Here is a 288,358-nt window from a genome sequence, read left to right on the forward strand (position 1 = left end):
CACTGGAAGGACTGATGCTGAAGCTGAAGCTTCAATACTTTGGCCACCTGATGCGAAGAGCCAACTTACTGGAAAAGACCCTGATGCTGGGAAAGATTGAAGGCAGGAAGTGAAGGGAACAACAGAGGATGAGATGGTTGGATGGCATCACCGACTCGATGGGCAGGAGTTTTATCAAATTGTGGGAGACAGTGGAGGACAGAAGAGTCTGGGGTACTGCAGTTCATGGGGTCGCAAAGAATTAGACACGACTTAGCGACTCAACAACAACAATATTGAAAACAACTCTCCCACTCTTTAGTAAATTGGACAAATTTGACCATTACAAAGGTCTTTTGAGACAATGAGTCACAATGATGCTAACTGTCATGAATTATTTTTGAGTAGTTTTGAGTAAGAGGAGTACTTTGAAACTGATTGGGATCATCTAACAGACAATGTTATTTTTTTTGGAAACCATTTTTATGAGGGAAAAAAATGCATGCACAGTGAAATGAAAATTCCTATTGTTCAGTGATATTTCAAACTTCCCCTGAAAACATGAGGCATGTTAATATAGTGCAAAATTTAAACGGTAACAACATTAAAACAATTTACTGTTTCCAATTTAACATACAGAGGTCTGAGGAATGACAATTACCAACCTTTATAATACGTAACAGGAAGTGAGCCGAGATAGAGCACAATACATTTTTAAAAGTGAAAGTGAAAGTGTTAGTCCCTCAGTTGTGTCCAACTCTTGGCGACCCCATGGACTGTAGCCCACCAGGCTTCTCTGTTCATGGGATTCTCCAGGCGAGAACACTGGAGTGGGTAGCCATGCACTTCTCCAGGGGGGTCTTTCCAACCCAGGGATTGAACCTGGGTCTCCTACATTGTAGGCAGATTCTTTACCATCTGAGCCACATTTTTAAAAAACACCCACAATATGGAAGTGGTGAGCAAAGAAAAGTTCAATCTAACTGCATTAAGATAAATGATTACCAAAATAATGCTTTAAAAAAATCGCCTTTTTTAAAGCAAAAAATGTATCTCTTGTGTCATCTGGCATTAAGAAAAGTCTGAACTACAATTTCCTAGTTAAATAAAAGAAGAACCTAGAAAAACAATGAAATACTTTATAAGTATTGGAGACTGCATGTAAATCCAGCTTTAAAATGAGCAGTAGGGGTAAAACACCAGTTATGAATGTTTGTTCTCTTCTAGACCATGATTTTATTTAATTTACTTTGGTAATTCCAGATGAAGACTCTCACACAGTTTCTGGATTGCTCTCTTAAAGTCAAACATATTCTAAGTGTGTAAAACTCGTCTAGTGATACTGTCAGAAATAATATATTTAAGAAAAGCTACAACACAGAGCAAGAAAATACGACTACAGGACAAAGAATTTAGACTTCACTGCAAATAAAGCCATATTTGATATTATAGACACATGTTCCTATTTTCACATCAGTCACTTATTAACACCAAACATTACATTTTAACTTTTCCCCATTACACAGTACAATAAGCCTGTCAAGATTTCCAGGAAATAACCATCCGTACCTACTGTGCTTCCAGCAACCAAAGCTAAGCTGGTTGGTACCAGAAATCAACATTTTCAGAATGGCATCACTAGACCACACGGACTCACAGCAACTATTACCAGGAGCATTTACTCATTTACAAAGTCCTAAATCAGTCTTGAACTGAGGCTCTGAGATTCTAGCCATAATATGGGACCATATCAAAGCAGCACAGGATCCTCCACCACTGCTGTTCGTTCTGTGCTAAAATCTCATTGTTTCTGGAGACAGTGAAGGAAATGCCTTCAGGTGATGATGGGCCCCTGCTTCTGCCGCCTGGTTGCGTGTTGGGGGGTCACTATCCTGGCTCACATGGCCCTTGCTGCCTTCGGCCAAATCTCTCCTCAAATACCTGTCTGAGAAGGACACCTACTTTCATTTCCTTCTGTCAGGTTGAATATTTAGGGAGCTGCATGAATAAAACTGTTTAAACACACCACTGTTTGTCAGCTAAGAGAATGATGGACATAGTTTAAAATCTGAATTCATTAACTAGAGAAATTCACTGAGGGCCAGTTAAGAAGGTTTTCTGGTAACTGTCAAATGAAAATGATTGGGAAAAAAAGAAAATGACTGGACAACTGTTTCTTCTGTTCTGCTTTTATGACAATAATCATCACACTAGTAGGATACACATTCAAAATACATGACGGGATGTATCCTAATTAATTAAGCACCAGAGTGACTTTATATATACACGTGTGCGTGTATGTATATAGCCTGCCAGGCTCCTCTGTCCAGGCATTCTCTAGGTAAGATTACTGGAGAGGGTGGCCATTTCCTTCTCCAGGGGATCTTCCCAACCCAGGGATCGAACCTGGGTCTCCTGCATTGCAGGCAGATTCTTTACAGTCTGAGCCACCAGGGAAGCCCTATATATATAGTTACTGGTAAAAGTAAATAAATGCTCTAATTTGAACAATGAAAATAAAATATGAGAGCTAGATCTAGTAACATGCTGAGGTTAAATTTCAGTTCTTTTTGCTAACTACCTAATCTAGCACTCAATTAGAATCAACTCTCAGATTTTAAGGGCAGATAAATCAGTAATTAGCCTTTTTCCCACAAAGGAGAGTGGTACTTTCAAAAGCTTTAATAATCCTAATGATTTAATTTACTGAAGGGCAGGAAAAAAAAATGTGGCAAAGATATGTGCAAAAATTACTTCCTCCTAGAATTTAAAATCTCCTCAAACATTTCACATAAAGCAGGTTACACTTCCCTGCTGACAGACAATATCTGAGAATCAGTAAAAAATTCTTTGAAACTTTCAACATACATGAATAAAAGCAAAGATCCTAGGCAAGATTATAATAACCTAGGTTATTATAGTTCAATGCATACATAATATGGATGTCAAATTGAATTTTAAAGATACAGTAAACTTTCTTTCTTGATAATTACTTTTCATACATTTAAACTATGTAGCTTTTAAGATGAAAACTTTTTAAAGAAACCATAGGCTTCCAACCTAAAGATTCTAGCACAAAGTTTCAACAAATAAAATTTTTAAAAAGTGATGAAATTTATGAAATACTGTACTAAAGGGTTAAAACAGTGATGTTACATCAATAAAATACTTCAGTAAGGTACCTAATGTTCTAAAGAGCAGAGTCATCTCCCAAAGTTTACTCTGCTTTTCTCACCCCCTAGTCCTCATGGATTGTGCTATTACTTACTCTTTCAGGATGTGTTTTGGAGGCCCTTACAGTTCCCTTTTAATACTTTATATCACAACTTATTCTTAGCACAGGTTCTCCAATTGAGAGAGAGATTTCACTGCACACTTGACGGCCATAAGGCATAGCCCTTATTTTGAAACTTCTGGAGGAATTCCAATAATGAAATTTCAAGATATGACTATTTATAAAGGGCTTCCCTATCTAGAAACGGCTTTACTCTTTAGAGACCATACCCGTTTCCTTGGTCATAAGTGAGACATCATGAACTGCAACTTTTGAGCAGTCAGGTGTGACTGCAGCATGCACGAGGCTAGGTGAACAGTGTGACGTGGCTGTCAGCAGGTGCCAAAGCAACCCCATGATCCTGAGGTTGCTGGCTCAGACTCCTTCACAATAAGCAGTGAGAATCACCAGGCAAACCAGTGCTTACAAAGGAGATGAATTCAGAGAGTATGGGCCTTGCACCTTTCTGATAAACTTCTCCCTGATCCAAGGTTATTCTGCCATGATCTTTTGATCAATGATTGTGCTTTTATGCACATAAAGTCTTCACGGGAGAGACCAGGCTGATTGGAAAATAACAAGCAAACCATTTACTCCAACTGAGCTACTTTACAATTGCAGAAACGTATTACAGAGCAGTCACAAAATCAAGCCATGAATGCAAGGAATGGAAAAAACATGCCCGGGAGCTGGTCCCTACAATTTACAAGATGCTTCATCCTCCCAACTGCATTCTTTGTCCTAATGAGTGAAAACAGTAAGATTATTCAATCTGAAAAATCACAGATGTCACAGTGGTACAGAATAATTGCCTTTTTTTTTTCTTTACAGTGTAGGAAAAGCTTCTTTTCTGTAGCCCACACTACATAATAGCACTTCAACCAGGTTCCTTTTAGAATGAAAAGTGAACAAGTTTCCCAATGTCGGCCTTATAAAATCTAAAGAGATGATTAAATTCAAACCAGGCTGAGCTCTCAATCTGAGTGATTTCAGCCACTGAATGAAGGGGAAAAAAAAAATCCCAACAGGGAATTTACATGTACAAGCACCAGGCTACAGAATTCATCACCTTTTTCTTAAAAACGTAGCTAAACCTTAATGGAATCATAATACTTTCATAAGGTTAATCGTCAGTCATCCCTAGTCATATCTTGTTCCTCTTTCCATTTTTACCATTTCAAATATTTCACTATTGCCCACCACAAACCATTGAAAATGATCAGTTCTGTTTATTCCACTTGTTTCTCCAGTGAGTCAGCTGATTTTTGACCAAGAGCTCCAAGTACCATTTGAAAAGCGATGTCTTTAAAAACCTTCCATGTTTTAAACACTTGGTTAGAAAAAAGATAACTACTGGTACAAGCTTATGTGCTTCATGGTGTCTTTTCAAAATGAGAATATAAATCATTGTACATCAAATCAAAATAGTTAATATATATTTTATCTGGCACTTCCTAGAAATTAGGCATTAAACATAAAATACCTTATAAATTTATATAACAAAAATAAATGTTTATATTTTAATCTCAAATAGATTACCTTAGGGGAGCAGTTCATGTATGAACTCCTGCACCGTCAGTGTGGCAGCGGAGATCATCAGAAATACACATTCAAGTCCACAGCCCTTGGGAAGAGATGGATGCAGTGGCTGCCACCCAAACACGTGGTCTGTGTCCTAACATTGAGATTAAGGCTCTCTGTTTTGGAAGAATGAGCTGGACTAAAACAAGTATAGAAGTACCATGATATTCTTTGAAAATACTGAAAAGACTCTGAAGAGTTTCAAACACTGGGAGGGGGGGAAACCATATTGACTATAAAAATAAAATAAAGCATCTAACAATGACTTCACATACTTTGGAAGAGGCTGCTGACATGGAGTGCCCAAATCAGAAGGAATGAAGAGCCAGGAAACTCAAGGGGTGTCCCCAGCGCTCTCCACTGGTTGGGGGCTTGGGTTCCCAGGTGCAGCTCTTTGAACGGGCTGGGGAGCAGACCGGAAATAGCAACCACAATTTCTTAGCAACGGAAAACACCCACTTGAAGGCAAAGGCCCAGCCTGGTAGGAGAAAATCCTTGGAACGAACCATTATAAATCGGAAGATTTCAGAGAGAAATGCCATTCATTTTACTATCAGTAGCAGACAGCGAAAAGGAGAGAGGGAGAGAAACCAGGCTCCTGTGAATGGCAGTGTTTCAGGCAGGTGAGCTGTGGTTTTTGACAAGTGTCATTCTTCCTTACTGCGTGGCTTTCTTCACGAAGAGGGTGAGATCACTGACAGCCGGGATCCTTCCAGAGGGAGCGGGTGCATGAAGCAGGTGTGCTTGGGTATGCCAGTGCCCTGGCAGCAGGGTGCCTCCCGCATTTCTCCCCAAACTGAGAAGCAGTTCTGGCACCTCCAATCGTCGTCCCTTTCCTAAAGCAGCATATGAAGTGTGGCTGACGTCGCTTCTTATCTTCTGCAGCCGCACTGGCTGTGCCGGCTGGTCCTGTGAGCTGGGTCCTTTCCAGGCTGCTAGAGCCTGGTGACGTCTCGGCATTGCTGCAAGTCCCCGATGCTCTCGTAGTCATTCTCTTTTGGGCGAAGGCCATGGTGACTGTTGGTCTCTGGGGCAGACTTCTCTTCCTCTCTGTTTAGAGTCTGTATTGCTTCATAATCTGGCTCAGGCTCCTCACTGGGCTTGCCTGCTGCTGGAAGTGTGCTGACACTATTCGGCATCTTCTCAAAGTCTTTAACAGTGGCATAGAGATCGTTGTAGGAAGAGGGGGACCTCGGAGCGGCTCCCGGCATGGAGGTGTAGGAGGTCTCCGGTACTCTAAGTGACTGTCCTGATTTGTTCCCTGGCTGTCCTTTTTTATGCACTGATGAATACATGGCCGAGATCTAGAAAACAAGGGGGGAAGTGAATAAATAAGCTCCAAGCTTGATTCCTCCCTCCCCCCTTTTAGTGACAAGCTAGATTCTTGGGACTATGGGGGTGTGGGTCCCTTTAAGAATTTTTTTCAGATTCCCAAACTTTACAGAGACATAATTGACACACAACACATGTAAGTTTAAGGTGTGCAGCATGATGGTTTGATATACATATTGTGAAATGATTACCACAATAAAGTTAGTTAACAACTTCTTTACTGTAATTACCATATATTTGGTGTGCGGTGATAACATTTAAGCTCTAAGTTTCAAGTATATAACACAGTATTGTTAGTTCTAGCCACCATGCTGTACTATATTCCCAGAACTTATTATAGATGGAAGTTTGACCCTTTGACCAACATCTCCCCATTTCCCCCAGTCCCCAGCCTGAGGCAACCACCATTCTACTCTATTTCTGTTTGGCTTTTCTAGATTTCACATCTATATGAGAATACACAGTATCCGTCTTTCTCTATCTGACTCATTTCACTTGGCACAATGCCCTCAAGATCCATCTATGCTGTTGCAAATGGCAAGATTTTCTTTTTTATGGATGAATAATATTCCATTATGTGTACATGCGTGTGTGTGTGTGTGTGTAATTACATTTTCTTTATCCATTCATCTGTTGTTGGACAGTTAAGTTGTTTTCATGACTTGGCTACTGTGAATAATGCTGCAATAAACAGGGGAGTACAGATATCTCTTGTAGACAGTGTTTTCATTTCTTTTGAATATATACCCAGAAGCCGATTCTTCACAACCTATGCTAATCCTGGAGTACGTAGCAGAACAATTATATGTGTTGTCTATAACTTTGTAAGTAGCCTAATTCTATGAAATCCAGGTTCTCTCTAATTCTGCCGAGGGTTTGAGGCAAGCAGGTAGAGTGGGCAGCTCAAGACCCCCAGGACCTGACTACAACATCGGGTTTTATTTGATTTCTTTATCACAATGATATTTCACCTGAGGAAAGTTTTGACTGCTTTACAAAAAAGGGTAGAAAACATATCATCCTGGTGATACTCAAAAGGGTGGGCTTCAAGTCAGCAGTAGCAGGATCTGGACATTTTTTGGAAAGGCAAACTCTGGGGCACCACCCCAGAACCACTGAGTCACAAATTCTGGGGGTGGGCTGACTCTCATGCCCACTAAGTGCGAGAACCACTGCACCAGACTGTGTAATCCACTCCTCCTGCATCACAAAGGTCTCAACAATAGCTTCTGGATGCTGGTTGGCAGTATACATATATCTGTCAGAGGATCACTTTCCACTATTTTTTTTTTTCTGATTTTATCTATTAATTTTATCGAAGGACAATTGCTTTACAGAATTTCGTTGTTTTCTGCCAAATATCAACATGAATCAGCCATAGTTATACCTCTTCCTCTTGAACCTCCCTCCCATCTTCCTTACCATCCAACCCCTCTACTATTTTTTAAATTAATACTTCATTGCATACTATTGGTTAAATAGACATTCAGAGATGGGGCTAAGTTTTCTTCAGTGGGAAAATTCATTCTTATATGAAATCAACTCAGAAATGATATTGGGAGACAATCAACTTAGGGGATGGGCTGCCCAGGTGGCTCAATAGTGAAGAATTTGCCTGCCAGGGCAGGAGATGCAGGAGTCATGGGTTCAAACCCTGGGTCAGGAAGATTCCCTGGAGAAGGGAATGGCTACCCATTCCAGCATTCTTGCCTGGGAAATCCCATGGACAGAGGAGTCTGGTGGACTACAGTCCATTGGGTCGTGGAGAGTCAGACAAGATCGCACCTCTCATGCACCAAAGACAAAAACTTATGGGACACTCTTTCCTTTGGGAAGAACAGGCTGTTTTCCAAGCAAACCCACTCAGTCTCACCAATACATCTCATCTAGCCACAAATACAGAAGGCAGGAGAAGGGGATGACAGAGGATGATATGGTTGGATGGCATCACTGACTCGATGGACATGAGTTTGAGCAAACTCCAGGAGACGAAGGACAGGGAAGCCTGGCATGCTGCAGTCCATAGGGTTGCAAAGAGTCAGACATGACTGAGCAACTGAACATCAACAACAAAGCCACAAATATCAGGAGAGGTTTCATTTTCTTTGATACAAAAATGGACTGATTAGGAGATGTGGGAGGGAGGGTATTGTTTTATTGTTAGAAATCATGGTTGGAAATAAGTAAAAATATCCTTCATTACCTGCAGTTATCTTTGCACAGCAATTGATGTATTAAAACACCCAGGAAATAAGGGAACATACTTCCTGACAGATGCTTGGCTTTGCAAGTGCAGAGGGAGATGTCCTACTCTCACATATCCACATGCTGGGCAGAAAGCTTCCAGCTGGCCTCCAAAGCTTCTTAAGACACGCCTGCCGCACGCTAACTGTCATTTGCATGAGAACTTTCCCTACAGGCTGGTGGCTGGCATTTGCCAGGCTTAGACAATCCAAAGGGTTTGAGTCAGAGAAATAATCTTTGTAAAACTCCTGCCCTGTTGATTTAACCATTTTCATGCATATTAAATTAACATTCTCACCTGAGAGGTTTTAACTAAAAAATTCCTTTCAAAATGAGGAATTAGAGTAGCTTTCCATTTCAGAAGAATAAAAAACAAGGCCTCTGCTTTGTGTAGCAAGTTGCCAACACATGAAACTTTTTATTTAAAAGGTGGTCCGAGCCAAAAATGTGGACGGATTATAAAGGGGTGAGTCAGGCATGATAGGGGCTTCCCCGGTGGCTCAGAAGGTAAAGAATCTGCCTGCAGTGCAGGAGACTGGGGTTCAATCCCTGGGTTGGGAAGATCCCCTGGAGGAGGAGGAAATGGCAACCCACTCCATTATTCTTGCCTGGAGAATCCCATGAGGAGGCTGGCAGGCTACAGTCTGTGGGTCGCAAAGAGCTGGACACGACTGAGCCATTAAGCACACATGCATGGATAGTAATGAAGGGAGCCGGTGTCTGGATATTTATTCCTCAGCTTCAGTGGTAACATCAGGAAGACAAACACAGCTTTATCTGTGAGAGTGACAGCGAGAGCTGGGCCCTCAGCACCATTTCTGTTTCTCTTCCTCCTTTCTTGCCCATGCTTCTGTCATAATGGCTTCCACTCCTGGTAAGTACTTGGGCCTTCTTGGCTTTTACAGTCTTTTCTTTTTTAAATTACAAGCTCTTTCATTAACTTGCAACTTAATATTATCCCTGGGCATGAACCAAATGTGCAGGAGGGTGTCACTGTAAATTTGAAATCTTATTAACATTTCTCAAGTCTTCTAATATTCTTTTTGAATATATTTCTCCTATGACTATTATTTTTATTTTGTATAAATAAAAGGTTTCTCTTCAAGCCCTCTTACTATTTAGCTTTGTAATTTTTCTCTTTAACATCTTTCATCATTATTATTCAGTCTGTAAATTGTTATTATGTTCTCATAAATTACCCTCTTTCCCTCATTTCTCTTCTTTTTATATTCAACCCTTCCCCCATCATTCTGTTAAATTAGGATAATAGTACTTAAAATTCAGGTCTCAGTTTCAGTCTGGACTAACATTATATCACATGAATATAAAAATAAATGATCTCCATATTTATTTTTCCTAAATCATCTTCCTAGAATGAATACATGGGAGTCACAGTTCTTTATTCTATGTTCAACATTCATCAGTATAACAGTGTCCTATTCAAAAACCACAAACAAATGTAAGATAAGAGGAAAAGTAATTAAAAGTTTCACATAGTCTCAATTTATTTTAAAGAATTAGTTTCCAGATCTCTTATATATTTTTTTTCAGCCTGGCTTGTAGAATCTTAATTCCTTAACCAGGGACTGAACCCATGGCCTCAGCAGTGAAAGCACCAAGTCCTAAAAACTGGACTTCCAGGGAATTAAAATATTTTCTTAGCCCAATGGGATGGCTCCAGGAGAGAGAAAAATGCTGGAGGAGGCACAGGAGCCACTTCGGGCCCTGGTAGGAGGGCCCTGCATTAGTCTCGTGGGGGAGGGCCCAGTGGAGATGGACAGGCATGGGGGGACATGAAAGTTAGCTTCTGAGGTGGAATTGAAGGGCCTGATTACTGGCTGAATCTGAAGACAGTGAGGAAAATGCGGTGTTCAGGAGGGCCCCAGAGTTTTGGCTTCTGCAACCAGGTGGACAGATGGCAGTTCCACTCCTCGGAGAGGGAACATGGTGGGGGCTGGGCAACGTCACACGTGTGTGTTGCTTTTGTGTGTGTGTACGCGTGCCAAGCCACCTCAGTCGTGTCTGACTCTTTGTGAGCCCATGGACTGTAGCCCACCAGGCTCCTCTGTCCATGGGATTCTCCAGGCAAGAATAGTAGAGTGGGTTGTCGTGCCCTCCTCCAGGGATCTTCATGACCCAGGGATTGAACTTGTGTCTCTTATGCCTCCTGCACTGGCAGGTGGGTTCTTTACCACTAGCGCCACCTGCAAAGCCCACATTGCTTTTGTACACATACACAATTGACTAAGCTAGGCATGCCAGAAAGAGGCTTTATGTAGCTAGACAAATTAAGGTGTTCGGCTCTGAATCTAGCTTGACAAAATCCCATAAATACTGGCTTTTACAATTTTAATGCTTCACTGAAAGTTTAACCCATGACTCTTTAGCCCCAGTGCTTAGGAGGATACATCACTGTTTCTCATTGGTGGCCATGTCTAACCCTACTTCCAGTCTGGAAGGGTTTTTGAAGTTTCCTGCTCTGTCTCCCAGAAGCCTAAGCCTTTCTTCCTCTGTCTCCCAGCCTGGAGCAAATTCTCTACACCTACCTGTTCCAATTCCCTGCATATTCCAACCCACTATTAACTTCCTTCTAATGGGAACCTCCTCCCTGATTAAAGCTCACACACTTAACATTTCTCTCTTCTCATTCCTCTTTCCTCCCCTCCCCTTTCTATTTTTGTCTTCTCCTTCTTCCCTATTGAGCTTCTTTGTTCAACTTATCCTCTTCCTTGTCTTCCCATCTCCCAGTTACTTTCTCTGAACCATGATAAAGCCAACATAGCCAACTCTCATCTCCAACCATAGGCTTAAGAGCCTACTTCAGCTTTCTCAGATGAAGGGTAACATGACAGAGCATCTACTTAAGGAAGGAAGTGCTATTCTCTATTACAAGAGCTTCTGGATTATTTAAAAGTAACAAAACTCACCTCTTCTTCTGTGAGAGTTGGGTCTTCTTCCCGGGACTTGTATGACAATGAACTAAGTCTCTGTTAGAATAAAATAAATCAAGAGAAGAGAGTTTAAAGTCAATAATTTAACCTTTTTTTGGGCATATGCTTTGATGCAACTATAAACAAAAATGTTTTCAAACGATTTTTAGACAAGAAACTATTTTCTACAAAGAAATTATATAAAGGACCTCAGGAATAAACACATAAGTATGATTTTACATACCCAGCAGTATTACATTAGATAAGTTTCTTCTAATTTTTTTATTTGAATCTGTAGGTACAGAAAAACCAAATGATTATGAAGCCTACTGTTTCAACTCCTAATTATCACTGAAGGATTGATCATTAATGAAAGATTGAAAAATTGACTGAAAAAATACCATGGTGTTTGTCAAATCCCTAAACTTTTTATTTCTAGTTTGCATGAGTCATCAGGAAGATTCTTAAGTCATCTGGAAACTTTTCACAACTAGTGGAGAAATCAACTCACATTTTCTGGCCTCATTTCTTGGTGATTCTTGGTGATTCTGGCTCTGGGTTCACTGAATCTCTAACACATCTCCTGCCTGAATTCTTGGTGATTTCAACTGACCTGTATCCTTCCAAACCTGCACCTACTCCTTGACCTCCCTGCACTGACCGTGCATCCTTGCCCCACCTCCCTGCTCAGTCTGCACCTCAGACCCCTCTTACCCTAAACCACAGCAGCCCCACTATCCCATCTCCCTGCAGGCCCCTTCCGACCAGCACTCACTATTCATGCCTACTCCTCCCATAACCCAGTTTCAACAAGCCTGCAAAACTGTGGGGCCCCCAACCACTTTTTCCATGTCTCACTTCTCCTCAGTGTCCTTCCTTCTTACCCTATCAAACTCAAGCTCCATGGTTGGCCACCACTGTCGTACTTTAAGTACTCCACTCCCTTCCTGGTCACTGGAGAACTCACCCCTCAAGTGAGTCCTTAAAGCTGCTCTGAATCTTCCTACACCTGCTACTACCCCCTGGCCCCTGCTTTCCTAGATGCCTTCTTCACATCTTCTCCTCTCTCCCCGAACCCCCAACACCTCATCCCTAGCTGAGGACCTTGAGAAAACTGAAGGAATCAAAAGAAATGTCTATAAACTTCTACCTCTCCCATCACACCTCCAGTCTCTGCATTCACACGTCTTCCTTCCTGCCCGTTGCCACAAGTGAACGTTCCATGCTCCACCTTAAGGCAATCCCTTCCTCCTGTGCAGGAGACCCTGACCCCTTGCACCCACTCGTGGATATAAGCACCAGCAACACTCCATTCTGTCTACATCAACTTTCCCCTCTATGGAGTCATCCCCATCCACATAAAAACAGGCTATTTATCTATTCTAAAACCCAAACCAAACCAACACACCCTTCTAGTTCTGTTACTAATTCCATTATAGCAAAACCTCTTAAAAGAGTTGTCTAAAAAAAAACAACACTCAATTTTTCTCTTCCTATTATCTCTCCAAACCCATTTCAGTTCAGTTTCTGCCTCCTAGATTCCAAAGAAACTGCTCTTGAGGAGGACACTGATGTCCACCGTGTCACTGATCTCTCCTGACCTCTCTCCTGACCCACCTGCTGTGTGCTGCAAGGTCACCCCTTCTTCCCCGAACACTCACTCCTTGGCTTCTAGGACACTGGATTTTCCTGTTTTTCTCTCCTGTTTTCCTCTCTTCTGCTGGCTCCTTTCTTTCCTGGACCTGTGTCCTTAGAACTCTTCAAGTCCCCACTCACACACACTCATGCAGTGATCTCACCCGATGTCAGCTTGAAAAAACTAATTTCTGCTGCTGACTTCCAAATGTACAAGCCCAGCCCAGGCCTATCCTTATAAGCCTGCTCCTCCATCCAGCTGTTCTCTGATGTTGCTTCTTGGATGACCAATATCTATCTCAAACCAATATGTCCAGCCCCGAACTCCCAAATTTGCTTGGCCCACAGTCCTTCTACTTCAGTTTATGGCAGTCCCACGCTTCCAGGGGCTCAGGCCACACCCTGGATTCATCACTGTTACCTCATCCTTTCATCCACATCTGGCCCATCAACAAATCTCCTGGTTCTAGTTTAGTGTCTCCTGTTACTTCTGCTGCTCCTACCCTGTTCCAACAAGTGTTTCTTGTCTTGCTTATTAGAATGGCTACCCAACTGGTCTCCTTGCTTCCATTCTTCACGGCTGAATGTCAACTCCATCAGAGGGATCCTTCTTAAACCCAGATGAAGTCATCCTGCTCAAGGCTTTCAAGCGACCCCATTTTATTCAGATTATAAGCCAAGGCCATACAGGGCTGGGCCCCCAGTTAATCTCTCTTTCAACTCCTCTTAGCCTTGCTCTCTCCTCTCCAGCCACACCTATACCCTCTTCGTCCCTGGAGAGGCTGGGCGTGCTCTGGCCTCAGGGCCTTCATACTGGCCATTCCCTCTACTTCATTGGCTCTTCCCCTAAAACATGAACCAAGTCACTCTCTCAACTCCTTTTAATTTTTTGTTCCAATGCCCCTTTGAACAAAGCCAGGTATGCCCTGACCACTCTCCTCACAACTGTGCTCCTACCCAATTTTCTCAGTCCCTCAGATTCTGTTCTGATTTTTTTCCTTTATATTTTAAAGCCTTCTAAGATATACTTTTGTTGTTCAGTCACTAAGTCGTGTCTGACTCTTTTTGAACCCGTGGACTGCAGTACGCTAGGCTTCCCTGTCCTTCATTATCTCCTGGAGTTTGCTCAAACTCATGTCCATTGAGTCAGTGACGTTATCTATATAATACATATGTATATATGGGGCTTCCCTGGCCGCTCGGATGGTCGAGTCTGCCTACAATGCTGCAGACCTGGTTTCGATCCTTGGGTTGGGAAGAGCCCCTGAAGAAGGCAATGGCAACCCACTCCAGTTCTTGCCTGGAAAATTCCATGGACAGAGGAGCCTGGTGGTCTACAATCTATGGGGTCACAAAGAGTCAGACACGACTTAGTGACTTCATTTTACATATAAGTATTATATAAAAAATATATTTTACTTACATACATATTTATGTCTTTATCTTCTAACTAAAATGTAAGCGCCACAGGGGCAGAGATTTTTGTTCATTTATCTGCTTGTTCACTAGTGCATTCCCAGCACCTAGATCTTGCAGCTTACAGTGGAAAAGCTCATTAAAATCCTTTTGCAAATGAAAGCATGAATATTAAGCATTTCAAGTTCTCCCAATCACTTAAAATGAGAATGGTTTATATGGAAACGATGGATCATTCATCCCTATATTCCTACAGAAAGGTAATCTGGTTCCCAGATGGGTATTTCCAGTTTCTAATGTGACATCTGGAGAATGGCTTACTTGGCAGTGGTTAGACAATCAACTCTCTTATCTATCAACTGCTTGTAAGTAAAAAAAGGTTTAACTGTTTTAAACAGCATAAACTTCACATTAGTTTTATTATCTTTGGTTATACAAAGGGCAAAAAATTGGGCTGCGTTTTTGCCTTTAACAAATATGTTCATAAACACTTCATTGGTGTTGTCAACGGCTTACTTCGTGGGTAACATGAAAAGCTGAAATGCATTCAGAGAACTCTGTGCAGAATGACCCCTTGGAATAAGGGCTTCCCAAGTGACGCTAGTGGTAAAGAACCCACCTGCCAATCAATGCAGGAGACAGAACAGACGCAGGCTCCATCCCTGGGTCGGGAAGATCCCCTAGAGGAGGGCATGGCAACCCACTCCAGTATCTTTGCCTGGAGAATCCCACAGACAGAGGAGCCTAGCAGGCTACAGTCTATGGGGTCGCAGAGTCAGACACAACTGAAGTGACTTAGCATGCACATATAACCTTAGCCAGGGCTCCCCTTTGGATCATGAACTCCACAAGTTTTCTAAGGCTGCTATTGACTGACTAGCCCCTACTTAGCTTTCCTACCGAAACCTGAGAAGAGAACCCTACTGTTGTCTCTGCAGAGAATGGAAAATCCCAAGGTAATGCTGACAGCTGGAGATGAGAATTCCAAGCTATTGTGGCTCGGATGTCAGTTCACAGGACACACACAGAGAAGGCTCAGGGATTCTTACTGCATTTTAGAGCTCTGTTGAACATCTAAACTTAAGAGTCACAGGTTATTGTTTAGAAATTGTTGTTAAATAAAATCTCTTACTTGACTCCTATAAAAGTCTATACATAACCAGATATGCCCAGCAGCACCTGTGGGCTTGTTCCTGGGCTCTGATTTCTGGGACCTTGGGTGGAGGGGCGGGAATCACCCCACTGCTTGGGATGGCGAAAAGTAGAAGAGGCTAAATGGGCAGCAAAGTCTCATCTTTTTCGTTTTTGGCCTTCAAAATGTAGAAAATAATACTTGGCCTCAACTAGACATGATGCAAAAACTGGAAAATATCCAAGATGCCAAGGCAGAAATATTTTGTAAGCATGAGTTTTCAGTATTTTATTACTTGGAGGGGTAAAAAAATTCAAACACAGCTTACATGAAAACAGCTTTTACCATTCAATGCACGTGAAGATGTCAGCATGTATTTCTTAGAATACCATGCAAACAAACGCCCCAGGTTTAGCTAGATTCCCAACTGGAACCAAAGCTCTGAAACAAAATCGCAGGAACCCACCTTGTTGGTTTCACTGGTCCCCTCAGCGGCTCCCTCTTCTCGTGCTTGACTCTCTTCCTTCTGAAGGTTTTCATTTTCGTCCAGGAGTTTCACGGGGACAGGAGGCGGGGCCTCGTCTTCTGGATCACATGAATTTCCAAGAAGAATCTCCGCGTTGACACTCTGTCGACACTTTTTGTTTCTGTCCACCGAGGCATACTCGGCAAAGTCTGTTCTGCTGTTGGCCTGCAGCCCCGGAAGCTCTTTCACACCGGAAGTAGACTTCGACCTACTGCTGTGGCCTCGACTTGGCTGGGCAGCTGCCGTCACCTCCTTAATTTCGTTCACGGTTTCATACAAGCAGTCCTCCACCATGTTTTCTTGCGAGGAACTGTCCTTGAGCACTTCATAGGGTCCTTCCATCCGCAGAGCCTGGTCCCCGTCTGCACTTCTCCCATTGTGCATCGTGTCCACCGAGCTCTCTGGGGGAATTCTGGGCAACTCTCGACTTTGATGACATTTTGGCTTCCCTGTGCTGTCCTGGGAGTCCAGTAGATCTGAAGCCGAGGTCTGGACTTCCTCATAATGTTGCATGCAGGTCACCGTGCTGTCTTCTGAAAGAACTAAAGCAGCAGGAGTATTAAAAGTGGAGAAAGACGCTTCCTTATAGAATTATTACAGTGACTCGGATAATGTCAAGTGAAGTGAAATCAATGTGCTGGCTTTTTATTTGACTTGAGGTTGCAAATTGTACATGATGTGACTGTTAGTGGAAATCTGGGCTTCCCTGGTGGCTCAGACAGTATAGAATCTGCCTGCCAATGCAGGAGATGCAGGTTCAATCCCTGGGTTGGGAAGGTCCCCTGGAGAAGGGAATGGCCACCCACAACAGTATTCTTGCCTGGAGAATTCCATGGACAGAGGAGCTTGGCAGGCTATGGTCCATGGGGTCGCAAGGAGTCAGACATGACTGAGCAACTAACATACATTCTTATTTCAATCACAGTGTAAACTAAAGCCATCCATTTCATCTTTCCAATACAGTATGTAATAAAATGTCTTGGCTATAAATTTGGGTCACAATTATACAACATTTGTGGTTACTCCTGATGGGCTTCTCATAGGCAGTGTTCAAGGGACCAGAGGATGAACGTGATGCTGCAAGGGGCCAGACTGTGGTGGGGGGGCTGGGCACCTGAAGAGGGGCATGCATGGTGACTACTCCCCCTGTTTGGAGGGACTGTTTGGGAGCCATCCTCCTTCACGGGTCACTTTGACAGACATGATGGAAACCATGGGGCAAAACTGTGGCCAAAACAGTGTCCCAAAGGGTCCACCTACCCTGTGCCTTTTTAAAGCTTTTCCCTCCAGCTCACTGCCCCTCCCCCACCCCAACATTTCTACTTCAAATTAGAAAATGCAAACAAGAAATTCTTAGATTGCCACAGAAATGTAACCCTGTGGAGGCATTCAGTCATCCCTTAATCAAATGACTTTTTTTATATTAGTCCATTTATTTTAATTGAAGGATAATTACTTTAAATATTGTGATTATTTTTGCATCAAATGATTTTTGAGGGCCTACTAGGTGCCAGGGATGGTTGAATGCTGGATACATCCTTCATCAGTGATGTCCAATGAGTCTGTGCTGCAGGTACCTACACTGTACCTCACAATAGTGAGCCGGCTGTTAAATGACTGTGTCTTGCATGTTCTTCATGTACTATATATTCTTCATATATATGTGTGTGTTTAAGTGCCAATGTATACCTAAACATATATTTATACTGGTATATTCATATGTATTTACTTTATATTTTTGTTATATATAGCCTATATATGCAAAACTTATGCAAAAAAACTTAAGTTTTTTAATCTACTTGTTTTTACTGACTAAACTGGGGTTCTCTAAGACCCTGAGTCCAGAATAGTATCTATGGTATGGCTGATCTCACTAGGTTTTTACATGAAAAATGAAATGAGTGAAAGAAAGAATAAAATGCTTACCTCCTGTTCTGGAAAAAAAAAAGACTACTTCTCTTTGGGGGAGGGGGCTTGAAATAAGTGTCCCTAAGGAGTATCTGGGCTTCCCCAGGGGCTCAGATGGTAAAGAATCTGCCTGCGGTGCAGGAGATCTGGGTTTGATCTGTGGGTTGGGAAGGTCCTCTAGAGAAGGGAATTGCTACCCACTCTGGTATTCTTGCCTGGAGAATTCCATGGACAGAAGAGCCTGGCGGACTACAGTCCATGGTGTCGCAAAGAACTGGACACAACATCTGGGGAAATTGATAATGGATCTCTTGATCTGTGAAGTTATCACCACCACCCACTGTGTTCTGAATACTTAATCGTCCTGGAGGAGGTGAACTTTCGCCCTCTGGATTTAGATGTTTGTGTCCTGGTAGACAGAACCGGCACTGGCGTCTGAAGACAGTGTCAATCCTGACTGCCCCACAGCTTCCTCGTCTATAAATGGAGGTAAAAGAGGATTTGCTATTGCAGGTGAAAGCAGTCTGTAAACTGCACCATGGAAATGTAGTTGTGACCTCTGTCAGCATTCACATCAGGCAGTGAGCGTGTAGATGGGGTGCCTAGGACTCAAATCAAAGGTTCAGATTACAGATCCTTAGTGCATAGACCATAAGATCTTAGGCAAATTAAGAACTTCTCTGTGCCAGGCAGAATAATGCACCCTTAGGTGTCCACGTCCTAATCCCTAGATTCCATGAATGTGTTTCGTCACATGGCAAAGGAGGAATTTAGGACAAGGATAAACTGCCTACCTGTTGACCTTGAGATGGGGAGGACCCTGGGCATCCAGGTGGGCCCAGTGTAATTAGGAGGGTCCTTATAAGTGAAAGGGGCTTCCTGGTGCCTTAGACAGTAAAGAATCTGCCTGCAATATGGAAGACATGGGTTTGATCCCTGGGTGGGGAAGATCCCCTGGAGAAGGAAATGGTAACCCACTCTAGTATTTTTGCCTGGAAAATTCCATGGACAGAGGAGCCTGGTGGGCTACAGTCCATGGGGTCTCAAAGAGTCAGACATGACTGAGCAGCTAACACCTGTAAGTGAAATGGGCAGGAGAGCCTGAGAGAGGCTTGACGATGGAGAGAAAGGCCTGGACCAACGCAGGCAGCTTCTAGAAGCTGAAGCAGGCGAGGAACCAGATTCTCCCCTAGAACCTGGGGAGGAAATCCTGCCCTGCTGCTACTGGGCTGGACAATACTTACAGATTTTAGCCCAGGGAGACCCGGTTCAAACTCTGATACCCAGAGCTGTAAAGGGCTGGACAATACCTTACAGATTTTAGCCCAGGGAGACCTGGTTCAGACTCTGATACCCAGAGCTGTAAATTAATCTGTGCTGTTCTCAGACACTAACTTTGTGGTAATTTGCTGCAGCAGCAATGTTTCAGTTGCCTCATCTGTAAACTGAGGACAGTAATAATCTCCATCTTACAGAGCAGTAGTAATACTAGTAATAGTAATCTTATAGGTAACAGCAATCTTACAGTTGTTAGTGTACACGAGTTCATAAACTTACAGATCTTAGAGCGAGGGCACCCAGCAGTCAACTCATAGATACTAACTTTTCATCCAAATGATATTTTTTTTTTTTGCTAAAACTGGCAGTAATACAAAAGGAGAGCAAGAACACATTTCCTAGTTTTTTTGAGCTACATTTTCTTTTTTCATGTGTGAACGGTTTATTGAAAGGTGAAAGAAATACACTGGATAATGTAGCCAATAAAGTCTGCATTAATAAGACAGCTTCAAATATGTGACTGGAGCCAAATCCTGCAGAAAAAGTCTGGAAAAACAGAGCAATAAACAGGCCTTCGAGTTATCTCAGCCAAGGGACAAGGGACCCCTCCTTGTACCACTCACTGGTGAAGGGCTGCCTTGGGGAAGATATTAATTCCCAGGTACTTCCATCCAGGTCACGCAGGCAAGTGAGCTGGTGTTATTAAAAAATGATGATGGTAATAGCGGTGGTGTTCTGAGCTACATTTTCTGACCTTTCTGAGCTACATTTCTAGTTCTTTCGCAGGTAATGAGGCCTGCCCGGAAAGCTGGAATTGTGGCAGCACTTACCGTCTCCGTTGGTGAGTGCTCCGTTCTGCTCGCTGCTAGGGGGCGCATCTGTGGCCAGGCTGGTGACAGAGCGGCTGAACATCTCCTTGTCAGAAGGCTGCAAGAACAAAGGTGCCAAGAGAGTCAGACTGCGGGGCAGAGGGGAATAGCCATGCCTTTTTGTTGTTGTTTTATTTATATTTATTCATTTGCATAGCCTGTGGGACCTTAGTTCCCCAGAGTCCTAACCAGTGGACCACCAGGGAATTCCGTCCATGGCTTTGTCTAAAAATTAAAACAGCAACAACAAAACCCAAATCTGCTACTTAGATGCAAATTAAGTGAAATGAAATGAAGTTGAGTCCCTCAGTTGGACTAGCTGCATGTCAAGGGCTCAACAGCCACATGTGGGCAGTCGCCATTCTGTCAGTGCAGCCAAGCCATCTTGATAGAAGGTTCTGTTGGACAGAGCTGTCCTCAGAATCTCCTGAGGCTGCCACCCACAGAGTTTCCCTTCCCAGATCACAGGTGGGCTACAGCAGGTCGTGGGGAGCCAGTCTCCTAGCTCAAGGCAAGGCGGGACGGGGAAGCCCCAGGGCTGATCCGAATCAGCGCCAGCAGATAGCGGCCTCGTCTTTCTCCCAGAGATGCCGGAAATGTCACCCTTTTCAAAGGTGTGTCATGCTGAGGCAAACGAGGGAAAACATCACCTTTGTCATCTGAAGGGAAGAGTCTTAAATCTGATCAAAGATAAATGTCACTGACATCTGAGATGTTCATAATCAGCCAAGTCTCCACTTGAAGGTTCACAAAAAATGTTGTATGCTAAAGCTTAGGTCTGCAAACCTTCCTTATTCTCACAAATTCAGGACCCTTGAGGGGAAGAATGGCATTGATCGTTTTTTACTGGGCTTATTGGTGGAAGTGGACAATACAGGGCATAATACACAAGGCTGAGCTACAGTTGGAAGTACGTTGCTAGATCACGTATTTCTTGAAATATGCCGCCTGTCTCATGTAGCAGCTGAATCACTGCTGATACGGTCTGCTCCCCAATCCCGCTCATGAAGTACATGCAGGACCCAGGTGGCCACACCCAACCGGCTCCAGGAGTCCACACAGGAAGTTCTGATGTAAATAGCACCACTTGGCTACCTGGCTTCTCAAATTCTCTGACTCCTGACTGGCAACGAAGTAATAACAACACAGGGGGCTTCCCAGGTGGCTCAGTGGTAAAGAATACACCTGCCAAGCAGGAGACACAGGTTAGATCACCAATCCGGGAAGATCCCCTGGAGGAGGAAATGGCAACCCACTCCAGTACTCTTGCCTGGACAATCCCATGGACAGAGGAGCCTGGTGGGCTATAGTCCAAGGGGTCGCAAAGAGTTGGACACGACTTGGTGACTAAACCACAAAAATAATAATAGAGTATGGAGCTCACGCTCATCATGCTCCAGAAACTTACAGGGAATCAACTGTTTCAATCCCATGACAGGGGACCCCCTTTCCCCTGGGTCGCCCCTGGACCTGCGTGTGTGTGAAGCTACAGCAGAGGCGCCATCTTCTCCCCCACCAACCTTCTGGGTGCAGTCTAACAGAGGTGCTGCGGACAGGTGAGAAGTGGGGACACAGACAACCAGAGACTGCCGTGGGGGTGACAAAGTGAGGGTAAGAGGGAGGGCGGTGCTGAGAAGCCGGGAAGAGGTGGGTGTGTGAGCCTCCTGCACACAGAGACAAAAGGGAGGACCCCCGGGGCTCCTAGGAGAGGAGACTTGACCACTTCGTTGCCCGGGCTGGAAGAGTGCCCACATTCACAGGGCAGGGCGCCCGGGACTGGAGACGCCTGCTGGGGGGCTCAGAACCTGACTGCTGGCTGCTTTTTTTACTCCAGACCTCACCTCCAGATCCCTCACCTCCAGACCCCTCACTCATCCATCGTTCCTCTTTGCCCCTTCTTCCTCAGACAGATTTACAGTTGTTCTTGAGAAATTACATCTAGGAGAGAAAGCAACTTCATAGTTTTATCCTGCGTATATGAAGGCAGGGGCTTCCCTGGTGACTCAGCAGAAAAGAATCCGCCTGACAAGCAGAAGATATGGGTTCAATCCCTGGGTTGGGAAGATCCCCTGGAGGAGGGCATGGCAACCCACTCCGGTATCCTTGCCTGGAGAATCCCATGGACAGAGGTACCTGGTGGGCTACAGTCCATGGGGTCACAAAGAGTCAGACATGACTTAGTGACTCAAGAACAACGTAGCAACTCAACAACAACAATGGGAGGGTGGCCCACCCCCAGCTGTTAGTATTGTTCAGCCAGTTAAGGGCACAGGCCTGAGCGGAACAAGGTGGGACCAGGATGCTCAAGCTGCTCCTCACCTGGGTGGATCCCAGAGGCCCTCAGAGCTTGTCAGGACCCTGTAGGACACAGACCAAGAAAACTGGGCCAGGCCATCTAGGATGCTGGGGGTCTCAGGCTCCTGCGACCTTACTGATAGCTGTTATGGGTTGAATTTTCATCCTCCCTAAATTCCTGTAGTGAAGTCCTAACCCTCAATACCTCAGAACGGACCTCCTATGGACTCAGGGTCGTTGCGGATGAAACAGGTTAAGATGAGGGATGAGGTCATATCAGAGGCCTTCTAAAAGGGGAACATGGACAGACATAAATACACACAGAGGGAAGATGGTATGAAGAGTCACAGGGACAGATATGTCAGTGAGGGCAGAGTCTTCAAGCATCGCCAAGGGCACCGCTGGAAGCGAGGAGAGCAGCCTGGAACACGCGCGCCCTCATAGCCTGCTGCTACCGTGATCTTGAATTTCTAGCCTCCAGAACTGAGATGATAAATTTATTATTTAAGCCACTCAGCTTGCAGTCCTTTGTTATGACAGGTGTGGCCAACTAATAAACCAGCTGGAGCTGGGCAGAGGCGAAACAGAAACGTGCCTGCGGTAAGCTGGGACTATCCGAGCAGCTTCCGAGCGCTGGCTGCAAAGAGCCAGACACAACTGAAGTGACTGAGCATGCACACAAGCTAGCCATGGGGAGGATAAACCTGCAGCACAAGGGCTCAGCCCAGGCAGCCAGTTAACTCTGGCTGAGTTGCTGCCCTCAGCTTGTAAGCTTGCAGGGACCTGCTTAGAGAAGTGGCTGATGCCTCAAAGGGCACATGCGTGTGCACACACATACACATGCACGCACACTCACCACGTTCATCAGGTTCTCATGGTCCCCACTGTGCGGTCTTGGCTTCTTTTCTCTGAAACAGAAAAGGAAACGTGGCTGTAATATCCAACGTGCCACCTAAAATCAAACATGCACTCCCCTTTCCTATCCAAACTGTATCAACACTTAAATCTCTCTTTTAATAAAGAACCGAGTTTATTTTACTGAGAAACCAGAAGCCAGACAACTTACCCCTCCTCTGCAGGCAGCAGGGTCTGAGGGGGTCAAGTCCTAGCAAGGGGCTGGCCAGCTCTCTTGCCCCCACTTCCTCCAGGAGTAGAAAATACAAGTTAACCAGAGGACTGGGGGCAGTTTCCTGAGTAGAAACTGTTTATATCTAGAATACTGGGATGATTTCTTTTTTAATTTTTATTTTTTAAGGAAGTCCAGACAATTCTCATGTCTTCATTTTTCTTAATTCAGTCTTTGCAAAGTCACACACTGCCAGGGGATTGAGAAAATAAAGAAAATACAACTTTTGGCTTGTTGGGAAGGGTACATGCTCTCAGGATGAGTCATGTGTACTTCCAGACTATGGAAAAGTCCATCCAGTAAAAATAGAATTTATTTTTACTCAGGACAGGCTAAAGAAAGCCGTAAGTACTAGAAGCTACCTTTCCCATAGACATATAAGGCAACAGTGACACCTAGTGGGAGCATAAATAATTACAGCGACAGGCCCTCCCAGGCCCAGAAGAGTTGACACTCCTCTCTTCTTCGGTCTTATTTCTTCAGCCAGCTGGTCTCCAGCTCAGGAGACCTGGGTCCGAACCGGCACTACTTGAGTTCAGGGACTCCAGATTTTCTCTTTTTGACAGAGACTTCAGTGCAGGAAGCCATATCCGGACTTTTAAATGACACTTGGCAACTCTCTTCCAAGGTTATTGAGAAGAGTTTAGAAGAGGGTTGGCTGCCAGCTGGTCTGCACTGGCTGCTCCAGCAGCAGCCAGCTCACCAGAGAGCGGCATATGTTGTAACAATGTCCGAACACCTGGAAAATCACTCTGGCTTCGGAAGGACTCTGCTTCTCTCCAAGCAAAGATCTCCTTTTTTTTTTTGGTGGGAGGGTTACACATTTTATATGAAGGAGTCGAGAGAGAGAGAGAAGTGTAATTCTAAAATAAGACAAGACGGTTATTTCATACACAGAATGGTTGGTTCTCTTTTAGAAAAATCTGGTTCTTAAGAAACTGCAGTTCTAGATTACAAGTCTTTAATAAAATGACCCCTCCACAGCTACAGAGCAGCAAAAATTCTCAGTAACTCTCAAATGGTAGCAAAATAGAGTGTGTTTAATACACATCGTACTTCGATTTCCAAATGTCCACAGATGGAGAAAGACAATATAAATTTAGACATGGGTGTCCTCATGAGAACAGAAAAAAGTTCCTTCTGGGAAGTTTCATATATAAGGGCTTTCATATATAAGGTCTCTTCCACTTGCTCCCCAGGAAAACCAAATATGGCCTTTCACTGAGCTAATAAAAAGTGTCCTGGGCCCCTTTGCAGGAGAGAAGGCAGTTAATCACAGGAGTGTCTGTGAACGTCTATGCAGTGGGATGCCATACATCACAGGCTTTTTAATACAGAAAGTCTTCTAGGTCCCAGGAACGTGTTATTTTAAGGCTTCGGTAGACACCCGTCACTCTCACCTGTTGCAACTGGAACACAGAAAGATGAGGAAGGTGATGAGGAAGAAGGTGGCCACAGATGCCAGGCTCCCCAACAGCATGATCTGTGTTTGTCCCTCGATCAGCAAGCTTCCCTCGGATCCCATGGTGGGGGCAGGGAGTGGCACGGGCTGCTGGAGTCAGTCAGTCCTTCCAAGGTGGCAACATGGGGGCAGAGGGTGGCGTCTTCCTGCAGACAGAACAGCTTGTGTTTTGACAACTTCTCAGGAGAGGTGCTAGAATCCGGTAGCAAGTTCCTGTGGGGGAGGGGCTAGATGAGAGTGGGGGCTGGGGGCAAGTCTGAGCAGATCAGGGAGGTGTGTACAGAACACACTGGACTCGACCTGAAACCAGTACCCCTCCGTGGTCCGGGCTTCTGTTTTCTTACCCAAAATGCAAAGCAGGAGTGTGTGGTGCCTAGCTCTATGTTTTGAGGCCACAGATGTTATTTTTGTAGGTTTGGGGGATGGATTCTTAATGTTTTCAAGTAAGACTCCAAGTCTTTTTAATTATTATTTTTCACCTTTAAATATTTAAATAAATGCAAAATGTTTCACCTGGAGGAAAATCTGCTGAAAAAGAAACAACAAATAAATACACATGTATTTGGATTCCTTTTTTCCACAGAACACCATAAACCATTTATTACAGCTTTCACAAAAACGTAGTTTGCTACGTTTTTCTTCCCCACTTGAATCCTCAACTCCCCAAGCCTGCTTCTCTCCGAGAAGGTTTAAGGTCAATACAATTAATGACATAGTCTTTATATTCACCTTCAGAAACAGTTACCTGTTCTGAGCCTATGACTTTATTTTCAGGGCTGGCTTTCATGAAAGGTTGTAAGCATTCAGTAAGTCTACTTTCAAGACACTGGAGGAAATTCTGTGCTGAGAACACATCACCAGCAGCAAAGAAGCCTAGTTATAAACAACTACAAACCGAGTGTAAGAGCTGTCCCTAGGACATTGTACTACCTGGCACTGAGTACCTGGCACATGGGGGCTTCCTAGGCGGCACTAGTGGTAAAGAATCCGTCTGCCAAGGCAGGAGATGTAGGAGATGCAGGTTTGATTCCTGGGTCAGGAAGATTCCCTGGAGAAGGACATGGCAACTCACTCCAGTATTCTTGCCTGGAGAATCCCATGGACAGAGAAGCCTGGTGGGCTACAGTCCATAGGGTCGCAAAGAGTGGGACACGACTGAAGTGACTTAGCACACATGCAGTCAAGTGCTTTCCTCATTTAATCGCTGACACAAGCCTGTGAAGAAAGCATGACTAACTCCCATTTTTCAGACAAGGAAGCTGAAGTTCAGGCACTAAGTTCCCCCCGCGGTGTTGCCAGGCTCAGTGGCAGTGGAGGACCTGAGTCCAGCCAGCACTTGTGGCCTCTGCCCCTAGAGGGCGCTCCTTCTCACTGGGGGCTATTGCTCCCAGGTCCAGTGAGTTACAAGGCTTCTAAATGAAAACAGCCAACGAGCTTTGTGAAATATTTTAAGATTTAGATTTGGAAAAATAGAGCACTATTTCAAATTAATGATTTGCTTTCTCATCAGAGCTTGTTAAAGAACATTTGCTTTGATCAATTCTAGAACATTTCTCACTTAACACAGCCTTAGCTTCATTCTCAAGTTACGTGAATAAAGTCACGAAATAAATATTTGTGTCATGACAATTCATTAGAACTCAAAACACTTTTTAATAAAAAGGCTGGTTGATATTTGCATTTCCATTTGCTCCTTGACAGAGCTGGGACTATGTAGCCATCCACTGAGCAGCTACATCAAGCCTGCACATGGGCAGCTTAGGGAGTGCACTGTGGTTCAACAGGAGAAAACTTGCTCCAGGTGAAACATTTTGCATTTATTTAAATATTCAAAGCTGAAAAATAATAATTAAAAAAAAGCTGGGGAAAAAGAAATTTTATCTGTAAGTATGCAGAGAGAATTCTAGGAGATGAAGCTGACTGCTTTCTATACGGCCTTAAACCAACACGAACACATCCTAAAGGTCCATAAATACATAAATGTACAACTTCCTGGGTAATAAAGAACTGCATTCTTCCTGCGTTGGTTATATATTATGCCTGTGAACACTGCACACATACTGTCATGGACGGTCACGTTGCCTTTGCCTGTTTGCCCCTGGACAGCTATAACTGAAGAGCACTTCTCTTATGATTCGTTGCAACAATGAATAATTCACTTTAAACTTAGGCTACAAATTGGCATCAGAGTAAGTTATTAAAATACATTCAAGCAAGCACATAAATCAATAAATGTTTATATCCAGGTCCATGCGTGGCGCACTTTAAGAGGCACAAACGAAGAAGATCTGTTGTGCAGGCATTTGTGTGTTCCTTCTTTCATTTGCTCACTCATTCGTACAATGATTGATCAGTGTCTATTGATAAAGCGCTAGGTCCTTAGAAAATAGTTTCTTTGGTGAATTATTCAAAAGCCACATATCCATCCAGCAAGCCCCTCTCTCATCTCTGTGCACGTTTTTCTTTCTCTCTCTCAACAGGGGGAGGCGATAGAATATAATATGGTGCTTTGCCTCACAGAGCAATATGGGGAGGAGGATGAAAGCAGATTATTACCAGCGACTGAATAAAGGATGTAACTCACAGAAAATGTGTCAAAACTCCGGGCTCACTACCCTTCCACTAGAATCTGCAGAAAAGCTTCTGAAAGTGAAAGCAATACTTTTTCCAAAAGTTCTCCTGGTGCACAGAAAAAATGCCACAGTGAAAAGAAAGATCTGGTGTGTTTCTGAGTCAGATATAATACACTGTAATCCCCCAGGGCAAGGGCTCCGATTGTGTGGGTGGCTTTCGCCCCTCGGAAACTTCTGCATGCAACTGAAGGAGCCGCACAGGTCACAGCCCGGGTTGGGAGTGTGGCGGGAGCCCCTTCCTTTGCAGGGGCCAGCAGTGTGTGTGGGAGGTGTCTACACACATATGACTTCTAGGCGGGATTATTCTTCTTTTAGAGAAAATCCACACCACTGTTAACTCTTGTCTCCTAGCCTCTTTCTGTTTCCATAATTCTGCCCATTTCTTCTGGCTTATCTACAGTTGAGACATGACCGCCTCCCCGCCGTGGGCGTTCATGGCCTGCGCTCTCCGGTGTGCAGATAGACTACCTCTACCCCTCCCAGTGTGTAGATAGCCCATTCCTCCCCCACATGTGTAGATGCACATGTTTGGCTTCCATGTTCCTCCTTCCCAGTGGGGATGAGAGTGGAAGCCCTGTGCTAATGGTCCGGGGCTTTCCAAGAAGTGGAATGGACTTTCCTGCACAAGGCTGGGCCCTCACACACTGGTTTCCCTGAACTTAAATGCAGTGCTCAGGGGTCCTTCATGTAGCTCATCTTGAGTAGCGGAGCCATCTGCACCCTTACCAAAGGTTGAAGATTTCTCTCAAGAGTAGCGACAGAGGGAGAGAAAACAAGGCACAGTCTCTGGAAAGTAAGGAGTCACCCTGAAAAGGAATGGTCCCGCAAGGAGTGAGGCTTTCCTATACCTTACACTCTTTGCCAGGGTCCACATGGAAAAGACAGTCCAAGGCTGATGCTGTTACTGGTCTTGGGGACCAGCTTCTATGTGTGTGGATATGTTTAGTCACCCAGTCGTGCCTGACTCTTTGCAATCTCATAGGCTGTAGCCCACCAGGCTCCTCTGTCCATGGAATTCTCCAGGCAAGGATACTGGAGTGGGTTGCCATTCCCTTCATCCAGGGGACCTTCCTGACCCAGGGGTTGGACCCACGTGTTCTGCATTGAAGGTGGATTCTTTACCATTTGATCCACCAGGGAAGCCCATGGGGACCAGTTTATTCTCTCCTAATTCCTTCATCAAGTAAGATGTCTCCTGAGCATCCTGAATCAAGCCATATCAGCAGAAGCACATGAACAGTTTGGGGTGCTCTCTCATGATTTTTTCAAGGAGATAGTTAAGCCTATTTCTCTAATTCTCTTCCTACCTATCACAATAAAATTACATTCAATTATAGAATGCTGTTTCTTCAAACAGCATCCCATTGTCAGACCTCATGTGTAAATATTTTATGAGTAATTCAACATAGGGCAAAGCAGGACCATTCACTGACCTCAGTGAACATTTATTAAGACACCTGAATGTCCCACTAAGATGTGCTGCAAAAGATCATATTAGTGAAACAGCAGGTTTAGCCTAATAGTTGTACATCAACTCTTTCTCTTTTAGAATAGGCTTTACTGTTTGCTGCACTGATGCACCATTCATGACCAGCAATAATTATAGTATTGCTCTTTAAGAGCTTCCCAGGTGGCTTAGTGGGAGATGCCAATGCAGGAGATGCAGGTTTGATCCCTGCATCGGGAAGATTCCCTGGAGAAGGAAATGGCAACCCACTCCAGTATTCTTGCCTGGAGAATCCCATGGACAGAGGAGCCTGGAGGGCTCCAGTCCACGGGGTCGTAAAGAATTGAACACGACTTAGAGACAGAGCACACACATGCATACGTGCATACCCACCCAGCCACCCACCCACACATTGCTGTGTAAGAGGCACTGGGATCCTCCTACCCCTCGATTTCAGACTACTGTGGGAACCTGTCACTTGGCCGGTGCTTGAGTTCACAGGACTTCTGTTGGGGATGTTTTTTTAGAAGTTGTGCTGGATAACTATTTTGGACTGAAAACTCCAAAATTTCTCATACTTTTATATCCATTCATTTTTTGGTTTAATCAACAAGCGATTCGATCTTGAGAAAAACCCAAAGCCTTTTATTTTAAAAGCACATGCCACTTTCAACCACAAGGGGGCAGTGTAATTCTATTCTCGGCCCTAATCAGCAGGCTTCTCCTGGAGAGACCTGCTATTCTTGTTGTTGGTGCCTCTGTTGAGCATTTTAATTGTCTTCATTAGCCTAGACCATCAGCCACTCCGATCAAGTCCAATAAGGAAAACAAAAACTGGGTGAAGTGAATGAAAGTGTTCTCCAGTGTTCTTGCCTGGAGAATCCCAGGGACGGGGGAGCCTGGTGGGCTGCCATCTATGGTGTTGCACAGAGTCGGACACAACTGAAGTGACTTAGCAGCAGCAGCAGCAGCAGCAGTTAGATTAGCTATGGCTCCTTTGAAGCCGGCTGAGGTCAGTAATGATGGTCATTATCATTTTACAGCTGTCCTAGTTAACTCATAATTACACACGATGGAAACCACCTCCACGCACGACCCCTCACTGATGCTGAAATAAGGAGATGGAGGACCCATCCCCATGGATACGCCTCCTTCCTGGTTGTCACCAAGTGTGGGAACCATGCAATAAAATGACACTTTACAAGCAACAGATCAATCAGACACATTTAACAAGGGCTGAGGACCGAGATTCTCTGCCGGGTTTCTGTCCCATGAAGCAGGTGCAGGCGCACCGGCTGCAGGGGCAAGAACCCCTCCACGGAATTCTCCTGTTCCCTGAAGACTCTGAAGCTGAAGTATCTGAATTGAGGTCACTTTCCCTTCAGACCAAAGGGGCCCTGCTGTCGGGAAGCTGTGTTCACTGAACACAGGAGAGTCAAGCAGGACTGCTGTGGACAAGGAGTCACCTCAGGCAACGTCTGCTGTCCATGGGGGCCCTGCTAAGACCCAAGGGTCTCTGCCAAACCAGTTGCTGTAAAGATCATCCCGCTTCTCTGCCATCTTTCCCTGAGTCAGGGGGAAACACACCCAAAGAGCGCAAGACAGCAAAGGTCTCCAGGGTGAGATTTTCTTGATGGTTTTCCTGAATCATTTCACCATCACTCTGGAGCAGTATCTTGACATTTCTTCCTTCAGCAACTTGGAGCACAAGAGAAACACTTGACGTCAGCAAACTGGCCCTGCCATCAAGGTTCGCTGCTGCTGCTGCTGCTGCTGCAGGAAGACCCGAGCGTTCATCTCCAGGGCAGGTTATCAATCTTGCAGGCCATCTGTCAGCCTAATCTGATTTCATCCTGTACACACCAAACCTATTGATCCCCACAGGAAATGGGAAATCTGACCCTCTGAGGGGTGTGTGTGTGTGTGTCTCATTTCCAAAATACACTAAACTTACATTACAGAATATAGTTTACTGCTTATCAAAGTCCCGCCACCATTTTGGTTTTGCCTTGAGAAAAGCCAAAAGGCAAGTGACTTTGGTGGTTAAGGAATGCCTTCTAAGGTTATTGTTCTTCGTATCCTGACTTGGAAACCAATTACCAAGGTTCATTTTTTATTTTCAAACATAAATCTCCTGAGAGAACCGGAGAGGAAGAAGGGGGAGAGGGAGAGAGAATGATTTTGACAGACTGGGTGAGGAGCGCAGGTAAGGGGTCTTCAATTTGCATAAGCAAGTCTTAATGGTCTTTTTACAAAGTGTACAGTTGGACCTTTCAGCTCTATTTCTTCCTGTCTTGCATATTTGCTCTGCTGATCTGAATTAAAAGTTCCCTGAGGGCAGACATATATCCATCTCACATCCCACCATATTCTCAATGTCTCCATGAGCTGGGATATAGGACCCAGTCCAGAAATTTTTATGTTTCTGTGAAAGGAAGATTCCCCACCTGACTCTCAAAAGGCAAGTTTAATGAATACTTTATCAGGTCAGGAAGAAAAGGAGAATTAAAAGAGATGAGCACACCAAGCAAACAATTAAATAAGCCAAGGGTTTAACTGGCAAACCCTCAGTTCTGGAATGAACACAGACACCTGCCTTCTTTGTACTCTCACTGAAGCACCTGGATGGTTCTTGACAAAGGCCTTCAGAGATGGTAAGAATTAGAAGAAGAAATTCTTTTTCTCAGTCTTCTCAAAAGAAGCCAAGGGATAAGAGGAGTTCAGAAGCCGGCCAGCCTGCCTGCCTACCTGATGGGGAATCTCCATGTTGCGGCCTCCATCCTACCCACGAGCAACTGGCTTCTCCCCACATGCCCCCTCAGGGCCAGGAAGGGGCCAGGCTTGAAATAAAAAACACAGCCACCTCCACCGTGTTCGTAACCCTCAGGTGTCCACCTGGCTGGGACAAGCACAGACAGGTGAGGATATGGAAGCCCTGCCATCTTCCCGGCAAGCTCAGCTTCACGCTATAGTGACTGGTTTTCAGTATCGGAGAGAAGAACACTCATTCTCCGCTGGTTTGCCCACTGCTCACTCCCAGCCTCCTCATCGTGGGCCTTCCTTCCAAGCGACCTAGAGCACTTTGCAGCCCTGGCACCATCCGCTTTGTTGGAGCCCGGTGGGGATGTGGTGCTTACACACAGGGCCGGTTTACAGAGATGAGGACTTTTATTTACTTCTATTTTTAAAATTTATTTTGTTAAAGTACAGTTGATTTACAGTGTTAATTTCTACTATACAATGAACCGATACAGATAGACACACACACACACACATTCTTATTCATATTCTTTTCCATTATGGTCTATCCCAGGATATCGAATATAGTTCCTTGTACTACACACTAGGACCTCGTGGTTTATCCATTCTCTATATTATAATTTGTATCTACTAATCCCAAACTCCTAATCCACCCTTCCCCACCCCCTCCTCCCCCCTGGCAGCCACAAGCCTGTTTTCTATATGAGGTCAGGACTTTTAGATCTCACTCTGTTAAGCACCACGTTGCACTTTTTATTTGGTTTCGGAAGCTCGGGTGATTCAGCCACTTTTTTTCATAACAGTAAAAGACTTAGCCAAGAAAAGCCCCGCAACCTCTTTGTTGAGAGGTTCAGAAATTCACCACATGACATAAATGCCTCTCAGATCCTCCACTCATGGATCATGATATTTAAAAGATCAGATTCATTGTAACACTTGGACTGAGGTTGGACAGCTAATTACACATGCTCTAGTATCTGTCACGTCCCAATTAGCTTTTACCAAGCCCTCACCTAACCCGGCTACTGCATGCAGACTGTACAACAAAGGATGCTTACCCTGGGAAAAGGAACTCTTCAGGATGGAAGAAGTAGAATTTCAGAGATTAGACTGAATTTAAGCCACGTCCCAGAGGAATCCTAGTTCATAGTGCTGGCTTCCTTGTGAGTTAGATCAACCACACCCTCTGATGTACCCGGATGTGAGCGCGCTGACTTAACATCATGCCCAGGCACTAGCAAGACAGCAGCTCGACTTACTCCTCAGTGGTTAACACATCAGGGCCATCTTTTACTCTCATACTTCCCAAATAAAAAAAAATTTTTATTTATTTTTGGCTGTGCTGGGTCTTTGTTGATGTGCAGGCTTTTCTCTAGCTGTGGAGAGTGGGGGCTACTCTCTAATTGTGGAGTGCTCGCTTCTCATTGTGGTGGTGGCTTCTCTAATTGTGGAGCATGGTCTTAGGGCATTCAGGCTTCAGGAGGTGAGACACACGGGCTCAGCAGTTGTGGCTCCCGGGATCTTCCTGGACCAGGGATCGCACCTGTGTCTCCTGCACTGGCAGGCAGATTCTGTACCACTGAGCCACCAGAGAAGCCCTCATCTTTCCTACATTTTACAAGCATTAAGGATTCTTTAGGTTATAAAACTGGTCAACAAAATACGTTTCATTGACTTCTAGAAAGCAAAAATCTGCAAAAAACATCCCTGTAGGTTACTTGTCAGTGTTCCCGGAAACTACTTAGGGCTGGGGAGACAGAGCGACGGCTTGATCAGAATGAGTCAGAACTCGTTATTTAAAAATGTATGTTCTCGGGGCTCATCATCAAGGCTTTCTGCTGGAAGGGTGTGGGCAGTGTGTGTAGATACTCAGGGAGTATGGCTCCCCAAGCCCCTTGGAGAAGAAGCAACAAGGTCATGGTCTTTGCAGAGCAGAGCTTCTCAAATGGGGGTCCTGGAGCAGAAGCCTCATCATCACCTGGGAACTTGTTAAAAATGCAGAATTCTGGACCTTCCCCGAGGCTTATGAGTCAGGAAGTCTGGGGTGAGGCTGGGCGAGCTCTGTTTTCGCAAGCCCTCCAGGTGATGTGATGCATGCTGAAACTGGAGAAGACAGTTCTAGGACAGGACCTACTGCAGACAGAACACCTGGGGATCTTGTTAAGCTGCAGATTCTGAATCCTGTAGGCTATTATTATTATTATTTTTAGTTTTAATATTTTTTAATTGGGGCTTCCTAGGTGGTGCTTGGAGAAGGAAATGGCAACCCACTCCAGTATTCTTGCCTGGGAAATCTCATGGACCGGGAAGCCTGGAGTGCTGCAGTCCATGGAGTCGCAGAGTTGGACACGACTGAGCGACTGAACAACAGCAACAGGTGGCACTAGTGGTAGAGATCCTGAGTTTTGGGTTGGGAAGATCCCTTGGAGGAGGGCACGGCAACCCACTCCAGTATTCTTGCCTGGAGAATCCCATGAAGAGGAGCCTGGTGGGCTATAGTCCGAAGGGTCGCAAAGAATTGGACATGACTAAAGCGGCTTAGCTGGCACCCCACTCCAGTACTGCTGCCTGGAAAATCCCGTGGACGGAGGAGCCTGGTAGGCTGCAGTCCATGGGGTCGCTGAGGGTCGGACACGACTGAGCGACTTTACTTTCACTTTTCACTTTCACGCATTGGAGAAGGAGATGGCAACCCACTCCAGTGTTCTTGCCTGGAGAATCTCAGGGACGGGGGAGACTGGTGGGCTGCTGTCTATGGGGTCACACAGAGTTGGACACGACTGAAGTGACTTAGCAGCAGCAGCAAAGTGGCTTAGCACACACACAGCACACACAATTGAAGTACAGTTGATTTACAATGTTGTGTTAATTTCTGCTACACACCAAGTGACTCAGTATTATAGATATATATACATTTTTCATATTCTTTTCCATTATGGCTCATCTTAGGATACTGAATATGGTTTTCTGTGCTATTCAGCAGGACCTTGTTTATCCATTCTACGCATAGAAGCTTGCACCTGCTAACCCTGACCTCCCACCCCATCCCCAACCCTTTCCCCCTTGGTAATCACCAGTCTGCTCTCTTATATTCCTGTGAATCCTGCATTTCTACCTGGCTCACAGGCAAGGTCTAGGCTGCTGGTCTGAGGGCCATGGATGAGTAATTCTAGTGTAGATTTCCTCTTCCTTAACTAGGGCTGAAGGGTCATCCAACCAGATTCCTGTGCTGAAACCTGACCTTCATCTTACTCAGAGTTATGTGAGATGAGGTCAGAGCTCCAGTGTCTCTGGAGCCTTCTTGATTCTCACAGAAGCACCCACACACAAGGCCGCTCTCTCCAGAGTCTAATGAGATGGCAGCGAGTGGACGAGTCACTGGTGCATGGAGTCACAGACCCAGCTCCCACTCCATTCCTTCCCAGAGCATCGCTGTGTGGCCCGAAATGAGCCCAAACCTCCTGTGCCTCCATTTCTCTTTCTGAAAAGTGAGGTCACTTATAAGGTTTCTTTCCATCTCTGAGATCCTTTTATAAAAGAAGTTGGTGATTCCTAAGTTCTGAGACACAAATCCTCAGTGGGATCAATAGTTTCAACTCCCCAGGAAGCACAGTCTTAGTGATTCATGGAAAACATGACGAGGTCACACGTGTCTGGAGGGGACATCACAGGTGGACTTTTTTCTGGCTGCCCTGAGTCTTGGTTGTGGCACGTCCTTTCTCCGGTTTCAGGGTGCAGCAGCTTCTCTTGTTGTGGGGGCACGGGCTCTAGAAGGGCTCTGAAGTTGTGGTGCACAGGCTTACTGGCCCCATGGCATGTGGGATCCTAGTCCCCTGATCAGGGATTGAACTTGTGTCCCCTGCATTGGATGGTGGATTCTTTTTTTTTGGAAAAAACAAAACAAAACAAAACTTTACTGAGTCACAGCCAGCTGTAAATGTGTCACTGTGAGAGCACGTGGATGGTGGATTCTTAACCGCTGGCCCACCAGGGAAGTCCCCCTCATGTGAGGTCTTTAAGGTCAGTGTCCAGTGTCAGAAGTAAATTCCAACAACCCCTGAAACATCAACAGCACTTCTGACAATACTGGGCTTCCCAGGTGGCACAGCAGGTAAAGAATCCGCCTGCCAATGCAGGAGAAGCAAGAGAGGTGGGTTCGATCCCTGGGTCAGGAAGATCCTCTGGAGGAGGAAACGGCAACCCACTCCAGTATTCTTGCCTGGAGAACCCCACAGACAGAGGAGCCTGGCAGGGTATAGTCCATGGGGTCACAAAGAGTCGGACGTGACTGAGCACGCATGCATGCTGGGAACACCAGCACGGCACACTGGCTGTAGGGCTGACGGGGAAGTCTCTTCATTTTTTCATTAATGTCCAGTTGATATATTTACACATTTACGATTCATATTTATAAAAGACTTTCAACAAAATGCGAGGATCAAATCAAAATATGGAAAGAGAGGATGCTGCTGCTGGAAGCTGCAGAGGCTTTTTAAGGCATTTGCCCCGAATTAGGAAAATCTTACAGAGAAAAGTTTGAAAGTGATCCATCTAATTTCCAATCTCAGTATTTGATAAGCCTGAGGTGCTTCCAAAGGTGACAGAACATCCTGGAGACTTTCTCTGTCTCTATTATTAAAGATGCTCAGCTCTTCGAGTTGGTTTCATTGGTCTCTTGACCGCCAACAGTTCTTACTCTTTGATTCTAAGGCACAAGCTGTATTTTACTCTTTGACACTCTGTAATTCATTGAATGAATAATTGGTAAATATCTACTCTGACAAGCACTGCTTCATCTTCAAATCACACCTTGAATATGAGATGACACTGGTCTGATGCAATTCAGTGGTACAATTCAACTGGCAAGAGGTGAAAAATCTCTAGAATTAAGTCCCTAATACATAGGGCTTCCCTAGTGGCTCAGATGGTAAAGAATCTGCCTGCAATGCAGGATACCCGGGTTGGATCCCTGGTTGGGAAGATTCCCTGGAGAAGGAAATGGCTACCTACTCCAGTATTCTTGCCTGGAGAATCCCATGGACAGAGAAGCCTGGCGGGCTGTGGTCTCTGGGGTCGCAAAGAGTCGAACACGACTGAGCAACTAACACTTTCATTTTCCCTAATACAGAGATATATTTTGATCAAAGATGAAAAACAATTTACCACTGAATTCCAAGCATGGGAAGTTAGGAAAAAACAGAGCCAGAAGGCCTTTCACTCCCACCATGTTGCATGAGAAGCCACATCTAGTGGTAATAATTGCAGCGTGATTCTGTTTGGCTTGACAGCAGAGGCGCCACCGCATCAATGCAGCTGCAGCGCCCTTGGACTGATGGTGTTTCAAGCTGAGAACTGCCCTCATTGTGTCTGGTGGATTCCAAAGACAGCCTTTGCATGCTCACAGGGTGGACAGGACCGCCTCTGGGCGCCCACGCACACACTCATCCCAGTCAGGGTCAGCCAGCCACTGAGGATGAGTCAGATTCAAGGACCCGGGAGGGCACTTGTAAAGAGTACCCCCCATTCTGTCGACCCCTCACCCGGAATGGAGGAAAATGGCTTTCACTTTACAGTTAAAGCAAAGCTTAAAAAAAAAAAAGATGTTCAGGAAAGAAGTGGCGCATGCATTTAAAATCCCATTAAGGCATACGTGATGGAGCGGAGCAAGTCACCTGGGGAGGAGAAAGGAGGGAGGAAGAAGATGAGAAGGTTGAGGGCAGAGAGCAGATGCATTGTGTGTGGAGGGGGGCAAGGGGAACAGACTCAGCACTTATCTGGAGATTCTTTTCTGCTTTACCACTTTGTCTACAGCTGACCTTACTCCATGGGTTACTTTGGGAGTTTAAGAATGATGTGTGTATGTACACAATACTTCAGTACATCTATTTTCTTCTCCTCCTTTGCACAGTTTTGGGAAGATAACACTCTGTTGATGGAGGTAGGAGAGGTGAGTGTGCGAGAACAGAAACCCCTGTGGAGATTCTGTTCTTACTAAGTGACTAAGCCTGGAAACTGCCACATTCTTTGGACGAGGTTCCTGTTCATTAAAAAGGCGAAAATATCATAACAGCCAAACACACTTCGAACCAGATACAAAAGGCAATATGGAGTATTTAAGAAAATGTGGTAAGAAGATTTAAGATCTCACACACAACACACACACCCACACACAACAGACTATTACTCAGCCGCAAACAAGAACGAAATAATGCCATTTGTAGCAACATGGATGGAGCTAGATATTATCAGGCTAAGTGAAGTAGCTCAGAGAAAGACAAATACATGCTATGGCTTACATGTGGAATCTAAAATATAATACAAATGAACCTATATACAGAGTAGAATCAGACTCACAGACAGAGAAAACAAACTTATAGTTACCAACACGGAAAGCAGGGGTTGAGGGGGAATAAACTAGGAGTTTGGGATTAACAAAGACATACTGCTAAGTGTAAAACAGATTAGCAACAAAGATTTACTGCATAGTACAGAGAAGTAGAAAATAATCTGAAAAAAAAACCCATATATAACTGAATCACTTTGCTGTACATCTGAAACTAACACAATATTGTATATTGACTATATTTCAATTGAAAATCCTGTTTCAAAATAAAAGGCAATACGGGGTAAATGGCAGGATCCTGAGTAGAGACATGACAAGTATATCTCACTTGTGAGCACGAGAATATTTTCTCAACTTTGATGGCGGAGCGTTCTGCCTAGGGCCCTACTGAACAACTAGCCTTGACTGGTATCAGAGGGTGTGGCCTTCAGGCCGCCTCCATCTATCAGCCCCATGGGTCTCACGTGGCTTCCTTCTCAGGCCATGTGAGAGCATCAACCATTGTACAGATCCCCCCCAGGACTCCTCAGTCCCGCTCACAACCCCTGGGACACGTGTTACACTGCTGATGCCCAGGCCTGACCCTCAGATATTCTGGCAGATATCCAAGGCCCAAGAATCTGTTTTTTTAACGTGTGTCCTAAGTGATCCTGAAGTAAGCAGTTCACTGAAAACCCTGGGCTCAGGATTTGTTACAAGCCCTAAGGGAATCCCAGTGAGGTGGGAGTTACTTTTCAAGTCTTTAGACGTTCAGAATTATTCAAAACTAACATGACATTGGAAAAGACCCTGATGCTGGGAGGGACTGGGGGCAGGAGGAGAAGGGGACAACAGAAGATGAGACGGCTGGATGGCATCACCGACTTGATGGACATGAGTTTGAGTGAACTCTGGAAGTTGGTGATGGACAGGGAGGCCTGATGTGCTGCGATTGATGGGGTCGCAAAGAATCAGACATGACTGAGCAACTGAACTGAACTGAACTGAATATAGCATTTGGCCAGGGGAATCATTGTAGATGGAATTAGGAAAGAGTGAGAGGAACATCTGTATGAATGTGGCTTCTACAAGCTGTATCATTTTCATTGGCTCATCCTAGGAAAGGAAAAATCTATTCCTATGTTGGAGTCCCAGCGGGCAGGGGTACTGGAATCCTGAAATCTACCGGGAGCCTTCTGCAGGGCATTTTCTTCCTTACAATGCCACGTAGCTAATGTGATTATAAGACCTAATGAACTGAGACGAATGCAATTTTGAAAATCTTCATAGCTAATGAAAATCACATCTTCTCCCTTAAGATTCCCCCCTCTTCTTTTCCTGTTTGTAAATCATGAATGAAATGAAGTCATGGGTTAAGGCTGTGTTTAGGAAAAGTCTTTTATAATTTGTAGACTTGGACATTTTAAATGTCACAGTGGTCTCCAAGTGGAAGGGTCACATTTGGAATTTACATTAGATGCCAATAAAATGTAAACTTTTTGGAGAGACCTAGAATATGGATTTATAACACTGATATTTAAGAGAGTTGTTTTTCCTGCCAGTTCTAAGAATTTTGTACGTCACAGTGTCAATGTCGTCACTCTGCCCCAATTTTCTTTTTTTTTTTTCCTTGAAATTAGAGAGCAATAAAATGAGAGCTAATATCAGGGTATGGCTTTGACCTCACCCCACTGCTCTGTCCTATGTTTTGACCCCTTTAGGGGAAGAAACATTTCAAAGGCATAAAATTGAGAAGTAGAGGAGTGGCCTATGGTGAAACGGGAGATTGGGAGAGGTGCACCTTAGAGACGTACTGTGGTAAATTCAGGAAAAGGTGCCAGCCACCTCTACCCAACTGACCAAGTTACTCAATTTTAACTTTTATTTGTTAATAAAGAAACACAGATATTTATGGAGTATGCGTGCATGATAAGTCTCTTCAGTTGTGTCCAACTCTTTGCGACCCTATGGACTGCAGTCCACCAGGCTCCTCTGTCCACAGGGATTCTCCAGGTAATACTGGAATGGGTTGCCATGCCCTCCTCCAGGGCATCTTCCCGACCCAGGAATCAAACCCACATCTCTTATGTCTTCTACATTAGCAGGCAGGCTCTTTACCACTAGCGCCACCTGGGAAGCCCAGGTAAAACTATTCAGAACTTAAAAAATGGAATATGGGAACTCAAAGAAATGTCACACCTGGAGTTAAAAATTTGCATTCACTCTTCTTCACCACTGAGACTGTGAGTAGCTCTGATTGTACTAACAGCACAGACCTTAGCATGTGAGGGAGGTCTCCCCAGGCGTGGACTGTGCACTGCGTAGCCATAAGAGCAGCTCTGCAGATGCGGACTGTGGAAATAGAACAGTGGATGTTGATCCTGACAAGGTCACTATTTCTCATGCTTCTACTATAGGAAAACTTCAAGAAAAATATACTTAGAAAATGGAACAATAAGGTGTGTTTTCTGGAAAAGAGGAAAACTCTTTTAGAAAAACTGAAGTAGTCACACCTATTTATTGCTATTGGGAAAATAAGTTAGCAGTTATCATTTTAGTTCATTAGATTAAAAAAAATCTAAGCCATGTGGCTTCATTCCAGTTCTTTTGGTAAACAATTATTTCTAATGGTCATGTGATTTCTCAACACTAATTATAAAACAGTACATTATTATACTTTAAATTTAAGAGAGTCTTTTTTACATTATTTTTCTTAAGCCTTTCCCCAAACTCTCTGAAATCCTAATTCATCCAGTTTTTTAATACATTGTCATATTACATTAGGAACAAGCAAATTTCAGTGACAACTGGTCCACTGGCAGCCACTGACACATTGTGCTTCATCTTACTGAGAACATGACTGAGAATAATCATATGTATGATATATATGATAATCATATATAGAATATATTAATATTTATTAATGTGTATGTATATATGTGTGCATACCTAATTATGGTCTTGATTTGCATTGCTTTCATGATTAGTGATGTCAAGCACTCTCATATACCTGTGGGCATCTGTATGTCTTTGTGGGAGAAATTTCTGTTCCGGTCTTTTGTCCATTTTTTAATTGAGCTCTTTGACTATTGAGTTATAGGAGTTCCTGATATATTCTGGAATATAACATAGTGTAATATGGAACAATATAATATGGAATATAATGTATTCTGGAGCTCCTTTCCAGATATAAAGTTGGTAAATATTTCCTCCCTTTCCACAGGTTGCCTTTCCACTCTGTGGCTTGTTTTCTTTGTCATGCAGAAGATTTTTTGGGTTTGATGTAATTTCACTTCTCTGTTTTTACTTTTGTTGCTGTGCTTTTGGTGTCATATTCAAGAAATCATTTCCTAGACCAGTGACATGATTTCTTCTGATAGATTTACAGTGTCAGGTCTTACACACTAATGATTTCAATCCATTTTGAGTGGATGTGTGGGTATGGTGTAGGATAAGGGTGCAAAGGATATCCATTTTTCCCCAGCACTACTTGTTGAAGAGACTATCCTTTTCCTACTGTGCAGTATTGGCAGACGTGTTGAAAATCAATTAACTGTATATGTGCAGGTTACTTTGGGGGATTTCTACTGTGTTTCATTGGTATATATGCCTGTTTTATGCCAGTACCATGAAGTTTTAATTATGTTTGCTTTGTAATGTATTTTGAAATAGGAACCTGAAGCTCATCACAGGATGAATTCATAAAGAAAATTTGGTATATGTATACAGTGGAATATTATTCAGCCTTAAAAACAGAAGGAAGTAAAAAAGCAGAAAGAAATCAGATTCTTTACGCATATAGATCATTATAAAATAGTAAGAATCTGGAAAAGAATGAATATATGTACATGTATAACTGAATCATTCTGCTGTACACCTGAAACCAACACAACATTGTTTATCAACTATACTCCAATTAAAAAACAACCCAGAAAAAAAGAACAATTTTAGATGCTCTGCGACATTCACTTCCACAAGTCTTTGATTCTGTAGCCAGGATGCTCTGCGACATTCACTTCCACAAGCCTTTGATTCTGTAGCCAGGATCCAAGATCCCAAGGTGTATGATTCAGCACAGTCCCCAACTAGCACTGCTCTCCCAGTACTAGTACAAACTCTCCCAGATTGTCATAGTAGCTACCACTGTAAGATTAGGCAGGGTAGGGATAGGCTAAAAAATCAAATTCCAACCTTTCACATTATTAACCAAGTTGTAATCGGATGTCTTTTCCCCTAATTTATCACTGGATATGGCTTTTAGATGAACTGAAGGCTACCCTCTTGCCAATGCAAACTGGAAGACAAATATCGTCTATCTTGTGGCTGACATTGTCCACTGTCATGAGCTAGTGGGTAGATTGGAAAGCAGCTGAACCCACTGACTAATTAATGTCATAAAAGGTGTCTATTATCAAATATTAACAGAGGGAACTGTCCTAAGAGGGAACTGTCCTGATTTATCTGTATTTTTCTGTAAAACTATGAATTATATTGTTCTATTGTGTAGTGTGTAAAGCTTTGTGTGATAAACTCAGAGATCTCAGTGCTTAGAAGGTTTTTTTTTTTTTTTTTTAAATCCTGGTAAGTTAGCTTTCTTTTTCTTATAAAAACTAATATACATATAAAAATTATATTTCCTTTTCTCTGGCTGGAAGCTAAATGCTGTAATTATCCTTCAATTATAGCAATTACCTTAGTCTAGCTCTTTCTTTCCTCTCTCTACCACCAACCCCAATTACAAGTTTTTTATTTCACACATTTTGAAGTCTTATAGAAGTGTTTTTATTATAATAACCTCAATATTTCTTAGAAGCAGATCTTAATTTCTAAATATTGTATATATGAAGCTTTAAATTTAATTGCCATGTACTATTCCTTTAACGATTTAAAAAACTTTCAATGTCCAGATGCATTTTTAAAAAGCAAAGGATGAAAGAAGGAAGGAAGAAAGGAAAGAAGGAAGATCTTCTCACTAAATTAATCTTTGGGATCATAAGTTCTGATCTCTACTCTAAGAGAATAACGAAAGGAGTATTCAGATGATACATGAGATGCAGACTAAGATGATTAAAATCAAACTAACTTTATCCTAAAGGCTACAGAGAATGATTAAATTCTTATAAATTAGACTAGAATATTCAACCCTGGCTATACATTAGAATCACTTGGGATACCTTTTACAACATCCTAATGCCCAGGTCTAAGCCCAGAAATTGATTTAATTAAGTAGAGATTTGGTCTGGATATTTATAGTTGTAAATGTGTCCCCAGAACATCTGAACATAGTTTTGGCTGAGAATCACTCACCTAGACTATTCATTCATACTTCTAAGCTCTTAACTGACAAATCCGACTTCATTTTATTTCTTACATTATTGGAACATAGCATAGTCAGGATATGACAATATAAAACAGATATAGCTCATCTTTCCTCTTCCCATGCAAGTCCACACTGGGAACCACGCAAAGCAACTTTTTGCAGCACTTGTATAACCTCAATACCCAGACCCAACCATAGCATATATAGTCTATTCCGGAAGGCAGAATCTGACCTTGCAACATAAAGACACAGACTCAGAAGTGCGCTGAGCTATGTTGATTGTCTGCTAGATTATGTCTACATGTTTATCTGTGTATCTCTCAAATATGGACCTAAAAGTTGTATGACTGAATATAATTCATTGGATAAATTAAAATAGCATTATTTCAAAGTATTTTCAAATGTAAAGATTTCAACAAGAAATTCTTGTCTGTTACTGGTTCTCACATGCTGTTTGTAGGCTGCATGTCAAAGCTGGTCTAAATGCTCATTAAAACTATCTGTCCATTTACAAAATGATCCATAATTCTCAGAGGTAAAGAAGGTACTAGAAGCCAATACATTATTATGACAATACCTTTCTTTATGTTTTCAGCTACTTGAATTTTTCTTTTGATCTTTATTACTTAAACAGACACAACATACTGTTCAGGTCATTTTAACAAGCAATTTACTGAAAGATGACCATGGGTAAGGCAGGCCCAAGCCGCCCCGCCGCCCCCAGCTTCAGCTGGTTCCTTAGTCTCCTAGGCCGTGACCTTTCAAAACCCAGGGCTATTTCTTTCTAGCTCTTGGACATATTGAGTAAAGTCAAAGTTGCTCAGTCGTGTCTGACTCTTGGTTGATTCTATGGATTGTATGTAGCCTGCCAGGCTCCTCTGTCCTTGGAATTCTCCAGTCCAGAATACTGGAGTGAGTAGCCATTCCCTTCTCCAGGGAATCTTCCCAACCCAGGGATCAAACCCTCCCACATTGCAGGCAGATTCTTTACTGTCTGAGCCACCAGGGAAGCCCCATCCTTTTATACTAGCTGTTTATCTACTGGAACGATCATATTTTGGGCCATCACACCACTGATTTCCTCCTTCTTTTCTTCATCCTGTTCAGGTATCATGTTCTCGTCACCCCCTCTTCCTTTCCTGATGTGTGTGTGTGTGCTGAGTCACTTCAGTCATGTCCAACTCTTTGCAACACTATGGATTATAGCCTGCCAAGCTCCTCTGTCCATGGGATTCTCCAGGCAAGAATATTAGAGTGGGCTGCCATGCCCTCCTCCAGGGGGATATACTCAGGGATAGAGCCCACGTCTCCTACGTCTCCTGCATTGGCACGCAGGTTCTTGACCACTAGCACCACCTGGGAAGCCTTTCTTAAGCATCTTAATCTGAAAGCATCTTATGTACTGGTCTTAGTGTTCATGGTTGGGGGATGCACTCTAGAACACAGAGCCTCCCTGAGCACAGGATCTATGTCTTGACAAGCAGTAACTGCAGCACCGACAACAGTCACATGCACTCAGGAAGTATCAATGGTGTGAATGAATGCATGCCTTTGCAGTCTTACCAGGAATAGTTCCCGAAACAGTCCTGTACTTTTCAAGACTGAAACTACTGAACAGATAATAAATGAGTGGGTACAGCTGCCATTTTAACCTATAGCTCCCCTCACAATATGCACGTGTTAGGATTTTAATTGGACCCACAGTGGCAGCCACGTCTGCACAGAAGGCGATTTGTACCCTGTGGCTTTGTTGGCTCTCAGTTTCTGCCAGAGAGAGCTTCTCTTTTTGCAATCTTGGCTGTTCCTTTCACTTCCCAGCAGAAAGCGGCTAGACGTTACTGCCTGAAACTGCACTTCTAATGGTCTGTAGAGGTTTCTTTAGACCACTTTACTGCGGGTAACTGTGTTTACGTAGCATAGGGTCCTCAGTCTACCATGCAAAAGTTTTGGGGTCTCTTGTTATTGTTCATCCCCACACATGTCTGGCCTGGGATGGAAGTTACATTGCAAATAGCATCCACTTAATGTTGATGGGTTTGTTACATACAGCCTAGGATCTTTTGTCAGTAATCTTATCCTTCCATTACCACCACATGATATGAACAGTACTGGCCAGGAACTCAGCTGTCATGTCTCCAGGACAAATCCTCTTGACATATGGAATCGACAGTTGGATGCTGCCTCTATTTTGAGGCGCTTCTGTTTGGTCTGGGTTAGCACTTTAAGCCATATTGATACCACACTGCCAGCCTTCCAAATAGGCACCTAGGTTTGCATGTCAGCTCCATTCAGCATCTTCAGCATTTCTGTTTTACATTCAGTGTAGAAAATTCTATTTGCTATCACTAACAAAGTCAGTTACATTTGTATCTTGTGAAACATGCATAGTTTGGTGCCCTTGCTCAGAAAATGCACCCGACAGATAAATATTCGTTCCTTCTGTTGCTTCCCTGGCTATTTTAACAACTTATTTTATTCAAAGATATACTAAAGAAGAATCTGCATCAGTTAAAAACTCAATGTACCTAAAGTATTCAAATGTATACCCGGCGTCTGGTTATTTCTCTTTGTCAGCTAACTGGAGTTATGTTAAATTCAAACAATAAATTGTAATCATTATAAGTATCAGAATAAGCTGTTTCAATGCAAGACGTCCGATGACAGTATAAAGTTCTAAGAGATCTTGCTTTAACCAAATCTAATGTATATAAAAATTTGTATTCGTAAGAGTGGTATTATGAAATAATATGAATATTTTCCACAGATACGATTTTAAATGATGATTGATTCAAATTCCTTTAAGATATAACGTGATTTCAAACAGCCTTTCACAGAAACGTACAGGAACGTATGTAATGCCATAGAGGAGGCCAGGAACAGACACAAAGCCAACCCAGAAACTGATGACTGCTTCTCAGCAGTGATAAAAGGCTGTTCAAACTGCAGGGCTGGGGCTGATGGGAAACCAGTGAGGGAGTCGGGATGACCACCCCTGAACCCCCGATGAATCTTTAAGCCGTGCAAAGAGGCACAGTCGGGCACCGGGTTGTGTGATGTAAGAGGAGGTGGGAACTGTGAAGCCATCCTGCCAAAAATTGATTAAGCCTCCTGACTTGCCACCAGGCTTTTATTTTCACTTATTTATGTTTTTTTAAAAAATTTTCTATTTGTCTGTGCTGGCTCTTAGCTGCGGCACACAGGATCTTTAGTTGCAGCATACGGGATCTAGTTCTCTGACCAAGGATTGAACCCTGGCCCCCTTGCATTGGGAGCTTGGAGTCTTCACCACTGGACCACCAGGGAAGTCCCTATTTATTTTTTAATTCTATCACTTAAACGTGCTCAGGCGCTCAGTCACGTCCGACTCTTTGTGACCCTATGAACTGTAGCCATCCAGGCTCCTCTGTCCATGGGATTTTCCAGACAAGAATACTGGAGTGGGTTGCCATTTGCTTCTCTATTATCATTTAAGAAACCAAAGAATAATCAATGGTTGTGTCTACTCCTGTCATTTAACTCACATTCACAGGATTGTGAGGTTTGTGCGTAAGTTTCTATATGTGACTATCTTTATAAAAAAAAAATCAATAAATTTTATATGTGCAACTTAAGTAACCACCCATAATGACTGTCATCAATGTGTCCATTAGAATGCCATCGTATTGAGTGGAAGGAAATGAGAATGACAGTTTGGTGGTAACTACACATTTGAGAAGACACTCCTGGAGCCTCCCTCCTCTCCCTGGTTATGAAACACAGTAAGTCCTCTACACACTAATGAGTTCCCTTTCAAGAACGAGTTCATAAGTTCAATTTGTTTGTAAGTTCAACAAAACCTAGGTACCCAACTAACAACACAATTGGCTATATAGTGTTATACTTAGGTTTACAAAACTTTTCACATAAATAATAAATTAAAAAAACCCACAAAAAATCAAGCAAACATTTAAAGTCTTACAGTACAATACCTTGGAAATTACAGTAGTACAGTACCGCAGCTGGCATACAGGGGCTGGCATTGAGTGAACAGGCAAGAAGAGTTACTGGCTGGAGGAGGGAGTGGAGGTGAAGATGGGAGAGCTGAAGGACTGTCAACAACAGGCGATGGAGGGCAGGCTGCAATGTCACTCACACCTGACACTGACGGAACACACGTCCTCATCTTTGAAAGATGCAACTTGAAGGTTTGTATGTAGGAGACTCACTGTACTGTGATCCTCATTCTTTGGAGTTCAGTCTTAGGCTTTATTCCTTACTTTGCCTCATATTTTCTTCTTGACGTTTTAGCCATACCCATGAGTTCAATTCCCTTTGTGTTTCCTTGATGCCCTGTTTGTTGTTCTGTTGTTTAGTTGCTGAGTCATGTCTGACTCTTTCGTGCCTCCAGCTGAAACCTCTATTCTGAGCTCCGGAGTCCAGACCCAGCTGCCATGGGCCCACCGCACCAGCATGTTTTCAGGCCCCCGGCTTCTGCGCACGTGCCTGCTGGACCCCCCTTTCCACCCCCATCCCTCTGTGAACGGTGCCACCTTAAGCTCCCTGTGCAAGCTCACCTGCCAGGGTCCTCCCTTTACCACCCTCTCAGTTTTCCCCCACGTCCAATCCAACACAGCGAGCCCTCTTGGTTTCATCTCCGAGATGACTTTCAAATCCATCTCTTCAGCTGGTCTCTGCACCCCCAGGGTCGGTCCCCTCCTCAAGTTGCAGCATCTCTTGTCTTGGCCACCGGACTCACCCTGCTGCCTTCCAGTTCCTTCTTCAAACCCCAGCCAGGGGGATCTTTCCAAAAACAAAATCTGATCACACTGAGTCCTCTGCTTAAAACCCTTTAATAGTTTTCCACTGATCAAAGTGTACAGGAAATGAAATCACATCAAGTAGCTGCCACTTTCTGTAAGTTCTGGATGTGGCCTCCCTCCTTCTTCTCACTCTACTGTCTGTCTCCATCTCACTCACTTAGTCTTTATCCGGAACCTCTTCAGCCCCACCGGAGCCCTTCTCCTAGTTCAGTTCTAACCCCCATCAGATGCCAGGAAGGCCCTCCCATGCACAGGCCACTGCTCATTGCGATGCACATTTCTCCTTCACAATGCCTCCTTTTCCTATGCCCACGTATTTGTGCCACAGGTTTGATTAATACTTGCCACACCTTCCAGATTGTATGGGAACCCTGTTATGAAACCGCACCTGAGCTACTAGTCAGTAGATACCGTACTTTGTCATCAAGTAGTACTTGGCAATCTCTCCTCCAGTCATGCTTGAGTAATCTCACTGAATCCGGAGATTCTAGTCTGTATTGACTTTTGTTTGTTTTTGTTTCCATAGTTAGTTGTGATGTACGAGGTCAGATTTAAAAGAGGCCCCACGTGCACAGAGCCTGGCAGGTAATGTAAACACTGAGGCAGGCCAGGTTAACCATGTGGAAATATTTTTCTCCTTCTCAAGGAAGCATGGTGTTTCTCATTTTTCTTTAAAGATGTGATCCGCTCATTCTAACTTTCATTTCTTCTTTACCTTAAGAAAACCACAGGACAAAACTAATGGGAAATGGTTATCAACACTCAATTTGATGGTTGGGGAATAACAAAGCAGGGTGGGGCTGGGGCAAATTATTATTATACACCCTCCAAGTTGAGTGTGGGTTGCCATTCTTTCAAGAGACAAAAGGAACAAAGTTCTATAGTTTTAAAAAACAGAACGTATATATACGTGTGCATGCGTGCTAAGTTGCTTCAGTCTTGTCCAACTCTTTGTAACCCCTTGGACTATAGCCCGATAGGCTCCTATGTCCCTGTATCCATGGGATTCTCCAGGCAAAGATACTGGAGTGGGTTGCCACTTCCTCCTCCCGGGGATCTTCCCGACCCAGGGCTCGAACCTGTGTCTCGTGTCTCCTGCATTGGCAGGCAGGTTCTTTACCACCTGGGAAGCCCATATAGATATGTGAAATAGAACTAGTATTCATGTTTTATTAATCATCTTCTAAAATCTGAAGGATTAAATAGATTGTTTACTAAATTTGTGGATGGCTTTCAATTAAATAGGGGTTCCCACAACTCTTAAGGCATATACTTAATATAAAATGTTTAACATATTATAAATCCTTTACAGTAATAATATGAAAAACCTGAGACTGTCCACAGATTTTTGAGATTAAGTCCAACATATCTGCATTACATTTTAATTTGTAAAAAATAAAGTTGCAGGAATTTAAGATACTTGCAGGGTTTGCACGGGTAAATTTTTCTTATCCTGGATTTAGAAACCTTTCTACAACTTCTAGTTTTTCAAACAAATGTCAAAAATAGGGAATTCCCCTTAAAGATATTATATATAAATAAAGTTATCAAATTTAGAATAGCAAGCCCCAGATGGTCTACCAGCATCAACGAAACCACTTTCCTTGCCAACATGAAATTCAGAAAGCAGAAATCATTCTCAGGCATACAGAGACAGACATCAAGTCCACAAATACTTGTGGCCATATGCTCAGTTCCAGGTTAGGTACTTTATTACACAGCCCATAAAACATAACTTTAAAATCAAACACTGAGTGTTCAGAATGAATACTGTTTAGTTATTACGGAACGAGAGACCCCTGCTCTTGTGTTTTAGAGGGAGAGACGGTGGTGAGTACACACATGATGGATGGAATTCAAAAGCACAATCAAGGCTATCAGCAAACCTGTCTGGATTGGGTAGATTTGGACTTTTTACCTTCTATTGCCTTTTTCTTTCTGATAATCTGTTTAACCTATGGACTTCCCTGGTAGCTCAGGTGGGAAAGAATCCACCTGCAATGCAGGAGACCTGGGTTCGATCCCTGGGTTGGAAAGATCCCCTGGAGAAGGGAATGGCAACCCACTCTGGTATTCTTGTCTGGAGAATTCCATGGACAGAGGAGCCTGGCAGGCTATGGTCCATGGGGTCGCAAAGAGTCGAACATGACTGAGTGACTAATACTTTCACTTCACTTTCTTTTAACCTGCATTTCTGGGATTCAATATTTGGGACTATGAATGTGACAGAACCACCATGGAAACATACGTATCTTTGTAGGATCATGGTTGATGGAGTAGGAACTGAGGCTTATAGAGTTTGCCATCATCCCCATCTCTATCCTTGACTCCCCTTCATTCAGAGAGAAAGTGAGAGAGATGAGGATGAGAGCCATGGGTCTCAATCACTCCACCATTAGGACTTTCTAAAATCATAAAAGAAACTGCAATAGAGTGGAAACTCAGTGCTTGAAAGCTAAGTGTAAGCAGATAGATGGCTTTTTGAAGGTCCTGGGGATCCTGGAGAGTGGGGGGCTGGGGTGATGCAAGCTGGGCTCAGGCTGCAGGGCCCAGTGATCATGTGACATATCTTTGTTGTTGCTGTTGTTGTTGAGTTGCTAAGTCGTGTCTGACTCTTTTGCTACTTCATGGACTATAGCCTGCCAGGCTCCTCTGTCCATGGGATTCTCCAGGCAAGAATACTGAAGTAGGCTGCCATTTTCTTCTCCAGGGGATCTTCCTGACCCAGGGATCAAACCTGCGTCTCCTGCATTAGCAGGCAGATTCTTTACCTTAAAGAGCTTCAAGTTCCACAGTTTTAAAAAGCAGACACCATCCTCAATGAACATTTGCCCTATTTCTATACTGTACATTCCTGAATAACCTTTGAAGCTCTATTTATTTCAAAGGAGATAGTTTTTTTTTTTTTGACCCAGTTAATATCACTGATTATGGATATTCTAGCTGCTACATAAATGAATCTCTACTGAGTCCAATTTGTGGGATCCAAGAGCAATTTGTGGATCAATCAGGAATTATATGGGGCTTGGCTGGTTTTGTGAAAATAGTTATAACACAACAGTGAAAGAAATCAATAAAGATTTATTAAGGTTTTGCTTCCTTTGCATAGGTTTAAAAATAAGTTCTGACCCATTAAAAAGGCTTTTAATATTTTTGGAGTTGAAATATCACACTTAACTGTCTCTGATTCTTTTCCTGAGTTGACCCTTCACAGCAATTAAATATCTTTTTCCTGAATAGCTGTGACTTTGTCTGGCTTCGGCTGCCAGGCTTTGTTCGCTTCTTTAGGTGACAACACCTGAATTCTGTGCCAAGGTGCACATGCCCTCGTAGACAATGTGCTTTCCCCTACTTATATTATCTTTCTGCAACAGAGAAAAAAATATATAACATTTAAGCTTTGCAAATACCATTTGGAGGCTCATTTGATACTCTTTACAAGTAGGCAATTAAAGAACTTGCCTGAAAAATCTGATTTTTAATATATGTAAGGAAAAATTAACAGTTTCTACTTATTCAACATCCACTGCTTGCCAGATTCTTTTTAACTTGGAGCCTCACCAAGACAGCTGAAGAACGGATGCTTTCAAATTGTGGTGCTGAGAAGATCCTTGGACTACAAGGAGATCAAACCAGTCAATCCCAAAGGAAATTCAATCCTGAATATCCATTGGAAGGACTGATGCTGAAGCTGAATCTCCAAAACTCTGGCCACCTGATGTGAAGAGCTGACTCACTGGAAAAGACCCTGATGCTGGGAAAAACTGAAGGCAGGAGAAGGGGGCAGCAGAGGATGAGATAGCATCACTGACTCAGTGGACATGAATCTGAGCAAACTCTGGGAGATAGTGAAGGACAGGGGAGCCTGGAGTGCTACAGTCCATGGGTTCACAAGAGTTGGACAACAATTATTTACCTAGAAAGACTGTTACATTTCACTTATTCTTCATAGGATTGTTGTGAGCTACAGGTAGGTGTAGAAGATTGTATCAGTGGCCACAAGTCTACCCCTCCCAGTATCTTCATTCCTTGCACTGTGACTTTGTAGCTCCTTCCAGTGATGAAAAATGTTTATTTCTAAACCCTTAATTTCTGGCAAGCCTTTGGGTTAGGTTTGGGCTGGCCTTTGTCTCTGCAGTGCAAGCAACAGAGTATCAGTTCTGAACCAAGACTATAGCTTTGCATGTCTCGGCTCTCACTCCTGGAACTTTGCTGATGCTCCCTGTGAATAAGTCCAGACCAGGCTGTTGAATGAGACACACGTAGCCTCACTGTCCCCCAGTAGTCAGTCAATTGCCAGAAGCTGAGATTGGAAGCTGACTATAGACACATATGTGAACCCAACTGAAACCAAAAGAACTGAGTCATGACAAACATAAACCCAGACAGTTCAGGAGCTAAGTAAATGGTTGTTGTTTTAAGCTGTTAAACTGGGAGTGCTTTGTTATGCAGCAAAGCGAACTGATAAAACAGGCATTATTCTCATCATTGTACTAAAGAGAGGTACAGAAAGGTTAGTAACTTGTGCAAGGTCACTTAACCAGTAAAGTGGGAAAGCTATCAAGTATTACATCTGTCTCATGGGCCTACACTCTTAGTTCCATTGTGCTAACTCTTTTGATACAAATGAAAACGCCTACCTTAAGTGCCTCCTACAGGCTCTGTGTTGGGCTAGATAATATTTCCTACATTTAGGAAACTTAAAATCTCCATTTTGTTTTTCACTAAGCAAACTGCAATGTGATACTTTTGTCCATTCTAGTGCTTTCATCTCAAATATATTTTAAATTTATTTTTCACCTTTTAAACCAGATCAAATGCAACCACCTCTCAGAAACCTTCCTTGTGTCCAAGACAGAATTAGAGTTTCCCACCTGTGGTTGATTGCAAAAATAACCACCATTACTCACTCCTTCCTTTATCCTCACCCTTTGTGATATGACTTTTCATATCATATAAAGGAGATAAAATCTACTTCCCTATCCCTTGAATCTAGACTGGACTTACGACTAACTTTGGGCAATAAATGTGGCAGCCATGCATGATATGGTTTCAGTTTTGAGATGAAGCCTAAGAGGCCTTGCTTACTTGCATTCATTTTATAGGTGACCCTAATGCATCATGTGAACAAAAGTAGGCTAGCCCTGCTGAAGGGTGAGAAACCATACTGACCAGCAGTCCATCAGCTAGGTTGTCCCACTGAGGCCACTAGACATGTGAGGACCCAGCAAAGATCAGCAAAGCCAAACCACAGTTAACACTGCTGTATGTGGTGGCCAGCTGAGACCAGAGGAACTGCTCAGCTGAATCCAGCCTAAATTGCCAGTTGCAGAATCAAAAGCTAAATAATCGGGTCATATTAAGCCACTAAATTTGTTATGAAGAAAAAAGATGATAGATACAGATCCCTTTGTACTTATCTAGCATTTTTAACCTTATTTTTAGAATAGCACACGTATTTGATAAAACTTCAATCAATTAACGAATAAATGATTAAATATTCAATTACACTGAGATAAGATTTTTCAAACAAAACAGAAGTCTATTTTTAACTCCTAGCTCCCCTGGTTGTGAGACAGAGCCATATTCACAGGGCCTGATACTTACCAGGGGCGCTCAATAAATGTTAGCTCTCGTTGATCCTGTATGTGAACTGAAATGCCAAACAAAACAAAAGCCAAAGCAAGCACTGTAGCACTGAGGCACGCAGGAGATTTTTCTCCTGAACCCTTTCAAAATCAGGACAAACTCTCCTGGTGTTTGTGAGGTGGAGATCTAGGGCAAGGGACATTCTTGCCCCCCCCCCTGAATATTGGCAAGCTTCTTGCTCTTCGAAAGTAGACACTTTTAAAATGATCAGAGCTACTCAAGTCACCCAGTTTCAAAGAGTAGGAGAATTATGCGATAGAAAGACCATCACAAGAGGCATTCCCACTGTCTTAAGGCTAATGGTTCTTCACTTTGGTTGCACAGTAGAAACACCTGGGAAATTTTTAAAAATGCCTCTAGACAATAGGTTTAATTAGTTTGGGGTATATTCTGCACACAGGGACTTTTAAAAAAAGTCCTGGATTGACTTTATTGAATTAGTCAAAGTTGAGAACCACTATTCAATCCCTCCCCAGAGTGCTTCTACTGGTCAAGTGATGATTATTGGATTTTTTAAAAAATAATTTATTTATTTTAATTGGAGGATAATTACAACATTGTGATGATTTTTGCCATACATCAACATGAATCGGCCACAGGTATACATGTATCCCCCATCTGAATTTTTGTTTCTTTATTTATGGCTGCACTGGGTCTTTGTTGCACACAGGCTTTTTCTAGTTGCAGTGAGTGGGGGCTATTCTTCAGTTGCAGTGCTCGGGCTTCTCAGTGCAGTGGCTTCTCCTGTTGTGCAGCATGATCTCTAGAGCACGAGGGCTCAGCAGCTGTGGTGCGTGGGTTCAGCTGCCCCGTGGCATGTGGAATCTTTCTGGAGCAGGGATTGAACCAGTGTTCCCTGCATTGGCAGGCAGATTCTTAACCACAAGACCACTAGGGAAGTCTCTGGATTTAACTTTCAAGGAAGACCTAAGTAAACTTTCTTTTCTATATGCCTCTAATCAAAACACAGCACTGAGACCCATAGCTAGAACATAATAATTTCTTATAATGGACAATGACTGACTCAAAAGGAATTAAGGAACAATTATTGGATGAGTAACTTCCTGATGATGAACTCAACAAGCATAATATGAACACTTGGCATGGTCTTAAACGTCTCCAAGGCCTTAAGTATAATTGGGTATTCAAAATTTTATTGCCCTAAATTAAAGCACCACATAACACTATAAATTATATTAAATAAAAAATTCAAACTAAATTACTTTGAAGCATGCATGCATGCTCAGTAGCTCAGTCATGTCCGACTCTTTTCAACCCCAGGGACTGCAGCCCGCCAGCCTCCTCTGTCCATGGGATTCTCCAGGCAAGAATACTGGAGTGGTTTGCCATCTCCTCCTCCAGGAGATCTTCCTGAGCCAAGGGATTAAACCCCCATCTCCTGTGTCTCCTGCATTGGCAGGCAGATTCTTTACCACTAGTACCACCTGGGAAGCAAGCACATTAACCTAAAATCTTTGTTTGAAAATGTACCTTATATGAATAACAATTTATCACAAATTAAGGTATAATTTAATGTTTAATATGATTTTGAGTTCAGATTCAATGTGGTATTTCAAAAAACTGTGGTCTTTTCTTCTTAATGTGTAAGTGGCTCTCACATGGCAACAGCATTATTTTTAAGGACTTTTTTGAGGGTGGGGTGCGGGGCACAAAAGTGCTAGAAAATGATAGATAAATAATAACTTATGCTATAAACTATACAATGTGTGCAAACTGCTTCAGTACCAAAATTTTATCCTCAATAAATTCCATAGTTGTAATTACAAATAAACCTCCAGCACATATTCAGAGAGTCAGAATTTTTCTAAGCCATGGTTTTCAGGAGGGAAAAATCTGGTTTGACTCTGATTTCACAGAAATGGAAAATGAGGTCCAGAGAGTTTAACAAGTCAAGCAAAGCCCCCAGTACCCAATGGCTGGAACTCAAGCCCAGGAAGTCTGAGCTACCAACCTCTCATGTCTCTGGAGACAGGCACAGGGAAGATAACAGCCCCATGGTCACTGCGGCTGGCTGGGACTGACCTCTGTTAACAGGTGGCTGTGTTGCTAGAGGACCTTGGCAAAAGGAGAATTAGTTATCACTTTCTATCCCATTTCTTCTTATGACAAAAAGGCTGGGGCCAACTCTAGCCATTTACTACATTAGGTATAAATATAGTTACTGTACTCTTTCTATTCTATTATTAAATTCTTACATTAACATGGTACATGTGTTATAATTAATAAACCAATGTTGGTACACTATTATTAACTAAAGTCCATATTTAATTCTCAGAAAGATCCCCTGGAGAAGGAAATGGCAACCCACTTCAATATTCTTGCCTGAGAAATCCCATGGGCAGAGGAGTCTGGCAGGCTACAGTCCATGGGGTCACAAAAGAGTCAGACATGACTTAGCTAAACAACAACAATACTTAGTTCAGATTTCCTTAGTTTTTTACCTAATGTCCCTTTTTCGGGTTTGTTTCAGGATCCAATGGATTATCGAAAAAGCAAGACAGCTCCAGAAAAACATCTATTTCTGCTTTATTGACTATGCCAAAGCCTTTGACTATGTGGATCACCACAAACTCTTGAAAATTCCTGGAAAAAAAAAAAAACTTGAAAATTCTTCGAGATGGGAATACCAGACACCTGACCTGCCTCTTGAGACATCTGTATGGTCAGGAAGCAACTGTTAGAACTAGACATGGAACAACACTGGTTCCAAATAGGAAAGGAGTATGTCAAGGCTGTATGTTGTCATCCTGCTTATTTAACTTATATGCAGAGTACATCATGAGAAACACTGGGCTGGATGAAGCACAAGCTGGAATCAAGATTGCCAGGAGAAATATCAATAAGCTCAGATATGCAGATGACACCACCCTTATGGCAGAAAGTGAAGAGGAACTAAAAAGCCTCTTGATTAAAGTGAAAGAGGAGGGTGAAAATGTGGCTTAAAGCTCAACATTCAGAAAACGAAGATCATGGCATCTGGTCCCATCACTTCATGGCAAATAGATGGAGAAACAGTGGAAACAGTGACAGACTTTATTTTTGGGGGCTCCAAAATCACTGCAGATGGTGACTGCAGCGATGAAATTAAAAGACACTTACTCCTTGGAAGGCGAGTTATGACCAACCTAGAGAGCATATTAAAAAGCAGAGACATTACTTTGCCAACAAAGATCTATCTAGTCAAGGCTATGGTTTTTCCAGTAGTCATGTATGGATGTGAGAGTTGGACTATAAAGAAAGCTGAGCACTGAAGAATTGATGCTTTTGAACGGTGGTGTTGGAGAAGACTCTTGAGAGTGTCTTGGACTGCAAGGAGATCCAACCAGTCCATCCTAAAGGAAATCAGTCCTGAATATTCATTGGAAGGACTGATGCTGAAGCTGAAACTCCAATACTTTGGCCACCTGATGCGAAGAACTGACTCACTAGAAAAGACCCTGATGCTGGGAAAAATTGAAGACAGGAGGAGAAGGGGACAACAGAGGATGAGATGGTTGGATGGCATCACTGAATCAATGGACATGAGTTGAGTAAACTCTGGGAGTTGGTGATGGACAGGGAGGCCTGGCGTGCTGCAGTCCATGGGGTCACAAAGAGCTGGACATGACTGAGTGACTGAACTGAACAGGATCCGATCCAGGATCACACATTACATTTAGTTTCTTCTATTTTTCATTAGTTTAACTGTGTGTTGGGACGTGTGTGGGGGATAGAATATCTCTCCTATTTAGCCAATTAAGGGCAATATCCTACAAATTACTGTTCTCAAATGCCTTAATCTAAAAGAAAAGGGCATATGTTAAAGAAGTAATCTAGAGTTTTAACTATGAGAAAAATACTGCAGTTAAGAGGGAGTTTAGGTTAAAAAATTTTTGACACTTGGAGGGACCGAGAAACATGATCTCTGACTTCAACATGGATTAACAGTCTAAAAAGTAAGGAATGGGGCAGGGGAGTGTGAGAGTTCAGAGTAATAAAAGACAGTTCATATAGAATTATAGTAATGCAGAAGAAAGGAATATTGTGAAATATACTATACTTTAGGGAACTCTGCATTTGTAAAATCCATAGAAACGCAGTTATAATCTTCTTGCCAATATTTGTATAAAAAGTTTTCCAAACAAGACTGATTCATCTTACTCTGAAATGAATTGTTAGATCACAACAGAGCATGTTAAAGAGTTTGCATCCCTTATAGAAATGCCAAACATTCACTCTGCCTGACGCTGTACTATAAATAGGGAAATCCAAATGCTAAAAATGTTCTTCGAGTTGCCAAACATAGATCTTTAGCATCCACTTCCTACTACAAATGACTCATCTTTTCAAAGTTTGAAAATGAAAGCTAGTTACAATTCACAGAGAAATGGTGTAGCATACATTGATAAAAAGACAAAGATATTTCATTTATGTGTATTTCTTTTTCCTTAGATCATATCTATTGAAATCTTTCTTCAGAATTTTAAGAGGTTTTATTAAAGAGTAGTTACTCCCATGAGAACTGGATTTTTAAATTAAAAACTAGAATAGCCAAGTAACATGAATATTATTAGAAAATAATAATGCTGACTTAAATCACATTGAAATTCATTAGCTTCATTTGGATATAATAGATGTAAAATGTATTAACTGTAATAAAATAAGTTAATAATGAAGTCATAATATGAAAACTAATAAGTTCACCAAAGAGATGGTACAAATGAAGCCCCAGTGTCCAAGAATACAAGGAAATTAAACTCTAAGAAATTTTACTTGATTAAGAAAAATAGGACTCTTGGGAAGAAAGCTTCCTTAGTTGTAAAGAAAATAATAAAACAGGGAAGTGCCACTGATTTATGATGGGTATTTCAAGATAGTGTATGTCTCTCTGTATATCTTACAATAAGAAAAGAGAACATAAATAGTATAGGGATTTGTGTAGCACACTTGAGGTTAGGTTGAAGAGGTAACTGCTGATTTTTACTGAGAGCTGGGACAAGAAGCTACAGGAGATGCTCATTTGATGTGGGTGGAGTAAGGCAGGCCAAGAGTGGATTCACACTTTCTTCTAACCAACTGACTGTATCACTGGACTTTAATCTTCCTTCTGCATCTCACTAGGCCTCATATTATCCAATTACCAGTCATTTACTGGAGGATGGCTAGATTCCTTTTAAACTGAATACAAATAATTATTGCAACCTCTTTTCCTGGCTTTATTAAAGGCTTTTTCACCTGTTTTGACTTGTCTAGTGACACTTTAGCAAAGTTCTCCAGGAGATATCTTAATTATTTAAACATTTTATGGTACACAAGAAAGAAGTGACTTAAATAAAATTACTCAATTTTAGGTAAGTTATTATTTAAGACTATATATGTCATATTCATTTAAATACAAACTTTAAAAATCCTATTTTGATTTTTCCTATTTAATAAGGGATGTGCTATTTAATTAACTTCACGTTCAGTGTCTAATAAAATACATGACTTGAAGACAAATATTTGAAAAAGCATACTGGTATATAACTGATTTGGAATGAAATATATGAGTTTAAAACTATATTCTTATATCAAACTTGAAAATAATTGTTTTCATTAATTATATCTGGGTATCTTACATGTTGAACAAAAACAATCAAGCTACGATAATTTTTGTGTTTACTTATAAAACAATGAGATAAGACAAAATGTCTTAGGTGGCAGTTTGTAAGCATCTCTCTGCAATTAATACATATTTTGACTTGTCTGTGTAGTCAGTTTATCCAGAGGAGTGTGATGATATATAAAAGGATATGAATAATGTTTGTTTCTAATAAACAGAAAGCCAAATTGCATGCGATTCTCATTACTTTTTCTTTTTTTAACATTGAACTTTGTATCGGACAGATATCCTAATAGGCTAACATAAAACTTACCCAAATACATTAAGATATTTAAGATTTACAAGAAGTGTAATTCAACAGATGGGCTTCCCAGGTGGCTCAGTGGGTAAAGAATCCACCTGCAATGCAGGAAATGCAGGTTCTATCCCTGGGTTGGGAAGATCCCCTGGAGAAGGAAACGGCAACCCACTCCAGTATTCTTGCCTGGGAAACCCCATGGACAGAGGAGCCTGGTGGGCTACAGTCCATGGGGTCACAAGAGAGTCAGATACGACTTAGCGACTAAAACACCACCACCACCAGAATTCAACAAACACCCATGTAACCATTACCCAGTTGAAAATAAAACGTGGCCAACACTGTGAGAAGCATGTAAGAGTTTTGACCAGATGACTACAGCTTATAACGTCACAACAATGCCTCTATGCTTCTCATCTCACTAATCAGCCACCCATGAGATGTATAAAAGCCACCATTTGTCAAGGTACAGGATCCACCCAGTGAAGAAGTGCAGAGGAAGGACAGCAACCACGTCTGGTCTTTCTCCCAGTGCTGCTGGGTGATGCTGTGCAGGACAGCTCATCCGACAACCTCGGGACATGGGGCCTGGAAGCCTGGGTTTACTGTGAAGCATTAATCACACCCACTTTGAATTCTGCAAGAACAGAGCTTACAAATTCTTCCCCCAACATAAACACCAAGAGACAAGGGGTGGACAGTTCCCAAACCAGCAACGTCACACGCGCTGTGTGTAGTTCTGCTGGCTGGCACGTGTGTTCAGAGACCCCAAAGGGACGTGACAGTCCCTGTCACAGTCCCTGACAGTCCTTGCCACAGCAAGCTCTGCTGTGACACAGAAGCCACCTGGGGTGGCGCGCACAGAGCCCTAAGGCTTAGACTCCTGCAGGTGGCCCTCCCACCAGTGCTGCCGGCCCTCACTGTCTGTGGGACCTTGAAGTTACTCACCCTCTCTGAGCTTCAGTTTCCTCTTCAGTAACACAGGAATCATCCTAATAGTAGTAGTAGAGGAGTCGGGCAGAATAAATGATTTAATATTTGCAAAGAGCTATAAAGACCCACACCTGCCTCATGGCACATACAATATAGTGCTTGTTAAGTAGAATCTTTAAGTGTTTACTTCAACTTCCTTCTATTGGTATATGTCTCCTTTCGTAACAGACAAAGATGACACACAACATTGGTGAGAACAAGATTCCTGTGTGCCTCGCTGTGAGACGCCAGGCCTGACTCCCTACAAGGATACAGACGAGGCTAGGCCGGGCGGTGCTCTTCTGGAGGTGCAGACACTGACTTCCTGGTGGGCTGGGGTCAGCTGTGATGGAAGCCTGGCTGTCACTCACACACGCTTATGATCAGGCCTCATGTACCGTTACCAGGGATTCCAGCAGAAGAGGAACAAGGAGGCAGAACAAGAGGCAGGGCTGCCAGAATCACAGGTGAGGCAGCAACTGCCCTACAAACTGCATCTTCTGCATCTCTCAGGGCTTGCCCAGCCCTCCCAGTTAGCAGCGCCTCCCAGGAGCCCCTGTGGGAGTAGTAGGAAATAGCCCTATCTCTGCCTTACTTCCTTCAGAGTCCTTAACTCAGTTGTTAAAAATAATAAAACAGAACTTCCCAGGGGATCCACTGGATAGGAATCCACCTGCCAACGCAGGACACACGGGTTTGATCCCTGGTCTGGGAAGATCCCACATGACCTGGGACAGCCGAGCCCGTGTTCACAGCTCGCTACTGACCTGTGCTCTACAATAAGAGAAGTCACCTCAATGAGAAGCCTGCACAGGATAACAAAGAGTAGTCCCCACTTGCTGCAACTAGAGAAAGCGTGAGAGCAGCCACGAAGACCAGGGCAACCAAAAAATAAATAAACAGATAATGATAAAATAAAAACTACTTTTAAAACAGACAAAATAAAAGTACCCTTGACGAATGGAGGGAAATAGTTTAGTAACACCTTGATTAATTTTTCTTGATGTCTCTGGCATTTCCTTGAAAACAGCATCATATAAATATATTTAACATATTTTAAAATGGTTAATAAATTCAACTTTATAAAGATTGTCAAATATGTTTTAAGGGGATACATATTTCTTTAGAAGAAAACCAAAGCAGATAATGTACATGAATGATGTCCCAAGTGGTAGAGTAAAAGAGCTCCATGAGGTGTGTAAGACTAATCCTTATATAAACTGCATAAAAAGCCGAGATGGGTATGTCATTTAATAGTCATTAGATGACAGTCATCTAATAGCTGATTGCATACTGATGTCATCATAACGATAATTTTAGAAATAGCATAGTTTATATCATGAAGGAAATGGCAACCCATTCCGGTATTTCTTGCTTGGAAAATCCCATGGACAGAGGAGCCTGGTGGGCTACAGTCCATGGGGTCTCAAAGAGTCAGACACAACTGAGCATGCATACACACACACACACAGTTCTTATCTAAAAAGATGCAGGGAGTTCTTCTTACAGATACCAGCCGAGACTGGGGAATATGACAAATCTCTCTCTGATATAAGAACACGCGGCCATGAATATGGCTGGGGGTGGCCGCACGCATCTGCTCTCAGGCCCACCCTGGACCAGCTCTCATGTTGTGTTTGTGAACATACAGCCTGCAGCCTGGCAACACCTTTCTCTGTTCTGGTAAGAAACACACACGCACATACATACACACCCTGAGACCCCACACACCTGGGGCTGTGATCAGGGTGGCAGGGGAGCGGGGTGAACGCAGAGCCTTTAAGAAGCACAAACCCCAAGCCTTGGTCTGGGTTTACATTTCCGCCAGCTCGGTTTCCAGTGCAGCGTTTGCACACTGCTTTGAACCTTGGCTTTTACAGTTGTTGTTGCCTTTAAAGTTCTGGAGCATTCTGAGCATGGCGTCTTCTAGCACTGTCTCTGGCAGGGCACGTCTTACCTCAAGGCACATCTTTGAGTTTGTCTTTTTTTCTCGTATCTCAGGCAGCCCCTATTTGTTTCTGTGAGTCATCCCATGACACGCACGGGTTATTTTCCACTGATTTCGACATCTGAATGCTAATATGCAGGGAGCAATCTCAAAGCAGGTCTAGTGTGTTTAGAAGGTAATTCTCACCTTTCATGATTTTAATTTCTGTTACTACAGTATCTAGAAAGGCAGGCTGCTATCTTAATGACTTCTTCCATGTGAGACATGCGAAATGCAATGTGAAGAAGTCACTTCGAGGAAAACTATCTCCCCACATTATGACTTGCATCTACAGTCATGGAGGCTATTAGAATTTATATAGATATATTTTAAAAAGCTCTAAGCTGATATACTGCTCAGGATTTTGAGATTTCCCACTGCTCTGTGCTGTTGCATTCTGTATGCACAGCACAGATTCCTGGCAACCCTATTACAGTGAATAAACAATGTCTTCTCTGTCAGATCAGAGAATGAATAGTATCACACAATTCTCCTCTAATGTACAGCCTCCACTTCCTCGATCCAGCCCCTTCAGAAGAAAACAGGCAGAATAAGGACTGGGGAGGAAGGCATTCTTCTCACCCTGTCAATCTGGAACGGCATTCTAGCCGGCTCGGGATGAAGTAATGTCAACTCTCTATCAACTGCTAAACAGAGAAAGTTGACAAGTTTATTTTCTTTTAAATTGGATCATAGATTTTTGCATTTCTAAGTGTGCATGCCCATGAACATCTTTCTCGAAGGAAGGAGGCAGTTCATCAGCTATAATCTCAGGGCTTGGCCAAAACAGCTTTTAGCTACAGACTCAGCAGCAACAGGGGAACTTCAGAGAAATGACACAGCAATTTGTGTTAAAATATTGGCAGCTAATTCATGAATGCTGGAGCTCACTAGGAAATTCAGCTACCTCTGTGAACATTTTTATTCCCACTAAGCTCATGATTCACAAAGAAAATGCCTAGAGTTACTTCCCTGAAATATACTGTATGATGCTGAGAGATTTCTCTTTAGTGTGACTGTCTCATATTCACTCTCTCTATTTCTCTCTCTCACATACACACACACATACACACAAACACCCCTTCCCCTCCCCCAAAAGAGGCATTAAGAATATAATCTTCCCAACAAGAAAATTCATTCACAAGGCATTTATCAGCAGCCAACGATTTACTTAGTAGGTATCTTTATAAACGGATTTCTTTAAAATCTTCCATATTCCTAAGTCTTAGTTGGCTAAAAATACCATGATTCAGGTTTCCCCCACCTCGTGATGTGAAACAGCATAAATCTTATTTTAACCCCTAAAAGGAATTACCCAACTCTTCCCTCTTAAAAGAAGAAATGCTATTTTTACAATCAGACCACACTGCCTTCTGCTTTCATGAATATCTGAGAGACACTGAAAAGCAGAAAAAAAAATACAGCTTCCCCTTTCTCCCACACATTCTGAGTCCAGCTCAATGGGCTCCCAGACTCTGCTGGCATTCTCCTGGTAACACATTCAGAAGAGACCGCAGGAGATCCCAGTAGCACGGCTTGCTTTCCTCTGGCCCCCTCTCCTTCTCTCTCGCCTATCACTCGAGGTTTGTAGACGAAACAATTAAGCCTTTGTGCACTCCCACTGCAAACTGCAAATTCTAATGATGCGCCCCCATCACGGGTACAATGGTAATATTTACCTTGGAGAAATGTCCGTCCAAATAAGTATTCAAAATGCTGCCAAAATGTATTGCCTTTGAAATGTTGTGGTGTTGAATGTTCTCTCTTCTGTCTTGGCCTATAACCAAAGAGAAAGAAAGTTAGCAAAAAAAAAAAAAAAAAGATGGATAAAGCCTGTGACAGATGCTGGTCTAGTTCACTGTAAAAATCCAAACCTAGAGCTTTATATTCCTTCTTGAACAAAGCAAACTACAAAGAAGAGACAAAACTACACACAGTAGTGAATGAATAAAAAAAAAAGGCCTCCAAATAGCAGCCAAGTCAATGTGTAATCAAATACACACCAATTTCCTCGCTCTTTCCTGATGTGTCCCCATTTTACAACAAAGCCATCTATGTGTTATTGGAGTGATATTAAAATTCAAATAACTGTTGTCTGAACTTGAGATAAAACAGATGATTTATTTGAAGAGAGTATTTATGCTTCGAGGTAAGGTAAGCTGTGATTAATTGTGAAAATGTCTTACTAAAAGCAGAATCTTTGGTGCAGCATGAACAAGGCAGGCTGAATGACATGCAGATCTAGTCCCGAGTGTTCTTTCATCTGATCCACTGTGAAAATGGGGAAGATGTGCAGGAATGGAGGAGACCGCAGGGATGACTTCAGTTCATCTCACATCCATGGCTCTGCTCTATGGCCAGTGCCCTGCCTTTCCTCCACCCCACTTTCCTCTCCAATTCTCTTCCCACCGTCTAATAAACATCTCCTGCACTGAACCTCTATTTTTACATAAGACACCATGATAAAAGTATTAAGAGAGGGAGGATGGGAGAAGGATGAAATGAATGAATAAATGAATCTCCAAGGAGAATATCCTAGAAGTTGACTAAGATTCAGAACGGCTTGATTATTTAACAGACTAAGGTACAATTCCTGATTTAAAATCTAAAAAATTGAATACAACATGAGCCTTCTAGATTTGCTTCCGGTGATGTTCTTTTATTAGAACCACACATAATCGCTTAGACGGAGACTTTCTGTTTTCCATAGCAGAATCAGCAGATTATTTATACTATCTTTAGGTACATCTATTGTTTCCCTGATAGTTACCAAGTAAGAATCGGCTGACTTTTCCTTGCCGCTGCATTTAGCTACATTATTTTTTTCCTTAAAAAAAAAAAGAAAAAAGAAAGTCTAAAAAAGATTAGAATAAGTCACACAGTCAAGGGCTGTTGTTCTCCAACTCAACTCCAGGTCTTTCCACTGTCAATCAAGCAAACAGAGAGGGCAGGGCTTCACTAGGTGAAGCGCTTGACAGAAAAGAGCCATCTTTCAATCTTTCATTAGATTTCAAATCAAACCCTCCTCCTGAGCTCCTGCCATACAGATATATTTAGATACAGATTCCAACTGCAAACCTCTCCACTCTCCCATGTTGTCACTGTCAATCCCAGAGAACTCTCTTGAGTTCATTAGTGATATGAGCAAAATTTACTATCTAAAGCAAACTGCCACATTAAAAAAATAAAATGAAAAGAACAAACATGCTTCTTAAAAAGCCAAATCTTACTAATATGTACGGGAGTTAACTGGCTTGCGTATGCTATCTGTATTACTAGACAGGAGTTGCTGCTGCTAGCGCCGCTAAGTCGCGTCAGTCGTGTCCGACTCTGTGTGACCCCATAGATGGCAGCCCACCAGGCTCCCTCGTCCCTGGATTCTCCAGGCAAGAATACTGGAGTGGGTTGCCATTTCCTTCTCCAATGCATGAAAGTGAAACGTGAAAGTGAAGTCGCTCAGTCGTGTCCGACTCTTCGTGACCCCATGGACTGCAGCCTACCAGGCTCCTCCGTCCATGGGATTTTCCAGGCAAGAGTACTGGAGTGGGGTGCCATTGCCTTCTCCGAGACAGGAGTAAGGAGTCTGATTTTAAAACTGAACACATTATTTGGCCGCTAATTTAATCACATAAAAGTGGTACATAATTTTGCATTTTCAGAACATGCATTTCACCAGTTAGAAACATTCCAGGAAACAAGGTAAACAAGACAGTGTGGTACTGGCACAGGATAGACATCTAGACCAACAGAACAGAATTCAGCATCCAGGAATAAACCCGCATATCTATGGCCAATTCATTTTTGTCAAAGATGCCAAGACTATTCAATACGGAAAGAATAGTCTTTCCAATGAAAGATTTTGGGGCAACTGGATAGCTCCATGCCAAAGAATGAAGTTGGATCCTCAACTCAGACTGCATAGAAAAGTTAACTCAAAATGGATCAAATGCCTAAATTTAACAGCTAAAACTACAAAACTCTTAGAAGAAGACATAAGGGTAAGTCTTTATGAGCTCAGATTTGGCACTGGTATTTTAGATGTAATACCAAAAGCACAAGTAATTAAAGAAAAATAGATAATTTAAGCTTCCTCTAAATCAAAAACATTTTTTATGTTTTAAAGGATACGATCAAGAAAGTGAAAAGACGACCCAAAGAATGAAAAAATACATGTGCAAATCATATCTGATAAAGCAGCGGTCCCCAACCTCTTTTTGGCATCATGGACAGGTTTTATGAAAGACAGTATTTCCACAGATGTGGGAGGGGGATGGTTCAACCAGTAATGTGAGTGATGGTGAGAAACAGATGACACTTAACTGTTCCCGTCGCTCACTTCCTGCTGTGTGGCCTGCTTCCTAACCTGCGAAGGTCTGGTCTGTGGCCCAGAGGTTGGGGACCTTTTATCTAGAATATACAAAGAAGTCTTATAATTCAATGATGAAAAGACAAACAACCCAACCAAAAAAAGGCAAAGGATCTGAGTAGACATTTCTCCAAATGGGGCTTCCCTGGTGGCTCAGTAGTAAAGAATCCGCCTGTCAATACAAGAAACGCAGGTCCAATCCCAGGGTCGGGAAGATCCCCTGCAGGAGGAAATGGCACCCTGCTCCAATATTCTTGCCTGAAAAATCCCTTGGTCAGAGGAGCCTGAGGGGCTACAGTCCATGGGACTGCAAAGAGTCAGACACAACTGAAGCGACTGAACACAGCACAGGGCAAACCCAAGTGTAATTTTTGCTGGACTCACTGGAGTTGTTGCACTAAAGCAGGATCACCCAGCTCCACTGAAAACTATCACAGTCTGACTGAGACAACCTGAATATACTTCTGTGTGGACCAAGGTTTCCTTCAGGTCCCATCTCAGACCGTGACTATCTCTGAGTGTGGATAGCAGCTAATTACCGCAAACGATGACTGATCTAGTCAAACAGAAATCCTATCTTTTCCACGCTGACTTCTTTTTTCTGCTAAATGGAATTTCAGGGTTTCTGAAACCAGGTATCTACTCAACTATGACTGCCCCCCACCCCGCCCCACCACCGCACACACTAAATCAGCAGAAGCCAAGCTCAGCACTTCTTCTCCACCAGCTTCTCTGACAGATAGCTCTCATGGGGACTCTAACCAGGGTCTTAACATGGATGAGGTCATTCATAAGAGGCTCCAACAAATGGACTCTGGGAATTCATGTTGGGTTTTTTTTTCCTTTTGTTTTTTTAATTGGAGGATAATTGCTTTACAATATTGTGTTGGCCTCTACCATACATCAACATGAATCAGCCACAGGTATACATATGTCCCCTCCCTCCTGAACCCCTCTCATCCCTCACCCCATCGCACCCCTCTAGGTGTCACAGAGCAGTGGGTTGAGCTCCCTGTGTCACAGGGCAAATTCCCACTTGCTATCTATTTTACATATGGCAAAATGTATACATTTCCACACTCTTTTCTCAGCTCGACCCACCCTCTCTTTTCCCCACTGTGTCCACAAGTCTGTACTCTAGGTCTGCATCTCCATTGCTGCCCTGAAAATAGGTTCATCAGCACCATCTTTCTAGATTAGATATGCATGCGTTAAAACACAATATTTGTCTTTCTCTCTCTGACTTAGTTCACTCTGTATAATAGGCTCCAGGTTCACCCACCTCATTAGGACTGACTTGAATTTTTGTGACTAACCTGAAGGCTCATTCTAGCTAAAGCCTCTTAGAGGAGCTAAAATAGAATTTGGATTCTGGGCCACTGCGACCCCCAAGAGATTGGTTAAACACTTGAGAGATGGCCTGGCCCAGCTGCCATTGCTGAAAGGAGGTTTAGGGAGAGGAACACTTCTTGAAAACTATGCCCTACAGCCCCTCCTAGGGCAGCAGTGATGATACCGTTAGCAAACCTTGCGATCTGGGTAGATAAATACTGGGATCTGGTAGTACAGATCTGAGCAACTCAACTCCAAATTCAAGCTTGACAGGCCAGACCTCTAGTCAATATGAGACTAGATTCAAGGAGCTCCTTTATAAGGAGACGTTTACTCAAGGAGTTTAATGAATAATTCTCAAATTTAAAAGAAATTTAAAGGTGACCTATAAATCCAACCTCAATTGATACTTGAACCCTTTCTCCAATGTCTGTAACTTCTAGCTCGTGAGTGCAATGTCAAAATATACTCGGCTAAAAACAGAAGTTAAATGCTCTAAGCAATGAATCACGGTGCCTAAGATACAATAATCACTCAATATTTATTCACTGTTTGAGTGGGTTTTTAAAAATCAGAGCAGACTCCAGGATATTACAGTAATGAAGCTGCTCTCACTTGCAGTCCCTGAAGACAGAAAAAGGAGTAGGACTGTAGGTCTCTCACGATGGACGTATTACCATGGCAAAATAGCTCATGTGCAAATGCCAGCTAAGTAAACACTAGCCTATCCATGTTCTAGTGGAAATAAGGGCGTCCCTGGTATCTCAATGGTAAAGAATCTGCCTGCCAATTAAGGAGATGTGGATTTGATCCCTGGGTCAGTAAGATCCCCTGGTGAAGGAAATGGCAATGCACTCTAGTATTCTTACCTAGGAAATCCCATAGACAAAGGAGTCTGGCGGGCTACAGTCCGTGGGGTCCCAAAGAGTTGGACATGACTTAGTGATTAAACAACAGCAGCAAAATGGAAATAAACCAATAAACAAAACCTCAACATGCTATTCCAGCTTATCATAGATTCCCTCCCATAATGAAAGGTGTCTAGGGGCTTCCCTGGTGGCTCAGTAGTGAATCATCCATCTGCTAATGCAGGAGACATGGGTTTGATCCCTAGTCTGGGAAGATCCCACATGCCCTGGAGCGATTAAGCCCTTGCACCTCAACCATTGAGCCCACACAGTCTAGAGCCCGTGCTCCTTAACAAAAGAAGCCCTCACACTGCAATGAAGAGTAGCCCCCACTTGCTGCAACTAGAGAAAATCCCACACAGCAATGAAGACACAGCATAGCCAAAAAATAAATAAATCAAAAGAAAGGCTTTGAGAAGGAATCCCTTTCTGTATCTGGGAAGCACTGTTAGGTTTGAGCTAGGGGTAAGGAAGGCTTGTGGCTGTAGACTAGTTTGAGTCCTGGTTCTAATTTCTAGGGTTATGCAGGACAAGTCCAGTACTGTTCTACAGGGCAACATCTAAAATACTTAAAGACACATATTTAAAGAAATCCCTGTTCTCCTGCCTTTGAGTGTCCCCTTCTCTATTTCAAAGAGTGTAGTTTTGAGTATCATCTAGCGTGACTCACTCCCCTGGTTCGCTCCCTGGAAAAGGGAATGGCTACCCACTCCAGGATGCTTGCCTAGAGAATTCCATGGAGAGAGGAGCCTGGTGGGTTACAGTCCATAGGGTCACAAAGGGTCGGACATGACTGAGTGACTAACACTTTCATTTTTCGCATGACTCACTCCCTTGGTGGCTCAGACAGTAAAGAATCTGCCGACAATACAGGGAACCTGGATTCGATCCCTGGGTAGGGAAGATCCCCTGGAGGAGGGCATGGCAACCCACTCTAGTACTCTTGCCCAGAGAATCCCATGGACACAGGAACCTGGCTGGTTACAGTCCATGGGATCGCAAAAAGTCTGACCTGACTGAGTGACGAACCCTTTCACCCATTAGCATGACCCAAAGAGAACAAAGGCTGCAAAGAGAAAGGAGCTGAGCCCTGGCCAGGCCTGCTCACGAGAGCAGAGTAGGCAGAGAGCCCAATCCAGCTGCAAAACGCAACTCAGGAAACAAACACAACATCTGATGGACAAGGTAACCTCGATCTGATTTAGGAAATCATCCTCATCTGGGTTTCAGGGACGGTGGGAGGGGAATTCTCAGGACCCAGCTATCACAGGGAGGGCAGAGCTCTCAGTAAGGAGCAACAAGCCGGGGAATCAGGAAGGTGCCTGCTACCGTCCTTGAGGTCCAGTCGTGGCTACAGAATCTTGCCACTGGGCAAGGAGGCAGGGTAAGAGGCACAATTCTTGGCAAGATCATGATAGATCATGGTATCCAAAGTAGATTATGAGTTCCAGACACTGAGACAGATGGGAAGAGAAAGAGTTAAACTTAGAAGATCCAGCAGTGAGTCTCCTGGGAAACTGGAGTCATGCCTGGGATACCGGATCTTACATCTGGATGGTAAGGAAGGCTACTTGGAATGTAGAGGTAGTCATCCCAGTGGTCAGCATTGAGGCAGTACCATTCTCAGCAGGGGAGATCAAAATTCAACCAACATTCAGTCAGCACTGAGCAAGACGACTGTGGGCAAGACTTAGAACATGATGGGTGGAAGCCTTACACACTGTGGGTAGGCTTAAACATCTTAAGTATTTCCTGCTATAGGGAGAACAATTTAAAAGCATCAATTCTTTGGCACTCAGCCTCTTTTATGGTCCAACTTTCACATCTGTACAAGACTACTAGAAAAACCATAGCTTTGACAGATTAGGTTTTCTAAATAAAAGTGTAGTATCTGGACTGACACATGTAAGAGTCCTGTGCTCCTCTTCACGGGTGCAGTGCTAATTCATCTGGAGAATTGCCTTCAAATAAGAGAATGTCAAAAACTGAAAGACTCAGCCCCCAGCATGTCTCCTTCCTACCTTCTCTGTGTCCTCCCAACTTGGTCCTCTTCATGTATCTCCCCCGCCCCAGGGGACTAAAGATCTCTCTTTACTGCCTTTTTGCAAGTTAATTGGTGGCAGTGGTAGTGAGGTGCTATTGACATCCCTGTGCTATATCTGCCTTAGATTTGGGTCACTGTGTTCAATGTCAAGATGTTTTCCAATTCTGTTTCCTTCATTTGTTATTATATTAGGCATCTCACCCAGTTTTGGGCCGTGCATATTTCTAGTGTTTTACCCAAATGAGTCCTCATGTTTCCTAGAACAGGATTAGGTTCAAATTGCTGTTGTTGTTTAGCTGCTAAGTTGTATCTGATTCTTCGCAACCCCATGGACTCTAGCCTGCCAGGCTCCTTTGCCCATGGGGTTTCCCAGGCAAGAATACTGGAGTGGGTTGCCATTCCCTTCTCCAGGGGATCTTCCTGACCCAGGGATCCAACCTGTGTCTCCTGCTTTGCAGGCAGGCTCTTTACCGCTGAGCCATCGGGGAAGCCCTAGGTTCAAATAACAGAAACTGTGAATATTGGAAAAACATAACTTATGATGCTTCCTTCCCCTGCATTCTTATTTTCCTTGGGCTGCACTTCTCTTGTTAAGCTCCCTCACGTTTTCTGGCCATTTTTCTTGCTGGTTCTCCCAGCTGTCTCATCTTTTCCACCCCGCCCCCCTCACCTCAGACTGCTTTAGCTCACACTTCCAGCCTTCCTGGTATTTACCATGTTAGCACTTCTAGTCGTCACACCATCTGATGTCTCTTGCTTCATTTTCACACAATCTAACAGCTGAAATCCCTAGTGTATGCAAAGCAACAGTCCATTAAGAAAAGAGTGTTTTCTGGGATTTTGTTTTCCTTACTGAGAACAAAAAAAATGGAAAAGGCAAGAAAGAGTGGTTCACAGAGATGTCAAAGAGAGACCACTCTGCAGGTAAGATGAAGGGAAAAAAAAAAAAAGGATTTTTTTTTAGGCATCAAAAAGATTATGACACTGGGAAAATAATTCCTTCTGAAAATCCCCTTCACTGGTGTGGGTGGTTTAATGAAAATAATCCCCTTTCCAAGAAGACTATATTCAAGGGAACGGAAGATGAAAATCCTTCAACACAGATCCTTATACTATCTACAATATAAGGAACCCAGGGAAGCATAGATACAGTAATAATACATATACTGAGTCATTAATAAATGACATTTTATTAGACATTAATAAATGGCATTATTATTAACAAAAACTTCTTTTTTGTCAGTATTGTCACTTGGAAAGAGGCTTAAAATGACACCTTTTACTATAAGCCTTATCTGTAAGCCTGCATCCCAAGTGAGCAAGGCTTGGGCGTGAATTTCTTGCAGTTTCAATATTAACAGAGAAAAAATAAAAATGACCAAAGCACTCAACAGTGAAAAAAATCCTTTCTTGGTGGCAAAAATCAGAATACTTTGTTATGCAAATTTAATGTATTTAAGGAAAGCTGCATGCCTTTCAAATATCTGAACAAAAAGCAAGGTAGCATAAATGCTAACATTAAAAAGCTTAGTTTCGGAACTTAAATCTTGCTTCAGCAAACAGAAAATAAACTGACTCCTCTAAAGGTTAGTTTATGAATGGGAAGTTAAAAAAATATTTAAAGACATCCTAGCCCATGTAAATAAACAGGGAATAATAACCCAGGCAACCAAAAAGGTCATTCATTCATTCATTTCCTTCTTTACCTTTCAATGGTATTTCTTTGCTAAAAAAAGAAAAAAGTAAATATTACTCCATTCCCTCCCACTCTGTGTATCTGGGAAGCTGTCTTTTGGACTGAGTCTTAGGCTGCTATATATTTAGCCTATAGCTTTGGCTAGGTTCTGCCTAATGATGGATACTTAACTGGGTAGCCAGCAGGCCCACTGCTGTTGTTTATCCCAGAGCCCAAGATCAGCCTCTGAACATGTCCTGATGAGGAATAACCACTGTTTTATCTCATCCTGGGACCACTCAAGGGGTGGCGAAGGTGGAGGGTTGCTGATCACCGATCTTTTCTGGAAGAAGTTGTGCAAATGGGTGTATACGTATTTGGTGGTGGGCAGGAGTGAGGTGGGCGGGGGGCAGGAATGTAAGAAGACTTTTTCTTGCGTAGGAAGCTGAGGAAAGAGACCTGAGGTTTGCCTGTGTGTACATTCAAGGTTCAAAAATTCACAGAAAAATACCTACTGCTAGGAGTCCTGGCCTCAGGGTAATTCAAGACAGAAAGGGCCCTTCTCTTTCTTCTTAAGGTTCTGAAGAGCTGGCTGTGAGGTCTGTGTTGACCTGAAGCAACAGCTCTGTGGGGTCAGAGCACAGGTCACACTTGAGCTCTGGCTATTTACCCCATTATTGAAAAATTGTTGTCTGTAAAGTCTCTGAGTTTCAAAGGGGTGTGCAGGGGTGTGACTTGGTCCTTATAAAGGGGAAATTTGAGAGATGCACAGAGGAAAAACACCCTGGGAAGCCTGGAGGTAGGTTGCCACCATCCAAGGATATACCAAGAGCTGGAGAGAGGTCTGCAACAGGTCCTGTTCTAGTACCTTCAGGAGGGAAATGGCCCTGCTGACACCCTGATCTAGGATACATTTCTAGATCTAGAATGCATTTCTGATGTTTAAGCTACCCAGGCTTCCCAGGTGGCTCAGTGGTAAAGAATCCACCTGACAATGCAGGAGATGCAGGAGAATCAGGTTCCATCTGGTTAGGAAGATCCCCTGGAGAAGGGAATGGCAACCAGCTCCAATATTCTTACCTGGAAAATTCCATGGACAGAGGAGCATTGTGGGCTACAGCCCACAGGGTCGAAAAGAGTCAGACATGATTGAGCAATTGAGCACATGAGCATGGAGCTATGCAGTCTGTGGTACTTTATTATGGTGATTCTAGGAAATTAATAGAACTAGTACATGAAAAAATGTTTTCCAAGTTTCTATATATATATGGACTTCTCAGGTGGTACTAGTGGCAAAGAGCCTATCTGCCAATGCAGAAGACATGAGACACGGGTTCGATCCCTGAGCCGGGAAGATCCCCTGGAGAAGGAAATGGCAACCCACTCCAGTATTCTTGCCTGGAGAATCCCATGGACAGAGCAGCTTGGCAGGCTAGAGTCTATGGGGTCACAAAGAGTCAGACATGACTGAAGCAACTTAGCATGCGCACGCACACACACATATATCTGCACATATGAATCACTTTGCTATATACCTGAAACTAACATAACACTGTAAAGCAACTATACTCCAATAAGAAATTTGAAAAAAATAATAAATAGGACTAGGGTGTTAGCAAGGCAGAATTTATCACTTTGGCTTCTCATATCAAGAAGTTTACACAGCAACCCAGCAGCTACACTGGAGTTATTTCTTCACTGTGTATGTGTGTTAGTCACTCAGTTGAGTTTGACTTTTTGCAACCCCATGGACTATAGCTTGCCAGGCTCCTCTGTCCACAGAATTCCCCAGGCAAGAATACTGGAGTGGATTGCCATTCCCTTCTTCAGGGGATCTTCCCCACCCAGGGATCGAACCCAGGGTATCCTACCTTGTGGGCAGATTCTTTACCATCTGAGCCACCAGGGAAGCCCATTTCTTCATTATATGAATTCAGGTGAACATTGAAATAACAAGCAGGTTCACATAATTCATGATACACCCTCAAAGGAGGAATTTGTATTTTTTAGACAGTGTTGTCAAAAATAGATTGAGAGACTGACTACTCAAACATCATGAAGCAGAGTTAGAGAAAAGTTTCAGTCATTTCTTTAATCTTGAGGAAAGTTCTGAGACGATTCCCTAAGAATATGATTCAAGTGGACACTGCACTCACAAAAGCAGGATCACGTAATTCATGATACAGCTTCAAAGAAGGAATTTGTATTTTTAGACATTGTTGTCAATAATAGACTGAAGGACTGATTACTCAAACATCATGAAGCAGAATTAGAGGAAACTTTCAATCATTTCTTTAATCTTGAGGAAAGTTCTGAGAGAATTTTCTAAGAATCTCACTTAACAAAATTCCTAGGGATTTTTTTTTTCCTTTTGCTTTATTGGGACATCTCTTTAGATTGATGTCATAGCTCCGTTTATTTTCTTTGCCTCTTGGGTCATTCATGTTTTTCCTTGAATTCGTCCTTAAGTCTGCCCTGCTTTATTGTTTAGCACTTGTGCATATTTCAGAGTTAGATTAATGTAGTTTTAGAGTGAAAAGAAACTCTGCAATATTTCAGCTCAACTAATTTTAGCCACAAGGAAGCTGATGCCCAGCTGTGATCACACAGCTGGTTAAGGCAGAGGCTGAACCAGAACCACTTTTCATTACCTCCAGATCTGTAGCTCTGGCCTCACCATGTTCCACAGAAGCTACCTGTACATGTTTCCCTCATCATATAAACCTGGCTCCAGAGTTGGTGCCTTTTATGTTTTTTACATTGCATTCAAAGATTCTCCTGCAATGATGCATTCAGAGGAGGCATACCAAAATGCCCATTTAAATATGGACTACTGATGATATAGGTAAGTTTCTGTGTGAAGATACTAGCAACTGATCATACATGACTGCTCTTCAGTACACTGTTATTGTTTAAGGTGAGAGTGCCAAGTCCCTTCAGTCATGTCTGACTCTTTGAAACCATATGGACTGTAGCCCGCCAGGCTCCTCTGTCCACGCGATTATCTTGGCAAGAATACTGGAGTGGGTTGCCATTTCCTTCTCCAGGGGATCTTTCCAACCCAGGGATTGAACCCACGTCTCTTATATCTCCTGCACTGGCAGGCAGGTTCTTTACAACTAGTGCCACCTATTTTTCTTTTCTTTAAAGTCTCTTCAATTTATTTACTATCTAGAATATATTTCCTTTAATCTGATCATAGACCTAATTGGCATTATATATAACCCAGGTTTTATTTTCTTCTCTGTTTTGATCTCTAGGCTAATGGCATTTTAAGTAAGATGTGAAATCTGGGCTTTACTTACTGTGGCCCTCTGTTTGGGTGTCTGGTCAAAGAAGGAATGTAAGTCCATCTACTTGGTTAAATAAGGCAGGAAGGGGAAAGAGAAGAAGGAAATAAAAAAGGAGATTAGGTTTGACATAAATATACTTCAGTTCAGTTCAGTTCAGTTGCTCAGTTGTGTCCGACTCTTTGCGACCGCATGAATTGCAGCACGCCAGGCCTCCCTGTCCATCACCAACTCCTGGAGTTCACTCAGACTCACGTCACTACTAGGCGTAAAACAGATAGCTAGTGGGAACCTGCAGTGTAGCACTGGGAGCTCAGCTCAGGGCTCTGTGATGACCTAGAGGGGTAAGAGGGGTAAGAGGGGTAGGAGTGGGGGTGGGAGAGAGGTCCAAGAGGGAGGGGATATGTAAACATATAGCTGACTCAGATCGTTGTACAGCAGAAACTAATTATAAAATTAGCTTTTATAATTATACACTAATAAACAAAAACAAAAAAACATAAAAAAAGAGAAAGGAAAAATAAGCTTTAAAGATTTAGAAAAAGTAAAAGATTTTGAACTCCCTTAGTTGCCAACAAAGATAAGATTTCTATCACAGTTAGTAGAAATCATTAGACAACAAACGCTCTAGGAGCTAACACGGCTGCATCTTCCCATGTGAAACAGCCGAGAGCAGTTTCCATATCAATCTGTTCAAATGGAGAAAACGGGTCACTCACAAGCCTGGAAAGAAGAAGAAACAAAGACCTCCCCCGAATACAACTGTGAGAGAGGGAAAGACATACAGTAGCAGCCTCCTCACTGCAGAATTACATTCTTTTCTTTTTCATCTGCCATCAACAGGTGTTGCCATGGTAACTATCCTGTGGTTAAGTAGTAGTAGAGGTAAGAAAATCTATACAGACCCACATAAAGGGGAAAAGACGAACGGTGTGTTGTACACACACTAACCTCAGATCTCGCAGGATGAGCAACCAGAGGCTCGCTCTCCTGTTCACCAGGCCCCTGTGTTGCTGGAACAGGGCACGGCCCAAGAGTGTGGTCCTTGAAGAGACAGGGGACTCTCAGGGCAGCTTTATGGCTCTGAGTTTACCTTAGGCACTAATTTACATCCCCACTCCCGCGCGTACACTTCATAGCTCTGTGATGACTTTGGGGAGAAGGTAACAGTTTTGTCATGTAGTGTCTGGAAACTTGTAAAAAGGGAACATATATCACTGAACAACTTCCTTATTGTCCTCCTACTTCTCTCAGGTACTGTGTTTAGTGATAATTTCTTGGCTTTTTCCCCCAAAATGGAGAAGCGAGGGTTTGCATGCAATGAATTAGTGAAATAATAACAGCTATTTCTTCCTGTGAACAACTATAGCCAATATTTGTAGCCCTGGTATCAGGGTGATACCTCAGAGGCTGCCTGGGATTCGAAGCCCATTTCTACAGCCCTTCCTCCGTTGCGTTGTGTGTGTGCTCAGTCACTTCAGTGGTGTACGACTCTGTGACTCTATGGGCTGTAGCCCACCAGGCTCCTTTGTCCATGGGATTTTCCAGGCAAGAATACTGGAGAGGGTTGCCATGGCCCTCCTCCAGGGTATTTTCCCTACTCAGGGATCGAGTCTGCATCTCCAGCATTGCAGACAGACTCTTTAAAGCTGAGCCACCGGGGAGGCCCCTTCTTTCATTACTCACAGCTAATGATAGTATTTCATACCTTTAGCATTCCAAATACATTAGTATCACAGATGATAAAATAATATTATTTCTGAAATACTGCATTTTTATTTTGTAAGCTACTGTTGGTGACCCCCTGAAATAGCACAACCTATCCCCTTTATTTGGAGAAGGCAATGGCACCCCACTCCAGTACTCTTGCCTGGAAAATCCCATGGACGGAGGAGCCTGGTAGGCTGCAGTCCATGGGGTTGCTGAAGGTCGGACACAACTGAGCGACTTCACTTTCACTTTTCACTTTCATGCACTGGAAAAGGAAATGGCAACCCACTCCAGTGTTCTTGCCTGGAGAATCCCAGGGACGGGGGAGCCTGGTGGGCTGCTGGCTATGGGGTCCCACAGAGTCGGATACGACTGACGTGACTTAGCAGCAGCAGCATCCCCTTTATTTACCCAGCTTTTTGTCATTGCTCAAAGGACCACTCCATTTTATAAATAAATAACATGGATAAATCCAGTTTGCTGACTTCTGTGATCCTTTAAAATTAGTTAGGACAGCTGATGAAACAAGTTTGTTAACGTCTGAAAGGTTTAGCTTGAGAGACAAATCAGTGTGGTACCAAGGACACTCTGCTAAGGCCAAGCAAGCATCAGGGGCTGGGCAAAATAACAGCAGCTGAGGAACTGAGGTATGAGACCTGCCTTTTCTTCTCTTGCCCATTTCTGGCACTCAGAGTCCTGCTCCCAAAAGAGACAGAAGCTCCTGAAAGGATTGATGTGAGGCTCAAATGAAATAATGCCTATCTACGAAAGCATCGTGCTGTTCATAAACATTAACCACTAGGCAAATTAAAAGCCGACGTCGTCGCTTTGTTTTTCAAGCTATCTGCAATGCTGGTGTTACCTGATTCACAGTTTTGAGGATAAAGCAGGCCACAAAATTTTCACATGATGTTTTTGGCAGAAAAGCTCTTGTGATTAGTTGGAGGTGCTTATCTCTCTGGACATCACTGTCTTCTATGAGTTCTTGTTCTTTTTGGTTCACAGGCTGGCAGATGTGTATCAGGGGATGCATGTGTGGGTGTGCGTGTGTAAAAGAGGAAGAAGGGGCAAGGGAGGGAAGAGAGAAAGGAAGGAAAAAGGAGAGAACAAATGAGTTACCAAAGTGAGGAAGAGCTTTCATTCCAGTTCCCCAGATATGTAGCCATCCCTGATGGTGTTTGTTACTTTATGCGCTATCTGTGGCTCCCTAAGCATGGCCTTTCCCAGTCTTCAGCAGAAGCAGTTCTACTCTGCTGATGACACGGACTCGCCTCTCACGATGCTGTTTCTCCATTTTTATGCCAAATGGCTTTGCCGATTGTAGTTCAAGATGCATGAATCCTTCCGTCTCTCAACCAAAACCCTAGATCTCTTTTACAGTAAGATACACAACTTCTGTCTTTTTTTGTGTGCGTATTTTTCTAAAAAAAACAAACAAAAAAACAGTCCCCTCTTTAAAATGTCCTTTTACTTCTGAGTGTTTTGCATTCTTGGCCCCCACCTCATCCCTTCCATTCTGTCTCCTGTCTTCCACTTTCCTTAAAGCCTGCTGTTCATCACTTTCAACTGCTGACTGAATTCACCCATGACTTCAACCTCCTTACATTTTTGTTAGAGTTGAGGGAAAAACACTTTAAAAAGGCTTTAAAAGATATAAAAAATCTAAAGGTATTTTTCTTTGTTACATATTTGCTATGGTTTTCTACACAATACATTGTTCAACTGTTTCTTCATGTTCATTTATTATACCTTAGAGAACTTTCTGTGTTAGTAAACAGAGTTATCTCATTTCTTTGAACTACAGAGCATTCAATGGTATTACAGATATACTATATTTAGACATTTCCAGGCCAATGGATATTTAGGTTATTTCTGGTTTTCCTAAGTTAGAAACAATGTTACAAAAATGACTCTTGGAGACACATCTCAGAGGTGTAAGAGTCGGAGCACATGGATGGGACTGACTCCTAGGCATGGAACTGATGGTCATAGAGCGTGTGCACTTCTTGTTCAATTCTCTCTCTCCTCCTTGACCTAAAACTAAAGTTGCATTAATATACAGTCTATTTAACTGTAAAAGAGAGTGTACTTCTCAGTTCTGTTGGGCTTCACCACCAATCATATTACTTTCTCTTAACAACTTCCGGGATTCTTGGATATCCTTGTCTGTGGATGGTGTTTCTTTCAGGTTTTTCAGTGCTGCTGTGGATTTGTGATTTTCTTCATTTCTTCTTTTTTAAAATTTGGTGCATGAAGGATAAAGCAGCACCCCACAGACTTGGTCAGCTATGAAGTGCCATAAGACCTCTTGCCCCTTGTGTATTCCTCCTTCACAGCTGTCCAAGTTACCCTCTGAAATGCAAAAATAATCACCTGACTCTCCTTCTTAAACGTGGTCAATAACACCCTGATGCTTAGTGGGTATTACGGGTTGGATTTTGCCCCCTAAAAATATATGTTGAAATCCTGGCCCTCAGTATCTCAGAATGTGACCACATGTGGAAAGAGGATTGTTACAGAGGTATTTACTTAAGATGAAGCCATGAGGGTAGACCTTAATCCCATAGGCCTGTGTGCATTAGTTGCTCAGTTGTGTCCAACTCTTAGTGATCCTGTGGACTGTAGCCCGCCAGGCTCCTCTGTCTGTGGAATTCTCCAGGCAAGAGTACCAGAGTGGGTTGCCATTTCCTTCTCTAGGGGATCTTCCTGACCCAGGGATCAAACCCTAGTCTCCCACTTTGCAGGCAGATTCGTTACCGTCTGAGCCACCAGGGAAGCCAATAGTACCCGTGTCCTTATAAAAAGGGGGAAGTTGGACAGAGAGATAGACATGCATGGAAGGAAGACGAAGGCAAGAAACACAGAGAACACCAAGCAAAGATGGAGGCAGAAGTTGGAATTATGTTGCCCCAAGTCAAGGAACTTTTGGGGCTACCAGAGGCTGAAAGAGGCGAGGAACGATCTGACCCCATGGGTTTTGGAGGAAGTATGGTCCTGGAGAGTTGCCCTGGTGGCTCACGGGTAAAGAATCTTCCCTACGATGCAGGAGACGAAAGTTTGATCCCTGGGTGGGGAAGATTCCCTGTAAGAGGAAATGGCAACCCACTCCAGTATTCTTGCCTGGGAAATCCCATGGACAGAAGAGCCTGAGAGGCTACAGTCCATGGGGTCACAAAAGAGTCAGACATGACTGAGCGACTAAACAACAACATGGCCCTGCAGACACTGTGATTTGGAATTCCAGCCTCCAGAACTGAGAGAAAATGAATCTCAGTTGTTCTAAGTCACCCAGTGTGCAGTACCTATGTTATAGCAGCCACAGGAAACTAACTCAGAGAGTAAAGTCCAATCTCTTAGGCAACTCACACAGTATCATTCCCGCAGTGGCTCAGCGCCCTCAGCAACCCACTCACTGCCATTCCTACCAATGCCCTACTTCCTTATCTGCTCATGTCCCAGAGTTCTAGGATGCTTCCCAGACCCACGCTTTTGAACACCCTGCTCCCTCTACCTAAATTCCCTTCTCCACTCTGCAAGAATTACTAATGTGCCTTAGCTAATTTCCAGGTCACCTCTGTTACGAGCTGTTTCTGACATTTCCCTTCTCCACCAGAGTCCCCAGATACCTGTTCTCCTGAGTCCCCTCTGTGCTGGCTCTAGAGTATTCTGACATTATTTTGCACTTGCTTGTTTATACATATCCATCCTCCTCTTCTATGCTGTTGAGTTCCTTGAGGGAAGAGCCGTTCAATGTATTCTAGCAAAAATTCCTGCATATAACATGCTGAAATGGGATTTGGCTCAGTGAACAATGCTATGAAAATATAAAAGTTGTATGCAACTTAATTTTTTTTAGTTTCTATTTTACATTGGAGTATAGCTGATTTACAATGTTGTGTTAGTTTCAGGTGAATCAGTTATACATATAGCTATTATTTTTCAGATTCTTTTCCCATGTAGCTAGAGTACTGAGTAGAGTTCCCTGTGCTATATAGCTGTTGTTCAGTCACTAAGTCGTGTCCAACCCTTTGTGCCCCACGGACTGCAGCATGCCAGACTTTCCATCCTTCACTATCTCCCAGAGTTTGCTCAAACACATGTCTATTGAGTCAGTGATCAGTGATGCCATCCAAACATCTCATCCTCTGTCGCTCCCTTCTCCTCCTGCCCTCAATCTTTCCTAGGATCAGGGTCTTTTCCAATGAGTCAGCTCTTTGCATCACATGGCCAAAGTATTAGAGCTTCAGTTTCAGCATCAGCCCTTCCAATGAATATTCAGGGTTCATTTCATTTAGGATTGACTGGTTTCATCAATGGGACTCTCAAGAGTCTTCTCCAGCACCTCAGTTCAAAAGCATCAATTCTTTGTTGCTCAGTCTTCTTTAAGGTCCAAGTCTCACATCTGTCCATGACTACTGGAAACATCGTAACTGACTATATGGACCTTTGTTGGCAAAGTGATGGCTCTGCTTTTTAGTGCGCTTTCTAGTATGTGCTATCCAGTAGGTCCTTGTTAATGATGCATTTTATATATAGTAGTGTGTACCTATTGACTTTATTCTGTTACATGTCTCTCATGCACAGAGGTGGAGTAAAGTAGGTCTGGGATGATGACAAATGATTGATGCACACAGGTGACACTGGCTGAAAAGTACTTTTCTACACACTGAATTTGTGGCTACTTTCAGCTTATTATTATTTTTGATGAGACTCATTCTTCTAACCAGTCACACTTAGGAACATCACACTATTCCTTCGGGTATTATAAAGTGGCAGTTCCAATCATCAAAAATAAGTCCATCAGCTGATGTCCTCTGACTGCTTTCTTCATTAGAATGGTTTATTAGAGGCATAAAGTTGACCTGTGGTTGCCTAGGGCTGGGAACAGAGCAGAAGATGGGGAAATCCAAGTGGGTGGTGACAGCTAAGGGGTGAGGGACTTCCCTTTAGAGTTGTAAGAATGTTCTAAAATGGATCATGATGAGGGTTGCAAAACTCTGTGAATATACTGAAAACCACTGATTTATTAATTAATTAGGTGAATTGCATGCACACTCCATTGTATCTGATTCTGTCACTCTATGGACTGTAGCTTGCCAGGCTTCTCTGTTTGTAGGATTTTCCAGGCAAGAACACTGGAGTGGGTTGCCATTTCCTTCTTCAGGGACTCCTCCTGACCCATGGACTGAACCCACATCTCCTGTGTCTCCTGCATTGCAGGCAGATTCCTTACTGCTTGAGCCACTGGGGAAGCCACTGAACTATATGTACACTTTAAATGAGTGAGTTGCATGATATGAGAATTACAGTCTGATAAAGCTGTTTTTTTTTTTTTTTTAAAGGCAGAGTTCATTTAATCCAATCTAGTGCACAAGAATTGCTGTTAAAACAAGTCAACTCCTCAGAAGCCAAACAGCCACAGAGATAAAATAAAATATACCTTCTGCACTAGTGAAAAAAACAAACACACACAAAACCACAGCCCGGAATGCATACAGCATCCAACAGAAAAGGTGATGGACCCCAGGGCATTTCCCGTCTGGCTCATTCACCCAGACCATTCTACCGCCTAGTCGTGGCAGCATAACTAGAGCTCAAAACTTTCCTTTTGTCATGAAGTATCCAATTTTCTCTTCTTTCTATCTCAACTAGAGATACAATCTTCTATGTCACTAGAGATACACTGAGTTGGATAAACCTAACAGTTAGGAGGGAAGTGAGATAAAATGATAAACGACAGTCAAAAAACAAACTCTTAAAAACTACCAGGCTTTAGACAGTGGAGGAAATATCAGTTTTGTGGTGAACCAATGACCTCTGTGCTAAGTCAAGACAGTAGCATTTGTCAGGGTGTCAGGCAAAGGAACATGACATCTTTAACACTTGCCAGACCATTCAGTAAGTCTTCTGAGAGACCAGGCAATGAATGACAAACAGCAGATATTCTGGTCCTTATTCATACACTGTTTTGTATTAATACTTATCGCCTGCCATGCAACTGCTTGTCATATCTCCCCAGTGAAATTCCAAACACCCCCAAAACAGAGAAAGAATCCCATGGGTTTTCTCTCCTCTCACCATTCCATACTCAAAGCATTCAGCAAAGAGTTAAAACCGCTTTATGGGGTGCAGGATACACCCATCTTAGAGTCTTACAGCACCAAAGACATTTTGTTTTTTCCTTTTTAATAATGTCATTTTGGAGCAAACACAATTTAATGAATGGAATATCCACAAAATCTATGTAATAAATAATTTCATAATTGATTGTTACTGTTCCTTGAAGCCCAATTTCTAAGGACTTCATTTTGGAGAAATGGTTACTATGATCCATAAACAACAGAAAAAGTCTTCAAATATCAACAGGCTGCTGCCTCCTCAATGTATTAGAGCATGTCTTTGTAAGCAGGATTCTACTAGGTCCACCCAGACTGACATAAACTACAAACTTTAGTTTTAAAAACTATCTTCAGAACTAGAGTATAGTTGATTTACAATGTTGTGTTAATTTAGGGCTTTCCAGGTGGTGCTAGTGGTAAAGAGCCCGCCTGCCAATGCAAGAGACGCAGGTTCTATCCCTAGGTTGGAAAGATCCTCTGGAGGAGGGCATGGCATCCACTCCAGTGTTCTTGCCTGGAGAATCCCATGGACAGACGAACCTGATGGGCTACTGTGCTTAGGGTCACAAAGAACTGGACATGACTCAGGAACTAAGCATGCACACACTGTGTTAATTTCAGGTGCACAGCAAAGTGATTCAGTCACACATATATTCATCCTTTCTCAGATGCTTTTCCCATATAGATTACTACCGAATATTGAGTAGAGTTTCCTGTGCCATATAGTAAGGTTATCTAGTTTATTTATAGTTGACTCCGATGCTGGGAAAGACTGATGGCAAAAGGAGAATGGGGCGGCAGAGGATAAGATGGTTAGATGGCATCACTGACTCAATGGACGTGAATTTGAGCAAACTCTGGGAGATAGTGGAGGACAGAGGAGCCTGGAGTGCTGCAGTCCATGGGGGTGCAGAGTTGGACAGGCCTTGGCGACTGAACAACCATGTGTTAAAGGTAGCTTTTAATGTAACCACAGACAAGATTTTTATCACAGAAAGAGAGGGAATCATTTCTCTCTGCAACATATCCTTACATAGGTCATGTAACTCCAAAAATTACAGACTCTTTGCTATTGAAATCTAATGATTAGTCACTAAGCTCAATATATACTTAAAAGCCTATAGTTAAATGTAATTAGCCAGGATAAATTACAGAGACAACCATGCAAACACATGAAAACATTCTCAGAGTTCAATGTGCTAGGAAGCAACAAAGGAAAAAAGAAAAAAAGCTCTCTCTTAATATACATTCAGAAAGAAATACTCTAGTGTTCCACTTCTGAAAGCTCCTTGGTTAAGGAGGGAGCTCCCAAGTTCCTATGGTAGAGACTCTAAAACCTCTCTGTGACTTGACTGGCCAGCCCAGCTCCTTTCCAGAACAAATTCACCTTCCCCTGTCTTTGCTGCTATTATTCTTGTCTGGAATATTCCACTCCTTCTCCCCTCATCTCTAACTCCTGACTATCCTTCTTGGTAAGGTTTTTCTCTTTTCCCTCTGTCCTTACCTTCTGCCCAGTTCATTTGGCATCAAATATTCTTACCTGTCCTATACTGGGGTTAAATCCCTTTTTCCCTGATCAAGCAGGTCAAGCAGATAACACTTCTGGCTCTTTTGACTTTTTCATTTAAGGGGAGGGAGGTGGATCAGTGTGTGATTCCAGGAAGCATAAACTAGGTACCCTGGCTTTGTTGTTGTTCAGTCACTAAGTCGTGTCCAACTCTTTTGTGACCCCATGGAGTGTAGCCCACCAGGCTCCTTGGTCTATGGGATTCTCCAGGCAAGAATACTGGAGTGAGTTGCCATGCCCTCTTCCAGGAGATCTTCCCAACCCAGGGCTTGAATCCATGTCTCTTACATTTCCTATACTGGCAGGCGGGTTCTTTACCAATAATGCCACCTGGGAAGCCCGGGTGGCCATTTTAGCTCCTCTCTATCTTCTTTAGGGATGGAGCTGCCCCCTGGGAATTGGCCTCTGACCCTCCATGCCATAATCTGATCCTTCTCGCCCACAGGCCTGTCACAGATACTGTGACTTGTGCTCACCTCTTGGGTTCTGCATCACTACAATAAATAAACTCCACCCTCCCATCTGGCCTATACCAGTAATAATGATGACAGTTGAACCTTATCTGCCAATTATTTTATCCTCGCTCTTGATTGTTTTTCCAGAACTTGGGAGGGTCACAGGGGTGACTGTGGTTTTCATCAAAGACTCCAGAATCATTCGTGTATGTAAGTTTATATATATTGATTAGCTGGCTTTCAAAATTGATGTGAGATCATGTCCCATCTCCCTGCCTGGACATAATTTGGGGTCATAAATCTTTGCTACCCAGGGCTTCATCACAATGCCCAATGTACAGCAGAAATAAACTCGGATATGTTCAATCATGAATACATCATCTAATTAAAGATATATAGAGAGAAGATTAAAAACAAAACTCAGGACTACGGTATTTGTGATTTCAGCTCACAGTTATAAGTTTATTAATGCCTTTTTGGTGTCCCTTATCAGCAAGTGCTAGCATAAAGTTAATATAGGCTGGGTGAGTATAAAATTAATATATGCGACACACTGTGGTCCTGCAGAGGCAATTTAATTGCACACTGAGCAGCTAGAAGGGAGAATAAAAGATAAGGCATATCCTGATTGATTTTCTTCATCAAAACCCACAAGATCTCATTTCAACAAAACCCTGTCATTAAATTTCCAGCATATCTAACAGTTAATTTTATGTGATATATATCTGAACCTAATTTCCAAAGCAGTGGTGGCAATCTATCATAAGCCAAGTTTCCAGTTATCCACATCTTAAACCTTCATATTATGGGTTCCATTATCTTTTTCTTGCTCTTACATAAGAAGCTTCTCATGTATTTAAAAACCTATTAATGGGCAATGCTGCTGAGAAATAATAGTTCAGATGTCCAAGTATATGCTTTTGAGTTTCCTTCCCAAAGAAACAACAAAAGTAGATTAAATACATGAAGGATTTACAATTATGTCAAAATAAAGACAGTGTTTCAAAAAAACTTTAGAGGTCAATTAAAGTGATTAAACCACTAATTTCCCTTCAATTTTAGTTTTAGTACATTTTTTTTTGTTTCCAAGTCTGTTTATTTACTTGTAATTGAAGTACAGTCAACAATATTATATTAGTTTCAGATATACAATAGTAATTCAATATATTTATAGATTATACTCTATATAAAGTGAAAGTGAAAGTTGCATAGTCATGTCTCACTCTTTGCGATCCCATAGACTGCAGCCTGCCAGGCTCCTCTGTCCATGGAATTCTCCATGCAAAAATACTGGAGTGGGTTACCATTTCCTTCTGCAGGGGATCTTCCTGATGCAGGGATCAAACCGGGGTCTCCCGCATTGCAGGTGGATTCTTTACTGTCTGAGCCACCAGGGAAAATATTGGCTATATTCACTATGTTGTAAATTACATCCTTGTATCATATTTATTTTATACCTAGGAGTTTAAAGGCAATCTTTTTTTTTTTTTTAAGTATGCATTTATTGAATACTAACAGGACACTAGTACTAACTAGTTAATGGTATTAATAAGCAGTACTTAGCAACACGATAATAATTCTCAAAATGATTGCCTATATAAAGCACTTTCCAGTTTTCAAAGATGTCACACACTTTTCCTAGACAATCACAGTCTCCTGTTAAAACAACAGAGCCAACATTGTCATGCCCACTTTACCAATGGGGAAACTGAGGCTCAGAGAGGTCTTGAGCACTGGCAGGGCTGGCACTACAGTCCAGACTGCCCATGCTCAGTAGTTAATCAGTTGTTTGGAGATTCGATAAATAGTTATTCAACACCTACTAAGCAGCGAATCCTGTGTTGCAGCTGGGGACAGAGGCGGTGCCTACCCTCCCAGTCTCTCCCGGGTCATCCTGTTTGACACAGGACCAGTCAGCCCCATTCATCAAGTCAACATGCACATTATACAGTCAACATAAGATTCTTATTTTATACATGGACAAAAACAAAAATAAATCTGTTAATATTTCTCTTGTAAAAACAAAACTTTGGAAGACTTCCTTAAAGTTAATACACTTAATCATTTACTTTAGAAATTAAGAATATACTTCATTGTTACTCCTAAAGGCTCCAATTAGATAGTGTTTCCATGAAAACTGAGACTCCAAATTAAAAATAGCCTTTGGCATTTTTCAAAGAAGCATTTAATCTATCAAATGAAATGAGAATTTAATCCCATAAATTTGTCTACCTCATTCATATACCAAAGTGTCAGAATTTATCTAAGGAGACAATCGTAGACGCAAACATTCTCAGGAACAGTGCTGAGAATACTGCTGGAGAAGACCCTTCTTGAAATTCGGTTTTGGGGTTCACGTATTTCAAATCACAGGGATCTGCACTCCTGGTACCACTGTGCAGTTCCCAAGCCATGATTTTAATGAGGTTGCCCCTTACTTAAGCGCAGCTGTCATAAAATGTCATTAAACATGAGAGAGGCAATCCATATTGAGTCCTAAATGAAAAGACATGGCACCCACATGGCCTTTTCTCTACTTTTGCCCATGAATTAATCCATCAGTAGTAAAGGTATTTACATTTAAGGCAGGTTTCCTTTCAGGTAGGAAGACAGATCGACAGACAGGACAGACAGATATGACTGGGAGAAACCAGCAGTCCTGATGTAAAAAACCCAACAAGGCACTGAAAGAAGAAGTGTATTACTAGGTGCAGATTCAGTCAGTCAGGGAGTTGATTTCACAACTGCGGCCTCATACTCTTGCTAATAAGCGAGTGGAACACGGTAGAACACGTGCTCATTACAAATGAAACCCAAACCCAGCCCTTCACGCCTCCAAGACTCATCAATCTTTTGGAATTGAGCAAGTAGAGAAGACTGCAAAAGTGCATTTCAGTTTTCTGTCTCCCTCCTCCACTCTTTTTGTCTCTAAAGGACTGTGACTTGATATTTACCTCTTATTTTTCTTTTTTTGAGATAAGTCTATATATATATATATATACACACACACACACACACAAGTCTTCATCAATGTAGTTTTATTTCTTATGTACATATATTTCTGTCAATCTGTTGGCTACCTTAGGGTAGATAACTGTGATGTCAACTGTATCACACACCCAAGTCCATGTCTTCCACAGTGCCTGGAGGCACTACTCTCATGTAAAACTAGCTCTACCTTATTAGAGTCCTGTTAGACGTGATAAGAAGAAATAGAAAAATGAGATACAGGCTCTAATTTATATAAATCACTTGTCAGATGCCTTTTAAAAAAAGGCTTAAGCTTTTTTAAACCCTCAGGTCCCAAACTGCCACATAAATTTCTATAGAATGATACACTGACTCATGCATTTCTTTATTGGTATGGGATTAACTAAGAATATAAATCCCTGTTCAAACTTCCTACCTTCTCTGATTTATTGAACATACCTAAGATTTTGGCAACCTGGGAAGAAAACAGAGATAGCTAAAGAGGCCTAATTTACAAAAAAAATTATATTCCAAAAGTTCATCTTAGCCTGCCATTAATTAGGAATACCGAATACACTGTTCCATTAGAATGAGTAAATGAAAGTTATTACATTATTAAGACAAATAGGTAATAGCAATTTTTATCATGTTAAACAACTTTGTGTAAAGCAATCATGGAACATTAAAACCCTATTTATTGTATTCTGAAGTTTCCTTGATCTTTGATTTTATAGAAACATTTACCAAGTTGCCAGCAAAGAAATACTGTTATGTATCAATTTCTGTTAGTAGGTCAAATATGTACTTTCACATTTCAAAATAGCCTGAATATGTCATTTAAAAATTACAAAATATTATATACTTTTTATATCCTGAGTCACTTCCTCATTGTTAAGGCAACTAGTTCTTTTAAAAAACATGCCATGATGAAAGGTTGCACAGTGACTTCTGCACGTTTTTCTCCATGAAATGAAGTTATGATCTCATATGATAGAAACCTAGCATCAGAGAAGAGCCATCTATTTATTGAGATTAAACTTCTTTCACTCCTGTAACTGGAGCACCGGTGAGTGACAAGGACAACATCAGAAAACCGAATGGAGATGTTGAATAATTAACAAGCAGAATGCCTCAAATGCACTGCTGATTATTATTATTATTGTAACATCATCAAGCACTTCACACTGTTTCCTAAGCAGCTACCACCTGCTAGGTGCTTTGCAAGCATCATTCCCATCTTTTATAATGTAGGGATTATTAGTGCTAGTTTAAACATGGAGAGGAATTAGGGGACTCATCTAAGGCTATGGAATCTCTATAACAGCTGTGCTTCTAACAGAAGTCTCTCTTTGTTCTGCCCCAAACTGCCTGTTCTTAGAAAAAGGTCATCGAAAGGGGCTATCAACCTGCTAATACCCATTCACTAAAAAGTCGAAAGTGATTTTTACGTGAGGCTTTGTAGTGAGACTTCATGTGTCAGCTTTGAGCTTAGGTGGGAGGTCTGCTGGGAGGACCAGTCACCAGCAGATGGACTAGTGACAAGGAAACAGCGGGAGCAGCAGCCACCTCCACAGAAGAGGTGACACGACCACCAGGGCACTGGGACCACACTTCAGCCTGATGTCCTTAACCACTTACTTTTTCCTCTAAGTATTTCAGCTATTTTGAAGTCTGATCATAGATGGCATTTCTCTCCAAATCATAATGTAAAAATCATCCTTAATTTGACAGTAATTGAGCTACATCATTTCTTTACATGTCTGATCAAAATACAGCTTTGAAAGTCTACAGACAATTGAAATTTTAGGGAGTATTTAGAGAAACCTATTAATATATTACATAATCATCAACCAAAGAAAAATATTAATTTTTAAGACCCCTGTTGAGCATGGGGAACTATTATTGTTGGGATTATTTTGTGTAAACAAGTCCAAGTCCTTATGTTACACAAAAGCTAATGTCTTTGCTCAGAAAATCTGAATTAATTTACCACCTCTGCTTTTTGACTTAAATGCTATAAACATCTCTGTTGTTCCTGAAAACAAAGGCTGTTTCTGCATAATTTTTCAAACAGAGAAACTGAAATTAAAGTACTATGAAAATATTTACTGGATAAAACAAATGCCAAGATCAAAAATGTTAAGACAATGAGTGGATATTTATTATCCCCACTAATCCTTTTGTATTTCAAAGTTTATTTATTTTTACTTGGCTCTTCTATGCTCTTTCATAAGTTATTACAGCATAGTAATTTTAAATTCATAAAAGATGATGCAGAGTTAATAATATCATGAGCTTTACAATAATATTCAAGTAATACTAAAAAGGATGGAAATCCATTTGTTATCTGAATATACTCTTTGGATGAACCAGTAAAAAGGATAATCTAATGTTGGAGTTTTGACTCCTCATGATCTGGCCAATGAGGCTTGGCATACAGAACAGAGATTTAATTTTAAAATGCCAGTGATGAATAGTTTTAAAATAACAACTTAATAAGTTAAATAGTCACGCTCTCTTCTGTGTATTTTAATAATAAATGTACAGATTTTACAATATTCTGACTTCCTAGCACTGCTAAATTCTTGTGAGGCAGTATCTGAAGTTAAGACATGGACCAATGTCTCCATGGCTTATTTGATGAAGACATCCTAATAGTTATTTCTCAGTGAATGTAGTTTATGACGATTTCTAGGGGACTGTTAACAGGAATTTCTGATTGAATGCACCTGCGACCTAAGAATACCAAAATGAGAAAGTATTAAAAACCTAGATTATTGTCTTTACGGCGTTCATTTTTGTTTTTAATTTGTAACTTTATATTTGGAGTACACGTTGTATTAGTTTCAGGTATACAGCAAAGTGATTCTGTTCTACATATACATATATCTATTCTTATTCAAATTATTTTCCCATATAGGCTGTTATATAATATTAAGCAGAGTTCTGTGCTATACAGTAGATCCTTGTTGATTACCCATTTTATGTATTTATTTATTTTTGGTTACCCATTTTAAATATAGCACTGTGTGCATGTCAATCTCAAACTCCTAACTACCCTCTCCCTGTACCCTTTTCCCGCTGGTAAATTCTCTAGTCTCTAAGTCTGTTTCTGTTTTGAAAGTAAGCTCATCTGTAACTTTTTTTTTGTAACATTTTTTGACAGATCAGGCATGAGAAATATAAAGAAGGGAAGTCCCGTGGTGCCTTTAGCTGGTTTAGGAAGCGAGGAGGAACTGATCAAGAGAGTGAAATAAACACAGAAAGAATTTAGTTTGGTAAAGGTTGATTTTGGGCCATAAGGTTGCAAAGAGTCGGACACGACTGAACGACCAAACTGACTGATTTTGGGGCTTCCCAGGTGGCACTAGTGGTAAAGAATCCACCTGCCAATGCAGAAGATGTAAGGGAGACTCAGGTTTGATCACTGGGTTGGGAAGATCCTCTGGAGTAGGAAGTGATAACCCACTCCAACATTCTTGCCTGGAAAATTCCATGGACAAAGGAGCCTGGCAGATTACAGTCCATTGGGTCACAGAGTTGGACACAACTGAGCAGATGACTGAAAGGTTGATTTTAAGGTGGATACGGGGCATGGAAGTAGGGAAATCTGGTGGGTGGTTAAGGAATTAACATCTTAGAAGAAAGGTTAAAAGTAGTGAGCAATATCAGGATATGCAAACATTTTCTGTAACAGGCCAGAGAATAAATATTTCAGGCTTTGAGGGCCTTATGATCTATCCCAACTACTCACTTTTGTGACTGTAGCAGAAAAGCAACCATAAGCAATAGCTAAAGAATGAGTGTGCCTATGTTCCAATAAAACTTTATTTATAAAAACAGGTGCCAGATGTATTTGGCTGCAGGACACAGTTCACCAGGGCCTGAGTTTGATGACTAATAAAGTCCTAGGAAGGGATAAGCTCACTCAGGAAGAACATAAGTAAGGCAAAGTAGTATGACATGAAATCTGAAAACATGGAACTCTTCACTTCTGTTGAATCCAGTAAGGATACAGACAAGGCTTGTAGTCAAATGAAAGTGAAAGTGTTAGTCGATCAGTTGAGTCTGACTCTTTGTGACCCCACAGACTGTAGCCTGCCAGGCTCCTCTGTCCGTAAGATTTCCCAGGTAAGAATGCTAGATTGGGTTGTCATTTCCTACTCCAGGAGGTCTCCTTGACCCAGGAATCGAACCCAGGAATCCCACACTGTGGGCATACTCTTTACCATCTGAGCCACAAGAGGAGCCCAGAACTGCTCCAGTTCATACTAACTGTATGTGAAATTGGGCAAGTTATTTAACCTTTGAGTTTAGTCCCCTTGACGGCAAAATAAGGATGACGATAATGATAATAACAGCTAATACGAGGCACAGTGCTAAAGAACACCTTAATATTTATAAACAATCCTCAGAATTAAGTACTGGGTTGGCCATAAAAGCTTGTTTGGGTTTTTCTGTAAGATGTTATCTCTCCCTTTAATGTGGGCACTGAAACACAGGAAGACTAAACAACACACCTTCGTGACTCAGCGTGTAAGTGGTGGAAGAGGTCTGGTTCCAGCCCAGGCAGCTGGCCCTAGACTCCCACTCTTAATCTTACACAAATCACAAAAAGTCATGATGAAGATCAGATAAAAGTGAAGCCTTTTATCATTCTGCTTGGTGTGTAGAAAGAACCTGGTAGGTGGTGGTCATTATTATTATTATAATCCAGAGTGAGGTAAATAGACTAAGGACATAAAGATGACTTAGATAAGGTCAATCTTGTCCAAGACACTTATTTCACTAAATTTCTAACATCAACTTTAAAAAGGCCCTCAAATCAACTCCATTGCCAATTTTCAAGGGGCATTTCCCTTTAGGAAAGGACGTTGGGAAAGAAAATCATATCATCCTTTATTACCACTTGCCTGGCATCTTTGTTTTCGGTTTTTACCAAGTGTTCTTAGTCAAGTTTGGTTTATTCTTAGTGTTCATACACAGAAAGTTCCAGAAGGATAGTTTTTTTTCCTTGTGTTCCAACCTGCTGTAAGGATCTATAGGTCCCTATTTTGGGTTCATGGTAGATTATGTTTTAACAAGCATTTAATTTTGGCAGGAATTAATGAGCCCCCACAAAGACACTTTTGACCAACCAACTCCTATTTATACACTAAGGTCCAGCTCAAATTCTCCCTCCTCTGCAGAATTCCCTGTTCCCTTATGCTCCATTTCTCTTGGCAAGTTTCTGACATCTCTCTTAGGGCAGTAACCACTGTTAGCAGTTTATTTGGTACCTTCTGCTGGAAGAGGAATTCCTTGACTGATGGTATTAGTTACTTTTACTTCTTTTCTTGATACGTGGAATAAAGGCTAGCATAGGAATTTACATATATAAAAGTAAGGAGTATAAGAAAAGCCATTAATCCCCAAAGAAAAAGGAATGTGAGTCATAAGTAAAAACAATGGACTTTCCATATTCTAATTTAACAGTGATACTATCTTTTCAAACATTTTTTAAAAGTTTAAGCATCACAGGAAATACACCCAATTATTATTTAAATTTACTTAACTATCAATTGTTGCTGAAATGGAATTAAGATCAGTTTTTAAATTTTCCAGGGGCTTCCCTGATAGCTCAGTTGGTAAAGAATCTGCCTGCAATGCAGGTGATCCCAGTTTGATTTCTGGGTCAGAAAGATCTGCTAGAGAAGGGATAGGCTACCCACTCCAGTATTCTTGGGCTTCCCTTGTGGCTCAGCTGATAAAGAACCCGCCTGCAATACGGGAGATCTGGGTTCGATCCCTGGGGTGGGAGGGTCCCCTAGAGAAGGTAAAGGTTACCCACTCTAGTATTCTGGCCTGGAGAATTCCATGGATTGTATAGCCCATGGGGTCACAGAGAGTCAGACACAACTAAGCCACTTTCACTTTCACTTTTCCAGAAGAACCTTGGGATGAATTACCCCTACCCATGAAGTGGATAAAGTTTTTACATACTAAAGAGAAACCAAGGAAGGTAGAGCAAGAGAAGATACAATGATGTTATATCAGGGCAAATAGCAATTGTAACATTTAAAAATGCTTATTTCTATAATAAAGTTATATATGGTTATATAAGATATTAAGTATTTAATAACTGTCAACATCTTAAATATAACTTTATTGCAAAATAAATAAATAAATATTGTTTCTGTTTAAGCACAACCCAGCAAAAAATTCAAACATGTCTTGGGTGATATGTTAATGCTGGGGATTAAAGAACTAGTATTTATAGGACAAAAAATTAAGCATGGCCCCTATTTGGAAAGTATGAGTCAGGTTTGTTTTGCTTTAACCTGGGCCCATGAGGATAGATCTCAAAGGGTCCTAGAGCAACCTCGGAGGTTCTGTACACAACTTGTAATTATGTGCAAAGCTCTCTGTGCCTGTGTCCTTCTTCAGAGAACTCGTCTAGAACTGTCATGAAATTCCTGAATAAGTCTATTACCTCCCTTGTCAGGATCTGCAGACAAGACTCCCTGAAGCACATTTATCTTACTTAAAAAGTTCTTTTTTGTTAACTTCCTACTGTTGAAAAGAACAGAAGGCTAGATTACTGGTCAAATTAAGTGAGTAAACGTGTGTTTCTGCCCCAGCTCACTGACATTAGATCTAAACTCAAAGTTTTGTCCATTAGTGAGAAGCCAAGTTTTTCTCCATTAACCCATGGAAACTTAACCTTAACTTAAAAATTTTAAATAGCTCAGTGTTTTCAGGGATCTGAGGTGTCTGTTTATAAAGCTTGCGGACAAAAATCAATAAATACTCCAAGAGCTGAGCAGTTCTGAAATGCTTGAGTATTAACTGGCATGCTTTATTTTCTAATTAATCTGTGGAGTTAACTCTATTTAATGGGCTTCACGGGTGGCACTAGTGGTAAACAATCTGCCTGCCAATGCAGGAGACATGGGTTGAATACCTGGGTTGGGAAGATCCCCTGGAAGAGGGCATGGTATGGCAACCCACTCCAGCATTCTCGTGGAGAATCCCATGGACAGAGGAGTCTGGTGGGCTATAGTCCATAGGATTGCAAAGAGTCAGACACAATTGAACAACTTAGCATGCACACACTATTCCATCCATAGGCTATAATCCATCTCTTATAAATGAAAGATGTTTCAGTATCTCCTGGGAGAGAAACATATTCTTTCCAACCTATTCTTTCCAGAACAAAATACATTTCTCTCAAGGATTAGATTTGAGAGATTCTATAGCATTTACAAAAGGCTTTTTCCAATATCCTCCTGCTAATTTAATTTTCTGCCTTTTTCCTTGTTGATAGCTGGGACCAATTTGGAATACCTTTTCCATATTATTGAAAATCAGTGGGCAGTAATGTCATTAATGCTTTCAGGCCACTAATGTACAAGAGGTTATTACTTCAAAGTACAAAAGATGATCGAAAATGAGTTGACCTTCCTAAAGTAAGAATTAAGTAGCCAAGGCCTGAAATTCAAAAGCTGCTTTCTGTTTTCCTGAAACTGCCCAATAAGCTTATCCTTACTAACCACAGAACCAACATTTCTTTGCTTAACTTGACATAAGGGACCATAACATTATATTTGGGCTCTACAGTAGCTTCGCTGCTCCCTGAAAGAAGAGTATGATTCATACCCATTTCAATTTCTATCTGTTTTGCATAAATGAAGCAGGCTTGTAGAAAAGACTGATTCATTATCATGTAAAACACAGCCATTAGGAGAAAATGTAGTAACCACATTCTGAGACATAATAAGATCAGACTCTCAGGCTTCTGGACTGAGCTGGGGAATGAGATGTGGAGTGTTTCTAAAAAAAGAAAGTCTTCCTTCTGAAAGAGGTATTCACAGTGGTAAATTAAAGGAATTTTACAGTTCTTAAAAAATGGACGCACAACAGGCCATCCTTAAGTCCACCATCAAAGCACAACATTCTATCCAACTGACCCTTAGTGTTAGTACTGGTGTGGAGGTAGGTCATAAAACTTGTATCTGTTTTATCTGTTTTGTTTCTCTTTCAGAATCTTCTTTTTTTTCTCCCACATTCACCAATTTATTAAAGGATACGTCAAAGGATGGGCTTCCCCAGTGGCTCCACGGTAAAGAATCCTTCTGCAATGCTGGAGCTGCGTGTTTGATCCCTGGGTCAAGAAGATCCCCTGGAGGAAGGCATGGTAATGCACTCCAGTATTCTTGCCTGGAGAATCCTATGGGCAGCATAGCCTGGTGGGCTATTGACCATGGGGTTGCAAAGAGCTGGACACAACTGAAGAGACTTAGCACACACGCACACATGTTAAAGGATACATATGAACAGCCAGACAAAAAGGTGAGATCTGGGAGAGGCCCACACGCAGGAATTTCTGTGCTCAAGCTTAAAGCTCTCCTTACCCTCCATTATTGGTATATTTTTATTAACTGAAGTATAGCTGTTTTATAGCATTGTGTTAGTTTCACATGTACAGCAAAGTGATTCAATTATATGTGTACACACACACACATACATATACTTTCAGATTCTTTTCCATTATAGGTTATTACAAGATATTGAATATCATTCCCTGTGCTTTACAGTCCTTGCTGTTTATCTATTTTATGTAACTATCTTGTGGTTGGAAAATTTAACAGGAACCACTTGACTCAAGTGCCTATCATGGTAACAGTTGATGTGCTATCCTTGTCCCTGCCTATCAGATGCTACCACCAGGAAGGAACTGCTGGGTAATGACAGAAATGTAAAGTGTTAAGTGCCACAGACTCCACGGCAAGGGGAAGAGACAGGAAGGCCTGAATCCTGCAGAGATAAAGAAATAGCCTCAGGGACGGAAAGAGGAGATGATCCAGAGAAGAAAACAGGCGAATGGGAAGAACCTTTGAGTGCTTATACAATGCCGGGCATTGCTCTAGGCACTGAGGATACAATGCGAACAAAAAAGATGTGTCTCAGCTGACCTCCCCATAGGTGAAGACTCACGGAAGACCAATTAACACTAGAGGATCAGGTAGGGAAAGTAAATGTTTTTTTTTAATTTTAAAATTTTTTTTCAAGGTTTTCATTTTTTATTTTTTTTAAATTAATTTATTTTAATTGGAGGCTAATTACTTTTAAAAGGCAAATGAGGGAGGAAGGACAGAGTGTTATGAGGGATTCCTGAGCCCTGGCTGCCTGAGGAAGCCCTTTTTGAGGAAGGAACATTTAAGTTGAGATCTGAATACAAGAAGGAACCATCCTCTCTATTCCTGCAACCTATATAAACTGTCTGATGGGAAAAGGGTGTCAAATGGCAAACTGTAGAACTGTGATCCTGCCTTGTAATTCAGGACCACTTTTCTGTGAATGTTCGAGGCACATTTTCAAATATCATAATATGTATTAGATTATATGAAGGGATTATAAAACAAAGCAATTTGAAATCAGTCAACAGGAATTCACTGCTGTCACTCACAGCAGTTCCACTGACAGTGCCTCAGGTATCTATGAAAACACCCCTTTTCCCCATGGTCATCCTGAGGATGCAATTCTGAGCTGGTATTTGCAGCCCACACCACACTCTTATACACCCAGGAGGCAAACTCATCTCCAGTGAAAGGAGATTCTTCTAGAGCAGACACTCAAAAATACACTCAACTAAAAATTAAACTTCCCTTATCCTCTGCGAACATATCTGTTTAGCTTCATAACTGCCTAACAATACCTGTAATTGTATATACACATTTTATAAACTATACATACTCAAATGTGGAAAAATAAATTTAATTAAAAAAATTTTAAACTCTTTATTGAATTCTTTATTGAATTTGTTACAATATTGCTTCTGTTTTATGCTTTGGTTTTATGGTCACGAGGCATGTGGGATCTTAGCCCCCACTGTCAACCAAGGATCAAACCCATACCCTTTACACTGGAAGGCTAAGTCTTAATCACTGGACCACCAGGGAAATCCCTGGAAAAATAAATTTTAGATACTAACATTGGACAGCACGCCTTTGCACTTTGGGTCATTTGCTGGACAATGGCAGATGATCGTGGTCATGAAATGGCAAAGCCTGGCTTGCCACCACTCTTGAGTGTCTACATTTTCTGGCTATCCCATAGGAAATATTATTCGTTTTCACAGAATCCTCCATTTTTTGGTTCTTCCCCTACATGATATTACAGGAAAAGTTTTATTTATTTTATTCCCCCTCCTACTCTGTTCTGTGACTCTTCATAGTTAAAACCATCAGAAAATGGCCAGCAGAACAGCTTGCCTGAAGTCTGCAGAGAATGAGTGAAGCACATGCAGAGAAGGAGGGACCCTAGCACTACCCGGTGACACAGCAAAATTATGAGAAACTATGGTTGACCTCAGAGGCCCACCATTCAAAATTACCATGTGCTAATTACTTGGATGTAGGGCCATCTTGCGATGATGTCACTCCTTTCTTTAATGATTGGGGTTGATTTGGTGAGAGGTGTGTTAGTTGCTCAGTTGCGTCTGACTCTTTGCGACCCTATGAACTGTAGCCCACCAGGCTCCTTTGTCAATGAAATTCTCCAGACAAGAATACTGGAGTGGGTAGCCATTCCCTTCTTCAGGGGATCTTCCCAACCCAGGAATCAAACCCGGGTCTCCTGAATTGCAGGCAGATTCTTTACCATCTGAGCCATCAGAGAAGCCCTTGTGGGGAACTGGGGTCCCAGGAAACCATAGGTCTGGCCAGAGCCCCCATCTGCTCTCAGGAGCAGGTGCTGGGAATCTCAGATTCTGAACTCAAGGTATATCTTTGATGGCTCAGAAATTTCTAAGGAAATCATGACTACTGATAACAGCTCAGCATGTGAAATCTTTTCACAGAAAATCACAGTATTTTCACACTGGAAGAAACTTTATTCTTCATGAAGAAATAATCCTCACTTCACCTGTCCCTTTTTGGTCTTTCATTTCCTCTTTCCTTCTTTTTGTTTTTTCAATATCAACTAGTTATTTTAAAAGAAAAAAAAAGAGTCCTAATATACAGAAAACTACAGAAGTCAAACGAATGCCTGCCAATTTCATGCACCTTCACTCACTTTTATTTAAATGAAAAATTCAAAACAAAATAAATAAAAACAGTCCTAGAGAAGTTCTGGAACTTACCTGGGGTCACACAGAAGCCAGGAGTAAATAATGAAACCAGTGTCTAGGTCATCTGACTTCCCAACCAAGTTCTACCTTGTTGAGATCACATACCTAATAGAAAACTGATATTTACAACTCTAGATGGGGACAGTCTAGTGATTAGACAAAATTTTAACCACTAACAAGTCAATTAAGGTTGGGGAAACCATTTGAGACATATTTTAAGTTAAAAAATTTGAATAGTAATATTTATATATTAAAAACTTCTAAAAAGAAAATAGAACACACACAAAAAGTGAATACTGTCAGGATATATTCACATTCCAAAAAGTAAATATAGTGACAAAAAGCGAATACTCTTGGAATGTATTCTATGCCATGAAGCCAAATGACAGTGTTATGATCAGTAGGGCCGGCATAGCTTTTGAGAGTAAGTCAACAGATTGACATCAAAAAGGGACCAATGCTGAAGCTTGGTTCTATCCAGTCTGATGCTATACAGCTGACCCTTGAACAATGTGGGGGTGGGGTGGCAAATCTGTATAATTTATAATGGGCCCTCTGTAACCATGGTTGCTCTACCCATGGTTCTTCTTCCATGGATTCAACCAATCACGACTCATTTAGTACTTACTATATATAGTATTCACTACTAGAAAAAATCCATGTATAAGTGAACCTGCATAGTTCAAACCCACATTATTCAAGGGTTAACTGTACTTCATTTGGACAGCGGCCTAGAAAACAGAAGAATGAAACTTAACTAGAGGCTGAAATTCTTCTTTTATACTTGGAAGCACAGCAAATGCACTCTCTCAAGCTTATGAAGTAACCCTCCAGCATCATTGATTTTTGAGTCTTACAAAAGCTCTTCGTATTGTGCCTGCATCACAGATTTACACTGCTATAACTCCTGTCAGACATCATCTTGGCTTTATGAATAAATAAAACTATGCTCTAGGGAAACATTGATTTAAGAAGAAAAATCAATACTCATCTAGCATGTGATAGACCTGAGCATTAAGGCTACTTATCCCCCAAATACAATACTAAATGGAAAACCATACTTTCTGCTTCCTAAGTAAAAGCTGGGTGAAGGTGTATGAAGTTGGCAGGCAAATGATTGCCTTCCATAGCCCTCTTTCAGGAATCAGGATTCCTCTTTCCTTTTCAAGGTAGTTAGCCAATACTTCCAAAAGAAATGAGGAAGGGAAAGATTAAAAAGAGGTTGACAAACCAATACTGGCAAAATCTTGGTAATCTGTGAATTTATACAGTGAGTAAACAAGAACTCACTCTATTATTTATTCTCTCATGGATGTAAAATTTTTCATAATAAGAATTTGAAAAGTATGCATCCCTGCCTGGAAGAAAACTATTTAAGGCTAATATCAACCAAGATGTTGACAATGGTTCTTTCTAGGGTACAACCTCATAAGAAAGCTTTTTTCTTTCTTTGGAATTTCATATTTTCCAACTTTCTATAGTGAATATGTATACTGCCTTTTATAGTTCAGAAGATGCTCACATAATAAATGCAAGGCAGGATAGCAAAAAAGAGAAAAAAAACAGGATTAATTAATTGACTGCAAAGTATTTTGTTGACTACTGACCTAGAGACAGCTAAGATATACATTGTAACGCTTATTTATATCAACTCTTTTTTAACTGCTCTGGGACATTTTTTCAGAGTGCAAGGAGGTTGCTATTAAAATTGGTTTGAAAAATAAAGCAAACACTGTACACTGAAATTAACCTCATCTTTGAGAGTCAGAGTTCACATGGGAGACAAAACCTGGCTAAAGTCATCATTTCCTCAGTTCTGAAATCACCTGACAACCCAAGCCTATTTTCACAGTGGAGACAGCTGTTGAAAGTTCTGACCGGCCTGTGGTAACCTTTGATTACAAAGCCAGAGGCCAAGGCTTTTGCTTTGTTTCTCAAATTGGTTGGAATTAAAAATGAATCCCATTATGTTTCCCAAGCTCCTCAAAGACACAATCCATTGCTAACTGTGTTAACTGCAGCCTTGTTGTTTTGGGATTAGGGCTGCTGTCCCAGCGGACAGTTACTGATGCTGTTCTCATGGCTTGTCTTTCTCATGAGTGAAAAGAACAACTCTGGTGATCTGAAACACACTTCCAAGACATGGGCACACAAGAAGCCTGAAAATGGGTTAGGGTAATTTAATTGTTGAATCCCAAATTCAAACATTATACAAGTAACTACTATCCTCACCCAGATTGGCGAATGCACTGACTAAATCTCCTCTCTAGGTGGACATGACTACACAGTTGCAAGTTCCAAGGATACGCAGCCACCATGTTAGTTCTGACAGCCATGCCCCCTCTCTTACTTGGTTCATCAGTTTTGTGTGATTCTTTGTGACCCCACGAACTGTAGCCCCCCAGGCTCCTCTATCCATGGGATTTCCCAGGCAAGAATACTGGAGTGAGTTGCCTTTTCCTTCTCCAGGGGATCTTCCCGACCCAGGGATTAAACCCGGGTCTCCTGTATTACAGGCGAATTCTTTACTGTCTGAGCCACCAAGGAATCCCATAGAAAAGGCAAAAGGGCTGTAAATTGGTTTTGGCAGCTCTTCTTTAATCCATAGATACTAAAAGTCTAACAGAAAAGCAAAACATTATCGTTGAGAAAAATGTTTGTACATAGAGAATAAGCACAGCTTGAGATTCCTTTTTACAAACACTACCTTCCTTTTTTGGGATTCCCCAATGTCTCAGTGGGTAAAGAATCTGCCTGCAATGTAAGAAACACAGGAGACGCGGGTTCAATTCCTGGGTTGGAAAGATCCCCTGGAGAAGCGAATGGCAACCCACTGCAGTATTCTTGCCTGGAGAATCCCACGGACAAAGGAACCTACCGGGCTATAGTCCAAAAGGTCGCAAAGGGTCGGACACGACTGAGTGACTACACACACACCTTCCTTTTTATTACAGTGTCAGAGATACACTCATTTAAATTAGAGCATCCAGTGTGTGTTACTATGTGCACGGCATCTATTAAATGCTGTAGATACAAAAATAATAATATCTGAATCTTACCCACAAGCTTAGTGTCCATAGGAGGGTCAGACATATTAATGGATAATTAAGTATAGTCTGACCAGAGATACAGCTAAAGAATCACAGGAACCCACTTCACAGGAGGGAAATGTGGGGGTGGGAGAGGCTTCTCAGAGGAGATGGAAATTGACGTGGACTTTGAAGGCTGCATAGGGATTTATCAAGAGAAACTGAGCAAGGGCATTATCAGGAGTGAGACCAGCACGTGCAAAGCCTGAAAGGACACAAGGCGTTGAAACAGCCCAAGAAACTCAGTCCTAACGAAGCACAGACAGCAAAGCAGGGGAAGGCAGGCAGTGCGCTAGAGGGTGCACAGGACCGACGGTGGAGGCATACACCAAGATGTCTGGGTCTCTTCTCAAGGTTACAAGCACCCACAGAAGTCACTGAACAAGAAATCACACTATAAAGTGGGGAGCAGGGTACCCAGAGTGGGGACAATCTGTTGAAAGACAGCTATACTAGTGAGCTCCAGCAACACGTGGAGTTGATGAGAACCAGAACTGATGTAGTGACAGTGGGAGGCAGAGGATAGCTGGACCGGAAGGATATTTACAATTAACATTTGTGACAGCTGGCAATTAATATTTGACCTCACCAAGTGCCACTGTTTGGGGAACTTTCATACGTTCTCTTAAATCCGGGATCCAGTGTGGACTGAATGCAAACAGTGAAGCGATGTCAGGATGGAGATTGCTGGCTTGAGTTACAAGGTCGACAGTGATGCCTTTAATTAAAATATTGATTCCAGGAGAAGGTATCAGTTGTGAGTAGCAGGTAAGTGAGGAGGGGTGGGAAAGAAGGTTTCACTGTGCACAGATTAGTTTTGAAAACTGCTTGGGATATACAAATGTTGATAACCAAAAGCTGGGGTCAGGAATTTGGCAGACAGCAAACTGCAAATTCCAGATCAATTTTTTAAAAGAGGCAGAAAAATATCCCCACAGTAAGACTGAAGCAATCTACCACCTACAAAAAAAAAAAAAGGCACTCAATACAATGCTTTCTAGAAACTTAAGAGGACCGTGTGATTCCTCCTCAGAAACATCTGAGCCCTATTCTAAAATATATAGATTCTTGAGTTAAATCTTACTGTCCCCTAATTAGAAAATGCTCTATAATTCAGGCCCACAAATAAAATATGTAAGGCAAGCAGCTTTAGTGAAAATGGAAGTGCATTAGAGAAAACAATATATAACCCCTGATTCGAGATTCTTGTCAAACGCTAGGAGATCAGAGGAAGGCATTTTTGGAGCGTGGATAATCGAAGCTCCTAATACACTGACTCTTAAGTTGAACTTAACAAACAAAAGGCAGGCTGTTTTCCAGGATCTGCAGTTATATTTAGAAAGATCTCCGAGGGGAACCCCAATGACCCTGAAATAGCACCCTGCTCTCCTAAGAGGAAAGGGTTACTCTAGCAAAAGAAAGAGCTTCTCAACAAGTTAAAGGAAAGATTTGATTGAAAGACAGTGGCCTATTTTACAAGATTGCTTCTGTGAAGAGATTCAGACCAGATGTACTCTTTCCTTTCTGGCCCATAAGAGGAATTGGATAATGATGTATAATGGACAGAGGTCAGTCAGGTCACAGTGCTTGAGGTTTGTAAATCTTTTAAATGGGTGGGCAGAGCACTTCAAAGTCCAGGATTCATTAGAAAAGCAGATAACCATGTAGCGAACTAATTGCTAACATCAAATAAAGAATGCCTTTGTGTTAACTTGTTCGTTTAGGCTGGCTGATTTTTTTCTGGTTTCAGTTCTGTTCATAGATGACATAAAGTCATTTAAGAATTTTTATATAACTTTATTATCAGCACTAAATGAGATGACCAATACTATTGATAATAATAACAGTAAAACACAGTCCAATATATATTTTGTTGCTGGTATTGGTGGTGGTGGTGAGCACTGTTTGGAGCTGGAAACTCATCAAGCTATCCAATTATAGTCTCCATCTCAAAGATGAACACAGAACTTGAATGAGGTTAGGCCCTTTGCCTAATTTCACATAGGCATTAAAAGGGAGAACCAAGCTCAGGCCCATCACTTACCAAAGGGAAACACCATGTTGTAGGAAGCATGGTGAGTGGTGTCTTAAGAGGCTGGGGCAGAAGCCTCCTGGTGCTAACTTCAAAACTGAATTAGCAAATACCCTTGAGATTTCTCAGCTTCAAAGCTGTGTGTCTCCAGTCCCACATCTCAGAGTACCCGAATATACCCTTGATGCCTGTACAAAGTTAAACTGTAAGCAAGCATGGATAAACAGTGTAGAACAAACCAGAAAAACAAATACCTCACAATCACTCTCTCCCAGCTGTGAAGTTGCATTCAACTGTTGAAATAAGAGAATGACCTCGGGGTTTTCTGGAAAGGAAACACAACAGGAAACAATTTCAAAACTCTGAACTGGATTAAACTGAAGTAATAAAGGGCCTCCCAGATGACTCTAGGGGTAAAGAACCTGCCTGCCAATGCAGGAGACACAAGAGACGCGGGTTTGACCCCTGGGCTGGGAAGGACCCTGGAGAAGGGCATGGCAACCCACTCTAGTATTCTTGCCTAGAGAATCCCATGAATATGCACGCAGGCTACTTATGTGTTCACTGCTCAAATCAGGCCATCTTCTCATTGTTTTCTGTCATATTCACCCTTTGGGCTTCCCTGGTGGCTCAGATGGTAAAGAATCTGCCTGCAATGTGGGAGCCCTGGGTTCAGTCCCTGGGTTGGGAAGATCCCCTGGAGGAGGGCATGGCTAACCCACTCCAGTATTCTTGCCTGCAGAATCCACATGGACAGAGGAGCCTGGCAGGCTGTATCATCCATGGAGCTGCAAAGAGTCAGAAAGTGTCAGAGTCAGTGTCGCAAAGAGACACTAGTGTCGCAGAGACACTACTGAGCGACTAAGCACATCACGATGAAAGGTAAGATGATGGTCATTTTCATTTACTTATTAAAGTTCTGAGCAATGAAGAAAGTAACTAAAATAATTACTTAATTAACCTCTAGTAAGGTAAAAAATAATGCTGAAAAACAAAAGCTAAAACTTGCTCTGCCAATATTCACAGATCTATGTATTATCACAAATTTTATACCAGTAGGAAAGTAAAAATGATTGCATTAATCACATGTGCTGTCAATGATTACTAATTACGCCCATGCTTTATGTCTTACTCATAACTTCATTCCATCTCTTCTCACAGACTAACGGTAACTATGGGTTAGCACTTCGAAACACAAACATGTGTACCTTCCAGGATGCAAGGTACTTAGAGATGAAAACAAAAACAAAAATGGTTTCATGCCTCAAGAAGATGACAGTGTTATCAGAATAAAGATATATTTCATCTGGAACAGACTGGAACAAAAGTCTGTGTGCTCAGTTGTACAGTCATGTCTGACTCTTTGTGACGCCACGGACCGTAGCCTGCCAGGTTCCTCTGTCCATGAGATTTCCCAGGCAAAAGTACTGGAGCGGGTTGCCATTTCCTTCTCCGGGGCACCTTCCCCAACTGCACTGAACTGTGTGATAATTGTTATAATAGATTTAGCCATACTATTTTATATCTTCATCTTGAAAAATGCCATATTTTTGTTAGCATGGTTTCCTACGGTTAAGATAAATCTGTATCACTTACAAAGATCACTTCCTCCAAGAGGATACGTGATTCAAGTTTGAGGAACATAATCACAAATTTAATATTCTGTTTTTGTAGATTGAGGATCTAAGAAGGTATCTTAAACTATTAGGCGGAAGTAAAAAGCATTGTGTGAAAAAGAATGACCCAATAACTAGATTGAATAGTCTTAGAAAAAGTACCCATTGAGGTAAACCAATGTGATTTTTTTCCCCCTTTTTGATAGAGTTTAAAAGAGAAAAGAAAGAGCTATTTCTTAGAAAGAAATAAAATGCAAACCAATTCGAGAAAGAGCAAAGGGAAATAGTGAGCGAGGTGGTGGTCCCTCCATGGCCTGCCAGCTCAGACTATCCAGAGGTCAGCAAGACAGGAGCTCCCCAGCCCCCATCCCATGTCCTGGGGCCCCTGACCATGTGAGCTAAGAGCCCCCTGGCTGGACCTGCAAGAGAAAGGTGTAGCAGAAGATGAGGGAGAGTGTCTGGTTAGGAGGAAAAGGGTAAAAGATCACACTGGCAAAGGGTTTGCTTTCAACATAGAAAAGCAATGGAAATTCTCTCCTCTTTGCCCTTCTGTCGGGAATTCCCCATTCTCAAATACTAAGCAAGACAGCTCAGCAAAGCCGTGAGCTCTGGAAGGTTTCCACATCAGCCACACCATTGTTTATAAAACCATGAAGCTGCATTTCAAGCTCTAAACAACTGTAACAGAAACAGGGTTTGGGAAAAGCACCTGTTCCTAAGTAGAGCAATAACTATTTTGAGTTAAATACTGATAGTTGTTGTTCAGTCGCTCATTCATGTCTGACTCTTTGCGACGCCATGGACTGCAGTACGCCAGGCTTCCCTGTCCTTCACCATCTCCAGGAGTTTACTCAAACTCATGTCCATTGAGTCGGTGATGCCATCCAACCATTTCGTCCTCTGTCATCCCCTTTTCCTCCAGCCTTCAATCTTTGCCAGCATCAGGGTCTTTTCTAATGAGTCTAACACTGATAGACCTCTATGTTATACAAAAGCAAAGAGGCTCAGTTCAGGAAACCAAGTTACCAACACATAAGATACAGAGAGACACAAGTAATAAAAAGTATGTACAGGCTGAAGTGTGTAAAAGCGTGAAAGTGTCAGTTGCTCAGTCATGTTTGACGCTCTGCGACCCTATGGACTATAGCCCATCAGGCTTCTCAGTCCATGGGATTCTCCAGGCAAGAATACTGGAGTGGGTTGCCATTCCCTTCTCCAAGGGGATCTTCCTGACCCAGGGATGGAACTCAGGTATCCTGCATTGCAGGTGGATTCTTTACCATCAGCCCTAAGGGAAGTGGGCATTTGGCTTGAGGAACTGTTGTTAAGTGCTAACAGGTTACAGCTCTTTGTCCATGTCCCACATGAAGATAGGAAGCCCCACAGCCCCGAGCAGGTGCTGGGTTAAATCCTGACTTAACTACTGACCTCCCTGAAAGCAACTGAAGAGAAAAGGAAGGACAGGAATTTCTGGAAAGAATTTAATGCTAGTCATTTTCCCTCCTGATCCCCCAAGGGCTTGGAAGGCTCAATGATTTCTATTACATTCAGCACAGTCAGGTGAAAAAGAGTCCCAAAACAGGTAGCCATGTCAATTCAAATGATCCAGAGTGAGTCGATGGCATTACCAACTCAATGAACATGAACTTGAGCAAACTCCTGGAGACAGTGAAGGACAGGGAAATCTGGTGTGCTGCAGTCCACGGGGTCACGAAGAGTCAGACACAACTGAGCAACTGAACAACAGAGTGGCTTTATGAATACATATGTTGGTATGTAGTTTTTACTAACTGGCTTTTTCTGATTCTGTTCTAGTTTAACCACATGTTCCTGGTGGCTGAGATGGTAAAGAATCTGCCTGCAATGAGGGAGACCTGGGTTGGATCCCTGGGTCGTGAAAATCCCCTGGAGGAGGGCATGGCAATCCACTCCAGTATTCTTACCTACAGAATCCCACAGGCAGAGGAGTCAGGCAGGCTACAGTCCATGGGGTCGCAAAGAGTCAGACACAATTGAAGCGACTTATCACGCATTCACGTGCTCAAAGTGTAGTCCCTGGCCTCGCATCGCCAACCATACCTGTGGCTTGAGTGAAATGCAGAATCTCAGACCTACTGAATTAGAATCTACATTTGAACAGGTGAGCCACGTGCACACTGAATTTGGGGAAGAACTGGCTTCCGTTTGTGCCAAGCTGGGTCAACCTCCGCTTGCCCAGAAGCCACAGGCACCCTATAAAAAGTGTTACTGAACGGGTTTCTGAGCTGAGGGACTTTCCTGGGGCTCTGCTTCCCCTCTTCCACCTTAAATGGCTCATTTTGGCTTCATGGGTTTCCATTCAGCTGCCTCCTGCCCTTGCTTGGTCCTGCCTTTCAGTCTTACAATATACAGTTGGCAGGCTTTGGATTCCATTTATGGAAGCATGGGGCCCTTGGAGCGCCTCGCCCGCATTCCCACCCTGTCTGCAGCAAATGGCATCACCTCACTTCCTGAGACCGAGTTCCAGATACCCCTCCCCCTCTGCTCTCAATTAGCTTTGAGGGGCAACCAGCTACTCAGTGCCCTCGATCTGGTCTGCACAGCTCCCGATGCCCACAAAGGTCTATTACCAGGCACTAATGCAAAATACATAGTGCTGCCACTGTGGCTTCATGAAGGCTTAGCTTCTGGCTCTAATAATTACTCAGGGTTTTTATGTCTTCTTTAATCTGAGCAGACTGCCTTCACTCTTCCTAGTTAATTTTACAAAACGAGGGAAACAACAGCTGTATGTGACATAACTGAATGAAAGATGAAGTTGAGCCTAATTAATGCAGGCTTTGCTTCAATAACAGCTTTATTCCTAATAAACAGAGTGTGACATTCTCATTAACCTAGATACAAACTCCCACACTAATACTCACTCATGAAATAATATGAAAATGCTGAATTTAGAATCTCTGCTCTCTTTCAAGACTCAAATGATTTCAGATGCTGTCATTTGTAATAGTTTTATTATGATTACTAAAAATTACCAGTTACAAGGCTTCCTATTAATATTTGCAGGCCCTGTGCTGTACATTCTATACACCCTCATCTCATGGGATCTCCTGGGAATTCCATGGAATCTGTTCTATTGTTATGCTGATTCTACAGATGGGGAAACGGAGGTTTGAAAAAGGTAAGTGACACAGCCAGTGAGTGGCGAAGCCAAGTTTCAAATGCAAGGGTACCTGACTCCAGAGGTACACCTCACTCAGATCATTTTGGATAACACACAACTGTCGCCTAGCGCTGTGGCCAGATACAGTTTACCTGCACCTCTGTATTCCTAAGCACATACATGCATGCATGAGTGCTAAGTCACTTCAGTTGTGTCCAACTCTTTGTGACCCAATGGATCATAGTAGCCTGCCAGGCTCCTCTGTCCATAGGATTCTACTGTAGTGGGTTACCATGCTTTCCTCCAGGGGATCCTCCTGACCCAGGATCGAACCCACATCTCTTCTGTCTCCTGCATTGGCAAGTGGGTTCTTTACCACTAGCGCCACCTGGGAAGCCCATACATAGTCATCACTAAATATTATATTACTTGAATCAAGAAAGTATAAACCAATAAGCCAACCGTCTCTCATCCCATGATGACTAATATTTGACACAGGCATCCTTGGTGAGATGTGACCATTTTCTAGCTCTGTGATAATTCTTTCAGCCGTTTCTCGGCTAGAAGAAATCAATGAAAGGGATGAATCTGAAATCACTCTGTTAAACTGTGATAAGTTATAACAAACCTGCTTAGCACCGTGGGGACCTGAATGTAATCTCCAGTGGGTGGGTGGCCCATTAGTAACAAAATTTGTTCTGCTGTCAGGAGAGAATGCTGGCAATGGCCACTCGTTGGATCCCTTTCTCCACCAAGGCAGCCAAGACCTTGGGTGAGTTTAGCACGTGTACAGAAGAAATAGAATGGAATCTAAGCCTTCCCGTGTGAGTTAATTACCACGAGACTCTGGACAGACCAGAAGCACCCATGATTCAGAGATAACAATGTCTGGTCCTGCCTCTTTTGCTTCCCAAGGACTATGTGAGAATGACTTGATGGGCTTAAGGCCCTTAGGTAGAAAGACCTGAGGTTAATGAAACTGTGTCCACATGCTCAGCGTTGAGCAACACAAAATCAGGCCAAGACACACATACACGGTAACCAGGGTTAGGCACATGGGGCTCCTACAATATTGTTTTTGATGTTAGTGAAGCTAAAAATAAATAAAACAACAATAACAAGAAACCTTACAAAGGGACCCTCCCCTTCCCCAGCCACCATCTGAAAAACAGAAACTCTTTTTCTTTAAATAAAAATTACAGTCAACATTTTTAGTTTCTCAGCTTTTGAAAAGGTACAAACACTGTAAGAAAGATAAATATCCTAAGTGAAGTGAAGTGAAGTGAAGTCGCTCAGTCGTGTCCGACTCTTTGCGACCCCGTGGACTGTAGCCTACCATGCTCCTCCGTCCATGGGATTCTCCAGGCAAAAATACTGGAGTGGGTTGCCATTGCCTTCTCCAGGGGATCTTCCCGATCCAGGGATAGAACCCGGGTCTCCCGCATTGTAGGCAGACGCTTTAACCTCTGAGCCACCAGGGAAGCCCTATAATATCCTAAGGCCCATGCTAAATACATAACCTTTTTTATTTTAATGTTTTATATTAATATATGGATGAATATTTATCACTCCATATTTATTACTGCCTCAATATTTATTACTGTCTCTACGCAAATTTCTCCAGCTGTCTTAGGCTGTCAAGTCTGATAATGCGGCGGCCAAATCGAGTTAGTTCTCTTTGTAAAGCATGTGAAATTGTCATGCATAATTAGGCACATAAAGGGTTTCTGATGAAGTTGATTATGAAGAATGAGAAGAGTGACTGCCACGGCAGGCATGTTTGCTGCCACCTTCCTGTCTTTCTGAAATGCCAGATGATCACACGCTCACAGACATGCAGAGCTCGTGGAAGCCTGGGCTGAAGATCACGCAGAGCGAGCCGAACGCCATGTGGTCTGTGGCCTAGCAGCAGCACCGGAAGCCCGTCAGAACAGCAAACCTCAGCCCCACCTGAGACTTAGGAACTGAGAAGGTGCAATGTCACAGGATGCCCGGGCAATCTGCGTGCACATTCAAGTCTGAGAACCACAGTCTAGAGAACCATCTAGCTCAGCAGCTTCCTTCTACAGATGGGGAAAGGCTGAAAAGTCTGCAGGTGCAGATACCTAAGAAGGTCTCACACCTTCCAACCCCTCCTGCTCCTTCAGGACTCTTCCTCCTTCAATTACTCTTCTGTGTATCTACAGCTTGCTGCTGAGAAAACCGGTTGTTTGTGTTTGTCACCGATTCCTTTCATCTTTCAATACTGTGAATACACTTAGAGATGCTGGAAACGGAAATCTAGAATACAGCAGAGGGCTTGCTGGTTACACACGGCCCACATCGTGATGGTGTGTGGAACTGGCCACCAGGCTTCCTGCTCAAGATCTGGATCTCACATTTGTGGTACCTTTTGGGTCCATGTTTCACCTTCGACCTTTGGTCCCTACTTCACTAACTGCTCCTAAGTCCCAGCTACACGTGCCCTGCCTTGGAGTTCTGGAGACCAACCAAGTGAATATTATTCAAACCCTCAAGGATATGCCTTCCCAGAAAAACAAAACAAGGCAAGAACCATGTGAAAACTTGTAAAAACTCTGAGTCGCTCTTGATCTGCTGGTCTGTCACTGCATCTTTTAAACCAGTTTCCTCCACAGCTTCTCTGTCCAGCTGTACTTAATTCTTCCCGTTTCAGTTTGGGAGCCATTCATTTCTATTTTGTTGTTCAGTCTCTAAGTCTTGTCTGACTCTTTGTGACTCCATGGACAGCAGCACGCCAGGCTCCTCTGTCCTCAGTCATCTCCCAGAGTTTGCTCAAATTCACGTCCATTGAGAAGGTGATGCTGTCTAACCATCTCACCCTCTGCTGCCCCCTTCTCCTTTTGCCTTCAATCCTTCCCAGCATCAGGGAAACTTTACTATGAGTTTTTCTTCAGGATTTCAGCCACAAAAGTAGTTAGTGAGGAATATTCAATAATATTCAAATTCCATCCCGTTTGGGCCACTATTTTCCAAAAGGTAAATAAGCACTGGCATACACTTTCATCACGGTATGTGGCAAACATCTGTCCTGACTCACATTTGAATACCAACTGGCACCCTCTTAGTGCAGTGACTTTTCTGGAAAAAAAATTTCTCCAGGTATTAAAAAAGATTGGCTGTACTTTTCCCCACAAGTTTCAGTTTCTTTCTATGCATTTAGAAATCAGGAACAATTTGTTGGATATAAAAGAAAAGCACCGCATTGAAGAAGGCCTGTTATAAAAACACAAAAGATTAACTGAATCAAAATTCAAAGTTTGGTGCAGAAGTTTGGAAACAATGACAGCACGGTGCTGAAAGTCAAACATTAGATTAGTGGGAGACCAGGATGGACTGACATTGTTGTGGGCAGCATTTCCTAAATAATCCTTGAGAGGGACTGCTAATACAAGAGAGCCACAAGTACCCAATCCTACCTTGGAAGCACTCTCCTCTCTCTCAAGGCAACATCCTTCATAAAAGAATATCATTCTGTCATCTGGGGTACAAAGCAGTCCAGGAAATACTAGTACATGAAGGGGAAAAAGTACAAAGAGAAGATACTGCTGAACTGCACATCCCAGGAAGTCTGTCATGAACTGGTTGAGGCAACAGGTTTGGGGAAACCTTCACTACATTTTTGGAGATGTGCTAAATGAATATATTAAGCATTTAGAACAGGGCCTGGGCTTTCCCAGTGGCTCAGTTGTAAAGAATTGACCTGCAATGCAGGAGCCATAGGAGACACGGGTTCGATCCTTGGGTTGGGAAGATCCCTTGAAGGAGGAAATGGCAACTCACTACAGTATTCTTGCCTGGAGAATCCCATGGACAGAGGAGCCTGGTGGCCTACAGTCTAAAGGGTCGCGAAGAGTCGGACACGACTGAAGCGACTTAGCATGCACACAACAGGGCCTAGTATATATCATGTGGAATATAAAATCTCTCAGCGTTGGACTTGTATTCCCAAATTCCCCCAAAGCAGCAACTGAGTGAAGCTCTTGAACTGCTGCCCTTTAGATGAGGCATGTGCTCTCTGTTGGCCACAGTCCTTACCACTCCCTATTGTCCCCCAGATACTGCAGCCAAGCACCAGCTGCTTTTGAACACTGCATGGCAGTGCTGTTGCTAAAGTAGAATAAAAGGAAATGCATGAAGTTTTACCCATCTCTGTACCATCTGCTGACCTCCTGAGAAGGCTTTGAGATCCTCTGGCTCACTCATTTCTGGTACCCATCTGAGTTTCTTGCCCTGCTGCTGCTGCTGCTGCTGCTGCTAAGTCGCTTCAGTCGTGTCCGACTCCTTGTGACCCCATAGACGGCAGCCCACCAGGATCCCTCGTGCCTGGCATTCTCCAGGCAAGAACACTGGAGTGGGTTGCCATTTCCTTCTCCAATGCATGAGAGTGAAAAGTGAAAGTGAGGTCACTCAGTCGTGTCCGACTCTTAGTGACCCCATGGACTGTAGCCCACCAGGCTCCTCCATCCATGGGATTTTCCAGGCAAGAGTACTGGAGTGGGGTGCCATTGCCTTCTCTGGTTTCTTGTGCTAGCTAATGCTATTACCTGCATAAAGCTGCTACCTCTGCCAGGAACATGCTCTGCTCCTTGGCCCCCTTTTCCCATCTGCCCAATTAGAATTCACTTTTCAAGGCTTTTGCAGTCTTTTTGACCCAGTCAGTTGGAATCTTCTGCTTTATTGTTGGTTTCCCTGGTGGCTCAGATGGTAATGAATCTGCCTGCAGTGCAGGGAGACATGGGTTCGATCCCTGGGTTGTGAAGATTCCTTGGAGAAGGAAATGGCAAGCCACTCCAGTATTCTTGCCTGGAAGATCCCATGGACAGAGGAACCTGGTGGGCTATCATCCATAAGGTTGAAAAGAGTTGGACACAACTGAACGACTAACATTTTCACTAAAATTTTAGAACTAGTTCTCTGGACTCCATTTTAGGCCAATAGCTGAATCATCTGATTTTTCTCCTCACTATTTTAAGGTCTTGTTTTGCTCAACATCCAGTTTTATGTTCTCAAACTTCTGTCTATTGGAGCCCTAATTACTCCCGTCCTACACACACATGCACACCTCAAGATGGACCTACAGTGTAAGTGTATATGTATGTGACTGTGTGTTTCTGTGTGGCAAGGGGGTAACTGCTGGCATCGAGGCCAGGAGGAAGAGGGGAGGTGAAAAGGGCAGAGGAGGCATTCCTTCTTCCTCATTTGGACCTCCCGTTCCCACGAGACCTAGAAAGAAATGAAGTGGTAAAGGAGACCAGAAGGGAGGAAGAAAACAAAGTTGCTTCATTTTCTTCTGGAACTCCCTTGCCAGGTTTCCACTCTGCAACCCAGTGGGGATGTCAGTTCTATGTGACAATGTGGGAAGGGATCAAGAGTGAGGAGGAGGAGGGGGCAAGAGACAGGGAAAGAAACATCCCCACTTTTACTCCTCACGACTTCATAACCCGCTCTCCATAGCCCCCCACATCAGAGATAAAGTCTGCAGCTGCTGAAAGAACAGGAAAGAGAGAAGATATTGGATAATAAAGGGCAGTCAGAGCTCAAGTCACCCTTCCCTGCCATCTCAAAAGTCTTTCAACCCCCTTCACTCCTCTCTTCACTTCTCAGTCCCAACTGTCTCCATGGCAACATGAGTACCTCATCCCATAATTCTCTCTGCTCCTTCTCCTCCATCCCTAAGTCTACTCTAAGGAGCCACACCGGGGGCTGGAAGAGCAGCTCCTTGAAGACAGGACTCCCACCTGGTACACATGGAGAGAACCAGCCTACTTGTCTGGCCCACAGGAATCAAGCCCAGTGCATGGAACTGGGTTTATGAAATCCCTGAACTCAAGAATAGTTTTCCTTACAGGGAAGGAAAATTATTATCAATGTATTCAGCAAAATATACATTATTATCAATGTATTCAGCAAAACTCCAGACACACAGAACTAGAAAAAATACAGCAAGTGTCTGCTAGTTTATTTCTTTCAATGTCAGAGTCTCTGGATTCAAATTACATACTCAGTTGCATATTATTTTTTATGTACTTGTTTCTTGAGATAGGGCTTCGTCGGTGGCACTAGTGGGAAACAAAAAAAACTGCCTGCCAATGCAGGAGACATAAGAGACCCAGGTTCAATCCCTGGGTTGGGAAGATCCCCTGGAGAAGGGAATGGCAACCTACTCTAGTATTCTTGCCTGGAGAATTCCATGGACAGAGGAGTCTGGTGGGCTACAGTCCATGGGGTCAGGAAGAGTCAGACACAACTGAATGACTAATGCTTTCATTCTTTCATTTCTTGAGATAAAGTAATAAAGTTTGAATCTGTTTAATAAAATCAACTTAAAAAGTGATTTGAATCTAGTATGAAAAATATCTTTAAAAACAAGTGTCTTGAAAAGAACTGGGGACAATCAATTCTATTATAATATGAAGGCTTTTCTTCTCTAGTCCCTAATGAAGTAGAGATAAGAACTAAGGCCTTTTCCAACACAGCCAAAGATCTCTATAATATTTTATAAATCACGGATGGACATATTTCGGAAATGACAAGATATTTGGGTTTAGTGCAAAGACCAAGCCTGAAAAAACATCTAAAGTTGGAAATAGGTTTTCCAAAGAGACGTCTGAAAACATACATTGATAAGCGTCCCAAAAGCATGCAGAGCTTTGACTTGCCATTCTTTATCCTGCCTTATTTTATCTATTTTCTAGGCTCCTGACTTATTAAAAGACAGGCTGTTTCAGATGACCTTGCAGGTACAGAATAAAAAGAGCAATTGACAAAGAAGGGGAAAAAAAAATTGTACAGTGAAGAGATGTTGCTACTTATGAAAGGAAACATTGACAGTCTGGTACAGGACAGAACAAGCCTGTCTTCTGGTCTCAGCTCTGTGAGCCTCCCCTTCTATATCAGAAACACTAACAGTGGCTGACATCTTATGCCAGGCGTGTTCTATGTACCTTTCATATGACAACAGCCTTATGAGGGAAATACAGTTATTATCCCCATTTTACAGACGTGGAAACTGACATTTAGAGAGGTTAATTATTTGCTCGAGGTCACAGAGCTGATGGGGGCGGGGCAGGGAGGCAGACACGTAGCAACAAATAGTCTGGCCACAGTACAAGCTCTTATCCTCTCTTATTACTCTGTTCCACACCCTTTCACTCACTCCATCACCTTCCTTCTCTCCTGCAAATGCTCCAGTTTCTCCCACAGTGGCATTATGAGTTAAGAAGTCACTGATGTCTGGGTCTGGTGAAAACCGAGCTGCATCTCAGCCTTCTCAGACCTTCCCTGCAAATAAAGATAACAGGGATTGGCAGCGAGATGGGCGTAGAGCCCACAGCTTACATCCCAGGCAGCTTTCCATTCCCGCAATCCCCCACCCACCCCCATCTTCTATCAGCACTAATCACATGCCCAGCTTGAAAGCTTATCATCTTCCTGGAACTTTCCATCATCCCTCAATCCTAACACAATGGCTACAAACAAGCAGCCTCTTGTCATTTACAGTTTGGACAGGAAGAAAAAAAATACTTCTAAGTGTAATACAGTAGTGAATTACTTAGGAGTTCCATATGGAATATTATTAGCTCCTTCTGAATGTCTGTTCTGTAACAACAATGTGCTAAGTACTACAAAGTATATCAATATGAATAACTGATTAACCTTTCCCTTGCGGAAAGTTCCCCTTCTGTGAAACTCTTTACTTCCATTTCCTAAAAGATCAACTATTTCAGATTGAGTATCTAAGAACTGTGCTTCCCTGGTGGCTCAGTGGTAAAGAATCTGCTTGCCAATGCAGGAGACCCGAGTTCAAACCCTGGGTGGGGAAGACCCTCTGGAGAAGAAAATGGCAGCCCACTCCAGTGTGCTTGCCTGGGAAATCCCATGGTCAGAGGAACCTGGTGGGCTACAGTCCAAGGGATCACAAGAGTCAGACATGACTTAGTGACTAAACAACAACAAATCTGAGAATCAGTAGAGACATTCAGAATTGGGCTTCTTTGTAGAGAGATGGGACCTCTGAGTCGTAAAAATGAAAACACCTTGAATACTTTGTTAGAAAGCCAGATGCAGAAGAAATGCGTGTGTGGATCCAGAAGAAATGTGTGTGTGCTAAGTCACTTCAGTTGTGTCTGACTTTTTGTAACCCCATGGACTGTAGCCCACCAGGCTCCTCTGTCCATGGGATTCTCCAGGCAGGAATACTGGAGTGGGTTGCCATTCCCTTCTCCAGGGGATCTTCCCAACCCAGGGATCGAACCCACATCTCTTACATTTCTTGCACTGGCAGGCAGATGCTTTACCAACTGTGCCACCTGGGAATCCCACAGAGGAAATATTACTACTTATTACACATATTAAGTGTCATGAAATTAATTCAACTGATGAGTACCTCATTGAAACTCTGACAGAACTACCAGAAAGTCTTTAGCAAGAAATATTAAAGTAACCATAGCAATGAAGTAATTGCACAATACTCTTTATTACTAATTTAAGAAATGCCAAAGAAGACACTTTATTTTGTGTATGCCTATTTTATTTCAGTGACTATCTTTCCCTAGTTGGACTAATGATTTCAACTCCTCCAATTCTATGGGAGTCTTAAGTACGACAACTGTAAATTCTCTAATAATGGAGGTTTTTAGAAATATGACTTTAAATAGTTTATAATTAGGGATGATACATCTAGACAAATTGCTATATAAAAGGTAGAACATTAAAGCTATGAGAAAGAAATGTGACTTGTGTGCTAAAAAAAAAAAAAGGAAAAAAAAAAGGCAGCAATAGATTCTTAGTGAAGAGACGAGAAAGGCTGCAAAAACTTGGAAGACAGAAGCCCCTGTGGGCAGGTGAGGAAGAGAAGGAGACAATGGTGTCAGCAGTAGTCACAGCTTTGCCCTGTCATGAAGGGTGAGTCATAAACTCAAGTGCTGACCAGGGTCAGGCAGGATCAGATACCATATATGACCATATATGAGTGAAGTGTGTCAGAAGAACACAAAGCCGTCTCAGATTTGGTAGAAAGGAAGGTGAACAATGTTGCCTTCCTTTATTCTAAGGAAAACAAGTGTCATGCCATGATAAAAAGGCAGCTGATAGCTGGCTGCATTATCTGGGAGGCAATAAGGAGTGGTAAGGACTGTGGCAAACATGCCTCGTGTAAATGGGCAGCCACGAAGCACATGTATTAACATCTAATCCTTTGGGGGAACTTCGGAACGTGAACCCAGTGTTGGCGAATGTTTTCCTTTTTTTTTTTCTCCTTTAAGAGAAGCTGGAAACATGGATTTTCACATGATATGTCACTATGTTTAAATATATGCTACTACCAATATGATTTGAAAAATAATACTCTACCTTCCATCACTAAGCGGGCCCACAAAACAAGGCTGGAGGATCAGATTTGAGGGTCATCTGATACATATAGCTTCTGCTGAGGTAGGAGCAGGATGGAATTTGGATAGCAAAGGCCTGGAATTTCAATCTCAGATGTACTACTTCAGGGCCTAGGAAAAATGCTTAAACTTTCAAAAGTCAGTGCCATGCACCACAAAGATGCTTAGAGGTGAAATAAGCAGCTAGTGTGAATAGGTAGAAGAGTGTAGTCATTGAGAGAGAATGCAGGTTTCAGAACCAGTTCAGACTCAGCCTCACTACTTATCAGGGCAGTATTTCACCTCTCTGTGTCAGAGTGTCCTCGTCTTTAAAACGCTATTGATGTCACAGAGTGTTGGGGATTCAACAAGTATTAACAATTTTGGGACACATATGATCAATATAACAGAATTCCTTGCTTTCCTTCGCAACCCCCACCAAACAAAGAATAACTATACTTTAAGAGGCAATTTCATTGTAATAACTTTCTGAATTTGGATATGGAAAGTTCTGTATAGTATGATACTGACACAGCTTTTCAAACTGAAATGATCTACAGGACATTTTAAAAGCTCTTCACTCAAAAAAAAAAAAATTATTTACTTATGCCTGTGTCAGCTCTTGGTTTTTCCAGTGGTCACATGTGGATGTGAGAGGTGGACCATAAAGAAAGCTGAGTGCTGAAGAACTGATGCTTCTGAATTGTGGTGTTGGAGAAGACTCTTGAGAGTCCCTTGGACTGCAAGGAGACCAAACCAGTAAATCCTAAAGGAAATCAGCCCTGAATAATCATTGGAAGGACTGATGTTGAAGCTGAAACTCCAATACTTTGGCCACCTGATGCAAAGAACTGACTCATTGGAAAAGACCCTGATGCTGGGAAAGATTGAAGGCAGGAGGAGAAGGGGATGACAGAGGATGAGATGGTTGGATGGCATCACTGACTCAATGGATATGAGTCTGAGCAAGCTCCAGGAGTTGGTGATGGACAGGGAGGCCTGGCGTGCTGCAGCCCATGGGGTCGCAAAGAGTCAGACACGACTGAGCCGTGTCGGGTCTTAATGCCCAATGTGGGCTCTATAACTATGGTGAGCAGAGTTCTGAGCATGCGGGCTTAGTTGCCCTATGGCCATGTGGGATCCTGGTTCCCTGACCAGGGATGGAACCCTTGTCCCCTGCATGGGAAAACAGATTTTTTTTTTTCAATTGAAGGGTAATCACTTTACAATATTGCTTTGGTTTCTGCCATACAACATAATGAATCAGCCATAGGTATACATATGTCCCCTCCCTCTGGAATCTTCCTCCCATGTCCCACCCTTTCCCATCCTTCTAGGTTGTTACAGAGCCCTGGTCTGAGTTCCCTGAGTCATACAGGAAATTTCCATTAGCTATCTATTTTATATATGGTAGTGTATATGCTTCCATGTTACTCTCTCCATTCTTCTCACCCTCTCCCTCCTCCTCCCGTCCACGTCCATAATCAGTTCTCTATGTCTGCGTCTTCATTGCTGGGAAGGCAGATGCTTAACCACTGAAGCATGAGGGAAGTCCCTTGACTTAATATTTTTAATTCCGTTTTTGTTTTCAGATGCTTGTAGACTCATATGCAGTTGCTTGTAACACAGGGAGATCTCATGTGTCCACTGCTCAGTTTCTCCCAGTGTAATTTCTGGAAACCCTATAGTACAACATTACAACCAGGAAATTGACAACTATGCAGTGAAGATACAAGACATTTTCATCACCACCAGGATTATACAGGTTACCCTTCTACAGCCATACCCACTTCCCTTCTGCCCCTAGCACATCCTTAACCTCTGTAAACCACAAATCTGGTCTCTATTTCTATCATTTTGTCATTTTAAAGAACATTATGTAAATAGTACCATACTGTATGTTACCATTTTTGATTGACCTTATTCACTCAGCACAATTCCCTGGAGATTCATTCAATTTCCTTCATTTATCAGTAGCTGGCTCCTTTTTATTTTTGAGTATATATATATATATATATATATATATATATATATGTATTCCATGGTATGGATATACCACATTTGTTTAACCATTCATCTGTTGAAGGGCATATAAGCCAGGTTTGGCTGTTAAAAATACAGCTACTACAAATATCTGAGTAAAGATTTTTGTGAGAGCATACTTACTAACTTCTCTCAGATAAATGCCCATGTTTAAGTTTTTTAAGAAACTCATTTCCAGAGTGGCTACAACATTTTATATTTCTACAACAATGTGAATGATCTAGTTTTTCCCTATCCTCACCAGCATTTGGTGTTGTCACTATTTTATATTTTAGTCATTCTGGTAAGTGTGTAGAGCCATTTCGATCTTGTTTTAATTTGCAGTTTCCTAATGGCTAATGATGTTGAACATCTTTTCATGTGTTTATTTGCCATCTGTGTATCCTCTTCAGTGAAATGTCTATTTCCTAACTGCCTTGTTTGTTTCTTTTTATTGTTGACTTTTACTAGTCCTTTGTTAGACACATGGTTTGCAAATATTTTTTCCCACTCTGTACCTCGCCTTTTCATCCTCTTAGCAGTCTTCTGTAGAGCAAAGTTTTAAATTTTGGTTACATCCAATTTATCAAATTTTCCTTTTGGTGTTGAGCCTAAAAACTTTTTACCTAGTTATACCTTAAAGGTTTGTTTTTATATTTTTTCCCAAGAGATTTATAGCTTTGTGTTTTACATTTAAGACCATGATCCATTTTGAATTAATTTTTGCAGAAGATGTGAGGCAGGTTAAAGTTCATTTGTTTTTAACATATGGATGCCCAACTGTTCCAAGGCTATTTATCGAAAAGGCTAACTTTCCTTCACTGCATTGTTTTTGCATCTTTGTCAAAACCCAGAATCCCTTCATGTTGTTTATAAGCCATACAGTCTCCAGTATTCTGCTAGACCAGCTCAAAGGAACCAAGGCAGTGGTTAAGAATATCTCAACTTTATAAAATCATAGATCTGGAAGTCAGAAGACCCATTGCATTTCCCCTGGTGGTGGTAAGGGTCAGAATCGCTTTTCTCACTTTTTCCGGCTTCTAGCTGCTGCTAAGTCACTTCAGTTGTTTCCGACTCTGTGCGACCCCATAGACGGAAGCCCACCAGGCTCCCCCGTCCCTGGGATTCTCCAGGGAAGAACACTGGAGTGGGCTGCCATTTCCTTCTCCAATGCGTGAAAGTGAAAAGTGAAAGTGAAGTTGCTCAGTCGTGTCTGACTCTTGGCGACCCCATGGACTGCAGCCTACCAGGCTCCTCCGTCCATGGGATTTCCCAGGCAAGAGTACTGGAGTGGGGTGCCATTGCCTTCTCCGTCCAGCTTCTAGAGGCTGTCTTAAATCTAGTCTTGTGACCTTGCATCGTATCACCTTTTCTTCTGCTTCCATCCTTACATCTCTTTGCCTGGCCCTCCTATTTCACTCTTGTAAGAACTCTTGTGAATACACTGGGCGCACCCAGATAATCCAGGAGAGTCTCTCCACCTAACAATCCATAATTTACCTTTGTAAAATCCTGTGACCATGTAAAGTAACCGATTTAAGAGGCCCTTGGAATTATGATGTGGATATCTTAAGGGGACCATTATTCACTGTGTTGGTCGCTCAGTTGTGTCTGACTCTGTGATCCCATGGCCTGTGGCCCACCAGGATCCTCTCTCCATTGGGTTTTTCCAGAAAAGAATACTGGAATGGGTTGCCATTCCCTTCTCCAGGGGATCTTCCTGACCCAGGGATCCAACCTGGGTGTCCTGCATTGCAGGCAGATTCTTTGCCGTCTGAGCCACCAGGGAAATCCCTATCTTAAGAGGACCATTATTCAGCTTACCACACTTAGCTTCCTGTAACTGAACATTTTTATCTTTTGCCAAATTTGCAAGTTTGCAGCCCTTATTTCTGCCAGTACTTTTTCAGCCCTTCTCTCTTCTTCATCTTCTCCTGGGACTCCAATGCTACAAACATTAGATCTGTAGTCACAGTCCCACAGGTCCCCTGGGCTCTGTTTTTATGTTTTCTTTAGTCTGTTTCTCTGCTAAAATTTGGGCAATTTGCATTGTTCTATTGTCCAGGGAACCCACTCCTTCCTCTGTCCCCTCCATTTTGCTGTTCATCCCATCCACTGAGATTTTTGTTTCGGTTGTTCTATTTTTCCAGCCTAAAATATCCACTAAGCTCAAAATTATATGTCCTATTTATTTGCTGAAACTTCCTGTTCACTGTTCACAACTGCTCAGTGAAGCATGTGGATGATGGCTGCTTTAAATCCTTTTTCAGATAATTCTACCTTCTATGTCATCTAGCTCAGTGTTGGCCTCTATTGAATGCCCTTTTCTCACTCAGTTTGAGATCTTCCTGGCTCTTGGAAGAACATGTGATTTTTTTCATTGAAATCTGGACATGTGGGACATTGTTATGAGACTCTGGATCTTATTTAAGCCTTGTGTTTCAGCTGTTTTCCTCTGACACCACTCCGGCAAAGGAAAAGGAAAGATTGTGACATTATTGCCACATGAGACAGAGTGAGGCTCCCCACTACACCTCCACTGACATCTGAGAGAGCGGCTCCCCTCTGCCACTGGGCAGGGGGGTTCTGGCCCCCACCTATGTCTTCCTGGCTGGGAGGAGCAGTGTTACTGTTTCCTATGTGGTCTCTACCGACACCACCCCAGTGGTTGGGAGGTGCGCAACTCGACTCCTCGTGTGGTTGCCACTTGCACAGGGGTGGAGGTGGCAGGTTTTGGTACCACCCAGTAGAAATCAAAGTCTTGGCTCCCTACTGCTCAGCTTTCTGTTACCACCACCCAGTGAGGGAGGGGTCTGGGGTGCCTCCTTAGAGCCTGGCAAGGGTGGAAGTCCCAGCCTCCCAGTCCGCCTTTGCTGGCAGGGTGGGGCCATAGTTTTTTCTGCGATGTTTGGCTGGAGGACAGCAATTATTGAAAAGTTTTCTGTCCCTTTTCTGACCCTTTGGCTAATGAGGACAGGCTTTCGTTGTCACTGTTGTTTTGTCTGCTCCTGTTAGTGTTTCCTGACTGCTGGCTTCTCTGACTCTAAATTTGATTGTTGTTCAGTCACTCAGTCGTGTCCCATTCTTTGCAACCCCATGGACAGCAGCACACCAGGCTTCCCTGTCCTTCACTGTCTGCTGGAGTTTGCCCAACTCATCTCCATTGAGTTGATGATGCTGTTCCACCACCTCATTCTCTGTTGTCCTCTTCTCCTCATGTCCTCAATCTTTCCCAGCATCTAAATATATGTTGCCAAATATATGAGGCAAAAAGAAAACCCATGTAACAAATTGTCACGTCATTCCTTGGGTCTTAAGGTCCATAGATGATCTGCCTTCTTTTCTCCACCTTTCAGCCTTATTATATCTGTTTTACAGAGTATCTAGGGGTTTCATTTGTACTTTGTCAGAATAACAGGGAAAAGTATGGCTACCCCACCTTTTCAGAAGCATAAGTAGTCCTTCCTTTCATTTTGAAGTTAAAATTAGAAACCTCATCAAGCAAGGAAATTGCACTTAACTATGCTGAGGACACTACATCAAGTAAGAGCAAAAGAATGCATCAAATCAATTTCAAATACTTAGCAAATAATTTAAGGAAAACTTTAAAAATGTGCTATGGCATTTAACCCATAAGAAAACTAAGTTTACAAAGAATATCTTTTAACTGTGTTCTCAAAAAAATACCCACCAAGATTTTAGTTAACTTTTAATTTAAAGATAATTTTAGAAAAAGAGAGGGACTTTTCCTCAGTGGGCAATGTTTCATAATCAGTTACCTACAATACTGAGGTTTTTAGTAGTTTCTCCCCCCTCTACTTCAGTTCGTCTCTGAAGGCATTTTTCTTTCCTCAGCTCTCTGTAAGAATTGGCAGTATGTATATCATGTGGGGTTGTATTTATATTTTTTGAAAGCTTTTCTCCCATGTGACATCTTTATAGAATTTAAGAGAACGAGATACGTGCATGCTACTGGATGCCAGTCATTAATAAAGAGCAGACACAGTTCCAATATTACATCTATTTTCCTTTAATCGGCCCTTTATTTTTAGATGGAACGGACAGAGTGGCAAAAGCACGGCTAAAAGTAAGTAAAAGTCTGCTGAAAATACAGTGAGATGAGGTCTGTTTTCAACAGAATTTTTTTTTGCAGATCAATGTGAAAGGTTACTCTTTAGGTTTAAAAAGTACCCAAATCAAATAAGATATAGTAAGTAGCAAGAAATGTGTAAATGAAAAGAACTCTCAAGTAGATAAAAGCACTTGAAAAGAGCCTAAGAGGAGCTCTGAGTTAGGAAGGTTTGGCATTTACTCAGAACAGTTCTGCAAAAATCCGGGTTTGAATTTTATGTTCTACTTTTAATCAGAAGCAAATGGCGACTCCTCAGGGTAGACTCTAAATCCACCACATTACTTCTTTACGGAGCTGTTTTCTGTTCCTTGGGTGAACAGAAGGAAACTGCATGGTACAGTACTCAGTGAGATGTAAAATAAGGATTAACAAGCCATTCTGGAGAGTTAGCAAAAATTAAGCTTCATTGACCAGCTTGATTCACAGCCAAACTGGCAAAAAAAAAAAAAGCACCCTAGAAAGCAAACAAACAGTGAAGTGACAAGCAGCACACAAAAAATGAAATAACCCACAGAAGCATTAAAATCATGAAGAGGTGTATTGTGTTCCGTGATCAGTCAAGTCCATTACTGGAATAAGAAAAGGCTGACAAAGGTCTGTGTAGTCAAAACTATGGTTTTTCCAGCAGTCATGTATGAATGTGAGAGTTGGACCATAAAGAAGGCTGAGCACCGAAGAACTGATGCTTTTGAACTGTGGTGTTGGAGAAGACTCTTGAGAGTCCCTTGGACTGCAAGGAGATCCAACCAGTCAATCCCAAAGGAAATCAGTCCTGAATATTCATTGGAAGGACTGATGCTGAAGCTGAAGCTCCAGTACTCTGGCCATCTGATGTGAAGAGCTAACTCCTTGGAAAAGACCCTGATGCTGGGAAAGACTGAGGGCAAGAGGAGAAGAGGGCGACAGAGGATGGTATCACCTACTCAACAGACATGAGTTGGAGCAAATACTGGAAGATACTAAAGGACAGGGAAGCCTGGAGTGCTGAAGTTCATGGGGTCGCAAAGAGTCAGACACAACTTAGAGACTGAACAACAATTCTGTACCCAGTGTGCTTAGTTGCATTGAGTCTTTGCGACCCTATGGACTGTAGCCCTCCAGGCTCCTCTGTTCATGGAATTCTCCAGGCAGGAATACTGGAGTGGGTTGCCATGCCCTCCTTCAGGGGTCTTCCCAACCCAGGGGTTGAACCCGGTCTCCTGCACTGCAGGCAGATTCTTTACTGATTGAGCCACCAGGGAAACCCCTGTATTCAATCAGCTAGTCCAAAACAGCCCACTGGCCACTGTAAAATCTGCTTAGGAAATAAATAGTACATTCCCCTTCCTATATCCACAGAATAGAGTTTACCGGCAGAGAGGAACACATAGGCTAGTGGAGAGACATATTACCCCTTTATCTGGAAAGGACAAGTGACATGTCCTTACAGAGCGGAGATGAGCAGTAGCAGAAGGAACCCTCGGCCAGGGAGCTGCCCTGCGGGCGGTCACTTGGATGGGCCAGGCAGCCAGCACTGCTGAAGACACAGAAGGTGGGCAATTCTGTCTGCTGCCCACCATGGTTTTAAGACTTCACTTATAGGAAGGGGAGGCATTTTGATGCCATTGGGCTCTTCCCAAGATATGTCAAGGATCAGGAAAAAAAAAACACATTGATTTAAAACTTAAGGTTCTTTAGGACTACCCATTTACTCTAAGTTTAAGACATTTTTAATGTTGCCTAAGTACCTCATGTTTTATCAAAAAATAACTCTTTAATGTCTATTATCTTAAAAGAGCTTCACATTTGGGTACATGTCTTTGGCGATGTATTATTTACATGCCAACTCCCTCCTAAAAGGATTTGAAGCTGTCTAAATGATCTATCAGTTTATGAAAAAAACCATACTAAACCCAAGTGCATGTATTGTAACAGAAGCTCACTAAAATCAAAACTAGATGTAAATCTTACATTTATGACCTTTAATCACCCAAAGTGCATTTGTCTCCAAAGGAAGAGACCAGAGTACTAAAATAAACATCCTATTATCATTATTAGTCAGGGACTTTTCTTCTCTCTGTTGGTGGTGCTAGTGATAAAAAACCCACCTGCCAAGGCAGGAGCTTTAGGAGATGCTGGTTTGATTCCTAGGTTGGGAAGATCCCCTGGAGGAGGACATGGCAACCCACTTCAGTATTCTTGCCTGGGGAATCCCATGGACAGAGAAGCCTGGCGGGCTACAGTTCATAAAGCTGCAAAGAGCCGGACACAACTGAAGTGAAAAAAATGCATGCATGTGTTTTTTCCTCATGCATATAACCCTGTGTTTATCTTTGCTATGGGTAAATAGCAAAATGATTATGATATCTTTAGATGTAATTAGAGTAAACTGGGTACGGAGATCTTGAAAATAGTTGGAAAGGTGCTAAGCCTTTAAAAAGAAGCCAAATAAATCTGCCTTGCCAAACAAACATTTAAACCAAATTACAATGCACACATCCGGGGGAAAAAAAACTAGGTTAACATGCCAGTAGAAAAAGTAGAGATGCTAAGCTCTAACAAGGGCAAGGGAAAGTTATTATCAAAAATGTCAAAATGAGAGGCTTTGGACAAAATGAATAGGTTCATTTACCATCCTTAGAGAGAAAAAGTTAAATCAGCAGAGAACAGTTTCTTTCTTGGCAATAAGAGCTGGTCTGTTTGTTTTTTAGCTTTCTGAGAAATCACAGTACAAAATTCTTACTGTTTCCTCTTGAAATTCAATTTGCTAAATTATTTTACAAGTGGAGATTTATCACAACTCTGTCAAGAACTGTGAAGGCTCTGAGATTATATCCAACTTGGAAGCTAACAAGTTGCCTGCCACATTTCATGGATGCTGTAAGAAGACAGAACTAGGAAGGCTCTGAGATTATATCCAACTTGGAAGCCAACAAGTTGGCTTGCCACATTTCATGGATGCTGGAAGAAGACACAGGACTCCTGAGTCAGAGACAAAGGGTTGTATTACTTAGGGTCCGGCAAGCAAGCAGCATGGGTTTCCTGTTTAGTCACTGCTGCTTGGTGCTCAGGTCCCAGAGGTGCCGGGGGCTGGGGGCTCAGGTGGCTGCTGTGCCTGTGGTGTGCCTCTGCATCACACCTAAAGAACCCTGAGTTTGGGGAACATGAATTATTCACCACAAAGCCTTGCCCTGAATGGAGGCATTTTTATATTGGGTAGTAAATAAACATATCCTTTGCTCTGAATGTAGACAGGATCCCTGTCCTCTAACGCTGTTCACATCACAAACATCCTTGAAAAAGTATTGCTTCTATCTGTAAGACATGCGGAAACGTGAGACCTTTTCCAACATTCTCACTGAAAGCAAACAAACAAAAACAAACAATAAACCCTGTGAAGACTGACTGAAACTGCATTCTAGTTACAGATTAATTTGGGGAAGGACCACATCTTTCCTACACTGAGGTTCCCAAGCTATGAACACTGTGTGTCTTTCCATTTACTTAGTTCTTAACACGTGGCATGGCGTGTTGCAGTCCATGGGTCACGAAGAGTGAGACACAACCAGGCAACTGAACAACAACAATATGTGTTTCAGATAAAGTTTTATATTTCTCTTCATAAAGGTAAGATCGTTCTTGAGTCCTTTGTAGTTTTCTGTTGCTAACATTCAGTTCAGTTCAGTTCAGTCGCTCAGTCATATCCAACTCTTTGCGACCCCATGAGCACACCAGGCCTCCCTGTCCAACACCAACTCTCGGAGCCCACCCAAACTCATGTTCATTGAATTGGTGATGCCACCCAACCATCTCATCCTCTGTCATCCCCTTCTCCTCCTGCCCTCAATCTTTCCCAGCATCAGGGTCTTTTCCAATGAGTCAGCTCTTTGCATCAGGTAGCCAAAGTATTGGAGTTTCAGCTTCCACATCAGACCTTCCAATGAACACCCAGGACTGATCTCCTTTAAGATGGACTGGTTGGATCTCCTTGCAGTCCAAGGGACTCTCAAGAGTCTTCTCCAACACCACAGTTCAAAAGCATCAACTCTTCAGTGCTCAGCTTTCTTTATGGTTCAACTCTCACATCCATACAAGACTACTGGAAAAACCACAGACTTGACTAGATGGACCTGTGTCGGCAAAGTAATGTCTCTGCTTTTTAATATGCTGTTTAGGTTGGTCATAACTTTCCTTCCACGGAGTAAGTGTCTTTTAATTTCATGGCTGCAGTCACCATCTGCATTGATTTTGGAGCCCCCCAAAATAAAGTCATCCACTGTTTCCATTGTTTCCCCATCTATTTGCCATGAAGTGATGGGACCAGATGCCATGATCTTCGTTTTCTGAATGTTGAGCTTTAAGCCAACTTTTTCACTCTCCTCTTTCACTTTCATCAAGAGTCTTTTCAGTTCCTCTTCACTTTCTGCCATAAGGGTGGTGTCATCTGCATATCTGAGGTTACTGATATTTCTCCCAGCAATCTTGATTCCAGCTTGTGCTTCTTCCAGCCCAGCGTTTCTCATGATGTACTCTGCATAGAAGTTAAATAAGCAGGGTGACAATATACAGCCTTGACGTACTCCTTTTCCTATTTGGAACCAGTCTGTTGTTCCATGTCCAGTTCTAACTGTTGCTTCCTGATCTGCATACAAATTTCTCAAGAGTCAGGTCAGGTGGTCTGGTATTCCCACCTCTTTCAGAATTTTCCACAGTTTATTGTGATCCACAGTCAAAGGCTTTGCTAACATATATGATATTTTTATATCATATAAAACAATTGTGTAAATGATGACATATCCTACAACTTTCTGAACTTGTCCCCAGGTAAATTTTGGAACTCCCTCTTTGTTTTATCAGTCAACAGCATTCTGCAAATATGCAGCAGGTACCTTAATACATGTCCTTGGGGCAGACTATAAACACAGCTAAGCATTTATGGAGCTCTTGCTGTGTGCTGGGTATATAGTAGTTTTTTAATTTCTCAAAACATTCTAAGAAAAATTCTATTATTTAGATGAAGTCAACGAAATAGAATATGTCACTTGCCTAAGATCATACGTTGGTAAATAGATCTTGGGATCTAAACGATTTCTGATCAGTCCAGCTTTAAGATTTATGCAGGTGTGAAAACGTCAATTCCTGAGTAACAGTGATTTTCCTCTCCAGTTGGGAGTTTTCAGGACTGATTGAAATGTCACCCTGAATCTCAAGTCAGCATCACCTCTGGCTTTTTGATGAGTGTAGGCAAGTAACGGACCTACTTAAGTCCTTGTTTTCAAACCACAGTGAAAATGCTGCTTATTCTATCAATTTCACAGGCTTTGAAAGGAAAGTGAGAGGATAACAGAAAATTGTGTAAAACATCATAAAATGTAGATGAAGTGCAAATGGTTCTAAAAATGCAGGTATTGATCCTTACTCTGATTTGGCAGTGTCTGTAAGAGTCATCCTGTTTTTATCTTCAGTTCATTTCAGAATCAACTCAGCAAATGTTTGATTGGTTATTATGAACCAGTTTCACCACCACCAGATGACACCACCCTTATGGCAGAAAGTGAAGAAGAACTAAAGAGCCTCTTGATGAAAGTGAAAGACAGTGAAAAAGTTGGCTTAAAACTCAACATTCAGAAAACTAAGATCATGGCATCTGCTCCCATCACTTCATGGGAAATAGATGGGGAAACAGTGGAAACAGTAGCTGACTTTATTTTCTTGGGCTCCAAAAACCACTGCAGATAGTGACTGCAGCCATGAAATTTAAAGACGCTTACTCCTTGGAAGAAAAGCTATGACCAACCTAGACAACATATTAAAAAGCAGAGATATTACCTTGCCAACAAAGTTCCATCTAGTCAAAGCTATGGTTTTATCAGCAGTCATGTATGGATGTGAGAGTTGGACTATAAAGCAAGCTGAGTGCTGAAGAATTGATGCTTTTGAACTGTGGTGTTGGAGAGGGCTTTTTAGAGTCCCTGGGACTGCAAGGAGATCCAACCAGTCAATCCTAAAGGAGATCAGTCCTGAATATTCATCGGAAGGACTGATGCTAAAGCTGAAACTCCAATACTTTGGCCACCTGATGCAAAGAACTGACTCATTGGAAAAGACCCTGATGCTGGCAAAGATTGAAGGCCTGAGGAGAAGGGGATGACAGAAGACGAGATGGTTGGATGGTATCACCGACTCGATGGGGATGAGTTTGAGCAAGCTCTGGGAATTGGCAATGGACAGGGAAGCTTGGCATGCTGCATTCCATGGGGTCACAAAGAGTTGGACACAACTGAGCAACTGAACTGAACTATAAACCAGTTTCAGTGCTAATGCTCAGACTCTTGTCTATCCAACTCTTTGAGACTCCATGGGCTATATAGCCTGCCAGGCTCCTCAGTCCATAGTATTCTCCCAGCAAGAATACTGGAGTGAGTTGTCATTTTCTCCTCCAGGGGATCTTCCTGACCCAGGGATCAAACCTGTGTCTCCTGCACTGGCAGGTGGATTCTGTACCACTGAGCCACCAGGAAGCCCCAATTCTAGACACTGGGGAAATAAACATTAATGTGTTGTGATGTCTACCTTTAAGGAACTCATAGTCCAACTGGAAAAGAGAGACCACTAACCAGGCGATTATGATAAAGTGTGAGCTGCTCTTGATAAGGGATACTCTAATGAAGCATTATGGGAATGCAATTAAAGGACATCTAAAACAGATTTGACAGGGGTGGTTGGACAAGCACAGCTAGGTGCTCAGAGTAAGGGGCAGTTGAAGCCGGAAGCAGGAGTTAAGTCAGTTAAGGGATTCAGGAAATAGTTTATGCAACATTTAAGGAACTTTGAGTTGATGTATAATTGGAACACAGAACACACAGGAAATTGTAACAAATGAGGCTGGATAGACAATCAGGGACCAGATCACTAAAGACTTTGTATCCATGCTAAGGAGTTAGTGCTCTTTGCTGGAGACCACTTTTAGAAAAACTAATGAAGACTTTTAAAGAATGGCATGAATAACTCTGCACCTTAGATAATTCTCCCCAGCACCAGGGTAGAAAATAACATAGTTCCGGCTAAGATGGCCAAAAAACCTTAAAAATCACATTGGGCTATACCTCATCCAGATGGTAAGACTCTAAGAGAATGGCAGAGGGATTTGAAATTCAAAGGCAGATTCAGTATTTAACAGACACAGTGTATAAACCTTGGTGACCAGGCACTATGAAGAGTGAAGGATACAGAGGCTCAGAGGGACTTCTTGTTTTATTTGCCAGGTCTATTGAATGGTTGATGGAAAGACTTCAAGAAGAGATAAAATGTGGCAGAGATAAAATGTGGCCTATGGGAGCAGACCAATCAATCAGCTGGGTATTTGAACATGTTCAGTTAGAATATCACATAGCAAATACTCATGTTGTGTCAGGCACCAAGAGGAACTCCAAAAGAAGCACTAAGCACTAAACATAATTGTTTTCCTCTATGGTCTGGTTAAGAATACACAGATATGAGGCAATATATGTATATGCATTGCTGATTCACTTTGTTGTACACACAAACACGACATTCTAAAGCAGTTATATTCCAATTAAAAAAAAATACACATATATGAATAAACCATTTATAGAAATAATTGATAAACACTAGGGTCACTTCAACAGTGAGTGGCCAATTTTAACAATGAGTTGTATTTACCACAGTAGTTAATCTAGTAGTTATGATCTAGTATCCTAGATCATAGGGTAAACCAAAAGACCCTGACAGTATTAGTTTGGACATCTGTCTGAATAAAGATAAATCCATTTATGAATATTAAAATGACATTACTTTCTACAGTGAGGCTTCAGAGAAAACATTCATTCTGAATATGATTTCACCTTTGTCAAATATGACAAATCCATTGCATCTCAGAGCACATGTTAGTGTTAGTCACTTAGTCGTGTCAGACTCTTTGGGACCCCATGGACTGTAGTCCACTAGGCTTCTTTGTCCATGGAATTCTCCAGGGAAGAATACTGGGAGTGGGTAGCCATTTCCTTCTCCAGGGGATCTTCCCAACCCAGGGATCGAACCAAGGCCTCTAGCATTGCAGGCAGATTCTTTACCATCTGAGCTACCAGGGAAGCCCCATCTGAGAGCAAAAAGGTTTCGAAATGTCAATCAATTCATCATCAAATGTTGACGTATCTCCAGAGATTCAACAATATTAGCTCAGTCCAAAATTTTATCCCTTGTCAGTAAACTGATCTGATAACTGCTTTGTAAATTAAGTTCACCATTTAGCAGCATGTGTTTGCCAAGATAATACAGAAGAAACAACAAAGAAAATTATTTGTCAAGTCAATGGTATTGTATACCATTTTACCTAAATTAGAAGGATGTGTAATCTGATCCAACAATTCATTCTTTAATCCCTAAGGGATCTCAAAAATAGTGTCAATTTCTTGTGTTGAGCTCCAATAGAGAAATCACAGGAAAACAGAGGGAGCAAAGCATAGAACACAACTTTCATCAGATCTCCCTTAAATCCAAGAGAGAGCCTCCGAGGTGGCTCAGTGGTAAAGAATTCACCTGCCAATGCAGAAGACTCTGATTCGATCCCTCAATCAGGAAGATCCCCTGGAGGAGGAAATGGCAATCCACTCTGGTATTCTTGCCTGGAAAATCCCAAACCAGAGGAGCCTTGTGGGCTACAGTTCATGGGATCGAAAAGAGTCAGACATGACTGCGTGACTAAGCACAGATCTCTTCAATTCATGACACAGGTGAGTCATGCCACTTCAACTAGATCTCCTCTCCTACAAAGCGGGAATTGTGAGGCCTTAATGATACACATTAATGTGCTTGAAAAATACTTGGTTTTCAACTAATGTTTAATGAATGAAGCCTCCAAGATATATACTGAGCAAAAAAACCTATAAAATGAAGAAAATAATACACTAATAATATACAATCTTTTTGGCACCATCAAAACTACCTGCACAAAAACAGAACTCTGCATCTGACCCAAGCCTGCCCAGGTAAGTCATCTTACCTTCAGTGGCAGAGCCAGGAATCAAGGGTGTAGCTAGCGTTTGGGGTAATAACCTAGCATAAATAATTTTGACTTGAAGGTGGTCATAAAGTCTAAAAATTGGTGAATATACATAACATATGGTATATTAATATTACTTTGTGTGCATGTATGCTCAGTCATGTTCAACTCTTTGTAGCCCGCCAGGCTCCTCTGTCCATAGAATTTTCCAGCAATAATACTGGAGTGGGTTACCACTTCCTCCTCCAGGGGATCTTTCCAAGCCAGGGATTGAACCTGCATCTCCTGCGGTGGCCGGCAGATTCTTTACCACAGTCCTGGGAAGTAATATTACTATATTACTTTACAACACAAAATACGTTCTAGGACATATATGTCTATTTCCAGACTTTATAGACACTCTACACAATCAACACAAAATGCTTTCACTGCAATTAAAAAGCCAAAGTCTCTTCCTGCTTCACAAATCGATGTTCTTTAAACTGCAGTTAAACCTTTGTTTTGCTTCTCATTTCAAGACTGTGGCTGAAGTTCCTCTTTTGCTTACAGACACATGCTGGCAGGTGGGGGGTTGGGGGGCATTTTGCTTTTACAATGTAATTGCTTGTCTTGTATGTCAGACCTCCAGAGGCGGCCCTAAGCCCACCTCCTAGCACTAATGATGGAAATGAGGCAACAAAACGCCACATTGGGAAAACCTCTGACTATCATGTTGGGGTCTGGAAGGGCCAGACTTCCCTGTGGCAATTTGCAGGACCCAACAGTCAGGCTTCAAGGAAGACAGAGCCCCTTCATCTTCCTGGAAGTTCATTCAAACTGGGTTCATGCCTGAGGCAGGCCATTCATAACTGGGGTACAGCATGGGTGGAGGCCGACAACCTAGAGGATGCTGGTCCTCGCCTTGGCCTGCCTGAGCAGGGCACCCAACGGAGGGGGCATGGCAGCGCAGGGTGAGGGGGCGTGGCAGCACGGGGTGGTAGGGGGGCTGGCACTCTGCTCTGGGAGAATTTTTTCTTGCTTTGTTCATGCTCTTTGTCTCTACATATTCCCCAGGGGCAAAAGTGTGCTATGAGCTGAGTGATATTTCCCCAAAATTCCTATGTTAAAGTCCTAACTCCCAGTGGCCCAGAGCATGACTGTATTTGGAGTTATATCTAAAGGCAACTCTCAAATTGCCTTTAGAGAGGCAATTAAGTTAAAAATCAAGTCACTAGAGTGGGGCCTAATCTAATCTGAAGAGTGTCCTTACATGAAGAGGAGAGGACACGCAGATATCAGGGATCCATGTGCCAGAGGGACAACGCCGTGAAGAGGAGGGAGAGGACTGCCATGTGCAAGCCAAGAAGACTCCTCGTAGGAAACCAGCTCTGCTGGCACTGGTTTTGGACTTCCAGCCTCAACAGCTATGAGGATATATATTTCTTTTGTTCAAGCCATCCAATCTGTGGTACTCTGTTATGGGAGCCCTAACAGACTAATAATACAGGATGCCTTCCTTCCCCAAAGTCTGCTGCTGCTAAGTCGCTTCAGTCGTCTCCGACCCTGTGCAACCCCACAGATGGCAGCCCACCAGGCTCCTCTGTCCCTGTGATTCTCCAGGCAAGAACACTGGAATGGGTTGCCATTTCCTTTTCCAATACATGCATGCATGCTAAGTCCCTCAAGTCAGGCCCACCCAAACTTTATTATGAAGTTAAATCTCCAGATAAATACATCCAATATGCCATCACCAGAAGAAAATAAAGCTGGAACCTCCCTCACACTCTCAAATGGAGGCAGGTGGGTCACTGAAGTCAATGTGTTTTCAAGCCAGCTTTTACACCAGATCTCTAATTATCAGTGTGCTTTCCACACAGCAACCCTCCTCCACCTTGTCAACATCATTTGCACAACTCTTGGTTCAAGAGCCACTTAAAAAATAAATGACTCATGGCAACTGAAAGCATAATTTTCTGTGAGGCATGATGGTTGGGTTTCTAGGTTTATGGTGATTAAAAAAAAATGCTACTCCTTAAACCTCTTGGCTTCTTTTATGGAAAAAAAAGGCAAAAAGAGACCCAGAAAGACCGATGCAGATCAAATCTCTCCTTTGTAATATACTCACCCATCCCAATTCCAGGACTTAAGAAAGAACATTAAAGTTTTCCTACAGAAAAGCCAGCAAAAATGGACATTTCTGGTTCTGTCCCAAGATGGGATGTACTGGATTTGCAAGAAGGACCACGTTCATTCATGAGACGATTAACCTGCAAAAGATTTCTGAAATTTTGCAGAGCTGTTCTTCCCATCTTCACGCAGGCAGCACTGGCTACAAATAAGGGCAGACTGCTTTGCCAGTCACAACATGCATGAGCAGTATGACCTTGGGCCAGAGGCTTAATCACATTGAGTCTGTTTCCCAATCTGTAACCCAGGGAGCATACATTCCTTTTACAGAGCTGTTGTAAGAATTACATGGGATAGTCGAATAAGCAGAGCCCTTAGACATAGTATTTCTCAAAAATCAGGTTCATGGACTCCACGCATCAGACACCGGAGGCTTAATGAAGTCTTGCTGAAGTCTTGGGTCCCACTCTCTGTCACTAGACCAGGTTGGGGTCTGGAAGTCAGCACTCTGAACAAGCATTTTAACAAGTGGATGAAGGCTGGTGAGGTTGACAGGCCACGAGGTCCTGTAAGTCAGGACCAAGGGGAGAAGAAGAGCCCAAGATCAGCAGTCTAGCATCAGGTCAGCAGGCTGCCCGCTCTGCTCTCAGCAGGTCCCCTGGTTCCAGATCCGGACTCCAGCCTGAGGCACTAGAATCCCTAGTTCTGGTTCAAGTTCACCTTTCGTCCTGCTCTGAAGTGATCTTCCTAAATCACAAACCTGGTCAGGCTGCTCTCTGCCCTCCTCTGACTGCCTGAGTCTGCTCTGGCAAGGCTGGTCTCTGAATTCTGGTCAGCTTTGCCTGTTTTGGTCACATGTCAGCCTAAATGTCACCTCCTCCAGGGTGCCCTCCCTAACTGCCCAGTCACTCCCAGTAACATTAACATATTTTACTTTCCTAGAACCTAATACCTGCTGATATTCTCTTGTTTATGTGACTATCTCCTCCCACGAGAAAGTCAGTGTGTGGAACACAGAAAGAGCTCAATAAACGCATACTGAATGGATGAACACGTTAACTAATCATTGGCCTGCAGTGCCAGCCTTGGCAAGGCTCTCACTCTGTATGCAGGAGGCAGAAAAGTGCATTTTTCCATGCAAGACAACATGTGTAGGACAAAGTTTCAATTACATGATATCTGTGTTCAGGGGACAGTGTTACAGAAATACAATTTCTGTAAACTGATCCCATTAAAGAAAGCTGGCATTTAAGTTGTTCCTATATCTTTAGAGTAGCTCATAAAGTGAAATATTCCCTTTCTTTCTTTGCACAACTGAATTTTCCAAAAATTTCACGCGACTCCCTTAAAACAGTTAGCTGTGCGCCATTAATGCCAAAATCACCTCACTTACAATTTTCTACTTACCGACACAAATAAAAGTATTGTCACCGTCTTTGGAACAAAATATCCCTTAACAAGTGGAAGCAGTAGGGCCCAGAGAGTATGGTAGGCCCACTCCTGTTATAACTGTTCTCAGCTCCTTTAGACACTGCGGGACAATGGAGCCCGTCCAAAGGGTCCTGTGTGCTGCTCTCAGAAAATGGACGTGCATTCTGACCACAGCATGTCTAGAGAAGAGGCTGTATAAAGAGACCTTTATAAAGAAGCCTATTCGAATGCATTTCTGTCCAACTCCGGGACTCATTAACGTGTAAGGAAAGATTTCCGAGACCCATAGGTGCATTAAGAATGAAAGCAAACTCTGAATAGATGACAGTTCCATTTTACTACTAGCTTCCCCTCTCCCACTAATTCAGAAAAATTACATTCTATACAATAGTTTTCCAGCAAAGACGCTGCCGCCCATCTTTCTCGTAAAGGAAAGGCAAAGTGAAAAAGTCTCCACTTGGGAACTTTAATAGGTTCTCCCGCGTGTGTCATTGTGGGGAGTGAGTTGCAAGTGAACTAGCGACAGATGAGGCAGGAGGGCGCCCAGCTTCGGTTTACAGAGTTACACAGAGGAAAAAGGAAAACATTTGGTTGCAAGGCTGGAAGCAAAAGTTCTGAAACGAAAATCAGGCCCCTGGGTGACAGCCTCATGAGGAGATAAGCACAGGCTTCGCCCGAAATGGCTTCTGGCCTGCCGAGGCCATGGGGCCACCAGGATTTACTAATGAGAACATGGTCCCAGGGGGAGAAGTCGTCACACCAGCTGGGTGTGTGCAGCTGCCCCGTACAGACACCCACACCCTGAGCTGAAACCCAACATAAACTGGGGATGTTGCCATTGTTTAGCCTCTTCCTGTCCTTTTATTAAAAGCAGTATTTTTAAAACTAAAGTATAGTTGATTTACAATGTTGTGTTAATTTTTACTATATATCAAAGTGATTTAGTTACACACACACACACACACATATATGTATGTATGCATGCTAAATTGCTTCAGTCATGTCCGACTCTTTGCAACCCCATGGATTATAGCCCACCAGGCTCCTCTGCCCATAGGATTCTCCAGGCAAGAATACTGCAGTGGGTTGCCATTGCCTTCTCCAGTATGTACATAGATGTACACACACACACACACACACACACATCCTTTTTAAATACTCTTTTCCATTATGATTTATCACAGGATATTGAACATTGTTCCCTGTGCTATATAGTGGGACCTTGTTGTTCATCCATTCTAAATATAAAAGCCTTTAACTGCTCACCCCAACTTCTCACTCCATTTCCCCCCAATTCCTCCCCCTTGGCAACCAAACTTCCCTGCTGGTCCTTCTAGTGATTCGATGGCTTGTTACCAATAACAATAAACAGGTATTGCTGCCTCTACACAGGTGGTTCTCAGTGTAGAACCACCTTGGGGGAGCTTTCAAGCACCAGCCTGGCAAAGCTGCACCCTCCCCCTGGCACTCCCCCCACCACAGCATGGTAATCGGTAATCACAATTACTAGAGGTGAGCCCTGGACATCACCAAGTATTAAATCTCTCCAGGTTATTAGTCACTCAGTCATGTCTGACTCTTTGTGACCCCATGGACTGTAGCCTGCCAGGCTCCTCTGTCCATGGGGATTCTCCAGGCAAGAATACTGGAGTAGGTTACCATGCACTTCTCCAGGGGATCTTCCCAACCCAGGGATCGAACCAGGTCTCCCACACTGCAGGCGAATCCCCAGGCGATGCTTTTTGCAGCCAGTGTGGAGAACCACTGCTCTAAAAGCGGCTGGAGACAGGGAGAGAGAAATATATAAGAGGGATCAGAGGGTCCACTCCAACAGAAGGGGGCAGCATCCTCACAGCACAAAGAAGGTGGGGGGCATATTTAAAGGAGGAAAGAAGATGTAGCAGTAACAAGGTGGGGCCCTTGTGTGCTGTCAGCCCTTTGATAACAGGAAATGTGGTAACAACAAGCAATGTTTGAAAACTCAAGAAAGGAAGACGCTTGGCACAAGAAGACAAACTTGTCCTGGCTAACCAAGACAGGACGAGTGGAGCTATTTAAAGCTGGGAGATAAGAGATAAAACGAATCTTGGGAAGAGGTTGTAAAACCTGTGAGGAAAGTGTTGGCTGAAGCTGGAGAAGGAGATGTCAACTAAGATGCTCCAGAAAGAAGTCTATGCTAGAAAAGGCGGGGCGTGAACTTCCACTGCCAAACGGTGATGACTCAACACCTGTACACATGGATGGTTCCCCTTTAGACAGAAATTTTGGTGTCACCCTTGAAGCAATTAAGAACTGTAAAAAAAAAAAAAAAGAAAGAAAAGAAAGAGGCAGCAAATTACAGCATGAACGCAAGTGCCCACTAACTTTGGCTCACATTGCTCTTTAAGAACTTAGTACTGCCTTGATGTTTTGAGCCTTAGAAAAGCAAAATTCTTGGATGTCCCTATAAACGTGCAGTTTTTCTCTAATGCTAATGCAACACTGCACCCTTTTTTCTCATTTGCAGAAATGGAGTTCCCTTGTTTATAAATGGGTCCCACAGTCTAGAGTACAATTCTGTTTAAGTAACACCGCTGTAAGGGCATGCTTGCTCACATGTCACAAAAGCAAATGTACATGTTGATCAAAATACTCAATGCTCATTCTACAGCTCCCTAGGAGAAGGCCAGCTAAAACCCACTGCCATCTCAGTTACAATTTCACCACTGGAATCTGGAAATTAATAGAGATGTGAAATTTATGATTAAAAGACTAACAAGATTTGCTAAATGCCATTAGGCAAACACATAAGATGATTATGCAGGATTTTAAGCATTCTGGAACAAGTCTGAAATATCTTGCTTTGATGGGTGTCCTCCTTCTAAGTTGTGATCCCAGTAAAGACCCTTAGGTCATTTTCTTCATGTCTTCCTTTCTTAACTTCTAAATATCTTCACTTCAAGAGAACTGACTCCAGTGGATTCCTTACCTTGGCTTTTCTCTTTTCCTTTAGGTGTTCAGTCTCACAGCCCACGATTTTGTGACAGGTGTGAAGGTTACCAAGCATGAGTCTGGGGCTACTGCAGTGATGTCTACCATTGTTACCTTTGGATTTTCTTCAAGGCCATCTTTTCTGACCCTTAAAAGCTATCTTCATCATCTGTGGCCCTGGGCCTGGCAGAGGAAGGGATGGGCTAGATGAACATGGCTACAATCCAGGCCTAAAGCAGGGAGGTGAAACCACAGACATAAGAGAATGTGGGTCTGGCTGGCCATTCACATCCATACCTGGCCCTCATCCACCGAAACTGAACAGCTAATCTGGCATTTTGTCAAGTCTGATGGGAAGTTAATGATGTGAAAGAAAGACAAGTATACCCATGGCTAAGCTGTATGAAGCATGTATGTGGCAGAGGAGATGTTGGGGGCGGGGCTGAAGGAGGATGCGACAATTATTTTTGAATGTAACATCCTGGACAGGTTCATAAACCTTTAGCCACAATTTTAAAATGCAAAATTTTGTGAAAACAGAGTGTCTTTGTTATTTTGCTACCAAATGAATTTGTTCCAAACCCTGACCTGAGCTGACAAGTCTTTTTTCTGTCCAACTAAATGAGAATATTCATCTACTTTGCTGTAGAAATGACTGTGTCTTCGTATGCCACGGGAGTATTACCTAACCTATAGGATGCAAACTGCATTCCCTTTCTGAAAGCTAGATGGATTCTAAAAGACATTTGGCCCCAGAGTGTTGGGCTAAAGAACTGCTGACCTGCGTACAACTCCCCAGACAAGTGAGTTCTCCAGATTTAAGCCTTGTATTATTTTCCCACATCATGCAGGTGTTTACCGGACCTCAGCTTTTCAATGATTTCTACAATATTATTTTAGTAGACACATTTATAGGGAACTAAACAGGACAAAGCTAAGAAACAGGCACACCATGTACGATTTCAGATATGCTGCCTTAACACACGCGCTCATCTTTTCCTGTCACCTTTCACTGTATCAGTCTGGGAGTGACACTGGGCATCCTCAGTCTGGGCCACAGCAGGTGTGCTATGCAGCTAGTATGAAAACCAGAAACATGATGCTGATTTTCAAAAAGAAGCTATCAAACTGTGTGTTAATTTTTGTAAAAATTTTTAAGTTCGTTTAAAATTTTATGCAAAAATTAATATTCCAGGGCATCCCTGGTGGTGCAGTGGATAGGAATCCACCTGCCAATGCAGGGGACAGGGGCTTGATCCCTGGTCCAGGAAGATCCCAAAAGCCGTGGAGCAGTTAAGCCTGTGTGCTACAACTACTGAAGCCTGCGTGCCCCAACAAAGACCTGGAGCAACCAAGAGTAACAGTAATTAGATAAATTTCAAAAATTAACATTCCAAATAAAATGTCCATAGATGTGCCTTTTAGCAAATGGAGACGGAAAGTGAGACAGAGAAGAGAAAAAAGACATAAAGATTAGCTCTTGCCTGGGACTGGCAGTGAGAATGCAGAATGAACACAAAGGGGCACAAGGGATCTTTCTGGGGTGATGGAAAAGTCCTAAAACGAAACTGTGATGGAAGTCCCATAACTCTGTCAGCTTTCTACAGACCCATGAATTGTACACTTAACATGGGAGAGTTTTATGTCATGTAAATTATACCTCAATGAAGATGTGGGAAAACTAATCCTAAATGTTGGGAGTAACACTGTTTATGTCAACACCTCTTCTTTTGTCCTGATGTTTCAAATTAACACCAGTTCAAACAGGGGAAGACGGATGCAGGAAATGAGATCCATTCCGATCATTAAGGGAAAAGGAGAAATTTTGCTCCCAAATGACTAATTTTACATCCAGACAGAGGAGATGAGTTCTTCTAGATACTCCCCGACATTTAGCAAATGAAATTGAAATTATTTCGATTTTAACATGCCACGTGTGCCTCTCTAATTACAGCATACATCACAGCAAACAATAGTATTTTGTTTACCACTCATCCTGCAAAGACAGCGGAAACTCCTGAGGATGATGTCATGGTCTTCCCCACATTTTCAGGACCTAGCAGGTGTTCAATGTATGAGTTTATTAAATGGAAGGATCTCTTCATCAGAACCACTGAACACACTTCCATTTGCTCGAACAATATAAAGCAAATTAGAAAGACATTCCCTACTTTCTAGACCAGGGTTTGCCAACCACAGCACTGTTGACATATTGGCCCCAATAATTCTTCCCTGTGGAGCAGGGCTGTTTGGTGCACTGTGGGATGTATAACAGCATCCCTGGCTTCTACTCGTTTATTAGATGCCAGCAGTAGCCCTTGCATACCCCTCCCCGCCCCGCCAACCCCCACCCTCGCCCAACAGCTGTGACACCCAAAATGTCCTCTGGGTGGCAAAGTCACCCTTCCTTGAGAACCACAGCTTTAAACAGAAAGAGTATAATGAAGATCAAATCAAACTGTTGTGTTCACGTTTCAGCAGTGCTTTTCATGTTATTACTTCCTAAAGCTAGTGAGAACATCAAAAAGAAAATGCATGTGACTAGCAAATGATAATTCTCTGACCATGGGCCTTGGCATTTTATGGGGAGAAGAAAAGAAGTTCTTTTTAATTTCCTTGTAACTGCGAAGATGCAAAAGGCTTGTTCTGATCCAAGGCTGACAGTTTTCAGGATATGTGGAGCTGGAAAAATCCATATGAGAAGGGTCCAAATGTCAAATGGCCTATGGCTGTAAAACAGTATAAAAGCAGCGTGCTCTTTGCCAGCACTGGGCTGTTTATTATGAACTGTAGCTAGGGGAACAATTTTGAATATGCTATTGAATATTTATTAAAAGAAAAGATCTACAATAATGCAGGTCCTGACCAGCTGCTATTAGTAAACCACTCAACCAGTTGGAAAGGTTAAGAACTGTGGTGGCAAAAACCATTAAGTGCGAGTCTGATCCTCTGGCATTTTGTTTTTTCTCAGCCACCACAGTGTTTAGCAATTCTCTTCCATACACCCTGGCATCAAATCTGAAAAGCTGTTATCCATATTGTATGCTTTACATGAGTCCCTGACCATTTCAGTTTCAACTCTTACTTTGGAGATATTGGGAATTTCAGGCTGATGTTAGAAGCTTAAGATGTATATTTTGGGCAAAATGACTGTAATATAGTATAGCAAAGAAAAAATTATCTTATATTACTTGACTGTGTTTCGTTATCCAGATTCATAATACTTTACTGCAAAGCATCATTATTTTTTATTTAGGAAAACAGAGAAATACACTCCTAACCTCAACACTAACAATTTAGGCCCTACACATGACATCGTTGGTTTCAGCCACTTCTGGATTTATCAGTCTATCGCATATGAGAAAAGGTTATAGCAGAGTGTTTAACTGTCAATTCCTAATATCTGAAAAGGAAGCATATCTTTTAAGATTACGTTTGTAAAAATATTTATATCTCTGCATGTCTATTGGCAAACATAAGTAGGTTTAGGATTCTGAAACATTAAACTTATAATTCCTCAATCTGCTAAGAGAAAGAGCATACACAATATGCAAAAAGCCCTCTATTCAAACAAGCTGTGACTGTATACATAACTATGGTATTCAAATTAGATTACTAATTTAGACCTGTTCTATCATGTCAAGTAGACACTAACATAAAAAAAATGTCAGAATAAAATTCAATAGGAAGAAAAATGAGGTAAGGAAAATTTAATTACTCTCTTTAGAAAATGAAAACTCCTAGTATATAACATTAAAATACATACTTCTGGAAAGATTAGTGGGAATGCAGCTTAATTACTCATCTTGGTGGTGAGTAATAAACACAGTATTGTCAAATCACCTCTACAGGATACTACCTCTGTGCCCTGGATTATCATATTTGCATTTGGATGAAACTGGGACACATGAGGCATGGAATGGCCAAACTAAGTTTCATTTTACCTCGTCTGAATTTCCTCACATATTATTATAAAATGCACTAAAATCACACATAAAACACAATATTATTTGATATTATTATTTAAATTCTCATATGCCTATATTGTAATTTCTCAACTGCAGTGGACTAAGGCTACTATAATACACCATGTGTAATGATAATTACTAGAACTAACACAGTTGCCTAACATTTTTATAAAACTTTAAAAAAATTTATAAGTGTATGGTGATTTTAGAGAATCAGCACTAATAATAAAAGATGAACCCACCAAATGCCACAAATGCATAAGCCCTTTTGGATTCAATTTTTTTCCAAAGCTAAAATGTAAAATTGGCACCATGAAGCTTGAAATTGAGATTTAAAGATAAGCACTGGTACCAGCATTTTGCTACTTGCTAGAAATTGCTTTTATCTGAAAACTGCTATTTAGAAAGGCCCACAGATATTTTTTATGAAATAAAGGTAGCATCATAAACTTTACAAACAGCTGTAAGATTCTATGAACATTTCATGATTCTAAACATTTCTATATAATAACAGTTAATATCTGCCTTAACAGTAGCAAACTTAGGTAAATTTCAGAATATCTGAAGCTAAAATACAAGTTGTAAAACTAAAATAAGCCCTTTCGATTTATCCTGCATAATTTTACACTGCTTAAGAAAAAGACAAATGCTTTAATGCTTTGGCATTAAAAGGGGAACATGATAGCTGCTTTGGCAAGATAAAGCAAGCTACATCACTTAATGTATTTGGAGAATTCAGGAATGATATTATAAAAGGAAAACCAATAGTTTAAACTTAATTTGACTGAATTATATCACACATACACACACACACACACACACTTCTCACCTACAAAGGCCATTGTAACAACTGAAAAACAAATTTCCATTATACCAGACAGCAAGTTTAACCACAACAATTTTACAGTTTAAAATGCTGAATGCTTTTCTTTTTAAAGTTAGATGTTTTTTAAAAGCTTTTTAAGATAATGAAAGAAAAAGATGTTTGTCTCTAAAAAAAGCTTTCCCCTAGTTGGACTTGATTGCATACATTTGCATAAAGAATCTGTGGTCCATCAAATGTAAAGACTGCAGTCAATATAGCTTCCACTATTGGTGCTTTGAGCAGACTAATGAAAAAAAAAAACTCTTAAAATTTTTTTAAAGTAGCTACCCCCTAATTTTTCTTTAGTAGCTAGTCAGGAAGACACAGGCAACATAATGGAGTGGCAAGAAGCCAGAATTTGAAGCCAGAATGCCTTATTTGGGGTCCTAGGAGCTCTACCATTTACTAGCTATGTTATCTCCCCAGAGTCGCCTCAGTTCCCTCATCTCTGCAATGGGAATAATTCCACCTTTAGGTCAAAATGAAAGGAACAAGGACAGATATGCATGATACTAACTAAAACACATGGTAATTATTTTCATCATCCCCCCAATACTCCAGCTTGTCTATGACTTAATGTTGCCTGTTTCTTATAAGACAAGTGAAAATTACAGGGAACTGTACCTAATATATCTCAAATAATCCAGTGAGCCAAAAGGCTCATTAATAACTCTAACAAGATTGGTTCAAAAGTCCAACCCTCCAAAGATGCTGTGGCCAGGAGAAAAGCTTATTTTTGTAAACTACCAAATGATGGGTCATCATCACTGTCCCTTTAGGCGTGCTCATTCACGGGCACAACGAGACATGCCTGTTATGAGAACCAAGAATTTTATGTGCCAAGAAAGCAATTCTTTCATTCTTCCCACTTTCCCAAGTGCCCATGTACTGCTGTCAACGAAGGAGAAAAATGAATGGAAAGGGAAAACAAGAAATGACAATTCTATGCTATAAGCAGCTTGAGATCGAGGATCGTGCTTTACTCATGATTTTATTTCTTATTTCTTTCCTTCACCCCACTCCCCGTCCCTTTTCCCCACAGTAGGTACTTAATACTTCTTTACAAGCTTTGAAAGCTGTATGAGACACAGTCACTGTCCTGTGTGTAGTTACAAGCGCGTTAACAGTCAGACTGTTCCTCTGCTCTCTGCCTTTTCTTTGTATTTTACTCCTTTTGTCACCTGGCTCCCATTCCATCAAGCACCTCAATCCGCTTTGCCTCTGGCTTCTACCACTTTGTGTCCAAGCAATTGTCGATAACTTCCCTCACTTAATCTTACTATTCCCCCATCTTCTTTCCCTCTGCCTGCCACCTTGGCCTTCAGGCTCCTTGGAAAAGCTATGCCAAACCTAGACAGCATATTAAAAAGCAGAGACAACTACTTTGCCAACAAAGGTCTGTCTACTCAAGGCTATGGTTTTTAAAGTAGTCATGTACGGATGTGAGAGCTGGACCATAAAGAAGGCTGAACTCCAAAGAATTGATGCTTTTGAACTGTGGTGTTGGAGAAGACTCTTGAGAGTCCCTTGGACTGCAAGGAGATCAAGCCAGTCAATCCTAAAGGAAATCAATCCTAAATATTCCTTGGAAGGACTGATGCTGAAGCTGAAGCTCCAATACTTAGGCCACCTGATGTGAAGAGCTGACTCGTTAGAAAAGACCCTGATGCTGGGACAGATTGAAGGCAGGAGGAGAAGGGAACGATGGAGGATGAGATGGTTGGATGGCATCACTGACTCAATGGACATGAGTTTGAGCAAGCTCCGGAGATACTGAAGGACAGGGAAGCTTGGCGTGCTGCAGTCCATGGGGTTGCAAAGAGTCAGATACGACTGAGCAACTGAACAATGACAACAATGCACCTTCTCAGTCAGATTACAACCTCAACAACAACTCCAAATACACAGAAGATTTGAAAACCTGTATCTCCAGCTCAGCCTCTGTCTTAAATTCTAGAACCACAGGCCTGTGCAACTGTCAATAGAATCCCAAGCCCTGGATGTGGCACTGGATATTGCCCTGGTCCCCTGTATCATTATACAAATACACACCTGAATGCATTATCTCCCCCTACAAACCACATCCTTTGTATTCACTATCAAGAACAACTCTGTCCTTTCAATCACCCAAGCCAGAGCTCTGGGAGTCACCCCTAATGTCACCACCCCTTCCTGCTTCTCTTCTCCTTCTCTGTCCCTCCCCCACCTCCCCATCAGTCTAAGTTCCAACCTTAAATCCATACTAGGATTCAACAGCTTTTGCACACAACTGCTCTTTTCCACACAGCCATCCTTACATCCCATCCATTCTCTACAACACACCAGACTGATCCTTGTAAAAGAACGGCCTGAAATGCTCAAATTCATCTGGACCAAACACACCCTACAAGACCCTTTCCAAAGTGGCTCCAGCCTCCACTCTCCATTTCCGGCCCCACCTACTGCCCCTCAGGAGCACCTGCAGCAGGGAAAAACCAGCTGTCTCATAGACACACCATGCTCTTCGGCGCCTTCACTGCACCATTCTCCCTGGTCTCTCTGCTCACAAAGATTTTTGCCATCCCACTCCTATCCTCAGCTGCCTGGTCCCTTCCAACTCACTCTTTCAGGCTCAGACCCTGCCCTATTCCCTAGGGGTAAGTCATCTCTTTGGACTCAGGTACCCCTGATAAAGCCCAGCATCTTTTATGCACTGGTTAAAACTGGAGTTAAGCATCATTTCCCCTCCTGAGACTGAGAGTTTTGAGAGATGTGAAAGGAGTCCTCTTACGTCTGACGTTTCATTGTCTAACACTATGCCTTGTATATCGATATATATCTGGTGAATCCATAAATGAGTAAAAACCAGTCCAATTAAGTTTGATTCAAACACTGCCAAGCTGCTAGTGGCTGATTATGTGTGAATGAGAGGCTCACAGCTCTTTTTAGAAGAGGTCATGGAAAATATCATAAGGCCACTCTGGCTGCAATTCCCTAGTGTTGAATACAGAAGTCGTGGTGTTCCCCTGTGTGGCCATGTTACAGATTGGCTCTTTTACAGTTGTTTTTTTTTTTTTTTTAATTGTCTTGTGTGGTTTTATTGCCTGTGATCCATAACATGCACTACTTCAATATTAAAGTCTCCCAAAAGCTTCAGCAAGTTCAACCACACGGGGGTGATGGAAAAATGAGTACGGGTCAGGGTGAAAGGCCAGAGTGAGTGGAAGAAACATTAACAGCAATGACTGAGTCACAAATACCTCAGGACCTGAACCTCAACGACGCATCTGAATGCCCTTTATTTCTTAGGGAACAAATTCACAGGAGAGCTTCCATATGCATCCCTGGAGCTCCCTGCAGACTGAAATAACACATGCAGCAGTGTTGACTAGTCACAGCTTCTGGTCCTTTTAGAAAATCAATTGAAGTTGATTTGTAAGTGTTCTCTTACAAATGAACACTAGAGCAAAAGATGCAGGGACTGGGTCCTATGAAATTAAAACAAAGCACAAAGCTACTGTTAGTCACATAAAACACTTAAAAAAAAAAAACTTGCCTACTCCATGAGGTTCATAGGGTTTCAAGTGCTCTGTAGTTTAGCACGCATGCACCCCAATCAGGCCAACTTTCCCTGTCCTCTACCATAAAACCCACACTTAGAAAATTGAATTTTTCTTAAGTTTTTAATCACTCACAGACTTGAAAATTATACAGTCCTATAAAACCAAGAAGGGGGAGTAGGTTAGACATTAACATACCAAATATTATAACAATGACAACATCAAATATAATAACTCAAAACCCAAGGGATATAAAGAATTTTTAATGGCTTTTTAATTTTTTTAATGGATTTAAAAAATTGTTTTATTTGGGGAAAAAAAAATTCTCCTTACAAAAGTGTTGCTGCAAATTACAGAGACTCTGCAACAAATATTAGCTCCAGTGTAAAATCATGAGAAAATAGAGGAGGTGCCATTCACGGTAAAGGGTTTTGAAAATATTGGACACTGGTTTTAAATTCTGCCCTTTCCCTCTGCACTTCGAGTGCAATTAGAGAGACTAGGATGCAGATACAGAAGATGTTACACAATATTCATTTTCTGAGACAACATGCTTGCACCTTACTTGTGAGACACACATGTTCATTTACTTAAAAACCTCACTGTGACACATGACATCACTACAGTAATGTTCACTGCTGATTAAATCAATTTTTGATTTACTTTTTTAGAAATCACCTGAGAAAATCTCAGGTTGTTCTTTCTTGGATGAGAATGACGCAACTGCTGCTGCTGCTGCTAAGTCGCTTCAGTCGTGTCCGACTCTGTGTGACCCCATAGACGGCAGCCCACCAGGCTCTCCCATCCCTGGGATTCTCCAGGCAAGAACACTGGAGTGGGTTGCCATTTCCTTCTCCAATGCATGAAAGTGAAAAAGGAAAGTAAAATCATTCAGTAGTGTTCGACTCTTAGCGACCCCATGGACTGCAGCCCACCAGGCTCCTCCACCCATGGGATTTTCCAGGCAAGAGTACTGGAATGGGTTGCCATTGCCTTCTCCGAATGATGCAACTACGTGACATCAAACAGAGATAAAGTTTGCAAGCTTCTTCACTGCGTCCCGTTATCAGTGAATGGCCATATGCTTCTTATTTCACAATGCTAACATGTGGGTTTCTTTTCTGAGATCATTGAATGAACTAAGCTTTAAAGTCTTCCTCCATAAAGATCTAGAAGACCGTGGGCACAGACCTTCAACCATCCCTTCAGTTCTATCCCAGGGTCCCTGTGGGGATGGAGTAAGACTGAATAGGATTATTTCAAGAGGCACAATACAAGACATCTATGCAACAAAGCTGGACAATATGAAGGCTTCCAAATTACGCAGTAGAACACTAGGCCTCATAGACTCCTGGGCTCCACTCCTGGGTCCGAAACTCACTAATGTGCTCTTAGACAAGTGCTCTGATCTTTCTGTTTGTGCAAAAAATGATAACAAAGTAACCACATAAGGTCACTGTGGGGATTCAAGTAAATCGTGTATGTATTTCCTAGCATGGCAGCCAGCACACATAAGGGTTCTGTGTTAGCTATTAGTTCCATCCAGTAAGGATGTGGCAGACAAATCATGGAGCTGTCTGTCCCCACAATCACCCCCACCCTCAAATTCAGCAGCGTCCCAGCCTTGAGGGGCTGTCTGTCTCTACCGTGTTGCACACATACTGTTTATTTGGAGAACTGGTATCACCTTCCACGTGTTTCTCCCAGATGTCTGAGGCCAGAGATTTAGAAATACAATCAGCCCCCAACTCTCCAAGCCTACAGGGAAGAAAATTCAAAACAGGAGAGATGACTGGGAAGAGTAAATGGTCTTCATTCATTTTATTCATACCGTAATTAGCCTGCTTTTCTGGTACTTATATCTTATGACAGCTGGATGTTGGAAGAAAGTTGTCTGGAAACAGAGGTAGTCACAGACAAGCCAACAAACAGTTAACAGGGACAACAAATAACACCATGCAAATTCTAAAGACTTAGTTGAAAGTAACTTCTGGCCCCAACTTGAGTCACAGAAGTGACTGAGGAAGACTTGTATTATCGAATCACCCAGAGCAGAGGAACATTTGAAATGTAAAAGCACTTGAAAGAGTAAAAGGAATATTTGTGCTCTGGCAGGAGGGCTAAAACTGAAGTAGAAGATATTTCAGAGAGATGTGGAAAGACTCAGCTGATGGCAAGGACCCTTTCTGACACCCTCCTGGAACCTTACACCCATGGACTTTAAAATTTTTTAAGTAAGATATAATTAACATGCAAAATCATATTAATTTCAGGTGTACGACATAATGAATCAATATTTGTATATATTGCAAAATGGTCGAGATGAGTCTAGTTAACATCCATCACCACACTTAGTTAAAAATAATCTCATATGAAACTTTTAAAATCTACTCTCTTAGCAACTTTCAAATAGGCAATACAGTATTATTAACCTTAATCACCATGCTGTACAGAGAATTTTTTATTTAAAAAAGCCAAGGCAGAATATCTGTCTTGAAGCACCTTTCAGTGGCAGGATACCAGGTTTAATTAAATATTAAATCAGTCTGTAAGCTGCCTGTAGCCTATGTGCCCTTGACAGCAATTACATTTTAATATCTAGAAAATGAGTTAATATTTACCAAGGGCCAGAATACTATGTAGATATGGATGATACTCTAAGGAAGCCACAGGAAAAAAAGTAACTTTTCAATTATTCTCAACTTTTAGAAGTCAAGTAAGATGCTCAACAGGCTGTGGACCAGAGTTTTAACGAAGTGCAGTCCACCAGTCCATGGGCAATTGGTTCTAGAAACCCCGAGGATACCCAAATCAGTGGATGCTCAAGTTCTTTATATAAAATAGCTTTATATCTGCACATAACCTTAAAGTACATTCCCTCACACACTTCAACTCTAGATCTCTTATAACACCTAATACAACGTAAATGCCACGTTAACATAAATATGTAAATGCTATATAAATATCTGCTGGAGCAAAGTAAGTTCAAGTTTTGCCTCTTGGAACTTTCTGGAATTTTAAAAATATATTTTCAACCCATGGTCAGTTGAATCTACAGATGTGGAACCTACAGATATGGAAGGCCGACTGGACAGCTCACACATGACCCCTGAAACTGCTTCCGACCACACTGTACTAAGGCCCAGAGGAAGCATGCTTATTTAACATGAAATATAAATTATTGCCATTCTGAACAAACAGTACAATATGCAGCAAAGTGTACACTCTCTCTCTCTCTGCCCCAGGGGTACTCTCCAGCTAGGACTGAACTCATGCTCACAGATGACGCCGATTGCAGATGAATGGCCTGCTTGTGGTGGTTCACTAGGCTGTGCGGATCCCGCAGCTTCATCTGCAGGCAGCAAACAAACCCGGGAGGGGCGGCCTCCAGCAGGAACCCAGGAACCATAACACACCACTCTCTTTTTCTCAATTCTCTGAATATATGAGCAGGAAAGGAAAAAGCAATGGAATCCACTTCAAACCAAAGGATAAAACCCATTTCACCTGCTGGTATCTCTATCGTGTGCTAAGGTAGACAAGCCTTTTAACAATAATTATGAGAATAACAGCTCCCAGTCATGGAGAACTATGCTATGAGTTAAGCACTCTGAATACTTTACAGCTAAATGTAAATTTCCTCATCTGTAAGTGAAAGATAAGAAGGCACCTATTTTATTATGTTATTATGAGGATTCCAGGAGAAGAGAAGAAAAAAGCACTCTGGAAGTTGAGGCAGCAGGGCCAAAAAGGATAGGGTTTGAAAGAGACATACATGGGTTAAAAGCCCAAATGCGATTTCTATGATTTGATCTTGCTGAGTTCCAGTTTCCTCTTCTCCAAAGTGGAGATGAAGCCACCACCTTGAAAAGGAATCGAAAGAGACAACTGGTCAAATACCAGCTGGTGTCTACATTACCAGGAGGGGTTCAACAAATGCTTATACCCTGTATCCTATGATACATGCGAACAGCTTCTGTTAACCTCTGTCTGCAGTCGTTCAATCATTCAATGTCAAGAGTATCCACAGAAGCACTTCCTTTCGTAACAATGATAATTTTACCCAGTTTAATAAGTCGGACACTGGTTTAACAGCTTTACATCTATGAACTCATTTAATCATCATCACAATCCAGGGAGGCAGGTACTGTAATCCCCATCTTACAGACCAACACACTCAGGCACAGAGTTTAGGTAACATGCCCAGGCTCAAACAGATGGTACCTGAGTTAGCAGCAAGTCTCCCTAGTCTGTCCTCCTAACCTTGATGTGACAGAGTATATGGGGGTCAACCTGTTTGAGCTGCTATACTTGGATATATATCTTGAGATAAGCAATGGATGCTCTCACCACCAACTACAATGTGTTGAATAACTTCAACTTCTGAAATAACATTTTGTGTGTTTTCTTAGAATTCCTTAAAATACTATGATTTTAAATGAGATGCCTTTTAAATGAGATGCCTATAACTAGTTCATCTTGTTCCATGTGCCAGAATACTATAAATAAATGTGCTTCTTTTTCTAAGGAGCACCTAAATAAATCTCACATTAAACCACAATCCTGAGTTTTTCAATACAAGTCCAAATCAAAAGAAGATATATTAGGGCAGTCTGAATGTTATCTGTTTTATTAGACTAATGACTTCCATACCAAAAAAATCTGAATATTCTCTTATCTCTAATATTCATGTCTTCACAGTCATAGCAGTACTGTATGGTATTTCAAACTATCCTTTTACAAATTTAATTAACTCAAATATTAAACATCAATGATGATAATCTATTTCTCTGCTTAAGAGGAATCTCTGGGGGAACAGATGAGAGAGAAAGGTTAAAGAATTCTGGAATTCTATCCTTCAAAGTAGGACAGGGCATCTACCTATAAATCACGCTCTTTGTTTATTAAGATAATTAAGCCTAACAGTACACTTAACTTTCAGACTCAACAACTGTCTGGCATGAACAATCTCCACTTTTTCTAAAACAAAGGGGATGTGTTCAAAGGGGTCCTCTGCAAGCTCCCTGTACAATGCATGCTATTTTAAAACATGATTTATGTGTCTAATTCCTGGAGCTGCCTTGAAAAATATACTGGGTTTTTCCTTGCATGCACCCTATTAGGAGAAGACACTCCAATCTGAAGAGTGCACTCTGTTTCAGACTGCAGGGCGCTATATCATGTCAGCATTTTCATTAAATACGTTCAAGCTGGACCTTAAACAAATGGAACGGAGAATCACAGCTGCAGCCACTGCAGAGAGACACACTTATCCGGCCGGGAGGCTTACATAAGAGGTGCAGGGCAGTCAGGGTGAAACCCAAGTGTCATCATCTGAACACGACTGCTTTGAGATTTGCTCACATTCTTCACATAAATGGAATCACGTAACACTGAGCGGATTTCTCATTTTATTTGCCTTATAGCACAAAACTGTAGGTTGACATATTAAGTTGTTTTCCCCTAAAGGATTGGGCTCTAATTAGGGAAAACTGGGAACTTCTGCCTAGAGGGAAAGTGGGATGCGCGGGAAGCCTGGAGGCCAGAGAAGAAATGATTTAGCCTCCATCCCTGAAGACCTAGCGCATCCAGGAATATTACTGGAGTCACTCCCCTGAGGACCTGGGACGGAGGTGTCAAGAACCCCCTACCTCCTGCGCGCGCGCGCGCGCGCACACACACACACACACACACGAGTCAAGGAGCTCGGAACAAGCAATCAGCAGCAGGCGAAATGCCCTCGGAGCACCTGTCCTCTCACAGCACATTTCCAACTGGCACGTTCAGCAAAGACTGGAGCCCGCCCGCCAGGGACGGCTGCCTCTCCCCGCGTACCCTGTCCGCGGCTTTGCTTTCTCAACTCCTCAAGCTGGAGCCCCGCTAACAAAAGGTGCTTCCCACGACGTGAAGATAATAAAAACAAACCTCCCCTTCCCGCGGCGCCACCCTCCAACTTTAGAAACTACAGTCAACTTACTGGGATGCAGGCGACAGGGAGCCTTCAAGGGGGACCCCGCTCCGGCTGCGCAGAGCCCCGCTGGCCCCGCACTGCCCCGGCGGCTGCGGCGGGTGCGGGGCGAGGCGCTGCCGTTCTGCACCAGCCGCCTCGGCTCCGCGGTGCCCGGAGCCCAGCACTCGCTGGGGCGCACCGCCTGGCGGCAGCGGCGACAACGAAAGGTACACGGATCCGCGTGGTCCCGAGCGCTGCCGCAGCCGCCCGCCCCGGAGTGCAGCGCTCCGAGCCCCTGGTGCGTGTCTCCGGCTCCGAGGGAATCGCGGTTCTACAAGAAAGGCGGCCGGGGAAAAGCCGAGGCGCTGCTGCCGGGAGAGCCGCCAGCCCGCTCCCAAGCGGTCGGTCACATCGCGGGCACGGCGGGAAGCGAGCCGGCGAGCTGGCACCGCAGTTTGCACTCGCAGCCGCGCCGCGGAGAATGACAAGCTCCGAGGCGGTGCAGCCGTGCGGGGCGCGGGGTGCCACTGCGCATGAGCCCGGCTGGCTGCGGCACGTCACGGGGGGGCGGGACGGGGAGGGGTGGGAGGGACGAGAAGGGGCGGGGAGGGGTTGAGCCGGGCGGGGCCGGGTGGGAGCAAGATGCCCAGCTACCCCGCGGGAAGGTACAGGAAGTCTGCAGCCTGGGGTTCTGTGAACCTAAAGCTGTTGTGTTTGAACTTGTTTGCTCCAGAGTCCATTGTCCCTTAAAAACTACTCTTTACTCTAAGTGATCCTTTAGGCTCTGGGCAAACCTACAAAAGTCAGTTTAACTCATGTTATGGTTTAACCTTAAAGAGCTGGGATTGAGGGGACAATGTACCTTGGCTGTACATTAAAATAACTTACTGAGCTAATAGGAGCCCTTTTGCCCCGACCGCACCCCAGAATCCAGAATAGAACGTACAGGAGAATCTCTGGATGGGGCCCAGCTAGCATTTGGCTGTAAAGCTTCCCAGTTGAGATCGAGGTACATTAGAGCTTCTTAAACCTTTAATGTATGATAGAATCTTCTGGAGATTTTCTTAAAATGCAGGTTCGTATTCAGTAAGTTTGGGCACTGTGGGAAGGTTCTACATTTCTAACAAGCACTATTGATGTCAGTCCACCCCATCTTTACTACTCAAGTGTGGTCTAGAATCTAGAGCAGAGTTTTCCTTCTGCATGAGAATCACTTTTGTAGCTATCTGAAAATATCTCCAGGCCTTATCTTCAGTGGTTATGGCTCAGCCCTGGGCAAAGGTGGGACCCTGGAATTTCATTCCTAAGGAGCACTCTGATGAGTCCGATAGAGGGTAAAGCATCTGCCTACAATGTGGGAGACCCGGGTTCGACCCCTGGGTCGGGAAGATCCCCTGAAGAAGGAAATGGCAACCCACTCCAGTACTCTTGCCTGAAAAATCCCATGGACTGAGAAGCCCGGTAGGCTACAGTCCATGGGGTCACAAAGAGTCCAACACGACTGAGTGACTTCATTTCACTTCAGATTATTAGACCAGCAATTAGGAGTTGGGAATAGACCTTTGAAGTGGGAAGCACCAAGCCTGGTGTTGAACTCAGGACATCCAAGTCCAAGTCTGACTCCCAAGTCCAAGTTCAGCTCCAAGCCCACTGAAGCTTTATATGATTATTCCAAATTTTCTGTAATTATTATGCATTACTTTACTTAGGAAAAATATATAAATCACATTACATACATAACACACATGCTGTATTCCTTACACATATCATTTGTGTGTGTGTGTGTGTGTGAGTATATGTGTGTCTGACTATTTGCAACGCCATGGACATAGAATTTACCAGGCAAGAATACTGGAGGGGGTTGCCATTTCATACTCCAGGGGATCTTCCTGACCCAGGGATCGGACCCACATCTCATGTGTTTCCTGCATTGGCAGATGGGATCTTTATCAACTGCGCCACCTGGGAAGCCTACACATATCATTAAAGGAGGCTTAAATCTGGCCTGGGAAGAAGATTGATTAGGAGAGGAGGTGTGGGCGTAGAGAGCAAAGTGATGGAGTAAGAAATGTTAGATGGCCTGTTTCATAGTGCACATAGAGGGAGGGATGCATGGGAAGAAAGAAACCTTGGACTCAACCTAGGTCCTGGAAAAGTGACTTGGAGAAGACTTGGTCTCCTGGACCAAGGACCAGACTTGGTCTCCTGATCGGTACCATCAAGTGAAACTCAGTGTTCCAGAACATTTGAATGTATGACAAGTCCTGTACATTACCTCACTGAAATCTCACAATGGTCTTGTAAGTTGAATACAAAAAAAAAAGATTTATGCTCATTTTACTAATTTTAAAAAATTGCCTTGCTCACACAGTGGAACTTGAATGAGACTACAGATCTGTGTGTTAGATGCAGCTTCTATAACTCTAAGAAAAACGAGTAAGCTCTTACAAGGAAAAAGGTTTCTGTTTATTATTCACATCTGATTAAGGTTGTGCCTAAGTTCTGAGTTAGCAAATCTTTCATTTTTAGAGAGAAGAAATCCATTCTGCATCTTCACCCCAGTTTTGCAGCTATACAAATTGGGATGCAAAATGTTGTCCTAACAGCATCTCAAGGGCTTCCCTGGTGGCTCAGATGGTGAAGAATCCTGCAATGCAAGAGACCTGGGTTCAATTCTTGGTTCAGAAAGATCCTCTGGAGAAGGGCATGGCAACCCACTCCAGTAGTCTTACCTGGAAAATTTCATGGACAGAGGAGCCTGGTGAGCTACAGTCCATGGACTTGAAAAGAGTATCATCCCGCCCCACCCCTTGAGCCTCCATCCCTCCCAGCCACCCCCAATTGACTTTGAGTTCCCCCGTGGCTTAAATGGTAAAGAATCTGTCTGCAGTGCAGGAGACCCTGGTTTGATTCCTGGGTCAGGAAGATGCCCTGGAGAAGGAAGTGACAACCCATTCCAGTATTCTTGCCTGGAGAATCCCATAGACAGAGGAGCCTGGTGGCCTACAGTCCATGGGATCGAAAGAGTTGGACATGAGTGAGTGACTAACATACTCAAGATCGTCTCAGTTTTAGGACATTACAGGTGCATAGTGCGGGCTTCACTGAGAGCTTCAAAAAGCAACACTCATGTTTTCTGTTGACAAGCATGATTACCATCCTCATTTTATCCAGGGCTAACCCTGGGTCGGGAAGATCTCCTGGGGAGGGAAATGGCAACCCACTCCAGTACTCTTGCCTGGAAAATCCCATGGATGGAGGAGCCTGGAAGGCTACAGTTCATGGGGTCGCAAAGAGTCCAACACGACTGAACGACTTCACTGAAGAAACTAAGTGATTTAGACAAAATCCAGGCAAGAGCCAGTCTCAGGCCTCGGTCCTTCTTCTCTGTTCTCCTGTCACTAAATGACCTCCTGAATATTGTTTTTCATTTCCAAATTTTTACTGATTTTCCATCAGTAAGTTAGAACCAAAGATATTACAGAGTCACTCCTTGATATAGAACCAGAAGTGTCAGGAACAATTCTTGTAGTAACTGTTCTGGACTATATTTCCAATGTAGAGTAAAGTTTTGGAAGAAAGTGCATGATATTTGGGCTTCCCTGGTGGCTCAGATGGTAAAGAATCTGCCTGCAAAGTGAGAGACCAGGGTTGGATCCCTGGGTCAGCAAGTTCCCCTGGAGAAGGGAATGGCAACCAACTCCAGTATTCTTGCCTGGAGAATTCCATGGACAGAGGGTGGGATATTTATACACAGTCTACCAATCCAGAAGTTTGTTTCAGAATGCTGTATTGTAAACTACGTCCGATCCACCCTTGTCTTTCAGTTCAGTTCAGTCGTTCAGTCATGTTCAACCAATCGTGACCCATGGACTGCAGCACACTAGGCTTCCCTGTCCTTCGCCAACTCCTGGAGCTTGCTCAAACTCATGTCCTAAATTGGTGATCCCATCCTACCATCTTATCCTCTTTTGTCCCCTTCTCCTCTGGCCTTCAATCTTTCCCAGCATCAGGGTCTTTTCCAATGAGTCAGTTCTTTGCATCAGGTGGCCAAAGTATTGGAGTTTCAGCTTCAGCATCAGTCCTTCCAATGAATATTCAGGACTGATTTCCTTTAGGATGGACTGGTTGGGTCTCTGCAGCCCAAGGGACTCTCAAGAGTCTTCTTCAACACTACAGTTCAAAAGCATCAATTCTTTGGTGCTCAGCTTTCTTTATAGTCCAACTCTCACATCCATACATGACTAATGGAAAAACCATAGCTTTGACTGGACAAAACTTTGTGGTAATGTCTCTGCTTTTTAATATGCTGTTAAGGTTGTTCATAGCTTTTCTTCCAAGGAGTGTCTTAATTTCATGGCTGCAGTCACCATCTGCAGTGATTTTGGAGCCCCCAAAAATAAAGTCTGCTGCTGTTTACACTTTTCCCCATCTACTTGCCATGAAGTGCTGGGACCAGATGCCATGATCTCAGTTTTCTGAATGTTGAATTTTAAGCCAAGTTTTCACTCTCCTCTTTCACTTTCATCAAGAGGCTTTTTAGTTCTTCTTCGCTTTCTGCTGTAAAGGTGGTATCATCTGCATATCTGAGGTTATTGATATTTTTCCTGGCAATCTTGATCCCAGCTTGTGCTTCATCCAGCCCAGCATTTCTCATGATGTACTCTGTATATAAGTTAAATAAGCAGATAAGCAGGGTGACAATATACAGCCTTGACGTACTCCTTTCCTAATTTGAAACCAGTCTTGTTCCGTGTTGAGTTCTAACTATTGCTTCTTGACCTGCATACATATTTCTTAAGAGGCAGGTCTGCTGCTGCTGCTGCTAAGTCGCTTCAGTCGTATCCGACTCTGTGCGACCCCATAGGTGGCAGCCCACCAACCTCCCCCGTCCCTGGGATTCTCCAGGCAAGAACACTGGAGTGGGTTGCAATTTCCTTCTCCAATGCATGAAAGTGAAAAGTGAAAGTGAAGTCGCTCAGTCGTGTCCGAGTTTTTGCAACCGCATGGACTGCAGCCCACCAGGCTCCTCTGTCCATGGGATTCTCCAGGAAAGAGCACTGGAGTGGGGTGCCATTGCAGGTTAGGTGGTCTGGTATTCCCATCTCTTTAAGAATTTTCCACAGTTTTGTGGTGATCCACACAGTCAAAGACTTTGGAATAGTCAATAAAGCAGAAACAGATGTTTTTCTGGAACTCTCTTGCTTTTTCTGTGATCCAACAGATGTTGGCAATTTGATCTCTGGCTCCTCTGCCTTTTCTAAATCCAGCTTGAACATGTGGAAGTTCATGGTTCATGTACTGTTGAAGCCTGGCTTGGAGAATTTTGAGTATTACTTTGCTAGCATGTGAGATGAGTGCAATTGTGCAATAGTTTGAACATTCTTTGGCATTGCCTTTCTTTGGGATTGGAATGAAAACTGACCTTTTCCAGTCCTGTGGCCACTGCTGAGTTCTTGAAATTTGCTGGCATATTGAGTGCAGCCCTTTCTCAGCATCATCTTTCAGGATTTGAAGTAGCTCAACTGGAATTCCATCACCTTCACTAGCTTTGCTTCCTAAGGCCCACTTGACTTTGCATTCCAGGATGTCTGGCTCTAGGTGAGTGAGCACACCATCATGGTTATCTGGGTCATGAAGATGTTTTTTGTATAGTTCTTCTGTGTATTCTTGCCTTCTTGTATTCTGTCTCTTCTTAATATCTTCTGCTTCTGTTAGGTCCGTACCTTTTCTGTCCTTTATTGTGCCCATCTTTGCATGAAATGTACCCTTGGTATCTCTAATTTTCTTGAAGAGATCTCTAGTCTTTCCCATTCTATTGTTTCCCTCTATTTCTTTGCATTGATCACTGAGGAAGGTTTTCTTATCTCTCCTTGCTTTCTTTGGAACTCTGCATTCAAATGGATATAGCTTTCCTTTCCTCCTCTGCCTTTCGCTTCTTGTCTTTTCTCAGCTATTTGTAAGACCTCCTCAGACAACCATTTTGCCTTTTTGCATTTCTTTTTCTTGGGGATGGTCTTGATCACTGCCTCCTGTACAATGTCACGGCCCTCTGTCCATAGTTCTTCAGGCACTCTATCAGATCTAATCTCTTGAATCTATTTGTCACTTCCACTGTATAATCCTAAGGGATTTGATTTAGGTCATACCTGAATGGTCTAGTGGTTTTCCCTACTTTCTTCAGTTTAGGTCTGATTTTGGCAATAAGAAGTTCATGATCTGAGCCACAGTCAGCTCCTGGTCTTATTTTTCCTGACTGTATAGAGCTTCTCCATCTTTGGCTGCAAATAATATAATCAATCTGATTTTGGTATTGACCATCTGGTGATGTCCATGTGTAGAGTCTTCTCTTGTGTTGTCAGAAGAGAGTGTTTGCCATGACCAGTGAGTTCTCTTGCCAAAACTCTGTTTGCCTTTGACCTGCTTGTTTTGTACTCCAAGGCCAAATTTGCGTGCTATTCCAGGTATCTCTTGACTTCCTACTTTTGCATTCCAGTCCCCTATAATGAAAAGGACATCTTTTTTGAGTGTTAGTTCTAGAAGGTCTTGTAGGTCTTCATAGAACCGTTCAACTTCAGCTTCTTCAGCATTACTGGTAGGGACATAGACTTGTATTACTGTGATATTGAGTGGTTTGCCTTGGAAATGAACAGAGATCATTCTGTTGTTTTTGAGATTGCATCCAAGTACTGCATTTTGGACTCTTGTTGACTCTGATGGCTACTCCATTTCTTCTAAGGGATTCTTGTCCACAGTAGTAGATCTAATGGTCATCTGAATTAAATTCACCCATTCCAGTCCATTTTACTCCCAATGTAAAGACAATGTAACATCTTTACTTCAATTAGAGCTACTCCTCTCTGTGATTATGAAAAAATTAATAAGTGAACACCCTAATTAAAAGAGAATTCTTTGTAAATTAGGGAGTTGATTGTGGAACTCCGTTAGTTCACTTTTTAATAAGAAAATATTTTAAAGAAAAAAAAATCATAAAAAAGTCAGCATAATAGTCATGTTGGGATTTTTAGGACAGGTGTCCCAACTTCTGATCCTGTTTTCTGAAGTGTTAGAAACTCCAGTCAAATTATTTATCTGTAGAGTGTATGAATTCATTTGAATATTGACTTTTTGAGAACCAGGATTTAATTTTATAAAAAGTGAATTAGTTTGACCCGCTGCCATTGCATTTTGAGCCACTATCACTGGCATTAAACACATGAAATATATAACATTGCTTTAATATTGACCGTGTCTTAATATTGATTGTGTCTGATTTAGAACTTGTTTCTCATTAGCTTCTGTTGTTGTCTGGCAAGAATAGCAGCAATGTTGTTTTTTTTTCCCCCCCTCTGAGATTTGATTTCCTTATGGGTCAGCAAAGCCTGCTCTTTGGCTTAGAATTTCTTCATTCAATGCCTCTAAAAGTCCCAATGGTAAGGATTTCAATTATACAGATGCTAGCAACTCCATTGAACCTATTTTCTGTTCATTCAAGAAATTGTACCTAGAATAGATTCTTCTTCAATTCTTTCTGCTAAGAATCACAGGTTGATCATTGCGCTGAGAGGTTCTGGCCCCCAAATTTTTTGTATTTGTTAATTACATTTCTTTATCCATCTCACTCAAAGAGATTCTTTGACATGAAAATCTTATACCTTCTGCCTGCTTCATAGTTACAGTCCAGCTCAGAGAACTGTGGGGAGTCCAGGTGACTGGCAAAGCTGAGACAAAAATGGGAACATAGAATTAGATTTCACTTGGAAAGAATGAGGTTGCCATAAAAGGTTAATACAAGTTGTGCTTGATTTCTGGACATGGCTTATTACCAAGTTTGCCTTGTTTGAACACATGCAGCTGCTAGTAAATTCCCTAGAAATCATAACTGAATCCCTGGTGGGATATGGAGGTGGGAGGAGGTGAGACTGGGGATAGTTAGGTGAACATTCTGTTTTTTTGTTTTTTTTTTTTTTTATCCTGAGCAACTTTTGGAAACTATTGAAAAGCTCAATTCCTCTTTCCCTGACATAGGAAAATTAAGAAGTGCCTGAATTTCAAATGCTACTTCTCAATTGCTTGTGCTAAATTCTTTAGAACTTAGAGCAGCCTGATTTTCAGGCTAGCTCCAAAATATTTTTTTAAAATAAATTAATATAGTGTTCAATGGCAACTCCGAGCCTGAAAGGAAATAGGTGCTGGGGGAAGGTTCTGGCCCAATGATAAGAGTGGGGTCTGGGGCAGGGGAGAATGGAATTTAGGGGCCAAAGAGGAAGACTGCCTATGGTCTTGGTGGCTGAGAAGCAGAGACTGATAAAGATTGTTTATCAGTAGCCTCTGAGATAAACTTGGGATAACTATTGGCCTGTGACCAAGAAGAGAAATAGCAGTTGAAACTGGACCTGCAGCTTAGTGCTTGCATTTAGTAAAAATATAAAGGGCCTCACATTAGTCTTAATCTATAGGAAAGAATGATCAGAGACTACTAAATAGGTTATAAATCCCTTACAAATGGATAAATATTTTAAAGAACTGTTACAGAAATGTACCTTCAATTTTAATGTCTGAGAATTACCTACCCCTCTCTCCCAGACATGTTACCCACTAATAGAAGGAGAAGGTGGCCAGTGGAGAGGCCATGGGCTCAGTTAGAACCACACATAGTTGGCTGGCCCTGGCTTCTGGTATCCCCATCTGTCAGCTACAATCACATGACTACCATCTTTGATTACCTAACATGGAGTAACAATAGTTTTAAGCACATGCATGTGTGCTCAGTCATGTCTGATTCTTTGTGATTCCACGCTCTGTAGCCCTCCATGCTGCTCTGTCCATGAAATTTTCCAGACAAGCACACTAAAGTGGGTTGCCATTTCTTGCTCTAGGGGATCTTCCTGACCTGGGGATTGAACCTGCATCTCCTTCATTGGCAGGCAGATTTGTTATCACCGAGCCACCTGGAAAGCCCAGGTGAGTAATGTTCCTAAAGTAAGTTCCTAATGAATGCCAGATATTAGAATTAACTTTTTTTTCCTCCTAGAGTCAAAATCTGTAGCTAGATGTCTGCTAATGCCTGTTTTATCATTTTAATGTAAGCAGTGATTAACTGTGGTTCATCAGAGAGTGCTTTCCCTTTTTGACAGAAGACTTAGGAGTGACTTTAGGGCTCCTCTGAGAATAGGGAAACCTTGTAGAAAAGGCTTTCAGGGGAGATCAAGACAAAGCTTGCTAATGTTACTCTGTGGCCTCACACGTACTGCAAAGGAAAAGGCAGGGTTTAGGACTTGACACTTCCAGATCTTTCTACTGGGAGAAAGAAATTATGGTGGGAAAAGAGACAGTACTTATAAAAGTGAGAGCAGAGAGTGCCTTAAGGAGATGTCTTTATATTACAGATTATTCCCTTCACCCTTTGTCATCCTAACCGTACATAGTCCTTAAATTTCTATCTTGTTGTCACTGCTTAAGGTTTGTGGCTTTGAAAGTAATGGGAGGATGTGTTACTCATAATATTGACAGAGATTGCTTTGTTCACTTTTTACTTGTTCTGCCTTCATCACTTTCATAGAATGTAATTCTCACACACTCCAGTTGGAAGTACGAAGTCCATTTAGGACTGGAGAGATATGTGCTGTTTACTTGAATTTCTTCCTCAGTCCGCCTAAGCTTACTTATCTGCAAAATGAGAATGTTTAAGGTGGCTGTTATTATTCTCGGAAAGAGTCAGCTATTTACCTGTTCCTTCTCCCCCATGAAGAAGGAGCATTTAGTTTCTGCTGAACTCTCTTCCCTTCCTTATGCCCATAGAGGAAAACACTTTCTAAGAGGGGTGCTAGGAAAGACTAGGGAGAATGAGGGCCCCTCAAAGTTTCCACATACTTGGTGGTCAAACCTACTATTCTGAACAAGCTACCGAAGCTCTTAGAATTTGAGATGCTACTTGTATGGCTGGTGGTCACCCTCCTCGTGGAATCCAACCGTATTCTTTGATGGATGGAAAAAAGCACAAGCACGTAGCCCGATAGAACAGTAGACCTTGGAGATTTCACAGAAATTCACACAGAAGATTTCCCAGAGGCAAAAACCATAAAATAAACCATCACTCCAAGACATCTTGTAAAAACAGCAGTTGGTTTCAGAAATATTTAATCCCAAATTCCACTGAAGTGCACATGGCATTTCCTGTCTCTGGAAACAGAAGAAAATTAAGCTCTGCTTGAAAGAAAGAAGGCAGAGCCAGATGTTGGTGTTGGTAATGATCTGCAGAGCCTGACGCTCATGTGGCAGCAGTCCGGGAAACGCATGACAGCTGTCTGAAGCCATGGGAGCCTAATTTCTCTTGGCTAGAAAAGAAACAAAGTGTACAGGCTGTGTTGTTTTTATATACAATGGACAGCTGAGCCCAAGAGACATGATTTTGGTTTGTAGAGCCAGTAACAGCAATTTTAAATATTATTTGTATTCCTTTGACAAACTTTGTCCAAATCACTTATTCAAGGAATGTTCAGTATCCAACCAACTATAATGCCATTCTAAAGTGATTTCTTTTCCCCAGAAAATGCTAGACTATTAGATTTTAAAAACCAATTATAGGCAATTTGATAGTGGTTTGCTTTGTCTATATTAGCAATTAGAATTTTGTTCTGAAAATACATGATTGGGCGTCTTGATAAAAAGAGCCTTGGGTATACAATGGTGATTAAAACCCACTTTATCTTTTATTTTACCCTACTTGGATTCTTTTGCTTTGGTCAAACTGGTTTGCTCTTCTTCATTGCTTCACATCCTTTGAGGTTTATTGCTTTAGTGTATTTCCCTGTTTAGTTTTTTGATTCCTTGCATTATTCAATTATATTCAATTTGACTTTTACAGGGATAAAATTTCCCCATTTTAACTATTTGTTTCCCCTCTTTTAGAAACTTGTAATATAATTGACCTAGAACACTATGTTAATTCCAGGCGTACAACATAGTGATTCAATATTTCTATCAGATCAGATCAGATCAGATCAGTCTCTCAGTCGTGTCCGACTCTTTGCGACCCCATGAATCGCAGCACGCCAGGCCTCCCTGTCCATCACCAACTCCTGGAGTTCACTGAGACTCATGTCCAACGAGTCAGTGATGCCATCCAGCCATCTCATACTCTGTCGTCCCCTTCTCCTCTTGCCCCCAATCCCTCCCAGCATCAGAGTCTTTTCCAATGAGTCAACTCTTCGCAGGAGGTGGCCAAAGTACTGGAGTTTCAGCTTTAGCATCATTCCTTCCAAAGAAATCCCAGGGCTGATCTCCTTCAGAATGGACTGGTTGGATCTCCTTGCAGTTCAAGGGACTCTCAATAGTCTTCTCCAACACCACAGTTCAAAAGCATCAATTCTCAGTGCTCAGCCTTCTTCACAGTCCAGCTCTCACATCCATACATGACCACAGGAAAAACCATAGCCTTGACTAGACAAAGCTTTGTTGGCAAAGTAATGTCTCTGCTTTTGAACATGCTATCTAGGTTGGTCATAACTTTCCTTCCAAGGAGTAAGCGTCTTTTAATTTCATGGCTGCCGTCACCATCTGTAGTGATTTTGGAGCCCAGAAAAATAAAGTCTGACACTGTTTCCACTGTTTCCACTCTTTCCCCATTTCCCATGAAGTGGTGGGACCGGATGCCATGATCTTCGTTTTCTGAATGTTGAGCTTTAAGCCAACTTTTTCACTCTCCACTTTCACTTTCATCAAGAGGCTTTTGAGTTCCTCTTCACTTTCTGCCAGAAGGGTGGTGTCATCTGCATATCTGAGGTTATTGATATTTCTCCTGGCAATCTTGATTCCAGCTTGTGTTTCTTCCAGTCCAGCATTTCTCATGATGTACTCTGCATATAAGTTAAATAAACAGGGTGACAATGTACAGCCTTGACGAACTCCTTTTCCTGTTTGGAACCAGTCTGTTGTTCCATGTCCAGTTCTAACTGTTGCTTCCTGACCTGCGTACAGGTTCTCAAGAGGCAGGTCAGGTGGTCTGGTATTCCCATCTCTCTCAGAATTTTCCACAGTTTATTGTGATCCACACAATCAAAGGCTTTGGCATAGTCAATAAAGCAGAAATAGATTTTTTTCGTAAACTCTCTTGCCTTTTCTACGATCCAGCGGATGTTGGCAATTTGATCCCTGGTTCCTCTGCCTTTTCTAAAACCAGCTTGAACATCTGGAAGTTCATGGTTCACATATTGCTGAAGCCTGGCTTGGAGAATTTTGAGCATTACTTTACTAGCGTGTGAGATGAGTGCAATTGTGCGGTAGTTTGAGCATTCTCAATATATGTATATTTCTATACATTACAAAATAATCACCAGGATATGTCTAGTTCCCACATCACCATACAAAGTTGTTACAATACTATTGACTATGCTCCCAGTGCTGTACAGTTCATCCCCATGAATCATTTATTTTGTAACTGGATGTTTATACCTCTTAATCTCCCTCACCTATTTAATTTATCCCTCCACCCTCACTCCTCTGGCAACTACCTGTTTGTGCTCTGTATCTATGAGTTTGTTTCTGTTGTTATGTTTATTCATTTGTTTTGTTTTTTAGATTCCCATATAAGTGAAATCATATGGTATTTGTCTTTCTCTGTGTGATTTATTTCACTTAGCATAATACTCTCTAGGTCCATTCATGTTGTTACAAATGGCAAGATTCATTTTTCTTTATGGCTAATATTTTGTTTCTTTTCCTTATTTTCCATTCATCTATCCATCCTAAAGGAGATCAGTCCTGGGTGTTCATTGGAAAGACTGATGCTAAAGCTGAAGAAACTCTAATACTTTGGCCACTTCATGCGAAGAGTTGACTCATTGGAAAAGACCCTGATGCTGGGAGGGATTGGGGGCAGGAGGGGGACGACAGAGGATGAGATGGCTGGATGGCATCACTGACTCGTTGGACATGAGTCTCAGTGAACTCCAGGAGTTGGTGATGGACAGGGAGGCCTGGCGTGCTGCAATTCATGGGGTCGCAAAGAGTCGGACACGACTGAGCGACTGAACTGAACTGATGAATGGACAATTAGGTTGCTTTCTTATCATGACTAATTGTAAATAATGCTGCAATGAACAAAGGGGTACATATATTTTTTGAATTAATGTTTTTAATCTTTTTGGAAAAGCACTCAGAGTGAAATTGCTAGATCATATGATAGTTCTATTTAAAATTTTTTCAGGAAACTCCATATTGTTTTTCACAGTAGTCATATCAATTTACATTCCCACAAATGTTGCACATGAGTTCCTTTATCTCTACATCCTTGTAAACACTTTTTATTTGTTGTCATGTTAATAATTGTCTATTCAGGTCCTCTGCTCATTTTTTAATCTGTTTTTTTTGTGTGTTTCTTGGTGTTTATTTTTATGAGTTCTTTGTATATTTTGGATATTAATCCCCTATCAGATATATCACTTGCAAATATCTCTCCCATTCATTAGGCTGTCTTTTCATTTTGTTGAGAGTTTCATTTGCTGTGCAAAAAATTTTTAGTTTGATGTAGTCCCATTTGTTTATTTTTGCTTTTGTTCTCCTTGCCTGAGGAGGCATATCCCCCCAAAATATTGCAAAGACCCATGTTGATAATGTACTGGCTATATTTTTTTCCTAGGTATTTTTTGGGTTCAAGTCTTACATTTAAATCTTTACTCCATTTTGAGTTTATTTTTGTACATGGTGTGGAACAGTGGTCCGGATTAATTCTTTTGCATGAGCTGCCCAATTTTCCCAGTATCGTTATTGAAAAGTCAGTCTCTTCCCCACTGTAAATCCTTACCTCCTTTGTCATGGATTAATCATCCATAGAGTGTAGCTTAATTTCTGGGCTCTCTATTCTGTTCCATTGAGCTATATATCTGTTTTTGTGCCAGTATCATATTGTTTTGACTACTGTAACTTTATAGTATAATTTGAAATCAGGGAGCTTGATGCCTCCAACTTTGCTCTTCTTTCTCAAGATCACTTTGGCTATTTGAAATCTTGAGTTTCCACACAAATTTTAGGGGCTGCCCTGGTGGCTCAGCAGGTGGGGAATTCGCCTGCAATGTGGGAGACCTGGGTTTGATCACTGGGTTGGGAAGATCTCCTGGAGGAGGGCATGACAACCCACTCCAGTATTCTTGCCTGGAGAATCCCCACAGACAGAGGAGCCTGGCAGTCCATAGGGTCGCAGAGAGTTGGACATGACTGAGCGACTAAACACACACAGATTTTAGAATTATTTGTTCTAGTTCTGAGAAATGCCACTAGTTTTAAAATAAGGATTTCATTGAATTTGTGGATTGCCTTAGGGAGTATGATAGTTTTAACTATTAATTCTTCCAATCCATGAACATCTTTCCATTTGTTTTCTTGTCTTCAACTTCTTTCATCAATGTCTTATAATCTCTGAGTACAGTTAGCTGTTCGTGTATAGAAATGCAACAGGTTTCTGTATATTACTTTTGTATCTTGCAATAGTTTTTTGGTGGTATCTTTAGGACTTTCTTTACTGTCGTCTGAAAACAGTGATGGTTTTACTTGTTCCTTTCCAATTTGGACTCTTTTTATTCTATTTTTTCTTATCTGATGGTCATTGAATAAAAGTGGCAACAGTGGGCACATTTGTTTTGTTTCCTGATCTTAGGAGAAATGCTTTCAGCTTTCCACCATTGAGTTTAATGTTGACTAGGTTTGTCATATATGGCCTTTATTATGTTGAAGTATAATCTCTCAGTACCCACTTTGTTAGAAGTTTTTGTCATAAATGAATGTTGAATTTTGTCAGACTCTTTTTCTGCATCTATTGAGATGATCATATGATTTTTTTCCTTCAATCTATTAATGGGTAAACCACACTGATTAATTTGGAGGAACTGAACCCTTCTTGTATCCCTGGAATAGATCCCACTTAATCATGGTGTATGATTCTTTTAACGTATTCTTAAATTTTGTTTGCTAATATCTTGTTAAGGGTGTTTGCCTCTGTGTTCATCAGCGATACTGTCTTGTAATTTTCCGTTTTTCTTTGTGGTATTGTTGACTGACTGTGGCACCAAAATGATACTGACCTCATAGAATAAGTTCAAAAATGTTCTTTCCTCTGCAGTTTTTTGGGATTTGAGAAGGGTGGTATTAGCTCCTTAAATGTTTGGTGGAATTCACCTTTGAAGCTGTCTGGTTCTGGACTTTAGTTTTTTAGGACTTTTTAAAAAATTGTTGACTCAATTTAATCAATCTGTTTATATTTTCCAGTTTTCTGATTCAATCTTGGGTGATTGTACATTTTTAAGAATTTATCCATTTCTTCTAAGTTGCTCATTTTATAGTCATCTCTATGATCCTTTGTATTTCTGTGGTTTGGAGTTTAACTTCTCCTTCATTTCTGATTTTACTTATATGAGCTTTCTCTTTTTTTCCCTTGGTGAATCTAGCTAAAGTTTTACCAATTTTGTTTATCTTTTAAAAGAACTAGCTCTTAATTTTACTGATCTTTTGCACTACTTTTTAAAATCTTTATTTCATTTTTTCTGCTCTGATCTTTATGATTTCTTTGCTTTATACCAAGTTTGAGTTTTGTAGGTTCTTCTTTTTCTAGTTCCTCTAGGTGTAAGCTTAGGTTGTTTTTGAGATTTTTCTTCTTTCCTGAGGTAGCTTTTTTGGCTATAAACTGATAGCTCAGTTGGTAAAGAATCCACCTGCAATGCAGGAGACCCCAGTTTGATTCCTGGGTCAGGAAGATCTGCTGGAGAACGGATAGGCTACTCATTCCAGTATTCTTGGGCTTCCTTTGTGGCTCAGCTGATAAAGAATCTGCCCGCAATGTGGGAGAACTGGGTTCGATCCCTGTTTTGGGAAGATCTCCTGGAGAAGGGAAAGGCTATCCACTCTAGTCTTCTGGCCTGGAGAGTTCCATGGACTGCATAATCCTAGGGTCACAAAGAGTCAGATTTGACTAAGTGACTTTCACGTTCTCTTTTCCCTTATAGAACTGCTTTTGCTGTTTACTATGGGTTTTGAGTCATTGTGTTTCCAATTTCATTTGTCTCCATGTATTTTTTAAAAATTTCTTCCTTCATTCCTTCAGTGACCCATTGGTTATTTACCAGCATAATGCTTAATCTTCACATGTGTTTTGAGTTTTTTTTTTAAATATACTTTATTTCTTTACTGTTGTGGTTTACTCGTTCTCCTTTCCAACCCCTTGTCTTTCAAATACTAGCCATACTTGAATGCCTAATACATGTCTGCACATGTCCATGTAGTTGACTTTGATCATCCTGGCTCCCTTGCTGGAGATATTTCTACTCCTGTGGGCGTCTATAATATCTACTGTCTATATCATCCCCATGGCACTAATTCCAAATTCTCCCTGGTTCCTAGCACAGAACTTCAAAAACCCTTGGACTTTCTTGATTGATAAGAGTGCTTTATGATATACATAATGAACCTCTTTGGGCCATGCTTGAGTTTCTGGTAGTAAGATACGGAGAAAAAAACAACCATGTGCTTAGAAGTTGGAACTTTCAGCTCCACTCCCTGACCCTGGCGAGGGGAGAGAGAAGAGGTGGAGACTGAGCTCAATAAAATGGCCAATGATTTAATCAGGCATGTTTGTACAATGAAACCTCAATAAAAAAAAAAAAAAGAAATCCTCAAGGCAGCAAGGTTTGAGGAACTTCCTGGTTGATGCAAATATTGATGACTCAGAGGGTCATGCACCTGGCCTCACATGGACAGACATTCCTATACGTTACTGTATTGAATACCTTACCCTGGTTGTTCTGTCCTTCTTTACACTTATTTGGGGTTTTAACCAAAATACAATGAGAATAGTCTCAGAAACTTAAAAAGGTGATACTAAACTGATAATCCTAAATATATTTTCCTAAGTTCTCTGAGTCATTCTAGCCAATTACTGAATCTGAAGTAGCATCGTAGGAACTTCTGAATTTGTAGCCAAGTCAGACAGAGTATAGGTAGCCTGGAGACCCCACTTGCAGCTGGCATCTGATGTAAGGGAAATCTGTTAGGGACTTTGCATTTTAGCTTATAGTATCTGATGCTAACTGCAGTTATTATTAGAATTGAATTGAATTGTAGGACTCCCAGTTGGTGTCAGGGAATTGGCATCAGAACACAGAATTACTCTGTGTAATTAAAATACACATATTTTTATGTTGTCTTATTTATAGTGTTGATTATCATCGAGCAGAAATGACAGCATCTCAAGATGAGGAAGAGAGCAATTATAGCAGTATTTTCATGTCCACACCAGTCAATCTGATCAAGTTGATTGGTGGTCAGTGAAGTAATCAACACATTTTTGTATGAGCATTCTGTCTCCCCAGCTGGATTGTGTGCTTGTGGAAGTCAAGTCCACATTTCCTATGTCTTCATATTTTAAACCATGCTTCGTGAATTATCTTAAAAAATTCTAAGTACTAACAACATGCTTTATGGTTGATATGATGATATACAAATAAGTACTTATTAATTATAATATTCATTTTTTCATTTCATGCATACTTAACAATCTTGTTTCTACAGATATTACTTTTATATTTTTTCATTTCCTTATTTCACAAATAGGAAAAGATAATCCATAGATAAGCCTCTTTCCTAAAATTGCAGAGTAAGTCAGGACCACACCTGAAATTAAAAGTCCACCCCATTTGGGCTTCATTTGTGACTTAGCTTATCACACCCTCCTTAAGTATTAAGAGCTACTGGTCTTTCTTAGTTCCAATAATTCTATGAATGATAATAGACAGTGATATAGCCGTTGAAGTTCAGAAACAGATTCTATTATTCATAGTGAGCTTGTCATTCATTTTTGAATTTTTCATTTAGCCTTATGTTTATGCTAGTAATTAAACTCATTTTGCCAAATTAAGTTGGTGAGTCACTTATACTGATAGGAAATGTTAAGAATCTAGCTTAAGACACATACTTTTAAAAAGGAAAAGAAATAGACTTCAAGCATCGACAAAACAGAAACACTTAAAAAAAATCTTGAGTATATAGAAATAACTGTATTGCCTCTCTAGCAGGTAAAAATTTAGTTAGCTCTATTGAATTGCAGCTAGACTCACTCTTTGAGTCTTTTTCATATTTTATATCAGAACTGAAACAATAACTTTGAAACCAGAGGAGTTTCTAATGGCTTTGAGGGATACCGACTAACAATTTATTTCAGGAAGGAGAACAGAAGAGACATATGACTTTAATTTATCTGATTTAATGTTACTCTTCAGAAGTAATTACTTGCTTTTCTACTACACCAAACTTTTACTTTATTACTAACAGAATCTCTGAAAATGACAGCAACTGGAGTTAAGGAAGAGTCATTACCGTAACATTCCATTTGACAACATGCAATCATGTCCATTAAGAGCTTTAAATTGCCCTCAAATGTGTGGTAGGAAGCATCAAGGTTTATTTAACCTAATGCTGAATACTAACAAGCTTGATAATAAACTTGCATGAACAGCTGATTCTCAGCACATTTCCCTAAGAGTTTTATCTAAAATGGCAAACATGGACAGAAAGGATTGTTTCCTGGAGTCTTAAGTTTAGACATATCTGTGAGGCTTTCTTTGAGTCAAAGCAGAGATTTTTGCAGTTAAGCAACCGATGGCTCAGTGGGTGGAGAATCCATCTGCAGTGCAAGAGACCCAGGAGACATGGGTTTGATCCTCAGGTTGGGAGGATCCCCTGGAGGAGGAAATGGCAACCCACTCCAGTATTCTTGCCTGGGAAGGGTCTCTGGCCTTCTCAGTCCAAAGGGTGGCAAACAGTTGGGCATGATTGAGTGACTAAGCACGGACATTGCAATTAAGAGAAAGTCCATGGTCCTTTCTTTCCAGAAGACTCCTGGATAAGTAGGGATGTCTGTTCCATGTAAGCTTTGGTATGGAGGACTTGGGGACTTGAGTGTTTAAAAGAAACCCTCAGAGATTGGCCTGATTTTTATTACATTAACAGTATTTAATTCCAGGGGAGTCGAGTACAGTTATCTTTTGAGACCCACTTAGAGCCATTCCAAAATTCCAGAATTCACTGTCTAGACCAATCTAGACTCTTCTAATTCAGGAATGATATGGCCTGCTATAGGTCCACCCTCCTGGGGCAACAGGAGAATTGATGGAAGCTTGGTTAGAAAAAATGTGACCTGTTGTAGAAAAAAGGCGTGGTTGTGCCTCCAACAGTGTGGACCCCAAAGCAGTTTTTCTCTTTTTTTGTGGGAAAGAGAGAACCAGTAATTCAGCCCCCAGCACAGTGGTTAGCAGGGTAGGCTCTGGGGGTAGATAAGCCTGGTTTGTAAGCCTCCACTGACATGTATGTGCATGCTCAGTCACTCAGTCATGTCTGACTCTTTGCAACCCCACACAAGGTGGCCCACCAGGCTCTCCTGTCCATGGGATTCTCCAGGCAAGAGTACTAGAGTGGGTTGCCATTTCCTTCTCCAGATGATCTTCCTAACCCTAGGATTGAACCTGCATCTCCTGCATTAGCAGTTGGATTCTTTACTGATGAACCAACTGGGAAGTCCCCACTGACAGGTACTGGACTTTTAATCAAGTTGCTTTTACTCTCACCGTCTCGAGATTTCTCATTTGCAAAATGTAGCAATGGCTTTTCTTAATTGATATTTAATTACATGATCAATGAAATAATGGTTTTTAAACTTCTGGCAGTCTCTAAAACCTAGAAAGTGCTCAGATAACAACCAGAAAGTACTGGTGTGCTGGGTGAGGTCTGTGCATTTTATATATGTAACTCATTTAATTTTCATATGTGAATTACTGCATTTCCATCTTATAGATGAAGAAACTGAGGCACATACAGACTAAGTAGTTTGTTCAAGATCACACAGCTGGCAAGCAGCAGATCACCACCACTCATTTTAAGCCAAGTCCTGTGGCTCCAGAGTCCATGAATTCAACCACGATTTTCTGCTGCTTATCTAATAAATAAGTGCAATGTCTTATGATTGTTATTTTCCTTCCTGTAAGTCTTTCCAACTCCATGGCACTGACATGACCTCCATTGTCTCAGCTCTTTTGTTTGAGAAGAAGAAGCAGTTGTTCCTCCCTGTTGGTAAACCAGGGTAATCCATGACAAGTCACTTATCATTTGCATGATTCTCAAGGTGAAGGAAAAATAGTAGCCAGAAGAGCTTAGTGGCTTTCTAACTGATGAGGCTGGAAGAAGAAACAGGAAGTGTATAGTCTACCTCTTCTTCTTCTCTTTTAGGTGGAAGCTGCTGAGAAGTAAGCCATCTTCGGTGCTCCTCTCTGGGTTGTGTGATGAGACAGATCTGTTCTGGGAGTTTACCCCTCCCCCCACTCCCCCACCCCCACACCCGCAGCAGGGCAGCTGCTACTGCTGCTAAGTCGCTTCAGTCATGTCCGACTCTGTGCGACCCCATAGACGGCAGCCCACCAGGCTCCCCCGTCCCTGGGATTCTCCAGGCAAGAACACTGGCGTCGGTTGCCATTTCCTTCTGCAATGCTTGAAAGTGAAAAGTGAAAGGGAAGTCGCTCAGTCGTGTCTGACTCTTAGCGACCCCATGGACTACAGCTTACCAGGCTCCTCCATCCATGGGATTTTCCAGGCAAGAGTACTGGAGTGGGGTGAAGCTTCTAATTCTGGAGAAGGCAAACCTGCTGTATCAGAATGCCTTCTGGCCAACATTGCTCTGTTGATATCCTTATTGGTACATGCTAAGTTGCTTCAGTCATGTCTGACTCTTTGTGACCCCTGTGGACTGTAGCCCACCAGTCCATATCTGACTGACTGTGATGTCCTTCCTCTGTCCATAGGATACTCCAGGCAAGAATACTGGAGTGCCGTGCCCTCCTCCAGGGAATCTTCCTTGTGGCCTCTATCTCCCTAACTTCTCTATCTGTGTCTTAATTTATTTGCACTTCAAGTGAGGGAAAAAAAGACATTCATTATTGAGTACCACTGATTTCTGACTTTCAAGAAGATGTTGACTCTTCCCCAAGGGCCCTCTGATTTTCCTGCTGAAATTGATGAGTTTATACTGATTCATTCGCATCATTCTCTCATCATCCTCTGATGGTCCATTATTTTTCAGGGTGACTGTGGACTAAAGGAGCTGACTGTCACAGAGACTTTGAATATGTTAAAGCTTGGTCAATAAGTGGGAAGAATTTAATTTAATCATCATTTCATCCTCTGTATGTGAAATGTGCTATAAAGAGATCTCAGTGAGTATGCTCATAATTACAAATGTATTATTTTAACATTACTTTAATGCTAAAGGAACTTCTTACAGTACATTGTCTTCAGACATCTGATAATAATAAAATGAGTATTAAAGTAGAACAAGCCTATGCAACATGAGATGCATGCCAGTAAACCAATTTATAAATAAAGAAAAGATGAAGTGGAAGGAGACCAAGTTCAAAGACATACTGCCATTGATGGCCAAGTTGGATGTAGATGGGGGTTTTGAATGTACTGGGTAAGCCCATGATGTCCTACCTAAACAACATACAGCACAGCTCACATCTTGACCACTCTTAAATTTAGGACTCCCACAATAATATCATCTGTTCGGTTCAATTGGGCAAATATTTAGTTGACTCAGGCTTTCTATATGTTCTATATGCTCTATGTTCTGATTGGGCAAAAGAGCAATGAACTGAACAAATATGGGTCATAACATCATGGAAAACAACAGAAAGAACTCAACTACACTTGTTAGTAAAATTTGTAATTGTTAGCAAAGAAATATTTTCTAAAATTAAAAGTGTCATTATTTAAATACATGTACTATGATTTTTATTGCTTTGTTTCTTACAATAGGAAAAAAATCACGAGCTTTCATCAATAGGAAATGGTTTCATAAATTATTATACTTTTACTGTATGGAATATTATGCAGTTATTTGATGGAATGAGATAGATGTATTCGAAGAGATTGGAAAAATGTGGTGATATTAAGAAAAATTAGTTATATGTACAATTCCACTTTTGTAAAAATAAAACAGTGGGAGCAGTGGTATTCATATGTATATTGTACATGTTATTAATAGTTTAGCAAAGAAATAAGTAAGGAAGAAGTGTGTGCTCAGTTGTGTCCAGCTCTTTGCAACCCCATGGACTGTAGCCTGCCAGACTTCTCTGTCCATGGAATTCTCCAGGCAAGAATACTGGAGTGGTTGCCATTTCCTTCTCCAGAGCATCTTCCCGACCCAGGGGTTGAACCTATGTCTCTTGCATTGACAGGCAGATTCTTTACTAACTGCCTCAACTAGGAAGCCCAAGTAAGGGATGTGCATACCGAATTTTTAACAGTGGTTACATCAGCTGGGCAAACTTTTGAATTGTAATTCAGAGGAATAGCAGTTTTAATTAAGAGCATTGACCCAAATGAAAAACATTGAAAAAACATTGTGAAAAAGCAATTTTAAGTAGAAAAAAAAATAGACTACATTTAGACTAAGAAAAATAAACAGGATTATTGTAGAGATGAATCTGTCAAGATGTTAATATTTGCCTCAGGATAGAATAATGATCATTATAAGTAAATTTTTCTCTCCCTCTGGACACTTTTATGTATTTTCTATATTTTCTACAGAAACATGCATTAATGTAACAATCAGAAAGAAATACAATTATATAGAAGATGTTTGTGCCCTTTGACTTAATTCCAATCTTAACTTTCTTGCTGAAAATAGAACATACGAGAAGAGTCCAAATAAGAATAATTTCTTTTAAAAAGTAATTATGAGGTGAAACTATGCCCTTATTTCAGAATTAATTATTTAAAACTGCTTTTCTATAACTTAGTTTTGGATTTTCCAGTGCATTCAATAGAATTATTGGAATCTTCTATCCACTTCAATAAAGTAGAAGTTTATCTTTGAGCTCATTTCTGTGTTCCAGTTCCACTCATTCTGGGTAAGGACCACTCCACATTGATCTATGATATCATGATATAAATTCATAGGAAAAAAAGAACACATCCCTCAGAAACTACACCAGTATTTTCCCTCTAGATATAACTGTTTAAGAAGAGGCATGCTCTAAAGTCAACCCCAAAATAATCAATAATGAGAATGCTTCCTGTGTAAAAAATTTATATTCACTGAGAAGCTTAAGGCTTGAATAATTGCTTACCATGTGAGTGTGAATTGTGAGGTTAAAGCAGACAATCCATTTGGTAAACACTATTGATTGCCCGCCATGGTTCCTCTTCTCATTTCTGGGAAGTGCAGAGGCAGATGTAAATAGAAATTACACCAGGTGTGGTCGATGGAGGCCCAGACCACTTCTGAGGCACCTGGGCTGAGCACCAGCGAGTGGGGATGGAGGGAAATGACATACACAGGAAAAAGCAAGGCTTTAGTTCCTAAATGGAAAATCTATGCTGTTAAAACCTGGCCATGGAGCAGGAAGACCTGAGATGGAATTCTGGTTTTACTAAACTGGAATATGTCAATTAACCTCTGAGCAGTGAGTCTCTGATTTGATCCGTGCTGAACTGAAAAAAGCTTAAAACAAACAAACAAACAAACAAAAAAACCCCACAAGCTAAGCCTTTACAAAGTTATTGTGAGGATTAAAGGAGATGATATTTGCAAAATTGTATTTTATGAATGTGAAATTCAATAAATAAGATGAACATATCAATAATCAAGGGCATGTTACATCATTTGGGACACATATTGTGTCTTCTACTTGGTCATTCCCCATTAAATATTTATTAAGCTTATTTGATAAGTCAGGATATATACTGGTGATAAAGTGATGTTTTGACAGCTATTTTCATTAGAAAAACCAAGGTTCCCTAGGAAAGGTAAAATTAAATGGCAGTTACACTTTGGGACAGCCACAAAATACTAAACATCGTGCAATCTCAGAGCCAGTAGGATAATATGTGGTCACTGATTCAACCTTCTACGTGTGGCTGGTATTTATGTTCTCATCTATTCTATCCTAGAACACCAATTCATTGCTTCAGTGTGCCTCATTGATTCAGTTATTCAGGCGGGAAATATAATTTGAGAGCTGACTATGCTTTGAACACTCTACTAAGAGTTGTTGATTATGGTAAGGAAAGACAAACCACTCCCTGTCCTTACAGAGTTTACAGTGTGGTGATACTTTCAAACTGTGGTGCTGGAGAAGACTCTTGAGAGTCCCTTGGACTGCAAAGAGATCAACAGTCTATCCTAAAGGAAATCAACCCTGAATATCATTGGAAAGACTGATTCTGAAGCTGAAGCTCCAATACTTTGGCCACCTGATGTGAAGAACTGACTCATTGGAAAAGGCTCTGATCCTGGGAAAGTTTGAGGTTAGGAAGAGAAGAGGGCGGCAGAGGAAGAGATGATTGGATATCATCACTGTCTCAATGAACATGAGTTTGAGCAAACTCTAGGAGACAGTGAAGGACAGGGAAGCCTGGCATGCTGCAGTCCATAGGGTTGCAAAGAGTCGGACATGACTTAGTGATTGAACAACAACAGCAAATTGTCACATAATCACACAAACCATTGTAATTATGACAATTGCTGGGAATAATAGATATGTAATTCTACAGGAGCCTGTAATTTCTGTGTTTGGTTTAGTCAGAGAGGTCATGAGAGACTTCTCTGAGCAGAAGGTGTGTGGACTTAAATTCAAAGGATGAATGCTGTACAGTAGAAACTAGCACAACTTTGTAAAGCAACTATACTCCAATAAAAATTTTTAAATAAATAAAAAAATAAAACATTAAACCACAAAAAAAAAATACAATTGTGAAATGACTACCTTCTGAATTAGCTGTGAACTTGGATAGGTAAAAAGTATTTAAAAGTAATGAATATGTTAAGTAGGAGAAGGCAATGGCACCCCACTCCAGTACTCTTGCCTGGAAAATCCCATGGACGGAGGAGCCTGGTGGGTGGGCTGCAGTCCATGGGGTTGCTGAGAGTCGGACACGACTGAGCGACTTCACTTTCACTTTTCACTTTCATGCATTGGAGAAGGAAATGGCAACCCACTCCAGTGTTCTTGCCTGGAGAATCCCAGGAACGGGGGAGCCTGGTGGGCTGCCGTCTATGGGGTCGCACAGAGTCAGACACGACTGAAGTGACTTAGCAGCAGCAGCAGCAGCAGAATATGTTAAGTAGTTCTTTGTTGGCAATTCAAAAAGAATATGCTATTATCGCTAGAGGGGAAGGTAATGTAATAACTGTGCTGTTTTTGCAACTTCTGTGAATCTTAAACTATTCCAAAGTAAAAAGGTATTAGTTATATTCAAAAAGGTAAACAAATATTTTCAAATATCAAAAAGAAGAAAACCCTAACAGAAAACAAAGAATGAATAGTAGGGGCCAGAAGATGAATATAAGAGAGAAAAACATTCTAGGCAGAGGGAACAGCTTGTGTGAAGGCCATGCATGCAAAGGAGCATGGCAGTCTGTGAATGGCTGAATCTCAGAGTTGAGGGCTGATAGAAGATGAGGCTGGAGAGGTTCATGTGAGCTGCTGCTGCTAAGTCGCTTCAGTCGTGTCCGACTCTGTGGGACCCCATGACGGCAGCCCACCAGGCTCCCCCGTCCCTGGGATTCTCCAGGCAAGAACACTGGAGTGGGTTGCCATTTCCTTCTCCAATGCATGAAACTGAAAAGTGAGAGTGAAGTCGCTCAGTTGTGTCCGACTCTTCACGACCCCATGGACTGCAGCCTACCAGGCTCCTCCGTCCATGGGATTTTCCAGGCAAGAGTAATGGAGTGGGGTGCCATCGCCTTCTCTGTCATGTGAGCTGGAAACCACACAAACCACACAAATCTTGAAGGCTGTGTGAGGGATTAAGGTTCTGATTAGGATTCACAGGGTTTCTGAAGAGCAAATAATAATTGTAAATAAGCATGTCATGACCAGATCTGTACTTTGAGAAAAAAGAAATCAGTCTCACTGCATTTGGAAAAATTGACCAAAGATGGGCCACGGTTGGTATATTAGTTTTCTATGGCTGCTGAAAGAAATGATCACAAATTAGGCATTTAAAACAGTATCACATTTTTTGCAGGTTGGAGGTTAGGCCCAGCAAGGCTTAGAGGAGTTCTCTGTTCAGGATCTCACCAGACAGGGATCAAAGTATTGGCGTGGCTGAGGTTCTCATCACAAGCTCACAGGTTGTTGGAATTTGTTTATTTCTCACCTCCAAGCCCCTCTGGTCTTTGAGCCAATAATTCCCCCAGGTCAAGTCCAATCTTTCCAACTTCCCCTTCTGCTACCTCTCTCTTATTTCCTCCTCTGTCTTGGGCTGGAAGCTCCACTTGAAAGGGTGCATGTGATGATGTTGAGTTCACTTGGATAATCCAGGATACTCTCTCTATTTTAAAGCCAAGCTCATTAATAACCTTCATTACATCTGCAGAGGCCATTTGCCATGTAATATAAGTTGAATCCCCAAGGACAGAGGAGCCTGGTGGACTACAGTCTATGGGGTCACAGAGTCGGATACAACTGAGCGATGAAGCACAGCACAGAAGTTATTTATAGTCATGACATTGGGGACAAAGGTCATGGCCCAAATTCTGCCTGCTACACTTGATATTCCCAGGTAGCTCAGTGGTAAAGCATCCTCCTGCCAATGCAGGAGACACAAGTTTGATCCCTGGGTTGGGAAGCTCCCCTGGAGGAGGAAGTGGCAACCCTTTCCAGTATTCTTGCCTGGAAAATCCCACGGACAGAGGAGCCTGGTGGAACTACAGTTCATGGGGTTGCAAAGAGCTGGACACGACTTAGAGATTGAGTACTGTAATCTCTACACTTGATATAGGGATACCAGTTAGAAAGTTATTCTAATAGTTCAAGCAAGAGAGGTTGATTATCAGGACAAAAATAATGTTGAAAGATATGGGGAGAAGTGTCTGTGTTGAGTGAATCTTGAGAAAGAAGGGAGAGAAAGGTGAAAAGGAACATTATGAGGTCTTTCTTGCTTACAGAGTTAGATGGGTGGGGAGCTCACTACTTAACAATGCAATTCGCTCCATTTTTGGACAGTTCTCATCATATATTCTCCTTCCCTGGACCTCGAGTCTTACTGCGCATTTCCAGCCCTTCTCTATCCTGCATTTCAAACTTAACCTGCTTATTCTTTTCTGCCTAGAGACAGCACCCCTCCAAATGCTGTTGGTCTCCTCCCATTATTGAGAACAAATGCTGAAGATCTGTTTCTCTAGTAATGTGTTTCTGATCATAGATAATGTATACATATGGCTCACAGAAATCCATTCAATACCAACATCTAAATCTAAGATAGTACATCCCAACCTTAGAACTAATCATGATTTATAAGTTATAGTTTATTCATCTTGATTATTTCAATGTATGTATTTTTTTACTGAAAAGAGATAAAAATATACTCTTGTACAACGGAATTATTTTGCTTAGTGATATATGTTGGCAGTCCTTACATGTCACCATACATAGACTTTCTGGTTTGTTTAAAGAGTAGCACAATATTCTCTTTTTAAATGGATGTGCCATAATTTGTTTAACATGTCACTTATAGAGTGGCCAGTTTTTGCTGTTATAAACAATGCTGTAATCCATATCTAGGTGCAAATGTCTTTGACTAGTTGTATGATATATCTCTAGGCTAACTTTCTAGAATTGAAATTCTTAGAATAAAAATTATATATGTTTAAAATTTTAATTATATACATTTAAAGTTATAACTGTTGCTGTAAACTGTCCTTCAGAAAGACTGTTGCTATATCTATATATAGCTTAATCTAGGAGTGTCAGGTGGAGAAGGACTATGACTTCAGTTAAAAAGAAATCCTCTCAATGAAAAAAACTGAGATTGGATCAAGATTATCTCCTAAAGTAGTTTTGAAAATGTAAGATTTAACAAATATGAAACATTTGTCCCAGTGCTTCTGGTACTGTGTTATCTACCGGGGACAGTATAATGGTATTGGAATAATTCAAAGAATAGGAATTGAGTCCTTTCCTCAAGTATCCCTTGGCCTGCTCAGTAAACATGAGGCTAGTGAAAAGCATTAAGGGAACATGGTGGGGGACTGATGAGTTCAAGGAAACTTTCTCATTTGAGCTGAGCCATTTTGATGAGCAGAATTTTGGAGGAAAAAAGTTCTTGTGGGATAGTACCCAGTCATAAAAAAAAAAAAAAAATGGAATTCTGCCATTTGCAGCAATGAGGATGAATCTAGAGAATATTATACTCTGTAAAATAAATCAGACAGAGAAAGACAAATACTGTATGACATCACTTATATGTGGAATCTAAAAAATAAAACAAATGCATGTATATAGCAAAACAGAAACAGATTTACAGGTACAGAGAACAAACTAGGGGTTACCAACGGGAAAGGGAAGGTGGGGTAGGAAGATAGGGGTGTGGGGTTTAGAGATACAAAGTGTTATGTATAAAATAAATAAGCTGCAAGACTATATCATTCAACATAGGGAATATAGTCAATATTTCATAATAACTATAAATGCAGTATAATCCATGTGGATTAGATTTTGAAGGTTAAATGTTGACATACTATTGAAATGTGAATTTCTTCATATGCCAAAGGCAATCAACCACTCAGTTGTCCCTGTGGTTTATAAAGGTTTCTAGGAGTGACTGCTCTCTTCCAAAGAATTCCAAGACTTTGGACTCAGTGGAAAATTATTTCAAAGTGACAGCTACTGATCAAGTGAAAAACTCCACTTATTTACTTTATGATATTAAAGTACGAGCTCGTGCTATCTCTTTCATCTGCAAGGCTTTCTTTTACTTCAAAAAGAATATTATAAACAAAAGTACTTTACAGGATGTGGAGATGAAAACAAGTTATGAAACCAGTTTTTTTGTGACAGTTTAGGAAGAATCATGTGGGATGAACAAATAATTCTTTTTTAGTTAAAAATTCCATATTTACACATAAGAGCATAGATGGGGAAACAATGGAAACAGTGAGAGACTTTATTTTCCTGGGCTCCAAAATCACTGCAGATGGTGACTGCTGCCATGAAATGAAAACATGCTTGCTTCTTGGAAGAAAAGCTATGACCAACCTAGACAGCATATTCAAAAGCAGAGACATTACTTTGCCAACAAAGGTGCATCTAGTCAAAGCTATGGTTTTTCCAGTAGTCATGTATGGATGTGAGAATTGGACCATAAAGAAAGCTGAGTGCCGAAGAATTGATGCTTTTGAACTGTGTGTTGGAGAAGACTCTTGAGTCCCTTGGCTTGCAAAAAGATCAAACCAGTCAATCCTAAAGGAAATCAGTCCTGAATATTCCCTGGAAGGACAGATGTTGAAGCTCCAATGCTTTGGACACCTGATGCAAAGAGCTGACTCACTGGAAAAGACCCTGATGCTGGGAAAGATTGAAGGCAGGAGGAGAAGGGGATGACAGAGGATGGGCTGGTTGGATGGCATCACTGACTTGATGGACCTGAGTTTGAGCAAGCTCCGGGAGTTGGTGATGGACAGGGAAGCCTGGTGTGCAGCAGTCCATGGGGTTGCAAAGAGTTGGACATGATTGTGCTACTGAACTGACTGACTGTACAATTACTGTCACGTTGTTTTGGATTTCAGAACATCTCTAATTAGGTGGTCGTATGGTCAGCTCAAATATCCCATAGTTTTAATGGACCTACACAGTTTTTCTTAATTGTAATGTAATCTTTGTTCTCATCAAATCAGAGTGGTTGAGAACTATTAATTACTCCATTTAGTTTTTCAATAAGTTCATATTTCTTCATTCTGAATATTGATATGTATCTATTTAGTAGAGAAACAAATGGAAACATAGAAAATCAGAATAGAAAGTCCACAATGAAGTCTACCTAATTAAATTTGAAAAGTAATCTGATAAAAACTTAAAGAAAATATTTGGAAATCACTACATTGGCTTAATGTATTATAATTAGTCTTCTCTTGTTAAACATTAAAAATAGTTTGGAATAAGAAAATAAAGGTAGTTTCTTAAATAGGCTATTTCTTTTTTCAACTAAACAGTTTTGTAAAGCTATGATTTCTTCTGTGAAAGTAGAAAGTCTAATTGTATTCTTTAAAAACCCTCTTCAAGGTTATGCCCCATAGCATATGAATAAATGGTAGTAGTAGTCTTTAATTAGGAAAATTTGATTACCTAAATTGTTAGTTCATGTTGCTATCGATATTAATAAAAAGAGCACAAATGTTAAAGCTTACAATAACAAACATTTTCTTACTTACATTTGATCCAAGTTATTAAGTCAATCCCACACTAAAAGCACAGTTACCGGGTCAGGGACATAAATGGTGGGGAGGGAACAGTCAATGACTCACCAGTGACAAAAACACAAATATTTATCCATCCCCACCATAGTTGAAAAATACATTGATGACTGAGTGATTTCAAAATAGCAATCTCCCTCCCACAAGGTCATTGGAGATGATCAAGCACACGTTCTTCTTTGTTATCAAGCATTCCCTTCTCTTTCACTTCCCTTCTACTTCTCCCTTCTGCCCTGACACTACCGACCTATCTGTGGTCCTTTAGCTTCTACCCCCAAAATGGGTGGATCAGTATTGCTCATCCTTCATATGTCAGCAGCTGTGTCAGCCTGGTCTTCTGGGAAGCCAATGGCAGGGGTGCAAGAGGTTTATTTGGGGTGTTGTCTATGGAGAAAACAAAGAGAGGGAGCAGGAGCAGATGGGGGTGGGGGGAGCCTCTAACTGCCATGCAGCCCTGACAGCTGTGGATGGAAAAGGAGGAGGAAGAATTGGTACCCAGAACCATAGAGAACAGCCAGGGTGGAGACAGTCTCAGTCAGAATGATTGGAAATAGCTGAGAAAGTTTCCCATTGAAGAGCTTCCTTGTGATCAGGATGGGCAGCTTTAGGGTGTTCACCACTGGGGTGAACTCAAAGGAGTGACTTCTGGAGACCATCAATCATCTCTGCTCCCCAAGGGATTTTCTTTCTCTTACTGTTTTAAAGTTGATGTACAGTTGATTTTAATCAACTATACTGATGGGGCTTCCTGGATAGTTCAGATGATAAAGAATCTGCCTGCAATGTGGCAGACTGGGCTCTGTCCTTGGGTCAAGAAGATCTCTTGGAGAAGGAATTGGCAATCCACTCCAGTATTCTTGCCTGAAAAATCTCATGGACAGAGGAGCCTGACGAGCTACAGTCCATGGGGTCTCAAAGAGTTGGACACCACTGAGAGATGAACACTTTCACTTACTTTTCATAGTTGATTTACAGTATTTTGTTAGTTTCCAGTGTACAGCAGTGATTCAGTTAGATATAGTCTTTGTTCTCAATTCTTTTTCACTATAGTTTATTACAGGATATTAAATATAGTTCCCTGTGCTATACAGTCAATCCTTGTTATTTTTTTACATGTGGTAGTGTGTACCTCTTAATGTCATACTCTCAATTATCCCTCCCCATTTTCCCTTTGGCAACCATAAAATTATCTTCTATGCCTAGGAGATTTTCTTAAGTGGAGACCTGAGAGAGGCATTCCTATGGCTCCACCAAAATTATCATCCTTATTCTGGACCAGCTCATGGTACGTCCCAATCTGAAAGTCTGTGAGAGCTCTCTGTTGGCTACAGAATAATGTCCAACGTGCAACCTTGATATGGGATTCATTTACCTTGTCTGCTTTTAGCATACTCACTCTGGCTCCTGTTCTCCAGTCAGACAACTCCACACCACTCCTCAGTGCTCCAAAGCAGTGTGATATCTCTGAGATTTGCTCTAGCTGGTCTTCTACATGCATACTCTTCTTCTCAACTGCTCACAATAGTACTCACCTTTCTACATCCACACCGACTGCTTCTCCTCTGAAGCATCTTTTGTGAATCATCCATTCAGGATGTAGATGATCAAGCAAACATGCTCTTTATCATCAAGCATTCCCTTCTCTTTTTCTTCCTTTATACCTTCCCCTTCCGCCCTGTCTGTATTGAGCAGTCTGTGGTCTTTTCGCACCTTTCCCTTGTGCCAAACATCCTATGCAGTGGTTTATTTGCCATACATTTCTTTTATACTTTGTTTTACATATTTTCTTCAAAGATTTAGTGGACGAGGACTACGTTTCTAAGACCCTTCTGAGGTCTTGTATATGTTATTTGTAATGTGATAAATATTTATTGAAAAGAAACTAACTCCAATACAAGAAAGGACATTTGTTTTTGAGAAGAGAGGATGGGGGAATGAAAGATGGAATTATCCCAACAACCTCAAAGACAATTCTGCACACGTGTTCACCGCATCCTCTTTGCCTCTTGTGGAGAGATTCAAGATTCCGTTTCCTGGAACTAAAATCATGTTGTGTTTACAAAAGAGCTAAGGGATGGGGAAGCACTTGGAGCTTCCTTTTTATGCAGCCCTTGCTTGCTTGCTTGCTCCTTGTTACCCCATGGACTATAGCCCACCAGGCTACTCTGTCTATGGGATTTCCCAGACAAGAAATGGGGAGTCGATTGCCATTTCCTTCTCCAGGGAATCTTCCTGACCCAGGAGTCGATTCTGTGTCTCCTGCATTGGTAGGTGGATTCTTTATCACTGAGTCACTTGATGATGTCATGCGGCCCTTAGAGAGACTCGTGTTTGCATTTTCTTATATAATTCTTCCCTTTTTTTCTTATGCGTACCCATGTAGTCCAGAATTCTCCCACTTAGTTCTTAGCGAAGACTGGATGGCAAGTTTTCTCATGCCTCTTCTTGGTTATCTTTGGGTTCCCATCACCTGCTGAGGGCATGGCAGAGAGTGAGTGCAGAGTTACTGGCTGCAATGAGCCACATCAGAGTTGTGTGCAGTAAGCAAGGAAGTGGGCACTCTGACCAAGGCAGAGATCTCATCAGTAGACAGTGGGTGCCAAGAAATCACAGAGAGAATTACAGATACCGAAAATGTAGCAGGAGGTGAAGGTATGGATGGCAGCATGCAGAAAAAAAAATGGAGGCAGACAATTTGCTTTGCAATGGTCAGTTGGATTGGATTATTTTTGGCCCCACAGAAGAGGTAAAAATATTCATTGGATCCAAGTTAAGCCTTTCTTGTATGCTCATTTTTGCAAAGAGCCATCCTCATTTCTGTAATTGAGACAAAAAAGTAGGATGGAAGTAATTTCTGGCTGTAAAGTAATCATAATCTTGTTTGGAACACATGTACAAACACATTAAATAGCTTAATTAAGATAGGGTAGAGTATGAATTTGAGTTTCTTTTTCCTTCTGCATTTAATTTTCTCATAAATCCTGATGGATTAAGCTACAAAATAGATTTCAAGTCTGTCAGCTTTTCTCCATGTTCACATACAACCTTAGTCTTTACCTCACTTGTACCCCTTGGACCTGCAACAATCTCCTTACTAGTGATCCTCACTCTAATTTTGTTCCCTTGCGGTCCACTGTCTGCACAGTAGCCATGGAGAGCTTTCAAAAAACACAAATCCTGTCTTGTCATCTCCTGCCTAAAGCCCTCTTCATGGCTTCTGGATGCACTCGGTTTAAACACTAAGTTCCTATGTGATCTAGCACTAGCTTACCTCTCAGCTCCATCTCTGCCAAGCTTCCCATCATTTGCTACTCTCTGATCATACCTCCTGTCTTTTTTCCTTCTTTTCACCTTCTGAAAACTTCCATGTTTGGTCCCTCCTTGGGGCCTTTGTAGATATCCATTCTACCTGGAAAACTTTGCACCCTAACTTTGAAGGGCTGACTCCTTTCATTCCATTCAGTGTGTGTGTGTGTTAGTCGCTCAGTTGCGTCCAACTTTTTGTGACCCCCATGGACTGTAACCTGTCAGGCTCCTCCGTCCATGGGATTCTCCAGGAAAGAATTCTGGAGTGGGTTGCCATTTCCTTCTCCAAGGGGTCTTTCTGACCCAGGGATCGAACCCAGGTCTCTTACATCGCAGGCAGACTCTTTATGGTTTGAGCCATCTCCTTCAGCCACTGTCTTGTATCACCCCTTTGTGGATCTTCATAACACTTGAGAGCATCTAAAATAATCTTTTACTGCACATATGTTTGTTGTCTGTTCTCGCAGAGAATGTCAGCTCCCCAATATTAGAGATCTTGTTTGTCTTTTTCATTTTCATTCATTATTCCATTTCCTAGTTTATGCCTTGTGCGTGGTAGATTCTCTTTAAATAGTGGTTAAATGAATGAATGAAAAATATGAACTACTGGAAGACAAAAAAAAGAGAGTGTAGCTCAGAGTAGCATGGGAACATTCTTGGAGGAAGAAAGATGATTTTAGATATTAAGAATGGTATGGGGCAGGAATGTGTACATTTTTGTCAAAGGGAACATTCTGGCCTGGATGGAGTGGAAAGTACACAGAACTAAGCATGGAGCATGTATCACATCAGAGTGGGCTCTGGATGGAATCAGAGGGAAAGGAAGGAAGGTCATTACCACCAAACAATACATATACATTTTGCCTCAGGTGGCAAAGCATTACAATTCCTCAATGCATCTAAGATCTAGGATGTCTATCATCTTTTTCCTAATTTCAACAAATCTGGAAAAAATTACAGTCCCCAAATCATGAACAAAATAAAAAAAACATTTAACAAGGCCCATGTATTTCACAGTTATACTCATAATGATGATTTTGTTTTATTTTTTTGGCTCCCCTATTTCTCATGAAGTGATTCACTGTGTTGACAGAGCAGCTCTCTGAATTATTCAGTCTAAGAGTGGTTTTCATTTATTTGACATTTTATTTTCTTTCAGGAATGGATCTTATAGAATATGCATTTTTTCCCTTGAATGAAATAATATATATGAAGTACTTTGCAAACCATCAGGCACTATGGCAATGGAAGATGGAATGATTATTACCTACAGAGGTCTTCAGGGACATAAACTACAGAAAGCATCAAGTCTCAGTGCCCTGGTTTTCTTGCTTTTTACTGCAATAAGATGGACTATTTCATTATACCTGGAGATTATTTTTTTGCTGCAATTGAGAGGTAATCATGTTTTTCTGTATATCACCTGGTTACTAACTCCAAGAAAATTAACGAAATCCATGTGTTTCTGAGAGCATTATTGCGTGAACAATCGTATAACATATTGCTTGTTCAGGAAAAAAAAGAATGAAAATTTCTGCCACTTTAAAAAAGCACTTATTTGACTTGAATAGGGAAATGCAAATCAAAACCTCAGTGGGATAGCACCACACATCAGTCAGAATGGCTATCATCAAAAAGTTTAAAAATAACAAATGTTGGAGAGGATGTGGAGAAAGGGAGCCCTGGTACACTGTTGGTGGGAATGTAAATTGGTGCAGCCGCCATGGACAATGGTATGGAGATTTCTCAGAAAACTAAAAATAGAACTACTGTATGATTCAGCAATTCCACACCTGGATATATATCCAGAAAAAAACAAAGACACTAATTAAAAAAGAAACACATATCCCAATCTTTATAGCAACACTATTTACAATAGCCAAGACATGTAAGCAGCTTATCAACAGAGACTGGCTTAAGAAGATGTTATACACACATACACACACAGAGAGAAATACTACTCAGCCATAAAAAGAATGAAATATTGTCATTTATAGCAACATGTATGGACTTAGAGAATGTTATGTTTAGTAAAATAAATCAGACAAAGACATCCTGTATGATATTACTTATATGTGGAATCTAAAAAAATAATACAAATGAATGTATACACAGAACATCAACAGACTCACAGACATAGAAAACAAATGTATGCTTACCAAAGGGGAGAGGAGAGGGGAAGGGACAAATTAGAGGTATGGGATGAACAGATACAAACCACTATACATAAAATAGATAAGCAACCAGATTTACTGCAGAGCATAGGGAATTACACCCAATATCTTGTAATAATCTATAATGGGATGTAATCTACAAAATACCGGATCATTATGCTGTGCACCTGAAACTAACACAATGTTGTGAATTCACTATACCTCAATAAAAACAATAAAAAGCACTTATTCCTAATAGTCCCCATTTGACACTTAGCATGGAATGTCTACATGTAGCATCAAGAAGAACAGTGGTTTCAGTGCTTCCCTAGTGGGCCAGTGGTTTAAAATTCGCTTTGCAATGCAGGGGACATGAGTTCTACCCCTGGTCTGGGAACTAAGATTCCACATCCTTGGAGCAACTAAGCTGGCACTGAACTAGAGAGTCCTTGTGCCACAGTGAAAGATCCCGAATGATGCAACGGTGTTCCCTCGTGCTACAACTAAGACCCAAAGCAGCCACGTAAATAAATAAATATTTTTAAAAGAATGTATAAAAAAGATGAAGAATAGCGATTCCTATTAATTCCTAACGTTGCAATGCTGGGCTGCAACAACTGGGAGATTTTACTTTTGTGTGTTAATAGTGAAACTGCTGCACTAAAAAATTTAAAACACATACTAAAAAATAAACACATTTTCCAAAATAGGATCCATCACTCTCTTTGTCCTCCATAAATTAGTTCATGCTTCCTCAACATAATGTTAAAAAAAAATAGAAAGCATTATTACCCCGCAGGCTGATCACAGATTCTGTTTATTTATTTTTTGTTTCATCCATGACATTCTCTCAATCTGATCTAACCCATTTCATATCCACCCACATACTCCTTTCCTGTATCTCGTATAAAATTTTTTTATATAGTGAAAATCACATTTATTTGCCATTCTCCTGGATGCCATTCAATTATCTTTAGGCTTAGGGAAAAAATGTATTGTTCTAAAGTCAAAATTGAGAATTGACTGAACTGTCTTTTAGTTAAGGATTGAGAATAGAAGAGTTTTATAAAGAAATGAAAGTCTCTGGAATTTTGTTCTTTAGACTCAGAAAATGTTGTCCTTCACGGCATTACATGAAGCACATCTGTTAAATCAGGATTTTCCTGATAAAAATGAACTTGGATTCTCTTGACAATTTGACATACTTGAATTCTGCTGGACTACTGTACATATAGCTAGAGGATCCATCTAAGAGCGGGTATTATAAATAAAAATTTAAAAATCCACTTGACTTTATTAGAACCATTATCCATGATCCATTAGAGGGGATCCCCCAAATTTTCATCTAATGAAATGCAGTTTTATTAACTACTCTATATTTTTAACAGCCAGCTTGCTCTATTCATTGTGATTCAGTTTGTGCCTCTGCTGCCATCGTAAATCACTTGTTATGCTTCACTGCTTTGTAATACCAGCATAACCTTTTGCTGTCTCTTGCTGTCAAAACATCCCAATCTGAGCTGATGCAATTTTATTTAACATGTGTGCATCCCTCTCTAACCTACAGAGTAGCAGAATAATTGACTGCATCTGAGAAGTTCTTTCACCAAATACCTGTAATAATTAAGACTCTAAATATATGGAAAATCCTTGACAATAGTGTTAATCATTCAGAACTTCTTTTCACAGGCCTAGCAAACAAGATGTGAACTGTGTAGAATGGCTAGTCAAAGATGGATGAATAAAGGAAGCTTTATTTGCTAAGTATTCCTAAGGATCCCATCTATGAGCCAGCGAAAAGATGATTAGTTGAATTTATTCGTGGTTCCCATACCAGTGGCAGACTGGCATGAAAGACCCACAATTCCAGGCTTCATGAAATGGTCACTCATTTATAGGGCCTGAAGCAAAAATGATTCCATACTATTTTCCATATAGATTGCACGCATACTTGCATTGTTTTTTCCCTGGCTATTTTTTTAAAACACAGATCTTCTCCAGATGCTTGGATCACACTTGCCAAATAGGTGCTCGATCCAAGGGTCTCTGGTATTTAACACCAATCACTGTCAGGAAGATAGTCTGAAGGGCATAAAAGCTGAATGTGTAGAAGAGATTTAACTAACAGTGTAGTCTTTTAATCTCTTACCTGACACTTGAAACACTATATGATATATTTTGGCTGAGAAGTGTTTTCTTCTCGTTTTCTATTTTTATAAATATATTATCAGAGAGGGACACAGGAAATCCGTAACAACTCAGCCTAAACTGCTTGGAGACAGGGCTAGAAATGAAGTTTCTAGCAGGAAACCACATGTATTTTGAAATCCGGTATAATATGCATCAAAATTATCTCTTCCTCTTCTCTATCCCACACCATAGAGTGACTACTATATCCTTTTACTAGAGAAATAGGCTGTTTTTTCTCTTGTTCATAAGGGTATATGAGGAGTCTTTATAATGAAATGAACTGCTTGGCTGGTAATGAAGCATTTGCTTTCCTGATGTGCTTTCCAACCACTCAGATTCTTAGAGAAAACTCAATTTGCCTTTTATTATCTCTCATTGGATATAGAGTCAGATTTCATTATTTTTTATCTATAGTTTCCTTAGCCATATCAAAGATGCAACCTGGGAACCAATTCTCAAAAAATAAAAAAGGGCTCGAGGCCTTTGATTGCTTCTAATATTGAAATACACTGGAAGCATAGAAAAAGAAAGACGTTTGCTTTTGCTTGTCTAGGAAAGCAGTGTAATGTCATTGAAGAAGGACCTCAGATCCATCAAAACATTTCTGCAGGAAAATTGGACTTATCCCTGATGCGTGGCTGCGTGCCAAGGACCTAGATTAGAAGTACAAAATACACAGTTTCTGCTCTGTGACGATTTTCTCTGCCACAAAGGAAGCCAAATGAGCTCATGATATATATTATGTATCTCCTTTATGGGCGCACATTTATTTATTTATTTTTACATTTTATTTCTTCAGTTTTGGCTGTGCTGAGTCTTCACTGCTGCTTGTAGACTTCCCCTAGTTAGGTCGAGCAGGGGCCACTCTAGCTGCAGCGCGCAGGCTTCTCATTGCGGTGGCTTCTCGTTGCAGAGCACAGGGCCTTCAGTGGTTGTGGCACAGGCTCAGGAGTTGCGGCGCATGGCTTAGAAGATATCCTGTGGCATGTGGGATCTTCCCAGACCAGGGATCAAACCTGTATCCCTTCATTGGCAGGCTGATTCTTAGCCCCTGGACCACCAGGGAAATCCATATGGGCACACATTCAGTCTGTGCCATATAAAGGGTAAATGAGCATGAGCCCTAGCACCATGGCCTGAAGGAAAGGAGGACTGACCGTTGTCTGTGATAAGAGGATGCTTTAACAATAGGGTGGGGAGGGAGGTGGGAGGGGGGTTCAGGATGAAGGGACAGATGTATACCTGTGGCTGATTCATGTTGGTTGATGTATGGCAAAAACCATCACGATATTGTAAAGTAATTATCTTCCAATTAAAATAAACTAATTACAAAAAAGAAAATGGGAAAAAGCTGAAAAAAAATACACAGCAGTTACAAGGTTTTCCTTCCATTCACGGATCCACAGAGACAACAAATGTAGCACAGAGACAGTAAGTGAAACAGAGAGACTGTATATGTGGTACTGATGGTGTGCTTGAATATCATAAATATTTTCTCCAGGTCTCCTAGGGATGCTGTTTCATGAAGTTGTACATGGAAGATATTCTAGAGGATAAGAGAAGAAAACATAAACAGTAATTCTTTAATTCCTTTATATAATTGCTTTTATGCTGCTGCTGCTAAGTCGCTTCAGTCGTGTCCGACTCTGTGCGACCCCATAGACGGCAGCCCACCAGACTCCCCCATCCCTGGGATTCTCCAGGCAAGAACGCTGGAGTGGGTTGCCATTTCCTTCTCCAATGCATGAAAGTGAAAAGTGAAAGTGAAGTCGCTCAGTCATGTCCAACTCTTAGCGACCCCATGGACTGCAGCTTACCAAGCTCCTCTGTCCATGGGATTTTCTAGGCAAGAGTACTGGAGTGGGGGTGCCATTGCCTTCTCCATTGCATTTATGAGTCTTCCTTAAAACTCAGCATTCAAAAAAATAAGATCATGGCATCCAGTCTCATGACTTCATAGCAAATAGATGGAGAAACAATGGACACAGTGAGAGTCTTTATTTTTTGGGGCTCCAAAATCACTGCCTATGGTGGCTGCAGCCACGAAATTAAAAGACACTTGCTCCTTGGAAGAAAATCTATGACCAACCTAGATAGTATATTAAAAGCAGAGACATTACTTTGCCAACAAAGATCTGTATAATCAAAGCTATGGTTTTTTCAGTGTCATGTATGACTGTGAGAGTTGGACCATAAAGAAAGCTGAGTGCCGAATAATTGATGCTTTTGAACTGTGGTGTTGGAGAAGACTCTTGAGAGTCCCTTGGACTGCAAGGAGATCCAACCAGTCCATTCTGAAGGAGATCAGTCCTGAATATTCACTGGAAGGACTGATGCTGAAGCTGAAACTCCAGTACTTTGGCCACCTGATGTGAAGAGTCAGCTCTTCGCATCAGCTCTTGTCAGCACCAACCCTGATGCTGGCAAAGATTGAAGGCAGGAGGAGAAGTGGACGAGAGAGGATGAGATGGTTGGATGGCATCACTGACTTGATGGACATGAGTTTGAGCAAGTTCTAGGAATTGGTGATGGACAGGGAAGCCTGGCGTGCTGCAGTTCATGGGGTCACAAAGAGTTGGACATGACTGAGCAACTGCACTGAAGTCTGAATTGAGTCTTCCTATATGCCAGGCATAAAGAATTACAGGTGTAACATCATCACTAACTTTAGAACACATGGTCAGATGAGTTTACATGAAGAAAGTCTTGTGAACATGTAACTAGGATGAATGTGATAAATGTGGGGAAAAAACTGTATCTAAGGTGCTATGGAAATAAAGGCAGGAGTAATTCACCCTATTTATTTTGGAGTGGGGGATGTTCCCTAAGATACCCCCTACTTCCCTTTGCTACTCATTTTCTTTAGAGCACTTCCCATCACGTGATATAGTACATGTTGTTTATTAACAGTTTTTTTTTTTTTTTTTGACAGTGTGCACTAGCCACATCAAAATGTTACATAGACCCTCTGAGAATAGGCACTTTTCAATTTTATTTACAGCTATATCCTAGTGTCTGGGACTGTGGTTGTCATATAGACATTGCCAAATAAGCCTTTGTCGAGTGAATGAAAGGCATGCCAGCTATGTGCCAGATTCTGTATTAGATGCTAGACAAACAATGGTGAATACTACTCACGGTCAACCTGACCATAGGCAGCTTGCCTTCTAAGAGGGGAGAGGTAGACAATACACAAAGAAGTGTGATGATTTCACACACAGATGGGTGCTAATGATACAACAGAAGAGGAGAGGTCATAGAGGGAGAAGAGGGATGTCGCTTAACTAAGAGGACAGAAAAGGCCTCTCTGAGATGGTGACATTGGAACTGATATGAGATTGTGAGGCCCAGGAAGCTGCATGCTGATACAATGAAAGAGAACATCATCAAGGGGAAGAAAGAGCAAGTTCAGGTCCTAAGAAGGGAATTATGGAGAGCCAAACAGGCCAGTGTGTCCAGAAGCAAGGGGGAAGGCCTGGGAAGTCCAACTTTCATCCTGGATACAAGCAGAAGACGCCAGCACACTTACAGCAGGGGAATGACATAACCTGATTTAGGTCTCAGAAAGTAAGTTTGCAGAGTTGTTCACGTTTATTCTGCAGAAGGTGGTGGTGGAAGAGGGTCAGGGAGGCCTTGTCCAAGTGGAGGAGAGATGTGAGGGCAGCTTTGACTAAGGCTGTACTGGTGGGGGGAACTGACAGGCCTTGAAGAAGCATTTAAGGAGGTGATGAGCACTGAGTGGACAGCAGAGGGTAACAAGTGGGTTGGTTTTAGTTAAGTAGAAAATATCACTAGGACATTATAGGAGGTGAGGACTAACGATGAGCTTCCCAAGGTCTGTTCTTTGGAAGTTTGAATTGATGAGCTAGTGAGGACGAGTAATCTGGAAATTACAGGCAGATAGGATACTGGAATTTGATCACTGTGGCTGAGATGTGCGGGGCAGAAAGGAGAAACTAGGACGAGAGGTCACTTAAGCAGCCTGCAGTTGAGAGCGATTTAAAAAAATGACACTGGAAAGAAAAAACACCTGAGAAACGTTAAAGAAAATGGGTAGCCCAACAGTCCCGCCAAGACGCTGCCGAAACAACCACTCCATTAATCAAATGCAGAGGAAAGTCTTTTACCCCTGGGTGGAGCCTCACATAGACAAAGTAGCCAATAGACTGACTGCATTTCCCACATTTTAGAGCTTCCCAGGAGGCGCTGGTGGTAAAGAAGCCATCTGCCAGTGCAGGAGACGTAAGAGAAAAGGGTTTGATCTTTGGGTCGAGAAGATCCCCTGGAGGAGGAAATGGCAAACCATTCCAATATTCTTGCCTGGAAAATTCTAAGGACAGAGGAGCCTGGCGGGCTACAGTCTATGGGGTCACAAAGAGTTGGACACGACTGAGAGTGCACACATGCGCATTTTAGCTAGTTTTTTTAATGCTACAGACAGAAAACTTTCTTCAAGGATTGGATGTAATGGATGAAGCAAGGGGAAAAAAATCTGGATTTGATTTCAAATTTGGTTCCAAATTGGTGGGGCACAAATACAGTGCTACCATATATGACCTGAGAAACCAGGGGGAGATAAAAGGTTAAGACACTAATGAGAGGAAGTCATTTCATAGGAAAACTATTAATAATTAAAAACCTTTACCTTTGGCTTGGAAAATGTTTTCAAGTTTATATTTAAATATGAGGGTGTGGCTGGGTTGGGTAGATCCCCTGGAGGAGGGCATGGCAACCCACTCCAGTATTCTTGCCTGGAGAATCCCATGGACAGAGGAGCCTGGTGGGCTACAGTCCATGGTGTTGCAAAGAGTTGGACACAACTGAAGTGACTTGGCACTTGGCATATGAGGGTGTGGTATTCAGGAAGTTCATTTAAATATAATGAATTAAAAAGGTATAAATAGGACTTAGGAGATGCTAGAAAGCTACTTTATTTCCCAGCACTGATTCTTCATTGCAAATGGGCCACTTTCTCAGTTCTTCTGTAAGTATGATCTTTCTTGAGCCTTCCTACAAAAATTACGGGAAGAAGCTGTCTTTGTGTTCAGTATCATGAAAAATGATTTAAGAGGTCAACAAAGCTATAATTAAGCTCATCTATTTATTCATTCGACACATATGCATTACACTGAAGTCGAAAAGTGTGTGATAAATATTTAAATCTCTTTGAGGTCAGGAACCATATCCGATGTATCTTTCTATCCCTTACAGACCTGAGCACCACTTTATAAATTAAACCAATGAGTCTGGCAGAGGGAAAGGTGACAACAGCTAGAGTAATTTAGTGAAGTTCCATGGACAAAGTAGAATTTTAACTTGTCCTTTAAATGGAAACCCACTCCAGTACTCTTGCCTGGAAAATCCCATGGACTGAGGAGCCTGGTAGGCTACAGTCCACAGGGTTGCAAAGAGTCGAACACGACTGAATGACTTCACTTTTCACTTTTGCAAAGAAATAGTCTATGTCGACATTAAAAGAGGTAAGGGATTCAAGTATTAGTAAATTTGGAAGTAAGATTTGCCTTCTAATTCAAAAGTGGACAGACAAGATTATTCATACATTCAACAATTGGCCTAGTACCCACTCTGTTCGAGGCATTGTGCTATATTTTAAGCATGCATTATAAAATGAAATATTCACAGTTTCTGCCCTGGTAAAACTTAAAGCCCAGGAAGGGACATAGATAAACAAACAAATAAATAAACAATTGATAAACAAAACAAAAATAAAAGAAATCAATTTTTTTCTTGTGATGAGAACTTTTAAGACCTATTCTTTTAAGGGACTTTCAAATATCCAATACAATATTATTAACTATAATTATGTTGTACATTACATCCCCAGGATTTATTTATTTTATAACTGGAAGTTTGCACCTTTTGTTACAAAAAATTTGTAACCAGACTGTAATGATTGTTAACTAGACTTACTGGGATCATTTCACAATATATACATATATCGATTCATTATGTTGTACATCTGAAACTAATACGGAAAAAGAAAAAAATCCAGATTGTTCTGACAGAAAATAATGACAGACTTTTTGATCATGGTGATTAGAGAAGCTCTTTCTGAGAAATAGCATTGAATTTGATGAAAATCAAAGACAACCATCCTCAGGGCAGAGCATTTTCTGTGGAAAGAAAAGCAGCGAGGAGGTTGCAGGCACAGGGAACAATAAGCAAAAGCTGTGAGACAGAATGTATCTTGGCTCTTTGGGTGACTGAAAGGAGGATTTATAGCTCAATTTTGAGGCTTGGTTTTGAATAAAAATGGGATATCTGAGTGGAGATCTCCTAAAATAAAGGAAATTAATAGCTTTAAAGGGGATGAAAAGTCAGTGGTAAAACTCATTCATTGTATAAATATGCACTGAGTTATTCTAGACATTGGGAAGGCAGTAGTAAGAAGTTTGCACTCTAGAAGAGGAAGACAAATCAGAAAACAACTCAATAAACACTTTAATTTCAGACCATGATAAGGTGCTACAAAGATGACACAGTATCCTGGGGGTGATAATGACTGCTTTCAATAAAGAAGTCACATGTATACCTGTGGTGGATTCATTTTGATATTTGGCAAAACTAATACAATTATGTAAAGTTTAAAAAAAAAAAAAAAAAAAGAAGTCAGAGAAGACTCCTAGGGAGAAGACACTGGCTGCATAGCCTGCAGTGAAGGGATTGCCACAGAACTTGTGCAAAGGTCCTGAGATCTACAGTTCTGTGCAGACCTTTCCGTTGGCACAAAGGCTGGGAGTATTCTCATGATCCCTCTATCTCACAGCACGTGGGCACCTCTCACTCCATCCCATCTTAGCCAGTTCATCATCTCCAGGAAGCCAAAGTCATCCTTGTATTCTGCATCTCCTCTCGCTCCTTGGCTCTTGGTCTCTCTTTCTGTCACCCGGTGCAACTTATATTCTCACCCCAGCTAACACTGCTAGCAACATCTTCTCCTTCTTGAGGTGGGGACAGTGAAGTTCTGTGGGCTGTAAGTTGGGAGGAGGTGCAAGCAATCAAGAGCAGGAACCCTGCGTGGTCAAAGAGGTCACGTCAGGAAATGGGTGTGTGTAAATACAAGCTTGGGCAGAGTTCACTGACAAGCCTGAGATTCGGTTCAATAACATGTCACTGAGTTCCTCTGGTGGGGCTCTGAGCCAAGTGCTTGCATCTTCCTGACATATGTGGGAACGTTTTACTGAGAAAGTGAGCTCTAAATGTGGAACCAATGCCTGGGCAAGTGTATGGTTCTCCATGTACAGATAAAAATAAAGTGGAGAATTATGTTCTCAAAGATAAGCTGAGGCTTTATCAAGTTACAATGAGAGATGAACTCTGAGCTGGTATCTGATTGCTATGTAATGAGAAGCTATATAAAATATACAAATATATTTTTCTTCATAGAATTAAAGAATCAGAATCAACAACCATTAATTGAGCCACTATCAAATTGGAAAAGGAATTTAATTCTTCCAGCAGTCCTTTGAAATAAGTCTAATTTCCTCCATGCTCCTGGCAAGGGGTGGGGAACAGCCCCACACGCTGGACACGCAGTAGGAAGAGGCAGCACAGGTGTGTGGATGCAGGTTGTCTGACAACAGATCCTGGGGTCATCTCTCGAGACACGAACTCCTGCTCAGCACAATGGCAGCATGTTGGGAGACAGCCGGGGAAGAGTCCAGAGCAGTGATGGGTACGCCTGGTTAGGAGCATAAGTTAGAATCTCATTGTCACTTCTTTCTGGCCCAGGGAGTTTGGGTTAGTAATTTTATCTTCCTAAGCCTCAGGTTCCTCATCTCTAAAATGGGGCTAATATTAAAACCTACCTCTCAGAGTTGTTTCAGGATTAAATTAGCTTCTTAAGTCAAGGGTCTGACGTTATGCCTGGCACTCTTAGCACTCAACAATGCTAGCTAACTTTCATCATCTCAGAGGAGAGAATTTAGCACTTAGGGTGCACTTTTTAAGCTCAGTCATATTGGACGGAAGGCTGGGCTCTATGTGACGCTGCCCTCGAGACAAGGTGCTCCTTGCTCTCGGGCCCTCTCCATGGACAATGAGCACCCCAGTCACCCTCATTAAAACATACATTTCCCATGTCTGCAACCAGGGACAGAAATGCCAGGGGGGTATGAGTGACAGTCAGCAGCGCTTGCTGACAACCTGAAATCTCTTGTTGGAGAACATTGAGGCTTCCAGCTATAGAGCCTCACGTTGGAGTCAAAGTGCTGCCTTTTTAACATAATCTCTGCCCTCCTGTACCTTTTAGATGTCTGAGTAGGATGATTTACATAAATATCCCGCACACCATCTCAGAACATTTAAATGTGAACCTTTGAATGGGGCTCTTATTAAGAAGAAATTAATTTCTAATTCAATTTAAATTTTATTTTGCATGCTTTACCCCATCCAACATCCTGCCTGATAAATTATGTTAAAAAAAAGTTAAAAATAAGCGAGTCACGTGATCTTTGAAGTCAGAAAATGCATCAGAAAAGAAAAAAAAGGGAAGTGAATTGTTCTAAGTATACCAGAAAGGCCTTATGTGTTCAGAAACTCATTTCTTCTTCTCCAAATCAATGTGCAGTGATCAGCACAGAGAACTATCAGAGCACTGTTGAATATCAAGCACAGAAGATAACGGCAGTGATTACAACAGGCAATTGTGCAGCTGTGGTGTCATCCCCTCCCCCTCAGCCTGATCCCCTCCATCAGATTGGTTGCTATGTTAATATTCTTAGGCTTAAAAGACCAGAATTAATGCCTTCAGTTTTGTCTCTGATGTGTTGGTTTTCTGTCAAAAATTCCTGACAGAATTAACAGCTGATGAATCAGGGTAATTAGAGATGGAGCAGTGCCGCCTTGGAATCATTGACACACCGTCCTCTCCTGCTTGGATGCAGGGCCTTGGCCTAAGAAACCCTCCCTCCTCATTCTTCTACAGGGCAACAATTGTCAGCTATAAATAGGCCATCAGTTATTTTTTTCTTTGGATCATGAATATGGAGGATGATCTTCCTGTGGTCTGATGAACAACAGCAACTACTACAAAGAAAGCAGATGAAATCCAGGGAGGCAACTGCAGGAGGTGTTACAATACCTGCTAGAAACCGACAACATTTAAATTAAGAAGAATCATAGCATAATCATTTGGTGACTTCTTTCTTTGATGATGATGAAGTGGTTTTCTGTTAATCGAGAGAATCTGTGAAATAGGCAAAGCTCCTCCAGAGCGTGTTCCAGTTCATTCAGCCTTATAGAAAATAGAGAAGTATGTTGGGAGGTAAGATGACTGAAACACAGGAAGTTGACTGCTGGAGACCTGAAACCTTAGCATTTTCATGTGGAGTCCCAGACTCTGCCCCTTCGCCACGCGATCTCCACCTTTTCCTCCTCAGTCTTCACTCCTAAAGAGGAAAGTGGAGGAAGGGAGAAAGGAAGCGTGATACAAGTGTCTGTCTGCCAATAAAGAGAGCACCTACTTCATGCTCACAAATCATTCATCTCGATGACCTTTCTTTTTTCGTCATTTTCTTAGAACAGTTGAGAATTCAGTTTGGCTCCTGTCAGTGGCTGGAATCTTCCTAATCCAAACCTACTTCTGGTTTCTAGTCCTCAGCTGGTTACCCTCATGTCAATTTCTTTACTTACCTGTGAGGAATTAACTTAAATCCTGAAAAGATTTTCAGAAGGATAAAATACTATCATGTTACCCCTGGGAGTTAAGCTGTGATCATGGTGTATATGGGGGTTTCCTGAAGCTCAGTAGGTGAAGGCCATGTTCTAGGTTCTCAGACCTGTCTGTGCTTCTGAGAGCCTTCTGCTTTGCCATGGGGTCTTTCTGAGGTCATAAAGGATACTGGCAGTTAGGTGTCAGTAGTAAGTGGTCTTCAAAAAGGAGGTGAGCTGGGGAAGCAGGCAGGTGAGGAGCAGATGAAATCAAAGAAGAGACATATGTCCCTTGATTATTTGTTTCTCAGTCTGTGGGGGTTGCTTAGCAAGGAGGGTGGGAAATACTTGGTGTGTTAGGAACAAAGCTGGTGCAATAAATTATGAAATTGGCTGTAGCAAAAATCTGTGAAATACAGTACCCACCCTTAGAAGAAGGGCTTCCCTTTGCCCTAGGAAACTGCTTACCATAAAGATGTTGGGTAATACCTATGCTTTACAGCACCCCACTGCAGATTTCCAAAACCTCTTCTTCACTATCACAAAGCACCAAGCTCTGTGTGCACTGATTTATAACTGTAGGAGCATTTATACACATAAATAATTAAATAATTAAATACATACATAAATCTTTTCTCTAATCTCCCATCTAAAATTTTCACTTTTCTGAAGAGTGGAAAAGATTAATTTTTAATGTTACTGAATTAGTTAGAATAAAACCTAAGAATAGGTACATCTGAACATTTGATAGAATATATTTCCTTCCTCTCATTAGGACAGTAGTATCTAAGGCCCCTTCCTCATTCAGCTGTTACCCAAGCATTGATAATCCATTAAAGAAAAAGGGCTAAGCCTTGAAAAGCATTAATTGAATTTTCCTCTATTATGACCAACTTAACTGGATCAGAAATGTGGTCAAAAATAGAATACATGTCCAACTCTTGATTATCTATGGAAAGGAAAACCATGTCTGATGTGGATTACACATGGTAATGACTGACTATATGATTCTAAACACTATTTTTATTTGATTTTTAAACACATTGTCAATTTTGAGTGCAAGAATAGAATCCATTGTCAGACTGCACTTAGGTTTAAATCAGTGTGACTGGAAGATCTCATTCTAATCCCTTGCACTTATTAAGATAATTTAATTTTAGGACCTCAGCCTACTATTGGCTCTTGGTTAGGCTTTGGGGAAAAGTCATAGATGTGTGTTCATATGTGATCATTCAGAATCATTTGGAAATGTAATTTTCCCATACTATTTCCTCTTGTAGTAACATATAACATCCACATGTTTAGATATATTTGAGTAAACTTTTTTTTTAAGTATGGTTTAAAGTCTTTTATTTCTTATTTAATTTTATTTAAAAATTTTTGAAGTATAGCTGATTTACAATGTTGTGTTAGCTTCAAGTGTATAGCAAAGTGATTCAGATTCTTTTTCATTTTAGGTTATTATAAGGTATTGAATATAGTTTCCTATACTTTGCAGTAGGTCCTTGTCGGTTATCTACTTTATATATATAGGGATGTGTATCTGTTAATACCAAACCCCAAATTTATTCCCCCTTGCCTCCTTTCCCTTTTGGTAACTGTAAGTTTGTTTTCTACGTCTGTGAGTCTGTTTCTGTTTTGTAAATAAGTACATTTGTATCATCTTTTTTTTTTTAAGATGCCACATATAGGGAACGGTAGCATCAGAGTCAACACCACGGTGAGGTTTTTTTTTTTTTTAATCTTCCTGTTTATTTTCTTCAAAATCTAAAAGAAAGTGAAACTGGTAAGAATAAAAATAGATATTCCCAAGTATACTTTACCAGACCAATATCGTGACCCAAATTTCTGAACAAAGCAATTTAAATGTATAAGAGAGCAGTCATTTTACAGAATATTAATTCTACAAAATTTTAGTTAAGAGAATTTGATTAGCCCATGAGCTGTTATTTGAACTGAATTTGAACTAGGTCTTAGAAAAACTGAACTCTAGTAAAACAGCATTGCTGCAAACTGTATCATAATGTGTTCCAAGTATCAGTATCTCCTAGCTGGGACTCCGAGTAGCAATAGAGGCATCAAGAAGCAATTTAAAAAGCAACATAAGGCCCAGGGCACAGTGAAGGAAAAGAAAATAAATAGCAAGCTAATGGTTGATTATCTCTTCTTAGGATGAAATATTTTTGTTAAGACATCTTTAAAATATCTATTTTTATGAATGTTTTAACAGGTCAACTGGGGACAGGTTCATTTAAAAAAAAAAACTGGTGAGAGAATTCAAAAGTATTTGGACAAATTTTTCAAAAGAATTTCCCATTAAACTTATTTAATCTGATGAGACATTTAAAAGCATACTCTTCCCTCTCAGAGTAGCAAACTTTGAAGAGAAAAAAAAAAATGTCCTAAAGAATGAAAAAGAAAATTAAAACAAAGAAAATTACTATTGGGTTTATAATGTTATTCACCAAGGTCTTATGATTCCTTAAGTCTATTTTTTAAATGCATGAACATTTATGTATTTTGCTTTAAAATATATGTCAACTTCACAAATCATTTTAAAGCCATTAGGTCTGGAAAATAAATGATTGAGGCTTCAGGGAAAAAAAAATTTTTCAGATCATTTAGCTGACAACAACAGTCATTTCATGTTACGCCCCAAATCTGACTCAGAGTATGTCTGTGAATTCTTTTCAAGGCCCAGGAATAGAATCTCAAGCAAGGAGATCTTAGCCATAATTTGAACTACCTGGGTTCAAGAGTCAGTAATCTGGATTTATTTACTTTTCTCTCATTCACTTTTTTCCTGGTCTACGGTCTCCACGGTGAATTAAAATTAACACAGGTAGACTAATCCTATATTCCTTTGACTCAAACAGTTCCAGAGGTGATGTATCTCATGGTCTCTGTGAAATCTAATCACAGCAGGGAGAGATCTCCATTCAGAAAAGAAATCTGCTCGAAGAAAGTAGATAAGCTTCCAATAATTAAAAAGTAAAATCAGGTTAAACAATTTAATGAGGTTTTGTCCTTCTAATTAGTCACATCATTTTATTAACAGAAAAAAAATACTCCAGTGAGCCTTCCATGCCATAATAACTCAGATTTGCATGGCATGCTGCGGTTCACAAAGCTTTCTCACAGATTATCTCATTGTAATTTATGTGGTGCCTGCTTATTTTTCTGTCAGATTTTAAACTATGCTGTGATTGTTCATAATCTGCAGTTCGTGACTGGTTATCAACACTACCAAGGCAGTAGAGGGTGCATTATCTTGATGAAATATAACCGAGATTGGTAACGAAAACCCAGAACTCTCGTTAAAATACTTGTGCATCCCTAGCACAGTCTCAGAGCCAACTTCCAAGATGACATCAATGTGAGACTCTACTGTACTTAATTTGATTTTTTTATTATTCAGAGTTACTTTCTGGGAGACAGTAGAATTATTTAAGTTTAGTTTTCTTCTTATCTTTACCACTGTTTGCAGCTTTCCAGATTGAATTCTTACAGGAAAGGTTCCTTGCAGTCAGACAGAAAGAACTGACACAGGGATTTACTTTTGAAATGTTGATAGATTCAGGTAAAATCAAATGGTTCACAGTATGAAAATCGCTATAATTCTTGTACAATTCAAAAAAGCATTTCCTAATCATTTATGTAGATCCAGTTTCGCTTCATAATTTCCAGACTGCCACCTGGATGCACTCAGCCTCTTCTGTGACACAGCTGAGCTAGTTTTGAAAGTTCCTCCTTTGTCTCTGGGCTCCTTCCCTTTTATTCCCCCAGGACTTGCCACCTCAAATTATTTCATCTGAAGCTATGTCTGCACATGAATAGACAAATGGAGAATTAAAGCAATTATACTATTAATTTGAGCAGGAAAAAAACAAAAAAACCTACTTAGCCTGAGTTAACTGGCAATTCCTGGCAGACATCTTTGTCTGTTTCAGTGATCTGGAAGATCGCCTAACTTCTTTTCTGGGCAGGGATGGAGGGGTGTAGATCTCGTTCATGTCACAGGGCTCTGAGCATTCAGTGTCTACACATGATTGCCTCATTTCTTGCTGCCCCAGACTGTATCTATTCTAGGAAGGCTAAGCCATGATAGGAAGGCTGGGTGGTTCTGAGGTATAGTACTTACAGAGATATCCCTGTGAACACTTAGATATTTTAAGTTCTTAACTGATGTTAGGGCCTGTTCCACCAGTCATGATGAGTTGGACTAACTGACATTTTTATTAATTCATTCACTCATTAATTATCTATTGAGTGCTCTGTGCCAGGGCTCCAGAATATAAATATGACAATCTCTAGATGCCAGCACTTTAAGAGTTTGAAGTCACGTTAAAAAGTGGTTACAAACTACTACTAGAAAACCTATTGTTTAGTCATCCAGTCCTGTCTGACTCTTTGTGACCCCATGGACTGCAGCACACCAGGCCTCTCTGTCCCTCACCATCTCCCGAAGTTTGCCCAAGTTCATGTCCATTGCACTGGTGATGCCATCCAGCCATCTCAACCTCTCATGCCCTCTTCTCTTGCCCTCAATCTTTCCCAGCATCAGGGACCTTTCCAATGAGTCAGCTGTTTGCATTAGATGACCAAAATACTGCAGTTTCAACTTCAGCATCAGTCCTTGCAATGAGTAGTCAGGGTTGATTTCTCTTAAGATTGACTGGTTTGATCTCCTTGCTGTCCAAGGGACTCTCAGGAGTCTTCTCCAGCACCACAGGTCAAAGGCATCAATTCTTCAGTGCTCCGCCTTCTTTACGGTCCAGCTGTCAGAATCATACGTGACCACTGGGAAGACCATAACCTTGACTATATGGATCGTTGTTGGCAGTGTAATGTGTCTGCTTTTTAACACACCGTCTAGGTTTGTCATAGCTTTCCTGCCAAGAAGCAAACATCTTCTGATTTCATGGCTGCAGTCACCAACAGCAGTGATTTTAGAGCCCAAGAAGAGGAAATCTGTCACTACTTCCACCTTTTCCCCATCTATTTGTCATGCAGTAATGGGGCCAGATGGCATGATCTTAGTTTTTTTAATATTTAGTTTTAAGCCTGCTCTCTTACTCTACTCTTTCACCCTCATCAAGAGGCTCTTTAGTTCCTCTTCGCTTTCTGCCATTAGGGTGGTATCATCCACATATCTGAGATTGTTGATGTTTCTCCCACCTATCTTGACTCCAGCTTGTAACTGATCCAGCCTGGCATTTCTCATGATGTACTCAGCATATAGACTAAGCAAACAGGGTGGCAGCATACAGCGAGAAAACTGCTACTACGAAAAACTAAAAATAGAGCTACCATATGATTCAGCAATCCCACTCCTGGGGATATATTCAGAGAAAACCATAATTTTCTAAAATAAAAAGATACGTGCACCCCAATGTTCACTGCAGCACTATATACAATAACCAACACATGGAAACAACCTAAATATCATCAACAAAGGGATAGATCAGAAGATGTGGTGTATATATACAATAGAATATTATTCAGCCATAAAAAAGGATGAAATAATGCCCTTTGCAGCAACATGAATGCACCCAGAGATTTTCATGCTAAGTGAAGTAGGCCAGACAAAGACATATCAGATAATATCACTTACATGTGAAATATTTAAAAAATGATACAAATGAACTTATGGAAAAAACAGAAATAGACCCACAGACGTATAAAACAAATAGTTACCAAAGGAGAAAGGGTTGGGGAAGGACAAATTAGCAGCTTGGGTTTTAAAAATACACACTACTATATATAAAATAGATAATCAACAAGGACTTACTGTATAGCACAGGGAACTATACTCAATATTTTGTAATAACCTATAAAAGAAAAGAAAAGAAGGAGTTACAAGCTGAAGCAACAAGTTTGAACAGTGAGTCCACTGTGGGCAAAAAGACACACCCGCTAAAAGTTTGAGAGAGACAGACTCAGAAACCACAAGCAATTTCCCATGAATATACTTTTCATTCTTAATGTTGTTTCATTTTTCTCTTACAATCCTTTAGAATGAGATAAGTCAGCGCATTGGGTATTCGTTCGCTTCTTCTCAAAGATCTTGGGCCTCTGAGAATTTTGGGGTAGGCATTTTCAACAGAGAAGGGTTTAGCAGAAGTTGGTCAAATATATCTGCCAAGGGCTCTCCCTGGCAGATGGCAACAGCTGTTTGAGACTGAGTCAAAAAAAGTACAGGAGGAGGCCCTGCAAATGTCCTTTTTATTACACTAATGGCCTTTTCCCTGAGAGTGGTTTTTCATTGTATCAGTGCATAATTGTTTTTGCGAATGCATTTGCTCAGATCATACAAAAATCTAATTATTCTATGTAATGAATCATTAACAATTTCCATAAATTCATTTCAGCGTTTGCATGCTGGTATTCAGTTTATGCTAATAAACCTGAAATATTCATGCCTTTAAACCTGAGGTTGCTGACTATGTTCAAAAAATTTATTTCAGTAAATGTACATTTTAAATCTGCATTTTGCGAAATACTGAGGTGTAAACACTGCAAGATGATTCTTGAATGCTGCTGCTGCTGCTAAGTCGCTTCAGTCGTGTCTGACTCTGTGCGACCCCATAGATGGCAGCCTACCAGGCTCCTCCATCCATGGGATTTTCCAGGCAAGAGTACTGGAGTGGGGTGCCACTGCCTTCTCCGTGATTCTTGAATAGGATATTCTAATTTTCTATTCACTTCTTTCTTAAAAAAATTAATTTATTTATTCCATTTGGAGGCTAATTACTTTACAATATTGTGGTGGTTTTTGCCATACATTAACATGAATCAGCTATGGGTATACATGTGTCCCCCATCCTGAATCCCTCTTCCACCACCCTCCCCATCCCATCCCTCTGGGTTGTCCCAGTGCACTGGCTTTGAGTGCTCCGTTTCATTCATGGAACTTGGACTGGTCACTTCTTAAGAAGAGTTCTTTTATTTCCTTTACATCCTGCATTCACTTAGCTCCAACAAATGACACATAGTCATGTTAACTTAGGAGCGTTAATTGGTGTTTGGTAATGAAAGAAGATCAAAAGTGATTGATGTTGACTTTTTAATGACTTACATTGAAATTCAGCCTTTGTTCTATTTGCAGAAACAGATATTAGGAATAAGTATTTTGTTATCATTATTTTTAATCAGAGAAGGGGAAAACAAACCTTGAATTCTAGCTATAAAAATTCACCACTGTCAAGTACAGAAGTTTTCTACATTATTGTTGTTGTTAACATGTACTGTGTAACAGGTACTCTGCTCTGTAATGAATGTTCTCCATGTCATTTAATCCTTCCCCGAAACACTCCAGTATTCTTGCCTGGAGAATCCCACAGACCAAGGAGCCTGGTGGATTATGGTCCACAGGGTCACAAACAGAAACGACAAATGGAACTGAGCACATGCACACACAGGGCCCCTGAGGTTGGTCCTCTATTACTCTCAATTTACAGATGAGAAACTGAGATTTAGAGAAGTGAAGAAACTTGCCCAAAATTACAGTGTTGCACACTGGTTCTCCACAAAAGGGGATTTTGCCTCCCTAGGGACATTTAGCAATGTCTAGAGGCATTTTAAGTTGTAACAATTGGGCAGGGGGCAACTGGTATCTAAGGAGGAAAGGCCAAGGATGCTGCTAAACATCTTACAATGCACAGGGAAGCCCCCATCACAAAGAATTCTCAGTGGTCCAAAATGTCACCAGTGATGCGGGTAAGAAACCCCGCCCCAGAGTGGCAGCTGCGTGTGATGCCTGTGTCCCAGCTCCCTCAGTGACTGATTTCAGAGCAGCTGTGCTGCACTGTGGTCTGCGTTGGCCAACCTCTTACCAGAACCTGAAGTTGTGACTCTGCTTTTCTGCCTCGGGGCTTTCTCTGAATCACCAGCGCAGGTGCAGCCAGGAACGGCTGGGAGTGAACACCTGGAGGCAATCCTCTATCAGTTGGCAACGTGATGGGGTACTTGAGGGCCTTCCACACAATTTTTGTGCGTGAACCAGATGAGCTGAGTCTCAGTTGCCTACCTGCATGTCGCTTCATTCATGTCTGACTCTTTGCGACCCTATGAACTGTAGCCTACCAGGCTCTTCTGTCCATGGGATTCTCCAGGCAAGAATACTGGAGTGGATTGCCATGCCCTCCTCCAGGGGATCTTTTCCCGACCTAGGGATCAAATCAGTTGCCTACATTGGTAACCAACTGGTGCAACAGACCCTGACTGACCCAGTGGCATTGACTGACCCAGTCCCACTTCCCACTGGCCGAGGGTTGCCCCAGGTTTGTCAACACCTTTGCCATTTCACCTCTGTTGCTGGGCTTCAGAGAAAGATTTGGGTTAGAAACTTAGAGACAGCACCACTGAAGCTTGAGGTGGGATGTTGGTATCTATACTGAACTGTCTGCTAAAGCTGGTTGAAATCAGTAACAATAAGCTATGGGTTTTTAATCACTTCCCTGTCTTACTCCTGGGACCCTCTCCTCTTTCTAGACTTGCCACTGAAAAAACTACCTGGACCCAAGTTCTTATTCAAGCTGTATTTTCACGGTAACTCAAAGTAAACCACAAAGCTAGCAAGTCTACTCTGTTATAGTGCAAATTCAATTAAATGGAACCTAATGCTGTCTGTGTCACCTGATAAACAAGGGAAATCTGTCCATCAGCACCCTTTGGCCTACAATGCCCTTTCCACTTTAAGTACCGTGGTCAACTATTTAATATCGCCTCGCGCGAGTGCGTGCTGTCACTTCAGTTGTGTCTGACTCTTTGCGGCCCTTTGGACTGTAGGCCACTAGGCTCCTCTGCCCATGGAATTCTCCAGGCAAGAAGACTGGAGTGGGTTGCCATGCCCATGGACAGAAAAGCCTGGTAGACTACAGTCCATGGGATTGCAAAGAGTCAGACACGACTGAGTGATTGCTTGCTTGCCTTGCCCTTCTCCAGGGGATCTTCCTGACCCAGGGATTGAACCTGAGTCTCTTATGCCTCCTGTGTTGGCAGGTGGGTTCTTTACCACTAGCACCACCTGGGAAGCCCTTCCCTAATATTGCTTTATCAGGATTCTAAACTCTCTCACTACTTATCTTTTCCCAAACCCAATAACACATCCCCAATGATGGAATCATCCTTTTGTTACTGTTGTTTGTGCAGAAGTCGTACTGGTTTGTGAGAGAAACCCAACTTACCTGACCTATTGCAAATTTACACTGAGAACTTGAATTCAGCCTTAGATACTCTTTGGAAATCGTTCATGAATATTTAAATGACTTCCTCATATACTTCTCATACCTCTCTAGCCCCAAACCTGGCTTTATCAGCCCTCCTCTTCATATCTCTTTGGACCGTTTGACATTTTATTCCTGATGATTATACTGCATTTACTACTCCTTTGATCTGATGGCTCTTTTTTCTTTTAGATCCACTAGTATCTCTTTTTCCTTTCTCTAATATGAGAACAAGACTTGTCATATTTCCTTTTTTATACTTACTCTCTTGGTGAGCTCATTCCCTTCTATAAGGGTGACAGCTAAATTTCTGTTTCCAGCTCTGATATTTTCCCTAGGCCCCAGGATCATTGCTGACTGTCCTTTTGATTAACCCATCAGCTAATCTCCCAGGTAGCCCACATGTGTGCATGCATGCTGTTGCTTCAGTCGTGTCCAACTCTTTGCCATCCCATGGACTGTAGTTTGCCAGGCTCCTCTGTCCATGGGATTCTTCAGCTAAGAATACTGGAGTGGGTTGCCATGCCCCAAGTCCAGGAATGCACCAGAATGATCTAAGGAGAATTTTTTCCTCTTGTCCAAATGCATTAGCAATTGTCATATAAACCAGTTCAGTTTCCTGAGATTCAAGGACAGATTCGTTGGGGATTCTGGGGAAATTCTTTCTTACTCTTCCAGGAGAACTTTCAGAAGCAATAATCTTTTTTTCTTTCTCCTGCTTTTTCTCAGGATATATTCGTGTATGGATGTGACATCTGGAAAGGAGGTCATTATGTTAACATCACTTTGAGAGTGAATCCAACATGTGGATGAGTGCTGAGTCAATGATTCTTGAGGAAATGGAGTTAAGGAAACTGGATTAAGTTCCTCCGAAAGGGTGCACTTCCTTTGATATCCAGCAATGGGAGTCCATATTTTTCCTTGTTGTTTAAGCCAGTTTCAGTTACTTGCAACCAAGGGCTTTCAGTGAGGAAATTTTCTGCCATGTTCTCTTTGGGAGAATCTCAATCTCCTCATTTTCCCCCCTTACACTTGTCATCTCTTAAGTGCACATCCAATTACTGGCAGTCTTCTAGTTAATCTACATTCTTTTATTCTCTGCTCTTTCTGATTCATCTTTTATACTGTTGCCAGGTCAATTTTCCTAAAAGATGATTTTTATCATGTTTCTCTGTAAAGTCCTATAATGGCTTCTTCCTTGTCACTTTCAGCTTTTAGTCCTAACTCCCAAGAATGGTTTTTAAGGCTTTTCATAGTCAGATCTCCTCTTCGTATACTCAATATGACTTCTCTGTGTTCCCCAACATACAGTTGAAAATCTTTCTTCCTAATGCTTTCCAACTGTGGTGCTGGAGAAGACTCTTGAGGGTCCTGTGGACAGCAAGGATATCAAACCAGTCAATCCTAAAGGAAATCAACCCTATTCATTGAAAGGACTGATGCCGAAGCCGAAGTTTCAATACTTTGGCCACCTGATACGAAGAGCCGACTCATTGGAAAAGATCCTGAAGCTGGGAAAGACTGAAGGCAGGAGGAGAAGGGGGTGACAGAGGATGAGATGGTTGGATGGCATCATCGACTCAATGGACATGAGTTTGAGCAAACTCCGGGAGATAGTGAAGGACAAGGAAGCCTGATGTGCTGCAGTTCATGGAGTCACAAAGAGTTGGGCACGACTGACTGACTGAACAACAACTTCCTAATAGTCCCTCAACTGAGAAATGCTTCTCCTTTGCAGAATCCATGTATACCTTCAGTTTTACTTTGATTTCTAAATTCTCTTAAACTTTTCTTGAATAGATACAACCTTTATTCATTTAAAGATATTAGGTATAGACTATATGTTTCCAGGTATGCAAAAAGCAGTGGATTTATAAAGACAAATGTCTGGAAAAGTCTTAATAGGAATAATGAAATAAAAATTGAGAAACACTGTTTCAGATACTGAGTAAACCATTTTGCAATTCATGAAACAGTCTTGCACAATTGTAGAACTGTTCTGCTACAAATTCCCACATTGCTCTTAAGAAACACTGGTGGGGTTGCGTTTATGTGTTTATTTTCTAGTTTAATCTGTTATTGTAGCTTGAGATAACAGGAAATAGAGTATTTTACTGCCAATTATTTCAAGTCCATTTCTCCTTCTCCCTCACTCACCTAAATTCTCAGTGCCTTGAGAACAGATGTCATCATACATTTCTTTCATACCTTCCTTGAGAGAATAGCATGAAATGTCTTTATTTTACTTCCTCCCTCCCTCTCTCATTGTCTGCATATTCATGTTACCCATTTCTTATCAGAGTGCAAGGAATGATATTTGCAAAGCTGATACTAACTGTGGTTAAGAACTGACTTTTGCTTGAAAGACTTAGTATACAGGAGATGGTTAAAAAGCATTCGTTCTTACTAACAGGAAATATATAAAATGTCTTGACTGAGGCAGATGCCTGCCTTAGTAAAAGGTCTTCTTGCTGCCATCACTTTTCACATTCTCTTAAATCCATATCTTAGTAACAGAATTTAAAAACTATTGTTAAACCAATGAAAAGTTTATTTTTTTAATCTAACCATAATTCTAACTCTCTAATATTTATTTCTTCATATTTGCTTACAAATTTTGTCCATGTGTAGTTGATTTTTTTATTAAAACAACAATACTGAATACTGTTGTCAGTGTCCTGTATTTTACTCATTTAGAATCATGGTATTTCAGTGTTTCTAACCAATTACCAGAACTGTCATTTTAACAGCTGCATAACAGCCCATCACATTTATTGATGGTTCTTCCTTTTTTGTTGGACAATTTGTTTTTTTTCATTCATGAGTTATATATGATGCTTCTGCTTAGTCTTTCTGCCATTGATTTTTCTCATTCTCGATTCAATACTGCCCTTTCACCCTGGATTACTATCTATTTGCTTGGTTTCTGACTATTGTGATTAATACATGCATCAATTCACCTACCTGCCTTTATACATGCATCAATTCACCTAGCACTGATCAGTGATAGTTGCTTGATCCTTTACATTCCTGGCTCCAAAGAGTCAATGCTTCTGATTCCTGCTGCTCAAGAAGGATTTGGTATAGCTTGAGGCACGTGTGGAAAATCAGTTGGATGTTTCATAATAAGAGAGAAGACATAACTCAGAATAATTGAAACATTTTAAAGGTAAAAGCCACATGTTTCCTCTTGAGATAAAGTTCTACATTATAGTAAATATGTTCCCAGAATACTCATGGATTACTTAATGATGATCAAAAATAGCAGCTGAGTATTGTTTTTAATTTTGAAGAAAAGCAAACAAATCAATAGCAATCATAACATTATATACCTAAACTAGGATGAATAATGCCTTCATAGAAGATGTGATCTGATTTCAAGTAATATCATTTATCAAATACAAAGGATTGCTGCTGCTCTTGACTTCAAGACACATTTTATCTATCAAAGTTGAATCAATATAGACACAGTTTGGATTCTTTAATGAAAACTCAGAGATCAGTCAAAATAAGATTGCTTAATAAGGTGGTGAATGGACTTCCCAGGTGGCCCTAGTAATAAAGAAACCACCTGCCAATGCAGGAGACATAGGGGACTCGGGTTCCGTACCTGGGTTGGGAAGATCCCCTGGAGGAGGGCATGGCAATCCACTCCTGTATTCTTGCCTGGAGAATCCCAAGGTCAGAAGAGCCTGGGGGGCTACAGTCCATAGGGTTGCAAACAGTCGGACATGACTGAAGCGACTTAGCACTCATGCATGCAAGGTTGTGAATAAATAGTCTACATATTTGATATAAGGGAAGAAAAACTCTATTCAACAATAACAAAAAAATGTTTAGGCATTAAGAGTGCTGCTGCTGCTGCTAAGTCACTTCAGTCGTGTCCAACTCCGTGAGACCCCATAGGCGGCAGCCTACCAGGCTCCCCCGTCCCTGGGATTCTCCAGGGAAGAACACTGGAGTGGGTTGCCATTTCCTTCTCCGATGCATGAAAGTGAAAAGTCAAATTGAAGTCGCTCAGTCGTGTCCAATTCTTAGTGACCCCATGGATTGCAGCCTACCAGGCTCCTCCGTCCATGGAATTTTCCAGGCAAGAGTACTGGAGTGGGTTGCCATTGCCTTCTCCGAGGAATAAGAGTGAGGTCTATATAAAGATCTACTTAAGATTTTAAAATGCTTCTGAAACTATGTATGGAAAGGTGTATCATTTCTTGGATGAAAAAAATCCACATCATAAAGGTGTGATTCAATAAAAATAGCAACAGCATTTTTATTTTGGAGTCAGACAGGCTGGTATTAAAGTTCAAATGGAAAAATAAGAATAGACAAGAAAAATCTGGAGTTGTGGGAAGGATCGGTGCTTCCACGTATTAAAGCATATTTTACATCTTTAAAAATAAAAACAATATGGTACAAGTTCCTGAGCTGAAAAACAAGAAATAGGTCTAAAATAAAAGGATTTAGCATATTAAAAAGGCAGCAGCCCACATCAGTAGGGTGAAGGTAGACTTTTCAATGAACCATGTTGGATAAGTTGGTGGGATCTGTAACAGTCTATAAAACAATAACACATTTCTGTATGGACTCACTCCCTTTCTGTTCCTTTTCTATTCCTCTCTCCACTCTTTAGATCACACTCTCCAATAAATACTTACACAAAAGCCTTTTCTGCAAGTTCTCCTTTCTAGGAACCCAGGCTTAAGTAATTATTCTATATCTAAACTTTCCCCTCTTTTACTCTTTTTTTCATTATGCCCTTTATAATTTGTCAGAAATTAAAATTTTTCCAGTTTATCACTCTATTTCTATATTTATTCTAGTCTCAGTTTTAGAGTCATTTAGTTGCAATTCTCACTGCCAGTGGTTGGCTGAAGTCTTTCCTCTAGTTGATTCCTTAATAAGGATTTATGGGAACAACATTCCCTGAATGTTCAAGATAATTTGTCTGTTGTCCTTACAACTGAAAAGCAATTAAATTGAATATAAAATGCTAAAGTCACAATTTTTCCTTGAAGATTTTGTAGGTTTTCCTCCCTTGTGTTCTGATGTTGAAATGTGTAAAAAAGTCTGAAACCAACCTAAGATGGGTTTTTCTGCATGTCTCAAATATTTTCTTTCTTTTAAAATCTATTAGGTTTATGAGTGTATTCCTCAGCATGGATCATTCTGGGTAAATTTACTCTGGGGAATGGTTGATTTTCAATATGTGTAAAATCATTATTTCAGAAAAATTTTTTTGAGTAACTATTTCTGTTTCATTTTGCTTATTTGTGAAATTTTAATTTCTGCTTCTATCATGGGACTTCCATCAATGCTCGTTTCCCTTGAATCCCCTTCAAATTTTACATTTATTTCTGTTATTATATTTTTCTCCTACTGTATTCCTAAATTCCTCTAGCTCATAATTCATCCTTTCCTGTTATCTTCTTATTGTTAAGTTGCTAAGTCATGTCTGACTTTTTGTGACCCCATGGACTGCAGCCTGTCACCAGACTCCTCTATGCTGGGATTTCACAGGCAAGAATGCTGAAGCGGGTTGCCATTTCCTTCTCCAGGGTATCTTCCCGACCCAGGGATTGAACCTGAGTCTCCTGCTTAGCAGGCGACCGTCTCTTTTCTGAGTTCCTGCATTTCTGTCTTATGCATTTGTTTCATAGTGGTGCTTGTTTTGTTAGGCTCCCTCCCCCTACCCCATGGCTTTAATGTACTCTTAAATAGTTGGTCACAATTTTTTCTGCTCCATGGCAATTTCTTTCTGGTGAGTCTCTCATTTTCCCCTTGTTCTTCTTTTCCTTTCTCCACTAACATTAATTGATGAGTTTATATAAAATTTCCTTATAGGAAGGGAGATTTTGGAGTCAGTTTGCTTGTATTTGAAATCCAGCTCCACGACTTACCAGATGTTTGACTTTAGGAAAAGTTATTTAACCTCTTGATCTCAGTTTTTTCATCTACAAAATGGGAAAAATACTTCTTAGTGCTGTTGAGAGAATAGAAAAAAATAGCACAATTAAGGGTGAGAGTGGCGTTATACACATAGTTTAATGGTTACTAAGGACTGATGCTAAAGCTGAAACTCCAGTACTTTGTCCACCTCATGTGAAGAGTTGACTCATTGGAAAAGACTCTGATGCTGGGAGGGATTGGGGGCAGGAGAAGAAGGGGACGGTAGAGGATGAGATGGCTGGATGGCATCACCAACTCGATGGACATGAGTTTGGGTGAACTCCGGGAGTTGGTGATGGACAGGGAAGCCTGGCGTGCTGCGATTCATGGGGTCGCAAAGAGCCAGACACAACTGAGCGACCGAACTGAACTGAACTGAAGTGCTAGCTACCAGCAGTTATGTTTTTAAGACACATTTTCCAGAAAGACAAATGAGACACAGAGTAAGTAATTTCCAAGGACTGTAAATTGCATAAAGATAGTGCCTTATTCTGTTCTGGATGCTATAACAAAACAGCACAAACTGATGGTGAAGGAGGAAACAGATAGATCAGGCTCCATCTTGAAAGCAGGACTTCGGCCTGGTCTTCGGCCAGATTGTGGACTTTGAGCTATATGCCCAGAATCTATGGAAATGACTTACCAACTGGAAAACCAGACCCACCCCCACTCCCCACCATGGAAGAGCCCCAGGGCTCACACCTAGACTCTTCATCGCTTAAAAGAATACCCTAATTATCTGTGTAACCAAATAGAATCATAAATTCTATTATGCTTATTGGGGTATGACCACAGGCCTATTGATAATTGTCCACTGTTAACTACCTAGGCTTAAGGCATACGAATCATGGGTTAACTTTGATTGTATCTTCCTTTTCCTTTGTTCAGACTAGTTTCAGAGAACTTGGGGAGGTGGGTTTGAGCACGTACACTTAGGGTATATAAGGTTTTCACAAAGTTTTTGTGAAAGGTCGGGGTCCTTGGCTAAGAGGAGACTCTCTGCCTTGGGCCCGCCAGTGTAATAAACTGCACTCCACTATCCGCATTGTCCTTCTGAGTGAGTTTGTTTCCAGGAACGTGTGGCTACAATGGCTCATAATTAACAAAACTTTACTTCTCACAGTTCTGGAGGATGGAAGTCCAAAATCAGGGTGTCAGCATGATGGGGTTCTGGTGAAGGACCCCTCTGGATTATGCATTGTCAGTTTCTCTCTGGATCCCCCCATGGTGGACGGAGCTAGAGAACTCTTTCATAAGAGCACTAAGCCCATTCATAAGAGCTCCACCGTCAGGTCGTCAGCATCTTCCAAAAGCCCCACTTACGCATACCATCGCATTGGGTATTAAGCTTTCACATACAGCAGTGAATTTTGAGGGGACATGATCATTCAGACCATAGCAGGTAGTGACTCTATTGTTACCCCCTGCCTTTTTTTTCACTGCTATATATCTAACACTTCGTCTGTTATCCAACAAATAGGTGCTGAATGAATGAATTAATGAATACACTTACCATGGGTCCCACATCTCAAAGTGGCAGAGCTTGCATTTGAACCAACTTGCCAATCACACTTATTTCAGCCACCTTGTATTTTTTGGGCTCCAAAATCACTGCAGATGGTGACTGCAGCCATGAAATTAAAAGACGCTTAATCCTTGGAAGGAAAGTTATGACCAACCTAGACAGCATATTAAAAAGCAGAGACATTACTTTGCCAACAAAGTTTCATCTAGTCAAGGCTATGGTTTTTTCTGTGGTCATGTATGGATGTGAGAGTTGGACTGTGAAGAAGGCTGACCACCAAAGAAATGATGCTTTTGAAGTGTGGTGTTGGAGAAGACTCTTGAGAGTCCCTTGGACTGCAAGGAGATCCAACCAGTCCATTCTAAAGGAGATCAGCCCTGAGTGTTCATTGGAAGGACTGATGCTGAAGCTGAAACGCCAATACTTTGGCCACCTGATGCGAAGAGCTGACTTATTTGAAAAGAACCTGATACTGGGAAAGATTGAAGGTGGGAGGAGAAGGGGATGACAGAGGATGAGATGGTTGGATGGCATCACCGGCTCAATGGACATGAGTTTGGGTAAACTCCGGGAATTGGTGACGGACAGAGAGGCCTGGCATGCTGCAGTCCATGGGGTCACAAAGAGTTAGTCATGACTGAGTGACTGAACTGAACTGAATTGTGTCCATGAAAACAAGTCATAAGACTGACTGGATTTCAAGGGCTGGGGGGACAGACTCCAGCTCTTGCTAAGAACTGCCAGGAATTCATGGCCACATTTAAATTACCACAGACACTATGTCCCATTGCCTATTCAAATCTTTGCCATGTCCCTTGGGTCTTTTAGCATTGCATGTATCTCCACTTTTGGAAGGTAAATGAGCTCTAACTTTACAGAGAAAACAGAGGATCTTAGGCATAAATGACGTTTCTTTCATGCTGCCACCTGGCACTTAATTCACAGTAGATTGTAAATCTACTGTAAATCCCCTCCCCTTCCCCAGTCCTTGGCACCATTCCCAGGAATCAGCCTTTCTGATACCTGTTCTTTTACTCTTCATGCCAGGGTCAGTGAATTTATAGCTCTTCTTCCTGAAAAAGGCTGTTCTCTTCACCCTTGTGCCTATTCCCATCTCCTACTTTTTCCTTGGGGACCTTACATGTCATTGAAACCTTTGAATAATTTGAGTATATTTTTAAAAAATTTCATGCCATTTTATAAGCAAGCTAATATCTTTTTTCATCTTTGGGGGAAAAAAACACCTCAACTTCTACCCTATTGTTTCCTATTAGTCATAAGAAAATATTTACAAAAAATATCTGTTAGTGTCTCTTTCTTTACTTCCTTTTGATATCTCAACCTATCTCCACCTGGTTTTCATACCAACTCAAAAACATTATTTCCACCAAAGTCACTTCCTACTTGTTTAATCTAATGGATTTGCTTGACTTATCCCTGGCTGCTTCTTTAAAATTTCCTTCACTAATTTCTTTTCTCTACTCATATCTTAAATGTTAGTTTCAATGATCACCTTTGCCCCTGACTAAAACCATATGACTTCACGCTGGATTATTGCATGCAGTTCTTGGCATTGACTGTCATGATGGTGATCATATTATCTTTCCTATGTGCTCTAGATTCATATCCAACTCCCAGATAGACATTTGCTCTGGATATTCTATGGGCAATATATCAGTTCTATTGCTATATAATAAACCATTGTAAAATGTAGTATCTTTAACAAACAATAATTTACTTGCTCATGATTCTGCAATGTAGGCAGGTTTCAACTGAGTGGTTCTTCCAATCTTGCCTGGAATCACTTGGGTGGCTGCAGTTGGCTGGTCTGAATGGCCTCATTCACATATCTGCAACCTCAGCAGAGAACGCTGGAATGGCTGGATCTATCTTTCTCTATGTGATCTCTTGTCCTCAGAAGGTTAGCTTGAACTTCTTCACAAGGTGATGACAATGTTTCAAGAGGGTGAAAACAGAAACTACAAGACCGCTTGCCTCTGAGATTTGCCAGTATTGTCACTTCTGCCACATTCTATTATCAAACTGAATCATTGGAACAGGTTTATTTCAAGGAATCGGGAAACAGGCTCCAAGTCTTGCTAAGAAAATTTATGGCCATATTTTTTCCACCTTCCACATAATTGATACCTCATCTTGTTTAACTCTCATGACAATTCTGAGACAAGTACTATGATCATTATTCTTTTTCTCCACATGAGAAAACTGAAGCCCAGAAATATTCTCTAACTTATCCAAGGCTCCACTATTTGTAGATAGCATGACAGGATGGGCGCCCAGGCCCATATCATGTGTATTTCAGGTACCACACTGAGCAGAAGCTCACTTTCCAGACTGCTCATGGTGGAACAGAAGAGCGTCCCTCAGACTGGCCTCTAGGCTAATAGGTACAAGAAGACAAGGCAAATGAAGGTATATTTCATTATATGATGTAGCTGGCTAAGCATTGAAGAATTGATACTTTCCAATTGTGGTGCTGGAGGAGACTCTTGAGAGTCCCTTGGAGAGCAAGGAGATCAAACCTGTCAGTCCTAAAGGAAATCAACCCTGAATATTCATTGGAAGGACTGATGCTGAAGCTGAAGCTTCAATACTTTGGCCACCTGATGTGAAGAGCTGACTCACTGGAAAAGACCTTGATGATGGGAAAGATTGCTGGCAGGAAGAGAAGGGGGTGACACAGGATGAGATGGTTGGATGGCATCACTGACTCAATGGACATGAGTTTGAGCAAACTCTGGGAGCCTTTCCTTTGAGTGAAGGACAGGGAAGCCTGGCATGCTGCAGTCCATGGGGTTGCAGAGTTGGACACGACTTAGCGACTGAACAACCATGATGTAGCTATATATTTGGAAATCATTGTGTTAGGCCAGGGTAAGTCCAGCTCTGCTACAATATTAAATCCCAAAGTGTTAGTGGTTTAGCACAGCAAAGTTTCGTTTCTTGCTTCTATAAAACCCATTGTGGAAGCCCAAACTGAATGGAGACACTGTGAGTGTGCAGATACCTCACTGGACAATTCCAGCTGAGTCCAGCCTCTGAATCAAACTATCACATGCACCTTATACTTGATCTGCCCCCAAATAATATTTATTATCTTCCCTAAATTTGCTGATATTCTTGAATTTTCTGTTTTAACTCATGCTGCTGCAAAGTCGCTTCAGTTGTGTCTGACTCTGTGCGACCTCACAGACGGCAGCCCACCAGGCTCCCCCGTCCCTGGGATTCTCCAGGCAAGAACAGTGGAGTGGGTTGCCATTTCCTTCTCCAGTGCATGAAAGTGAAAAGTGAAAGTGAAGTCGCTCAGCCGTGTCCAACTCTTTACGACCCCATAGACTGCAGCTGACCAGGCTCCTCCATCCCCATTGCCTTCTCTGGTTTTAACTCATATGGTCCCCCAAGTCAGAAATTATCAACAACTGTCCTTCGCTTATCAGGTTCAACTGGTCTCCAGGTTCTGTCAAGGTGATAGCTTCATTTTCTCTCAAATTCCTTTTTTTCCTCGGTCTCCTCGTAGCTTTTGCATGCAACTTCAAATTGAAACTCAGGTTTTGCTTCTGTAATCTGTTCTGAACATTCCCACTAGGGTGATCTTTCTAAAGAGCAAATGATCAAAATACATGGTAGTGGATACATACCGTTTTGAAAAAAAGTAACTTTTGGTCTGGACATCTGGATCTTACTCTTACAATCAACCTGTTTTGCCTTTTGCTATTGAAGCTCAAAAGAATTGTCAGGGTTTTGCCAGCCTCTTGCAGCTGAGTGCACACCCATAACCCAGGTTATGGGTCCAATCAGACATGCCTGCTATAGAACCTGAATCTGATGCAACAAGTGACAGCAACATCTAGTCTCCCAGGTAAAGTGCCAGGAGTGGCCTCCAGAGTCCAAACTTGCCATGTCCCATGGTCATACGTGGGGCATCAATATTCTTGCCCAGTCAATTTTATGGGCCCGTCAATTTCATTCCTGCCTATTCTCTCTTCCTGGTTCACCAGTTTCCCACATGATTGTATATGTGCCACCCAATGGCTTTTTTAATATATTGTTTTCCTTTTCTCCTGAAATGGCCAGGGTTGGTTTCTGTTACTTACAACTCTGAACTCTGAATACTTCATACATTTTAGCTTCATATCTTCCAATGAGTCCTCATGAACAAATGTTGAATAATACTTATTGAATGCATGATTTGACCTGGTTTCTGACTTCAAGAGGCAGTCAAATTAAAGAGGGAGAAGAGACTCATAAACATGAAGAAGTTTCGTGATTTTGTTACCAGTCTTTGGGTTGGACAAATTACAAATGACTTTATGAGGTGCTCTTTGGACTTTGCTCTGTGTGTGTGCAATTAGAGAAGTACCATTATGTAGGCTTGGCCCTTAGGGCTTTAAGAGCTTTCAGGGACACATAAAGTTACTTTAAATGAAAGATAGCTGTGCTTGCTCTTATTAGTGAAGTGTTGTGTAGAAAATATACCTTAATCAATTAAGCGTTACAATATCAAACAATGGCAAGGAAAACAAACAACTGCAGGCAATGCCACTGTCTTTCTATTTTAAATTACAGCACGTTTACTCTGACCCAATTATCTTGGCATGATCTGATTAGAGCTGGTTTATTAATGACCCACCTTCATTCACAATTCCAGATGGAATTTCCAGAGGTTTCTGGTAATCACATTCTATTTCAGCTAATTCCTATAGAGAAATATTCTCCTTGGTGGAAAATACAAAGATATATGCTATTTATTTCTAGATGAATGTAGCAAGTATTAAGTGTAATAGTAGTTCAGAAATCTTTTATGGATAGCTTCTTTCTCTTTTAATTCCAGACTGATATTGTCTTTTTATTCATTGTCCAATGTATGGTGAACATCTTAAGCCGGCAACATTTTGTGAATCAGAGATATCAGGAATGTAGTCTTGAGCTGGGTTGTGATGCATGACAAGGATTTAAATACTATAAATATGCAGAGACTCAGGAGGTCCTGAGTGAATGAGGAATGAATTGGGCAAAATGTATGGAGGAGGAACTGTGTTTGGTATGTTAAGATGGTAATAAAATTTCAGTTCATTTGAGGAGTATTAAAGTAATGCAGTAATTATAGCAGGGGTTGGAAGGTAATTTAAATATAAGGAATTGCCATCAACAATTTGTACATGCAAGAGGAATGGATGTGGTGTCTAGAAAGATTAATTTGACAGTCACATGGATGATGGATGGAAGTGAAGAAATGCTGGAGACCAGAGGAGTATATAGACTGGTTACTTCAATTATCACCTCCTGGGGTTATTGTAATTATCAGCTCACAAGGATCTGGCAGTAAGTCAGGTAATAGGAATGAAAAGAAGCAGACAATTTTAAAGATATTGTGAAGCACGATTAGTTGCTTCAGTCATGTCCGACTCTCTATGACCCCATAGGCCATGGCCTGCCAGGCTCCTCTGTCCATGGGAATCTCCAGGCAAGAATACTGGAGTATGTTGCCATGCCCTCCTTCAGGGGATCTTCCCAAACCAGGGAACGAACCTGAGTCTCTTATGTCTCCTGCATTGGCAGGCGGCTTCTTTACCGCTAGAGCCACCTGGGAAGCCCCGAGAGTGGACCATAAGAAGAGAGAAAAGCAAAGTACAACCAGTGAAGCACATATATCTGCAGTTAGTTCTTTTGTTTATAATATTAAATAATAGCAACTCAGTGGTCAACCACTTTCACTTTTTACGTAAATCACATTATAAAGTTTTCCTTCTTGTTATTCTTATTTTATTTGGCTCTGACTTTTTATCTCTTCTGATATTGTCATATTAGTGCCATCATTTTGTAAGTCCTCTCAAATATCTTTTGGAACAAGATGAGGTACAAATACAATAAAGTGCTCTGTGGGAACTGTCTTGCTTTATTTTGTTTGCTGTGAGGAAAATATTTTTATAAATCAAGCCAGCTTTCAAAGCTTGAAGCTATAAACAAGAAATACGAGATAAGAAAAGGTCAAATAATGGATAAACTAAATCATGTAATTTGGATAGGATGGCTTTTTTATTAATGAGAGTGTGGAATTGTGTCAATTTAGTCGATTGTTAGTTTAATAGGAGAAAAGGTCTCAGATTCATAGCTGCATGCATTTCAAGTAATAAAATAAGGAGCAGAAGTGAATAATAGTGATTTATGGGATTCCTTTTGATCCTGACATTTCATTATTTTTATACAGAAATAGCATTTCTAGTGCATGGTTTTAACATTATGTTTCCTCATCTTACTCTGAAATAATATATACACTACAATAAACTGTCTCATTTTATAGTTTTCTGACTTCCCTCAGGAAAAAAGTTGTACCATAAACAAGGTTCTCGATCTATTTTTAGTTGTGTTTCTTTACAAATCTTTGTACCGATGTGGAAAGGAATGGCATAAACATGAAACCTAAGACTCAAAACTTAACTTCTTAAAAAGTATATACACACATGCAAATTATACACACAAACCATTTCGCTAAATTGGTATATGCAGTTTTAAAGGAAATAACAAAATTAAAATGATAAGGTTTTATTCTTCCCTTTTAACTGAGTTTTTGCACAGAGCATGTAATTATATTTTTGAACCAATATGATTACTTAAAAACTAGAGAACAAAGCTTCGTTTGTCACAGGACACTTAGTAACACTGTTCTCTTCATTGCCTAGTCAGTTTTTATTTAGTATAGAACCTTATCATAAGTGATATAAGGCACAAGATTTTAAGAAATATGGAGAGTACTGTGTGTGGAAAAGATCTGTGGCTTGTACCTTATGAGCTGGACAGACTCATCACACGATCATGACTCTGACCTCTGGTCTATCACTTCAGGGTAGTGGTGGGACAGCCAGATGGGATCTGGGCTTAAATCTCTACTTTGACACTGAGTTGGAAGGAGGCACTTAATCTTTTTAAGCCTCAATTTTTCCATCTGTAAAATGGAGACAACATACTCATGCTATCAGAGGACAAAAAGAGATAACTATGTGATAAATATTAGGCATTACCTCTCCTAGCACTTAGTTCCCAAGAACAGTTGAATGGTTCATTGAATGAAATCAAAGTGTTTAAAAATAAGAATAGTATAATAATATTAGACTCAGGGAATGGTGGAGATTAGATTAGCCAATCCTCTCTCAAAGAAAACATCCTTGACTTAATAGCCTCTGCTTAAAAACGATTGGTGAAGAGGCTTTCACCATCTGCCAGTGTAGCTGGCTCTCCACTGAACTGTTTTAATTACTCCCGTATTTGCTATGTCAGTCTAGGCATAAAATATTGATATGCTGCCTCAAAACTAACACTGGAAAAGGAGATAACCTTATTGCAACACAAACCTTGTGGACTTTACACTTGCAATGACTGTGATTCACATGGCAAGGAAAAATACAGCAACACTATAATATCTAAATGAAATACTGCATGCCTGGAGTGCATCCTTTAGAAAACAGATGGCTTTTTATTGAAAGCAAAATATGATTATGGTGTTTGCATGCAAAAATCTTATACAGTCTAATTATAAGAATCAGACTAGTTGTAGCTGTTCTGGAGTGCAAAGCTTTAAATCAGTAGAGAATTTGACTCTGTACAATCGAGGACAATGAAATACAGGTAAAATATCACTTTAATGAATATTATAGTAATTTCCAGATCTCTTTAGTAAGACTATGTGCAGGTTTTTTATATATGACCCATAGTTACAATATTCTGTTGATCTGGTTTCAATATAAAGTTAGCATAAATGATGCTATGTTCACCAGGTCCTGCCTACTTAAAAATTTATCTGCATGAAAGTTGCTTTGACATTTATCATGGCGTTGCAAGTGGACTTCAGTGCTATGGAACATTTTTTTAAACTTCAACGGGTGTGAGGAAAGACTGACTACCTTTGAGTTTGGTGAGTATAGAGACCAGTCAGATTAGCACTGTCATTGGGGAGAAGTGGGAAATTGGAGTAATTTCTGAGTTAGGTATTTTTAGCTGATAAATGAAAATAGAGTATCTTTTAATTCAGCAGCTGTCACCCGGGTTTCCCTGGTGGCTCAGATGGTAAAGAACCTGCTTGCAATGTGGGAGATCTGGGTTCAATCCCTGGATTAGAAAGATCCCCTGGAGAGAGGAACGGCTACCCACTCCAGCATTCTTGCCTGGAGAATTCCATAGACAGAGGCCACAGTCCATGGGGTCACAAAGAGTTGTACACAACTGAGAGACTAACGTGTTCAACTGGGATAATTTTTCCCAAGGGCATTTAGAAATACATAGAGATATCTTTGGTTGATATAGCTAGGGGCGGGGTGTTACTGGTATCTGGTGGGTAGAGGCCAGGGATGCTGTTAACAATGCACAGGACAGCCACTCCTAATACAGAGTGTCTGGCCTCAAATGTCAATAGTGCTGAGATTGAGAACTCAGCAATTTGAAAGTCTGAATTACATTCTCTTATGTACTTCAATAGATAGCTACACAAGTTGAACTATAACGTAATAAAGCAATTTTTATATCCTATTAGCTTTAATCATATGAGATTCTACTTAGATTCTATCATTTAATAAATATATACTTTCTAAATGTTATGTGAAAATAAGATTTTCACAGTGATGAAAACCATCCTGAACAAATAGTGACCTTAGAAACATCTTTTTTTATAACTATGAAAGAAAGAAAGTGAAAGTCTCTCACTCGTGTCCAACTTTTTGTGACCCCATGGACTGTAGTTCTCCAGGATTCTTTGTCCATGGGATTCTCCAGGCAAGAATACTAGAGTGGGTAGCCATCCCATTCTCCAGGAGATCTTCCCTACCCAGGGATCAAACCCAGGTCTCCCACACTGCAAGCAAATTCTGTTTGAGCCACCAGGGGATCCCTTCTTATAACTATAACAGAAGATTAAAACAAAGTATGCAGACACCAAATCTGTAAATACCTTCAATGTTCCTGGGGATTCTGTGAATTGCTCTCAGCAACAGCAGTCAAAGGCAATCAACAAGCAACCCAGAGCTGATGGTCATTGAAGCTGTAAATATTGGAGCAGTAGTATTGACAACAAAGCTGAGTGCAAAATTAAAGAAATGGCTGGGAGCTGGAGCAAATCAATTTAGCCTGGGGAAATTAAAGCTCCTGAGTTAAAATTAGGAAAAGTAACTCAGGCAACAGAATTGAAAAGCAATCAAACCTCTTCAGGCCCTAGACTATAGACCATACATTCTCACGTTTGGTCAGTTTCTACTGTGCAACCATAAAATCCCAGCGCCACTCAACAATTTTTTTATGGGTCTGCTTGTTGGCAGATGTAGACTCAGCTGGATGGCTCTGCTTTGAGCTGCAGGCTTGGCTTTCGTTGGCCCCACTTGTCTTTATTTTGGGACAAACACATACACAGCGAAATCTCTTTTTATGGGAAATGCAGAGGCACAGGAAGATAACCGCACAAACACATTTCAAGCTCTTGCTGACATCAAATCTGCCAACAGCTCATTCATTGGTCAAAGCAAGTTGTGTGGCAAACCTAAGTCTAGAGACAGGGAAGGATACTCCTCCTACAGAGGTAGTGAGGAGACTGAATATTTTAAAACTACAATGTTACCTACTCTTCCAACTCCAACTGAGGTCAGATTTTCTAAAGGAATATAATTTTTTGGTATTCAATTGCAATATGATATTTTTAATTCTTAGAAAGGATAGTCCAGGTAATGAGTCATGTAGTTGGATTCTGAGGTTCTGAATACTGTTCCTCCTTTCTACCACTGATGTGAGATGCTGAGCATATCAGCTTTTCTGCAGAATCTCATCTCTACCATCTGCTAAATGTAGATAACATGTGCTGTTGACTTACTATTCTGCACCTTCCAGGAAACAAGGTAAAATCTAGAATTTGCCAGGAAATCCTTGGTGGAAGACAGTAGCAAAGAACTCATCATTATTTAATTGTTCAGCCTTGATAATTTTTCTGCAGTTTCTTTGATGTTATTTAGAAGGATTTCTGTTATTTGAGGAAGGATTTCTGTCCAGTTCAATTTCCAACACTGTTGAGGTACTAGGGAAACTTATCTGGTTAAGACATAAAAATTTCAGAAGAACAATAACTTCAAGGAAAGGAAAAAGGGGGTACAGATTCTAGTATTTTCTACAGTAGTTTATGAAAACACCATTCTTTTAGAGGGCTTAAACAAATCATTGGTTAAGTAAGGCTTTCTTATTTTATGAGCTGGAAGTGAGTAAGTAGGGAATAGATAAGGGCTAAATGATAATATGGAATAAGTTCTGTCAAATCACAGTGGCGTTTCATCTAAATATGAGGTATTTTTTGTCTACTGGGTAGCAGACAAGAAAAAATATGGGAAGAGAGCTATCATTTACATTTAAAAAATTCTTAATTACTGGTTTTCCATTTGAACTGGAGTAATAGTTCATTATTTTCTAAATAACTTTCACCTTTTTTCCATCTGTTGTACATGATAGTCTCTTGTTTTTCTAATTCTTCTGGGTATCTGTGGTTGTATTTTATGTCTTATTTGTAGTGTTATTTACTTCTGTTGGCCATTTGCTCTTTCTTCATTTGGCTTAATGAGGTTTAACTTTTCATTTGGTTCATTCCATAAAAAATTTTGAGCATATACTTTAGGTGATTGATCCTACATTTTGTCTATTTTTTATTGATGTGTTTTGTTTTACACTGCTTTGTTTGAATGTGAATCCTTTTACATATTTAATGAGAAATTCAATTCATATATATCTTCTTTTTAAAACAATAATTGTGGTTAATATTATAAATTTGTCTGAATCCAGCTCCACTCTACTTGTTTAGAGATATAATTGACATATTAGTCATTTGATCTATACTGCATATTCCCCTTTTCTGATCCTGTGCCCTGAACACTGTAATGAGCTGAAACATAGAACCCTACAGTTCCATGATTGGTCCCCATGTGACTCAACCAGTCCCAAATAATTGGAGTGGTGGGCATCTGACCAAGTGGACTAATCAGGTATTTCTCTCCTTAAAGATCAGAAGATCAGATTTGAAGGAAGTGACTTCAATCAATATTTGTTAGATTGCAGTTGGGATAAAAGAAAAAGTCAAAATTGGGTGGTCATGATTGCCTGGAATGAGAAGAGGTAGGCTTCCGGTAAGCCTGTGCACAAAGAGAGGAAGTACCAAAGGACTAGGCAGAGTGAGACAGAAAGATAGAAAAAGTGGTGACCATGCTTCCTACAAGATTTCTGTTCTTTCTATAGTTTGGCTTCCCTTCCAGCCTCTAGTTTCCATTGTATTCAAGCTACCATTACTACTACTACTAAGTCGCTTCAGTCGTGTCCGACTCTGTGCGACCCCAAAGACAGCAGCCCACCAGGCTCCCCCATCCCTGGGACTCTCCAGGCAAGAATACTGGAGTGGGTTGCCATTTCCTTCTCCAATGCATGAAAGTGAAAAGTGAAAGTGAAGTCGCTCAGTCGCGTCTGACTCTTAGCGACCCCATGGACTTCAGCCCACCAGGCTCCTCCATCCATGGGATTCTCCAGGCAAGAGCAAGCTAGCCAGAGTTAATTTGTTTCCTTGTAACCAAATGATTTTTAACAAAGTGATTCTTCCATTTTATTTTAAAATCCCTTTATCATATTTTGGACCTTGTTTTCAACTTTGCTGTTACTGTTTTTTAATTTAAAATGGTGAGTCTAGTTCATATGTCAGCCTGTGGGAAACTAGCTAGTTGGTTCATCTGACTGTATCACAGCTTATCTGGTAACGGAAATTTGAATTTTCAGTAAAGTTCCTGCATTTTGCTGTTCCTTTCAATAACACTCATGATTATTTTAAGGAAGGAAGTAAGCTGTTTAAATGGAAAGCATATTAGTTTCCTATTGCTGCTATAACAAATTCACATGACCCTGGTGGTTGGAAATAACACAAATTTATTTTCTTACATTTCTAGAGGTCAGAAATCTGAATTGGGTTTTATGGATTAAAATCATGGTGTTGGCAGGGCTTCATTCCTGCTGGAGGCTTTAGTGGAGTTTCCAGCTTCTCAAGGCCACTTGTATTCCTTGACTGTGGCCCCTTCCTCCATTTTCAAAAGACATCACTCTGAGCTTTGCTTCCATAATCACATCTCTTTTCTGCTTCTGACCCATTGACCCATCTGTTATTGCCTTATAAGGACTTTGTAATTACACTGGATCCAAGATAAACCAGGATAATCTCCCTATCTCATAATCCTTAATCACATCTGTAAAGTCTTTTTTTTTTTCAACATTTAACGTGACACATCACAGGTTCTGGGAACTATGATGTGGACATCTTTGGGTGGCCATTATTCAATCTACCACTGAGCGTTATGGTGGTGGTTTAGCCTCTAAGTCATGTCTGACTCTTGTGGCCCCATGAACTGTAGCCTGCCAGGGTCTTCTGTCCATGGGACAGAGCAAGAATACTGGAGTGGGTTGCCATTTCCTTCTCCAGGGGATCTTCCTGACCTAGGAATCGAACCCAGGTCTCCTGCATTGCAGGCAGATTCTTTACCAATTGAATTACAGGGGAAGCGCGAGCATTATATTAAGGGCTATGTACTCACATGTCAATTCTGCTGCTGTTCAATCTTAAGCAAGTCATTTAAATTCTCTGTGCTTCAGTTTCTACATGTATAAGCAAGGGACTTATATTAATCACTTTTTAGAGTCCCTTCTTAGCCAAAATTCTTTTTCTAGGTTACTACAAGTAACACATAAAAATAACACTAAATTGCCAGCATAATTTCAGAAGTGGTTATTTTTTTTCAAGAATATTTTACTAATTTTAACTAAGTCTCTTAATTTCAGGCAAGCCTTTATATGTTCCTTTTCATTTGACAAGAACAGCATTCTGCTTCCACTATATATAATTATTTTGTCCTTTCCTAATGGCACTGTTCCTTGTTCTTATTCAGTACTTCCTTCCTAATGCTTCTCCTTACTCCTTTCCACTCATATTATCCCACCTCCTAATTCTCTTGCTTTTTTTTAATAAGACCAGTGAACACATTATGGTTTCTAAGAATGGTTGTTTTAAAATGAATACCCCACAGTTTTTCAGATTCACTTGTCCAAAAACAGAAGTAAAATATAAGCCTTTCATACTATCACTAGTCATCACCCATGTATCTAAAGGACATGAATCAGAAAACATTCAAATGTTTAAAAATTTTCTATTTAAAAAGCAGTGGGTTAGAGCATGGGTAGCAGTTTTCAAAACGTAACATTAAGGAGATAATATATTATGTTATTATTAACAATTCATAGATTTTTTTTTTCATAGTGAGTCTATTAGATTATCCAGTTTCTATCCAGTACTGAGGGGAAGTGGAGCTAAAGCAGGCACATTTCAGGGGAGGCACGTTGTAAAATATTCAGATAAGCATAGTCTGGAAAAGGATGTTACAGTGAAAAAGTTGAAGAGAGAGCCTTAGAATTGGAAGAGGGCCTGACTACCGAGAGGCTGGCTATGCTCTCTGAATAAATCCCCTTCACTGCCTCGTTTTGCTTAGAGTTGTCAGGAATATACACACATTCTACTTTCCTAATTTTATCAAGTATGAACTAATCTCTAAGACCCCTTCCAGCTCTTAAATTAAAATTAAAAAAAAAAACAAAACAATTTAGTTCTGGTTCAAGATGGTGATGTAGGAGACTCCTGGGCTCATTTCCTCCATGGATGCACCTAATCTACAACTCCACATGGAGCAATGCTTTCTCTCATGCTTCTGAGAGAAAGCCAGAAGCTAGCTGAGTAATGCTTACACATTGGGTTAAAGAGAAGACACCCATATCAAAATGCATAGGAAAGTCAAAGACACAGTCTTACTGTAATTCCTGTCACTGGCACAATGACATACTACTGGGAGGGAATTCAGGACTCCCAGCTTCTCCTTGAGTAGCAAAGGGTTTGGACTTAGTATCTAGTGCTTCAGAAGAAAAATTACAGTTCAATATTCCCGATAAACTTAGATGTAAAAACTTTTTCAACAACATATCAGCTAGCCAAATTCAATGGTACATTAAAATAATCACACACCATGACCAAAAGGGATTTATTCCAGGGACTTCCCTCATGGTCCAGTGGTTAAGAACCTGTCTTGCAATACAGGGGATGTGGGTTTGATCCTTGGTCAGGGAACTAAGGTCCCACAAGTCTCGGGACAACTGAGCCTGTGCACAACTCGAGACTCCACCTGCCTCAATGGATGATCCCATGAGCCACAACTAAGACCTAAATAAATAAAAAATATTTATTTATTCAAAATAAAGGATAAAAATCATCTGATCAGCTCAAAATATGCATAAAAAAGCATTTAATAAAACTTGACATCCAAATATGATAGAAACTCACAATAAACTGTGTACATAGGGAACATACTTCAACAGAATAAAGTCTATATGTGACATGCCCACAGTTAGCATCATATCTAATTTTGAAATCTAAGATAAGAATACCCACTTTCACAACTTTTATTTAACGTACTACTGGAATTAAACAATTAGAGCAATGAAGCAAGATACAGAAAATAAAAGTCATCCAAATTGGAAAAGAAATAAAACTATCTCAATTTGCAGATGATGTAATGCTATATGTAAAAACCCTAAAGACTCCACCAAAAAACTATTAGAGCCAATAAATTAATACTAATAAATTCAGTAAAGTTGCTGAATACAAAATCAATATATAAAAATAAGTTGTATTTCTATATACTAATGGCAAACTATCAGCAAGAGAAATTGAGAAAGCAATTCCATTTGCAATTGCATCAGAAAGAATAAAACACCAGGGAATAAATTTACCTAAAGAGATGAAAGATTTGTACACTGAAACCTATAAGAAAGCTATAAGTGATTAAAGAAAAAGAAGAATAAACAGAAACAGAAAGAATAAACACAAACAGAAAGAATAAACACAAACAGAAAAATATTCCATACTCATGGATTGGAGGAACTGATATTGTGAAAGAGTCTATACTATCCAAAGCAACATACAGATTCAATGCAATTTCTATGAAAATTCTAATGGCATTTTTCACAAAAATAAACAACCTTAAAATTTATATGAAACCACAAAAGACTTTGAGTAGCCAAAGCCATCTTGTGAAAGAAGAACAAAGTTGGAGGCATCATACTTTCTGATTTCAAACTATATTAAAAAGGTATGGCAATCAAAACAGTGTGATATTGACACAAAAGCAGGCACATATATCAAAGGAGCAGAGTCCAGAAATAAGCCTATGAACATATAGTCAGTTAATATATAACAAACATGTATATAACAAACATATAAATATATAGTCAGTTAATATATAATAAAGAAAGATAGTTTCTTCAGGAAATGGTGTCAGGAAAACTGAACAACCACATGTGAAAACACGAAACTGAACCCCTATCCTATACCACACACATGAATCAAGTCAAAATGGTTAAAGCCTTGAACATAAGACCTGAAACCATAAAACTCTTAGAAGAAAATTCAAAGGATACGCTCCTTGATATTGGTCTTGGCAATAATTTTTTTGAGTTTGACACCAGAAGTAAAGGCAAAACAAGCAAAATAAGTAAGTGGGAATACATCGAACTAAAAAGCTTCCGCATAGCAAAGGAAACTGTCAACAAAATGAAAAGGCAACCTACGAAATGGGAGAAAATGCTTGCTAATTACATATCCGATAAGAGGTTAATATCCAAAACATACAAAGAATTCATAAAACTCAATAGTGAAAAACCAAAAAATATGATTAAAAAACAGCCAGAAAACCTGAACATTTTTCTAAGGAAGGTGCACAAATGGTCAATGCTGCTGCTGCTGCTGCTGCTAAGTCACTTCAGTTGTGTCCGACTCTGTGCGACCCCATAGACAGCAGCCCACCAGGCTCCGCCGTCCCTGGGATTCTCCAGGCACAAATGGTCAATAGGTAAATGAAAAGATGCTCCATATCTCTAATAATCAGGGAAATGCAAATTAAAAGCATAATGAGATATCACTCACACCTGTTAGAATGGCTACTGCCAAAATGATAAGAGATGATGAACATGTGGAGATAAGAGAATACTTGCGCCCTGTTAGTGGTAATATGTACTGACTATGGAAAACAGTATGATGGTTTCTCAAAAGCTTAAAAACAGTACTGTTAGATGATTCAACAGTCCCGTTTCTAGGTACATACCCAAAGGACGTAAAAAACAGGATATTGAAGAGATAGCTGTAGTCCCACGTTCACTGCAGCATTGTTTATAATAGGCAAGAAATTGAAACAATCTAAATGTCCATAGATACATGAATGGAGATATAGAAATATATATAGAGAGACATTATATATATATATATATATATAGAGAGAGAGAGAGAGAGAGAGAGGAATAGAGACTGGGCTACTATTCAGCCTTTAAAAAGAAGGAAATCCTTGCCGTTTGTGACAATTTAGGTGAACCTTGACTGTATTATGCTGAGTAAGTCAGACAGACAAGTATGGTATCATCTACACATGGAATCTAAAAAATAACCCCCTCCCCAAAACCCCAAAATTGAAGTTAAACTCATAGTTAAAGAGAGTAGAAAACTAATTTCTAGGGACTAGGGGTGGGGAATTAGGGTGAGGTTGGTGAAACTGTACAAACTTTCAGCTATAAGACGAATAACCTCTGAGGATCTAATGAAAGTGAAAGTGAAAGTGTTAGTCACTCAGTTGTGTCTGATTCTTTGCAATCCCATGGACAGTAGCCTGCCAGGCTCCTTTGTCCATGGAATTTTCCAGGCAAGAATAATGGGGTGGGTTGTCATTCCCTTCTTCAGGTGATCTTCCTGACTCAGGGATTGAACCCAGGTCTCCTGCATTGTGGACAGATACTTTCTCATCTGAGCCACCAAGGAAGCGGTGGTGGTGGTGCTGTTGCTGCTAAGTCACTTCAGTCGTGTCCGACTCTGTGCGACCCCATAGACGGCAGCCCAGCAGGCTCCCTCGTCCCTGGGATTCTCCAGGCAAGAACACTGGAGTGGATTGCCATTGCCTTCTCCAATGCATGAAAGTGAAAAGTGAAAGTGAAGTTGCTCAGTCATGTCCGACTCTTAGCGACCCCATGGACTGCAGCCTACGAGTCTTCTCCATCCATGGGATTTTCCAGGCAACAGTACTGGAGTGGGGTGCCATTGCCTTCTCTGAAGGAAGTGGTGAGGATATAATATTTAATGTTAAACACTGTGACAATCATTAATAACACTGTATTGTATAACTTAAATTTGTTAAGAGAGTAGAACTTAAATGGTTCCACCAAAACCCAGAAAATATAAAATGTTTGGGGATGAGTGTGCTAAATAGCTTGATTGTGAGAATCTTCACAATGCATATGAATATCAGTTCACCACACTGTACACTTTAAATATCTTACAATTTTTTTATGTCCATTATTCCTCAGTAGAGCTGAAATTTTCAAAAATTATTGAGCTTATTAGAGAAGTTTAAGTATTTATATATTTACTATTTTGGCTTCTAAGTGGCCTCTTAATTTAGTTGTTTCCCAGCTATGTCAAATTCTGGTCAGTCAGTCAGTCAATTCAGTTGCTCAGTTGTGTCTGACTCTTTGCGACCCCATGAATTGCTCCCGGAGTTCACCCAAACTCATGTCCACCGAGTCGGTGATGCCATCCTGCCATCTCATCCTCTGTCATCCCCTTGTCCTCCTGCCCCCAATCCCTCCCAGCATCAGAGTCTTTTCCAATGAGTCAACTCTTTGCATCAGGTGGCCAAAGTATTGGAGTTTCAGCTTTAGCATCATTCCTTCCAAAGAAATCCCAGGGCTGATCTCCTTTAGAATGGACTGGTTGGATCTCCTTGCAGTCCAAGGGACTTTCAAGAGTCTTCTCCAACACCACAGTTCAAAAGCATCAATTCTTCGGTGCTCAGCTTTCTTCACAGTCCAACTCTCACATGCATACATGACTACTGGAAAAACCATAGCCTTGACTAGATGGACCTTTGTTGGCAAAGTAACGTCTCTGCTTTTGAATACGCTATCTAGGTTGGTCATAACTTTCCTTCCAAGGAGTAAGTGTCTTTTAATTTCGTGGCTGCAGTCACCATCTGCAGTGATTTTGGAGCCCCCCAAAATAAAGTCTGACACTGTTTCCACTGTTTCCCCATCTATTTCCCATGAAGTGATGGGACCAGATGCCATGGTCTTCGTTTTCTGAATGTTGAGCTTTAAGCCAACTTTTTCATGCTCTTCTTTCACTTTCATCAAGAGGCTTTTAAATTCCTCTTCACTTTCTGCCATAAGGGTGGTGTCATCTGCATATCTGAGGTTATTGATATTTCTCCAGGCAATCTTGATTCCAGCTTGTGCTTCTTCCAGCCCAGTGTTTCTCATGATGTACTCTGCATATAAGTTAAATAAGCAGGGTGACAGTATACAGCCTTGACGTATTCCTTTTCCTGTTTGGAACCAGTCTGTTGTTCCATGTCCAGTTCTAACTGTGGCCTTTCATAAAAAAATATTTCTTGGTAGAGTCAATATGTCTGGATCAATTACACCTCCTTATGCTTCCTTTTGGAGAAGGCAATGGAACCCCACTCCAGTACTCTTGCCTGGAAAATTCCATGGACAGAGGAGCCTGGAAGGCTGCAGTCCATGGGGTTGCTGAGGGTTGGACAAGTCTGAGAGACTTCACTTTCACATTTCACTTTCATGCATTGGAGAAGGAAATGGCAACCCACTCCAGTGTTCTTGCCTGGAGAATCCCAGGGACGGAGGAGCCTGGTGGGCTGCCATCTATGGGTCACACAGAGTCAGACACAACTGAAGCAATTTAGCAGCAGCAGCAGCATGCTTCCTTTAGGTTAGTCTCTTTTCCTCAGAAATCTTTATTGAAAGTGATTTTCTTAAGCTGCTTGAACATTTTACCATCATAAACATGTTAACCTAGAATGCATCATCTGGACTATGAACCAGGAAGAAACCCAGGCTGTATGTACTGTTGTTTACTCAGTATAGCTGTCCTGTTAATCCCTTATGTAAGAGGAGTAGTGAGACTGTTGCTCCTAAATGTCAGGATGTTATGGTTCAATGAAAGGAAGATATGACACTTAAGTATCTACATTCTTAATATAAGTGAAAATGACTAGAATAAAAAGGCATAAATATTTCAGCTACTGTTTCTTCAAATACATACCTTTTCCTGAAGAGAAGGGTCTCTGTAGTCTCACTGCTCAATTGCAAGCAACTCACAGAGGGCCATCTTTTATCAGGCAACTCAAGCAATTCTCTGGCATGAGAAAACTATTCCCACAACTCTGTCAAGATGCTACTTCATGGCTGTCTTGTCCACAGTAATTTATCCTAGGAAATTATAATTTTATGGTTAAATTAAGGCAAAAAATTTCTCTACAGAAAATCCTGAAGATCTTGAGAAAACTTATGTAGTCAATTAGTTCTGAAATGTAGTTCTACCCAGGCTTGGTGTTTTCTCTTGACTACTGTTACCAACAATAGTTTCTACTGAGTCTAATTTTTAAGCCATGCAAATTACAGAAGTCTTCAGAATGCCAATAATAGCATGCTGGGGTTAATTATTGACTCAGAAGGGATAATGTCAATTACTGAATCATCAGCATATCTCCTGCCACACCTGGGCTGTTCTCTGGATGACTTCCATCTAAGTGTTGACAAAACTTGACCTTGGATAGTTGTTAAGATTTGATGGGACTAGAGCCAGTGGGGCATATATGCCAGTAGAACAGGCTCCATGTTCATTAACTAGGTTATCCTGCTCCACCTATGGCAAGAAGTGTGCTTTTTGAGTTTTCAACATTAAGGCTGATTGAAAGCTTCCAATCAAAAGGTATTTATTCTTGTAATTCCATGCAGTGCCCGGAATTCAATCCTGATGTAAACCCTAGTAGTTAAGTTGAAAGATCGAGGCCCAGTGAATGGTCACCTAAAAGGGATAAGCATACCTATTTGATAGGGATAGAGTAGGATAATTAAATAGTTTAGAAATCCCAACAGGGAATTAAAGATGGAAAGGGAATTTTAAGGGAGTTTGGGAGACTGTTGTAGGCTAATGACCACTCAAGAAAAGAATCCAGTAACCTAGCAACAATCTACTCTACCTTGAAGAAAGACCAGGAACATTCAAGCACCACATTCAAGCCAAAAACCCTGATAGTTAATATATAAGACAGTAGATATAGAGTCTGAATCTTATTCCACAAAGTCAGGGAATTAATGGTCTTTGAAGAGGAGCATTTCTGCATGTAGCCAAGTCAGGAATGTAGGTGAAAGGGGAAAGAAACTAGGTAAAAGGGGACACTATACTGAAACCTGAGATGAATTACCATAGTTTAGTACATGTTACCACACTCTTGCTAATATACATGTGATTTAAATAGTACCGTCGCAGTCCCGGTTAGACCACATAGGGCCAAAGGAGGAACTAACAATGTTAGCATTGACGTTTAACCAAGAATGAGGAAGGAGGTGGTCTTCTCCCCCTCCCTTCTTTTTCTTTGATTATAAAAGTGTAGCCCTCTTTGTTCTCAGGGCTATGTTCCCATACTGGCTTGCTTAAATCTCTCCTAAACATTCAATGCTAATACATTCACTCTTCGCCTGCCACTTTGGCTCATGCTGAATTCTTTCTGTGATGAGACAAAAGAACCTGGGCTTCAGTAAGTCCTGACCCTAGGTGAGCAGTTTCAATTAAAAGACAGTGGGATTGAGTCCTCTCCTAAATCAGAGATTATGAGTTCAAGTTCCAGTCTGAGGTGCATCTGGGTTCAGGTCCCACCTGAGAAGGAGTGTGGTTTCACATTTTTTATAGTTAAAATACAGGCCCACAATTAGAACACTATATTACACCTTTTGAGTGGTCCTGGTAGCAGTCCCAGCAAGGGTGTGGCGGAGGAATGCACTGTTTTTCTAGCTGATTTAGCTGGGAGCCAGAGGACAAGAGTTCGGACCACAGTTGTGCTCCTGATTAGTCTGGGAAGGGCATTTAACCTAGAGTCTCCTATTTCTCTTCACAACATTAAATTAGTAAGGAACTGACCTTGAAGTTTGTTGTCAAGACTGATGACATCTTAAGGAGGCTCATCTTTGAGGAAAAGGGGTCTTCATAGCAGTCTCTTAGGCCTCACTGCTTCAACAAGGGGAGTTAAATAGAATAAAGAGAGTGAAATAACAGTAATAAAAAGGGCATTGTGGAAAAAGACTAAATAATACTGTCTAGCCTGTTAAACTGGGAAGGTGATGGCACCCCACTCCAGTACTCTTGCCTGGAAAATCCCATGGATGGAGGAGCCTGGTAGGCTGCAGTCCATGGGGTCACTGGGAGTCAGACACGACTGAACAACTTCACTTTCATTTTTCACTTTCATGCATTGGAGAAGGAAATGGCAACCCACTCCAATGTTCTTGCCTGGAAAATCCCAAGGGATGGGGGAGCCTGGCTGCTGTCTATGGGGTCACACAAAATCGGACACAACTGAAGAGACTTAGCAGCAGCAGCCTGTTAAAACCTTTTCTTGCTTCTATTATCTATAATTTCTAGGTCAATTATGCTAATGTCAGCCCAGGGCCTAACTGAGTTAAAGAAAGCATACAGGAAGATTTGTATTGACATGATGTCAAGAGAAGAGTGGTATGTGGTATGGAAGTGGCAAATCAGGCCTCCATTTGAATATAATAGACTAATTTGGTACAAGCTCCTAATAGAACTTGATGGTTAATCATATCCCTGTGGAGCAAAACTTAAGTCTGGCAGATCACAAATCCCAGAGAAAACAGTTTCACATGTAAGGTTGACATCAAACTTTTAACAATTAATTCTTTAAAGGTAGCCTTTGAGAAAGTCTAGAAAATTAGTCAATGATATTTATTGAGGTCTTTGTGTATGCAAGGTCTGGGTTAGGCTCCTTAGACTTGATCATAACTTATTGTCAGATCATCATAAAGAAAATTCAATATGAGAAACAGAAAATTTCTCATATAAAAAGTAAAGTGTATTAATTTAAAAATTAATATGTGAACAAGTTATCTTGTCCTATTTTTCCCCTAGGAAGTCTTCACAAACTGGGAAAGAAAATTTTCTCCCAAGTTTCCTCCATAAGCCATGATGACATATAGTCTTAAGCTTAGCTATGGTGGGTCTCTGTCCTGAGGCAGGCTCCCCAGCTCAAGTTAAGTCTCTCTCCATATAGGAAACTATTGGGATAGAGCAAAGAATCTTTCCCCAAGAACTGGAAGCACCAGCCCGGGAACAGGGCGGTTTGATTATTCCTTTTGGAATAGCTCCATCTTCCTGTCTACAGGGCTGAGACTTGACAGAGCTTTATTTGAGAACGGAGACATTTTTGTTGAATCTTAGAAAACAGTGAGAGGTGAGCAGCTTACCTTGAAATATCAGCAGCATTTGGATTGAGTTTCAGCATGTAATGTATTAATAGTATGCATTCCTAACTGCAATTTCTAAGTGTGGCTTCTGTATTCAGAGTAAATATTGGCTGACAAGTCTTCACGTGTTGTGGATGGGGAGATAGCCCTTTGCTCCTACTTCACTTTAAGAGATAAAGCCAAGTGCCGTTTGAGTGGTCAATCCCTACACTGTGTGCCCCCTCACCCCCATGCCACACCCCACCCCCAGCCACAATTACTGAAGAGTTCCAGCTTTTTCCTTATCTCAATCCTTAATACTAACAGTCTGGCAACGGAGTAGAGGTATTTCAACAAAGTCTAAGCTCCATTCTCTGATTATCTCTCTGGATTCCCCAAACTTTCACAAGTGTGATTTAGCTTCTTTATTATTGGCTGTAGATTTTCTTCCTGGGAGCAATTTACAAAATGTTCATTTCTCATTCAAACAAGCAAAAAGATATGCACAAGTATGAAATAGTAAAAACCATTAAACTAGAAGATGTATCATATAGAACAATTTATTGAAAAAAAATTGGTCTAGAATCACATATTTCACATATTAAAATTTCAAATATAGGGAGGGAGGAGTGGAATGGAGGGAAATTTTATTCTTAGATTTGATAATGTAAAGAATTTGGTTAAGCATGTTTTTAAAAGCTTTAAAGTAGCCAATGGCACAGAATTAGACTAAAAGAGTAGTATGAAAGCTGTTAGTTGTAATAATCAACTTAAAATTAAATGCCCTTATTAAAAGACCTAAGGCTAGAATTTCCCAAACTGGTGTCCTAAACATTACCATGTCACAAAATGTTAGAGTTGGACGTGATTTAGCGATTCAGTTCAGTTCAGTTCAGTCGCTCAGTCGTGTCCGACTCTTTGCGACCCCATGAATCGCAGCACGCCAGGCCTCCTTGTCCATCACCATCTCCCAGAGTTCACTCAAACTCACGTCCATTGAGTCAGTGATGCCATCCAGCCATTTCATCCTCTGTCGTCCCCTTCTCCTCCTGCCCCTGCCCCCAATCCCTCCCAGCATCAGAGTCTTTTCCAATGAGTCAACTCTTTGCATCAGGTGGCCAAAGTATTGGAGTTTCAGCTTTAGCATCATTCCTTCCAAAGAAATCCCAGGGCTGATCTCCTTTAGAATGGACTGGTTGGATCTCCTTGCAGTCCAAAGGACTCTCAAGAGTCTTCTCCAACACCACAGTTCAAAAGCATCAATTCTTCGGTGCTCAGCTTTCTTCACAGTCCAGCTCTCACATCCATACATGACTACTGGAAAAACCATAGCCTTGACTAGACGGACCTTTGTTGGCAAAGTAACGTCTCTGCTTTTCAATATGCTATCTAGGTTGGTCATAACTTTTCTTCCAAGGAGCAAGCGTCTTTTAATTTCATGGCTGCAATCACCATCTGCAGTGATTTTGGAGCCCCAAAAAACAAAGTCTGCCACTGTTTCCACTGTTTCCCCATCTATTTCCCATGAAGTGATGGGACCAGATGCCATGATCTTCGTTTTCTGAATGTTGAGCTTTAAGCCAACTTTTTCACTCTCCTCTTTCACTTTCATCAAGAGGCTTTTAAATTCCTCTTCACTTTCTGCCATAAGGGTGGTGTCATCAGCATATGTCTATTAAACTTTCCTCACTTTTTAAAATTATTATTTTCTGCTTGATTTGGGTGGTTTCCATTACTTTGTGTCCAGTTCACTGATATGTTACTTTCTATCATCTCAATAGTACTGATTTATTTTAGCATACTTTTATGTTTTAGTTATTGTAGTCCTTAGCTGTTTGTTTCTACTTTATATTTTCTTTAAGTTTTCACTAAGTTCATCCATTCTTTTTTGTTTTTATCATTTTACTGTTGTTTTTATTTATTTATTTATTTTAATTTAAATTTATTTATTTTAATTGGAGGCTAATTACTTTACAATATTGTATTGGTTTTGCCATATATCAACCATCCATTCTTTTCCCAGGTTCACTGAGTATCTTCCTGATCATTTATCAGGTGAATTTCTTTTCTTTACTTCATTTAGTTTCCTGAGGTTTTGTTTTGTTTCTCTGTTTGGAACATATCCATCTGTTTCCTCATTTTATCTAATTCTCTGTGTTTAGTTCTATGTATTAGGTAGGTCAGTTACATTTACCAGTCTTTGAGGAGTAGCCTTTTATAGGAGATGTTCTGTAGGGCCAGCATCACATTCCCTTATGGTCATCAGAGCTATATGCTCCAGGAGTGTCCCCTATGTGGTCTGTCTCTGTGAGCCCTTCTGTTCTAGTGGGGCTGAGTACTGTAGATGTGCCAGTGGGTGGGGCTGGCTCATAGCCTGGTGGGCTGCCAGGTCTATCTTGTGTCCACTGGTTCCTGGCCCACTGATGGGTGGGGCTGGGTCTCCAGGCAACTGGCTGTGGGGTGTGAGGGAGCCCAGGGTAATGCTAGTACAACTGGTGGGTGGGTCCAGGTACCCAAACAGATGGTTGTGGGCCTTGGGGTTACCAGGAGTGGTGACAGCTTAAGGTTGGCAGATAGGTCCCCAATGCATATAGACTGGAGTGTGTGTGTGTGTGTGTGTGTGTGTGTGACTCTTTGTGACTCCCTTGGACAGTAGCCCACCAGTTTCCTCTGTCCATGGAATTCTCCAAGCAAGAATATTGGAGTGGGTTGCCATTCCCTGCTCTAGGCAATCATCCCCAACTAGGGATTGAACCCAGGTCTCCTGCTTTGAAGGCAGATTCTTTACTATCTGAGTGACCAGGGAAGCCCAGTGAGAGGACTCCAAAATGGTTCTTGCCAGCACCGGTGTCCTTGAGTTAGGATGAGTTTCCAAAAATGGCTGCTGCCAGGGTCTGTGTCTGCAGAGGGAGTCCCAGTTGCTTCCTGCCTCTCCAGAAGGCCCTCCCAAATCAGCAAGTAGGTGTGACTCAGGGTCCTTTGAATAACTAACTGCTCAGCTGGTAAAGAATCTGCCTGCAATGCAGGAGATCCCAGTTCGAATCCTGGGTCAGGAAGATCTGCTGGAGAAGGGATAGGCTGCCCACTCCAGTATTCTGGCCTGAAGAATTCCATGACTGTATAGTCCATGGGGTTGCAAAGAGTCAGACGTGACTGAGCAACTTTCAGTTTGCACTGAGACTCAGAGCATATGAAATTTTGTCATAAACTGATAACATGTCTTCAAAATAACTAATTTATTACAGTAAAATCTTCTCATAAATAAAGCAATACCAAGTGTATCTTCTTTCTGGAATTTACTGAATGTTTTTACATATTTAATGCTTTATAATATGCAGCTATATCTTACAGCTAAATTTTATGCATTCCAAGCTTTATACTCTTCATAAATATTTTAATTCAAATAAATTTCAGAGTATAACTTTCCCCCCAACCCCAAAATATAACTTTTAATCATTTCTGACTTCATTAGTGTTCTCTATCATAAAATTAATATTATAAATCTTGGTTTAGGTTGTTAATTCTTAAAGTGGCTCTAGCTTGTATTCAAGGAACTTGAAAAATTTTCTAAATCTATTTGGCAAAATAGCTCAGAAACTCCAATTGTGTATCTCTGAGTATTCTGTTTTATCTACCTAATATTTTTTCTACATCGTAACTGCCTAAATTATAATATCTATTGCTTGTCACAACTGATTACTTCAAATATTACTCCTGTTTCACCAATTAGAAATGCTTGTTTTGATTCCGAAGTCAACGATCTCTTCTAGGGAAAGGTCCAGATAAGAGAATTCCAAAATGAAAAAAGTTTTTTGGCTAGGAGATGCATGTGTGTGTGTTAAGTCACTTCAATCATGTCTGACTCTGTGCGACTCCATGGATTGTAGCCCGCCAGACTCCTCTGTCCATGGGATTCTCCAGGCAAGAATACTAGAGTGGGGTGCCATGACCTCCTCCAGGGGATCTTCTTGACCCAGGGATTGAACCCATGTCTCCTACAGCCCCTGCATTGCAGGCAGATTCTTTACCAGTGAGCCACTGGGGTTAGCCCAGCTAGGAGATATATACATATAATTGGTTTTATAAATTTTTGTTTCCCACAGAAGGATCAAATCTAGAAAGAAACTTGAATACCAGTAAGATAACTCTATGTGAAATATTCCAAAATTTGCAAGATCTGCCTAAATGTATTTCCATTAGCAGGAAAGTGAAAAGGAAAACCCACTTACAGAAAATGTTAATTTCCCTGAAAAGTATGTGTTTGTGTGTGTGTGTGTGTGTGAGAGAGATGAAGCAATTGAAAAGACTTCAGTAAAACAACAGAGGTACTGCTGATCTAACCCTGCTCTGGTTCACTCACTCACAGCTTTCAGAAACTGAATATAGATTTTCTCTTTCTTCTACTTTCTCCTACCCAGTCATTTGGAACTCACTTTTGAAAGGAAATATTAAGAGGCTGGACTGAATGCTAGAGTTACAATTATTTTCTGAGTTCCACCCTATAATTTTTCTAACCAAAACCTATACTAAAGAATTGGTATGGTTTAGGAAAATTGTTGTAAATAAATCAACCTTCTTGGATGAATTCTCAGGTGTTAGTTCACTGGGTGTGTGTTAGTCACTTAGTTGTGTCTGACTCTTTGTGACGCCATTAACTGTAGGCTGTGAGGCTCCTCTGTCCATGAAATTCTCCAGGCAAGAATACTGGAGTGGGTTGCTATTCCCTTCTTCAGGGGATCTTTCTGACCCAGGGATCAAACCTGGGTCTCCTGAATTGCAGGACCATTCTTTAACATCTGAGTCACCAGGGAAGCCCATTAGGAAATATATTTCCTAATGAAACTAACATCTTGACAACTCTTAGTACTGTTGGACACCAAGCTATGAAATGCTTTAGTGTATATCACATTGCTGCATTCATTGGCATCTTAAGGAGATTAACTAACATCCTTAACTAGATGTCTTATTTCTGCCACAAAGAGCTAGTTTAGTTTAAAGCAACATTCTCAAGCCTGTCTGACTCAATATTAACTAGCTCTTGGTTCCATAAACTTATTTTATCTGCAGATGACAATAATTCCTTTTTCTATTTCTCCAAAATGAGATATTAGTGAGAATGGAGGGCACCTCAAATACTCAACACATTCCCGCTCTCTTCTTGATTTTGTTATTTGGTATCTTTTCTTCAAAGTATTGTGTGCCCACTCTTAAGTACTACTTACATAGGGCATTCAAGATAGTTTTACCTATTCCAAGGTAATTTCTTCCTGAATTTTCCCCCAAAAGAGTTGCAGACTAATAAAGTCCATAAAAGCCATGTTCATGAACATTATACAAGCAAGAAAATGACAAGAATATGAGAAAAGGGCAGGTGAAATCTTAGGAGTCAGAGGACCGAGCAATCCTTATTAGCAGAGAGATTAAGGACAGTTTCCTAGAGAAGGTGAAGGTCAACTGTCTCCTGTACTGAAACAGGCTGTTTGTGTGTGTTCAGTCGTGTCTGACTCTTTCTGACCCCACAAACTGTAGCTTGCCAGCCCCCTCTGTTCATGGGATTTTCCAGGCAAGAATGCTGGAGTGGGTTTCCATTCCCTACTCCAGGGGATATTTCCCATGCAGGGATTGAATGTGTCTCTTGCATCTCCTGCCTTGGCAGGCAGACTCATTACTACTGCACCACCTGTACCGGTCTCAACCTAGGCTGGTCCCTTGAGCTGGGAACACAGAAATCCAACAGGTGTGAGGCATTCGTGTGCATAAAGAAACAGTGAAAGCTAATCCATTTAGGAGGAAGTACGAATCAAGGAGGAAGAATCACTTGGATCCAGAGGGCAAAAACCCTGAGCAAGTGATGCCTTAAGGTTTTCTTCCTTGTCTTCCAAACCCCCAAGCCTGGCTCTTTTCTGCCTTTGAGTTACAGAAATACCCTCTCTCTTATTCACACATCACAATGCTGCATCCCTTTTGGTTACTGCTCTGATTCTTCCCTCCTTATAATTAAGCTCACTCTTTTAAATTATGAACCCTCTGCAGCCAGTGTAGACTGGTTTGCCCTTACCATTGTGTGAATGGCTCCATCCAAGTGACAACTGGTTCCCTAATTGTTACTACCACTAGAGTCTTTGCAAGCCTTGATTTTATTTGATCTTCCTTGCCTCTAAGACTGTGGACCACTTTATCCCACCTTTGACTTCCTAAATAGTACCCTCTCTTAATTCTATGACTCCTCAAAGCATAATTTCTCTCTCTTAGCTTTTCTTCTAACAACTTACTTAAAAACTGTTACACCTCAAGATTCCCTGACCCTCCTACTTATTCACTGGGTGTGCCTCCCTGAGTGAGCTCATTCCATCCAATGGGCTCAGTTAACATCTTCTCCAAAACTCATCATCTGTTCTGCGCTCAGGTGCTAGGACATCTCTGCTGCTGCTAAGTCGCTTCAGTCGTGTCTGACTCTGTGCGACCCCATAGACGGCAGCCCACCAGGCTCCCCCGTCCCTGGGATTCTCCAGGCAAGAACACTGGAGTGGGTTGCCATTTCCTTCTCCAATGTATGAAAGTGAAAAGTGAAAGTGAAGTCACTCAGTCGTGTCCGACTCTTAGCGACCCCATGGACTGCAGGCTCCTCTGTCCATGAGATTTTCCAGGCAAGAGTACTGGAGTGGGTTGCCATTGCCTTCTCCAGGACATCTCTAGTCCCATCAATTTAAGGCAATGTTGTAGGTCAGAGTCTGACAATTCACACTAAAAATTTGCATATACCCATTTGTTAGGAAATGCTCTTGGGAACAATATCTTTAGAAGGTGAAAGAAGGAAGCACTTTGGAGGGAAGTAGAAGTTACGTTGTAGTGCATTCAGAAAGCCAGAAGAAACTTCACAGGGAGCTCTGAGGCTGGGATGGTCCTTCAGTAGTGTCTCTAGTTGGGGGGAAGGGGCTGGGCCTTTATACCTCTGCACTGACCAGCATGGAATGCTGGCTGCCCGTAACATGAGGGCAGTAACTAAAAAGGGATACAGCATTGTGATATGTGAATCTCTATGTTGACTAGGATGAGAAGCTGCTCATTCCCAGTAGTGCAGAGGGTAAATCCTGCAACCCTGAAGGGGAATTTGGGCAGCTCAGAACAATATTCATTATACAGGCACCTAATGTGTCTATGTGCATTGGTCGCTCATTAGCGTCCAAGTCTTTGCGATTCCATGGACTGTAGCCTGTCAGGCTCCTCTGCCTATGGAATTCTCCGGGCAAGAATACTGGAATGGGTAAAAACTCTATTATCTTTTCCATAAATGTATTACTTCTCTTGCCTTTCTTACATTTTTTAAATTGCTCTTCTGTCTAGTAACCCGCATCAGATGGTTAGGGATCATCAAGTCTCCCCATTAAGTCCTCCTTAGCAGCTAATCCAAAACCCAACTCTCTCCACCATTAATTTTTCATTTTTCCTTTTCCTCCTTGTCCACCTTGTGGTCAGGGGCCTAATGCAGACATATCATCATCGGCAATAGTCACTTCATTGCTACCGCAGGCTCACGTCTGGCATCCTTCCTTCCTGTCTATCCTTCACTTCACCTCCAAAGTGATCTGTCTCTAATGTAAGACTAACCACACCAGTCTCCTGTTTGGTCAGTGGGCCCCATTGTCCTCTGCATAGTGACCACACTTCTCCAGCCTCATCTGAATTCCACAGTTCGCCATTCAGATGTGCCTTCCATCCTCCAAGTACATTAGGCAATTTCATATCTTCCTGTCTTTGATCATGAAGCTCTTTCTGCCTGGAATATTCTTTCATCTTACTCCCTTGCCTCTTGAGAATGCCTATTCACTTTTCAAGTCTTAATTCAATCAGTAACCCTCTGTGAAGTCTTTCCTGGCTCGTTTCATGCTGTTCTCTATTTATGTTCTTTCTTTATGATCCAACATAGTGCTATCCTTGTGTCTGTAATTTTTAATTGCACTTTTTGAACCTATGACTGTCCTACTATTTTTATCCTCCTGGAAGGCAGAAATTATGTCTGATTTATTTCTGAGGAGCATGGAAGAAAGCACATTAATTAATGATAAATGAAAGGATTGTTACATAGGGGAAGGGGTCAGTGCTAACAGACAGGATGCATTTGAAAAACAAAACCCAAAACAAATGAGTTTGGTTTGGGGACTTTCTTTGGCTATGCCCCCCAACCTCATGATATGAAGGGAAGAGACAATATGAAGTTATTATCCTTCATCCTTCATAATTCAAGATGAAGAACTGAAAAGTTGGGTTCATTGGAAGGGCACAGTGTAGAAGAGATCAAAGTTTCCAGTGAGAGCTTTACGGCAACGGCTCCCCATAGGGCATGACTGGGTTGGAGACAAACGAGTCTGCAGTCTGGTGGATGGGTGGTAAGAACAGAGTTGGTCCAGGAATTGGAGGATGAAAGGCAGAATCAGTAACAGTGAGGCAGTGAGAGGGGAAGGAAAATTTTGGATTTCAAAATTTTGGAAATGAAACTAGTGGGTGATGACAAGGTACAAGGCCCAGTTTTAAATGTAGGCACCTACATGGGAAGGTAATGAAGAAAAAGGTTGTTACCACTCAAGACACTGAAAATCTTTGAGATCAGGAGACACTGAAAATCTTTGAGATCTTTGTGGGTTATTATGAGAGTGACTATATATCCTGGTGTTCTTGGGCCCAACCTGGTTTATACCCCTTTTTCCAATTATTATTGGAAATAATAATAATTATTGCTAGTATAATAACAATTATTATTGCTAGCATTTCTTTCCCTCTCAAAAGTGTCTTTGTTTGGGTGATAAATTATATAGTCAGTCTAGTTTTTACTAACATTCCCCCCCCCGCCCTGCCCCCAGAAAAGCAAGATACTACTTAGTGTAGCTAAGAGAGCTTTGTGAACTTTGGGTGAAAAATGAGATTTTCAAAATTAGAACTGTATAAATTAGAATTAAAACATAGCATTTAGAGAACAGTTATTGCAGTTTACCATGAGAAGATAATAATAACAAATGCATTTTTTAATGATGACATATCTCACAATAGAATTTTTAAATTTCACGTTTATGCACAAGTTTTTAGGTTTTCTTTAGTATGAGTCCTAACTTTTAATGTTTTTTAGAATAGAGTGTGCTAAAACAAATTAGCAAAGCTAATAACATGTGGCTAAATAATTTACACCTAAGGGGGAGTCTGTCAACTGAGAGATGTTTCAAATATAACTGGTGCACTGCATCAGGGAAAGAATGCAGGATGAAAAATCAGAGGACGGGCTCGGCTTCTTACCAGCTAACATGAAAATAACCAAGTCAATTATCCTCTCTAAGCCCATTTCCTCACTGGTAAAGAGGGATAATAACAGTCATCTGACCTCTCAAAGGGGCTGTGGTTAAAGACCAAATGAAATAATGGAAAATTGTCTTAAGAACTGTATGAACCTAAGTAGACCAAATGTCCTTCTACAAACAAAACAACAAATATGGAAATAAGAAAAGGAGAAAAGGATTCCAGGCGAGTTATTAGGATTTTTGTTCTGTGTTAACTTGAATATTTTTACATAAATATAGTTAAATGAATTTTTCTCTGTTAATATGTAAGTAGAATGTTTACTATTGAAAAACTCATTTCATAAAATAGGACATTGGAAGAATACTGGGAATAACCAAAAACCACAGCTATCTTGTTATAAAACTGCCTTCTCATTTTATGTGGAAGACAAAGTCAGTAAGGAACCAAAGGCCTGAGGAGAACAGGAGGCAATTTTTGGAGACGGAAATATCCGATTCATTCTTTTAGAAGTGTTTTACCTATTAAAAGCCGTCAAACTAGCTATCAAAAGGTCAACAGCTTTATAGATTAACTCACTCAGCCCATGTCAGAGGTTAGGAACTCTCTGGTGAGAACAGCTGTTGATCATTTGTCTTTCCACATCAAAGACCTAGAAAAACTCTTTAATAAATTATGGAATTATTAAAGAGATTAAGTTAGTTCAAATTAGTTCCTGGTATAAAGAAAATGCATACCACAACAGGAGTTTCCCTATAATGAAAGTACAAAATAATAAAAATGAATTGGAGCAGTGAAGTTTCCTAGAAAATCCGTTACTGGTGGTAAAACATGAGACTATTTGATTTTTTAAAAATTATGCCTAGAACACTTAATTCAAAGTTTGCAAATATGTGAAAAACGGTATGTAAAACACCACATCTAAATTTATATGGAAAAGTTCTTTATTTTTCATTCAAAATATAGTTTTTCAGAGAGTAAACTCAATTTTAATTATTAAAAATAGTCAAGTTTATTTTTGCACACATTTTGCCAAAAGCTTCTAGAATAATAGAAAAACAATGTAGATATTTGTGGAAATGAATATACTTTTGTAAGAAAATGAATATATATTTTCCTTCCAGTTTTATTGATATATAATTGACAAACCACTTTGCATAAATTTAAGGTGTACAGCATAATGATTTTACTTACACACATCATGAAATGATTACAAGTCTAGTGAACATCATCTCATATAAAGGCAAAATAAAAGAAAACATTTCTCTTGTGATGTGAATTAAGGATTTACTCAATTTTCATATATAACATATAGCAGTGCTAATGATATTAATTGTGTTGTACATTACAAAATGAATATATTATAAATTTCAACTTTAATCTAGGATCTGTGTGAGGCATATTACATGGATTATGGTATTTAATTCCCATAGCAATAAACAAGGTAGGGGTAAGTCCTACCCTCACTTTTTAATAAAAGGGAAGGAAAGTATAGTTCAGTTAAGTCAGAAGCCAGGTAGACAGAAATCTTTATATTCTCCCCCACCTTTCCCCACCCCAACCCGTGATTCCAATTCCCTGGTTATTTAATCAGACCCTAATCTAGGTAGTGCTGTGAAGGGATTTCTCAGCTGTAATTAAAGCCCCAAGTCAGTTGACCTTAAGACATGGAGATTATCCAGATGGACCTGATCTAATCACATGTGTCTCCAAAGGGCAGATTCCAAAATCCAGAGAGAATTGAGGGGTGAGGACTCAGCCTTGCTTCCGCAGCTTTAAAGATAGAGGGGCCCCATGTGTGTGGGCAGCCCCTGTGAGCAGAGAGTGGGCCCTGGGGGAGAGCCAGCAACCAGGGCCTCAATCCAGCAACCAAGAGGAAATGAATTCCCCCTGGCCTCTTCAGATGAGAGCCTGGCCAACACCTGGGTTTTGGCCTTGTGAGACCTGAAGCAGAGAGCCCCACTGAGCCACTCTGGACTTCTTAACTACAGAACTGTGAAATAATAAATGGGCATCCTTTTAAGTTGCTAAATTTGTGGTAATCTGTTACAGCTGCAGCAGAAATAGAATCCAGAAACTCAAAGTTATGGGGCAAATAAGCAATAGATCTAAGGTTTAACCCACTCAGCCTAAAGCCTCATGATGAAAACAGATGGGAGCAAGAAGAGCAGGTTGATTCGAAGAAATTTCATTCATTCATTTATTCATTCATTAATTCACTCATTTATTAACTATTAAATATTTTTTATTATCTTTTATATGGCAGGCCTATCTCTGTAAGAGCTGCAGAGATTTAAAAAAAAAAAAAAAAAAAAAGGTCCAGTCCCTTTCCTCAAAGAGCTCACAATTTAAGGATTGAAGGCAGACAAGCAAATGGGTTGGGGCAGTGCAGTGTGTCTCTTAAGTACTTTAAGAAGACAGGTTAGAAGTTATGATAGCACAGATGCTTTTAGTCTGATTTCTTACCAAGTTGCCTGAGGTAGGAAGGATAATGGCCCACAAAGATGTCTTGTTATAACCTCCAGAACCTCTGACTATATTACACAGCAAGAGGAAATTAAGGATATGAACAGATCTAAGGTGGTTTATCAGCTGATCTTAAGGCAGGGAAGCAATTCAGGATTACTCAGATGGAACCAGTATAGTCACAGCTCCTTAAAAATGGAATAAAAGAGAAGGTCAGAGTGATTCGATGTGAAAAGGACTAGACAGAGTTTTACTGGCTTTGATGATGGAGGAAGGGGCCAACAGGTATGTGGGGAGTCCCCAGAAGCTGTAAAAGACAATGAAATGGATTCCTTCTTAGAGTTTCCAGAAAGGAACGTAGCCCTGTTGACACCTTGATTTTAGCCTAGCTGTTTTGGATTTCTGACATTAAGAATTCAGTTAGTTCAGTTGCTCAGTTGTGTCTGACGCTTTGTGACCCCATGGACTGCAGTACGCCAGGCCTCCCTGTTCATCACCAACTCCCGGAGTTTACTCAAACTCATGCCCATTGAGTTGGTGATGCCATCCAACCATCTCATCCTTTGTTGTCCCCTTCTCCTCTCATCTTCAATCTTTCCCAGCATCAGGGTCTTTTCAAATGAGTCAGCTCTTTGCATCAGGTGGCCAAAGTATTGGAGTTTCAACTTCAGCATCTGTCCTTCCAATGAATATTCAGGACTGATTTTCTATAGGATGGACTGGTTGGATCTCCCTGCAGTCCAAGGGACTCTCAAGAGTCTTCTCCAACACCACAGTTCAAAAGCATCAATTCTTCGGCGCTCAGCCTTCTTCACAGTCCAACTCTCACATCCATACATGAACACAGGAAAAACCATAGCCTTGACTAGACGAACCTTTGTTGGCAAAGTAATGTCTCTGCTTTTGAATATGCTATCTAGGTTGGTCATAACTTGCCTTCCAAGGAGTAAGCGTCTTTTAATTTCATGGCTGCAGTCACCATCTGCAGTGATTTTGGAGCCCCCCAAAATAGAGTCTGCCACTGTTTCCACTGTTTCTCCATCTATTTGCCATGAAGTGATGGGAATTATACATTAAGAATTATACGATATTAAGTGTGTGTTATAAGCCAAAAAAATTCATAGGTTTATGTTATTGCACCAATAAGGAGCTAATACATGCCTGACATGAGATGACTTGAAAATAGAAAGGGAAACATATAATGGTTGTTTTATTTTAGCTAATATTCAAGAGATAGTCTTTAAATATTGAGAGCATAAGAAAGTGAAAATGAGTGCAGAAAGCATAGATCATTAGAGGAAATATTAATAAATTAAATTTAATCAAATTAAAGTTTCTGTTCTTCTAAAAAATGAAAAAAAGCATCCAACTGGGAGCAAATATTTACAAGCTTATGTCTGATAAAGGATTTGTATTCAGACTACCTATAATTCTTAAAAATCAATAAGATATGTGCAGTGATATCCTATATATACCTAAACTGGCCTTAATAAAAAATCGATAGTGTTAAGTGTGAATAAAAATGGGAGCAACTGTGATTCTCAAACATTGCTGGTGCAAATACAAAATGGCATAACCACGCTGGGTGATGGGTTGACCAGTTACTTTTAAGGTAAACATCTGCTTAACACGTGACCTGGCCATCCCATTCCTATGTATTTATTCAAGAGAAATAAATAGATGTGTCAAAACTAAGATCTGGATGTGAATGTTTATAGCAATTTTATTCATAATCACTCAAATTGAAAACAGCCTGTCAACTGTTGCATGGAGAAACAAAGTGTGGTACATATGTTCAATGAAATACCACTCAGTAATAAGGAATGAATTGATACCTGCAACGATATAAGAACATTTCAAAAGCATTATGCTCAGTGGAAGAAACCAGATTCAAATGACCACATATTTTATGATCTCATTTAATATTTTAAAAAAAGCAGGTCTGAGAGTGGGGGAATGTGACCACATAAGGACATGAGGAAACATTCTGGGATAAAAAAAATACTACATATTTTGTTTGTGGTAGTGATGATATAACTACAAACACATTAATAAAAATTCATTGATCTTAAAAAGAGAAATTTTATTATGTATAAAGTTGAATCTGATTTAAACCTGCCCCACCCCCAAAACAAGTACAAAGCACAAGACTTAAGGGTCTGTCCAACTTTACAAATGTAATCTTTCTCTAGAAAATTTGGCTTTTAAATATAGAAGAGTGGAAAACCCATGTAGGTGCAAAGCTTTGCGATTATATTTCATGCATTAAAATTCAACTGTAGCATATATTTCCTTGTCTGGTCTCTTTGATCAATATAAAACTTACAAAAGAATATTTTAATTAAATATAAGAAGCCCAAGATGAATTAAGACAGCCTGAAAGAAAAACAGGAAATGTTCTCACTTCATCTTCATAAAAAAATGCACTTGGAAGAATGGTTTGATACACTGTGAATAGAATACTGAGAATTGCACAATAGTTTGCTGAAATGAGTGTAATTTATCTCGCTCAATGCTCAGGAATAGCCTTTAAAGGACTCTTTTACTAAAAAGAGAAACATTTCCAGGCATGTAAAGTGTGTGAGGCTCCTCAGAGAAAAATACAAAGTACAGGGTATTATTATTTCATGAGCTTTGGGCTGACTTTGACAGTCGTTACAGTTGTTCCATTTATAGTTGCTGGGGTTGCCTTCATAGAACACATCTTTCATATGTACATGTGCATTTGTAATTCGTTAAAAGCACACACTCATTTTGGGAAATGCCGTGTTAGAGATACAGACACTGAACTTGTGAGAAAACAACTATTTTGCCCACATTATTTAGTGCCATCAGAGACATAGAGAGAGAGGATCAGTACCCATGGGGGCTCTTTGGGGATCTGTGAGTCTCCATGTAATTATTTACATGAGGGAGATTTTTAAGAATTTTATTTTGTGAACACTTATTTTAAAAAATGTAATTTGGCAAGGAACTATGATTCTTGTGTCTTTTCCCACAAAGTGGGGCTGAAGATTGTAATAGGAAAACATTAGATTAGAAAAATGTAATTTCATTTTACTTATAAATTTATAATCTAAGCGGGGAAAACCGCCCAATTCCATTCTTGGTTAATACCGCTCAATGGCAGCGTACTTCATTTGTACATGCAGCCTGCTTCTCACTGTTTTAATAAGCATTTCTGTCCCTTCCCTTGGGGGTTTGTAGTCACAGTCAATAGCCATAAACTATAAAGATGTGAGGATGTTTCATCTCATTAAGATGCCACGTAACTGGGATTCCTTCCTCGTCCTTCTTACATCTGATTTGTGTTCCTCAAATGTGACCTTGAAGGCCTTCGTTGCTTTGCAAACACATTGCATGTCCCAAGGGCACATAATTAAGTAGGTCACATGCTTTATACTGCCTATTAGTACTTGCCTTTCAGCATGCATTTCCTCTGTTCTACTGTGGGAAAATTCTCTTTTTCATAAGACATTCTTGGAAAAGTTCTTGGCACTTTCAGCAGAAGAAATGTCCTTGATACATTGTGGGAACACTTCAGGTCATTCGGGATTTCATTGGTCATGAGAATAATTGCTCTCACATTTTTTAAAGAGTAGAATCCATTCATACTAATTGTAGGTTTGTACTTCCAGAGGTAGAAAAGAGGTCTCAAGGATGATAGTTGTGGTTATAACCTTTGCCAATTAAAATTTTAAAAACTCAATAATTTTTGAATAATGCTATCTATAAAACGTCACAACAAAATATTAAAAAAATTTAAATGTGTTTTGCTAATATTGGCATTTATAAATTAATTGGTTTGCATAAATGCATATATAACTCATAGCTGCTGCTGCTAAGTCGCTTCAGTCGTGTCCGACTCTGTGCGACCCCATAGACGGCAGCCCACCAGGCTCCTCTGTCCCTGGGATTCTCCAGGCAAGAATACTGGAGTGGATTGTAACTCGTAGAGTTTCTCTTAATTCTTCATGGAAATGGTATTTACCCTGCATTCTGTAGGATTTCCCAATCAAATAAACAAATATATATGCTGGAATTGTTTATAGTTTTGCTTTCATAACTTTAATAATTGAGTGTGAACTTTTAGCAACAAGATGAAATTTCATTTTGCTGACTATAATTATTGAGTAGTATTAATAAAAGATTTAAAATATTTAGGACAAGTAGATTTTGAAGAAAATCAGGATTACTGGATTTGCCCCTCCACCCCACCATCACAATCCTTCATCCTTTGTAAAGCGTGTAAGTATTATACATTTCTCCACCAAAGAAATCCACTATTAACAGTTTAATCCTAGATGAAGCATTTGTGCCCTAATTAATAGGCCTATTTCATCAAGCTGGATTGTGTAACTAGTGATGTGCTCCTCTTAGTGATGCTAATAAAGAGGTAATCAAGAAAACACAATTGGGTTTTCACATGATGATCATGTTAAGAAATTAACAAGAGATGAAACGGTGGCAAAGAGATCACAGAACCCTGTAGGACAGTGATTCCCATATTTTGTGTGCATAAAGATCACCTGGCACACTTGTCAAGACACAGACTTGGATGAATCACTCTTGGGTGGGGACCGAGATTTTTCTAACAAGCAGCAGGCACCATGCTTTGAACAGCACGTTTATAGACGTCCACCACATCGCAGTTTACTGCTTGAGTAAATGCTATGGGGTGGCACACAGGTCCATGGCATTGCCCAAGGCTGAGCTACTTCCTTGTACCCAAGGGAACTGTAGCAATACACTGGGATACAAAATACACCTTCCAGATTAAAATATACCAGTTTGCCTTTTATTCCTCTGCTAGAACTTTCCTAAGCTGAGGCTGTCGACTTACAGAAGACTGGTGCCAATTTTACTTTGAAATATATCTTTGGGTTGGTGGTAACAGAGGAGGGTACAGGCCTCCATGTGCTGTGGACATAGTCAAAAAGGATGATTTATCAGGTGGTGGGCGGTGGGGGCAGGGGTGGTGATGCTGTGCTAGACTCTGTCCCTGTTTTGCGTGGATGCTAGTGTGTGCCTTTGGGGACCGCCACCCTGAGTTGAGTGGAATTGTATTGCAATGGGCTTCTTACTTTCCTTTTTTGACCCTAAAACATGGAATGAAGCTTTCATTTCCAGTCTTATCGAATACAATGATTTTCTTTTTAATACAAGAGAAATTAAAGAATTTTATTATTCAACTGAAAATTCATAATCAAACCTTTGAATTGAATTTGTCTCTAACTAATATTATCTACATAAATTTTAGGGGAAAAATCCAACAAAATAAAGCCAGTATACCTCTGTAAGACGTATTATTCATTCAAGTTCCAGACAATAATTTGTCTCAGCAGTCTCATTTTTGGAGACACTTAATTAAGATAATCTGGTTGATGAACCTCCTACTTCATTATAACACACTTCTGCTTTGTTCTCTAGGATGACTGATTTCCTATGAAGAGTCAAGAGCCCGGAAAGACTAGAGATGATGAACTTACACAAAATCCAGAAAAACTAACTGGGAGGCCCCGGAAAAGTCATATTTAAAAGAGAATAGAAGGGATGCTTAACTTTTCCTTAACATAATAAATAATGAGAAACGGACAAACAAACTCAAAGATGCCATTTCAAACATTCTTGTGACTGCCTCAAGATATTTTTCTGCTTCTTTTTATTATCTTTGGCTGGGTGACGTTTCCTCATAAATAAATCAACAAAGCCAACGGTAATACGTAAAGGCTTATCGCCAAGATTCTACCAACAACAGGGGCAATTTCCATGTTTTGAAATAACAAATGAAACTGTGACGTGTTTTCTATAACTCATTTCCTTTTCCTCCTAGGCACGCGGCTACTTTGTGTACCCTCTGCTGTTAACTTTGGCCATGTGACTGAGTTTTAACTAATGAAATTTGGGTACAAATATGTTCTTTCTCTAAGACTGTCATGAAAACTCACCCACAAGTTTGCCGTCACTCTTTCCTCTCCCAGGACTGACTCAGAAGAGGGGAAGGGAGGAGCCACAAGGAGAGGCTTGGCCCACAGTTGGGCCCACCATGTACAGAGGGTGATGTGGGAAAAAAAACTCAACACCGGACTGTAAATTTAGAGAAAACAAAACTGTTGTTTGGAGGCATTACACTTATGCATTTGTTTGTAATGCAATAAGCCTACCCTAAATATCACAGGTGGAAAACAGGAAATTAAAGTCTAGTTTTGAGGTCTGCTGTCTCCATTGAGGAGAGGGTTTAGGTCTTTGTCTTTGAATATTAGGCAGATTGCCTTGTATTATTAGGTTCTTGGTACAGATTTGCTGAAATAATTGTATTACTCTCCAGATTCCTCTTCTGTTCTAGCTTCAGTGACCTAAAGGGTGATAGTCCAGGAGTCCATATCCCATTCAGACTTGTATCCAAAAATGATTGGAGCTATTCCATTAAAAAGAATTGTTTTCAGCTATATTTGGCTATTGCAAGAAGTTCCTGTTGCAAAGGAACTTTTACATAAGTGATTTCACCTGTCAATATTTCTTTTCTGAATCATTTTCTTCTGTTTCAATCTAAAAGATGCTGTTATTTAGTGGTAGGAAAAGGTTGCTTGCATGTTAAGTCGCTTCAGTCATGTCCAACTGTTTGTGACCCTATGGACTGTAGCCTGCCAGTCTCCTTTATCCATGGGGATTCTCCAGGCAGAATACTGGAGTGGGTTGCCTTGCCCTCCTCCATGAGATCTTCCTGACTCAGGGGTCAAACTCGTGTCTGTTATGTCTCCTGAATTGGCAGATGGATTTACCACTAGTGCCACCTGGAAAGTCCCAGCTAGGAAGCAGGAGAGAAAGATTCTTGAATTATGAAATATACATGAAACTTAGTCTTTATCTTCAAAGAATTTTCACTTTCTGGGAATAGAAGGAAAATTATCTTCTATGATTGTTTCTAGAATCTTTTTATACTAAAGAAGTCATCATCACCTGCTGAATTCTTTAGTTTCTTGAGGGACCATTCTTTGGACTGGGTAGGCAGGATATATATATATTTTTAACACATCAAGATGGTGATGTGCTCAGTTTTCAAAAAAATATTTAAGTTCCTCACTTACTGTATTAGGCACCTGAGTAGACAGTATATAAGTTCTCAAATGGAAATGGTTCCTACGTTTTGTAAACCTGTTCTTTAGGTAGGCAGAAGCTGCTCATGTGAACTTGAAAATGACACGGTAAAATCGCAAAAGTGTCAAAGATAAAACAGATAGTTCATTTAAAAGGAAAATAGCATCTTTTGTGTGGGAGGGTGGATGCACACTCGGAGAGCATTCCAAAGAGAGGATGCAGTACCTTGTTTAGCCCTGTTATTGTTCTTCAAGAATCCTTAATCAAATGTTTCCTTGGCTCTGGGCAGGCTGCATCATTATTACTGTCAGTGTACACGGGATATTGACATCAGGGCTGTCTTTATCAAAACAGATCACAAGGCAACGCCATCCTTTCAGCTGACCAGTCCAAAACCCCTAGCGTCATCCACATGTTCTCTCATCCTTTCATACCCCATACCCAATGTCTCAGAAAATCAGGACAACTTTACTTTTCAAACACATCTATCACCTCTCTACTCCTCTCACATGGACGGCAGCAAGCCTAGACCAAGCCACCATCAGCTCGAGTTTGATTTCTGCAGTAGCTTCCTACCTGGGCTCCCTGCTTCGGCGCATGCTCCACTTCACTCTCCTTTCCTTACGGCAGCCGTGGGAATCGTTGTGATGTTAGGTTCTGCAATGGCTTCCAAATTTACAACGATCTCTAGAGGGCTGCTGTGGTACACAGTGTCGGCCTCCCTGACCTCGTCTTCCACACTTTCCTCATTGCCCATTGTGCCTGCCACACTGGCTGCCTTACTTCTCTTTAAGCAGACCAAGCATGCCCTTGCCCGGGGCGTTTTACACGGGCTTCGTTTAATGCTCTTCCCGCTGTGTATTTCTTAATGAATACCTGCTGCAATGAGCAGATCCAAAATTCTACAGTGGCTCAAACACAGTGGATATTTTCTTTCTCATCTAATGTTCTTCCATGTTATCACTCTGGAACCCAGGCTAAAGGAAGTCCTGCCACATTGGACGTGAGGCTTCCTGAGTTGCTCTGGAGGGCACTCCTTTACAGCGAACTGGAAGATGAGAAGGGCTGAAAGGAGTTCATGGGAGAGCTTTTCCGGAACAGGTTGCATGTTCTGGTCAATGCCTCCACTCCTGTTGCTTCACTCAGGGAACTCAGTCCCACTGGCACACCTGATAGAAGGGGGCTGGGAAATGTTCAGTGTGAGCCAGGAAGGGAAAAGGTTCTGGTGAGTGGCTAACCACTTCTGCCACACTCCAGTCACCATCCGATTTCTATCACATTCTCTAGGTCTCTTCCTAAATGTAACCTCCTCAGTGAAACCTTCCTTATATTCACTGTTCCTCTTCCTTGTTTTCCTTTTCTCTATAGGACTTATTGTCACTATACATTTGTTACTTGTTAAAAATTGTTTATCTGTAGTGAGTTGAACTGGCGTCTCCATCTCCCCACTACCATCTCCCCATACCATACCTGTGAATGTGACTTTATTTGGATAAAGGATCTGTGCGGATGTAATTAAGACTTTTTTTTTTTGTCAGAAAGCTAATCTTTAGTCACACCAAAAAACTCACAGGAAGGGAAAACTCGGTTTGCAATCAACATGAAAAAACCGTCATTGGGGGCTTCCCTGATGGTTCAGTGGTAAAGAATCTGCTTGCCAATACAGGGGACATGGGTTCCATCTCTGGTTCGGGAAGATCCCACATGCAGAGGAGCAACTAAGCCCATGTGACCCAGCTAGAGAGTAGCCCCTGTTCACCACAACCAGAGAAAGCCCAGGCACAGCAGTGGAGACCCAGTGTGGCCCAAAATAAATAAATACAACTTAAAAGCTGTCATTGGTAATCCTTCTTAGTGTGTGACTGGCATTTATTTTATTCTTATTTTTATTTTATTTATTGAGGTTTAGCTGGTTTACAATATTTAAAATATTATGCAACATTGTATTATATTTTAGATGTACAACATAGTGACTTGATACTTTAATAGAATATCCTCCTTTTAAAGTTCTTAGAAGTTAATTGGCTATATTCCCTGTGCTGTACAACATGCCTTTATAGCTTGTTTATTTTACACATATCCTCCACTCCTATCTAGTCCCTCCCTCGTCCCCTCTCCCCACTGGTAGCCACTTGTTTGTTTCTATATCTGTGAGTATGTTTCTGTTTTATTATATTCTTTTGTTTTATTTTTAAGATTGTACATATGAACAATAACATAGAGTATTTGTCCTTGTTGGACTTACTTCATGGAACATAATATCCTCCAAATCAATCCATGATGTTGAAAATGGCAAAATCTCATTCCTTTTATGGCTGAATAACATTCCTTGGTATATATACTATGTCTTCTTTATTAATTCATCTGTTGATGAACTCTTAGGTTGCTTTCATATCTTAGCTATTGTAAATAACACTGCTATATATATATAGGGATGCATGTATCTTTTCAAATTAGGGTCTGTCTCCTAGAGCAAAGAAAACAAAAGCAAAAATAAGCAAATAGGACCTAATTAAACTTAAAAGCTTTTGCACAGGAAAGGAAACCATCAATCTACTGAAGGCGACAAAATATTTACAAATTATATGACTGACAAGGAGTTGATACCCAAAGGATATAAACAGCTCATACAACTTAATATCAAAACAAAACAAAACAAAATAAAAACCAAGCAACCAATCAAAAAATGGGCAGAAGATGGGAATAGACATTTTTGCAAAGAAGATATACAGCTGACTAACAGGCAGATTAGAAGATGCTCAGCATCACCGAGAATCAAGGAAATGCAAATCAAAACCACAGTGAGGTATCACCTCACACCTTTCAGAATGGCTATCATCAAAAAGACCACAAATAACAAATGTTGGTGATGATGTGAGGGAACCCTCATACAGTTGGTGAAAAGTTAAGGATTTTGAGATTGTGGGTTTAACTCGGTGGGTTCTAACTCAATTAGAAGTGGCCTCATAAGAGATAAGGAAGGAGAAGACACACAGGAAAGGCCATGTGAAGGAGGCAGAGACTGAGGTCAGCCAGCCACAGCCAAGAATTCTCCCCGGGGGCCTTTAGAAGGAGCATGGCTCTGCTAATACCTTCATTTCTGGTCTCCAAACCTGTGAGCACATAAATTTCTGTGGGTGCAAGCCATCCATTTTGTGCTAATTTGTTATGATAGCCCAAGGAAATCAACACATCTTCCCTTCTGAAATGTAAACTCCTGGAGAGAAGTGATTGTGTTTTGTTCATTGCTGTAGCTTTCCATGCAGAGAACAGTGCCCATACCGTACTGGCCAATAGTAAGTGATCAACAAATACTTGCTGAATGAATGAGTGAACAGAAATATGGAAATGTATCTCCAGCCAACCCCATGGACTGTAGCCCGCCAGGCTCCTCTGTCCATAGAATTCTCCAGGCAAGAATACTGGAGTGGGTAGCCATTCCCTTCTTCAGGGGAATCTTCCTGACCCAGGGGTTGAACTTGGGTCTTCTGCATTGCAAGTAGATTTTTTACCATCTTAGCCACCAGGGAAGCCCACTCAAAAGATGTAATTTATTTTTAAATAGCTTCAATAGTCCTTATGACATCTGGTCTTTATGGCCAGAATGATTTTCTGTTTCTTCCTCATTCTGGGACCATAGAATGTAGAGATTAAGAGTTGAGGCTCTGAACTTTGACAGACTTGGATTAAACCTCTGGCCATGGAATCACTGGCAAGTGTGAGATTGGACAACTTAATTCATGTTCCTAAGTGACAATTTTTGCATAAGATTGTTGGGAGAATTAAATGAGGTTATAAATAAGCAAACCAATGAATGTCTAGTATAGTGCTTGACCAAATAAATTGATAGCAAATCACTATTATAATTAATTGGAATTAATCAGGAATAAACTGTAATCTTATAGACTCAATTATCTTTTAATTGTAAAATTCTTTGAAATTATATTTTTCAATTATAACATTTCTTTACCAAGAATTTCAACCAAGTAAGTCCTTTCTAACCAGAAAACTCTCTACTACAGTATGCAGATTTACTTCTGTGTACCACATATGAGGGTGGCTTGGCTGGTAAAGAACCGGCCTGCACTACAGGAGACCTGGGTTCAATCCTTGGGTTGGGAAGATTTCCTGGAGAAGGGGACGGCTACCCACTCCAGTATTCTGGCCTGGAGAATGCCATGGACCAGAATTTTCATGGGGTTGCAAAGAGTTGAACACGACTGAGTGACTTTCACTTGCTTACCACATATGAACCATAACAATTTTGTATGAAATATGTGCAAGTCGCTGGCAGTTCCAAATTGTAAACTAAAATCAGCCTGCTTCACTCAGTGTCAGGGAGACTGACAAGCAATTGGCCTCTCTACTTCTCTGCCCCTTGGCTATCCTGTACATAATCTGTCAGTTTTGCTACCTCATGAAAATAAATGATCTTCATGCTGCTTATCTCGTGATTTAGTGCTTAAATAGCACATATTGTTTTTGTGTGTCATTCAGGGATACAACTTTTCAAAAACATAATCATTAATTTGCATAACTTTGCATAACATTGGAGCACAGACTAACATTCATGAGCTACTCCATCACAACTGTAAATAAAATCAGATTAAAAACCTGGAGGAAAATCTTTAAGACTATGAGAAAGTGGTTGGATAATAAAATTGAGGAGTAAAGCCAAAGAAGGGAGAAAGAAAGGTAATGTCTTTAGGAGGCAAGATTGGTGTGTTCTTGATCTATTTTTTGTTCATTGAACTGAAAAAAAAAATCTATTAGAGTTCTATAAATTCATTCTTAACCTCAATTCCTTTAACCTTTATTTTCTTCTTAGGTCTCTTATCTGTGAGTTAAAATAATCATTGGACTTGGAGGCAGAATATAGAGTATCTATTGTATAAAACCTCAAACCTTTACTTCCTGCCTTCTCTCCCTCAACCCTCCCCGCCCCGCTCCTCCCCCACCAGGCTCTGCCCCAGCAGCTTTCTTTCTGTTCCTCAGGGTTGTTCTACCCAGAACCTTTGCATTACTTGCTTCTTTGATCTATGAATGCACTTTTCGTGATCCATATATGTGTAGCTTTTTCAGAGAGGCTTCCCCAGATCCCTGTTAGCACATCATCCTGATTTTATTCTTTGCCTGGTGTTGATATTTTCCTTGTTGTGTGTGTTTGCCCATTCATTGATGAACAGGTTATCTTCTCAATCCGTTAAAAAACAAGCTCCCTGAAAACAAGATCTTGTCTTCCTTGTTTGCTGCTAAATGCCCAGTGCCCAGTTCTGAGTAGAACCTACTGTGCGTGTGTGTGTGCTCAGTTGCTTCAGCTGTGTCCCAACTCTTCTCGACCCTGTGGACTGTAGCCTGTCCATGGGATCATCCCAGCAAGAATACTGGAGTGGCTTGCCATTTTCTCCTCCAGGGAGTATAACCTACTGTACACTAATAAATATAATCAAGGCGATAGCCTCTTATACATTTGTGTGTGTTAGTCACTCAGTCATGTCTGACCCTCTGCGACCCCATGGACTATAGCCTGCCAGGCTCCTCTGTCCATGGAATTCTCCAGACAGGAATACTGGAGGGGGTTGCCATGCCTTTCTCCATGGGATCTTTCTGACCCAGGGATCAAATTTGAGTCTCCCGCATTGCAGGCAGATTCTTTATCATCTGAGCTGCCAGGGAAGTCTTATACATTTATTTTATTTTTAATTTCTCTTTTCAGTCCTAGATAGTCCAAATTCCAATCTCCAAATTCTAAATTCAGCCTGAGCTACTACAAAACCTGATTTTTGATAATAGTATAATAGTCAACATTAGCATTTACACACCAGATACTTCTATATATAGATGCTGGCTATTAAGGTCCACAGGGGAGCAACTGCAGAGCATTCAGTTAGGGGATTTAGTATACAAGCTCTTCTTCTCCCTTGGCATTCCCTTGGGAGGAGCACATGCAGGGAAACACTGACAAAGAACTGAGGACAGCTTTATTATGGGTGGTTCAGATCCCAATGCAGGGTTGCTCGTAAAATGCACTAGAGCAAGCCTTGTCCACCCCCGCCTAAGACATGTGAGGGAGACAGCGCTGGCCTGACAGCTCTATCTTCCCAGGCTAGGATAAAAATCTTGGTATTTTATCACTCCCTGTCCAAGAGCAAGATACAAATGATAGCGATCATCTGAAACTCCGGAGAAGATGTTGTCTAAGCACCTTTCCTGTGGTAAAGACCCATTGCTCCCTTACTATTCTAGACACAGGATGTAGAAAGAACTACACACTGTAGATAAATTCCTATCCAAAGTGTGGTGCAGAGTCTTAAAAAATTAAACATACATTTACCAGAAGACCTAGCAATCCCACTCCTAAAATTTTACCCAAGATAAATGAAAAGCATGTTTCCGCAAAGACTTGTATTTGAATGTTCCTAGTGGCTATATTCATGACAGTGAAAACTAAAGATAAGGAAATTTCGGCACTGATGAATAGATAAACTGTAAAGTATGTATATAATGTAATGTTACTCAGCAAAAAAGCAAAACCCCATTAATCTAAAGAATAATACAAAGGAATGTATATACAAAACAAACAGGTTCCTAGACATAACAAACAAACTTTTGATTACCAAAGGGGAGAAGGAAGTGAGGAGGGATAAATTAGGGGGAGCCCAGTGGCTTAGTTGTAAAGAATCTGTCTGCAATACAGGAGACAAAGAGAGGCAGGTTCAATCCATGGGTAGGGAAGATCCCCTGGAGGAGGACATGGCAACCTACTCCAGTATTCTTGCTGGGAAAATCCCATGGATAGAGGAGCCTGGCAGGGTGCAGACCATAGGGTCGCAAAGAGTCAGACACGACTGAGCAACTAATTACACGTTAACAGATATAAACTATTATACACAAAATTGATAAGCAACAAGGATTTACTTAGCACAGGGAAGTGTACCCATTATCTTGTAATAACCTTTAATGGAGTATTTGTTCACTGCTGTTCAGTCACTAAGTTGTTTCTGACTCCTTGTGACTCCATGGACTGCAGCATGCCTGGCTTCCCTGTCCTTCACCATCTCCCGGAGTTTGCTCAAACTCATGTCTGTTGAGTTGGTGATGCCATCCATCCATCTCATCCTCTGTCATCCTCTCCTCCTGCCCTCAGTCTTTCCCAGCCTCAGAGTCTTCTCTAATGAGTCGGCTCTTTGCATCAGGTGGCCAAAGTACTGGAGCTTCAGTTTCAGCATCAGTCCTTCCAATGAGTATTCAGGGTTGATTTCCTTTAGGATTGACTGGTTTGATCTCCTTGCTCTCCAAGGGACTCTTACGACTCTTCAATCTGCAAAAATACTGAATCACCATGCTGTATATCCGAAACTAACACCATATTGTAAGTGAACTATGCTTTCATAAGAAACCCTCCACTGATACATAGGATACCATGAATGAATATTAAAAACATTGTATTGAGTGAAAGAAGCCAGGAAAAAAAGACTACATGCTATATGATTTTATCTTCTGATAATTTAGAAAAAGAAACACTAGATGGACAGAGTAGGAGCTGAGGAGCTGGGAGAGGGGTGGGAGGAAGGGGTTGGTTGCTCAGGACAATGTATAATTTTTGGTCACAAGAAATGTTCACAGTGGTGGTTGTGGATACACAGCCTTATACATTCGCTAAAACTCATCAAAGTATACCCTTAAAACTCCCGAATTTTATTTTATATCAGTCATACCTCAATAAAGCTGATTAAATATCTGCTAAAAACATGTCTCTAGAAATACTCTGGAATCTGATACAATGATATTCGTATTTCTTTCTTTTGAAGAAGGGGGAAAACGGTAGATTTTCTTGTTCTCATTTATGAGAAATGCCTCTGGGGCACGTTCTAGCAAAAGTACAATGGGAGACATACTTTCTGCTTCAGCCAACATGGCTTTGAATAGTTCTTCTCATTTCACATTTGGCAATTACAAATTCTTCTTTGTGTTCTTCTGTGACATGTTTCCTGAGTAGGTTTTTAAATTTTTTTAAGTAGGACTGGGGCCTGGACAGGGGGCCTGGGAGGGGAGTGAGTGGCTGCAGGCCTGTGCTCTTTCTAGAAAACAGGAAATTGGTCGTCTAGGATTGTCATGGTTTGTAGGTGAGCTGTCATGTGAACTTGATGTGACTTGACCTCATATATCCATCACATATTTAGAGTATTTCTATTGTCATAAAAGCCTCAGACTATGATGATTTGGGTGGAGTCTGTGTTATCTCAAGAATTGTTATCTCAATAGATCCCCTTGATCTATTCCCATGAGGAGGCTGGGCACTTCTATGAGTGAATTTCCTTAGAGTCAGTGCCATTCATAGATATGACTATTTTAGCTCTTTGGGTAAAGCCTGCTTGAGTTTTGATTTCAACCTGAAAAACATGACAAAAGATAAAAACTAGGTTCAGCCTCTTAAATTCATTTTCTGGACGTTGTTTCTCTTTAATCTTCCCTGTTAAATACCTGTACCTATTATAGTTGCAAATCTGACAGGGTGGAGTAATATATAAAAGTCCACTCCAGGTAGACACGTGGTGCCCAAGTCAGACCTCTGGGGGTATTAAGGACCTGGCTCAGTCCCTCATGATTCTTCATTCTCTAGATTTACTGTAGCAGACAAAGGCATGATAACCTGAAACCAGAGAGAGCTTCATCTAAAATGGTCAGCTCACAATATCCCCCTCCTCTGTGAAGGAAGAAATGAGAAGACGTGCATCCTTTTTAATTTTATTTTGTAGACTACACATTTCCAAATATGTGGGAAAGGATTTTGATTGTGATTCTCCATCTTAAAAAGTAAAAAATTTCCTTTTACAGCTTAACTACAGAGTGAGACTTATTATTTCTGCTCCAGTCTACTTAATTTGAAGAGAAACAGTTACTTCTAACAAGTGCTAAAGATCCCATAAAGGCTTCCAAGATTCAGCAGTGCCCAGTCCAAATTCTGTCCAAAGTGGGCCGGTTCTGCCATCTAGCGACTACCCTGACAAACTACATCGGTAGGGCATGGCCTACTCTGGCCTGCTCAAGCCCAGAGAATTTTCATTTAATGAATTATGTGATTAGTTTGGGCCTTCGTGCCTTTTCATTTCGGCCTACTATGTGTGTGACCTTGGGAAAATTATTTAATATTTCTGAGACTCAGTTTATTCATCTGTAGAATGGGGAGAAGGGCTTACCCCTGTGATTTTCATGAGATTCATGTGAGATAATATATGGAAAATGCCAATCAGAGTGCCTAGGCACAGGGTAAATCCTGAATAAAGGTTTGATGCTGTTATTCTATTTCTTATTATTATAATTAAAATTATGCAAGTCTAAATATGAAAACAAAAATAGGCCAAAACATAGGAAATCAAGTTATGGATATATGAGTATTTTAGAATACATTAATTCTGTAGTATTTATGGGCTTCCTAGGTGGTAAAGAACTTGCCTGCCATTGCAAAAGACATAAGATACAGAGGTTTGATCCCTGGGTCAGGAAGATCCCCTGAGGAGGGCATAGCAACCCACTCCAGTATTCTTGCCTGGAGAATGATATGGATAGAGAAACTTGGTGGGCTATAGTCCATAGGGTTGCAAAGGATCAGACAAGATTAGAGCGACTTAGCATGCATGCACAATATTTGAAGCTTGGAAGAGAAGCAGGTTTATTTAGGTGTTTTGTGTACACTGCCAACAAATGCATTATTGCAATTATCCTAGCTTCATTCCCAAGTCTTCTCCCACCTCATGTTGAATGTTTCCAACACAGCAGACAACTCAGTACTCTGCTCACATTTTAACGCCTTTCTTCCTCTTTCTGGACTATCCTCTCTCACATCTTTACACTTCTCAATCCTTAACTCCTAACTCAAAGGGTAGCTTCCTGTACATACTCCTTAGTGTTGTTGCAGGGTTAAATCTCACTCAGCCCTTTACTCTCATCTCTATTAGAGAGTTTGACACAGACAAACTGTGCTGGGGACAGCTGGGACCCAGGTGTATGTAGTCCCATAACTAGAGTGTGAAGTGCTTGCTGTGAGGTCTTACATGTTTTCTTTGTTATCTTCTCTCTCCCAACTCAATGCGTAACACAAAGACTTCACACAATAGGTGCTCCATAGAAGGTTGTTGAATTGAAATCATAGTTTGGCAAGTGAATACGTAGAGCAACTTTTTGAGAAGGCTGAATGACTATTAGAATCTTCTAATGTATATTGGACTAAATTGGCTTAGTGGTCTTAGTTGGCAGTAGTCCATCATTATATGCTTTAGGATTAAAAATTAAGTAATATTTAAATAATAATAATAATAATAGATTTTTATTAAAGAACATTTTGAAATTGCCAAAAAGCAAAAAAAGCTCTACTACCCAAATATTATTAATATTTGATATATTTTTCAATATTTTGCCTATACAATGCTTTCATTACATTACTGTGATCCTTGTTTATTTGCAATCATATACCCTGATTTTTAAATTTAGCATATTAAAAATATTTTCCCATTAAACTATTTGCACATTAAAGGCATCATCATTTGAAAAAGCAGAATCTCACTGAATAAATGTGTCAAAGTATACCTAACATCATAATATTTCAGGCATTAAGCTTGTTTGTATATATATCTTTTTTGGCTGTTAAGTTGTAATAACACAAAGTATATCTTTGGGCATAAAGATTTTCTTTGGCTAGGATTATTTGCTTTTATAAGTCCCAGAAGTAAAATCTCTGTTGCCTTTCTTTTCTTAGTGAGCCCCGATAGACCAAGAATTGGAATCTTATAATAAACGGAATGTCTTGTTAATAGAAAGATAACCAGAAAATGGGTTTAGACTTATGGCTCTTGGTTCCCATTATGAATTTTGACCTCTCAGAACTTATTGAAGATGTGAAGAAAGGCTTTATAAGATTAGACTGAGCCAGCACAAAAGCACACTATTTTCTAAAACCATTCCCTGATATTAAATTGTGTTTTTTATTTTTAATTTTGTACTGTAGTCGACCTATGAGATTGTGTTAGTTTTAGGTGTACAGCAAAGTGATTCAGTTATATAGAAACATTTTTCCAGAATATTTTCCATTATAATTTAAAGATATTACATATACTTCCTTGCTGCTTATGTATTTTATGTATAATTGTTCATTGTTTTTTGGCACATTTGTGTGTGTGTGTGTGTGTGTGTATTTTGTTGTTTCATTTTATAAGTGAAATACTCAGGCCCAATATGTGTTAGGCTTCCCCGCTGGCTCAGCAGTAAGGAATCTGCCTGCCCATGTAGGAGACCTGGGTTCGATCCCTGGGTTGGGAAAATCCCCTGGAGAAGAAATGGCAAGCCACGCCAGTATTCTTGTCTGGGAAAACCCATGGACAGAGGAACCTGCTGGGTTACAGTTCATGGGGTCGCAAAGAGTTAGACACTGCTGAGCAACTAAACAACAATATGTGTTAGCCAAATTCACATCTTTGTTCCACAAAGAATGATTGCTTTGGTTCCTAAATGTATCTGTTTGTACATTTATTATTCATTTAAAAACACTGATGGCCGTCTACTCTATGCCAGGCACTCCTGTCAGCTGTTGTCTGCTGCTGCTGCTGCTAAGTCGCTTCAGTCGTGTCCGACTCTGTGCGATCCCATAGACGGCAGCCCACCAGGCTCCTCTGTCCATGGGATTCTCCAGGCAAGAACACTGGAGTGGGTTGCCATTTCCTCCTCAAATGCATGAAAGTGAAAAGTCAAAGTGAAGTCGCTCAGTTGTGTCCGACTCTTAGTGACTAACCAGGCATTAACGAGACATTTCTTGAAAGGATTATTATAGCTTAAAGAGAAAAAGACAAATAGACTATGACCATGCCACATGAGGCTTCCCTCATAGCTCAGTTGATAAAGAATCCGCCTGCAATGCAGGAGACCCCGGTTCGATTCCTGGGTTGGGAAGATCCACTGGAGAAAGGATAGGCTACCCACTCCGGTATTCTTGGGCTTCCCTTATGGCTCAGCTGGTAAAGAATCCACTTGCAATGTAGGAGACCTGGGTTTGATCCCTGGGTTGGGAAGATCCCGTGGAGAAGGAAAAGGCTACCCACTCCAGTATTCTGGCCTGGAGAATTCCATGGACTAAGTCCATGGGGTTGCAAAGAGTCAGACACAACTGAACGATTTCCCTTTCACTTTCATGCCACATGAAACTTACCTTACAGAAGTAAGAATAACATGGCTTTGGGAGCAAAATGGGGAATTCATTCTATCTGGGGTAATAAGGAGACTTCACCAAGGAGCTTATACTTGAGTCTTGAATGATGTAGAAGTTTAACAGGTGGGCTTCAGAAGAGTTCCAGTTGGGCAGACCAACATATTCATGGGTATGAGAAAGAATGGCAAGTGTGCAGGTCTCTTTGTGACTGAAGAGAGAGTTTCCATCGAAAGAAGGAGCAAGAAATCATGCTGTAGAGGTAGAATGAGTTAGATTATGAAGTGTTTCATATTTTAAAATTCCAAGCCAAGAAGTGTGCATTTTATATTGCAATCTATTAGGAGCCATTTGAAGTTTTCTTCTCTTTCTTCCTATCCTTCTTCCCCAACCCCTCTTTCTCCCTGTTCCTCCACTTTCACCTCCCTCTCTCTTCCTCCTGCCCTTCCTCTTCCTCCTCCTTATTCTTCTCCTCCTCCTAAAGTAAACAAATGACATGAAAGTTACAACATTAAGTAACTGAGACTTTAGGCCAGGCATGCTGCTTGAGTATTTTTACAAGAGAAGTTTTCACATCAGTGCTATCAGACAGTACAGTTGTTTTCTTGAATAATGCAGAACAGGACAAAATGACACTTGGATAAGATAAGTAATTTGTCCAAAGTCACACAGCTCCTAAGTGGCCAGAGATACAGAGTATCTCCGAGTATCCTGAGTATCCTTGACCGCAGAGCCCAGCCTCTTAACCCCTGTGGTCTGTTGCACCTTTAGAGTAATATTTTAGAAAGATCACTTTGGATTCTGGACAGAGGTGATTTATAAGAGAGAAAGAGTCCCAAATCAGAGGGTCCATTTGTGAAGATGTTGCAAGAATACAGGACTGAGGTGATGAGGTCAGAACTCGGAGGGGATAATGGCTATAAAAGTAATAGCCACAGGGAGACGGCTTAGATAAAAAGAAAATCACTGCAATTCTGGAAAAAGATAAATTTCACTAAAAAGACTGAAAATGTCCCCATTTGTGGTACTGACTTTCAAGGACTCTTATAAAGTTATAGAAGAAAGTTATCCATCTCTGATTGGTCTTGGATGATGACATTCATTCTCAAAATCTGGTTTTTGATAATGACATTCATTCTCAAAATCTGATTTTCTAAAAAATCTCTTAGTTTTGCTTGGGGGGGGGGGGATTTAGATCATTTTATAGATATTTTCCCATATTCTCATCATTTATTCTTAAAAATGCCAGGAAGACAATGTTAGAATTATGTGATCAAGATTTTAAAGCAGCAATATAGATATGTTTCCATTCTGAGTATGGTTGTAACAAAAATAGAAAATTTCAGCAAAGCATAAAGCAAATGAAGAAGCAAGCAGAAACAATAGCAACAACAAGAAAACCTTGAAGTGTGTGTATTTGGGGGGATCAGTATCTAGAGTTGCTACAGTATGTAATGGCATAATTTAGTTTTTAATCATAGGATCATCTTTAACATACAGATAATTGTGTTCAAGGACAATTGTTTTCAGGGCATCTACTCACAACATTGCTATATCCTGGGGTCCACAAACTTGGATGGACTAAAAACCTTTTATTCGAAAGCTCTCAATCAAGAAATGTTGATAAGATCAGTACAAAATAACCACAGTGCTGACTCAGTGACCCCAGAGGTGTGGTCAAGATGCCCGGGGGGTTCCCAGGGAGGGGACAGTGCTTCTGGTGGTAGCCTATGGGCGAAGCCCAGAGGCACTTGTTAGAGGAAACTTACATTGAAGTTGGACAAGAAGGATTTTGAGGTGAGTGAGAGGTGAGGAATTCCAGGTAGAAAGTTAAGAAGGCAAATGTTGGGCTGTTGTGCATGCCAGCAGACAGCAAGGTGCGATCCTGTTTAGGGGGCTCAGAAGGTGTGTACAGGTGAGGGAGGGGGCAAGGCAAGAGAGAAGCTGGGCCTCAGAATGGCAAAGCCAGTCATTGCAAGTTACAGTGCAGGGCAGAGTGATGGGCACTCTTTAGAAGGACCATGACAGTAAATTCTCTATAGGGAGGAAAACTACTTATGGAGAATCACTGGATTATAAATCCATGTGAGTCCTCACACCTCCAATATCCACAAAGTGTTGATGGCACCTGGCGCATTGCAGATGTTAAGTATCTGTTGAATGAATGAAGGAACGATGTCTGTCCTTCCCTTAATATATGTGATAGAGGAGACCTGCTTTTAACCAAGTACACATCTTCCAGAGATGTTGTGGTTGTTGTTCAGTTGCTCAGTCGTGTTCGACTCTTTTCGGCCCTACGGACTGCAGCACCCCAGGCTCCTCTCTCCTCCATTATCTCTTGCAGTTTGCTCAAATTCATGTCCATTGAGTCGGTGATGCCATCCAATGGTCTCATCCTCGGCCTCTTCTCCTTTCACCTTCAGTTTTCCCAGGATCAGATTTTTTTTCCTGTTATTTGGCTCTTAGCATCAGGGAAGGAGCCTAAAGTCAGAAACAGCTCCACAACTCACTAAGGATGAATTATCAATTTATCTCTTTGAGGGCCCCATTTCCTCAATTTAAACGAGGAACAAAATTCAAACCTACCTAGTAAGGTTGTGACATTTTAAAAGCTTGGCATAAAAAGCACCACACAAAAGTGAGCTATTATTTGGGAGGCATTTAAGATTCTGGCTTAGCACCCAGAGCTGTTTTCCTGGGCGTCTGGCACCAGTCCACCTATCAGGAGATTATCCTACCTTATCCTCACATCTGTCCTCCTGCCATTTTATTTCACTCTTAGAAAAGCATAAAGTGAAGGATCATAAACACAAAAATCGTCACTTTTCCTCGCCTTAACTGATTGAAACCCTTTTCATATGGCAGGCTTCATGAGCTGCCTGCTGGCCCCGTCATCTCTTCTAGCACGCTGCCCAGGCCATCTGCTCTGCACCATGCCAAGCCATATGGAACTGAGCCCCCACTTCTGTGGAAATGCCTGGCTCTTTTCTTCTGTGTATTCTTTACTTGGCTGTACTTTCCAAGCCATGCGGCGTTTTCGGCGGCAATCTCTTTATTTTCCATTCTTAAAAGGGAAGTTAATGACTTGAATTTTATTAGGCGAGTCTTGAGACTGTGCATCTTAAACACTCCTGTTAAGTAATGACCAAAAACTTCACTAAAAAGTCCTGTGACATTTGTGACACCAGATAAATAATTCAGAAACCACAGCTCTCTAATTCTTTCCTGCCACTGTCTCTGTCCGCTACAAAGGGAATAATATGACATTTCTTTCCTTCTTTCCTCTGATACTTTAAGCTGCAATTATCTTCTTCCCAAGTTTAGAACAGCAGGTACAGCCCTGCCGAGATGATTAGTTCTTCGCTGTGCTGGTTATTAGCTGCAGAGAAAATGATATGCAAACCAAGGCATGGTTCGTCTCCTACTGTGATAATCTTGATGAGATTTACAAATATCAAGGAGATTGCTAAACTCTCGCTGAAACTCAGCAAAAAAAAAAAAAAAAAATGCTTGTCTCTTAAAAGTAGGAGCTTAAATTAAACCATAATCAGGTTTCAAAAATAACTTTGGAGGATTTTGTCTAAATCAATAAAAGTATAAAGTGGTTTATTTTTTAAAACTTAATGGAACAGAAAATTTTTTTAAATGGAATAGAAGTAAAGAAGATGCAATCTTAGCTGATTTTCATCAAAATCACGAGGCGAGACAAGTTAGTTTTCTACTAGCCTGATGTTTTTGAGGCCCTCCTTAGTTTTTGTTCCCTCTATGGCCTCAAGGCATTTATAAAGCATATTTTTTTTCTAGCAGAAGAAAAATACATTAAAACACTAGGACATTAGTATAAATTAATTAAAATATGTCAGGCCCCTGAAGATAAAAAAATTACTTGCTTTACAAAGACTTCCCAGAGGGAGAAATAAGCAATTAACCTTCATTCTCACCATGGAATAATTTCCTTCCTGTTCCTTTTCTCTTAGGCAGTGATTCTGCTTCCATAAAAAACAAAAGCCCTTTTTCTTCCAGTCGTTTTTCAGAACAGACTGAACACAGTAACATTCCTGTTAGCCTTGTGTTTCCTAAAGCTCTGAAGGTTTATTGCCACATTATTACTTATTTGGGTCCTGCTTAATGAGGTCCAGTAGAAAAAGCTCAATTAATTGCATCTTGTTCTTTGTACGCTCAGTCGCAGGGACCATGTCTGGGTCCACTAAGTGTATAACAAATGAATTTGTGTTGAATTATTTTGTAAAGTCCATCATTTACTAAGGAACAGAGAACTTTGCATGATCTGAAGGCATCTCTGTAGTTAATTGCTCCGAAGAAAGTGAAATCTTACATTTGAAGGCAAAAGAATTTCTTTATAGTTTTGTGGTTCTCAAACTTCTGTGTTCATACACATTTTAGAGGTCTTACATTTTTGGTGGCCTATTTTAAGGGGTTAACAAAACAAAACAAGATAAGTAAATTCAGCAGCAAAGATGACATACAGCTAATATCTTGCAGCCAGAGGTCAGGGCAGGCTCCCTGGGATGACATGGGCAAGGAGGTCCTTTACCCCTCCCCTTACCCCACAGAGTTTTCACCAGCTGCCTCCAGGCTGAAAACCATTCCCAACAACATAACTGTTTAAATCAAATAGATCTATCTATGCAAACTGAGTTTACATGTCTCCTATCTTCACTTTTCCAAGATAACCAACCTATATAGAAATTCAGTAGTCTTTACTGGTCAACTTTAGATCCATTACTGCAGTTGACTAAAGAATTATTCACAGCCTAAAAGTTGAGAGTTCTATTTGGTGGAAATTTAGGGGACTTCAAGGCTGAGAGGCCCCCTCTCAAGTAACCCTCAGAAAACTGCTCAGGGAGGCGAGGATGAGAGCCAGGCTGTATAGGAGTTTTGCAACAAAGGGCAGGCAATCTGAACTCCAAAAGACTATTGTTAGTTAAAGAAAGTCAGGGAGTGCCCTGGTGGTCCAGTGGCTGAGACTCCCTGCTCCCAATGCAGGGGGGTCAGGTTCATCACTGGTCAGGAACTGGTTCCCGTGGCACAACTAAGAGTTCACATGCTACAACTAAAGACCTGGCACAGCCAAATAAATTAAAAAAAAAACAAACCCAGATATGCGAAGTTAAGGATTTTAATGCTTTTTTATGCATCAGAAGATACAGGAGTCTGGGCTTGCTGTTATAATTTCTTTGACATGTGCATCAGCTATCTGAGGCCAGTATCCTGTGTTTTCATATACTGAGCTTCTTCAAGGATCAGCATAGGGAGAGGCTTCAGCCTGATGCCTGTTTTTTGCTGTTCAGTCGCTCAGTCATGTCCAACTCTTTTCAATCCCATGGACTGCAGCACACCAGGCTTCCCTGTCCTTCACCATCTCCTGGAGTTTGCTCAAACTCATGTCAGTGATGCCATCCAACCATCTCGTCCTCTGTCGGCCCCTTCTTCTGCCTTCTTTCCCAGCATCAGGGTTGTTTTTTTTTTTTTTTCCCCAGTGAATCAGTTCTTCGCATCAGGTGGCCAAAGTATTGGAGCTTCAGTTTTAGCATCAGTCCTTCCAATGAATATTCGGGGTTGATTTTCTTTAGGATTGACTGATTTGATCTCCTTGCAGTCCAAGAGACTCTCAAGAGTCTTCTCCAACACCACAGTTCAAAAGCATCAATTCTTTGGTGCTCAGCCTTCTTTATGGTCCAAATCTCACATCCATACATGACCACAGGAAAAACCATAGCTTTGATTGTATGGACCTTTGGCGGTAAAGTAATGTCTCTGCTTTTTAATACGCTGTCTAGGTTTGTCACAGCTTTTCTTCCAAGGAGCAAGCATCTTTTAATTTCATGGCTGCAGTCACTGTCTACAGTGATTTTGGAGCCCAAGAAAACAAAGTCTGTCACTGTTTCCATTGTTTCCCCAGTTATTTGCCATGAAGTAATGGCTGCTAGATTGTAGGTCTTCTTTCCTTGCTAAGTTCTCTCAGGGCTCACCAGTTCACCACAGGCTGTGGCCGCAGTTGCTGATGACTATGCCATCTTTGTTCACTGATATGGCAGGAAATATTCCCTCTATCACTGCCTATTTCATATTGTCCCATCTGCCTTACCCAGGCTCTTTCAAACATTCAAGAGGCCAAGTCCTCTTACATTCCACTAAACACTCTCTTTGGCACTGATCTTTACACTTACCTGTAGCCAAAGGTACTCTTATTCCATCTCCCACACACAATTTGGCTTCCCAGGTGGAGCTAGTGGTAAAGAACCCACTGCCAAGCCAGGAGACATAAGAGATGTGGGTTTGATCCCTGGGTGGGGAAGATCTCCCGGAGTAGGAAATGGCAACTCTCTCCAGTATTATTGCTTGGGAAACTCCATGGACAAAGGAGACTGGTGAGCTACACTTCATGGGGTTGCAAAGAGTCAGAGGTGGTTGAGGTGATTCAGTGTCTAGCAAACAGTAGTCTAGGTAACAGCAGCAACCGTTGTTACTGTTGTAACTGTTGTTAGCAAATATGGAAGAAAAAGTGGGGAGCTTGTGAAAAGCACACAGCACTTCACTGACTTAACAGCCAAGGAAGTTGCATTAGCAACTGTGTAGACTCAACTGATACCTGAGACTCCCTCCAGAATCCAGGCCCCTCAGTTTCCTTCCTTGAACCTTCACATCTCCTCTACCTAGGTACAGATCTAGCTTTTGTGGGCTTGAAACTTACACAATTCAGAAATTCTTCTTTATGAAAGATAATAAAAATTACAAATACAGAATTAGCTATGAAAATGAATATTTATTTCAATTGAGGAGAAAAACACATCAAATTATATGTTAAAAAAATCTAAGATACGCTTCAAACATCACAAAATCTACAAAAACAATAGAATTTTTCAAATTAACATTATACTATAAATACTATAGTACATTATAGTATATTTGTACATTATAGTACAAATACTATACTATATTATAGTATAGTATTTGCTATAACATTATAGCAAATTCTTGCTATAATGTTAGTATATAGCAAGAATTTTATATCTTTTACAATGTGTTGGTATAATTTACTCTTCTTACCTAATTTCACTATTAAAAATTCCAAAAGCTTATTTATCACTTCTTTTTTAAAAAAAACTCTTCATTTTAATTAACTATGGATTTTGGTATGATCTGAAAGTTAAAAAAATTATAATTAGCTTCAAATGTTAGAATAATTTCTCTTTATTACCTTTGTTTCATATTTCATTAATTATTGTCTGACATTTTTCTATATTAATAAGTAAATGTAAAGATAATATTTTTCATAATTCTCTAATTCTTGAGTCTGTAATTTCTTATCATTTTATTAAAATGTATTTCCAAATTACAATTAAAGTGACATATATAAACTTTATCAACTATTTAATAAACTTATTGTCAAAGGTTTTTTTCATCTTCAATCATGCATTGTAGATTTTTAAAATAGTATTGTTCCCATGTAATGTCTTGAGTAATTTTATAATGAGAATATTATTCCATATCCAGAGTTGCTAAAGAAACTGACATTATGTTGAAGAAAAAACCCAAGTGACATGTGTCTTTTAAAATGCTCCATCTACAAGGAGTCTAAACAAAATAAAAACGTGTTGCCAAATTGGAAACAGTCAATTTTCCCCTACCAATAAGATTAGGTGAATGAACTGTATACTGCATACATTCTGCAATTTTTAAAATATTTTAAAGAGCCCTTTTAGTCATTTGTCTTCACTATCATCATATGCTAATCGCTAATTAAGCATTTTATGGGCATTACTTTTAAAATTTGCATAACTATCCTATTAGTTGTGGATACAATGACTAGTATTATCTCCATTTTACAGGAGAAATGATTGCTTTAAAGTGTATCTAGCTAGCAAAAGACTGAGTCAGTCAGGCTCAGAATCTCTGAATCCAGGATTAAGCTCTTTACTACAACACGCTGCTTTCTTTACTTCCTGTGTTAATATAAGTGGAAAAAATATTTAGAAGAAGTATTTGTCCTGAAGGACCTGAAATTTCTGCATAGCCTTCACTTGGGGCTTCACTTCACATTTAGCAAAGCTGAAATGGTCCATAATTTTCCCCATTACTTGTTCTAATGATTGGATTGTGGCAGACATTTTTAGCCTCTGAGACCTATAGAAGGAGTATATAGTCTTGAAGCTCATTCACTGTTTCCTTTGTTATACAAACCACAACATTAGCCTACTAGAAGTATGGTGGTATCTTGGATCTGCCCCTGACTCATTGTGACTTCTGTTACCCTCTATCACCAGACTGAGCTACAGCTTCCTCATGTATAAAACCATGGAGAACTATACTAAACAGGCTTTGACATCCCATGGACTGTAGCCCACCAGGCTCCTCCATCCATGGGATTTCCCTGACAAAAATACTGTTGGTGGTGCCTCAAAACGTCGAACATGGAATTACCATGCTGCTGCTGCTGCTGCTGCTAAGTCGCTTCAGTCGTGTCCGACTCTGTGCGACCCCATAAACAGAAGCCCACCAGGCTCCCCTGTCTCTGGGACTCTCCAGGCAAGAACACTGGAGTGGGTTGCCATTTCCTTCTCCAACGCATGAAAGTGGAAAGTGAAAGGGAAGTCGCTCAGTCGTGTCCGACTATTAGCGACCCCATGGACTGCAGCCCACTAGGCTCCTCCGTCCATGGGATTTTCCAGGCAAGAGTACTGGAGTGGGGGGCCATTGCCTTCTCCGTGGAATTACCATATGACATAGCAAATTCACTGTTCAATATACATCTAAAAGAACTGAAAACAGTTACTCAAACACGTTTGTGTACACAATATTCGTTGCAGCATTATTTCACAGTACCAAAGATGGAAACATCCAATCCGTGGATGAATGAGTGAATAGATGTGGTATATCCCTACTATGGAATATTATTCAGTCAGAGAAAGGAATTAATTAGTAATACAGGCTGTGACGTGTATGAATTTAAAAAATATACTAAGTGAAAGAAGCCAGACACACAGGGTCACATATATATGATTCCATTTGTATGAAGCATCTGGAATAGATAAACCCACAGAGACAGAACACTGATTGGTAGTTGTTAGGGGGTATGTGGCAACCCACTCCAGTGTTCTTGCCTGGAGAATCCCAGGGATGGGGAAGCCTGGTGGGCTACCGTCTATGGGGTCGCACAGAGTCGGACACGACCGAAGCGCCTTAGCAGCAGCAGGGGGTATGGGATGGGGAATGGGGATAATTTTATAGTAACTATAATTGGAGTATAACTTTTAAAAATTGTAAATCACTGTTGTGTACACCTGTAAACACATAGTACATCAAATTTCAATACAATTTTTAAGCAATATTTAGTTTTATGTTTTGTGAATTTTATCTCAAATTATTTTTTTAAAGTTAGTAGAGACCATCTTTAAGTAGAGGTGTTGTGCATGATTTATTCTTTTTAATTTATATTTTTTTGGCTGTGCCAGTGCATCACAGGGGATCTTCCTTGCTGCCTGCATGATCTTCTCCTTGGCATATGGAATCTAGTTCCCTGACCAGGGATCCAGCCCAGGCCCCTTGCTTTGGGAGTGCAGAGTCTTAACCACTGGACCACCAGGGAAGTCCCATATGTGTGATTTCTTTCATCACTTATCTGTATTTAAAAAATTTCATCAATGAACAGTATTGCTTTAATCATTAGGGAAAAAATTACATAAAATAGCTTTTGAACTGTGGTGTTCAAGAAGACTCTTGAGAGCCTCTTGGACAGAAAGGAGATCAAACCAGTCAATCCTAAAGGAAATCAACCCTGAATATTCATTGGAAGGACTGATGCTGAAGTTCCAATACTTTGGCCACTTGATTCGAAGAACTGACTCATTGGTAAAGACCCTGGGAAAGACTAAAGGCAGGAGGAGAAGGGGACAACAGAGGATGAGATGGTTGGATGGCATCACTGATTCAATGGACATGAATTTGAGCAAGCTCTGGGAGCTGGTGATGGATAGGGAAACGTGGCATGCTGCAGTCCTTAGGGTCTCAAAGGGTTGGACACGACTGAGCAACTGAACTGAAAATAGCCCCCAAGAGCCTGAAAATTTAAAGCTATACTTTAAGACAACTGGAAAAAAATGGCTAAGAAAACCCTGCTGCTGCTAAGTCGCTTCAGTCGTGTCCGACTCTGTGCGACCCCATGGACTGCAGCCTACCAGGTTCCTCCGTCCTTGGGATTTTCCAAGCAAGAGTACTGGAGTGGGTTGCCATTGCCTTCTCCTAAACATCCTTTTATACACTTTGAGAAAAACACATCTTTGAAGAAAATGTTAAAAACATAACATTTATAATGTGCATCTCTGTTCATTAGCAATTAAGTTTTTTCATGTATTGCTTCCTAGAACCCTTAAGCAAAATAAGAATGGCAGCAGAAAAGGTCATAGAGTTTAGAGTTAGCGTCTTCGGGAGAAAGGAGAGTTGATGAGAAGGGATGGGATAATTGGGATGAAAAAGTAAATTCAAGTCTACTTTTATGAAAGAAACAGCTAGCCATTTAGAGAATAAGCACAAAGTCCATTTCACAGCTGGCTTTGTTTTCCCTCCTTTTCTCTGTTCTCTCTCTCTTTCTGGCTTTAATCTTAAAACTATTCCCTGAAGAGTTAAGCTAGAGCAGTTGAGTTTTGGTTTGAAAAATTTAGAGAAGCAATAAAGGAGAAGAATGCTCACTTCTCGTGGCTTCTAATTTCCGTCTGTAATGAGTTTTCTGCTTAAATGTACATGCAGTTTGTCCTCCCTCCTGATGGACAAATATGTGCAGTAGTAATTCTTCCAGGAGTTCAGTTTGCTCTGTTGGGGAAAAATGCACACGGTTAATACCAGTCCAGGGGCTTCCCTGGTGGCTCAGCGGTAAAGAATCTGTCTGCAATGCAGGAGATGTGGGTTCGATCCCTGGGTCAGGAAGATCCCCTGGAGAAGAGAATGGCAACCCACTCCAGTATTCTTACCTGGGAAATCTCATGGACAGGGGATCCTGGCAGGCTATAGTCCATGGGGTGGCAAATGAATTGGATACAACTAAACAAACAAGAGTTGACTGATTGGAAAAGACCCTGATGCTGGGAGGGATTGGGGGCAGAAGGAGAAGGGGATGACAGAGGATGAGATGGCTGGATGGCATCACCGACTTGATGCATATGAGTTTGGGTGAACTCTGGGAGCTGGTGATGGACAGAGAGGCCTGGTGCGCTGCAATTCATGGGGTCGAAAAGAGTCTGACATGACTCGAGCGACTGAACTGAACTGAAACAAACAAGTTCAACTCCGTGTGGGAAGCATTTGGAAGAATGTAGAAGGTGTTGCTGAAAGGAATAATGGATCAGAACTTTAAATTTTTCTTGAGCTATTTACAAGAAAACAATATACATCTAATAAATAAGAGAAAATGATGGCAGCATACTTTTTTCAAAGTGTAGGGTGCTGACAACATAAATCAAAATTTCCCCAGGTGCTTGTTAAAAATACAAATAGCAGGTCCAACCCTAGAACCACAGAAACAGAGACTGTGAGAGATAAAACTACTTAAAAACAAAAACAAAAACAAAAACAAAAAAACCGTAACAACACAGACATGTACAGTGAACTACAACCATTGAACTAAATCCAGCCCACTGCCTGTTTTTGGAAGTGAAGTTTTATTGACACAAAGCCATTTATAGTCTGTGGCTGCTTTTGTGCTAAGGAGCTGAGCTGAGTAGCTGTGCCAGAAATTCTACAGCCCAGACAGCTTAAAATGTTTACTATCCTTTACTAAAAAAGTTTGCCACCCCTACTCTAAGCCAATGCTTCTAAAATTCAGATGTTCATACAAATCCCTTAGGATTTCTTTGGGAAAGAAGGTCTGGGGTGGGCCTGTCTCTCACATCTCCCAGGTGATGCTGCTGCTGCTGCCTTGCAGATCAGTTAGTAGCTTGACCCAGAGAAGTGGTTCTGGGAATACGATAAATGCAAATTCTCAGTTCCAAGGCAGACATATAGAATCATAAATACTGTGGGCCGGACTCAACAACTCATGTTGTATCAAGACCTCCACGTGATTTCTGAAGCACATCAAAGCTTTTGAACCACTCATTCTCCTTTGAACCACTCATTTTTCCTTATGCAGATTAAAACTTGGTAACCACTATCTTCAAAGAGCCTGAAATCATATGTTTGATTCCTTTATTACTGATCTCCTGAACACAGTATATGTTTGTTGATCATAATAATCAACTGGAAAGGAGACATGGGACGAAATTGCCACTTACTACGGTATTGTTTATTTCTTTTCTGTATATTCAGAATGGCAGTCTTGGATAAATAAAATTTCAAGTGTATGTTTACTGGATTATTCCAGTTTAATATTTTACTTTTGGGGAGTTTATCTTTCTGCTACTACTAAGTCACTTCAGTCGTGTCCGACTCTGTGTGACCCCATAGACGGCAGCCACCAGGCTCCCCCATCCCTGGGATTCTCCAGGCAAGAACACTGGAGTGGGTTGCCATTTCCTTCTCCAATGCAGGAAAGTGAAAAGTGAAAGTGAAGTCGCTCAGTCGTGTCCGACTCTTCGCGACCCCATGGACTGCAGCCTACCAGGCTCCTCCATCCATGGGATTTTCCAGGCAAGAGTACTGGAGTGGGGTGCCATTGCCTTCTCCGAGTCTATCTTTATGGCTGCTCAAAATAATTTCAAATGCCATGTCATTTCTAAAATGACCAACAGAGGGAGCTGGTGCTATAATCCTAATCCTTAAATATCAGGGGAATTTCTTTCCCATTGGCTGAATCAAAGAACCACCTCTTAAATCATCCTTGAGTATAATAAAATATTATTGTTTGGATGTATAGTTTCTGCTGTCCATGTTATATACATCTCTTTCTAATGCCAAGATAGCAGTATGATATATTTGAACTGAGTGTAACCTGTAAGCAATTCTATTCAATACTTCCAACATTCACAGACCCCCTAATCTATTTAAACAATGTTGATGGTACAAGAGACTCCTAAAACGCAGACCCTGTTCTCAGTAAATATATGGTTCTGGGGAGAGCAGGTGTAACAGAAGCAAGTAAATAAATCTAATTATATAGAATAGGATCCCTTACCAAGATCAGAGAGGAACTGAGATACATGCAACAAGTAGATGTTTCGGTGCATTTCCTAGAAGTGGCCTTTTGGGTACACGATACGAGTGGTCACAGGAGGAACTGAGGTATGTTGCACTGAACTGAATGTTTTTTTACCATAGCACTAGAGGAAGTAGGAAGTGTTAATGTAACTATTCAGTTTGTTAGCAAGAAAGAGAACGTTTACACAATGCCAGAGAGGATATCCCCATGGGATATCCAGCAAACAGGTGGCAAGTGGACTGTACTGGTCCCTTGGCTTTACCTTCAGGAAAATTCAAAACCCATGACTGGCACAGATTCAGGACTTGGCGTTGTTTATCAGGTAAGTAATACAGTTAAAGGATTGAAGCAAATGGTATTGCATCAATTTGTCCTACCAAGTGACACTTTTTCTGATCAAGGACACCATTTGATAGTGCATTTTGTTCAGTATAGGCCAAATACTGAGTGCGGTGGGGATTCAATAAATGTTTGCTGATGGATGAAGAGATGGATGAAGGACTGAATAACTGATTGAAGTGATGGGATAAAGACACAGTCGAAGTCTGATGAAGGTGTATGAAATGAATGAATGAAAGAAAGAGACATAGTAGAGAAGCATTGTACATATAGCTAGACTCTCAGGGTTCGATAATTATTTGGATACAGGGATATAGAATTCAGCAGATACAAAAATGACTGTTGACTGAGCACTGATAAAAATAGTAGAACGCTAACTGAGCTTGGGCAGTGAGTGTTTAGAGATGTGTTTACCTTTAGAACTTGGAGGATCTATACCTTCTAGGATGATATAAACAATAGGCTGTTGGTACTGCAATTTTCAGGCTTGGAAATTTGAAAATAGAGAGTTGAAATAAAACTAGGGATTGGAGTTTCCTTTAGAGTGATCTTAGGATAGCTTAGATATATGATAAAAAGAAAATATATTCAATCACAAATGAACAGATCCATTCAATACCATTTATCAAAGACCGATGTAGTCTCTACTCTGAGTTACAGGCTGAGTAGGTTGTATGCATGCATGCTAAGTTGCTTCAGTCATGTCCAATTCTGTGAGACGCTATGGACTGTTGCCTGCCAGGCTCCTCTGTCTGTGGGATTCTCTAGGCAAGAATACTGGAGTGGGTTGCCGCTTCCTCCTCCAGGGGATCTTCCCAACCCAGGAGTTGAACCCATGTCTCTTATGTCTCCTGCATTGGCAGGCAGGTTCTTAACAACATTAGCACCACTTGCCAACATTTTTAGATGTTGTCTAAAACATCTGCTATATGGACAGAGGTTTGTGACATTGTACAGGAGGCAGGGATCAAGACCATCCCCATGGAAAAGAAATGCAAAAAAGCAAAATGGTTGTCTGAGGAGGCCTTACAAATAGTTGTGAAAAGAAGAGATCAGATCAGATCAGATCAGATCAGTCGCTCAGTCATGTCCGACTCTTTGCAACCCCATGAATCGCAGCATGCCAGGCCTCCCTGTCCATCACCAACTCCTGGAGTTCACTCAGACTCACGTCCATCGAGTCAGTGATGCCATCCAGCCATCTCATCCTCTGGCGTCCCCTTCTCCTCCTGCCTCCAATCCCTCCCAGCATCAGAGTCTTTTCCAATGAGTCAACTCTTCGCATCAGGTGGCCAAAGTACTGGAGTTTCAGCTTCAGCATCATTCCTTCCAAAGAAATTCCAGGGCTGATCTCCTTCAGAATAGACTGGTTGGATCTCCTTGCAGTCCAAGGGACTCTCAAGAGTCTTCTCCAACACCACAGTTCAAAAGCATCAATTCTTTGGCGCTCAGCCTTCTTCACAGTCCAACTCTTACATCCATACATGACCACAGGAAAAACCATAGCCTTGACTAGACAAATCTTTGTTGGC

The 288,358-nt window shown here is 41.1% G+C and overlaps 1 protein-coding gene and 1 long non-coding RNA gene across 5 annotated transcripts; both read right to left on the reverse strand.

The window, feature by feature from the left end:
* Positions 1–2,674: 2,674 nt before the first annotated feature.
* On the reverse strand, positions 2,675–156,075 carry PAG1 (phosphoprotein membrane anchor with glycosphingolipid microdomains 1). 3 transcript variants are annotated; one of them, XM_055546346.1, is made up of 10 exons: positions 155,602–156,075; positions 105,698–105,768; positions 67,097–67,183; positions 64,456–64,553; positions 24,926–25,133; positions 23,256–23,307; positions 20,066–20,162; positions 15,990–16,591; positions 11,338–11,397; positions 2,675–6,138 (listed from the first exon to the last, which is right to left on the reverse strand). In XM_055546346.1, exons 5-10 carry the CDS (start codon positions 25,048–25,050, stop codon positions 5,770–5,772), a joined length of 1,305 nt encoding a protein of 434 aa, XP_055402321.1. In that variant the 5' UTR covers positions 25,051–25,133; positions 64,456–64,553; positions 67,097–67,183; positions 105,698–105,768; positions 155,602–156,075; the 3' UTR covers positions 2,675–5,769. The 3 variants fall into 3 exon arrangements, with proteins under 3 accessions (XP_055402321.1, XP_055402322.1, XP_055402323.1); XM_055546347.1 differs by lacking the exon at positions 67,097–67,183; XM_055546348.1 differs by lacking the exons at positions 67,097–67,183; positions 105,698–105,768; positions 155,602–156,075 and adding an exon at positions 78,964–79,078.
* A 44,624-nt stretch (positions 156,076–200,699) lies between these two features.
* LOC129626848 (uncharacterized) lies at positions 200,700–226,752 on the reverse strand. 2 transcript variants are annotated; one of them, XR_008702253.1, is made up of 5 exons: positions 226,683–226,752; positions 215,376–215,498; positions 208,976–209,015; positions 202,047–202,922; positions 200,700–201,214 (listed from the first exon to the last, which is right to left on the reverse strand). It is a non-coding gene; the product is annotated as an uncharacterized LOC129626848 (long non-coding RNA). The 2 variants fall into 2 exon arrangements; XR_008702254.1 differs by lacking the exons at positions 215,376–215,498; positions 226,683–226,752 and adding an exon at positions 211,020–211,133 and having other exon boundaries at positions 202,616–202,922.
* Positions 226,753–288,358: the final 61,606 nt, after the last annotated feature.

This window comes from Bubalus kerabau, chromosome 14, assembly GCF_029407905.1.
Source record: "Bubalus kerabau isolate K-KA32 ecotype Philippines breed swamp buffalo chromosome 14, PCC_UOA_SB_1v2, whole genome shotgun sequence".
Lineage (NCBI taxonomy): Eukaryota > Metazoa > Chordata > Mammalia > Artiodactyla > Bovidae > Bubalus > Bubalus kerabau.

Coding starts and splice junctions, on each gene's coding strand:
- PAG1 (XM_055546347.1), bottom strand. CDS start 25,050: ATGGGATCCGAGGGAAGCTTGCTGATCGAGGGACAAACACAGATCATG. Junction 20,163..23,255: donor ATGAGAACCTGATGAACGTG/GTGAGTGTGCGT, acceptor TTGTTCTTGCAG/CCTTCTGACAAGGAGATGTT. Junction 11,398..15,989: donor GGACCAGTGAAACCAACAAG/GTGGGTTCCTGC, acceptor TTATTCTAACAG/AGACTTAGTTCATTGTCATA.